At 38.2% G+C, this 288358-nt stretch overlaps 1 protein-coding gene across 9 annotated transcripts; it reads left to right on the top strand.

Moving 5' to 3' along the window:
- Positions 1-52290: 52290 nt before the first annotated feature.
- Positions 52291-285638, top strand: CFAP20DC (CFAP20 domain containing). 9 transcript variants are annotated; one of them, XM_030307129.1, is made up of 18 exons: positions 52291-52631; positions 54357-54446; positions 57411-57504; positions 65990-66062; positions 134859-134973; positions 160857-161013; positions 177922-178086; positions 192486-192622; positions 193304-193466; positions 195099-195215; positions 196366-196485; positions 198890-199221; positions 208616-208990; positions 226041-226085; positions 227294-227497; positions 238519-238580; positions 272973-273067; positions 285077-285638. In XM_030307129.1, the coding sequence occupies exons 1-18, from the start codon at positions 52611-52613 to the stop codon at positions 285193-285195; spliced, it is 2484 nt and encodes an 827-aa protein (XP_030162989.1). In that variant the 5' UTR covers positions 52291-52610; the 3' UTR covers positions 285196-285638. The 9 variants fall into 9 exon arrangements, with proteins under 9 accessions (XP_030162989.1, XP_030162991.1, XP_030162990.1 ...); XM_030307131.1 differs by lacking the exon at positions 285077-285638 and adding an exon at positions 277181-277257; XM_030307130.1 differs by lacking the exon at positions 226041-226085.
- The last annotated feature ends 2720 nt before the right edge of the window (positions 285639-288358 follow it).

Below are 288358 nucleotides of genomic sequence, written 5' to 3'. Positions count from 1 at the left end.
CCCATGAACAAAGTTTTATAAGTGATCTGAGGAATGCCACAATCCCAAGTTGTTTTGCATAGTAACAATGACTGGCATATCTGGAACCTAGTGAATTATCAAGTTCCCTGCTCATATTTGCAGCTTTCCTCACCTTTGACTGCCTCTTACCAAGGAGGGAGTTTTTCTACAAAGTGCTCTAAACATTAGGTCAAACTAGCAAAAAAATTAACAAGGAAAGGAATTTTTAAAAATCAAAACTAATGTTTGTTCAGTGCCTGTCAAGAGTTCAAGCTAGTAATTGATACTTTTACATAAATGATCTCATTTAGGAATAATTCAGAAAATGTGACTAAAAATATGTAAAATGAAACACTGATAAATACTATTCACTGTACTAATTGGAAAAATTAATAACATACACTACTTTAAATTTAAGATTTAGGAAAAACATGGATCAAAAAGATGGGAAGGAAAAGGGTTTAAAGTACTCACAGGTGGACTCTTCCACTATAGCCTTAGCTGTCTTTTAATCCAACCTACAGTTTATCTATCGTGTGTAAGTACCAGCCCACAACCACAGCAAAGTCACAGCCGCAAACAGAGCAATGCAACAAAGGAGACTCACCAAGGCATACAGAGTAAACGCCGCCCATCACAACCAGCAAAACAACTCAACTCTGCATTCATATTCATCACAAAATTCCAGAAAGAAAAAAATAAGAACTCCCAAATTTTCAAAAGGGTTCCACTTGATAGATCAGTCTAACAAATACAACTAGAATTAAAATATAATGATAATAGATAAATGAAAGATAGATGATAGGTTAGGTAGACACATATAGACAGACAGGTAGATGAAACAATGATAAATGTGTCCTAGGAACCAGATCTGAAAATTCAGTTAATAATGTCCAATAGGTTAGAAAATGAAAAAAGACATTTTCTAAGAGGAGCAATATCTGAATGCTTTTATAAACAATAAACAACTGCAATAAAACATTATCATTTTTTCAGTGCTTAACTTCTGAGAAGCTTAAAGTGCTTTATGTGCAATGTCAGTCCTACTCCCAGAGAATTAAGTGGGAATCAGCATCATGAATAAATAAACTGATCCACTCAAAAGCACACAGCAAAAATGACTGGGCCAAATAAAATCCTAGAAAAGTGTTTTATGCAGTACAGAAGAGTTACAGTGGAAACCTGGAAAGGCACACAGAGATTGTCCTAAAAGACATTAAAAACAAACAAACTGTTTTTTCAGTAATAAAAAAAACCATACACTAGAAACAAGAGGAAATGAAGAATTTGAATAGATGGAGGACTTGTAGGCTTATTTTAGGTGGTTCCTAACTAATAACAGATACTTTGATGAACTATCACATTCAGGTTTCCCTAGGAATTTTCTCTAACTGAAATGAATGTAGTGTTCTCACACAACTCAAAATTTCAGCCAAATTTAATACATACACTAGGCCATATAATTTACTGGGTTAGGGAACATATAATATCTACCTTTTAAATGAATTCTATTGATAAAAAAATTCAGATACTTTTATTCAGTTTTGACACTATAGTAACTAGGATTTGAAAAAATATTTTTATTGAAATATATAGAGAGTACACATATCTTTTTTTATTTTTAAATAGATTTTATTTTTAGAGCAGTTTTATTTTCACAGAAATATTGAGAAGAAAGTAAAGAGATTTCCCATATTGTCCCTGCCCCCCACTCCACATGCATAGACCTCCTTGACATTAACATCCCCCACAAGAATGGTACATTTGTTGCAACTGATGAACCTACATTGACATATTATTATCACGCAAAGCCCATAGTTTACATTAGGGTTCACTCTTAGTGAGTGAACATTCCATAGATTTGGACAAATGTATAATGACATGTATCCATCATTATAGTATCCTACAGAATATTTTCATTGCCCTAGAAATACTCTGCACTCCATATCCCTACCCTTAACTCGAAAACACTGACCTTTTTACTGACTCCATAGTTTTGCCTTTTCTAAAATGTTATATAGTTGGAATCATATAGTATGTAGCTTTTTCAGATTGGCTTCTCTCAGTAATATGCAGTTATGGTTCCTCCATATCTTTCCATGGCTTCATAGCTCATTTATTTTTAGCACTGAATAATATCCCATTATCTGGATATACCACATTTTATCCATTCAGCTACTGAAGGACATCTTGGTTACTTCTAAATTTTGACAATTATGAATAAAGTTTCTATAAACATGCATTTGCAGGTTTTTACATGGACATGTTTCCAACCCCTTTGGAAAAAATAGCAAGGAATAGGAGTACAGGATTATATGGTAAGAGTATATTTAGTTTTGTGAGAAATTACCAAACTGTCTTCGAAAGTAGCTATACCATTTTGTATTCCCACCAGCAGTGAATGAGAGTTCCTGTTGCTCCATATCCTCTCCAGCATTTGGTATTGTCAGTGTTCTGGATTCTGACCATTCTGACACGTGATAGGTAGTAGTATCTCATTGTTGTTTTAGTCTGCGTTTGCTGAGGGCATATGATGTGGGCCATATTTTCATATGCTTATCTGCTATTTGTATATCTTCTTTAATGAGGTCTTTGTCAAGGTCTTTGGCTCATTTGTTAATCAGGTGTTTGTTTTCTTATTGTTGAGTTTTAAGAATTCCTTTTATATTATGGATAACAGTCCTTTATCAGATGAATCTTTTGAAAGCAATTTTTCCAGTCTGGGTCCTGTTTTCTCATTCTCTTGACAGTGTCTTTTGTAGAGCAGACTTAAAATTTTAATGAAGTCCAGCTTATCAAGTCTAAAAAGTACAAAGCCATCAAACATTTCTTCTATGTTTTCTTCTAGGGGTCTTATATTCAGGAATGTTCTCCAGTTTGAGCTAATTTTTGTGAGGGGTGTAAGGTATATGTCTGGATTTACCTTTTTGCATGTGATTATCCAGTTGTTAAAAAGACTATCTTTGCTCTGTTGTATTGTGTTTGCTTCTTTATCAAGACAAGTTGACTATATTTATGTGTCTTAAGTATAAGGAGTAACAAATTTTCACAAACTGAATATACCAAAATAACCATATTTTAAATATTATGAGAACATCTAACTAAAGAAATACTCCTCAGTCTTCCATATACATGTTTATTTTTTATTTTTTTTTTTAATGGCAGTTTTCCAGCTCCCATACGTCCTGTCAAGGTTTCAACGTTTATTTATTTTTTGGGACAGAGAGAGACAGAGCATGAACGGGGGAGGGGCAGAGAGAGAGGGAGACACAGAATCGGAAACAGGCTCCAGGCTCCGAGCCATCAGCCCAGAGCCTGACGCGGGGCTCGAACTCACAGACCGCGAGATCGTGACCTGGCTGAAGTCGGACGCTTAACCGACTGCGCCACCCAGGCGCCCCCCATATACATGTTTAAATATTATCAAAAACATTTGCTGACAAGGCTGTCTGGGTGGCTCAGTCAGTTAAGCACCCAACTTTGGCTCAGGTTATGATCTCATGGTTTGTGAGTTTGAGCCCCACATTGGGCTCACTGCTGTCAGTGCAGAGTTCCCTCTGAAAACTCTGTCCCCCTCTCTCTCTCTGCACCTCAGCACATGCGTGCATGCTCTCTCTCTCTCTCAAAAATAAATAAAAACATTTAAAAAATTTGCTGGCATTTTCAGAAATATGTAAACATTTTACCTCCTGAATTTCTTCTTTCACTTATCAATTTTAAGAAGTCAGACTCAAAGTTAGAAAACGAAATTATCTCATAATCTGAAAACTTGACACTGAACATATTCCTCATCCTACTTCTTTAGGAACCCCACTCAATTCCAGGTTGAGACCTGCTAATACACAAATCAAGTGACATAGTTTTATTTCACGTTTCATGTCCTTTTTAAAGTCGCCTCAGGGGGCGCCTGGGTGGCGCAGTCGGTTAAGCGTCCGACTTCAGCCAGGTCACGATCTCGCGGTCCGTGAGTTCGAGCCCCGCGTCGGGCTCCGGGCTGATGGCTCGGAGCCTGGAGCCTGTTTCCGATTCTGTGTCTCCCTCTCTCTCTGCCCCTCCCCCGTTCATGCTCTGTCTCTCTCTGTCCCAAAAATAAATAAACGTTGAAAAAAAAAAAAATTAAAGTCGCCTCAGACACTAATGATGATTCCAAGAGTGTGGACTCTGAGTTCTGTTTATAAGGAAGAACTATGATGGAGTGATGATCCTGAGGTTTCTTCCACATTCCTTGTAGCTGCAAGAGAGACAGGGTTGGCCAAGCTTGGGACTAGGGTAGAGTGGAATGAGAGTTAGCTCAAGAGTAGCTGTTGACACTCTCAAATTCTTCTTGAAGGGGTAGAGTCTTAAGATCTAGGGAAACCGAGAGGGATTTCCAAACTATCTTAATGATGCCCCAGTGTTAGCAAATATGACCTCAACTCATATACTTCCTCATACCCATAACCCTATACAAGTTGTTTATTCCACCCCAGACTAGATTAAGCAAAATGAGAATTGCTTACATTACTGAAAAATCCAAGGGTATATCTGACTTTATAGGCTTGGTTGGACCCAGGGGCACAAAACCATCCAAATCTGTCCCACAGTGGTCTCAAGTGACTTCTTAGAGGTCCTAAAGATACATCTTTCTTCATTCATGTCTAGTAGAAAAAAGACTTCTTGCCCCTCCCCCCCACCAGCATTCCCACCCAACCGAGTATTCACTGTGTCTTACTGGCTCCAATCTGATCACCTGACCTTCTCTAAACAAATCATTGTAACCAGGAAATATGATATGCTAATTGGCTCAGACCTAGGTACATGCTTAACCCAAGTGGCATTGAAACAACACTACCCCATGGGCTGAAAGAAAACTGGGGATATAGTTTTCAGGAGAAGGCAAAAGAAGTACTGTGAAGCAACCTTCAAAGAACGTACTTTGACAACCTTCATCAGTAACTCTGTCAAGCACTAAGAATTAGAGAAGCTGACTGATCAACCAGTAACAACTTCCACACCAAACAACCAGCCCCACATCAGTCTCACCCTCTTCTCACTAAGGCGGAAGTCTTTCTCAACACTGTCCAAAACACATCTTTAAGTAAAAGGAAGAAAAGGAAGCTTGACTTGTTTGCAATGTTTTAGCTGGATAGACTAATTAATCTGTGAAATAAGAGCTGGACATGATTAATACATAAAGCACTAACCCCTGTGATTTCAAAAAGGGCACCCATGGAACTCAGAGCTGTGATCTTGAAAAAATTTGGTTGCTCACTGAAAAGCTTTCATTGTGGCATAAATAGAAATAAAAAGAGAACTCATACAGAGGTAAAGACTCAAGAAAAGTAATACAACACAGCACATTCAGTAACATTGTTTATATTAAGATAAATCTGCTGGCTAATGCTGCCTGAGCTAGGTGTGGAGGCCTAATGAGCTCAGGCAGCCACCCAAAAGGACCCATCCAGAGAACTCAACAATAGCTAGAGTAGCAAAAGCTCAGCCGGGATTTTCTTTAAAGGGTAAATAGAAAACGGTGGGGCCAGGGGCTAATCATATGGTTGCATAAAATGCTAGCTTTTCCTTAGCACATATTCAGAAAACACTAAGCAAGTTTTCAACAATGCACACTGAATGTGCACTGTTATAAATTAATGGGTAATCACAATAATATGCATATAATCACACAGTGATAGCATGTAATAGCAATGGGGTTAAATTTCCTTCACTGTGGAACTCTCTCTGAAATTCCTTATCTATTAGATCAGCAGAGACAGTATTCTTTTATTATATATATTGAATGAATAGATGCAGGCATGCATGAAGTAAACTAACTAGTGATTGAACTTAGGAAGTTTTCACACGGGGTTAATTTTCTGTTATGAACTTATGTGTGCAAGAGTTGGAGTGTTTGTTCATTCTTACAAAATAGATTTTTCCCTATAAGCTAATTTCAGATTATGCTACCATGCCATTTTTTAGTATGGCTATAATGCCTCTATCAGAGCTATTCTAGTCTCTGCAGGGTCTTCGGACAAGTTAGAAGTATCTCTTAAGGAAAGATGCAGTTCCTTGGGCATGTGACTAGTGAAAAGAGGGAGCCCTTGTATAAAGAAAAGGTGCCCCATGGAAGACTTGGGAAACTGGTGGGGGACTGGGCTGGATTTCTACCCTCACTACCTCATCTTTGTTTAAAGCATAAGTGGCACAACTTTAACTCAGCCTAATGCAGAATGATCATAAAGAAAGAAGTAAAAATCATAACTTTCTTGCTTTTCTGTTTTATAAAGTCATTTCTCTCAGGCCAGATTCTATTAAGAAATGATATAATCAATAGTTGTAAAAAGTACCTAATAGAATGTATTTAAATGTTAAAAACTTCAAATTTCCCTCAAATTGTTTTCAACCTAATTCTTCCTATCAAATTTGATTTTTCCTGAAGGCCAGCTGAAATAAATTAAGAGCCATACACATACAACACATATTGTATATAGACATATATATGGTCACAAGGACTTTCTATTCTAATCTTACAGAAAATTTTCAAAGTAAAATGTTATTGTTACCTGGTGGTTATTTGTTTTACTTTTTCTTTTGCATCAGTGAAGGTTATTTTTCTTTCTTTCCCCTATGACTTTCCAATGGCTATTGTGATCAACTAAAGTCCCCCATTCTAATTCTAAGAGATGGGATACACTCAGAGCAAGGAAAACAGGGAAACAGTGATGGAGAATGGTAATGGAATCTATTTTATCCTGAAGCAATAAGAAAATGAATTCAATTTGCACAAAAGGATTCTGATTTGCAGCCAAAGGAGTAAAAAGGTCCTTCTGTTTACTTTTCATTAGGAAAGTATACATGCCACATTCTTTCCTGGCTGTCTTCTAGCCATGAAATGAGTTTGCTCCCCCAGCTGTTAAGCTCTGCAAGCTGAGGCTAGTTCTGCATGTCTTTTTAATTTTATTTTAATTCCAGTAGAGTTAACATATAGTGTTATGCTAGCTTCAGGGGTACAATATAGTGATTCAAAATTCCTTACATCACCCAGTGCTCACTGCAAGTGCACTCCCCATCCCCATCACCTATTTCACCCATCCCCTCACCCACTTCCCTTCTGGTAACCATCCAGTTTGTTTTCAATAGTTAAGAGTCTCTTTTTTGACTTCTCTCTCTCTTTTTTTGTTTTTTCCTAAGCTCACTTCTTTTGTTTCTTACATTCCATGTATGAGTGAAATCATGTGGTATTTGTCTTTCTCTGACTTATTTCACTTAGCATTATACCCTCTAGCATTATACCCTCTAGCTCCATTTGTTACCAATGGCAAGATTTCATTCTTTTTATGGCTAAATAATATTCCATTGTCTATATATACCACATCTTCTTAATCCATTCATCTGTCTATGGACACTGGGAGGGAGGTTTCCATAATTTGGCTATTATAAAAAATGCTGCAAATAAGCATAGGGAGGGGTGCATGTATCCCTCTGAATTAGTGTTTTTGTGGGTTTTGGGTAAATACCCAGTAGTTCAATTACTGAATCAGACAGTAGTTCTATTTCAAACATTTAACTCTATACTGTTTTCCACAGTAGCTGCACATTCCCACCAACAGTGCAAAAATGTTCTTTTTTCTCCATATCCTTGCCAACACTTGTTTCTTGTTAGTTCTGCATGTTGAATTGGAAAGAAGTGGACTGAGCCAGTAAATCAGTTTTGAGTGTCAGTTTTTTAACATCTGACCTTATTCTTGGCAAAAAACTGAGTGAGTTTCCTTAGTGGTAAGATGGGGGGCTGAGCTAAATAAGTGATTATACTAATTATAGCAGCTGTCATTTATTAAGAGCCTACTGGGGCGCCTGGGTGGCGCAGTCAGTTAAGCGTCCGACTTCAGCCAGGTCACGATCTCGCGGTCCATGAGTTCGAGCCCCGCGTCAGGCTCTGGGCTGATGGCTTGGAGCCTGGAGCCTGTTTCCGATTCTGTGTCTCCCTCTCTCTCTGCCCCTCCCCCGTTCATGCTCTGTCTCTCTCTGTCCCAAAAAAATAAATAAACGTTGAAAAAAAAAATTAAAAAAAAGAGCCTACTATATACCTAGCACTAGGGTGAGCATTTGCAATATCATTATCTCACCTAACTCCTAGAAGTCCAGTAAATTGAGTGATTTTACAGGAGAGAATCTACAGCTTGGATATGTTAAATAACTTATCAGGGTCCTAGAGACATAGTATCAGAGTCAGGATAGGATCAGAGGTCTTACTTAAAAGCCCATTTGGCATATTTACAGACTGAGTGAAAAGCAATCTATGATGTGAAACTCAGACAAGAGCTACCTGCAGGCTGTTTGTTTGTTTGTTTGTTTTGAGAGAGAGAGCATGAGAGGGAGAGGGGCAGAGAGAGAGGGAGAGAGAGAATCCCATGCAGGCTCTGCACTGTCAGCACAGAGCCCGACACAGGGCTCAAACTCACGAACTGTGAGATCATGACCTGAGTTCAAGTCAAGAGTTGGAGGCTTAACCAACCAAGCCACCCAGGTGTGAAAAACAATCTATGATGTGAATCTCAGACAAGAGCTACCTGCAGGCTTTCTTTTTTTGACATACCTAAGTGTATTAACTCCAGAACCATAAAATGAGTTTCCAAACATGTTAGTGTAAAAGAAACATGACTGTTCTCTTACATGCTAATGATGACAAATCCATTGCCTTGTCATATCATCATGCATTTACATGTCTAATAGTGCAGATACAGATTTCAGTTTATATAATTCACATTTTTTCTTAAAAAGTGATATGATACAAAGAAAATGTCAGAGGCTGTGAAGCTAATTCCAAAAAATTTCACTCATATGTGGAATTTAAGAAACAAAAGAATTCTAGAAACATTTTTGAAAAATGGTATCATCATGAAACAACTCAGTAGTTTCTGAAGTGGCTACTCTTAAGTGGGAGATAGTCTTTAAGTGGGTAGGTGCACCCATGTTTGTTCAAATCTATCACATGACTTCAAAGACACATGGGTATATTGTGAATGCTTATTTATTCACTCATTCATTCAACAGAATGTAGGGAGTACTTATTGTTCTGGGCACCAGACACACAACTGCAAGCAAGATGGAAACTGTCCCTATCTTCATGGAATATAGATAAAGAGCCAGAAAATTAAAAGCAAATAAATATAAAAATAACTACAGACTGGAGTAGGTGCTATAAAGGAAACAGAATGCCCTTCTGAAGAAAAATAACTTGAGGAGGTAGTTTATCTTAGCTGGGGAAAGCCTGTTTTGAAAATTGAAGGATGAGAAGAAGCCAAACATGAAAAAACCAGGATGGCAAAGGCCTTCAGGCAGGAAAGTTTGTCAAGTTCTAAACACTCTGTGTGTTGGTGCAAACAAAAAAACTATAGATAAATATCCACATCTAACATAACACTTAATGGTGAAACACTGAAAAATTTTCCCTGCATGATCAGGAGGAAGACAGGAATGTCAGCTCTCACCACTTTTATCCAACACATGTTCTTAGGCAAGAAAAAGGATAAAAGACATCCAGATTGAAAAGAAATAAATAAAACCATCTCTGTTTGCAGATGACATGATCATGTACATAGAAAATCGTAAGGTGTCCACAAAAAGACTTAGAGCTAATAAATGCATACAGGAAAGTTGCAAGATATAAGATCAACATACAAAAACCAGTTTCTTTCTACCCACTTGCAATGAACAATTTGAAAATTAATTAATAAAATTAATAAAACATTCATTTACAAAGCATCAAAAGAAAATATTTAGGAATAAATTTACCAAACAAGTCTAAAACTTATACACTAAAATCTACAAAATATCATCAAAAGTAATTAAAGAAGATCTAAATAAATGAAAAGACATCCCATATTAGAATATATTGTTGAAGATGTAGTATTATTAAAATGGAAATAGGGGCACATGGGTGGCTCAGTCAGTTGAGCGTCCAACTTCAGTTCAGGTCATGATTTTGAGGTCCATGAGTTTGAGCCCTGCACCTGGCTCTGTGCTGACAGCTCAGAGCCTGGAGCCTTCCTCAGATTCTGTGTCTCCCTCTCTCTCTGTCTCTCCCCACTCGTGCTCTATCTCTCTCTGTCTCAAAAATAAACTTAAAAAAATTTTTTAAATAAAATAAAATGGAAATAGACCCCAGAGTGATGAACAAATTCAAGACAATTCCTATTAAAATCTTAGATGCCTTTTTTTCAGAAATTGACAAGTTGATCTTATAATTTATATGGAAATGTAAGAAAATTAGAACATCCAAAACAATCTTTAAAAAAAAGAACAAAGTAGGATGATGCATACCTTCTCAATTTCAAAACTTACTACAAAACTACAGTAATCCAGAGTGTGGTACTGATATAAAAATAGATTTATAGATTAATAGAATAGATTTGAGAGCCCAGCAATAAACCATATATCTTTGATCAACTGATTTTTGACCATGGTGCCAAGACCACCAAATAGGGAAAGAATAGCCTTTTCAACAATGGTGCTGGGATAACTGGATTACCACATGCAAAAGAGCGAAGTTGGGTCCCTTCCTCATACTATATACAAATATTAACTAAATACGGATCAAAGACCTAATTGTAAGAGCTTAAAAACGAAACTCTTAGAAGAAAACATAGGTTTAAATGTTCATGATCTTGGGTTGAGCAATGGTTTCTTAGATATGAGACCAAAGGCACAAACCACAAAAGAAAAAAATTGGTTTTCATCAAAATTATGAACATTTGTTATTCAAAGGACATTATCAAGAAAGGAAAAATACAATCCATTGAATGGGGAAAAATGTTTGTAAATCATTCATCTGATAAGAAACTTCTATCTAGAATATATAAATAACTCTCACCATTCATTAAGGAAAAATACAACCCAAATTTTTTAAATGGGCAGAAGTTCTGAAATGATATTTCTCCTAAGAAGATATAAAAAGGGCCAGTAAGCAGATAACATTTCCCATTAGGATGGCCATACTAAAAAGAACAAATGGTAACAAGTATTGGCAAGAATGTGGAGAAACTGGAACCCTCATCCACAGCTGGTAGGAATATAAAATGGCACAGTTGCTTTGGAAAACAATCTGGCAGTTCCTCAAGATTACAGTAGTCCCCCCACTTGTTCACAGTTTTGCTTCCCACAGTTTCACTTATCTATGGTCAGCTGCAGTCCAGAAACAGATGACCCTCCTGACAAAGCATCAGAAGGTCAACAGTAGCCTATGTTACATCACAATGCTTATGTCATTCACCTCACTTCATCTTACCACATAGGCATTTATCATCTCTCATCATCACAAGAAGAAAGGTGAGAACAGTACAAGATATTCTGAGAGAGTGACCAGTCAGGTAGCTTTTATTACAGTATGTTGTTATATTTGTTCTATTCTATTATTAGTTATTGTTAATCCCTTACTGTGCCTAATTTATAAATTATGCTTTACCACAGATAAGTATGTAAAGGAAAAAACATACTATATATAAAGTTCACCACTATCTGTGGTATCCGCTAGAAGTTTTGGAACATATCCATGCCCCATGGACAAGGGAGGACTACTGCAACCATAGAGTTACTATATGACCCAGCAATTCTACTCCTAGGTATATATCGAAGGTAAATAAAAACATATGTCCACTTAAAACTTGTACATGAATGTTCATAGCAGCACTATTCACAATAGACAAAAAAAGGAGACAACTCAAAATATCCATCAACTGATGAATGAATACATAACATGTGATACATCTACACAATGGAGCATTATCCTATAATAAACAAAATGTAGTACTGATACACACTACAACATGGATGCACCTTGAAAACATCCTAAGTAAAAGAAGTCAGTCATAAAAATCATTGTTTGATGTCACTTAAATAAAATATCCACAATAGGCAAAACTTGAGAGATAGAAAGTTGATTAGTATTGCCTAGGGCTAAGAGTGTTGGTGGTAAATTGAGGATGACCGCTATGGGGTACTGGGTTTTCTTCTGGAGTGACGAAAATGTTCTAAAATTGATTGTCATGAAGGTTGTACAATTCTCTGGCTATATTAAAATCTATTGAATTTACAACTTAGGAGGGTTAATTGTGTGGCATGTAAATTATAATTCTATATTCCTGTAAACAGAAAAAATGCTGAGAGAATAAAAGAGACTAAGGATAGAGATGAAATTGAAGATGTAGGCACATGTGACAGCTTGGAGGGCTTTGTTGGACATTTTATGGAACTAGGATTATATACTAAGGGCAGAGGGAAGCCACAGAAGGATTTTAAGGAGAAGAATTATATATATGATTGACAGTTTCAAAAGTTCATTCTGGCTGCCTGGAGGGGGGGCAAAAGTGGAAGCAGGGAGAGCAGTAGAAGGCTATGGCAGCAGCCCAGGTACAACATGATAGTTACTTGAATTAGGAAATGTTACAGAAAAGCTGGGGAGAAATGGATTTAAGAGATGTTTTGGAGATAGAACATTTATATATATAATATATACAAATATATATATGTATGTGCATACATATATATATCTGTGTATGTACATATAATATATATACTATATGTAATAGTATACATAAATATATACATTATTTATATAATGTGTGTACATATGACAAATATACATTATATCTATATATGCATAAAACATTTATATATAATATATACACACTATTAAATATTACATATGATATAAATTATACATAAAAGAATTTAAATAAAACCAAAAATTTAAAGGTGAGTGTTGAAAATACTGTGTTTGTTTAAAATTACAACATTTTATATTTAACTAGGAACTTGGACTAGATAATTTTCTGGAAGTCTCAATTCATTTAATTCTATTATTTTAATAAAGGCAATTTCTATAAAGAATAGCTATATTACTAAAATTTTATCCAGCTTTTAAAATCTGAGATGGAATTAAAATTACACAGATATGAAAAGAATTTGTTAAACTATGAGTCTTAATTTGTTACTTCTTACTGTATATCATAGATGCTCATAGAATTTCAAGATTTGAAGGAATCTCAAAGTCATGTGTTTAATTCAATGGTCCTATCATCCAATGATTACATTTTTTTCTACAACATTCTTGACAAGCAGTCAGCCAGATCTGATATCCTATCAATGCTGAATATTTATTAACAAAGAGATAATGGAATTTTGACATCTCTGAAGATTCACTTTGGACATTAACATTTTTAGCGGATGCTTTAAAGCATAAACATTTTTTAAGCTTATTTATTTATTCTGAGAGAGAGCAAGAGGGGCAGAGAGAGGAGAGAAAGTCCCAAGCAGGTTCCACACTGTCAATGTGGGGCTCAAACTCACAAACTGTGAGATCATGACCTGAGCCAAAATTAAGAGTCTGACACTTAACCAACTGAGCCACCCACACTCCCCAAAACACAAACATTTTGAAACCATACCTATAGGACAATACTATAAAGAAATTATTGTTTAAATAAATTATACCTTTGCAAATAATTTTGTGTTAACAAATGTTCATTTTTTTCTTTACATGTAAAAAAAGTAAGCTGTTTCAATGAAGTCAGTATCAGTTTCTTCTCCATTAGATAAACTGATTATCCATGGAAAGTTTATATATGGTTATAAGCAAAATTTGACTACTGAGTTTATACCAAAATGAATGAATCAGATATCTAGCAACTACAGCAACAGCAAATTTATCTGGCAAAGTTGAGGAATGAATTATGCCATGCAAACGAATTTTACAAATAAACTCCTGTTGTAATCAATTCATGGAGATTTTTTATCTTAAACCATTTCACTGAAATCTCTCTAAATCTGCCTAAGGTGTTATGAACTTCAGTATCATAGCAAATAGGTGAACTTAATTTAAAAGTAGTTGATGAAATAGCTGGGGCACCTGGGTGGCTCAGTCAGTTAAGCGTCTGACTTCCGCACAGGTCATGATCTCATGGTTCCTGAGTTTGAGCCCCACGTTGGACTCTGCTGACAACTCAGAACCTGGAGCCTGCTTCAGATTCCATCTCCCTCCCTCTCTGACCCTCCCCCATGCACGCTTTATTTCTCTCTGTCTCTCAAAAATGAAAAACTGTTAAAAAAATTTTAAGTAGTTGATGAATTAGGATCATTATTTTTCAAATTTCATATAATGATGCTAGTGAAGTGAATAAATGTTGGCTTGCCCACCCACTAAATGTTTCCCTTGACAACAAGCCTGGTGGACTTTATTGCCACACTAGGTACACTGTAGAAGTGATCTCGTTTCCTTTTTAAAAACCTTAGGGAAAAAACTTTTGTGCCCAGTTATTTCAAAAATCTTCATCCTGTTTTACTCCTTAAGCATAGTCAGTCCCCTCAGGTTCATTGCAAAAATATCCCATCTATAAAAAGGACATCTCACTTGCACTGGGGGTTCTCCCTTGAATCACACAAGGCTTTTAGTTGCAAGCAACGGAGACCAACTTTAGCCAATTAATGAGAAGCAGGTCATTAAAGAGATTTGTGGAAGCTCACAGAACTGCTAGGAGGACAGTGACTAGGACCAGGAGGACTAGACTTAAGACTAAGATTCTAGCATAAAGGACCACTCTGCGAAACTGACAGAATGAAAGACTGCCACTGCCACTGCTGCCCTACCAATGTCATTCCCATACTCTGATATTCTCATACTTTCCTGGCAGAGCAGGGTTTTTTATATTTTGATATCACAGTATCAAGCATACGGTAAATATTCAACACATGTTTATTCATTCAACCATTCTGTATTGGACATCTATTGCATTTCTTGAACTAAAATATCCTTATGTATATGAGATGGTTCTACATATTTTCTCAACATATATACTACATGTTTAAGCACAAAGTACTATATTGACACAAATGGTGTAGAGCTCTCATGTTCCTTATGAACAAAAGAACTGAATTTGACACCAAGTAACCCAGCCTGAAATCAATGTACATCTGGATTGCATGCCTTAGCTATAGTTTAAAATGAATTGCCTCAGGGAGTAGGAAAAAAATTACAATGTGGATTACTATAAGGCCCACTTTAAACTAGTAAGGTAATTATTGTTAAGTACCCTATACCTGGTATGCATGAGATGTTGAACTCAGACTGAAAGAGTTGGTGCATAGCTATATTTTATGCTTGGTTAATGCTAAACTCAGTTAACTGTTCTGGGTAAAAATGAATGTACACATGTTGATATTCATTTCTTTTCACTTTGAACTTGAGCTGTTTATTTAAAAGTATTATTATTTTACAAACAATGAAGGCTTATAATCTTCATACATATAAATGACTCAGATCCAAATCAGATTCCTAAATGGACTCAGGTATGAGCCACCTGGAGGCCTGTCTAGAGAATGAATACCTAAGTGAGAAACCTAGAAACAAGAGCTCAGTCAGATCAAATTAGCTGCTGCTACAGCGGAATAAAAGGCAAATCATTATTCTGTCTCCATTAATGCTCTTGTCCTCTGCCTATGGCTTTCTGGCCAAATTCCTGACCTTGCTATAAAATGTAGGAGAACATTATTTTTTTCCCCTCAGATTCTAGTATGTCTCAGCACAGCAATGCCTGGTTCATCATGCTTTCAGACTCAAGTGAAACTATTAGGTTGAATAACATGAAAGTAATGTTTTTGTAGATCCAAAATGGCCAATTATCAGTAATTTCATATGGCTCAATCTAGCATTTACACTTCAGATCCACAGAACTTGATCACTGCTAGTATTTCATAAAGTTCTAATTATCATGCTTGACACTGGGTCATAGAAGTGTACTTTCAATAATTGAAAAATTAAGGCCAGGAAAGTTAAAGTACCTGGTTAGGTTAAAGTAAGACAAGAACTCAAGTCTTTGACAGCCCTTTCCATGAGCTTTCCATGCTATGATCTTTATGGCAAAATTCATAACACTTTGGTTTCACCAACATTATGTTATTTAAATTTTGAATAACTTGTCAACATTTTTTGAAAAATAATTGACAAAATATTATATTAGCTTCAGGTGTATAACATACTGATTTGATATTTATATATATTACAAAATAGTCATCACAAGTCTAGTTACCATCTGTCACCATAGAAAGTTGTTACAATATTACTGACTATATTCCCTAGGCTGTATAGTACATCCCCACATCTTATATATACTACAGCTGGAAGATGGCACCTCTTAATCTCATTCACCTATTTTGTCCACCTCCCTCATCCCATCCCCTCTGGCAGTCATCACACATACACACAAACACACAAACACACACTGTATATTCTTTATCCATTCATCTATCAATGGACATTTAAGTTGCTTCCATTTCATGGCTATTGGAAATAATGCTGCAATAAACATAGGGATGTGTATATTTTTTTGGACTGGTGTTTTCACTTTCACTGGATAAATACCTACAAGTGGAATTGCTGGGTCATATGTTAGTTTTATTTTTAATTTTTTGAGGAAATTCCATACTGATTTACATAGTGGCTGCTCCAACTTATATTCCCACCAACAGTGCACGAGGGTTCCCTTTTCTCTACATCTTCATCAACACTTGTTCTTTCTTCTCTTTTGCAAACTAGCCATTCTGATAGTTGTTAAGTGATAACTCATGGTGGTTTTAATTTGCATTTCCCTGATGGCTGTGTTGAGCCCATTTTCATGTGTCTTTTGGCCCTCTATGTCTTCTGTGAAGAATGCCTATTTAATTCTTCTGCCCATTTTTAAATCAGATATCTTTAAATTGAGTTTTAAGAGTTCTTTATATATTTTGGATGTTAACCCCTATCAGATAGATCGTTTTTGGATATCTTCCCGCATTCACTAAGTTGCCTTTTCATTTTGTTGATGGTTTCCTTCGATATACAAAAGCATTTTTAGTTTGATGTAACTCCGTTTATATTTGCTTTTGTTGTCTTTGGTCACAGATCCAAAATAATGTCACTAAGACCCATCTCAAAGAACTACTGCCTATGTTTTCTTGTAGGAGTTTTATGATTTTAGGTTTTATAGTTAAGTCTTCAATCCATTTTGAGTTTATTTTTGTATATGGTAAAAAAAAAAAAAAAAAGGTCCAGTTTCATTCTTTTGCATGTAGCTTCCCAGTTTTCCCAACACCACATGGAAATCTTTATCTCCCCTTCAATTCTGAATGATAACCTTGCTGGGTAGACTATCCTTGACTGTAAGTTTTTTCTTTTCAGCACTTTGAATATACCATGCCACTCCCTTTTGGCCTGCAAAGTTTCTCCTGAAAAATCAGCTGACAGTTTCACGTGGTTCCCTCACAGGTAACTTTTCTCTGGTTGCTTTTCTCTTGCTGTTTTGAAGATTCTTTATCTTTAATTTTTGACATTTTCATTGTAATGTGTCTTGGTATGGATCTCTATGAGTTCTTGTTTGAGACTGTGTTAATTCTGGGACTGGATATCTGTTTCCAGATTAGGGAAGTTTTCAGCTATTATTTCTTCAAATAAGTTTCCTCCTGCCCCTTTGTCTCTCTCTTGTCCTTCCAGGACCCCTATTAGTGTGACTGATGTTGTCCCAGAGGTCGCTTAAACTATCTCGTTGTTAAAAAAAGCCTTTCTTTTTGCAGTTAAGTTTGGGTGCTTTCCACTAGCCTGTTTTCCAGTTCACTGAAAAATAAATCTGCTATTTATTCCCTGTACTGTATATTTCATTTCTGTTTTTTATTCTTCAGTTCTGATTGATACTTTCTTATATTTTCTATCTCTGTTATAGTTCTGTGTTCATCCATTCTCCCAAGTTTGGTAAGCATATTTATGACCATTACTTTTAACTTATTATTGGGTAGATTACTCTTCTATTTAATTTAGTTCTTTTTCTGAGATTTTGTCTTGTTCTCTCATTTGGAACATATTCCTCAGTCTCATTTTGCCTACTTTCTGTGCTTCTTTCTGTTTTAGGTAGTTTTCCCAGTCTTTTATGTTTTTTAGTTTTCCCAGTGTTGAAGGAGTGATCTTATGTAGGTGATGTCCTGTGGGGCCCAGAAACACAATCACTACTGGCTATCAGAGTCAGGCACTTCAGGGCTGTTCCCTGTGTGGGCTGTGTTCACCCTCCTGTTGTGGCAGAGCTGTAACTGCTGTGGGCATGTTGGTGTGTAGGGCTGGCTTTCACTGAGGCTGCTGTGAGTCTTGGCCATGACTGCCACGGATGTGCTGGTGGGCAGGGTTACTGTTCTGTCAGCTGCAAGGCCTGACAAGACATATGGTTGGGCAGGTTCTCAGTGGGACACATTCCCTGACATAGTAGTCTAGAGGGTAGATTCCAAAATGGTGTTCAACAGCACTGGGATCAGCACAGCAGAATGAGCTGGCAAATGTGGCTGCCACTAGTGTCTCAGTTCCCAGAGGCCCAGCTGCCAGCCTGTTGGCATGCCAAGATTAATAAGTAGGTTTCCTTTACCACTGGTCTTTGGTTTTTTTAATCTGGTGTTTTTGTGCTGGTTTCTAAGTTGAGTGAGTCTGTATACTGCACCTTTAAGAGTGGGTTTTCTTATCTGTATAGTTCTATATTTTTCCTGGACATACTCTCTGTTGCTTTTCTTTTTTTTTTTTTTTTTTTTAAGTTTATTTACTTGGAGAGTGAGAGAGAGAGAATATCCCATGCAGCCTCCATACTGTCAGTGCAGAGCCCAAAGTAGGGCTCTATCTCATGAACTGTGAGATCATGACCTGAGCCAAAACCAAGAATCAGATGTTTAACTGACTGAGCCACCCAGGCGCCCCTCTCTGTTGCTTCTCAAAGCCAGATGTTTTAGGAGTTTATTTCTCTTGTGCAGGATCTAAGGGTTGGAGTGCCTGATATGGAGCTCAAATCTAACTCAGGGAAAAGTGTGTCCTTTTGATATCCCTCCAGACCACAGAGCAACATGCCTGGGGTGTGGTTTTTTCCCTTAGTGAGACCATGTCTCTGCCTCTCCTGCTCATCTTGGTGCTGTCCCTTGTGTAGACTCTGTTTATCCAGTTTTCAGGCCTCTCAAACGTAGTTGTGGGTGGTGTATCCAGGGGAGCAGGTGAGCTCAGGATCTTCCTACACTTCTGTCTTGAACCCACGCTCCCCAGCCAATATATTTAAAATGTGAGATATCACATCAAAAGCTGGATTGTCAGTTTCTCTCTAAAAATGGAGACATTTTGGGGAGCCTGGGTGGCTCAAGTGGTTTAGCATTCAACTCTTGATTTCGTCTCAATCCACGATTTCACCATTAGTGAGATCAAGCCCTATGTCAGGCTCTGTGCGGACAGCATGGAGCCTGCTTGGGATTCTCTCTCTCTCTCTCTCTCTCTCTCTCTCTCTCTCTCTATCTCTATCTCTCCCTCTCTCTTTGCCTCTCCCTCCCCCAAATAAATTAATAACCCTTAAAAAAGAAATTACAGATTTAAATGACATCTCTATGCAGTAACCCCCAGATACATGTGTCCAATCATATGATCTGTCTTTTGAGCTCCAGATTAAATATATAACTGCCTACTTGATATTCTACTGGGCTGATGAATAGGATCACAAATTCAACCTTTTCAAAATAGGAAAAACTTGTATTTTCCTTACCAAATTTGTTTCTCCTCCAATCTTCCCCATCTTAGTAAATGAAACCACCATCCTCCCAGTTCTTGGCATCAAATACTTAAAAGTCCTCTTTGATTTATATTATCTCCTCATCCCTTTAACCCATTAAGAAGTATTATTAACTCTAACTTTTAAAGAAAAATATCAAATCTACTCATCTTTTTCCATCTTTATTGCTATTATCATGGTCCAAGATACTACCATCTCTTTTCCTGACTGTTGCAAAAGGCTTTCGTCTTTTTGCTTTAACTTTGCATTCAATCTCCCTCTCCATTCCAGTTTCCATTGAGCAGCCTAACTGACCTATCTGAAATATAAATGAGATTATGTTACTGCCATGCTTAAAAACTTTACAGTGCCTTTCTGTTGCAATTAGACCAAAATGCATACTATTTATTATGACCTATGAAATACGACTCCCGCATCATCACATTCCAACTACATTGGCTTCTATATTCTCAGAAACAGTCCAGGCACAATTACCCTTAGAGGTCTTTTATAGTCTTGTGACCTAAAATGCTCTTTTCTCAAATCCTCATGTGTTTGGGTGTTTGTTTTTATCATTCAGATCTTAGCTCACCTACTACCTCCCCAGAGGAGACTACCTATAGAACAGTCTACATCAAGTTCGTTGACCACTCTTTCTTGTATGATATACTATCTTGTGAAATTACTGTTTCTTTGTTTATTTTTTTCTTTCCTAATGTGGAGTTAACTGGTATAATCCCAGCATCTAGCCTAGCACTAGGTAAGAATAAGTACTTAATAGATATTTGCTGAATCAATGCGTAGGTCCATGAATGAGTAAATAAGACCAACTATATCTCAGAGGAACTAAATAGGAATATTAAGTATTATAAATTATTTAATAAACCATCCAAATTAATATTCTCTCCAGAAGTACAATGCTTTGTTTTTAAAATTATTATCTCCATAAGCTACTTTAGATTAAAATATTTCAATTCAGAAATTCAGAGAAAACACAAATCTTCACTGTCAAACAGTATCTGGGTCCTGGAAAGTAACTTTAGAGAAAATTTAGAGGAGACAACAACTACATGAAACTATATGAATTATAAAGTAATTGACAAAATGAAGACCTAAAAAGACTTAGAAAATGGTAGCACCTAGTGGAACTTTTGGAGTATTTTGGTAGTTTTTGTTTGTTTGTTTGTTTGTTTGTTTTGCTGTGACTTTCATTTTTCAAGATCTTCAGACAGCATCAGACTCTGTGCATATGTGTGGTTCCTAAATGACAGAGGTTCCATGGTCACCATTGAATCTGACTACCAAAGACAGAAATGAAAGCACCAAAAGAGAAATTATTTTAAATCATTTTGGTTTCACCTCATTGTTGTGATCCTTTTAAATTGGCAGCAAAACCCAAGATCCCTTTCATTTTTAATTGTTCTGTCCTCATCCCCTTGCTGTGTTTCGACACATTACCATGTGATTATTTAAAAAAAAAAAGACAACATATATATATATATGTGTATATATATATATATATATATATATATATATATAATCCCTCAAACCCATTTATACTAAATCCAGATTCCTACTCCTAGACACAGGTAATCACTAATCTACTTTCTATCTCTATGAATTTGCTTTCCCTAGACATATCCTATAAATAGGATCATACAATATGTGTTCACAATCACACAATATGTGTTCCCTTCACTTTGCATTCTTTCTGAAGTTTATCTATAATGTAGACTGTGTAAGTAGTACGTTATTTTTATTGCTGAATAATATTCAATTACATGGATATAATATAGTGAATGGACAATTGAGTTGTTTCCAGTTCTTGGCTATTATAAATAATGCTATTTTGAACATTCACATGCAAGTTTTGGTGTGGGCTTATGTTTTCATTTCTCTTCAGTAGATACCCAGGAGCTGATCTGCTGGTTTATCTGGTAGTTTTAACTTTTTGAAAAACTTTCAAACTATTTTCAAAAGTGGCTACAAAATTTTACATTCCCACCAGCAATGTATAAGTGTTCCCATTTCTCTACATCCTCACAAACATTTGTTTTCTTAGTTATTATAGCCAGTGTAGTGGGTGTGAAATAGTGTCTCATTGTGGTTTTAATTTCCATTTCCCTAATAACTAATGCTATTGAGCATCTTTTCACATGTTCAATAGCCATTTCTATATATTTTTTTGTAAAATGTCTTTCATATCTTTAACTCATTTTTTTATTGAGCTGTTTGTATTATTATTGAGTTTTAAGGGTTCTTGGAAGGTGCAAGACCTTTATCAGATATGTGTTTCCTCAGTCTATTATTTTTTCATTTTCTTTTTTTTTTTTAAGTTTATTTATTATTTATTTTGAGAGAGGGCATGAGCGGGGGTTGGGAGGCAGAGAGAGAAAAGGAGAGAGAGAATCCTAAGCAGGCTCCACATTCAGTGCAGAACCGGATGTAGGCTCAATCCCACAGCCATCAGATCATGATCTGAGCCAAAATCAAGAGCTGGTTGCTTGTTTAACTGACTGAACCAACTAGGTGTCCCAATTTTTTCATTTTCTTAATGGTGACTTTTGAAATGCAAAAGTTTTGGATTTTGATGTTCAATGTATTAATTTATTTCTTTTATAGGCTGTGCAAAGAAATAGCTAAGAACTCCTTGCCTAACCCAAGGTCTCAAAGATTTCCTACTATGTTTTATTCTAAGTTTTATTGTTTTAGCTTACATTTAAGACTATTATTTTTATGTATGGTGTGAAATGAGAGTATAAGTTCATGTCTTTGCATGTAGGTATCCAATTGTCCCAAATTCATTTGTTGAAAAGATTATACTTTCCCCAACGAATGTCCTCAGCATATTTCTCAAAAACCAATTGGCTATGAATATACACATTTATTTCTGGACTCTCAATTGTGCTCCATTCATCTATATGTTTACCCTTATGTCAGTGCCACACTGTCCTGATAACTATATTTATAGTAAGTTCTGAAATTGAAAAGTGAAAGTCCTCCAATTTTCAAAACGGTTTTGGCTATTGTAGATGTTTTGCATTTCCTATAAATTTTAGAATCTGCTTGTCAACTTATACAAAAAGGCACCAAAAATTCTGACAGGGATTACATTGAATCTATGCTCAAGTAGTGGAAAATTTTCACCTTAAACATATTGAACCTTCCAATCTATGAATATGGAATGTCTTTCCACTGATTTAGATCTTCTTTGTTCTCAATAATTTTTTTTTAAATTTTCAGTGTAATAGTCTTGCATTTCTTTTATTAAACTTATTCCAAAAGTATTTAATTCTTTTTGTTGATATATTGAATAGAATAATATTTTCCATTTTCTGATTTATCGTTGTATAGAAATACAATTGAATTTTTTTTCAGCTGGCACACATAGCTTTGAATCTTTTGTTTTATAGGTATATAATTCACACACCATAAAAACTATCCTTTTAAAATGTATAATCCCAAGGTTTCAGTATATTCATAGAGTTGCACAATCATCATCACTATCTAATTCCAGAATACTTTCATCACCCCCAAAAGAAACACTGTGCCCATTAGCAGACATTCCTCATTTCCCCTTATCCTCAGCCTCTGGCAATCACTAATATTTGTCTCTATATACTTGTCTATTTAATATAAATGGAATCATACACTATGTGGTCTTTTGTGTCTGGCTTCTTTCACTTAGCATGTTCTTAAAGTTCATCCATGTTGTAGTATATATCCATATCACATGGTTTCCACTTTTTTTTTTTTTAATTTTTTTTTTCAACATTTATTTTTTATTTTTTGGGACAGAGAGAGACAGAGCATGAACGGGGGAGGGGCAGAGAGAGAGGGAGACACAGAATCGGAAGCAGGCTCCAGGTTCTGAGCCATCAGCCCAGAGCCCGACGCGGGGCTCGAACTCACGGACCGCGAGATCGTGACCTGGCTGAAGTCGGACGCTTAACCGACTGCGCCACCCAGGCGCCCCTCCACTTTTTGAGTATTATAAATAATACTACTATGAACCTTCACATACAAGTTTTTGTGTAGATATATACTCTCATTTCTCTTGGGAATATACCTATAAGTAGAAAATCTAGGTCATATGGTAACTCTACATTTAATCTCTAGAGGAACTGCCAAACTTTTTCAAAGTAGTTGCACCATTTTACATTTCCGTCATCTGTGTATGAGGATTGCAATTTCTCCACATCCTCACCAACATTTTTCTTTTTTAAATTATAGCCATTTTAGTAGGTGTGAACTGGTATATCATCATGGGTTTAATTTTTATCCAGTGGCTAAGGATGTTGAACATCTTTTCATATGCATATTAGTTTTTATATATCTTATTTGGAGAAATGTTTATTCAGAGCCTTTGCTCACTTTTAAATTGGGTTATGTGTCTTTTTATTATTGATTAGCAATTGCATTTTATAATCTGGATACAAGTCTTTTATCATATAAATATTTTATAAATATTTTCTCCCATTCTTTCAATTTTTCATTTTCTTGAGTATGTCCTTTTAAGCAGTTTTTTTTTTTTTTTCAATTTGATGATCTAATTATCTTTTGTGTGTGTGTGGCTTGTACTTTTGGTGATGTATCTAACCAATCATTTCTTAGTCCAAGGTCCTGATGATTGATACATATGATTTCTTCTAAAAGTTTTATGGTTTTAACCATTACATTTAGGTCTTTGACCCACTGTGAGTTAATTTTTGAATATGGAGTGAAAGAGAAATACAATTTTATTCTTTAGCATGTGGATATCCAGTAGCCCCAGAGCCATCTGCTGCAAAGATTATTGTTTCCCTATTGAATGATCTTTGCATCATTAGAACCAATATCATGAGTCTTAAATAATAAAACATCAAGTTATGATGCCATAATGGTAATAGTATATCCATTTGTTTATGTAGTTAAAGTTTTTAAGTTGTCTTTTCATATTTAAAATAATACTTGAAAAGAATTTCAGAGGCAGTTTCCATTTTAGAGTATCTTAAGAATCAGCCTGATGCAGTTGTAGTCCAACTTGAAGAAACTGCTTTGTCAGTATTCTATTTATTTCAGACAACTATGATACTAGATTTTTATAAATTGTAATGTTTTCTGCGGCATGTAAGAGAAACATCAATCACACTGGCTTAAATAAAAATATATTTCATTGTCCCTGAAAAGGAATCACATCCATGCTTTATAGAGAAACTATCATAATATCTTGAATTTTGAGTCTGATAGTACAATTGGATGAGACTATTGAGTTGTCTACCTTGGATACAGAATGAGTATATTTTACATGCAAAAAGGAAGGAAATGAATATTTGTGACCAAGAAGGTCAAGTATGGTGAATTATATTTTATTATTGTTCAAAATATTTAGCGCTTCTTCATGACATCATGCTTTGCATATGATTTCCTTAGGCCAATAAAATGGGAGAAGCCAGATATGCCACTTCCAAGCAGAAGCTTCAAGAGCCATTGTATGATTCAATACATTCTTCATTTCCTTTTACCATGAGACTGGCAATGTTCCAGGTAGAGGCTGCTCTCTCAGCATGGGTTCCAGAATGAAGACAACATCAAACTGAGTTACAGCTGACCAATACAAGATGAGTTAAAAGACCAGGAAACAAACTTTGTTGTTTTAAGCTTCTGAGATTTGGGGATTATTTTGTTATGGCAGCATAGCCTCAGTTAATGAAAATGATGACTATTTTACAATTATTTCAGAACTTTTGATTTTTTAAGTATGTCTAAGGAGGCCATAATATACAAAGGAAAACTTGTTTTCTTACACTTAATTTCAAGTTCTAAAAAATTATTTTAAAATGCTTGTTTTAAAAGGCCTGGGGGGTGCTTGGGTGGCTCAGTGGGTTAACTGTTTGACTTTTGATTTTGGCTCAGGTCATGATCTCATGGTTGTGAGATAGAGCCCCACAATGGGCTCCACACTGGGTGTAGAGCCTACTTAAGATTCTCTCTCCCTCTCCCCCTGCCCCTCCTTCACTCACTTGCTCTCGCACACACACATGCACATGTGCACAGGTGCATGTGCACGCTCTCTTAAAAACAAAAACCAAACAACAACAACAACAAAAAAAAAAAACTGGGGTGCCTGGATGGCTCAGTCTGTTGAGCATCCAACTTCACCTCAGGTCATGATCTCATGATTCATGAGTTCAAGCCCCATGTCAGGATCTGTGCTGACAGCTCACAGCCTGCAGCCTGCTTTGGATTCTGTGTTTCCCTCTCTCTCTCGGCCCCTCCCCTGCTCATGCTCTGTCTCTCTCTCTCAAAATAAATAAGCATTAAAAAAATTTTAATAAAAAAATAAAATAAATTTAAAAAGAGAGAGAGAGAGAGAGAGAGAGACAAGGCCTGATACAACCTTTATCTGCCAATCTAAATCCATATAAATTTGTATCATCTTTCCTACTTAAAAAAATTTATAAGGCTCTAACATCTGAATAAATGATGTTAAATATTAAACTAGAAAACTTGAAGTTTCCAATACACTCAGAGAGTTAAAATTTGTATTATAACACACAAGACTTTTATACTATACTTACTCATATTTACATAAGTGTTCTCAAATTAAAATGATTTGTTACAAACAAAGAGCCAAAATGCACCCAGGGGGTTTCCTACATGGTTACATGGAAATGATTCTTAATATCATACATTGAATATTTTTTATACACCATGAATCTTCTAAATTAGAGCCATTCAGTTTTCAGCATGTTGCAGCTAAGTTCAACTATTGGAAATAAAAAGAGGAGATGAGTTACCTATAGCAGTCTACATTTTGATTGAAGATGGCAACACAAGGAAGTGGTTTGTTTGAGCAGTAACAGCATATTTATTGGTATATTCCAACCTGAAATAAAATTAAAATGTGTAAATTTCATATTTTATTATATTAACATTATTTATGACAGTACATATTAAAATTTTCACCTAAGATTATATGTTACAGTTTTAAAGAAAATCATAATTCCAACAGTGATTCTACTATTTATAAACAGGATTGTTTTCTGGCAAACTAAAGAACAATTTCCTAAACAAGTAAATAAACAGAAAACAAAGCTGCTAAAGTCCCTTTGCAGAATTATATTTTTCTATTTAGCATTTATATTTTAGCTTAAAGGAATTAGAAGTAATATTGTGAAAAATATAAGGATTGGAAAAATCCCAAACAAGCCAACCAAGGAGATAAACAAATGGGACAAAGAAGTGGGGAGAGAAAACTAAAAAGCTAAAACAATTCAATAAGTATTAAGTAACTTAATTCTAATTCCATATCAGGAGCGTGCCAGATTCCCTAAGCAATATTACACAAAGATTAAATTTTTGTTCTGTAGAAATGAGTCCTATTTTCAATAGAACCATTTTATTATCTAAATATAGCTCTAATTAATTTAAATTTAGCTAAGTGCATTATCCATGATTACCCATTCAAAAGATTATCTTTAGCAACCTGTCAGGCCAACAGAGAAAGCATAGGATTGGGGAAAGACCAAAGATAGCAGCGAAGGATGTTACCGGTGCTGTGCATTTCCTACCACGCACCCCCGAAAATACAGCATGGTATCACTCAAACTTCTTCAGATCTGGATGATAGAATATCTCTTAAATAATGCTGCTTTGTAATTTTAGATATACAAAATAAAGCTAATTGATGACAGCAGTAGTCAAAATAGATTATGATTTTGTTTTGAATATATTTCAATACTTTGCATATTATGTGTAAATGGTATATCTTTTTACAGTCTCAGCCCCATGCTTATATTCACATTTACAAATTTCATCCATTCTACAAGAGATTTCACATCCTCCAGGAAAAACTAATTTGTATTAGTTTTTGGTATTTCTCAGAACAGAATTTTTCAGAATTTTACCTGTAACAGTATAGGTAGCTTAGCATGGGCTTACCCTTCACTGTATTACTTTGAGCAAGTTGTTTATCCTCTCCACCCCCACACTGCGTATTTGTAAAATAGGGATTAAATCAAAATTACCTCTTAGGATGGTTGTGAGAATTATCAGAAAGAATACACATAAAGTACTTAGAACAGGGCTTGACACACATTAAGTTCTCAGTTAATTTTAGCTTCTTTTGATTACAGAGAAGAGCAGAGGTAAACTGCCTTGTTGACAGTTATACTCCATATCTAACACAGTGTCTGGCACTTAGTAGCTCTCAACTATCTACTTCTGAATGAATAAATAACTTGTCCTTGCGAAATACTTCTAACTACACAGAAGGAAATGCAGCGAAGGAGTTTTCATGGTCAAAGTGAGCAGTAAGTTTTAAAACTGAAGGTTATTCAAACAGTGTGGGGACGGGGGAAAAAGGCACAGGGTTCTATGATTAGTGCATTAAAGTAACTTGCTTCTCCTGGGGATTATACTAGGGATTTTGTTAGGATAATGGTCATAGTAATAAAATGAAACCAGGTCCAAAATCTCTGGTTAAATTTGGTTAATTAGTATAATTTTTATATTAAGGAAGAGTAGCAAATTTACACAATCATAAGTGTTGTGTAATAAATATGGCTAGTATATACTTTAGATATACCTGAAGACCATTTTAAAAATGCTTTCACAAAAAGTTTGTAAGACTTCCCAGTCTTTTCAAGAAAGGTTGTCATAACCAAATTATCAGTGAAGGAACCTTTATCTTCTATGTTTGCTTTAAACTTTACTGTGCTTCAAGGACTTTTCAATTGATTAAGGTATATTTAAGAACTATGATATTGTATATATGTGTACATATGCATTATGCATGCACTATAAGCACTTCATGGAAGTCTATGAACAGAAAGAAACATCTTTTCTATTAACTTATTACAAACAAGACATTAGATGTCAGAAGACCATGTAAGATGAGCATCATGGATTCCTTTCTACTGCCTTTTGCCCTCTTTTACCTTTGTTGTGTCCTTTTCAACCTCTCTGAACTCCCTGAAGCTTCATTCTAGAAGAGTAGCTTAAGTAGAATGAGTAGCTCATTCTAAATTCTACCAGTGCCTCCATCTTGGTGGTCATGGCAGGCTCCTTCCCTATGTTAACAGAAGGGAGGTGGAAGTCCTTCATATTGGTCCTTTTAGGAGACAAACCTTTCTCTTAATATTATCAACTATATACTCATAGCTTAATTCCAATGAATATGCTAAACAACACATTGGGCCCCTATGGAATGAGAAAGGGTAATATGAAGAAGGAAATCCCCCTAGTAAGAGGGAACCTGAGTAGAGTTGGAACCCAGATGTTTTTTTGTCAGTGGAGTTAGACAACATCCCTCTCCACATGTGTCTATTTGGATTAGGATTAGATGTTTGTGGGTACTGGGGCAGAATAAATTATAAAGATATGTGTACCCTTTTGCATCTTGTGATTTGTACTAAGGCCAAAGCCTTCCAGGAGAAAATATTTAAACTCTATCCACTATTGAGGTTGAGATATACCTAACTGATAGAGAATTGGGGGTCTTAACAAAAGTTAGATTTTAGGAGGGGATGTTCCAGAAGAGGATCCAGCATAAGGAAAGAATATACAATGCATTAGGCCAGTAACAGCACCCAAAACAGTAGCAGGAAATTGGTAATAGATATGGCAAATAGCCAAACTATCCCAACCCAACAATACTAGTGGAATTAATCTGGGGATGGGGGGAGGGGAGAGAGGATATTTGTGTACATTTTTTAAACTAGAGCACTTTTGGATTCAGTCAACTTCATGTGGAACCCTCTTAACCCCTAACACCTTTTCTTACCTCGAAAAAAACATCTTTTCCTGGTGAATAGATAAAGATCTATACCAAAAATTCAGACATCAACAGTAATGGTGACAAACTGTAAGTGGTACTCAGGAAAAGAATGTAGGAAAGAATCATGAAAGCAACAAGGAAAAAAAAGTCCTTAATCCACAAGGTAAGACATATCAGGTTCACAACAGACCTATCCACAGAAACTTGGCAGGCCAGGAAGGGTGGCAGGGTATATTCAATATGCTGAATCAGAAATATATGCAGCCAAGAATTCTTTATCCAGCAAGGCTGTCATTCAAAACAGGAGAGATTAAAAGTTTCCCAAACAAAAAACTAAAGGAGTTTATGACCACTAAATCAGCCCTGCAAGAAATTATAAGGGGGACTCTCTAAGGAGAGAAAAGATGAAAAAAGAAAAAAAAGACCAAAAGCAACAAAGACTAGAAAGGACCAGAGAACACCACCAGAAAATCCAACTCTACAGGCAACATAATGGCAATTAATTCAGATCTTTCATTACTCACTCTAAACATCAGTAGACTAAATGCTCCAATCAAAAGACATAGGGTAACAGAATGGATAAGAAAACAAGATCCATCTATATGCCATTTACAAAAGACCCAATTGGAACCTAAAGACACCTTCAGATTGAAAGTAAGGGGATGGAGAACCATCTATCATACTAATGGTGGTCAAAAGAAAGCCAGAATAGCTATATTTACTTCAGACAATCTAGATTTTAAAATAAAGACTGTAACAAGAGATGAAGAAGGGCATTATGTCATAATTAAGGGGTCTATAAACAAGAAGATCTAACAATTGTAAACATTTATGTTCCAAATGTGAAACACCCAAATATATAAATAAATTAATCACAAACATAAAGAAACTCATTGATAATAATACCATAATAGCAGGGGACTTCAACATCCCACTTACAACAATGGACAGATCATCTAATCAGATTATCAACAAGGAAACAACGGCTTTGAATTACACACTGGACCAGATGGACTTAACAGATATATTCAGAACATTTCATCCTAAAGCAGCAGAATACACATTCTTCTCAAGTGCACATGGAACATTCTCCAGAATAGATCACACACTGGGACAAAAATCAGCCCTCAACAACTACAAAAAGATTGAGATCATACTGTGCATATTTTCAGACCACAACACTATGAAACTCAAAATCAACCACAAGAAAAAATTTGGAAAGGTACCAAATACTTGGAGACTAAAGAACATCCTACTAAAGAATGAATGGGGTAACCAAGAATTTAAAGAGGAAATTAAAAGTACACGGAAGTCAAGGAAAATTATAGCACCACAGCCCAAAACCTCTGGGATGCAGCAAAAGCGGTCATAAGAGGAAAGTATATACAATCCACGCCTTCCTAAAGAAGGAAGAAATGTCTCAGATACACAACTTAACCTTACACCTTAGAGCTGGAAAGAATAGCATATAAAACCCCAAAACAGCAGAAGACAGGAAATAATAAGGAATAGAACAGAAACCAATGCTATCAAAACCAAAAAACAAAAACAAAAAACAGTAGAACAGATCAATGAAACCAGGAGCTGGTTCTTTGAAAGAATTAACAAAATTGATAAACCACTAGCCAGTTTGATCAAAAAGAAGAAGGAAGGACCCAAATAAATAAAATCAAGAATGAAAGAGGAGAGATTACCACCAACATAGCATAAATACAAACAATAATAGGAGAATATTACAAGCAATTATATGACAATAAAATGGGCAATCTGGAAGAAATGGACAAATTCCTAGAAATATAAACTACCAAAACTGAAACAAGAAGAAATAGAAAATTTTAACAGACCCATAACCAGTAAAGAAATCGAATTAGTAATCAAAAATCTGCCAAAAAACAAGAGTCCAGGGCCAGATGGCTTTCCAGGGGAATTCTAACAAATGTTTAAAGAAGAGTTAACACCTATTCTCTTGCAGCTGTTCCAAAATATAGAAATGGAAGGAAAACTTCCAAACTCATTCTATGAAGCCAGCATTACCTTGATTCCAAAACCAAAGACCTCACTAAAAAGAACTGCAGACCAATTTCCCTGATGAACATGGAGGCAAAAATCCTCAACAAGACACTAGCCAAGTGGATCCAACAATATGTTAAAAGAATTATTCACCACAACCAAGTGGGATGCAGAGCTGGTCCAATATCTGCAAAACAATCAATGTGATACATCACATCAAAAATTAAAAAAAAAAAAGACAAGAACCACATGATCCTCTCAATAGATGCAGAGAAAACATTTGACAAAATACAGCATCCTTTCTTGAGAAAAACCCTCAAGAAAGTAGGGATAGAAGGATCATACCTCAAGATCATGAAAGTCATATATGAAAGACCCACTGCTAATATCGTCCTCAACAGGAAAAAACTGAAAGCTTTCCCCTAAAGTCTGGACACAACAGGGATTTCCACTCTTGCCATTGTTATTCAACATAATATTGGAAGTCTTAGCCGCAGCAATCAGACAACACAAAGGAATAAAAGGCATCTGAACCAGCAAGGAAGAAGTCAATACTAGGTATTTATCCAAGGGATACAGGTATGCTGTGTCAAAGGGACACGTGCACCCCAATGTTTATAGCAGCACTATCAACAACAGTCAAAGTATGGAAAGGGCTCAAATGTCCACCAATGGATGAATGGATAAAAAAGACATGGTATATATACATATACATACATATATATGTGTGTATGTAGATATACACATACATATATACATGTGTGTGTATACACACACACACACGCGCGCACGCTCGCGCATGTGATGCAGTATTACTCGGCAATCAAAAAGAATGAAATTTTGCCTTTGCAACTACGTGGCTGGAACTAGAGGGCATTATACTAAGCGAAATTAGAGAAAGACAAATATCGTATGACTTCATTCATAGGAGGACTTTAAGATACAAAACAGATGAACATAAGGGAAGGGGAGCAAAAATAATATAAATATAAATATAATATAAATAATATAATATAAAAACAGGGAGGGGGACAAAACATAAAAAACTCTTAAATATAGAGAACAAACTGAGGGTTGCTGGAGGGGTTATGGGAGGGGGGATGGGCTTAATTGGTAAGGGGCATTAAGGAAGACACTTGGGATGAGCACTGGGGGTTATACATAGGGGATGAATCACTGGAATCTACTCCTGAAATCATTGTTGGACTATATGCTAACTAACTTGGTTGTAAATTTAAAAATTAATTAATTTAAGGCGCAGGAAGATGGCGGCGTAGGAGGACGCTGGGATCACCGCGCGTCCTGCTGATCACTTAGATTCCACCTACACCTGCCTAAATAACCCAGAAAACCGCCAGAGGATTAGCAGAACGGAGTCACCGGACCCAAGTGCAGACGAGAGGCCCACAGAAGAGGGTAGGAAGGGCGGCGAGGCGGTGCGCGCTCCACGGACTGGCGGGAGGGAGCCGGGGCGGAGGGGCGGCTCGCCAGCCAAGCAGAGCCCCCGAGTCCGGCTGGCAAAAGCGGAGGGGCCTGACGGACTGTGTTCCCACAGCAAGCGCGACTTAGCGTCTGGGAGGTCATAAGTTAACAGCTCTGCTCCAAAAGCGGGAAGGCTGGAGGACAAAGGGAGGGTGAGCTGCAGAGCCCCCGGACGACAGAGCTCAGTTTGGCGGGGAACAAAGGTGCTCGCCAGCGCCATCTCCCCCGCCCATCCCCCAGCCAAAATCCCAAAGGGAACCGGTTCCGGCCAGGGAAATTGCTCGCTCCGCGCAAACACCCAACTCTGTGCTTCTGCGGAGCCAAACCTCCGGCAGCGGATCTGACTCCCTCCGGCTGCCACAGGGCCCCTCCTGAAGTGGATCACCTAAGGAGAAGCGAGCTAAGCCTGCCCCCCCTCCCGCCGTGCACCTTGCCTTCCCACCCCAGATCCCCAGCATCACAAGCCTGGCAGTGTGCAAGTAGCCCAGACGGGCCACGCCACCCCACAGTGAATCCCGCCCCTAGGAGAGGGGAAGAGAAGGCACACACCAGTCTGACTGTGGCCCCAGCGGTGGGCTGGGGGCAGACATCAGGACTGACTGCGGCCCCGCCCACCAACTCCAGTTATACACCACAGCACAGGGGAAGTGCCCTGCAGGTCCTCACCGCACCAGGGACTATCCAAAATGACCAAGCGGAAGAATTCCCCTCAGAAGAATCTCCAGGAAATAACAACAGCTAATGAGCTGATCAAAAAGGATTTAAATAATATAACAGAAAGTGAATTTAGAATAATAGTCATAAAATTAATCGCTGGGCTGGAAAACAGTGTACAGGACAGCAGAGAATCTCTTGCTACAGAGATCAAGGGACTAAGGAACAGTCACGAGGAGCTGAAAAACGCTTTAAATGAAATGCAAAACAAAATGCAAACCACCACGGCTCGGATGGAAGAGGCAGAGGAGAGAATAGGTGAACTAGAAGATAAAGTTATGGAAAAAGAGGAAGCTGAGAAAAAGAGAGATAAAAAAATCCAGGAGTATGAGGGGAAAATTAGAGAACTAAGTGATACACTAAAAAGAAATAATATATGCATAATTGGTATCCCAGAGGAGGAAGAGAGAGGGAAAGGTGCTGAAGGGGTACTTGAAGAAATAATAGCTGAGAACTTCCCTGAACTGGGGAAGGAAAAAGGCATTGAAATCCAAGAGGCACAGAGAACTCCCTTCAGACGTAACTTGAATCGATCTTCTGCACGACATATCATAGTGAAACTGGCAAAATACAAGGATAAAGAGAAAATTCTGAAAGCAGCAAGGGGTAAACGTGCCCTCACATATAAAGGGAGACCTATAAGACTCGTGACTGATCTCTCTTTTGAAACTTGGCAGGCCAGAAAGAATTGGCACGAGATTTTCAGGGTGCTAGACAGCAAAAATATGCAGCCGAGAATCCTTTATCCAGCAAGTCTGTCATTTAGAATAGAAGGAGAGATAAAGGTCTTCCCAAACAAACAAAAACTGAAGGAATTTGTCACCACTAAACCAGCCCTACAAGAGATCCTAAGGGGGACCCTGTGAGACAAAGTACCAGAGACATCACTACAAGCATAAAACATACAGACATCACAATGACTCTAAACCCGTATCTTTCTATAATAACACTGAATGTAAACGGATTAAATGCGCCAACCAAAAGACATAGGGTATCAGAATGGATAAAAAAACAAGACCCATCTATTTGCTGTCTACAAGAGACTCATTTTAGACCTGAGGACACCTTTAGATTCAGAGTGAGGGGATGGAGAACTATTTATCATGCTACTGGAAGCCAAAAGAAAGCTGGAGTAGCCATACTTATATCAGACAAACTAGACTTTAAATTAAAGGCTGTAACAAGAGATGAAGAAGGACATTATATAATAGTTACAGGGTCTATCCATCAGGAAGAGCTAACAATTATAAATGTCTATGCGCCGAATACCGGAGCCCCCAAGTATATAAAACAATTACTCATAAACAGAAGCAACCTTATTGATAAGAATGTGGTCATTGCTGGGGACTTTAACACCCCACTTACAGAAATGGATAGATCATCTAGACACACAGTCAATAAAGAAACAAGGGCCCTGAATGAGACATTGGATCAGATGGACTTGACAGATATATTTAGAACTCTGCATCCCAAAGCAACAGAATATACTTTCTTCTCGAGTGCACATGGAACATTCTCCAAGATAGATCATATACTGGGTCACAAAACAGCCCTTCATAAGTTTACAAGAATTGAAATTATACCATGCATACTTTCAGACCACAATGCTATGAAGCTTGAAATCAACCACAGGAAAAAGTCTGGAAAACCTCCAAAAGCGTGGAGGTTAAAGAACACCCTACTAACGAATGAGTGGGTCAACCAGGCAATTAGAGAAGAAATCAAAAAATATATGGAAACAAACGAAAATGAAAATACAACAATCCAAACGCTTTGGGATGCAGCGAAGGCAGTCCTGAGAGGAAAATACATTGCAATCCAGGCCTATCTCAAGAAACAAGAAAAATCCCAAATACAAAATCTAACAGCACACCTAAAGGAAATAGAAGCAGAACAGCAAAGGCAGCCTAAACCCAGCAGAAGAAGAGAAATAATAAAGATCAGAGCAGAAATAAACAATATAGAATCTAAAAAAACTGTAGAGCAGATCAACGAAACCAAGAGTTGGTTTTTTGAAAAAATAAACAAAATTGACAAACCTCTAGCCAGGCTTCTCAAAAAGAAAAGGGAGATGACCCAAATAGATAAAATCATGAATGAAAATGGAATTATTACAACCAATCCCTCAGAGATACAAACAATTATCAGGGAATACTATGAAAAATTATATGCCAACAAATTGGACAACCTGGAAGAAATGGACACATTCCTGAACACCCACACTCTTCCAAAACTCAATCAGGAGGAAATAGAAAGCTTGAACAGACCCATAACCAGCGAAGAAATTGAATCGGTTATCAAAAATCTCCCAACAAATAAGAGTCCAGGACCAGATGGCTTCCCAGGGGAGTTCTACCAGACATTTAAAGCAGAGATAATACCTATCCTTCTCAAGCTATTCCAAGAAATAGAAAGGGAAGGAAAACTTCCAGACTCATTCTATGAAGCCAGTATTACTTTGATTCCTAAACCAGACAGAGACCCAGTAAAAAAAGAGAACTACAGGCCAATATCCCTGATGAATATGGATGCAAAAATTCTCAATAAGATACTAGCAAATCGAATTCAACAGCATATAAAAAGAATTATTCACCATGATCAAGTGGGATTCATTCCTGGGATGCAGGGCTGGTTCAACATTCGCAAATCAATCAACGTGATACATCACATTAACAAAAAAAAAGAGAAGAACCATATGATCCTGTCAATCGATGCAGAAAAGGCCTTTGACAAAATCCAGCAGCCTTTCTTAATAAAAACCCTTGAGAAAGTCGGGATAGAAGGAACATACTTAAAGATCATAAAAGCCATTTATGAAAAGCCCACAGCTAACATCATCCTCAACGGGGAAAAACTGAGAGCTTTTTCCCTGAGATCAGGAACACGACAGGGATGCCCACTCTCACCGCTGTTGTTTAACATAGTGCTGGAAGTTCTAGCATCAGCAATCAGACAACAAAAGGAAATCAAAGGCATCAAAATTGGCAAAGATGAAGTCAAGCTTTCGCTTTTTGCAGATGACATGATATTATACATGAAAAATCCGATAGACTCCACCAAAAGTCTGCTAGAACTGATACATGAATTCAGCAAAGTTGCAGGATACAAAATCAATGTCCAGAAATCAGTTGCATTCTTATACACTAACAATGAAGCAACAGAAAGACAAATAAAGAAAATGATCCCATTCACAATTGCACCAAGAAGCATAAAATACCTAGGAATAAATCTAACCAAAGATGTAAAGGATCTGTATGCTGAAAACTATAGAAAGCTTATGAAGGTAATTGAAGAAGACTTAAAGAAATGGAAAGACATTCCCTGCTCATGGATTGGAAAAATAAATATTGTCAAAATGTCAATACTACCCAAAGCTATCTACACATTCAATGCAATCCCAATCAAAATTGCACCAGCATTCTTCTCGAAATTAGAACAAGCAATCCTAAAATTCATATGGAACCACAAAAGGCCCCGAATAGCCAAAGGAATTTTGAAGAAGAAGACCAAAGCAGGAGGCATCACAATCCCAGACTTTAGCCTCTACTACAAAGCTGTCATCATCAAGACAGCATGGTATTGGCACAAAAACAGACACACAGACCAATGGAATAGAATAGAAACCCCAGAACTAGACCCACAAACGTATGGCCAACTCATCTTTGACAAAGCAGGAAAGAACATCCAATGGAAAAAAGACAGCCTCTTTAACAAATGGTGCTGGGAGAACTGGACAGCAACATGCAGAAGGTTGAAACTAGACCACTTTCTCACACCATTTACAAAAATAAATTCAAAATGGATAAAGGACCTAAATGTGAGACAGGAAACCATCAAAACCTTAGAGGAGAAAGCAGGAAAAGATCTCTCTGACCTCAGCCGTAGCAATCTCTTACTCGACACATCCCCAAAGGCAAGGGAATTAAAAGCAAAAGTGAATTACTGGGACCTTATGAAGATAAAAAGCTTCTGCACAGCAAAGGAAACAACCAACAAAACTAAAAGGCAACCAACGGAATGGGAAAAGATATTTGCAAATGACATATCGGACAAAGGGCTAGTATCTAAAATCTATAAAGAGCTCACCAAACTCCACACCCGAAAAACAAATAACCCAGTGAAGAAATGGGCAGAAAACATGAATAGACACTTCTCTAAAGAAGACATCCAGATGGCCAACAGGCACATGAAAAGATGTTCAGCGTCGCTCCTTATCAGGGAAATACAAATCAAAACCACACTCAGGTATCACCTCACGCCAGTCGGAGTGGCCAAAATGAACAAATCAGGAGACTATAGATGCTGGAGAGGATGTGGAGAAACGGGAACCCTCTTGCACTGTTGGTGGGAATGCAAATTGGTGCAGCCGCTCTGGAAAGCAGTGTGGAGGTTCCTCAGAAAATTAAAAACAGACCTACCCTATGACCCAGCAATAGCACTGCTAGGAATTTATCCAAGGGATACAGGAGTACTGATGCATAGGGGCACTTGTACCCCAATGTTCATAGCAGCACTCTCAACAATAGCCAAATTATGGAAAGAGCCTAAATGTCCATCAACTGATGAATGGATAAAGAAATTGTGGTATATATACACAATGGAGTACTATGTGGCAATGAGAAAAAATGAAATATGGCCCTTTGTAGCAACGTGGATGGAACTGGAGAGTGTAATGCTAAGTGAAATAAGCCATACAGAGAAAGACAGATACCATATGGTTTCACTCTTATGTGGATCCTGAGAAACTTAACAGGAACCCATGGGGGAGGGGAAGGAAAAAAAAAAAAAAAAGAGGTTAGAGTGGGAGAGAGCCAAAGCATAAGAGACTGTTAAAAACTGAGAACAAACTGAGGGTTGATGGGGGGTGGGAGGGAGGGGAGGGTGGGTGATGGGTATTGAGGAGGGCACCTTTTGGGATGAGCACTGGGTGTTGTATGGAAACCAATTTGTCAATAAATTTCATAAAAAAAATAAAATAAAATAAATAAAATAAAATAAAGCAAAAAAAAATTAATTAATTTAAAAATATTGTATCAATATTGCTTTATTGTTACTAATGTAAGATGTAATTGGGGAAGGTGAATGTGGGGTATATGGGAATTCTTTATACTATATATTTGATTTTTCTATAAATCTATAGCTTAGAATATTTAGGAGTGCCTGGGTGACTCAATGGGTTGAGCATACAACTTCAGCTCAGATCATGGTCTCACAGTTTGTGTGTTTGAGCCCTGCATTCAGCTCTCTGCTGTCCGCACAGAGCCCCCTTTGGATCCTCTGTCTCCCTTTCTCTCTGCCCCTCCCCTGCTTACACATATGTGTTCTCTTTCTCTCTTTCAAAATATAAATGAATATTTTAAAAATAAATAAAATAAAGTAATATCTATTTTTAAAAAATAGATACAACCCAGTCTTAAGCCAATGTGGATGTACATTTATCTGACCACTGTGGTTGGTAGAGATAGGCATTTGATCTCAGTCAATTCAAATTAAGGTGATGTAAGGACTTTGGCTCTAAATGTTCTACTTAGAAATAAGGAAATGAGATTGAGAAATCTGCAGCAATTTTGTGAGCTTGCCTAGGGATTAAGCTAAACTAGTGAAAAGAATATAGCAAAAGAATCTGGCAATGCTTTTGGAGCTCGGGATATAGCTGGATCTACTCTGGTCAGCTAAGTTACATGAACCAATAATCAACTATTTATTGTGTGAGCCAGTTTCAGTTTAGCATTCAATCCCTTTAAACACAAAGAGTGCTGAAAGAACAAATGTGCAAATTATTAACTTCTGTTTTGGGAAATGTACTCAAATAAAGCAAAATTTCTATTATACAAGATAGCAATATAATAGCAGAATAATAACATGATCACCAAATCAGTTCAAACATCTTCAAGATCCAAAATTTTGGATACCATAACCTGTTTTTTTGCTTATTTTTAACATTATGATCTGGTTCCTAAGTAAAACCATCTTCATGAAAGGGTACTGATGCAATTTTATCTCCAATGTTAACAGTGACAAAATTATTTTTAAAGTAAATTCATAATCTTTTTTATAAAGCAGCAAATAGACTATTTTAAACTATGAATGTTTAAGGGTTTTTGACATAGTATGAAAAAGAAGTTTCCAGACAGAATTTATAATAACAAATAAATTATATCCTCTGTCCTTTGATATTCAGATTAGCTCCTTGCATAATTTTGAGGCTTTGTAAGTTTTTGCACTTGGCTCTTTATTTTTGCCTCCAATTGTAAATTCCCGTATAGTTTTACAGAACTATGGTAGAACATTTATTTAAAGATCACCACATACACATTTCTATTCATAATACTTGAACAAAAAAAGCCATCAGTAGTCTGTATAACAGGTCTTTAATACTCAATTAAATCACATTAATTTAAGGTGCTCACACACAAAAAAATTATTTTGCTTTTGTTCCTACTAGTGGAAAGGTACATTATAATTGTAGCCTTCAAAAGAGCCTGCATACTAAAATTTTATTCAAGAATATAAAATTAAATTTCAAATAATCCAGGAAAATGTAATAAGAGTCTACATCCTAGACTTTTTTTCAGGGATTTTCTAGATTCCTTTTCAGGGATCTCCACATGATTCTCTCTCTCCTCTGAATCTTCAAAATCCAAGTCTCTCCCAATGGGAACAAATAATTAAAAAATCTGTAAACTCCCTAGCGCTAGCTATTAAAGTTTCTCTACTGCCTTTCACAACCAAACTTCTTGAGCGTTGTCTTCACTTGCTGTCACCACTTTCTTACTTGCCAATCACTCCTCAGTCTACTGGAGTCTGGCTTCTAAGTGAAAGGCTCTAACAAAAGTAATCTTGCAGAGGTCACTGCTGATTCCCAGGTTACTTTTCAAGTCTTATTTGGAATCTCAGAAGCATAGGCATTTGCTGTCCTATCCCTTTCTTGAAAGACCTTTACACCACTGGCACAGGAGTCACCAAATATATATGGTCTTTCTCCTACTTTTTTGACTGCTCCCTTTTGATCCTTTATCCAACTCTCACATGTCATTTCTGCCCAAGCTTTCTTTTCTTCTTACTCTAGTCTGTCTGGTTTTTCTACTCCACTATCTCAGAGTCTTTACTTACCATCTGAACTTGGTAACTCCTGATTCTGTATCTCTAGCCCTAATTAATCTCCATCCTGGATTTTAGAACAATTTACCCAACCACCTATTCAATAGCTCAAATTGCATGTCCCACAGGTACCTCAAATTTATTCCATCTAAATTTAACTTATAATCTGATCTTCCTCATGAATGACCTCACCATTCACCCAGTTATCTGAGCAATAAACTGACAGGATCCTTTAATCTCCCCTTTTCCTTATCTCTCACATCCACTCAACTACCAAGCAAGGCCTTTGTCTTAACAGCGGTAAGAAATCACTAAAGAGCATTTAAGCAGTGGAGGGACAAGAGCATATTTGTGTATTAGAAAGAGTACAATACCACATAACAGAGAATGGAGTGGAGTTAATCACAGATCGGAAATTATTTTGACCTGTGGTGGAAACCATGGGGGAAATGATACTTTTAATGAATGTTATGTGCCAAATACAAAAACAAACACATTGAGAAAGACTTTTTTCTTTAAAGCAAGTGTTAAACTAAACATACTAGAAATGACAAATATCTCTTCCTGTTACATCATTCCTTCAGAAAATCTGCTTCCTAACAGTGCTGCTTATATCCTATACCTGCTTTGCCCTGTCCTCAGCTGATTGGATCACCTATGGATATAGGATTTCAGAAAAACCTTGCCATAGACTGGGTTAGGCCAGTTAAGACTTTTTCTACTAGTTGCACAGAATGCAGACAGCCAGTCTCTACCTGGTTCTTACACTAATTTGTTTATTCTGTTGAAACAGAAGTGTTCACATTCGATGAGGAATTTTTGAGTACTATATACCCAAATAAAAATCAGAGAATATAATAGCAAAAGTGAAAAAGTTAATACCTTTTAATCAAACAACTGACATTTTAGAAATCCTACAGAAATAATTTTTAAAAATTAGGACAAAGATTTGAAGGGGACAATGATGTTCACTACTGGGCTATTTATAAAAGCAAAAATTTTAAATAGATAAAAGTTGGAATAACTATATTATGAACAATAGAAGACTGCTTAAGGACATGCACAAAACAATAACAATGTTTATTTCTTTGCAGTGAAATTATAGTGATTTTCTTTTCTTTTGCATTTTTCAAGTTTTCTGAACTAAGCATATATGCCTTTTATTAGAAACAAATAAAAAATATTAATAGAAAAATCTACTCACCACTTTAATTAACCAAATAGTCTCAACATCACAATAATGAGACAAACTGGTATTATTTCTCTCCAAAAGGGATGCATTATATCACTTATGTAGTGATTTTTTGTCCTAAGTGTCTAATTTAGTCATAGAAAACAATTAGACAAACCCATATTGAAGGACATTCTACCAAACAACTGGTGTGAACTATCCAAAATGCCAACATCTTGAAAGACCCCAATTGTTCTAAATAAAGGAGACTAAAATTACAACCAAATTTGAAGTATGGTCCTTGATTGACCCTGTGTGGAAAAAAAAACATTAGGAGAACTGGAGAAATGTGAACATAGATTGAATATCAAAATTTATTATTGTTCAATATTAAATTTCTTGAATGTGATAATGATACTGAGGTATAATATATATGTAGTGTTATGGTATAAAATGGTATGTAGGAGATTATCCTCATTCTTAGGAGATACATGCTATTATGCTATGTATTTAGTAGTAAAGCACTCCAACTTTAAATAGTTCCGCTAAAATGGACATGCCTGGGCATGCACATACATGCATGCACGTACACACACACACATACACACACACACACACACACACACACATATAATTATTAGTAACAGTGTTTCTCAAGCTGTTTCTAAGAGCATTTTTTAGATCTTTTTTCCCTAATTAGTTCCCTTCCCCCCATAAAATTTTTGAAAATTATGGTTAAAAAAACCCATAAAATTTGCCATCTTAAATATTTTAATTTTTTTAACATTTTTTATTCATTTTTGTGAGACAGAGACAGAGAGAGAGAGCATGAGCAGGGGAGGCGCAGAGAGAGAGAGAGAGAGAGGGAAACACAGAATCCGAAGCAGGCTCTAGGTTCCGAGCTTTCAGCACAGAGCCTGACATAGGGCTCAAACCCACAGACCGCAAGATCATGACCTGAGCCAAGTCAGATGCTAAACTGACTGAGCCACCCAGGCGCCCTGCCATCTTAAACATTTTTATGTGTATAGTTCAGTATTATTAAGTATATTTACACTGTCGTGCAATCTCCAGAATTGTTTCATCGTGTGAAACTTAAACTCTACACCCATTAAACAACAACTTCTCACTTCTCCCTGCTCCACCCATTCCCTGGCAACCATCATTTTACTTTCTGATTCTATGATTTTTTTCTGCTCTATATACTTTATAGGTGGAGTCATATAGTATGTTTGTATGTGTGTGTATGTTTGTGTAATTTGCTTATTTCACTTAGCATAATGTCCTCAAGGTTCATCCATGTTGTGGTGTGTGTTAAAATTTCCTTCCTTTTTAAGGCTGAATAATACTCCATTGATTGTATATATCACATTTTATTTATCCATTCATCCATCCATGGACACTTGGGTTGCTTCCACTTTTAAATGTTGTGAATAATGCTGTTAAGAACATAGGTGTACAAATACCTCTTTTCTAGACCTGCTTTCATTTTCTTTGAATACATACTCAGAAGTGAATCATATAACTTTATATTAATTACTTGAGGAACTGACATACTATTCTCCATAGCTGCTGCACCATTTTACATTGCCACCAACACTGCACAAGTTCTAATTTTTCCACATCTTCATCAACACTTATAATTTTACATGTTTTGAATATGAGCCGTCCTCATGGGTGTGAGGTGATAATTCATTAAGATTCTGAATTGCAAATCCTTTTTTTTTTTAATTTTTTTAAAATTTTTTGAGAGAGAGAGAGACAAACAGACAGAGCATGAGCATGGGAGGGGCAGAGAGAGAGGGAGACACAGAATCCAAAGCAGGCTCCAGGCCCCGAGTTGTCAGCAGAGGGCCCGACTTGGAGTTCAAACCCACAAACTGCGAGATCATGACCTAGCCAAAGTCGGACACTTAACCGACTAAGCCACCCGGGCGCCCCTGAATTGCAATTCCTTGATGATTTGTAATGTTGAACAACTTCTCATGTGATTATTGGCCGTTTGTAATATATTTTCAAGACCTTTGCCCATTTTTTAATCAAGTGACTTTGTTGTTGTTGTAGAGTTGTAGAAGTTCTTTGTATATTCTAAATATACACATTATCAGATATATGATTTGCAAATGTTTCTTCTCATTTCACAGGCAGCTTTTTCACTCTGCTGATTGTGTCCTTTGATGCACGTTAAGTTTTAAATTTTAATGCTGTCTCATTTGTCTTTTTTTAGATTTGTTGCCTGTGCTTTTATGTCATATCCAAGAAATCATTGTCAAATCCAGTGACATGAAGCTCTTCCTCTATGTTTTCTTCTAAAACATAGTTTTATAGTTTTTAAGTTTTATCTTTACGTCTTTGATCCATTTTGAGGTTTTTTGTTGTTGTTGTTTGTTTGTTTTTTATGTAGCATAAGGTAAGGATCCAACCTCATTTTTTCTTTTTTTTGCATGTGCATATCCTGTTTTCTATATAGCCTTCTTAGCATGAGTCAACACTAACCGGCTTTAGGTTAGCCACTTATATAGGTTATATCTTTAGGTTACATAAGAAATACATATATTTATAATATATATAATATATTTATATAATATAATTGTATAATATATTAGTTATATTATATATTATTATATTTATAATATATATATTTAGGTTACATAGGTTATATATTTAGGTTATACAAGAAAAAACTTGCTACTGAGATCTAACAACTTTTTCTGACAACAAAAGAGTATTTATATATTTAAAGACAAACTGGTATTAAATATCAGCTCACCTTGGTCAAACTTTCACTCTTGGCAGATAACATGATACTCTTTATGAAAACCCTAAAGATTCCACCAAAAAACTGCTAAAACTGATCCATGAATTCAGCAAAGTTGCAGGATATAAAGTCAATGCACAGAAATTGGCTGCATTCCTATACACCAATAATGAAGCAACAGAAAGAGAAATCAAAGAATCGATCCCATTTACAATTGCACCAAAAACCATAAAATACCTAGGGATAAAGCTAACCAAAGAGGTGAAAAATCTATACACTGAAAACTATAGAAAGCTTATGAAAGAAATTGAAGAAGACACAAAAAAATGGAAAAATATTCCATGCTCCTGGATTGGAATAACAAATATTGTTAAAACGTCAATACAACCCAAAGCAATCTAGATATTCAATGCAATCCCTATCAAAATAACACCAGCATCCTTCACAGAGCTAGAACAAACAATCCTAAAATTTGTATGGAACCAGAAAAGACCCTGAATACCCAAGCAATCTTGAAAAAGAAAACCAAAGCTGGAGGCATCACAATCCTGGACTTCAAGATGTATCACACAGCTGTAATCATCAAGACAGTATGGTACTGGCACAAAAACAGACACTCAGATCAATGGAACAGAATAGAGAACCCAGAAATAGACCCACAAATGTATGGCCAACTAATCTTTGACAAAGCAGGAAAGAATATACAATGGATTAAAGACAGTCTCTTCAGCAACTGGTGCTGGGAAAACTGGACAGCAACATGCAGAAAAATGAACCTGGAACACTTCTTACACCATACACAAAAATAAACTCAAAATGGATGAAAGACCTAAATGTAAGACAGGAAGCCATCAAAATCCTCAAGGAGAAAGAAGGCAAAAACGTCTTTGATATCAGTCGCAGCAATTTCTTACTCAACACGTCTCTGGAGGCAAGGGAAACAAAAGCAAAAATGATCTATTGGGACCTCAAAATAAAAAGCTTCTGCACAGCGAAGGAAACTATCAGCAAAACTAAAACGCAACTGACAGAATGGGAGAAGATATTTGCAAACAACATATCCGATAAAGGGTTAGTATCCAAAATCTATAGAGAACTTACCAAACTCAACACCCAAAAAACAAATAATCCGGTGAAGAAATGGACAAAAGACATGAATAGACACTTCTCCAAAGAAGACATCCAGATGGCCAAGCGACACATGAAAAAATGCTCCACATCACTCATCATCAAGGAAATACAAATCAAAACCACAATGAGATACCCCCTCACACCTGTCAGAATGGCTAACACTAACAACTCAGGCAACAACAGATGTTGGCGAGGATGCGAAGAAAGAGGATCTCTTCTGCACTGCTGGTGGGAATGCAAACTGATGCAGCCACTCTGGAAAACAGTATGGAGGTTCCTCAAAAAATTAAAAATAGAACTACCCTACGATCCAGCAACTGCACTACTAGGTATTTATCCAAGGGATACAGGTGTGCTGTTTTGAAGGGGCACATGTACCCCAATGTTTATAGCAGTGCTGTCAACAATAGCCAAAGTATGGAAAGAGCACAAATGTCCATCGATGGAAGAATGGATAAAGAAGAAGTGGTATATATATACAATGGAGTATTACTCGGCAATCAAAAAGAATGAAACCTTGCCTTTGCAACTACGTGGCTGGAACTAGAGGGCATTATGCTAAGCGAAATTAGTCAGAGAAAGACAAATATCATATGACTTCACTCATGTGAGGACTTTAAGATACAAAACAGATGAACATAAGGGAAGGGGAGCAAAAATAATATAAATATAAATATAATATAAATAATATAAAATAATATAAAAACAGGGAGGGGAACAAAACATAAAAAACTCTTAAATATAGAGAACAAACTGAGGGTTGCTGGAGGGGTTGTGGGAGGGGACATGGGCTAAATGGGTAAGAGGTATTAAGGAATCTACTCCTGAAATCATTGTTACACTATATACTAACTAACTTGGATGTAAATTTAAAAATAAATAATTAAAAAAAAGAAAAAAAATATCAGCTCACTTCATTTAATCTTTTCAAGGATGCATTTTACAACTATATTCATTTTTCTAAATCTAAGTGCTTATTCTATAAAACTATCTTAGAGAAGTATTTACACCTAAATATTCAACTACTGGAATAGTTTTTTTTTCCCCCTGAGAAAATCATCAGGTAGTAGCTAGTTTGGGAAATTTCAAGTTAATACATGAATTTTGAAGTATTTGGTCATCTAAAGGTATAGGCAGGAAAGTGTCATTAGAACCTCATCGACCAGAGAGGGGGAAAAAAAATCTATCAACAGTAAAACCCTCAAAATATTTCCCTACACCCCACCTTCTTGAAAAAAGAAGACATCACTACTCTCAAATCAAAAGTCAGATGGATGACTCAGGTATCACTGATTTTTCTCAACTTACTTTAACTATAAAATAGTCACAGTTTTTAAATTATTCTATCAACTTGGCATTATTGTCACTCATAAGGTTATTCCATAATGTGGAAATAGAATAAAATAACTCTTCAAGTAGTAAATGTTTCTAGATTATTGTGCAGCAAAACAAACTTTGATCATCAAACCAGTATCTTTTCCTTCCCATTATGCCAAATAATTTGATTATGAACTGCAAACAAAATATAAGCTACAACTATATTGTAGTAAATACTGTATATTCTTAGTTCAAAAGAATACTATTTCTTGTCAGATTGATAATCATAGCATCTAACTTGAAGGCATTGACAAAGATTCCACCATCCTCAAAAACAGTAGTCTATTCCATTTTAAATGTCATCCAATATCCTTTAATAACATTAATACACCACCAAATTGCTTTCTTTGTAGAACAAAGACAAACACTTTAAAGCTTGTATAGTGCCTAATTCTTAAGGCTGTCAAATTAAGTTAATCAATTTAGCACAATTACAAAATGTACTGACTTCTTTAAAAACTGTAGAAATTAGAGAAAATGTTTCACTGTATAATGTACATAAATAACTTGGCTTAAGCCAAGTTTGTTTTAGTTTATTTTTTTTGTTTTTGGTGTCAGGGCTGAATTTTGGTAGCCATTCTTAAAGTCATAGCCAAATCCAAGAGTTTAGTTATGGGCTTGCATTCATCCAGATCAAACAAGAACATCTGATATTGTGAAATTGGGTCTCTTCCTAGCTCTCATTTTGAGTTCATATTGTTAAAGTAGTACACACTCTAATTTTGCTTTATAGACACCACTAACACTGGTAAGGGTAGATTTCACCATAGACAAAACAACTTTGATCTGAGTCAGGCGTCTTTGAAATGCCTATTGCCTGGACAGGCCCTATCCCTTATTTGTTAATCAAAGTCCAATTATAAATCTCCTGAACTTGTTGGAGTTAGGAGGGTCAGGAAATGACCCAATGACTTAATCCCTGGGCAACTGGACAGTGGACAATTACTTTCTCTCAAGGAGGTAGGGAGATTGAAGTAAATGATACTGGTTTCTTCTAGCCTTAAATTGAATAAACCAGTGATAAAATAACAAAAAAACACCTGAGTAAAGAGACTTACTGATGCACTATGATTAATCACCTCCATAACTAGCTTTCCCATCAATAAACTGAGATTATTAATTCACCCATTTACTTTAACATATTTTCAACTGCTTTCTTCTTATTTTCTCTACACCAAAACCTATGCCTGTCTTTTAAGATTATATTCATCCTTCATCTCCTCCCTCCCTCATTCACTCATCCAGGGGAACTAATGTTTTGTTATACCAGGTACAAGGTTGAGCTAGTATACTAGGCCCTAGGAATGCAAGGGTAAACAAAACAGGTATGGTCCCTGCTCTCTTGAAACCGACAGTCTAACAGAGATGGCCAATATTATAAACACAACAAAATTTCAATTATTTCAGTAATGTTAAGTACTAAGATGTTATGAGAACTTATAAATAGGGGGATCTGATCAAGTCAGGGAAATCAGAGAAGGTGTCCCTGAGAAAGGAACCCCTGATCTAAACTCTGTGTTGACAGAAGTAGGCCTTAACCAAAGAAAAAAGGGAGCAAAAGTAATCTATTCAAAAGAACATATCAGCACCCTACAGTGGAAGCACACATGTTGAACATGAAGAACTAAAAGAAACTGAAATGAAGGGGGCTGCATATTGTATATATTGAACCTGGAAAGGAAGACAGGTTTATAGTCACAAAAGGGTTAGAAGCAAGAGACTGATATGACTGGATTTGTGTGTTATAAATATGACTGCAATGTGCAGATGGGTTTGAAGGGAAGCCAACATGATGTGTGAATTAGGAGGCTATCATAGTAGTTCAGGGAAGAGCAAATCATAGGTAAATCCGAGTAGAGACTACAATGGAGGAAAGATAGATAGATAAATAGGTTTAGGTGATGGATTGGTATGGGAGTGTATTATTTATCTACTGCTATGTAAAAAATTACCCTCAAATTTAGTGTACAATAAATACCTCATAATTTCTGTGGGTCAAAAATTAGGATATGACTTAGCTGGATGCCTCTGACTCTGGCTTAGTCATAAGGCTGCAGTGAAAGCACTGACCAGGGATGCATTTACCTCAAGGCTTGACCAGGGAAGGATTCACTTCTAAACCTAACTCATGTGACTGCTGACAGGCCTAAAGTCTTCATTGACTTTTGGCTGGAGACATCAGTTCCCTGCAACATGGACCTCTCCAGGGGTACTCACAATATAGAAACTTGATTTCTTTGTATAAGGACAGAAGTAGGGAGAAGAACCAGACCAAGGGAGTAAAAGCAGCTGAGCAAGAAGGCAATCATATCTTTTTGTAACCTACTCTTGGAAATGACCTAACAGCATCATACTATATTCATTAGAGTGAGTCGCTAGGTCCAGTACACTTCCCAGGGGAGATTACACAGAGGACAAACATACCAGAAGATGTGGATCAGTGGAGGCCATCTTGGAGGCTGCTATGCCACAGGAAGAGAGGATACAGGAGGCACTGTGGTATTAGTGAGAGTGGGAAGGATGGAAAAGGCCCAGGTCTGGAGAAGTTTTATTTTGGACATGGTGAATTTGAAAGGACAAGGTTCCTTTAATTCAATCAATAAATATGTGTTTACAAAACACCTATTATGTGCCAAGCACTACTCTAGAAGATGAGATATAATGATGAACATAGAAAAAAATCCTTGCCCTCATCAAATTTACCTTCTAATAACTTAAGACAGATGATAAACATATAAACAAATAAATACAGATAATGATAAGGAGAGAAAGAAAATAACACAGGACAAAGTTGTGAGTTTCTCTTCAGCTTTGTTGTTACAACATGCTTTTCAGTGACCCAGGTAGATTGTTAAAAGCCTTAAGATGTCTCCTGGATTCCCCCTGTACTCACACTGACTTTTTGCTTCTCTTAAGGCACTTATCTAAAACTTCTTTGTATTATAGTGAAAGTCACCGTTTGTGTCAGGCCAAAAAATTGGACCTCCTTTCAACCCCCAAGATGCCCACATCTACCCCTTGGAAGGTGTGAATGTTTCCTTATCTGGAAAACAGGTCTTGCAGATGTGACTAAGTTAAGGATCATGCAATAAAGAGATAAACCTGAATTATCCAAGTGAGTCCTAGATGTCATCATAATAGTCCTTTTAAGAGATACTGAGGAAGATATACACACAAAAAAAGAAAAGGTATTCATTGTGACCACGGAGGCAGAGACCGGAGAGATGCAGTCACAAGTCAAGGAATGCTAAAATCCACAAGACGCTGGAAGAAGCAAGGAGCAGATTGTCCTCTAAAGCTTCCAAAGAGAGCGCTGCCCTATTGACACCTTCATTTTTGGTCTTCTGTCCTCCAGAACTTTGAGAGAATACATTTCTGTTGTTTTAAGCACCCAGTTTTTGGTAACTTGTTATAACTGTTACAGGAAACTAATACGCCCTTCCAATGTTACTCCCTATCACCAGATTCGTGGGATTTATCACAAGTTGTAATTATTTATTTACTCACATGTTTATTGTGTCTCATCCCCTTGAATGTGTAAGCTCCATAGAGATGGGGCCTTTCCTCTATACCTAGTTCTTGGCATAGTGTCTAGCATATATTACAACCATAGGAATTATCTGATAAGTGAATAAATGTCCCCAGTAGATAACAAGTCTTATTAAGACAAGAGACGATGTCTATTGGCCATAATTCCCAATGTGTCCAGCACAGAATCTAACCAAAGACTTATTGAACTAGGTTTGAGCTCTAGGAATCAGGGATTCTGGATTCTAGATATTTTTACTGCAACGTTATGTGGCAGCCTCACCTCTGCCTGTGTACACACCTAGTGTTAGACTTAGTGTGTTGAAATAAGTTTGTTCTTTATCAGTTTTCTTAGCCTTGATAAGGAGCAGGTCCAGACAGCATTCATTTTCTCATGCTGTGCATGATTCACAGTGGGTGGCATACTATAGGGGACACAAATACTTAAGACTTTTTGGTGAATTAGAGTATCAGGCTTAGTCATAACTAAAAAGTAACATCATGTCCTTGAGTAAATTCCTAATCAATGCTGAAATGAAATATTCTCAGCTGAAAGAACACTAATCCTTAACGTCACACAGTTATAGACCTGTGAAGCACTTGGCCTGTAGTAGGCGCTCCATGAGTGGTACCTGGTTATTAATAACACTATACCAGGAGCTAACTCAGCCTTGAGTACAACATTAGACAAGAGCACCAAATCAGCTCCATCACTTATTGGCCATGTGATCTTGGGCAAGCTATTTTACCTTTCTGAGCCAAAGACTGATAATAATAACCTTATAAGAGTGGTTCTGGGGCGCCTGGGTGGCACAGTCGGTCAAGCGTCCGACTTCAGCCAGGTCACGATCTCGCGGTCCGTGAGTTCGAGCCCCGCGTCGGGCTCTGGGCTGATGGCTCGGAGCCTGGAGCCTGTTTCCGATTCTGTGTCTCCCTCTCTCTCTGCCCCTCCCCCGTTCATGCTCCGTCTCTCTCTGTCCCAAAAATAAATAAACGTTGAAAAAAAAAATTAAAAAAAAAAAAAAAAAGAGTGGTTCTGACCTAGAAACTAAATGAAATAACCGAACAGTTAAACTTAGGAAAGTGCCTGACTCAATACTGTATGTAGTTATTATTTTGAGCAAAAACCCTTGGCTTTTTAACATGTGCAGTAATTTTGAGTAAAATACTCCTACTTCCTTGGGCCTTCTGAAACAATGAAAGGGGCTAGCAGTTCCTATAACTGCCTCAATGAGACCACGTTTGGGAACCTTCGAACCAAAGGCCATGTGAGGGTTCCACAATTCCACGCCTCTTTCCTTCAGCAACCTACCAGTTAACGGTGTTATAAAGGAGACCAAACCGACGCGACAGGTTTTCTAGAAGGGTCCAGCACCTGTGGTGGCTCCTAAACCAGGCTCATTTTAGGCTTTTTCCGCACACACAGGTCTTGACCTTACAGAGCGCAAGTCACGGGTTGGGCGGTCCAACAACTACAAGAGTGTCCCTACGTTGCCAGGGCAACGTGACGTCACGGCGTAATCTCACGTGCCCATAGGCAAGAAGCCCACAGAGCTCAACGCGCAGGCGCCTCGTGGGAGCCAATGGGTGCGGTCCCATAGCTGGCGCCGCTCGGCCCCTCCCTTTTCCGATCGAATTCGGGGGCGGGGCGGCGGCGGGAGTGCGCCCGTCTCTCCCGGGCAAGCGGGCGGTTTTCGGTGACTTAGTGCTTGGGCTCCCCGTTTCGTAGGTTACGCACACAATCACTCCCCAGGGGGCCGCCCGGAGCCCGCCCAGGCAGCTGCGCCATCTCATGCCTGGGCACCCCTGAGGCGGGGGTCGCGATGGTGCGGGGCAGGGGCTCGACGAGGAGCTGACCAGGGGCTGAGAAGAGTCGGGGCCACGCACGAAGCCCTTCCCTTACCCGCGGTCGGGCTCTGGGGCTCCGGCCCGCCGATTTCCAGCCATCAGGGTCACGCCACTCCCTGGACGCCCTGAACTCCGTGCCCCCCAAGCCCCGGGCCCCCTGCGGGAATGTTCAAAAATGAGTACCAGGTAACCCGAAACGACTCTCCAACCTGTGTATAGTATTTTCCTCTAGGGTGAGGTAGTTCGCATTCGGGGTGAGGGCAAAGATCCCTCCCCATTCCCCCATAACTGGGTCTTTTTCTGGGTGCGGAGGAAGTACTGGGTGAGTGTGGTCTTCACTCCAAAAGAAAAAAGAAGAAGGCAGCCAAGGTTTGGGCATGTGATTTGGCTTTTGTTCAGTCGTCAGCTCAAGTTCTTTTCAAGCTGTATGGATTGCCCGTGACTTATTAAAATGCAGATCTTAAACCCCCAACCAGACCTCCTAGACCGGAATCTAAAGGGCAGGGCCCATAAATCTTGAGTTTTACCAAGTGCCTCTCACTATTGATACACACTGGTATCTCACGTAATATAAGTAAAATATATTGCTATAAAAAAGCATATGCCCACTGTGGGAAACTTGTAAAATCAGAGAAAGCGGAAGGAAGAGGGGAGGAGTATTTTTCGAGGTACAAGGAGCTTTCTTTAAAAAGGGAGGGAAAAAACTGCCTCAGATTTAAAATTTTTTTTGATATATGACCTAATTCCAGAAGTTATAGTAATTTATAGTAATTAGTTCCTACACACAGTTTGCACATGATACTGGCTAAGTAAGAGATTAAGTGTCTTAATGTGACTGTGTTAAAACTAAGAAGCCAAAATATCTTTATATTATTGGGAATAATTAAAAGCTGGAAATTCTTTACAAAAATCAGACGGATTTGCTCATCTGCTGCTTATAATTAAAACAGACTATAAAAGAAAAGCATATTTAGTCTTCATTTCAGATTCTCAATTTCTTGCAATTAACTCTTCCTCAGAGATAATCATCTTAATTCTATTCTTTGATAATTAAAGCTTATGGATATTCAGTTATGTGTTCAGTATTTTTACATAAGCATGGCCCTCCATATTCTCAGGTTTACAATAGGGAGCACATGTCTATAGAAATGATTCTCTGTTTTCCTTGTACAGATTTTATAGATTTCCAAATTATATTAAATATCTGCAAAGATCTAGGAATGCTCAGAATAAGAATTGTCTCCCGTCCCTCACTCTTTCCCAAGCTTTTTTATTGACCAGTGCCAATATATTCAATTCGCCCTTTTTTTGAATAATTATTGCTGACACTATTGAGCCCTTGCTATGTACAAGGTATTGTGCTTTATGGTCTATTTACTATCTCGTGTAATCCAACAACCCATTTTACAGATGGAGAATCAAGACGTTAAATAGCTCTCAAGGTTGGACATTTAATAAATGCCAAAGCTAGTGTTGGAGCTCTGGTCGGTATGACTGAAAAGCTTGTAGCCACAGATAATTTATCAGAATTTATTAGCCTGGCTCTAGAGTTGAGTTAAACCTTTTAGTCAGACATGACTAGAATGTTTTGTAAGCATGATTTATACATGGCATGTAAAGGAACCCCACACTGAGAGACTGTAGGGTTTGTATAACATAATTTAATGTATATTGTGCTTTAAAAAAAATTCCTTAAACCATTTCTCCAAGGTGACCCAAATCAGAATGGTTGTGGCTTAAGTACAATCAGGGTATAATGTAGGAGTTATAACAGGGGTAATGTTTCTTCCCAGATCTACTCAACAGACAGATGCCTGGAACAGCGGTTATAGACTCTGTGGTGGGTGTTATTTCCTCCTTAGCACTGCCTTTCACTATAATTTAAACATGTTTAATGTTTTTGTTTTCTAGGGAGGTGCATTTGTTGAAATCTTTAGTGCTCAGGGCAAAAATCCTGGAGCAAAATGGAAGATCCTTGGCAGTCCCTCTGTGATTTGGAAAGTAAGTGCTGGAAGCTAGAGCCACCTAAATCCTGGAATGAAATGAGAATGAAGGTTATAACAAAAGGGACTTGATAAGGTTTCAGAACTGTATTTACTGGTTCATTCATGATGCTGTTGGCTGCAGCTCTCCCAGAAACCACTCCTCAGTCCTTTAAGGCTTTGGCACAGGGCTCATAACCCTTCTCTGTAAGCCAAGTCCTGTTGCTGTTTCAGGTCACTTCAGTGTTTGTGAGGAAAATCTCTCCAAACCTTGTGCTTCCCAATTTCTTGATTTCTTCACTTAACAATCTCTTGGGCTCTGTGTCAGCCCCCACTGCTACTGTCACGCCCTGGACCTTATCACTGCAAACTGCAGGGCCTCTGAAATCGGTAAGACATTGAGACATGCCCCTCTGCCCCCGAGCTTCAGTTCTTAAGGCTGTTTGCTCAGTTACTCACTGTATTTGTTCTTCAATCTAATTGAGACCTTTAGGCCACTGGCCTTTCTACTTCCCCTGTGCTTAGTTTTATTTAGGCTTGTACGTTCTCTGTTTTCACTTCCTTTACTCTCTAGCCCAGAATCCACAGTCTGTAATTTCAGTCACTTCCTGGGCAAAACCTTGAATGCCCTTGCTTTTTGTTCTTTCATAGTGCTTGCCTAACGAAGGCCAACCGTCTCGGAATCCCCAGTCATTTATCTTTTCTGAGCTGGTTTTGGGGCTCCTCAATAACTTTGGAGAAAATATCTATAGCCTCTTAGATTAATATTCCTATAAATTCAACGTGAACAGCCTGGAAAGTTCTCTTTTTATGTTCTCTTAGTCTTTAAAATGATTATTATTATGTTTAATGTGTATTTATTTTTGAGAAAGACACAGAGCACAAGCAGGGGAAGGGCAGAGAGAGAGGGAGACATGGAATCCGAAGCAGGCTCCAGGCTCTTAGCTGTCAGCACAGAGTCTGATGCAGGGCTCGAACCCACAGACCCCGAGATCCATGACCTGAGCCGAAGTCAGATGCTCAACCAACTGAGCCACACAGGCGCCCGTAAAATGATTATTTCTTCATTATCTTCAGGGTTTCAACCACCAATTCTCCCTACCCCCTACTTCCGAACCTATAACCAGGACAGGCCCTCTTCAATGACTCACCAGAAGACCTCACACCCCATTTCACAGGGCAAACTGATACCATCAGATTGAAACTGTCTCAGCTTGCTGCCACCAGATCTAAAAACCTATATCCGTCCTTATCCTTTTCTCTTTCTCTTCTCTCCTATACAACTAAAGAGAAGAATATCTTTTTGCGGGCCCTGTTCTATGGAAAACTCTTTAAAGCTACTGTTAACTGAGTGCTTACTGTTTGCCAAGTCCAGCATTAAGCACGTTATATGTATCTATACAGTAGTCTTGTGAGATAGGTACTTTATGCCAATTTTCTGGATGCTAAAACTGAGGCCATAGAGAGAGTAAGCAACTTGCTTAAAATCCTACAGCTCTGAACTGTGAATGAGAGTTAAAAGATGCTCTGATGGTATAGAGCAGGGAGTGTAGGAAAGACTTCCCCAAGGAAATGACATTGGATCTCTGAGAGCTAACTATATACTGTGTGGGGCTGGTAGAGAGAAGAGTGTTTCAAGTAAAGGGAAAAGCACATACCAATTCCTTGTGCAGGAGAGAGCTTAGAATTTTTAAGAGATTGCAAGAAGGCCACTAAGGCCAGGATTGAAAAAGAGAGAGAGAGAGAGAGAGAGAGAGAGAGAGAAAGATTGAGGTTTGAAAAACTGAGAGAGAGAGAGAGAGAGAGAGAGAGAGAAAGATTGAGGTTTGAAAAACTGGGCAGCGACCAGACCACGTGGCAGGTTATGGACTGTGTTGATGATTTGGGTAAGCTGTTGAAAGGTTTTAAGTATATACCTAACTTGTGTATAGATGGAATAAATAATACACTCAGTCTATGTGTGTTCATTTCAAATACGTGAGAGATGCTGTTGTGATGGATACAATACAGATTTATTTTAATGTTATTTAATTCTTAGCAGCCATTAGTTACAATGCATTTCTTAACACATACAGAATGGAAGATTGGTAGGATCTGTGAAATATTATAACAGGTATTTATACTCAGATTTCGAATTTGCTTCAAAAAAATAGAAAAAAATTTCTATTCCCACTTTAAGTCATGTAAATTGGACTGTCACGTATAAGGAGGCTTTTTATTTTCAGGTTTTGTTTTGTTTATGTTTCTCCTACATTAGATTTTTTTTAAGTTACCTTAATTGTTAACACTTTACTTTGTACTGATTTTAAGTAGGTGATACATAGAACTTCACATTAGGGCACTAGTAAAATAAGGCAATAATTAATTCTGTATGAGCCATGGCCAGGCACCAAGGAACTTATGGACTGGATACAGTTTAGGTTAGATGATTTTTTTTAATGTTTATTTATTTTTGAGAGACAGCACAAGTGGGTGAGGAGCAGAGAGAGAGGGAGACACAGAATCTGAAGCAGGCTCCAGGCTCTGAGCTGTCAGCACAGAGCCTGACACAGGGTTCAAACTCGTGAAACACAAGATGGTGACCTGAGCCGAAATCTGACACTTAACCGACTGAGCCACCCAGGCACCCGTAGATGATTTTTTTGTACTGTAACACAGAGTGATGTTCAGCCTGTGCCATTAGAAATACATAAATAAAGTGAGAGGAAGAGTAAGCTCTGGAAACTAAATTAGTAGTGGGAATCCCTGAAACTGGGGAACTTCTTACAGTTTGGGAGGAAGAGTTTCTTGATACAAGAGGATTTTTCAAGTGACATAGTGTGGCTTCTGTACTCCAGTTCCCAGCACATTTCAGGGTGAAAGTATCATCAAGGCCTGAGCCTACTTTTAAGTCATTTGAATCTGGGACTTTTTTTTCTGTGGGTTTACAGCTCCAATTTTATAATAGAAGCCAAATACCATTGTTTATATTTTTGTTCTACAGGAGTTTGATAAAGAAGCTAAAAGCTTTGTGTTTGTCCTGGAAGGGAGCAGCCAAACAAACAAAATCCAGTTACCAAAGGAGAATAAGCAAATCCGTAAGTAAGATTTTTAATATTAGAGCTTAACATTTGATTCTTAAAGTTATACTTTTAGGTCTACTACACAGGCATTAGTTTGATTTTTACTGGCATCTGTTTACTTAAAGTGATAGGCTTGTTTTTAATTTAGGAAGTAACCTTTGCCAGGCTTTATATAATATGTATTGAATATATATAAACATTATATAAATACATATATTCTGTTTCAATGTTAGTTTGAAATCTGGAAGTGTTTTTAAGAAGATTTAGAAGATTATTTGATAGCCATTGATTATCATAGTACTGATAGTTATTGAGTAATTAGTATGTGCCTATGATTTCCCTAGCATTTCACATTTATTAACTCTCTTAATCCTGACAGTGGTTCTTTTGCAATGAACACACTGAGGTTGGCTCCTCATCAAGAAATCAGAGAGTTAAGGGTAAGCTTTGAAATAAACCCAGGAGTTCTAAATGATAGGAATGAATTCATGAGAAAAAGTTGTGTAAGAAACTATAGAAGGCATTAGTTAATGACACATCAACTTGTAATACCATTAGGAATATTAATATTTAATATGTTTAGATATAAATGTGTTTCAACAAAAGCCCAAAGAGTAGATTTTCAATTCTTACATTGGAAATTCGGATCAGCATTTTAAAGCAGAAGGAACCTTGAGAGATCACCTGAATTTACAATCAGAAGCCCAGTTATTGGCAGAACCAAGGTTAAAATTCAGGACTCTATCACCTATCAAATTGGGCTTTGAGTAAACTGATGGCAATGTAAGAAATAGAGTTTTTCAAAATGATTAATCAGATTTTCATCAACTTTATGCTATGTATTTATTAACTATAGATTTCAGGTGGTTTATTAAGTATAAGCAGCCAGTTATTTTTTTATGTTAATCATTTACTTATCTGTTCCTTTATCAATTAAGAACATTGATTGAGGGGCACTTGGATGGCCCAGTCAGTTGAATGTCCAGCTGTTGATTTTGGCTTAGGTCTTAATCCCAGGGTCATGGGATCAAGTGCCCCTGTCTGGCTCCACGCTGAGCATGGAGCCTGCTTATGATTCTTTCTTCTCTCCCTCTTCCCTTCTCCCCTACTTGCACTCTCTCTCTCAAAAAAAAAAAAAAAAAAAAGTTATGAGAAGATCTGTTCTTGGTACTGGATTTTCTCCTTTTGATTTAGCTTCGCAAACTTTCACAGGCTCTGCTTTAGCTACCACTTCAAGCTACTGCAAGTATATTTTAGATTTCTAACACATAAACCAAATCATAGAAATTATAGATGGAAGGTGATTAATTTTAAAATGGTTTGCCAGTGTTTCTTTCTAAAATAAGAAACAGAACCTGAAAGAGAAGGGATAATCTTTTTGAAATAATTTTAATTAATTTGCTACCATTTTAAAATTATGATTTCCTGGGGCGCCTGGGTGGCGCAGTCGGTTAGGCGTCCGACCTCGGCCAGGTCACGATCTCGCGGTCCGTGAGTTCGAGCCCCGCGTCGGGCTCTGGGCTGATGGCTCGGAGCCTGGAGCCTGTTTCCGATTCTGTGTCTCCCTCTCTCTCTGCCCCTCCCCCGTTCATGCTCTGTCTCTCTCTGTCCCAAAAATAAATAAAAACGTTGAAAAAAAAATTAAAAAAAACCAGGAACTATGAGGAAATCATAATTAAAAAAAAATTTTTTTTTCAACGTTTTTATTTATTTTTGGGACAGAGAGAGACAGAGCATGAACGGGGGAGGGGCAGAGAGAGAGGGAGACACAGAATCGGAAACAGGCTCCAGGCTCCGAGCCATCAGCCCAGAGCCCGACGCGGGGCTCGAACTCACGGACCGCGAGATCGTGACCTGGCCGAGGTCGGACGCCTAACCGACTGCGCCACCCAGGCGCCCCCCTGTTTTTTTTTAAACAGTAGAGTTTTTTTTTTTAATTATTTCCTCAAAAATGTATATGCTTATAAATGAGGTGAACTAAGTAAGGTGAGCCAGAGAAATATGCCTGAAACTGTAGGTTATTTTTACTACAGGAGACATGGTCCATCTCTTTTTTAAGGATATTGACTTTGTGAGATGGATATATCTGACTTGCAGGAACATGACTTTGTTCTAAACCAAGGTCTCTTGTTGGCCTATACTTCTGTGTAATGCCCTTAGCATCTATGCACATAATCATGTTATCAATAAAATCAAATCACTTCTGGTAACCTTTCTCAGTTGGATCTGAGAAAGATTTCTCCTCTACCAGAGGCTCAGTGACTAAAGACAAGCTCCCTTTACCTACATTTATGTAAGTTTTTTTTTTTTAGAAATAAAACAAATTTAACGTGTTATAATTGCTTTTTAAAAGGAAAAATGATAGTTTTAATTGGAAGAAACAAGACTCTTTTAATGTATTTCTTGTACAATGCCCTGCAATTAAAAATTACTCTGGCTCTTCTGTAGCATGTGTGGTACTATAACAAATGGAACAGTTTACAGAGTCTGCCTTGTACTAATGCCTTTAAGATTAATTATTTGTAATTTTTGATAACGGAACTTTATAGCTATTTTTACTAGTATAAAATGACCTTCTAAGTGAAGCTGTTGTTAAACTTAAATGGTGTGTCTTGAATGGAGAATTAGCTTTCAATTAACATTTCTAAATTTAATTCAGTTACCATTAAACACTCCTATTTTAAGAGTAAACATCCACTTTATTTATGCAAACTTGACATTATGTACCCCATATGTATTTCCTACTATATTAGGTACTTAGGAAAAAAGTTTAATGACGAAAGTAAGTATGTTTAACTTTTCATTATTTTCATTTTTTTGAGAGACAGCACATGTGAGGGAGTGGTAGCAGAGGAGGGGCAGAGGAAGAGGGAGAGAGAGAGTCTTAAGCTCCACGCCCAATGCGGAGCCCAAAGTGGGACTCAATCTCATGACCATAAGATCATAACCTGAGCCAAAATCAAGAGTCGGACTCTTAACTGACCGAGCCACCCAGACGCCCCTAACTTTTCATTTTAAGTAATGATATTTCTGAATTATATTTGAGCATCTCTGAATGCCAGAATTTTGCTTGTTTTTTACTTAACATCTTATCAAATAAAGGAAAATGTGATATTAATGATCAGATTATACACTTCTCCAGTGCACGAATCTTGCACCATCTCTTCGTACGCCTGACTTAGCATATCATATATAGTTGGTGCTTGTTAAGTTTGTTAAATAGTCCACATTAAGAAACTGTAACAATTTGGGTGATAATTTCTGATTATAGCCAGTTCACCTTCCTAACCAGACTTAAGTAAATGATTAACTAAATAAATAATTCCATGCTACTCTTCATCCTGGATCACGCTATGGAGCTGCCCCATGAGAAGCAGCTCTGTCACATGCGGACATGTGGATGGTCTGTCCCAGGACTTATCATTTGGATGGTCTGTCCCAGGACTTTCTGTTTAAGGCTTTTGTTTGAAATTACTGTTTTCTTTGCCAGTGGCATCTGGATCCAATGGTGTGTCTTTTGGGATCAGCATCCCTGAAGCCTTGTGTTTATCTGAGTTTCAGCTGCTCTGGAGGATGAGGTCATCTTTATGAGGTTTCCCCCAGGCCTCCCCCCAACTCCCATTTTGGTATTCTTTCTAAAATAAATGTCATTATGACTTGCTCTGTTTAAAACCCTTCAGTGGCCTTGACCTCACCACTCTACTGAGAATGCTCTTGTCAAGGTCACTAGTGATCTCTCTATTCCTGAATCCAGTGGCTCATTCTCAGCCCTCATCTTGCTTAACATATCAACAGCATTTGATAAAGTTGACACCCTTTTCTTCACTCGTCTTCCAGGATGCCCATCCTCCTAGTTCCCTTTCTACTTCACTCGTCTTCCTTTTTAGTTTCCTTTCATGGTTCTTCCTCTTCTCCTCAACCCAGCTTAATGTTGCAGTGCCTGTGGACCTGACCCTTTACCCTCTTTCTGCATTTCCTCCCTTGGTTATCGGTGCTAGTCTCATGGTTTTAAATGCCATCTCTGTCTTACTCCAGCTTACGTTTATTTCCAAATCAGACTTCCCTCTCAAACTCCAGACTTGTAGTTTCAGTTGCTAGTATGACATTTCTACTTGGACTGCTTAACCCTAGAAATTACTCGTACTGCTGTAGACAGCCACATCTCAGTTGTTAGCAACTTGTCTTTTCAGTGGCTCAAAAAAACTTATGTCAGTCCAATTTTTCTTTTCTTCATTCCTTCCATCAGGAAGATCTTGTTGGTTCTATCTTTAACTTAGTTTTAGAGTCTACTACTTCTTGTCCCCGCCAATGCTACCGTTACTTCATGCTTGAAATGTCTCATGCAGCTGTCTTCTCATTGGTCTCCCTGTATTTTTTTACTTTCCTCCCTACAGTTTGTTGTCAATTTCACAGCTAGAGCAGTACTTTGAACTATAAGGCTCTCCTTTCCTGAAAATGCCCCATCTCTCTTGGTTAAAAACCGAAGATTGTAGGACCTTGCAGTATTTGGTGCCCTCTTAGCTCTCTGACCTTACCTCCAATTACTCTTTCTGTTGTTAATTCTGCTGCAACCATACAGGTCTCCCTGCTGTTTTCAGACATAGCCTGCTGCCCTGTCACCTTAGCACCTATGCATAAGCTGGTAATCCTCTGCCTAGAGCTTTCTTTTGCCAAATAGCTGCATGGCTCACCCTTTCCCCTCCTTTAGGCCTTTATTAAAACGTCATCTTCTCCAAGCTCCTGGGGGGGCTCAGTCAGTTAAGCATCCAACTTGGGCTCAGGTCATGATCTCACCATTTGAGTCCAAGCCCCACATTGGGCTCTTTGCTGACAGCTCAGAGCCTGGAGCCTGCTTCAGATTCTGTGTCTCCCTCTCTCTGTGTGCCCCTCCCCCATTCATGTGCACGTGTACGTGTGCGCGCGTGCGCTCTCTCTCTCTCTCTCAAAAAAAAAAAAAACATTTAAAAAAAAAAGTCATCCCAGTGAGAGACCCATCTGCCCTGTAATTTATATCCCTTCCACACACTGTTGATCCCTTTTACCTTTCTCTACTTTTTCCCATAGTACTTTCACCATTTAACATGCTGTTTGTTTCTTAAGGTTGTTTTTTTTTACCAATTGTTTTTCTCACCATTGCCAAAAAGCAAACACCCCCAGCACAGAAATTCAGTGTGTTTTGTTCACCTACAATAGTGCCCAACACATAGTAGACATTCAATAAATCTGTGTGGGATAAATTAATGAATGGATGAGTGGCTTCCCATTGATTTTGGGATGACCTGTATCCTTTGGATGGCCTTCATGGTCCTGAAAGATTGAGATCCTAGCTATTTGCCAGAATTACCTTCTGCTTCTTTTCCCTTTCTGACTCTCCTACCAGCCCTTTAGGTCTTTCAATCCATCCATTATACCATGGTTTCTTTCATCACATGATGGAGTATTCCCTCTCCCTGTAATATGTGTTCCTTCATCTGCCTTGCCCACTCAACCCCTGCTTATTCTTTTCAGCTGAATTCCAATGTTATTTCTGCCAGAGAACCTTCACTCATCATCCTCTTTCCTCCAACGACCCAGGATTATATGCTTTCATTGCACCCTGATCTTCTTCCTGGAACTAGAATAGAAGTTCCAAGAGAGCAGAGACCGTGGCTGTCTTAGTCACTACAAAAATGTCCACATCGAGTCTGGCATGTAGTAGATGCTTAATAAATCTTTATTGAATGATAGATCTAATTTAATCCATACAGATAATCCTGTGAGGTACAGATCTAATTTATTAACCCAGTTTTACACACGAAAGTGAAAGAGCCCAGAAAGGTTTTCTGATTTGCCCGAGGAATATGGAATGCCCAGTAACAGAGGCATAGCCGTTTACCATCTTCTGGGTTGAAGTAGAAGAGTGGACTTTAGCAGGCTGTTTGTGCTGGGACTACGCTGGGAACCAGGAAATAGCTTCAGCTGTGACTTAGCAGGACATATGGAAAGGATTACCTTGCGGTGTTCTAGTCCCAAACTCTTGGACGGTAAAACAAACACTCGTGAAGTATGTGTTCGGCATCTAACTGTTACTGGCTGTGAGGGAACAGCTATAAAACCCACTGCTTAAAAAACGAATGGTGTACTGGGGCACCTGGGTGGCTCAGTTGGTTGAGCATCCAACTTCGGCTTAGGTCGTGATCTCGCAGTCTGTGAGTTCAAGCCCTGCATTGGGCTGTATGCTGATGGCTCGGGGCCTGGAGCCTGCTTCTGATTCTGTGTCTCCTTCTCTCTCTGCCCCTCCCCCGCTCATGCTCTTGCTCTCTCTCTCTCTCTCTCTCTCTCTGTCTCTCTGTCGAAAATAAATAAACATTAAAAAAAATTTAAAAAATGAATGGTGTTTTACCAGTTAAATGCATTTGAAAATATTCAAAGGAAAAAAGGACCTGAGCCCTTAAAAATAGAGGTAATTAATTTCAGCAGAAAACAGATTAGAAAACTGCAGAAACCTGTGTATTTCAGTAAAAAACTAGATTTTTATGAATTTTTATATACTCGGGCATTTTTGGACTACTAGTAGTTCACATTCAGCATTAGTTAGAGTGATTTTCAATATAAGGTAGACATGAAGAGTCAGTTTAAATTTACTAGGCCACTGGAAAAAAAAATTACTAGGGAGTTTATTTAGCATTTCTGACACACAGGATCAGTGTATGTCAAATGTTATTAAAGTACTTTTTACTTTGTCAGATCATCACCATATGGTGTTGTCATACTTCTTTTAATCTTAGAAGTGAAGCCTTTTGGAAACTAGGGCTTCTATATGTGAGAAAGTAGAATTACAAAGCTTTCTTTTTTTAAGAGCAAGTGTCTTTCAGATCTAAAAATGTTCATAGGAAAATGCCCTATATGTGGAGCTCCTTGTGTTTGAAGAGAACAGTGCTGATTCAGTGAGATGTGGGACACAACTTAGGGACCTTTGTGAAGACTGATTTCATTTATCCAGGTGCTCTCTCAGCTCTACATACAGAGGCCGTTGTGCAATAGAAAAATCAGTGGAAGATGCAAGAGAGAGATTAATTAATGATGGTTTATTCAAGTTGGCCTCGTTTTTGGTGTCTCACATTGGTTTTGTAGTCCAGAACTCAGGTTGCCTCGCTGACTTTTTCCATAAATTTAGTAAAATCCTGTTCCTAGAGAATTTTCAAAGGTCAGAGCCTGTTACTCCCTAATGCCATTGTATTGCTAGTCTATGGATGGCTCTCTGGAGCAGTTTATAAGCTTGACATTATAAGTAAAAGTTATCCTTGAATGTCTGATTTAAAAAGTAGTAAGCAGACTTGACCTAATATGTTTGTTTTTTAGAAACTAAATTTCAGGGAAAATGTAGAAACTCTAAGTTGTTCAGGAATGTTGCAAAACAGTTCACTGAAGGAATTTCTAAACAAGAAGGTATATATAGACTATCCAAGCATGTATTGTTACTTTAAAATACTTACATTTGTTAAGCCTCCTAAGTCAGAATAAATAGAAAATAATGTGCATCTTAGACCAGTTGTCTCTTCAAGCATTGCCCTATACTATTAGATTTGTAGGACAGGTTCACAGATAAGTGAAAACATTTCCATTTCCTAACGAAGTCCCACATGAGGAAAAAAGTTCCTAAAAGGGATGTTTTAGGAGGAAGTGATTCTAAAACATCCATTAGGAGCGTCGTAATTGAGAGATCAAGCAAAGGTTCAAAACCTAAGAGAAAAGGAATTAAGTGAGTAGGTCTGAAGAGGTAATATAAAATCAATTGGTTTTTCAAACAGTTGTACACTTCAGCTGTCAAAAGTGCCGTAGGGGTTGGCTTTTCTTCATATATTTTTAATTCAGATGAAGCTGGTGATGGAGAATAAAAGCAGTTTGCAGTTTGTGAGCTTTGAATTAATTAAAAGTATGTTAAATTAACAAAAGGTATTATAAATGAAACTACATTCCTCCATCCATCTCACTGTAGACACATTTAAAACCATATGAACTAGATATGGCTCATCAAACCTTCAGTTGTACTTGTCATAATTAGAATTGTTTTTCTTGATCTATTGTTTTTTATTAAGTTGTTTAGTACAGTTAAAACTGTCAGTGGATAAAAATAATTGCCACACGCTTTTATGGCTGCCTTGATGGGAATCTGTAGTTTAATTTTATATGTTTCTGTTGAATGCAGTCCTCTGTGTACATTCTCTTGCAACTTAATAAAAATAGTAAATAAAAAATTACTATTTTTTAATTTTTCATAAAAATTTCACCCTACAGATGGGACTTTAAAAGGCAACATTTGTTGTTAGAGTTTCGTTTGATTTTCATCAACTTTTTTGCTTTTATAATGAGGCTGTAACTCCTGGGTAGTGTTATTACAGGTCTGTATTACTGAAACGTTAAAAGCTTCAGATTGTTGAATGTGTGTGGTTGTGTGTGTTTATATGCACATATAAATGGTTGGGACATATTAATGTATATTTTTCCTCTCTCATTCTAGTTGGACTGATCCAGAGGTTTCTTGTACTTCAGATTTACATACCCTTGGGACAAGACTTCTCCACTGAATTGCTGTAAGATATACAGAACTTCTTTCAATGTTTTATGTGTATTAGACATTTGATCAATTGAACCAGTATGGACAGTCATTAATTACAAGTGGCAGTTTTTGCATTAAAGAGCAGTGACTTACCAAGCCGACATGAAGTAATTAAACTAATTTAATCGTATTTCTCAGCTATCTCTATAGTCTGTCATTTCCCAAGGGGAAAAAAGCAAATTTCATCTGTTTAAGAAAATATCAAAGGACTATGGATTTGACAATAAACAACCTCTAACATGAAGAAAAAAATAATTTATAAGTTTGAACTTTTGGTTCAAATGAGGGATAACTTTGTACTCTATGCTATTGAAAACTATGTTTGGATTACAATGGATTGAAATACCTCATTTTAAAGTTATTTACTTAATGTGGCTCAAGCAGTTGAGCATCTTGATCTTGACTCTTGATTTTGGCTTAGGTCATGATCTCATGGTTTGTGAGTTTGAGCCCCACGTTGGGCTCTGCACTGATAGTTCGGACCCTGCTTGGGATTCTCTCTCTCTCTCCCCTTCTCTCTCTGCCCCTCCTGCATGTGCACACATGTGCTCTCTGTCTCTCTCTCAAAATAAATACATAAACTTAAAAAAAAAGTAGTTATTTAGTCTAGAAATATTGGCCCTCAGTGTTGCTATATGAATGGCTTGGAATATATTTTATTTTATTATTTTTAAAAAATGTTTTGTTTATTTTTGAGAGAAAGAGAGAGAGATAGAGAGCTGGGGAGGGAGTCCCAAGCAGGTTCCATGCTGTCAGTGCAGTGCCCAACATGGGGCTTGATCTCAGGAACCGTGAGATCATGACCTGATCCAAAATCAAGAGTCAGGTGTTTAACCGACTGAGCTACCCGTGCTCTGGAATATATTTGTTTTAAATAGCCTTGCTATGAACAGATTGTTTTAGGAAAAATGAGAATATACAACTTTAATTCACTTGAGCTGTCTGTGGTCTGAGATGATTGTGAGAATGGAAATAATGCATTGATTTATGTACTCATATAGCATGGAATATTCCTTACAATTTCACTAACAAATTTGCACATTTGTTAAAACTTTAGACTTAAGGTATGGTATTTTCTCATTTCTCTTTGTAATTAATAGCTGTCCAGTACCTAAGTTTAGTCTTTTATTTTACCTGCTGGAATAAATAACTTTTCCTACTAATGAAGGTAATTCTGTACTAGTTATATTGGTGCAAGCGCAGAGGAAAGAAGAGCTTTCTTAATAAAATGAGAATAACATAAATTTCAGGTTATTCTTTTCTCTTTGTTTATGCGAAGTACATTATTAGTGATTTGTGCATATGTTGGAAAAATATGAATTTTAGGTAATAATAGACAGTCTTGTTTTCTTGAAAGACAAAGGACAGATGGAACAATTTTTTGCCTTCGTTTTATTCAACTTTAAACCTCAGTAAATATCTAAGATTTTCTATTGTCCTCTGCCATGATTACCATAATTCTTTAAAATAGTTCTTATAGTAACAGGACCAAAAATTTATTTGATGCTCTTATGTATCTTTCCCTGGTTCTGCAGAAAAAGCATTTTCAAGACTCTCTAAAGGCATTCTAAAGGTACAGAGTACCATATAAAGCTTTATTTCCAGTGTAAGGGAAAGTGGTTTCCTACCAAATGGAAGGAGGCAAACTATATTTTATTTTTAAGCTTATTAAGTTTCTTATATAGAAATCCAGTGCAGTGCCTTTTTTTCTTCTGATCTCTACCACCGGTGCTTTTAGATTCTTAGGAAGCAGCAGTGGAGGCACTGGTGGTTGGTCTTCTGATCAAAGCTGTGTAAGACTCTTGGCTTGACCTTGGAGCAGAATCTTCTGCTGATGAGCATTCTTTTTCTATGCAAAATTAAGCTTTATTTGTGTCCTCAAATACTTGAGCTTATCACCCTAGCCTAGGCAATATTCTGTTTTAGGCCTAGGCAATACACTGTTTTAACTAAGTTGATAATAACTAAAGCTTCAATTATTGAGAAATTGACAAGTATGTCAGGTTTAACTTAAGTCACAGCAAGAGAGCAGCTGCTGTGAATAGCCTATCACTTTGTTACCCTGTTATTTTTTTTTTCCAAAATTTTTTAATGTTTATTTTTGAGATCCAGAGAGAGCACAGGTGGGGTGGGGCAGATAGTGAAGTAGGTTCCAGGCTCTGAGCTGTCAGCACAGGACCCGACACGGGGCTCAAACTCACGAACCATGAATTACACGAGCCGAAGTCAGACACCCAACTGACTGAGCCACCCTGGCGCCTCTGTTACCCTATTATTAATGAATGCTCTTGGCTTATGTAAGGATAGGGAAACATTTGGTGGAATTAATTATTAGACTTTGAGTTCATTTGACTGTAGTCATAGATTGTTTTGTTCTCATACCCACATGGACAAACAAGTATTTGGATTTTTCAAATGGCTTTAGTTTTTTGTTTTTTGTTTTTTTTTAAGTTTATTTTTGAGAGAAAAGCATGCATGCATGCGTGCGCATGGAAGAGGGGCACAGAGAGAGGCAGGTAGAGGATCTGAAGCAGGCTCTGCACTGATAGCAGAGAGCCTGATGTGGGGCTTGAACTCACGAACTGTGAGATCATGTCCTGAGCCAACATTTAACTGACTGAGTCACCCAGGCGCCCTTCAAATGGCTTTAGTTATAGTTTTAGCAAAATAAATGTCTTATGGACAAAGGTCAAAATTATCAAATAATATGGGGAAGACATTCTGTGTCCTGACCTTGTGAATTTATCAGATTATAAGGAAATGTATTAACTCTGCATTTGAATTTGTTGCTAATAGGTAATCAAAATATTTTGCCATTTTAGGAAGTAATGACAGAGACCATATTTTTACAAGAAAGAAGGTAGAATAACGAGTTGAGATTGTCTTTGTAACTACAGCATTTTTTTTTCTTAAATGAAAGGACTTTTTTCAGCGCCCTTTGTGTTTTACGGTGTTTCTAGCAGCATAGCTCCAGGCTATTTTAAATAATACATTTCTCTAACAAGCTTGGAAAGCCATATAGCAGAAAGATATCTGGCTTCTGAAATTTTCCGTTGTCAGAATGGGAGAGGCATTTTGTTTCACAAAGACACGTTTACACATCAAGAGGTTTTTGTAAGTGGAGTCTTGCCAGCTGGATTATGAATGCAATCATCATTTCTTCCGCATCTTCCCATGTCTCTCACGTCCACTAGATGATTGTACTGCTCAGGGGGAGGTCACGCATCTGTGGGATAGTGGATGCCTTAGAACCAGCAGCGGCTCTGCTTGAGGAACCACTCATTCAGTCAGTCCACACGTCACCGAATTCCTATTCCTGTCATGCAGTGTGTTTTGCATGGAGTGGTGGGGTTTGGAGGGGGGGGGCGGTATACATCAAACCTGTACACTTTCCAACTCTCGCTTCTACCCTCCTAGTCCCAAACTGCCATCACGCCACCCCTCATCTGCTGTTGAGCATTCCAGTGGATATACCAGATTCTTCTCCTGTCTTTTTTCATTTTAATCTCCACATTGCAGCTAGAGTGTGCTTTCTACTTTTGGGATGAGCACTGGGTGTTGTATGGAAACCAATTTGACAATAAATTTCATATATTGAAAAAAAAAATAGAGTGTACTTTCTAAAAACCACGCGGAATTCCCATTGTACTGAGAATCAACTCTCAAGTTCTTGATAGTCCTGTGTGCTCTGGTCTCTCACCTTTCCCTTCTCATCTCGTCCCTGTCTGCCCTGCGCTCACATTTGTCCACCAAACTGGCTCATTTCCAGCCATACTGGCTTTGCCAGATGAAGTCTTTTCTTAGGCTTCTACACACAAGTGGTTCTTATCCCCATTTCTTCGCCTTGCTGACTCCTTGTCAGTCTTCTCATCTCAATTTATGCGCCCCTTCTTCAGAAAGGTCTTCTTGGATTTCACCCCACTAAATGAATTTCATCTTTTCTGCTCTTTTCTGGCACCCCATTCTTTTCCTTCTTTATAACTATACCAGTTTGTAATTCTGTACTTACTTGATTATCTGTCTTTTGGGGTAGATTTTGAGTTCCATGAGGACAGGGACCCTGTGTGTTCTACTCATCAGGATATGCCAGGACCTAACAATGCCTGGCACAAAAGCTCTGAAAGGTGGATGAGTGGGCACTGGGGACAAATGGATTGAAATGAATGAACAGGACCCAGTCTCTGTCCTCACAGCGTTTATTCTGAGGGCGAGAGATCAGTTAAAAGGCAATTGAAATACACCTTGATAAATGTTATGATGACATAACAGCGAGACCTGTAGGTAACATGTGATGTATTAGGTAGAAGTAAGAGCGTAGGCTTGGACCTGGACAGATCCAGTCCTGTTTTATCTCTGTGTGACTTTGGGCAAATTACTTAACTCTCCTCACCCATGGGATGAGAGTAATAATACCTACTACACTGGTGTGTCATAAGAATTAAATGAGAAAATTAACATAAAATAATAATGGCTTACATTTATTAAGTACTTGCTATATACCAGACATTGTCCAAACACTTTGTTTTAGCTGAAAGAATCCTCAGAACGAGCCTCTGTTATTGCCTGTGTTTTGAGGAAAGTGAAGTAAGTCCAGGATGGTTCATGAATTTGCCATAGGTCATAGACCTACTAACTCTTAGAGCTAGAATTCACACTTGGAGTTTAAATGTGGAATGTGTTTAAATATGTGCCCTGCACCACTATGCCATGCTGCCATACTTGAAAATACCATTATTTTTCTATCTAACTATACATGCATACATATGTAGTAGGGATATTTTATTTGAATCCTATATGAGACGAAAGGGGTAAGACTTCTACACCTTCTTTAGGGGCTTCCCGTAATACAGTGTTAGCATTAGAGTTTGGGGAAGGAAAAGTCTGCTGTTCTGAGAGGATCCTGTTTCTTCAGAGCTGCATAACCTGACCAGAGTTATCTAAGCATATTACATTTTGGGTATAGAGCAAAGGGAGTGTTTACTGTACTAACGCATAGTGTATTTAGCAATAAAATAACAGAATTCTCTCTTCTCTCTTGGTGTCAACCCACAAAATAAAATTCCCTCCCTTTTTAAAAATAAACTCTTCATTTTGACTTGCATATTTCTTAGCATTAGTTGCGGTTTTCATTTCCAAAGTATTTTAGTGCATCTCTAGCTCACTATTTGACCTGAAGTTAAATGATTTAATAAACAGCAGATTTTTAAGAATTCTTTCCTTTTGTGATCTTCCGTACATGGCAGTGGGAAGCCAGTGGTTCCCCTGTGTGGGTTGTTAGGTGTTTCAGAACCTGGGGGCAGACATCTGGTATGCTGGAGGAACACTATGAACCTGAGCTCTTGGAAGAGAACCAACTGCATCTTGAAATAGAAATCCATTTTGCTATATTTGATGCTGCCAATCACACTAAATGATTTTGGAATATTACATTTTTTGACAGGAATTGCATTCATTATACTGAATAGTGTTGAGATGCATTAATTCCTTTCTCCTGATTTTGTCATTATCTCGATGAATTCTGAGAGACATTTTATATTGTTAATGCCTCTAGTGAACTGACATTATTTTTCTCATTTTCACTCATCTCAACCAGGGCTTTTTCAGGATGTGGGATGAAAACACTATGAAGCTGGTGGTGGGTATCATGTGCTCTTTGGAGGCTGGGATGCTTAGCCTGTATAGGTCCTGGGAAATATTGCCAGAAGGGTTCACATGTTGAGCCTTTGGCTATTTGGAGTACTACTTTCATGTGGAATCTCACAAGGTAAATTCTTAAAAAAGAGAGACTTCTGAAAGGGCCCCTAGTCCTTTCAAATTTGAACTGATTTGTTGTGATCTCCACATTGCAATATTCTGAATTTGAAACTCTATCTGAATAGAATTTAATGATTTTAACCTAGAATTTGATCTAGGATTTGTGATGCTCATTCCAGAATTCTTCTTTTATCTTTTTGCTCTATCCCCTAGTTATATGCCTTTGGGTCAGGCTCTTAAATTCCATCTCAGTTTGCTCTTCAGTGTATGGTAATGTAAACTTCTTAATTTTATTGTAATTGTCAGAGTTAATCGGAGATTTTGGGGCTTTTTCTAAGAAATTTTAGGAGGTTTAGGTCCATGTGGATCTTAAAGCTTTCCATTTCTGTAAAAATGGAAAACTGAAACATACCCATCCTACAAAACAAAGCTTTAGCCTTAAGGTAATTTTATGAAAGTTTCCCCTACATCACCTTTCCTATTTTGTTGCTAGTGAGCCAGACAAAGAGGTCAGAAAAGAAGTTTGATAGAAGTTTCAGGTCCTTCGACTCTATTGAATTTTGCTCCTAATGCCTCTTCTTCAGGAGCATTGGAGACAGTAGACTCCTTTGAAACTGTATACCAAGTAAAAGGAATATGGCTTCACAGCTGCAGACCTGTTCTTTTCACACGTTATTAGTCTTCTTCAGACACTTTAAAGCCACCAGAGTCGAAAGAACAGCTAAATTTCATGTCTTTACATCAGAATGACATTGGTGAGAGCTTTTGAGATTGTGTCCATTTAACCAAGCACAACTCTTCTCATGGAAAATTTACTTTATGTTTTTGGTCATTTTGGCACCTTCCTTTAAAGAAAATAGTGGTTGCTGTGTAGCTTTTAAGTTATTTGTAAAAATGATGTTATCCAAGGACCAAGTATTGTATTATCCAATAAAATCCTTTATATCACTTAGTGAATACATGTCTAAACTGTGTGTTTAGAACCAGGCAAAAATGGCCAGGAGTTGCTCTTTTTTAAACTAGAAATATGGTGTACTAAAGTGGTCATGACATTGCGAGTTTGATTAACATTTTGAATGTATCTCATGGCTAATTCTGACTTCTATTTTTTTCTTTTTAAAATCATCAGTATTTAAATCTCATTATTTTAATTATGTCCAATTAAATGTGCTTGCATAATCAGTATATTTTGTTACATGCATCCGTAAAGAGAGCACTTTAAGATGTTTTGCATACTGACTTTCATAATATGTTAAATTTGCATGCTTTAAAATAGGTTTTGTGTAGAAGTTTTAGGTAACACGTGGTAGGTGTATAAATCAGATACTCTATTCTTTATCTCTTAAATGTCTTTTGAGAAATCTTTTCTTTCTGGTTCTTAGTTCAGTTCATTTTACTTCTCTAGATTATCTTGGCAGTACTCTTTAGCTAACCTAGATATATGCTGAAAGCTAAAACACAATACTAGCAAAGGAAAAATTGCATGTATGGAAATATTTGGAAGTGTCCTTACTCTGTAAAATCATAATAAGAGGCCATGCATTTGTTAAAGCACTGTGCAGATAAATTATTGCCCCAAACACCATCAGGGCATAAGTCAGAGTCCTGTCATGAGTTGTCTTGCAGGTTTGGGAGTCACTGGCTTTGCCGTGTGTTAGCTTGAAGACCCTGGGCAAGTTGCTGAGTCCTCTGTGTGTCACAGCCTCATCTGTACAATGGGGATGATATTTATACCTATTTATTGAGTAATTATGAGGATTGAGTTGGATAATGTCAAACGGTAACTGCATAATTTACAATTTTTTATGTCTCTAAATAAGAGTGCAGGGATATTTAATTTTTAGATTGTCCTTCTAAAACATTTTGAGACAAGTTGGGCATGTCTGTTTTCCCTGTGAAATCTTCATGGTACTCATCCCTGAAGAGAAATGGAAAAGTAGCTTTTCTTTGATCAAAGTCTGCTTGACTAGTGACTCATGCCAGTTCTCTATCTGGAAGAAAGTGATCAGCATAAACATGAAAAGACGTGACTCCCATCCATTGAGTATGGGTGTTAGCAATTTACTTAGAAGACAACTGTAGGAACTCCCGGCTTCAGAGTGTTGGTTTGAAGGGACTTACAGGTGACCGGGCCAAGCGTGGAATCACAGATAGAGAAGAAGGTTCGTCTGCGAAGAAACAGGCCCTGGGAAAAACAAAGCATATAAATTTCCAGCACTTAAGGTATAAGATTTAGGCCTTTGCTATTTACCAGTGCCTGTGTTCTCCTTCACTAGCAGGGATGATTAAAGACTACTCATAGCAAATCACATATCTTCCAGATGCTCTTCCTTCTTTGATATGGCAGAGTTGGAAAGATCAATTTCTTCAATGTCATTGATACATAGCTTACTTTTTATTGTCAGGAGAAATAATTCATCTAGTTTGTTTCTCCTTCCCTATCACTGCTTTTTATTTTTAGTCTGGCACTTAGTAATTTCAGTTATTCAAAATAAAATCATCTTAAACATCTACAAAATACAATATAATATGTATGTTATGGGACTTATATGGTCCCTATTATAAAACTTATAATAATTAAGGAATTTTTATTAATGGAGCATTCTAGAACTTCTTAATGTGGAAGCAAAATTCCTTGTTAGCAATTAAAATATGTCATGAAACTTTATGAAGTCATTTGGCTTTGATTAAGCCGTCCAGTAATAAATACAAGGAGAAACCTTCAATGGGGAGGGCTGGTATCTCTAGAATTCCTGATTTTTGTAATTTTCCCCCCATAAATTGTAGAATTTCTTACCTGGATGCACAAATACTTTAACATCTTTATTTGGATTCACAGAAATAACTTTGATGGAATGAAATATGTATAATAAATCATGAATGTATCTTACAATAGCACTTATACATAAATCTATTATAGTGTTTATCACATAATGGTCTTATTATTTATGTATCTCTGCAACCAACTCCATACCCTAACTAGACCATGAGATTTTCAGGGGCTAGTGTATTTGGATCCCAATGGAGCTATCTTTGAACTTCGAATTTCTTTCTTTTTTTTTTTAAGTTTATTTATTTTGAGAGATACAGAACGCATGCATGGGGTTGGGGGGAGAGGTAGAAAGAGGGAGAGACGGAATTCCAGGCAGGCTCCGTGCTGTCAGCACAGAGCCTGATGTGGGGCTCAACTCACGAACTGTGAGATCATGACCTGAGCCAAGATCAAGAGTCAGATGCTTAACCAACTGAACCACCTAGGTACCCCTCTTTCTTTTTTTCTTTAAGTTTTATGTATTTATTCTCTACCCCCCATCTGGGGCTCGAGCTCATGAACCTGAGATCAAGAGTTGTATGCTTCCTCCGACTGAGCCAGCCAGGAGCCCTGAACTTTGAATTTCTAAGTCCTATTCTCTCTTTTTTCCAATCTTACATACATTTTGGGTTGATAATGTTTATATGTTTTATACGAACAGAGGATGCCATTTCTCCCTCAAAAGATTGAAATCCACTGATACGTGGTTCGACCTTCTCTTTAAAATTGAGTAGTACTGCATAGTTAAAGTAAGCTGACATTGCAAATTGCAACTACATTAAAGTCCTCTGTTGCTGGGAACTCCTAACATTTGCTTTTACTTTTTTAATGATCAACATTTGAACTTCAAGTTTTAACCTTTGGTCATAGGCAGCCTAGATCCATGACCATCAAATTTGCCATAGCCCAAGCTTCTTCATCCAAAGGCCCTACAGAGTTGGTGGTCACTGGGCACCCATGGTCTTTTTGGGTCTGACCTGATGCTCCTCTCCCTCCATGACTCGCTCCACTCCCTTCCCCTTGCCGTAGACACCCTGGTTGCTGAACACCAAACATGCTCTTATGCCTTTGGCTTAAGTTTCCATCCAACCTAATCCTGTCTCTTCACCTTTGAAACCCTAGGTGAAGGCCAAACTCAAATATGTATTCTCCCTGAATCCTCTCCGAGTTCTCTGGTTGCAGTCAGTCTCTCCATTCTCAGTGTCCCCATACTTGTGTATATGATTACTCTGAGGATAAGGACAACTTATTCATCACTGTGGTCACTCACAGCACTTAGAAGAATTCTCTGTGCATGGTGAGTCCTCAGTAATTCTAGTTTATATTGTATTATGCTGAAATGTGTTAATATACTGTCAAAGTGGTTCTTAGATTAGAAAAAGATAGAAAAAGAAATAAGAATTAGAGTGAGAAGGAGGTGAATGGGATTAAGAAAGTGTCCAGCTTTCCTCTTCTCAGTCCTTAATGCCTGGAAAACTACTAACTGAGCCTTAATTTAACCTTTTATTTGCCCTGCCAAGTATAAAGTACATTTCTTCTAGCTACACCTCTGCTGGCAGGATAGTAACTATTTTGAAGAATGAAGAGAGTCAGGAGAACTTATGTAAGAAGAAATAAGTACCCTTGAGTTTTCTCAAAATGGTTATGTGGGTAGGAGTATATGTAAGTAAATGTTCTCAAGGCTGGATTAAAGCTAAGGAGCATCACATTTGGCTTTTTGATAAAAATTCTGATTGTAAGCCCATAACAGAACTCCAAGAGAACTTTAATTAAAACCAAGTAGTCAGCACTTTTTTATTAGAACACATTAGTGATCTTACATTTTATATCTTTTTCATATTTTAAAAGCTATTATAATTGAAACAATGACAGTGATATGAAATCCTCAGGATAGTTGGAGGTTGGTTACATTTGTTAGCAGTAAATAGGTACAGCTGTTCTGTTTGCTATACATAGGTATTACCATCCGCTTTGTTCTGAGGTTAAGTGCCATTGATTTACCACTTGGAAAATAAATTATTTAAAACATATGTGATTACTGCTATACCGTAAACATAGTGATTTGTAATAAAATGTACACATTTACTATATTTTAGAAATTGATGTGTTGGCATAAACTTTTAAAACATTTTAGAAGTTAAGTTCTCTATTATTGTAGGGGATCTATAAATCATATCTAACCCCTATGTTTTACAGAAAAAACCCTGAGACTCAGAAAAGGGATGTGACATTTTTCAAGACACAAAGTTTCTTAGAGGCAAAGCCAACACTAAATCCAGAACTCCTGACTCTCTAGCATCTTTGCTTGACATCTTTGCTGCTTTTTAGTGCTTGAGTTGGAAAAAGGGAAAGATGTAGTATGATTTTATAATCATGGTTTTTGACACTTTGAGAGTGAAGTTACTTGTGCAAGTACTTTGGACTACCAATTGTGGAAAGTTAATTCTGTTACCGTAATCTGGATTTCTGTTCCTCCCCAATCCCTGTCCTCTAAAAACCACCAGAAATAATTAATTCTGTGTTTGGGTCAGGATTAGCAAAATTCAAAAAAAAAAAAAACAAACCTACTTTTAAGGATTGTTTGGTTGTTAAGGACATTAATCAATTTAAATTATGTCTGGTAGAAGGATAAGTATTAGAACATGGAGAGCTTATAAGAACCCAAATGTACAACTTTATACAGGCCTCTTAGGAGGTGATGGTTGTCATTAATTTCTCTCTCTTTCCCTCTCTCTTTCTCTCTCAGCTACTCTCTCATTTCTTATCCTGTGAGTCTTCTCTGTTCTGTTTCATCTCACAGACCACCTTCCTCTGTTTGTCATTGTGAATGTGGGCAAATATGGCTACCAGTAAGTCCCTCTGTGACCCTACAACTCCAATACCCATCACTGTCTGACCAGGTTCAGTAGGTGTATCTTACAATGCATAGATCTGAAAGAATAATCAGGATCAGTTATTGGCCAATCATTGGCCTTAAGCCAGCCGTCTTTGGTTGCAGCTTCAGAAAACAGATATCCTGAGAAGAGGGTATGGGCAGGGCAGGCAGATGGGCTGATAGACCCACTTGTACTCTCTTCTGAGTCTAAACATTTTTCAGTTACCTCAGAACCTCTTTCTTTCTCAGTTAGCTGCCCATGAGCTCTACAGATATTCCTGAGCCCCTCTAGTGGGTGGTATTTAGGGAGGGGTACATAGTAGCCAGAATTTTTTATTGGAGTGAGATCTACTTTTTTAAAAAAATATGTTTATTTTTTGAGACAGAGAGAGCAAGCTGGGGAGGGGCAGAGAGAGAAGGAGAGAGAAATCCCAAGCAGGCTCCATGATGTGAGCGCAGACCCCACACAAGGCTCAAACTCATGAACTGTGAGATCATGACCTGAGCCAAAACCAAGAGTCAGGCGCTTAACTGACTGAGCAACCCAGTTGCCACTTAGAGTGAGATCTACTTTGATGATCTACTTTGATGTCCTGTCCTATGTCATGTACTTCATGTATGTGGAATCCTGTATAAAATGTCTTAGTTAATCAGGGTAGGCTCTGCTTTGTGCACTCACTCAAGGACTAAGCACCATTTTTTTTAGTGCTTCTTTAGCTGATTAATAGCACTGAGTAGATTGGTTAGGTTGGTTGAACATCTACAGTATGTTAGGCTCATTTCATACTGTATTTGCCAAGTTTGCTAAGGTGCCTTACAACAGGTTTTTTAAATATATTTCTGTCTCACATGACCTGAGAGCTGCAGGTGAGCTGTAGCTATGCTTTAGCTCTAGGTCAACTACATATCTAGGCTGTGTCTTCTCATTCTAGAACCTGCACTGAACAAACAGCCCCTGTGTGGGACATGCTCTTCATGAGGCAAGGACAGAAGAGCAAGAGTCTGAGCAAAACCACACAAATGAATTTAAAGCTTCTCAGATATGTGTGGGACATGTTACTTATATTTATATCCATTGGCCGACTGAAGTCATACAGCCAAGCTTAAAGTCAGTGGGTTGGGGATATATAAACATCTTACATAAAAGACTGATAGTAAGTAGTTGTGAACACTGATAATATACACAAACACATATATGTATTGTCCCATCCAGTTATCATAACACTCTTAAATACGGATATCCTCACCATTGTACAATGTACTAATTTAACAATTATCTATTTAGCACCTACTGTGTCCTAGACACTATGCTTTTCAGTTAATAAAGGTCAACGGGAGACCATCACTATACCATCCTTTATATTTTAACAATATGGATTTATTTTATTTAAAATGTTGTGACTTTATTTAAAATGTTGTGACTATTTGTTGTGAAACTGTTTTTTTTTTTACACTTTTTGGTCACAGGACCCCTTTACACACTTAAAAATTATTGAAGACTCCAAAGAGTTTTCATTTATGTGGGTTATATTTGTCTGTATTTACTGTATTAGAAATTAAAAGTAAATTTGAAAGATATATATTATTTAGAAATAATAACCCTATTACATGTTAGCATAAGTAACTCTGAATAACCAACATAGAATATCTGTATTTTCTAAAGCAAACAAGAAAAGGAACACAGAGTGGCATTGTTTTACACTTCGGTAAATCTCTTTAATGTCTGGCTAACTAGAAGACAGGTGTATTCTCATACCTGATTCTGTATTCAGTCTCTTATGGGATAATATGTCATTTCACCTCTGGCAAACTCCATTGTGTACTCATAAGAGAATGAAAAGGACAAAGAATGTCTTAGTATTGTTCCAAAAATAGTTTTGATATCACAGAGCCCCTGAAAGGGTCTTGGAGACTGGGATCCCCAAACTGCTCTTTGAGAACCAAGAGTCCCTTAAACACACTTTGAGAACTGCTCTTCTAAAGTATATTCTGAAAGCAAGCACATGATATCCTCAGTGCATTTTCCTGGAGCATTGCCTTTCTGTTAATCTATTTTATAACTCAAGTGACTTTATTAGTCAGGTAGGCTAACTGCTATAACAGATAACCCACTAATCTCAGTAATGTAACACATTAGTTTGTTTTCTGTTCTTGCTGTAATTCAGTTCAGGCCAGGTAGGGGCTCTGATCACACACAATCATTGAGGGACCTACACTCCTTCCATCTTCCATCTAGGACCTTGGAGTCCTCTACTGGATCTTCTGTATCTGGATAGCAGGTACAGAAGAGAGAGTTTAGAGAATCACATGGGGAGATATTTGAGGTCACATTCCTCTGGCCAGAACTCCTATACCACCCATAACAGCATTGGAAGCTGGGAAGTAGGATCTGGCTCTGTGCCCAGAAGAAAAGGAAACAACAGGTTTTGGCCAAGACATACCATCCTTTACCAGCTGAGTTTCTAATAAATAAGTTAAAAGAAAATTATGATTTGCTGTCAGCTCTTTTGACCTTATGAAACTTAAGTGATACACAGTGCAAAGCAATAGTACCTCATGCTTTGAGAAAAATTGTAGGGACATGCAGTCGAAAATAATTTTTAAATATTTTGGGGCGCCTGGGTGGTTCATTCAGTTGAACGACTGACTTCGGCTCAGGTCATGATCTCGTGGTTTGTGAGTTCGAGGCCCACGTCGGGCTCTGCGCTGATAGCCCATTTTGGATTCTCTTGTCTCCCTCTCTCTCTACCCCACCCCCGCTCACAGTCTGTCTCTCTTTCCTTCAAAAATAAATAAACATAAAAAAAAACCTTTAAAATAATTTTTAAATATTTTAAACTTTTATTTTGAAATAATTAATTGCAAACATAGTACAAAGAACTACTTTTATCCAAATTCACCAATTAACATTTTACCACATTTGCTTTTACTTTCACTGTGTATACGCACGCGTGTGTGTGTGTGTGTGTGTGTGTGTGTACATACACATTTTCCCTAAACTATCTGGGAGTGAATTGCAGACCTTCTACTCCTTTACTAAATACTTGAGTGTGTACCTACTAATAACAAAGACATTCACTTACACAACCACAGTATAATTTTCAAAATCAGGGTATTCAGCATTGATGCAGTATTATTACTCATGGTATAGACCTACTGTCCTTTGTAGCAATTATGTTTTTAGTCTAGGATTATACATTTCATTTAGTTTTCTTTGTCTTCAGTCTCCATCAGTTTGGAATGGTTCCTCAGCTCTTCTGTGTCTTTCACATCAATGACTTTTCTGAAAAGTTCAGGCTACTTATTTTGTAGAATGCCCTTTCATCATGTTTTTCTGATGTTTTCCTTATTAGATTCAAGTTCTACATTTTTGACTTTAGAAATACTATGAAAGAGGTGTTGTATCCTTCTCAGTGCATTTTACCAAGAGGCATATGATGTTGGTTCATTCCATTTTAGGTGGTGGTAACTTTGATCCCTTGGTTAAAGTGATGTCTTCCAGGTTTCCTCGTGGTTAAGTTACTACTTTTCTCTTTAAATTATTAAGTCATTTATGGGGATATACCATGATATTGTGTAAATATCTTGGTCCTCATCAAGGTTTCCTTTACTAGTTTAGCATGATGATTCTTGCCTGAATCAGTTATTATTTATAATGGTTACAAAACGAAGTGAATTTTTAAGTTATTTTCCAGTTACACATATAAGAAACAAGTGTGGTAGACAGTTGTTGGCTCTCTGCCTAGCATACTTTGCCACATTTTTCTCTTCCTAAAATTTTCTGTGTTTTGTTTGGATATCTCCCCCTGCCTAATGGCAGTCTTTGTATTTCTAGTAAAAGTGATGACAACATAGCCAGCCCCTGGTGTGGAGTTTGATTGATAGGTCAGTTAGTACATTCCATCCACTTAGCCACATTTATTCTTTTAGGAGCGGGAGTCTGACCTACTCTAGCCCAATCAGAGTGAACTTTAGGACTCTTGTTTAGGTTGCTGGACTGGAGCATCATTTGCATCTGGCAACTGTCATGTGACCATGAGTATAAAGCTGACTCAGGTGGCAGAGGAGAGAAAGAGAAAGAAATTGGGTCATTGATGACTGTTTTGAGCTGTTAAGTCAGTCACCCCTGAAGCCTGTCCTACTTCTGTGGTTTCCAATTATGTGAGCTAATAAATTTCATTTATTAAGTGAGCTAGCTTGAATTGGGTTTTCTGTTAACTTTTGACATAGAGTCCTAACTGATATTCTCAGTAACAAACAGAAATAACTGTTTTACCTGATATTTTAAAGATGGTAAGGAGGATGTGTGCATAAAACTTTTCCAACACAGAAAGAAATGGGCATAAGGGTTTGTTTGTTTCCTCACCAGCGTTGTGGTAACACCCTGGCACAGGCTACTAACAAAGGTTAAAATACCAGAATCAGCAAGGTATGTCCAATGTGTCAAAGGGTCATGAGCTCCATAGTTTCGGAGAGAGGCTAGATTCGTTTGACTTATTTCGGTTAACCAAACCAGCTTCAGTGAATTAAAGCACAGTAGGGGCATCAAACGCAGGCATGTTGGAGTGTCACAGAAGCCCAAGGACACTGATGCAGCTGGGTGTGGAAGCCAGCATTAGAAAGCCTTAAGTACTCCCTCTCACTCCTCCGTCTCAGCTGTTCTGTGTTTCTGCTTCGTTTCCAGTCCTACCCGGCAATTTCAAAATACCTAGAGAGTGAATATGATTGTGTTAGTTGGGGTCAGTCATTCACTTCTGTTCAGTTCAGTTGTGCTCATTGGTATAAAAATGATTTCAGAAGACCTAGCCCTGAGGGTATGGAGATTTCAGGGAGGGAGTCAGAGACTCCAGAGTTGGCTACTAGAGAAACATTTATAAATGCCATAGCCAGTTGAAGTCATAATTGTAAGCAGGAGTAATTGATCTGTGATGCCTTTCTTCCCTCTCAGGACTTCTGCCCCTCATTATTAGCCTGTATTTCTCTCATTTGAATTCTTCCTAAGATGCTCGTTAATAAGATCTTAAGGTGTGGGTTGTAATCATTTCCAGGATATGTTTTATTTTACTAAGTTCATGTTTTACATCAGCAGCATCAGCAGCCTGGGAATTTGGACTGCAAATTCTTAGGCTCCACTCCTGAAGTACTGAGGGAGAAACCAGCAATCTGTGTTTTAACAAGTCCTCTAGGTGATGCTTGATGCCCTTGATGTCTGAAAACCACCACCGTGGGGAATTCTGGAAACCCATGAGGTGGCCAGAACCCGGGCTCTGTCGTTTTGCCAGCATCTGTTCCCTGGTTCTGCTTGACTATCAGAAATATAGCCAAATTTTCCTCACCCATTGGCTCAAAAGATAACCCTAAGCTCTGGCCACTAAAGAGGAAAAGAGACTTGAGCTGCAGAAAGGTTCTGTCTTCAGCTCTAGAGTCTGTCTCTTCAGTTTAGACCCAAGGGCCCACCCATGCATCTAGCATTTCTGGGCCTTTTTCTGCCTGTGTGTGCAGAAGTCTGAAAGCCCCTGTTCTTTCTCCACATCCCTGCTCTTTCTATGACTCCCTCCCTTCTCCTCTTTTCTTCTTTTCTCTCTTACCCTCATTTTATTTCTTCTTTCTCTTCTACATCCTTCTTTCTCTTTGCCTTCTCTTTCTTTCCTTTGCCTTCTCTTTCCTCTCCACCTTTTTTATTCTTGCCCTTTGCCTTCTACTTTTTTCTTTTTCATTGTTTTTCTCATTTTCTTTTTCCTTCTTCCTTCTCCTTCTCATTTCTTGTAATTCTCCCCATTTTATTACTCTTCCTCCTCTGACTTCTACTGCTTGGAGGGGTAAACTCGCTCAAGAAGAGGATAGATGAATGCCTGCGGGCCACAGAAAGTGACAGATGCCATTGCTGTTGTCCTGCTTGCAACCTACAGACATCCTTAGACACCCAGGGTACCTTCAGGATTATCCAGGGTCTGGGACTGCCCCCTCCTGCACCTGTTCAGCAGGATCCAAGCTTTTCAGCTCTGGGTCCCCTCAGCCTCCTAGCCCACGCCCGACCCAGACCCGAGGAGCAACTTACACTGCTATGTGCTGGCACATGTTTACCAATGAGCTCTGCGGAGGGAGTAGGGTATTGAGGAGCCCTGATATTGAACATTTGCTAATTTCTGTGAGGTAAACGTTCCCACTGGCTGCTTTCAAGATGCCAACCTGACATCACTGAATGAGGAGCTGGAAAGAGATGCTCCCAAGGGACTCCCACAAACCAGTGAAACCAGTTGTAGCATGCACTGAGGGGTCTCATTAGCCATGGCCTGCACACAGCACTACCACTTTCCCCCATTAATGCACATTAACGGATGGGTTACTCTGATTTGAGACCTCAGATGTCTGCTCACTCCTTATTTAACAGACTCATGTTTTAGAATGGCCACTGGAATAATTAAAAACAGCAGTATATAATAATGGACACAACACCACATTTTAGTTCAATTCAGTAACATTCAACTGCAAATACTGCCCCCCAAATTGCAGCCTTTTCAATGATTTGTAAACCCTTTTACTTATGAGTCTGAGCTCAGTCAAAATATTACTATAAATTGACAACACTTTTGGATTATAGATATAATAAAGTCTCGGTTAATATTCAGTTAAAACATAAGATATCATTCTGTCACCCTGTCTTTTATTTGCATCCTACAGCATCTCTGGTGAATTTTATTATTTTTAAGTAGCTTCACATTATGTTTTATGATACATTTCTTCCTGCAACAGTTTTGCATACAGATGGAAATGTTGGGAATCTAGTTTAAGGCTGATCTTATTTATTTATTTATTTATTTTATTCTGTTATGTGATTGATCTGGTCAGTGAACAAGAAATTCTTCGAGGCCATCCATCACTCCAGGCAGCAACTGAACTAAACCTTCTAACTCACTGCTTCCAGTCAGTCATGCAAGATTCGGGTTATAAATATTGAATGTGCAAACAACTGTTTAAATTAGCTGTCCTATCTATTTTATGCAATTTCAGTAGAAAAGCAAGCTGATATATTGTTTAGTGGCAAGAGGTAGAAAGACAGTGAATTCAGTATTATCCTTCCATACGTCATTGAACTCATCCTGTTGGCAAATATTTAAAATAGATCAAATTAATTCCTGTTCCCTTAAGTTAAATTAGAAAAAAGGCAACTGAGCATGTAATTTATGTAGCTTTTTTGGTTTTTTATATTCAAACAGTAGCAAGACTGTTAATAATTGTAAATGTAGCCATCTGCCATAAATATAGTAGCCAATTGTTAAAAGCTTAGTTCTGTGAATTTTTTACCTCTTTGCAATAACAAAAATAGCTTAATATTTGGAAAATATTTGGGCAGGAAGGAAAGTAGCAGCTGGCTTATCCTAGCCTTCCTGGTAAGCATTTAGAATATTGAACATGAGCAGGTGTTTGTTTTTCTGCTACTTGGATGTGTAACAAGTGGGCACACTTTCACCAGTATTGGTATACACAAAAGATAAAATTGCCAGTCATCTGTAGTGACTTCAACAAGCCCTTCGTATGTAATGAATTTAGGTAAACTTCAAAAATTGCTGTCTCTGTTTTAAGTTTATTCTTCAAATCAAAGTATTCTGGGAACATCCTTTCAAGTAGCCTACATTAATAGCAAACATGAACTGCTTACAAAAGAGAAAATTATATGCCTCCCTCATAGGCATGCAGGGCGTTGGGCATGGGTCTCTTGACAGTTGGATTGCAAACTATTGCAACCTAACGGAAAAGCTGGGTGAAGTTTTATGTTATGTTCTGTGGCAAACACTGCTCACTGCTTACCCAAATCCATTTTTCTCTTCTTCCTTTAGCAGAAATTTTAGCAGAAATTTTGGTCAGGATGGCAGTGAACCCAGCTAAACACTTCCAACACTCCCATGTAGCTAGAGATGGCCACATCACCTACTTCAGGCCAATGAAATACAAGTTGAATTTCGCTTGGCAGTACTCCCAGGAAAGCTTTTTATTTTTATTTATTTATTTTTATTTTTTTTAATATGAAATTTATTGTCAAATTGGTTTCCATACAACACCCAGTGCTCATCCCAACAGATGCCCCCCTCAATACTCCTCATCCACCCTCCCCTCCCTCACACCCCCCATAAACCCTCAGTTTGTTCTCAGTTTTTAAGAGTCTCTTATGTTTTGGCTCCCTCCCTCTCTAACCTTTTTTTTTTCCTTCCCCTCCCCCATGGTCTTCTGTTAAGTTTCTCAGGATCCACATAGGAGTGAAAACATATGGTATCTGTCTTTCTCTGTATGACTTATTTCACTTAGCATAACTGCACTAACTTGTTCCTTTAGCCCTGTGTCCTCTGGCACTTTGCTCTTGCCTTGTTTTCTGCTCCAAGTGTGAATACAATGCATGGAAGTCAGCAGCCTTCTTGAGAGTATGAATGCAAAAGCTGTGTGTGAGGATGGCACAGGGGAAAGTGGAGAAAATAGCTGGGTCCCTGATGGCATTATTGAGCCACTACCCTGTTCTGAACTGCCAGTCGTTAGATTTGAGTGAATAAATAAACCTCATTTTTGGTTAAGCCACTATTTTTCTGCAGTATCTGTAGCCTAACACATCCCTAAGTGATATACTTCTCTTTCTGAATTAACTAACTCGTCCTGAAATGATACTTGTGTCTTTTAAAACATAGTCTACTTTGAAATTTTAAAACTAAGCTTTAACTTATGTCCCTGTATGAAAACAAATTGAACCAGGATTGCCCTATTAATAAATTTCATGATTGATAAATGTAAAAATGGTATTGTGTAATCATTTTAGTAATAAAGATGACAATTTCAGCATAAAGCTCAGGGAATTTTCTTAATGTCATCTCTCAAATCTTATTTTGTTTCATCTTTGATCAATTCCTATCATCTTTTCTTACCCTTCAAGTGCTCATAGTCAGGCAGAGGCTAATTTATAAACAATAATAATGTAGTGTTACAAGTCCTAGAAATATTTGTCACAAATGTAAATCTGATTTTATTATTTCCCTGCTTAAAAGCTTTCCATAGTCTTTGTTGTGCTACTAAAGGCTTTTTCATTCTGGCTCCAACTGTCTTGCCCAATCACATCTCCTTCCTCCCAACATATTCCCTCAGCCCTGTGCTGTTTAAAACCACTGGACTGCTGGTGGGCTCCCGAAACTATACCATACTTACCATTCTTTCACATCCTTCCTTATCCTTCCTCTTGGGTGCCCTGTCTCTCGTCTCCATCTGTGAAATCCCACTCATCCTAAAAAACTTGACTTCAAATGTCTTTCGCTTTGAAGCTTTCCGGACTCTTCTCCTTTCATCTCCCGTGCCTTCCATACCATTCTTTTTATGCTTATATTATTGCATTTATTAGTTTGGTTTATGTTTACTTAAGGTCTGTCTTTCCCAGGAGACTGTATGTAAGTTCCAGGAAGAGACTCTACGTTGTTTTGCCGCTTCAGTGTCTAAGTCAGGATCTGGAATGGAGTAAATCCTAAGAATTTTTTTATGTCTTTAGAACAAAAAAATTTTAAAAAAAGACTTTCTGCACCTCTCATTGGGTGCTAGGATTATGTACCTGTTTGTTAATGTATCTCTGTGAAGGAAATGCTGCCAATATTAGAGTATTCATCAGTTTTGTAACAAATAATCATCTGTCTGAGTCATCTGTGCATCGGCTTTTATTGCACGATGACTTTCTTGCTTCTCTGTGTGTTTTTAATTTTTGAATTACATACCACACATTGCATGCAAAGCACAGTAAATTCTGAAGTAAATAACATTCACCTCCAAAAAGAACATACCCTTTCCTCTTAGGCCAGTGGAGGAGGCAAGGGCTGAGTCAGTCCGTGGTCGGGCTGGAGCAGGGCTTTAAAGCTTGAAAGCTTCTGTGTGATTCAGTTTGTTACTAATCTTTTGAGAGCAAGATTAGATCTTTTCCCTTCAACAGAGCTTGAGCTCTGACCACTGGCAAGATTTAAGAGATTTATAGACACATGGCTTTCCAAGCTGTAAGAGATCTCCCTCTCCTTTATAGCCTAGATGCCAAGTCTTTGGGTCTCTAGAGAGTGCTCTTTGTTTTCAGTCCTGCCCCTGGCTTTCTGTGCCTTGGAAGATGTCCCCCAGCCCCCCCGCTACCTGACCCAAGCCTACTGAGGAAGGCTACCTTGTACACTCTGTGAAGGCCAAGAATTCCTTGCAAAGTTCTCCCTCAGCTCTCCTGGTCACCCCTAGCTTCCAGGAGCTGAAATCCCAGAGCGCGTTAGATGAATTTTCCTTCACTCACGAGTTCCACCCTCTACATTCACTATACTGCCCCCAGCCCTTGGTGAAGACCTATGGGAAAATGTTGGCAGACAGTCAGAGTCTTGCTTTGTAGGGGGGTGGGGTGATGCTTATCAGCATTCTGATCCATCACTGCCTACATGTACCTGGTGCAAGCTTATCCCCATCCACAGCCAATTCTTCATCTTCCTTTTTCCCAGCTCCAAATAAAAACGGCCACTGGCCGTTGGTTTTTAATACTTTTCATTGACGAATAACACTGTATCTTGTGTATCATTTCCCTTCCTCTACATCCCCAGATTATCAAAAGGTATATTGTTATTGTATTCATTACATGTGGAAGGAAATAGTTTCAGCTTTATAAGGAAAACAAGAGGTCCTTTTCACTGAAAGCCACATTTGTTTTAACTATTTCAGGATGCCTACGGTATTTTGCAAATAAGGTTTACTAGTTCATATTGTCTTTCAAGCTTCATCAAATCTAGAAATGAGCATAATCAATTAAATTTGATTAGTTTACAAATAATGTAGTCTCTGTTGACCACAAGAAAATTAAGCATCAAATAACAAAAGGGTGCCTGGGTGGCTCAGTCATTTGAGCGTCCAACTTCAGTTCGAGCCCCACGTTGGGCTCTGTGCTGACAACTCAGAGCCTGGAGCTTGCTTTGGATTCTGTGTCTCCCTCTCTCTCTGCCTCTCCTCTCTCTCTCTCTCTTTCTGAAAAATAAACATTAAAAAAAAGAATCAGATTATGAAAACATTCAGTTACATTAATATATTTAAAGTTTTATGACAATAAGAGCTAATGATAGATCTATGACAGTTACTGCCTGCGTGGGGACAGAGTGCAGGCACATAAACATGATATTACCAGCATTTTATATCAGATGAGTTCATCTATACTGGGTAAAGTGATATAAAATGACTGAACACAAATATGAAATTTAATTTATATAAAAATCACATAAGAGCAAAATTTGAAAATTATGAGAGCAAACTTCATACATAGTACATGTTAAGTATGTTTTAGTCTCCCAATAGAGTGTGGTGTTTACCACACAACACAGTGATGTATAAGATGACTTCGCATCAGTTAGCTTTTTTTGCATAACAAACCACTCCAAGATTCAGTGGCTGAAAAGTATTACGTATTATTTCTCATGCATCTAAGGGGTGGGTTAGAGTTGACTGATGTTGGCTGGGCTTGTCTGGGTAGCTACCCCACAGGGGCAGTTGACCTAGACACACCCCTCCTGTGCCATAGCTCAAGGACCCTATCCTTCAGCTGAAGGGGACAGACAGAGTTAGGGGAGTTGGCCAGGTGCCATACATTTAAGCAAAACAAAGAGCACACACTGAGTCTGAAACAAGGAAAGGTATTCCTGCGCAAGGTTATACATCCAGCACAGGCTGTGAGGACTTTCTTTATTTCTTGATAAGAAAGTATTCCAGGCTAAAGGCCCATCCTTGCACAGCTGACAGGGGGTTGAAAGACTACATATGAGTCTGCCTTTTCCAACAGATGTTTTGACAAAAAAATATCAGTCCAGTGGGTCTGTTAAGAGAACTTCCCCTGTATTTAGTTTAAGCAAAAACCAATTTTGAAAAAGCCATTAGTAATTGGGGGCAATGCAAGTGAAGTCAGAAAATCTTCATCCTATTGTATATTTGAAGTACAGGATCCTCTGCTTTCTTCCTTCAAGTTAGTTTCACACCTGTCCTGTAATGTTCCACAGTGGCAAAATTAGGATTGACCAGTTTTTACCGTCATCAGGCATAGTCTGCGACTTAGATATATTGACTGCTCCGTTTTCATATCATGTCTGGAAAATAGAAACAGATGTTTTCAGATTTGTCCCATCAAAATGAGGTTTCATCTGTCTGTGTCTAGACTTATTACCATTGCCAACACTGTGTCTCTGATATTTTTAATGTGGATCTTTTATGGAGATACATATGTGTTCTTTGGCATATATGTGACTGTTGGTTTAGAAAGGTAAAGAATAGTACTATAAATATAGTACTGTGAAAGCAGCCAATGGCTCACTATTCTGAAATGCATCTAGCTTTCCAAGTATTAACTCTGTGTCTGAATGCCTTGAATAGATTAGGTTACATAACACCTGTAAGTTCCACATAAACACCAACAAGTTTCTGGCTAATAGGTCTGGGCAGCAAGTCTTCATTCCCTTCTCTCCTATTCGGAATTTCCATAGAACTGTAACATCTGTTTGCCCTACACCCACTCATTCTAGCTGTTGTCTTGAAAAACAGAGAGAAATAAGAAACTAGGTTATTATAATGCTTAAAATGAGTATCTTGCTTCAGATGACCAAGAATCTTATATATAGCATTTCATAATTCCTAAAACCTTTCCATTTTTTCCACCTGCCTTCTGTAGTGCATTTTTAGCATGGATAGTCACTGCATTCCCACCCCCTCCAAACTCTTGAAATGCTTACAGAATAGGTCTTTTGATTCATCATATAACCACAGGAAAAGAACACAGAATTTTCAGTCAGGAATCCTGGATATCTTACAGCTTTGCCATTAACCAAGACCTTGGGCAAGTGATTTAATTTTCTAGGAGCTCCGGCTTTTTTATATGGAAAAGGAGAAAATGCCTACTTAATATGTGAGGATTAAGTTTGATGATAAAAAGAAAGTGCTTTTTAAGCTGTACAAATGTTAGTTCCTATTAAAAGAAGATTCCTAGTACTCTCCTTTTCATATAAACTTTAAGTATCAGCCACTTGGATAAGGGAGAAAAATGAAGAAAAAAAGAACCAATCCCAATTGATAAGCCCAAGGACATTGATCTGGCATCCCTCACTACACCTAGAGACCATCCCAAGTATATCAGACTTATGGTTGAGAGTAGGAATAATAGAATGTAAAATTCAGCAGTACTCTCTATGGTGTTAATTTGTCAGTAGCTTGTATTGTTTTTCTTTCCCCTTAAGGTGTCCAGGATACACTTCAGTATTTCTTATAATCAAAACTATAGCATCATCAATGATAGTTCTTAATACATAAATTAAGTAGATTTTTTTCAATTTTTGAATAAGATTTTAATTAACCATATATAGTGCCTAGCACATTTTAGTTGCTCAACAAAATTTGTTGAGTGAATGATTTCCCATTAAAAATACTTACACTAGCTTTTCTCCCATAACACCATTTACTCATGGATATAAAATACATTGTTAAGAAACATTCATTTTTCCCAATGACTTTAGAAATTGGAGGTGTGGCCCCTGGGTTTGGACCACATATCCCTTAGGAAGGGAGCTAATGTTTATTTAGCACATAAGTATGACAGGTACTCCTGGTAGCATCATCTCAAATACTCTGGAATAAAAGGTCATTACTAGTTGCCTTTTATAGATGAGGGAACTGAGGTTCTAAGACTATCTTTCCCAAGGCATCTCAGCAGGCTAAGAAGTGGGACCCCAACTCAGTTATTTCAAGCTCTCACAGTCCATATGCTTTTAATTGCATTGTTGTGTCTCCTAGGCAATGGTTAAGATAGTGGCCGATCACATGGCATTTCAGTATCCTGTGGGTGTTTTAAAATGCCAAAAGTTATAACCTTGTTTAGTAGTTCACCTTTCTATTTAGAGAGTTCTCGGTTTTAGAATCCTGTCTTTAGCACAGGTCACCTTTCTGTCCTTTCCCTCCAGCTACACTCTTTGGCAGTGGGCTTGGGGAGCCTCTAACTCCTATGAGATCAGATAGTAACCTCAGGAGCTCCCCCTTCCTCCCTAAGACCACCCTGCATTGGAGGTAGTGCCTGGCTGGTTCTCTGCTTTTGAGAGATTTGAGGAAGACTTTCTTCTTCAAAGGCCAAACCCACAATCATCAGGGTTACTACCCCCTTTGTTTTCTTGCATTGTGTCTTCTTGTTGATCCACATTGTCACAGAGAGGCAGTATACAAGGCTCTGTTTTTACTGTGCTACCAAAGAGACTTCAGATATAAAGTGTCGAGATTAAGTGTAACTTACCGTGCTGTGTTAGTTATTTTAACATTGATTTAGATTCTAGGTCTTCTCTTTCCTTTTCTTGTGTTTCCATTCAGCAAGCTTCGGGCCTTTGAATTGACTATTTCGGGGCACCTGGGTGGCACAGTCAGTTAAGCGACCGACTCTTGGTATCGGCCCAGGTCATGATCTCACGGTTCAAGGGGTCAGGCCCCGTGTCCATTTGCTGTTAGAACAGAGCCTGCTTAGGATTCTCTGTCTCCCTCTCCCTCTGCCCCTCCCCTGCTCTCTCTCATGTGTGCATGCTCTTTCTCCCCTGTCTCTCAAAATAAATAAATAAACATTTTTTAAAAATGACTCTTTCTCTTATTTATTTGATTCCAATCTGCATCCTAGTTTTAGTAACACTTAATTGTTTAAGCCTTTTAGAATTAATAGATGAATTCTTCCCTTTCATCCTCTAATTTATGTCCGGATTTCTCCATTTTTCCCCATCAGGTTCACATCATCCAGTTTACCTCTCTCTATGGGTGACATCCTTTCCTGGCTGAGTATCTCCTCAGTGCCCTCAGTTTTAGTTCAAAACATGGTATTTTCCGTATGTTATTCACCTAAGCCCCACCCCAGATGGTGTCCCACGAGCTCTGTTCCAGAAGCTCCCCAAATAGGCCTTCCTTTTTGTAGGGACACAGCATTCTGCTCTGTTCTTCAGAGCACGCCCTCCAGTTTGCCATCTGTTCTTGTGTCTCCATTTCTGTTGGTCTGCACCTCCCCCCCACACACCTCTCACATCTTCCTGGACTCTCCCTGAGTCCTGGCTGTCTCGTGAACTGACAGGCCCTGATATGTTTCCAGTTTCCTCCATCAGCATTCTCAGATCTGTCAGGTATCACAGTCGCTCCCTGTCTACCTTGATAATGATTTATTTCTAGATCTTACCATCAGGTCATTGTTTCCTCTCCTGCAAAAATTAACACCAGCATCGGTGTCTTTACCATTATCATGGCTCTGTTTCTCTGACTCCCAGTTAGGCTGCTAAAAATCTTGATTGGCATTTCAAAGCTGAAACATTTCTTCTCCTCATGCCTTTATCTACACCCCGTAGCTTTGTCTACACCCCATTCCCGGTCATTGCAGGGAACTCCTGCAAATGGACAACAGTGTGGCAATAAGTAGCATACGGTGAAAAAAGGCGAAGAAGGAAAATTCAGACGTAGTAGTTCTATATTAAATTTCAGAGGTGTAATTTAAATTAAATTACAGTTCGGGGCGCCTGGGTGGCGCAGTCGGTTGGACGTCCGACTTCAGCCAGGTCACGATCTCGCGGTCCGTGAGTTCGAGCCCCGCGTCGGGCTCTGGGCTGATGGCTCAGAGCCTGGAGCCTGTTTCCCATTCTGTGTCTCCCTCTCTCTCTGCCCCTCCCCCGTTCATGCTCTGTCTCTCTCTGTCCCAAAAATAAATAAACGTTGAAAAAAAAAAATTAAAAAAAAAAATAAATTAAATTACAGTTCTATAAATTAAATTACAGAGACTGGATTTTCTGGTGTTGCAAATAATAAATACCATTAGGTACAAAACCCAGAGCTCTGATAAGACCTGTTAAAACCTCTTCTGAGTTAGCTCTAGTGACTGGCCACAGCGTGGTCCTTTCCTGGGAACAATCCAGTGAGAAAAATCAGAAGGCCAAGGGTCTGTAGAAATATGCAAGGTCTATACCTTCCAGGCTTGGGTACCATCATTATGCAATTCCCCCAGACTTGGTACTTTAGAATCCATCTGTCATTTCCTCCCTCTTCTTGTTTAAGAACTGTAAGTGGAAATGTGACTCTTGTACCTCCAAATAGTCACTAACCATCTTCTGTCTGGTCCCCTCTGTTGGTATTGTTGATGCTCCCACCTTATTCTAGGTCCCTGTCTCAAGCCTGGAGTAGCCTCCTTACTCAGTCTCTCGTTCATTTTTTTTAAGACTGTTCGGCTGCCTATTAGTCTGTGGCTTTTTCTCTGATCCCCCAAACTTCAATGGTTCTAATTTTCCACCACATAAAGCATACATTCCGCTGATCTTGTTCACCTCTTCCAAATTCTGTGTTCACACTGGCGTCCACTCTTCTTCTACATACAGATCTTGCTTCTCTCCATGAGACACACACCAGCACTTCTGGTCTGCTTTGTGTTCCACCTTTAGCCATCAGTAAGCTCTCCCTCCCAGGCCTGGCTGTTAACAAACCTCCCCTGGTGTCTGAGTCCTCATCAGTAATGGTGATGGTAACCAGATCAGAGGCAGTGAGTGGTGGTTTAGAATTGGACTGCGCACCTGCTGTGTGAGTTTGTGTGAATTAACCACTTTGTGCCTCAATTTTATCAGCTGCAAATGAGGATATTAAAAGTACCGAATGATCCCCAACTCTCCATGGCCTGTGACAACACACATTCATTTCTTGCTCAGTGCACATGTAGGCTACAGGTGTACTGCAGCTCTACTCTACCTGTCTTTTTCATTCCAGGGTGCAGGCTGTCATGCCGCCATCAAGTTCAGTATTGTGATGGAGCCTCTGGGTGCCTCTTAAAACTGCTGCTAGATGGGTCACATCTGTGATAGCCATTGGCAAAGACTATCCCACAGCTGACCCTAGAGTCATTGGGGTAGGGATGTATTTTCTCACGGTGAACAGAGTAGGGAATATGTGTCCATAATAATGCAGTGCACCATGCTGCCTCATAGGTCTGTTGTGGGGTATGAATAAGTAAATGGGTGTGAGAGCTTAGAAGGGTGCCTGACATACAATAAGGACTTATTAAATGTCATTGTTTTTTTGTTAAGTCTTGTGCCAGGTTTCTACTCTAAGCATCTTACATATATCTTTTTTGGAGAGAGAGACAGAGGGAGAAGGAGAGAGAGAGTATGCTCACATGGGTTGGAGGGGAGGCACAGAAGGAAAGGGAGAGAGAGAATCTTAAGCAAGCTCCACAACACGGGGCTTGATCTTACAACTGTGAGATCATGACCTAAGCCAAAATCAAGAGTCTGATGCTTAACCTACTGAGCCACCAGGTGCCCCTCATCTTACATGTTCTTATAGTTTACATCTCAAGATTGATATTATTATTCCCATTTTTCAAATGAATAAACTGAGGTTTACAGAGGATAGGTAAATTGTTCACAGTCACACTGTTTGAAAGAGACAGAGTGGGCTTTTAAACCAGGCCTACCAGACTTCAAAATCTTTGCTCCTAACCTACTATTCCAGTAGACACATATTGGGAAGAGTCTCCCTAACTTTATGATCCTGTTTCACTGCTGCTAGCATTCTCTACCACCCCCATACTCTGCTGTGACCTTGAAGGACTTGCCCTTAGACAGCTGCCCACCCAGAGACACACAGCTGCCAAAGTTCAAAGACTCGTTATAATGACCTTCAAATTTGAGTTAGTGTCCTTGGTTCCTTTACTCAAACAACAGAAAGGTCAATTCTGTGGAACACCCACTGAGTGTGCCGCTTAGAACTTCTGTTAGATGAATGAGTGCACCCCTTAGAACTTCTGCTAGATGGGTCACATCTGCTCAGAGATCCTGGATTCTCTCAATCACATATTTCAAGAGCTGAATTTATATACCACCCTGACCTTACTTTGTGCAAGATTGTACTTGTCCAGTTTCTTGCTGGGCCTCCCATACCTTTCCCCAAGGCAGAAGCCAGACCCCACAGGAAGTCCATCTAGACATTGTTAGTGAGAAAGGTACCTATTTGTCCCTCTTTCTGTATCTCGTTGGTGGGCAGATTGTCAAATAGTGTGGGCATTTGCAATTCTGCAAGGTTAGACCTGTCCACCTTCAAGGCTTAGGGTGTGGAACATGTCCTGAAAAGAACTTGTGGGTCCTTACGTTCATTCTTCTGAGCCCAGGGCAGGAAAGCCTTTCCACCTCATACTTGGTTCAGTTACTGATCGTATTTTCTCCATGAGGATATGAGCGTCATGAGAGTAGACACCATGTTTCATGACCCTTCTGCATTTCTGCACAATGCCTACAAGCATGGGGACATCATTAGAGGCTGCCAGAGAGAACCTGCAGGGATAAACTAGGTACAGCCCTTCTTTGGGCAGCACCCAGCCTAGGAGCTTTGTCTCTCAGCTCTAAAATGGAGACAGTTCGTGTCTGCATAACTGAAATGAGGATTCAGATTCAAAGAGAGTCAGTATCGTGAAGTGGTAGGAGTGTGCTCTAGAGCCCACACTGCCCCATTTATATCCCAGCTTACTATTTACTGTCTGTGAAAAGTTTGGGCACCAGTTTTCTCACCCATAGGTTGGGGATAATAGTACTCATTTCACAGGGTTATTGTGAGGGTTGAATGTTAGTGCAAGTGTTGGGCACATAATAAGAATTCCAGAAGTGTTAGGTATTATAAGTAACAAAATAACATATATGAAAATACCTAGAATTGCCTAGAACAATGATACTCAAAATGACCATCCACAGTGAGGTAAGGAACTTGTGCCACAGTGCCACAGTGTAAATCAATACCCTCCTTTCTTCTGTGAGTAACTCTTATTGGGGAAAAATTGTGTGCTTGGTGGTAAAGCCAATTTGTATTCTGGCTCTGGCTGTGTGTCTTCCATGTAGACAGTACCAAATGGCCCACAGACCACACCTCTGGTTTCCCTGGCCGAGGATGTGGTAGGCATTCGGTAACTTTGTTTAATTATTTCCCTGAACCTGAAAAAAGACTCTCTATTTACTTCTCTATTTACCTACTTCCTAAGGTAAGTAAATAAATTTCCTACTCAGTGAATTTTGTAGATTTGACGCTCCCTTATACCTATTTATAGTCTCAATATCTTCAGAGTTACGGAAAAATAGCAGCCATTGTTTTTTTGGTAAAAGTTGTATTTTTCTAGTAGTGAGAGGATAAAGATAGACATGTAGGTCATCATGTGCAGACTAGAGCTTGCTTTTTCAGAGAGCGGGAAGACATAGAGATACCTTCCTTTTCCTTTGTCATCATTGTAGCATTTATTCACAGAGTCAAGTGTAAAAACACGAGCAGAGTTTTTACAGGTGAGATTTATTTATGTAAATAAGTTTAGAAACTGTGCCTCTTGTTTACCAGAAAAAACAAGTATGGTGTTGTTACCTAGAAAGGAATTAATATTATGTCAACACTATTTCAACTTAACATGAAATTCATAACCGTATTAGTCTAGGTTCCCCAGAGAATCAAAATCAATTTATATAGAGAGATGGATAGGTATATTTGTATTATGTATATGTTGTATATATGAAGAGATTTATTATAAGGAGTTAGCAGGCACCTGGGTGGCTTAGTCACTAAGCATCTGACTTTGGCTCAGATCATGATCTCACAGTTCATGAGTTCGAGTCCCACATTGGGTGAGCATGAGCCCCACTTTGGGTGAGCCCCTCTTCTCTATCTTTCTCTCCCTCTCTGCCCCTCCTGGGGTTCTCCCTATCCCCTCTCTGCCCCTTGCTCACTTGTGCCTCTCTCTCTCTCAGAAAAAAAAAAAAAAAAGGAATTAGCCCATATAGTTATGGAGGCTGAGAAGTCCCATGATCTGCAGTTGTCAAGCTGGAGACCCAGGAGAGCCCATGGTAAAGTTCCAATCTGAATTCAAAGGCCTGAGAGCCAGGACACAGAGTAAGCTCCAGTCCTCGTCTAACTTCAAGTCAAAGTCCAAGTCCAAAGGCAGAAGACGAGGAGTGTCCCAGCTCTAAATCAGTCAGGGAGAGAGAATGAATTATCCCTTCCTCTGCATTTTCTTCAACTCAGGCCTCCAATAAATTTCATGAGACCACCCACACTGGGGAGGGCTCTCAGCTTTACTCTGTCTGCCAATTCAAATGTTCATCTCATCCAAATACACCCTCACAGACACACCCAGCATAATGTTTAACCAGATATCTGGGCATCCTGTGCCCCAGTCAAGTTGATCCATAAAATTAACCATCATAGTAGTATCAGACACATGGCCCCCCTAAAGGCCACTTTTTTGGTACTTTGTTGATTCCTATATACTTTCTTAAGGATGAATTATTTTCTTGCTGGGCTAAAACTTAGTCTAGTTTTAGATTTTAATTCCTTATTTTTTTAATTAAATCTGTTTTATTCTCTTTTTAATTTTTATAAGTAGTGTATTTTTATGAGGGGTTATATGTGAAAATTTAAAAGACATGCACCAGTGGTGGTTCTGGCAGATTTTCAGCTGCAGGAGCATTCTGTTTCTGAGCTAAAAAATAGATTCGATAGATTATAGAGGAAACCTTTTTTTTTTTTTTAATTTTTTTTTTCAATGTTTATTTATTTTTGGGACAGAGAGAGACAGAGCATGAACGGGGGAGGGGCAGAGTGAGAGGGAGACACAGAATCGGAAACAGGCTCCAGGCTCCGAGCCATCAGCCCGGAGCCTGACGCGGGGCTCGAACTCACGGACCGCGAGATCGTGACCTGGCTGAAGTCGGACGCTTAACCGACTGCGCCACCCAGGCGCCCCTAGAGGAAACCTTTTGAGTGATGGAATGGGGGGGGAAGGGGAGGGAGAGGAGGGCGGGAAGCAGGCTGCTTTGTACAACCCTATCTCCCAATATCCTCCTAAAAACGACATCATAAGGATATGCAGTGAAGGTGGTAACTCTCTGTCATTCCAGAAAAGAGAGGGATGTAGGCAGAGCAGCCTGAAGTCTCAGGGCATGGAGGAAAAATGTTCAAAAACAGAAAAGTACTATTGGAAAATGCAAAAGAAAATGGCTATCCTAGGAACGAATTGGATTATTTTTCACTGATAGTCTTTCTGTAACCCTAAAGAATAGTACCATAGCTCCACCTACTGCAGAAAGAAGCAAAGAGGCAAACCACTCCATCAAAAAGAACCTTCTTCCCCACCCCGGGCTTTTTTTTTTTTTCCGTCTTTTTTTTTTAATCTTTCGGTTCTTTACCCAAGCAAAGTCATCGAAACTGTTCGTATTTTTTGCTTCCAATCATCCTTTCTCTCCTCTTCCTACTAATTTCATGTTTGAAAGATTTATGGGTATCATTTCAAAAGCTGACATTTCAAAGAAAACATAATAGGAAATTATAATTTGATGATTTGGTTGAGGTGTCTGGAAGTGCATATACACAAAGTACAATTTAGATATATATCGAACTTGAATAAAATATGTGTGAGAAGTATTGGAGGAGAGGAAAGGCACTATTGTTATCTGATGAGGAGAAGAGCAGGGGTTTTAAAGAGCTGAATTCTCTGACACTAATTTGCTTGGTGCCTTGGGCAAGTTACTTAACTTTCTTTGTATGCTGCAGTTTCTCCATTTAAAAAAAAATGAGGATAATGGCATATGCCTTCTCTCTGCCTCATAGAATTCTTATCAGAATGATAGAAGATCAAGTAATGCCCCACTTCTCCAGCCTTCTAGCTCCCAGCCTCAGCCATCTGTAATGAATCTCAGAAGCAGGCAGAAAAAGGCCTGTGACCCGGGAGAGCTCTGCATGCTTTAAGAAAAGGCAGATTCCACTGATTTGGAATTGTGTGTAAAGTAAGCTCAGAGACTCAAAGCCAGTGTGAGGGTGGCGTGTGTCTGTGTGTGCATTTCTTCGCTATAGTTCTTTTCTCTCTGTAGTTACCTAGGAAGACAGATTTTGAAAATGAAAATGTAGGAAAAAATGGTGGATGCAAGTGCAAGTGTCCCCTTAGAAATTTACTGGGCACCTGGGCGGCTCAGTAGATTGAGCATCCAACTTTGGCTCAAGGTCACGATCTCACGGTTCGGTTCCTGAGTTTGATCCCCGCATCAGGCTCTCTGCTGTCAGCGCAGAGCTCACTCTGGATCCTCTGTCCCCCTCTCTCTCTGCACCTGCTCCACTCGTGCTCTCTCTCTCCCTCAAAAATAAAAAAAAAAAAAAAACATAAAAAAAATTCACCAGGAGGGTACCTGGACAAGAGATTTGGGAGCCTAGCAGTATTCTAAGGCCAGAATTGGGAGGAAACAGTTTACCGTATCTCAGTTAATCACAACATATTGGGTCTCTGTTTCAGAGCTTAAAAGCCTTAGCAAAAGTTTTCCAAATCATGTCTAGAATGCACTTTTACAAAGAAGTTTTACGGCATTTTAGGAAGAGTTCCATTAAAAGGGAAAAAAGTCTTTTAAGGTATATGTGTCATTTATGTTCATAATCACTATGTATCAATGTATCATTTTTTCCTCCATGAAGGTAGATATATTCAATATCACTGTATTATTTTAGACATATTTTGATTTCCTCAATCAAATGGAAAATTACTGCCTCAAGTTTCATTCCTTATGGTTTCTGATCTGATTTAAATCACTTTCCAAATTATCTTAAATCTGAAAAAAGGAATCAGATTCTGAAAAACTGATTTTGTAGGGTAAGGGGTGTGTGTCTCATTAAAAAAAATTGTAAGTTAAATATTTTTTATTGTATTTAGCATTTTATGAAGGCTTTCTTTTTGAGAGTAGAACTGAAAGCTTAAAGTTCTAGTTGGGTGTTTTTGTAGGTATTTTCTTATATACCTTAAATGACTAAGCATTATATTTTCTTACAGTAAAGGGCACAGATTATTCATATATTTCAGATTGAAATGCTTTTATATAATGTCGTCTTTAAAATACATACTAAATTTGTAAATGCAAACTTGAGTGAATCGTTCTTTGTTGTCTGATGGAGGCAGGCAAAAAGTGATATCCCCAGTATTCTTTTCCATCTGAGATGGGATAATCTAAGAATTCAAATGAGGTCAGCATTAATGAGAGCTTCTCAAACTATTTAAAGTAGAGGTGTTTCATTGTTGTTGTTGTTATTGAATTTCCTGTTCATCTAATACCAACATATTACTGGTGCATAGTTAGGGCCACATGCCATTCACATGCCTTTGACAACTCCTAATCTGGTCTGTGCCCTGTCCAACAAGAGGAGTCCAGTGATCACATACTGGGGTGTCATAACAGTGTCAGATTGCTATGTAAGTTTCTGAATACTTACTCTCAGTTTCGGTACTTCACTGGTCATGGACTGGTAACAATATGCTTGCAGGCAAGCACCTGGGAATAACACTGGTTAGATTAGTGATTAACAGCACACATCCAGAACCGGACTGTCTGAGTCTGAATCCTGGCTTTGCCGTTTGCTGGGCATGAGACTCCAGGCACATCATTTAACTTCTCTGTGCCTCAGGTTCCTTATTGGTGAAACGGAGATAGCCCTGCTAACCCATTTCACAGGGTTGCAACAAGCATTATGTGACTTCCTTTAAAACTCGATGACTTAGTTTGCTTACTAAGCAACAGTGATGTTACTGTTTAGCAGCAGTGATGTTACTAAGTCAACCAAGCTGAATTTTGAACCTACTTGAAATTTCTATATTTTGCCAACTTGTCTAGAATAATTGTGTTGAAACCTAATTTACTTTTATGAAAGTAAGTAATCTAAGTCAAGGATATTATTCTGGGAGAGTGTAATTTATTCATTTAAAATGAATGAATGAGGGGCACCTGGATGGCTCAGTCGGTTAAGCACCCGACTTCGGCTCAGGTCATGATCTCACAGTTTGTGGGTTCGAGCCCCACATCAGGCTCTGTGCTGACAGCTCAGAGCCCAGTGCCTGCTTTGGATTCTGTGTCTGCCTCTCATCTCCCTCCCCCACTCACACTCTCTCTCAAAAATGAATAAACATTAAAACAAAATTTTTTTTAAAAAATGAATGAATGATTTAAGCATTTGGGGTGCCTGGGTGGCTCGGTGGATTATGCGTCTGACTTTGGCTCCAGTCATGATCTTGCAGTTCATGGGCTCGAGTCTCGTGTAGGGCTCTGTGCTGACAGCTCAGAGTCTGGAGCCTGCTCCCAGTTCTGCATCTCCCTCTCTCTCCACTCCTCCCCTGCTTGTACTCTGTCTCTCTCCTTCTCAAAATAGATAAACATTAAAAAAAATTAAACATTAAAGAATATTTAATATTCAGTGAATATTTATTGAACTTGCCTTTCCATATTCAGCCCTTAGAGGACATCCTGGGGTTCCTAGGAAGTGAGGAGTTTGTCACTGAGCTTCTATCAGAGGTCACTGCTGCAGAAGTCTGGCTGGAGATGGGTATATCTGTTTTCTTAGTCACGAAGATGTCACTGTCACTTCATTAGCTGGAACTATTTTACTCAGCCTCCATAACATTTAAGTTGGCATGCTTGGTGCTGTGCAGCCTAAAGCAGATGCTATCCATAATGAAATATCATTAATATTTCTGCATTAGTAATATGCTGCTGCCAACAGCAGGGAGCTCTTAGCTTTTGTAAAGTAACTGTTGCTATTTCTTCTGGGGGAACTGATGAGTATTTGTTTCTTAGGGAATGTCTATAAATTGTTGAGGATGTGGGACACAATCAGACTTTATACAGTATAGACCAAAAGGTATAGAAAATATTATAAATGCCTTCCTTTGCAAAGAGACTTTATTCATTCATTCACTTGTGATTGTGTATCTAGAAAACATATTTTTAGTGTTTTTGCTATTCATTTATTTAATATGTATTAGTGCCCACTATGTGTCAAGAGTGATTCTAGGTGCTGAGAATATTTTCAGTGATCAAGGCAGATAAAATCCCTGCCCTCCTGAAGTTTATATTACATTAGAGGAGGCAGGAAAGAAAACCGTGTTTTAAAAAATAAAATAAAAAAGTAGATGTTTATGGTGTAAATACAGAATAATAAGAAGGCACACAAAAAAGTCTGCTTTAGGAAAAGTGGTCAGGATAAGCACCCCTCAGGAAGTAATATTTGAATAGAGACCCAAAGAACAGTAATGGGCAAGCCCTTTGGAGGGCTGGGAAGAGCATTCTGGCAGCTGGGAAGCTGATGTGCAGTACCTAGGACGGGACATTGCAATGAGCTCATCGGTAGTGATAGATACTATGTCTTTTCTCCAGCTATTTATAACCTGTAGTGGAAGAATACAGAAATGACTGCCCCCGAAAAACGGTCATTTCTGCTTTGATTTACTGTGTCAGTCTTTCTGCCTCTTTGGAGTTGCTAATTTCTTCATCAGCTACCACATCCTCCCAGGACCTCTCTGAGGGTTGATTAGGGCTGCAGTTCAGAGTTCCCAAGGCATTGTCAGAGCACAAAATGCATTCCATTTGCTCCTGACTTTATTACATGCTATCCATCAGCTCACTGCAGGCACCTCTCAGGCATTTAATTCCACTGAGAGTTTTTCTCGATACAAATTACTTTCATTTACTGTAATTTTTTATACATTATCCACATGATTAGCTAGTTTTGAAACTCCTGACGAACACCTTTCTCAGAGGTCGTAATTCTTTCCATTTCTGCTATATCTCATGCCTTTCCTTGTGCTTTGCTAAAAATGAATCAATAAATTGTTCATTTCTTATCCTTACCCCAATGAAGCCATATATGGTAAGCATTAATTAAATTTTTTCTTGGCTCCAAAATCCTACTGCTATTTGAAAATTTCATGTAAATTATGGAAATGAATTTACTTCCATTGTTGAAAAGTGATCATCTTCTTGTGAAGTGAAAACTAAGTTCTGGCTAATTTTATTGAAAGTAGTGTGCAAGTCAAACATTGCTTTTTTGTTTTTAAGTTAATATTTAAAGATTTGTCATGTAACAGATTTCTGTTACAAAATTTTATCTTCCTTGAGTGAGAAATGTCTAGAAAAATTCATTAATGAATCTTGAAAACTTTGGTCATGAACTACTTACAGTGTCCTCTTTCCATACTTCAGTAATACTGAATACCTCTTAAAGACAGGATATGAGTAATGCTGTATCTAGTGAAACTCTAGGAAGAATTTAAAATGTAATCATCATTAGCAAAAATTCTAAAAACAGCATGTTCTTACTCAGTGCTTTGGCTTCCTTGCTGTCTTAATTCTATATACTTGCCTTCTTTTCATAAGATGTGCTACTGTTAGTATTGCAGATCTAGAGCCAATTACGATTGAATGACCTGGATTCTGTGTGTCTTCTACATCATCAGCTAGATTTTTTTAACTAGTCTCAATTTTAGTAACAGTAAATCTATAAAAGGAAAAAATGCATTGTATGGAAACCAATTTGACCATAAATTTCATAATAAAAAAATAAATAAACATGATACAAATTTCAATTTTTTGTTGATTTGAGTGATGAAGACTTTAAAATGTTCCCTGACCTTTCATCTATGATTTTCCTTTACTTGTGCAGTTTATCGCTAATATTATACTGAGTCTTTTTAAAATGTGATGTATTAATGTCATCTCCTGGTATCTAAGTTGGAAAAAATGGTTTTGTTAAAAAAAGCACAGAATGTAAATATTTTAGGAATGTCTTCTGTCTGAAAAGTTTATGACAGCTTCTGGCAGAAGATGTCAAAATAACATTTGGAACCATGGGCATTGATGTTCTTGGCAAATTATTATTTTTTTCTTCAGGCTTCCATTTGCACAATAATATCTTACAAAAATGGGAAATGTTTTATTTTTATTTTTTTAATGTTTATTTTTTGAGAGAGCACAAGCTAGGGAGGGGCAGAAAGAGAGGGAGACACAGAATCTGAAGCAGGCTCCAGGCTCTGAGCTGTCAGCACAGAGCCCAATGGGGGATGCAGGACTTGAACTCATGAACTGCAAGATCCCAACCTGAGCCAAAGTTGGATGGCTTAACTGACTAAGCTACCCAGGCACCCCAGCAAGTGTTTTTTGAATGATAAATAACAGTTTAGAAAAAGAAAGGAAAGGAAACTGAAAAGTAAATATTGTACAATGATATTTTCCTTTCAGGATCAAATGAAAGTACAGAAATACAATAGTTAATAATTGAATGCAATAGTTCTCAACTCTGGTATATATAATAATCATCTGCCATGCTTTTAATTTGTGGGGTTTTTGGGGGGGGGGGGGGGGCTGTATGTGACAGTCTCAGATTCTTCAACACCGCTGGGTGCTCAGTGGTTAAATTCAGTTCTGACACAAGCTCCCAGTTAGTGTTAGACCCCATGGGTTAAAGGCTCAGTCCCTCGAGACCTCCCACACTTCAGACACTCATTGCAATAGAGCACCCTGGCTACTCATAATTCTGACCAATAGTCAGAGACACCTCCCCACCCCCCGGAGGTTTCCTTAACACTCAAGTTCAATAATTGCTAAAATGACTCAGAACTCATGACAGAAAGTGTTAGAGTTACTACAACTGTTTTATTATGAAACATACAACTCAGGAACCACCATGGAGAGCTGCATATGTCAAGGTATGGGATGAAGGGGTGCTGAGCTTCCAGAGCCCATACCCTCCCAGCACCTTGATGTCTTTACCAACCCTGATCTCTTAACCCCACTATTTAGGGGTTACATGAGAGTTCCTAATTAAGTAGGCACATTTGATTAATTGTTGGCTGTTGGTGGTTGAACATTCCAACCTTTTAATCACATGACTGGTTTCTCTGGCAACCAGCCCCTAGTTTGGAGTATCTAGGGACCCACCAAGAACCACCTTATTAGCATAGACTAAGGTAAGGTTGAAAGTGTGTTATGGAATTAAAAAAAAAAAAATCTATCACTTCTGTCAGGAAGTTCCAAGGGTTTTAGGAGCTCTGTGTCAGGAATCAAGGATGAAGAGCAAATATTTATGTATATTTCAAATATATAACCCAGATAGTCATTGGGATTGTTTCCGAATATTATAGTTTTCCTTCCAGATATATGGTAGAATTTCACTTTCTCACCCTTACCCTTTTATTAGGTTGGACCTATGACTTGTTTTACCAGTAAAGGTGAACAGAAGTGACATGGTCACTTTAGGAAGAAGGTTTAGAAATTAGTGTGCCAGGGGCGCCTGGGTGGCTCAGTCGGTTAAGCATCTGACTTCAGCTCAGCTCATGATCTCACGGTTCATGAGTTCAAGTCCCGCATTGGGCTCTGTGCTGACAGGTCAGAGCCTGGAACCTGCTTCAGATTCTGTGTCTCCCTGTGTCTCTCTGCCCCACGCCCGCTTGTGTGCTGTCTCTCTCAAAAATAAACACTAAAAAAAAATTAAAAAGAAAAGAAATTAGTGTGCCAGTCATCATGTTCCCATCTCAGTGCCCTGGTGGTTAGGGAAGAACGTACCATCCTGGGTACTTGAGTTACTAGAGTTAAATGGAACATCTTGGTACTCCATGGGACTTGCGTGAACAAAATATGATCTTTTGCTTTTACATTAAGCTTCTGAGATTTAAGGGTTATTTATTATTATAACCTAACCCATCCTGACTGATACAAGCTTTAAAATAAAACTCAATCACAGATTAATGTGTTTATTTTCCTAGTTTGCTAAGGCTTGTTATCAGTAATGAGTATTGAATTTTATTGAATGCTGTTTTTTCTCCCTCTGTCGAATTGATCATGTTTTTCATCTTAATCTGATAATGTCATGGATTTCATCACAGATATTCTCATGTGGAAATATCTTTCCATTCTTAAGATAACCCCTGTTGATCATGTTAGACGTTCTGTACATTGCTAGATATTGCTATGCATTGCTATACATTTTCTATTTTTTTAGGAATTCTAAATATATGTTCATTAATTAGACTAATTTATAATTTTTTTCTTTCCATTCTTATATAAGGTCAAATTTGATAAATTAAGTTGGGGAGCGTTTACTCTTTTTTCTCATCTCAGTATGTATTGAGTTCTTTGAATGTTTGATTAGAACTTGTCTTTAAAATATCTGAACCTGGTGCTTTTTGGCGTATGGATTTTTGAACTTCAGTACAACTTGTTTAATGGTTATAGGTATTTTTAGCTTTCCTATTTTTTTCTTGAGTCAATTTTAATATTTCCATTCTAGAAAAGTGTCACTTTGTTTTAAATTTAATATAAGAGGGCTATAAAAGTTGTATGAGTTTTTTTATAGAGAGAGATATAGAGGAATATATATGTAGTTTTTTCTCTACCATATCTGTACAATGTTAATATTATATTTTTATTTCTAATATATACTTTTCTTAACCAATTTTTCCAGAAGTTTTCTATTAGTCTCTTCAAAGAATCCGATTTTTGCTTTAGTTGATACTCTAAAGGTTCTATTTTAGTTATTCTCTTAATTTTTACCTTCTTTCTACTTTGTGAATATATTATTTTCCTGATTTCTTGAGTTGAATGTTTAACTTATTAATCTTAATCTCACTTTTTTAATAAGTAATTTAAGGCTATACATTTAGATCCAAATCAAGTTTTTGTATGTAGTACTTGTTTAACCTTAGCTAGTTTGGAAGTTGTAGGTTCCATTTGTATTCTTTTGGGGATTATAACCTTTACATTTATAAATTTGTAACCTGTATATTGACCTTAACAAAGTTGAAAGTCACTAGCCCATCCCCTTACAAAGCAAGCACCTTAGATACCTTTCACTTCATTTGCACCCCTCCCATCTCATCGTTTCTTCTTGCATCTCTCCATTTGGGGTAATTTCCTCAGATCACTATTCCTTCGCTATAGCTAATATGTAGTTTTCCCAGTCCTTTTTTTTTTTTTTAATGAAATAAACTTTTTAAAAGTTTTGGTATTTTTTCAAATCTATTGTTTATGATATCCTATTTTATTGTGGTTTTAAATAATACTTATTTTATAGTGGTTTTCCTATTGCTCTAATAGCTCTAATAGCTTTCTAAAGAAGCTGTTCCTTCTGTTTCTTACATCTGCTGACTTTCCCTCCCTCCTTCCTTACACTGGTAAGTGACTTTGGAAAGTGTGGTTGTCTTCATTGAGGTGTGTTTTACCTCTGGAAAAGCTTTGCATTCTCTTCTGTCTACCTCAAGGCTTTTGGCTTCCAGCTTTTTCACCGAGATAGGACCAGTTTTTAAATGTCTTTCTTAAGCTTGGAATTTCCTTGCCATAAGGGTAGTTTAAACTCAGACTAAATTCGCATACATGGCTTTAGTTTGGGGTTTTGATTTCTCATAGTAGACTTTTCCTCAACCCTGGAGCCTGGCTAAAGACCAGCTTTTTTTTTGCCTGGAGCAATGAAAGAGTGTCTTACCTGTGTCATGGAGGGGGACAGTCATTTCAGGGTCTGGTTTTATGCAGGAATCTCGGGTCTAGCTTCTCATCTTAGGTAAGCCCAAGGCCACATCTACTGTCCCCACATAGTGTTACAGTCCTGGGACCTCTGCCCATAATTTTATATGCATACACACACATATTAGGATCTGATCCTTGTATTTATTTAGGACAGATCTCCTTTCCTCTCCTCCCCCTGCTCCCCACACACTTTGACATCAACTGATTACTGGTCAGCTGTGGCTTGTATTTCCTCTTCATTTAATGCCTCATCAACAACATACTCTTATCATTTTAACTTCATTTTTTTCAAACTTATGTGTTTGTAGCAGGCAGAAAATATTCATTAGCTCAATCCACATTACTGATAGAATCCTTTACTTTCTAATAAAGGAAGAATAATCATTAACCAAAAATATAGAAACGTAATAATGGCTAATGATTGATAGGCCAACTGAAAGATGAGAGTGAACTAATTGAGGAAAGCTGTTTAGAGGTTCTCTCAGTTAATATCTATTCAACATGTACTATATAAGATTGTAGACACACTGTTCTAGATCCTGGAGGTACAAAGATAGAGAATATACAATGTCTTGATACTTTTGGGGAGTCCTAGCAGGCTGATCTTTACATGTGGGTTTTGTTACTCTTCCACAGATAGAGTTTTTGCAGCTGATCAGTACTGTGCTGCTTACCAGCTGTGTGATCTCAGGACTTAAGATGTCTTCATCGGCCAGGCTTCACAGGGGACAATATGGAAGATCTTCAGTAGCTAAAAGCAGCAGACCATATAAACCTATTCTGCTGATTTCTTATTTTCCCCAAGAGGGCTGCTTAAAGGAGGGTAAAGACATGCTAAGCATTAAAGAATTACTGTAGAATGTGGCTGAGTATTCAAAAAGGAACAAAGACAACCATGAGTGATACCAGTCCATTCTGGTGATGTCAGTGGCAGGGACACTCAGAAAGAAGGGCCTTCCCAGTACTTTTAATCAAGTGGTTCAAAGAGAACATGATCAAAAGCGGCCTTCAGATCAATTGTGTTATTGTTTCTATCAACAGTGAACAGAGGGAATAACACGTAACCATCCTAGGTCGTTGGTTGCAGGATCACGGCCTTATGGTGGAAATGATGCACCTCTGCTCTGAATCAAGTCTTACATGAGCACTCCAGGAAGTTAAAGATGATGGGTCCCCATTTTGCATTCCTCTTGCACCGTAATTATGCTTCATGAGTGTATCAAAAGCTTTTTCTTGTCCCTAGTACATTGTCATATGCTCCTGGAAGATGCCCTGTGCTGTGGCTAAAGAATACAGGAGATTTTTCTCTGAACGGGAGCAGCAGGAACATGCTGGAATTGCACTGCAGGCGCCTTACCAGCTACTCTGTCCCTTCAGGCATTCAGCACCTTCTCTTCCTGTTGACTGAGGGAAAGTGTATGGTAATGAGTTGAACCTGCTCATTGACTACCTGGAAAGGAGGAAAAGGCAACTGGAAGGCTTGGAGACACCAACTCTTTGGCTAGCAAGTGATCATTCCTCATTTCAAGGCACAAATACCCCCTGTCATGGGCAAACTGCCTCCACTTCTTCCAACCCCTGGAAAAGGGATCCTTCTCAGGCCCTCATCCTCCTGCCCCCCTTCCTGCCAAGTCCCCCTCATTAAGGGACAGGCCAGGTGGCACTCTCTTTCCACCACCAGTTCTCCAGTCAGTGCTGCACAAGCAGACAGCTCAACCAGGTCTTTGGTGAACTAAGAAAAGCTCCCTGAGCCAGGAGAACAAGATGGCTGCTGCCCCAATGGCAGCCTCACCCTCCTTCAAGGACCAAGGCCCCTGCTGACCTGCAGCACTGATGTCCAGGCAGTGGATATGAATGTGTTTCCCTTCTGTTCGATACATGGTCCTGTGGAAACGTTTTTCATACTTGGAGTCTCTTTGTGCCAAACTAGAGATTTGTGGAAGGTCATTGTTACAGATATGGGATCTCAAAGTTGTTCGAGAATATACATGTTAAAATACAATACAAACTTTTAACTTTTTTTTTTAAAAGATACAGTGTTTTTCTTTAGGGAGTTCATAGTCTATCAAAGAGAATGATATAGAACAAATATAATATAGAATGGTAGGAGAAATGCTTACAGAAGTGTGTGTAATTTCTGTGGAGTCTGCAAGTAATCTCCAGGTCTCCTCTTTGCCTGTTAGAGTTAGATACTTGATAGAGTGGATGATGTTTCCAAAAGTTGCTGTAGAACAAGTGAAAGGCCCCAAAGCAGACACATGTACAGGGGATCCCACTGGTATTTTGGTTTGGCTAGAGAAATAGGAGTGAGTGAAGAATGATGGCAGATGAAGGCAGAGAAGTAGGCACAGGTTTTCAGATTTTATTCTGTAGCAAGGGGTTCATTGTGTTTGTAAATTAGGAAGATAACACTGGTGGTTGTCTTTCTACAGATGTGTTAAGATGCTGAGAGGAAAACTAGAAGGCATGAGCCAAATTAAGAGGCTGTCGCAGTGAGGCCAGTGATGATGGATTTCCGAAAGCATGAGGAGAGGTGAAGAGGAAGGAGCAGTGGATTTCAGAAACGGAGACTCTCAGGAAGATTTCAGAGTTAGTATAAACTGAGAACAGGAACAGTGTTAAGTACACCAAAATTTATTGAACGTTAACATATGCCAGGCATTTTACCAAATCCCTGTAGCTCACACAGCATCATAAGACAAATGATAATTTATAGATGAGAACACAGTCTCAGAGAAGTTCATGAATAGCCCAGCATTGCACCTGTGGGGCTGTAACCCAGGGCTGCCTGGCTCCCAAGCTTGATTCTTCCCACTCCTTTTATTGCCTCTCGGTAGGGATTTTTTTTTATTATTATTATTCTAATCATTTTTTCCATGGAAGTCTGCCTCATATTGTAGTTTTATAAAGTGAAAGGATGAGCAATTCAAGAGTCTCTAAATAACTATAATTTGAAGCTTCAAATTACTTCTCAACTGTAAGCTAATTAAATCTTGCAAGGCTGGCCCCTCTAAAGTTGAAAACGATTTGGCATCTCTTTCCATGTCATTAGGCTACATCTATCTTCACAGTGTGACGATTCCGCACCCTGCATTTTCTGTTGGTCGACATGTGGTTTGAGGGCGGTGGGGCAAAGGGTGATAATTATTCCCATCCCCTCTGGTGAAATTTATCAGAAACTAATTCAGAAGCTGTGCTCTCATCACTAAGCTAGTTCACAGTTCAAAAACCAGTGATCGCTCAGGGATGTCTGACAAATACGGTGTCACCATAAATTGAAGAAATAGGAAGCCAGTAGCAATTATTGATGGTTGAGTGCAGGAGAAGTTCTTTTGGGCTTTTCACGTGAGTAGAAAAGATCTGATTTTAATAAACAAGATGGAATCCTGTCACCAGCTTTTCCTGCCAACTAGATTCTTCCTTTCCTACCAACCAAATTCATAAGCATCCTTTCCTTTTCTTTAAACAGTAATCATGGGGACTAAAGGAACACTGAGAGGCATGAAGCTCAAAAATAGCCCGAGCCCACCCCTCCTATCATGCCTTACACAGGGGTTAAATGGGATTTCTGGACCAAAGGTGAGGAGGTTGTACGTCGTAGTGGTTTAGAGGACAGATGCTAGAACCAGACTGCCTAGAGTTGAAACCTGGTTCGCACACTCACTAGCCACGTGATCTTAGGCAAGTTGCTTACTGTCCCTGTGCCTCAGTTTCTTCATCTATAGAGTGGAAAGAATAAGACACACCCCATGGGTTTGTTTGAAGATTACAATGTAATGTAAAGAACTCAGAACAGCAGCTGGCACAGAGTAAGCCCTGTATAAGTGTTTATTATTATTACTATCATTCTTGACATTTATAAGCAATAACTTCTATTTTAGTGTGTTGTGGTGATTGTTATTAGGCTTAGATAATAAAATATTTGATTTTTTATTTCCAGTAAGCAAATTTTTGAGTAGAATAAGAATAGACAGTCTCTTTTATGTTTATCCATTATGATGTTTTGCTCTGATTTTGTTGTGTAAATCTTTCAAATAGAAAAGATTTAAAACTGAACCATAAGTTCTAAAACTGGTAACTAAAATTGTGGCTTTTGTGCTTTTAAAAAATAGATTCTTTATTAAATTGGAAACAATTTAGTGCACCCACATTCCTTCTGCTTTAAGTAACCTATAGAAAATTAAAATGACTACCAAGGTGGAATTAACCATATTTGTGATTGGCAAAGGAAAGTCACAAACAGCTTTCATGCAGCACGTGTAGCTATTTTAATGGATGTTCCAGACTGGTCCATAAACCCACCCGGTTGCTGCACTATTCCACAGATGGCCACTTAAACAATTTAGTATCACTAAAATGGTTCTGGTAAAGAATTCTTTAAAACATACTGCAATGATTTGTCATTTTGAGCTGTCTGAAATACCATCATTGCCCTAATGGCCCATGGTCAGAACATTTTTCTCCAAATGTGTTTTTTTCCTCCTACTGACTCTCCTTGTTCTGTTCAAACCCTCTTCTTTCATCTGTGTGTTCTTAATAACCACTAATCAGGCTTAAGTTTCATTCATAGTGTCTAGCCTCCACTAGATTTCCTTGCCCTGCTCTCTAAGACCTTGATTTGAGAAGCATCCTGTCTTCAGATCTTACCCTTTGTGAGTCCACTTCAGTAACTTTTAGGTAACCTTTTCTTCAAGTTCTGAGGGCTACTTGATTGTGGGAGGAGGGCAGCTTGACAGAGGGATTCACAGTGCAAAGACCCAGTGGTGAGCAGCCTATGGGACATGTACAGTGAGGAGGTGCTCCTACAAGGTACAGCATGTTGCACAGTGAGCTGTGCCCTCAGCTGTGGCAGTGGGAACGTGGGTAGATGTATCACAGAGGCACCACAGCTCCTCGCTGGTGTCCCCGGCAGACCATGCTAATCGATCATGGCAACCTTGCAATCCTTCTTAACAGAGCACTCCAGTCACTACCAGTCATTTGATGTTGGCACGTAAGATGAAACCTATTTGCCATCCGGGATATGATTTCTGCAAAAGACATAAAGTTTTCTTCAAATGGATTTTTCTTATATTGATTCTCCATAAAAAAAAAAAGGAAAAAAAAACCCTGAGTACGAAACATTAAATCTCAACTTTGTGAAGGCATTTCTTTAGCGGGGGAAATATAATATGGTTCGGAACATCAGACATCTCAAGCAAGCCTTTGGCAAGTGCTAGATTCAGTCAGTTCATAGCCGAGAATTTTTTGACACGTGCATAAGTGCTGACATTCAGTGCTGGTGCTTCAGGTGAGATCAATGTACTGTAGATACCAGACTGAGTTGACATTCTCTTACAGACATTCAGAACCCAGATTGTATTCTTGTCATACCAAGAGCCATCCTCTTTTTGTACAAAGGTGGATGATCAAGAGTGGCTCATTTCTCAGGAGCTTTGATTTTGCTCAAACACTTGGAGAAATGCTTTGTTATAACCTTAAAGATCTGGAATATGAGCAAAACTTAGTCAATTCACAGTTAACACATAAAGCACAGATATGCCTTATTTAGACTATGCTAAGCATTTTCCATACATTATCACATCTGATCCCCATAGCAATTCTACAAGGTAGATAGAGCCTACTTTTATTCCTAAGATGTCCTAAGATGAGGACATTGAGAAGAGAGAGCCCTAATTTGCCCAAAGTGCTATAGCTAATAAATGGAAGAATCACGATTTGTGTTCAGATAGTCTGAAAAGCCTATTGTCTTCTCCCACACTGGCTTCACTTGAATTGGAAGTTTTATAATTCTCCTTATTTGAAGGTTCATACCATCCAGTCCTGCCTCTGGCTCCAAAGAAGCAAGCCCTTTGGGACCTCATTGGGTAGTAACTTCTAAAGCTTGAGCCCTGGCATAAGGCATCTGACAAATCATAGCCTCACCACCATGAGCAGAATAATAAAGAACCCCGGTTAAGGTTAAGCTTAAATAATACAGCAAGAATGCATTAGGACCTAGGAATAGAGTGGATATTTCAGAGGGTAGCCAAAAAGAGGTAGGGATTGAAAAGAATTGAAAGCCCAAGGAGTGCTTTTCCAGTGAAGTCAGCCATGTTTCTCAAAATGTGGTCATGAGAACCCCTGCATTAGAAGTGCCAGGAAGTCCCAAGTTCAGAAATATCTCCCCCATGTTGCCTTGTTTCAGTTAACGATTTTTCTTAACATTCATACATCTGGGTAGCTGTCAACTATGAGGCAATTAGATTGCTTTTAGTTGAGATTTGCAACCTGACAAATCAGGGACAGGGAAGAAAGCCTTTGGCTTCTGAAGCTCAGAAAGAAGATGGGAGTGTGAAGGTCAGGGTTGGGACAATATTAGAATGCGAGAGAGTGGGGGAGTCAGAGATGGTATGAGGATCGTGAAAACCTGAAGGGTAGGAAGGTGGCCGTAGGGGTCCTTGTGAATCTGCCTTGTGTCCCTCTGTTTTCTGTGTTCTGCTGGTCTCTCCCTACTCTAGGCCAGAACTAAGGGCCGTGCAGGCCTTGGTGCTCTCTCACCAGTTTCCAGACCCTCTCCTCTTGGGCTGCAGTAACTCCAGGAAGAACATCCTCCAGTAACTCCAGTAACATCCACGGCCATGCCTTTACCACCCCAAATATCTGACAGAAAAGCTATAAAACTTTTACGAGGGAATAATCAATGTCCAGATTTTTTTACATCCCCACAGTCTTGCCATATGGTCACTGTTTGTGACACACGGAATCCCCACAGGGCCAGTATCCCAGCCCCAAGCACGATGTAGGTTCCTGGCCACAGTCAGGACTTACGCTAGTGCTTGCCAAGATGGCTGCTGTCACCTTTTAGAAGTTACTCCATACTTCCTGATTACTGTTGCTTATGAAAAACATTTGCTTCAACTGTTTCACCTCTTTTAATTCTGATTGTAGGTGTTCATACATGCAACATGAGCATTTCTAGCTGAGAAAGACTAATTCAGGTATTTTGGTCCAATTTAAGTACCAGCAGGGGTTGGGCATAGCAACAGATGGCATAAAGAGGGCTAGCCTCCTGTTTTCACAAGAACCTTGCAAGTGAGGTATTATTAGCCCCATTTTACGGATGAAGAAATGAATACTCTGACAATTACTTGTTCAAGTTTCACAGATAGTGACCAGGATTTAAAGCTAACCTGGCCTGCTCCCATGGCCTGTGCTCACTCCAGTTGCCCTATGGAGATGCCAGGTGATGACAGTAATGGCCCTTGTAACACACACAGCTCTCCTCTGCCAGTGCTGCTGCTCTCCCTCCTTCGGGAAGGGTGACGGTGTCGTCAGGCCTGCAAGCAGTGACCCATGTGTCGGCAACATTCTTTCACAACCACTTTTACCTTCCGGTTTTCCTTGATCCTCCTCCCTTTCCTTGCGTGTTTTGACTTCCACGTTCACCTCCTTCCAGAATCAGGTGTTTCCTGGCTTTCCTTCCCCTGCCAACACTCACAGCCACTTTTCATCTGTTAACTGCTTAGATGTTGAGGTACACCTTGTTGAATGAATCCTAAGTGGAAAGTGCCCATTATAAATACAGTTGCCTTGGGGCGCCTGGGTGGCTCAGGTTAAGCATCCAACTTCGGCTCAGGTCATGATCTCACAGTTCATGGGTTTGAGCCCTGCATTGGGCTCTGTGCTGACACCTTAGAGCCTGGAGCCTGCTTCAGAGTCTGTGTCTCCTGATCTCTGCCCCTCCCCTGCTCATGCTCTGTCTCTCAAAAATAAAAAATAAATGTTAAAAAATTTAAAAATAATAATAAAAAATAAATGCAGTTGTCTTTAAAAATAATGTGGTGTATTAGTGAAACCAAAGGTTGCTTTTTATAGACTTTCTGCAAAATCAAATAGGCCCTTGTCATTTGTAGGTTAAAATGCTTTGAAATTTAGAATCAGCTGATGCTCCTCTTTCAGAGGAGGTGAGAGAAGCACATAGATGTTTAAACATATGATCATGTGGAAGAGTTGTCACCACTGTGGATTATGCTTTGCACCTGCCATCTTCTTATATCTAAAAAATGTTAGCTACAGCCAAGTGTTGCCACATTCAAAGCTACTCCCTGTTCTTTTGTTACCTTATTTCAATTAAAAGGGAAAAAAAGGTGTTGAAATGACTAATACTCTAGTACCAAGAGCATCACAGACCAAAACAGGTAATTTTATGCTATTGCTATAGAAACAGCAGTAAAAGAAATGAGCATAAACTTTGCTTTTAAATGATTCAGTTATTCTCTTTTAGACCCTTGGTGCCATAATAGACACTCTCCTTTTAAGTAAACAAGGAATGGAACATCTATTAATGTAGATTTTTACTTTGCATTAAGATTTTTTTAAAAGCTAAAACCATGCCTTACAGAAAAATAAAGATTAAGTGGGTTTTCCCAAATGCTACCTCAGTTTAGAATTCATGCAGATGTTTCTGTAAGTCCATTGTCTCTAGACACAGCCTTATGATTTTGTTATCTAATTTGGCCAACATTAATACAGCTAATATTTACTGAGCACCTACTGTATGGCAGGCATCTGCTAGTCACATTGCCACTGCCCTCATATTCTGAAGGAGAAGGCAGAGAAAAGCAAGTACATGACTACAAATCTGGTAAGTACTCTGAAGGAAACAGGCAAAGGATTAACCAAGGTGGTACCTGTTCTTAGGTAGGGCAATAAGGATATTTAAATTAAGACTTGAAGGAGGATGAAGAACCAGCTGTGGAAGGAAAAAGGTAGCCACAGAAAGAAAAGCCCTGTGCAAATTCCTGTCACAAGAGTATACCAGGTGTGAAGCTGTACAGTGGCACAAATGAGGTTGGCATGCATGCTGCTTTATCTCCCTTCCACCCCTCCAGATCCACGGACTGTCTTCTCTCATGTGCTCTGTATCCAGGGCAGCACATGCCTTCTGTTCCCCCACATCACATTGTATTAATCACCCAGACTCCCTCAATCTCAGGCCTTTTCAGTCAGTGGGAAGTATCATCAGGAGATCAGAGGACAGGAAGAGAGAAGTCAGGGTACTTCTTTCCTTTCCTTCTGTGGGCCCCCTCCTACGAAGATCCAGTTGCTCTGGCTCCAGTCCTCCTCTTGCCCTTATACACCTAGGAATGGTTATGGCTGCCCTCTGTTGTTACCTTTCAGTGTCTAACGATCCCTTGTTCCCTCAACCCTGCCCATACCTCTGTGAGGAGATATTTCATGGCATTCATTTAACCCATGTAGAGTGATTTTTTTTTTCCTTTGAGTTTCCTGATTATAGAGAATGAGACCTGGTAAGTGAGGCCGGATAATTTATAGACCTTGTGAGCTAGGAACGTAGATTTTGTTCTCAGAGCAGCGTGAAGTTACTGACATAAGACAGGCTAATAGATCCCCATGTAAGATGGTCACTCTGGATGCACTTGAGAGTCTTGACTAGGGAAAGGAGGATAAGAATGGAAGCAGGGAGACCAGCTGGAAGGCTGTCCAGGCAAGACATACAGTGCTTGGACCAGAGTGACAGTATAAGAGTTAGAGAAATGAGTAGATTCAACATAGAACTGATAGACTTGAAGAGAGGAAATCCCTTAGGTTTCTGATTTGAGCCCTGCTGGGAGTAGTGAGGATGGGGAATTGGGGTCTTTTTTTTAAGTTATTTAAATTCCAGTTAACATACAGTGTTATTAGTTTCAGGTGTACAATATAGTGATTCACTTCCATACATCGCCCTGTGCTCATCACAAGTGTACTCCTTAATTCCCATCACCTATCTCACCCATCCCCCACCCATCTCCCCTCTGGTTACCATCAGTTTGTTCTCTATAGTTAAGAATCTGTTTGTTGGTTTTCCTCTTGATGGGTTTCATTTGCAGTGTCTGTGGAATATCCAGGAAAGGTTTGAAGTAAGCAGTTTGGAGTTCAAGGAATGAATCAGGGCTAGGGATGTAGATTGAATTGTCAACATACAGAAAACATTTAAAATCAGAGGGGGGAGTGGAAAATAGTCCCCAAGGAAAAGAATGTTTGAGAGAGAGAGAGAGAAGAGAACCCAGAAGCTCCCAGATATAAGTCTATAGGAACTATTTGAATGCACATTTTAATTCCTCCCAGAATATTGAATAATACATAAATCTAGCTTTAGGGAAAAGAAAAAGGGAATAGTGAATGCTTCAGAAATCAAATGTGAAAATGACAGGTATTATCTTCTCCCCATAAAATTATCTTGATATCTAATTGGATATACTTTTTAAACGAGCAGTAGTTTTGTGCCTTCTGGGAACACTTCCTTGCTTTGAAAATTGGTACAGATATAGCTCATGTGACCACGTTAGCCTTGTGCTGGAAACGTGTGAATTGTCTATGGAATTGAACAAGTTAATTTGCTGCTCATCTCAAGCTCTTATTTCTAACCAACAGGATTCAGGTGATGAATTCTATGTGTTGTCTAACTTAATTGGGAAATGTGTTTACATTGATAAGCTTCCAGCCTAATTCAAATGAAGGAAAGCTTTCTAATTTCACCTTTCATTTACTAAAATATTTTAAGATAAAAGAATGTATAAAAATGGCACCAATGTGTTACCACTAATGCAATCCATAATAACCAAATCTATTTGCTTTTTACTTCAAAACAATTATTAGGCTCTACAGTGAGACATTTCTTGGTGTTTTTCTTTAGTTCCTCTACAAATGATCATCCTCTGACTCCAGGGACCTATAGATTTTATTATATGGCCTTCCAGCTTGTATATTATAGCACTGAACTGTCATCCATAGCATCCATTAGAATGTTATTGACAAAATGTCCACTCGTATTGAACTAAGCACTCGATAAACCACTATAAGTAAATTGTTGTGCTCTTACCTCGAAGGATGGTCTATTGATTCCCCACATGAGTATGGGCCTCGCAGCAAAACCCTAGCTACAATTCCCTTGTGGTACATATCTTTTTGAAAGATATGTGAAATGTTGCATATCTTTTTTGAGGTCCCGAGAAGTAAAGAGTTTTTTTAAACCTTCTTTTTTATATATCGTTGTCTGTGTAGATTATTTATTTTATTTCAGATAGTAAACTACTAATCATTGCTTTGTCCATATGGGCTAAAGCTCTTCCATTTAGAAATTATATAATAAAAGCAATCCATACCTAAATTAAGAATCTTTGAAATCATTCTCTAAAGGTAACTGTTTTTGTGAGTGCCTGCAGAGATTAATTCTGTGTGTGTGTGTGTGTGTGTGTGTGTGTGTGTGTGGTATTATAATTCTTTTTTCCACAAAGAGAATCTATCATTTATACTTTATAGAAATTGGTTTGGTATGGTGACAGTGGGCCTACCTACTTTTATTTATCTTGGGAATCTTTCCATGTTACTACATATTAATCTGTCTCATTCTTTTTAGTAGCTGCTATATGTATTATTGCATGGTTATAGGATAACATATTTATCTAAAATTTCTCTATTTGTTTTTCTCTCCATGTTGTAATGAACCTCCATATAAGTGTATCTTTACGTACTTGTAAAATCTTCTCCATTTAAGACACGTGAGATTTTCATGTGAGTAAAAGAATGTATACATTACCTAAAGGTTCATAATCTTCTACAGGTATAGTGATACAATCAGGAAAGCAGAGATGAAGAGGGAGGGAAAATCTGGAGGTGTTCAAGGACATTTAACAGATCCCCCCCCCGCCTTGTTGGACTCTGCCAAATTTTCACTGAGGGCAAAAGTTCTAAAAAGTTTTTTCAAGACTCTAAATACTCAGAAATCCCTAATAATCAGAGTTTATGTAGTATTTTATATTGATAATTGAGCATCCTGATTTACAATTTGTGAAAAACGTACTTTTAGTGCCAAATATCTTCTTTATGGTGGTCTTCAAAAAGTGATCATTTATAATGATACTATTCAGTGCAACACAATAGTCAGTTATGGAACAAGCAGTCCCCTAACCCTATGTATAAACAAAAGGTTGCAGTGCATTGGTGTTGTATTTCCTAAAATAAACGTGAGTTCATTGACAATTTATGACAAAGTGTGTTTTTCGGAGTGGGGGTGCTGGGAGGTAGGGTTAGGAGAGTGAGTGGTATGAGAGTTCCATGGTTTGACATCTCACTTTTATGTTAGAGAATTCTAGCATCCAGGCTGTAGCTTTTCTAAGGAAGGTGATTGTTGCTTAAAAACAGATGATCTTGAAGAAAAGGAAAGAGAAAACCCAATAAATTAGAGCTGACAAATCAATTAGAAACATACGTCGGGAGGAGTAATATCCTATATTTACAAAGTGCTTCACAGTTTCTTTTTTATAATTTTGTATTTTATTGTATTTATTTATTAATATAGCCAAAAAGACAAGAGAGTAGGACATTAAAAGGAACTATTGTTTTACATTGATTTTCTGGGGATAGTACAGAAAGGGTTTGACTAGCACTCATATGCCCAAGAAATATATCATAAAATATTAATAAAGCAAACATCTGTGCACACCACCTATCCCAACAAATAGAACAGTATCTAGCACTTGATGGCTGTGTAAACAAATTTCCCTTTTTTCTCACAGGTAGCAGTGTTCTCATTTTCATGTTTATAATTTTTTTTAATTTTAATTTTATTTATCTATTTATTTATTTATTTATTTATTTATTCTTTATTTTTCAGCATGATGAATAGACAGATGTTATTATCCCCAATTTATATTTTAGTATATGTGCTGCCGAAGCGAGCACTATCCCCAATTTATAGATGAAGGAATTGAAACTCCCAAGAGGTTGACTCTAGTTCCTGAAACCCTTTGTCTTTAATAATAAAGATGTAAATATTACTGTGTTAGTTTCCTAGGGCTGCCATAATAAATCACCACAAACTAGGTGGCTTGAAACAACAGTATTATCTCACAGTTCTAGAAGCTAAAAGTCCCAGATCAAGGTGTCAGCAGGGTTAGTTCCTTCTGAAACACTTAATGAGAATCTACCATGCCCCTCTCTGCCAGCTTTTCTGGCAGTTGCCAGCAATCTTTGGCATTTCTTGGCTTATAGATGCATCACTCAAGTTTCTGGCTCTGTAGTCACATGGTACCCTCTGTGTGTGTATGTCTGAATTTCCATCTTCTTATAAGGACACCAATCATTGGATTACAGCCCACTTTAACCTAGCATGACTTTATCTTAATTCAATTATTTCTGCAAAGACCCCATTTTCCAAATAAGGTCACATTCATAGGTACCAGGGATTAAGACTTGGACATATTTTTCTGGGGAACACAGTTGAACCTACAACAATGACTGTGAGTCATTGAATGAATGTTTTCTTAAAGCACAAGGGCATCACCAACAAAGGTGATGCTTACTCTTTTCTGTATCTTTCTGCTATATTTCCCATTATCCAAAGTCCCATCACCAATAAGTGATTGAACTCATAACAGCTTTTTTTTTTAGTGGAGATGTAATCCACATACCATAAAATTCTCCCCTTAAAATGTATGATTTAGTGGTTTTTAGTATATTTCACAGAGTTGTACAACCATCACCACTGCGTAATTTTAGAATGCTTCATCACCCACAAAGTACCTGCATCCATGAGTAGTTACTCCCCGCCTCCTGCTACTCCCAGCCCTTTCTTTCCATCTAGAGATTTGCTTATTTTGAACATTTCATATAAGTGGAACCATACAGTATGTAGTCTTTTGTGTTTAGCTTCTTTCACTTACCATAATGTTTCCAGCATTTGATGAAATGATCATAAAATTTATATGGAAATTCAAAGATTCATAATAGAACAGTTTTGCAAAAGAAGAACAAAGGTGGAGGACTTATCTTTACTGATTTCAAAATTTAGTATAAAGCTACAGTAATGAAGGCAGTATGGTACTGGCATGAAGAAGATAGATAAATGAAGTAGCATACAGAAATAGAACCTTACATTTATGATAAGTTGATTTTTTTTACAAAGTTGCTAAAGCAATTCAGTAGGTAAAAAAATAGCCTTTTCAGCAAATGATGCTGGGCCATTTGGATATCCATATGCAAAAAAATTAGAACCTTACCTCACACAATATACAGAAATTAGCTCAAAATGGATTGTAGACCTAAATATAAGAGTTAAAAACATAAAACTTCTGGAAGAAAACAGTAGGAAATCTTCATAACCCTGGGTTAGGCAAAGCATTTGTAGATATGTCAACAAAACAAAAATAAAAAATAATAAATTGTACTTTATAAAAAAATATAAGTTTTGCATTTAAAGGCACCTTTAAGTAAATGAAGACAGCCTCAGAATGGTGAAAATATTTGCAAATCATATATATGATAACATTCTTGTATCCAGAATATAAAAAGAACTTTTACTATTTATTAGTAAGAAAATATATCACCCAATTTAAAACTTAGTAAAAGATTTGGATAGACATTTCATAAAAGTAAATAGATAAGTGGCTAAAAAGCACATGATAATATTCTCAACATCATTTGTCATTAGGGAAATGCGAATTAAAACCACAATGACTGTTTCCATAATTTGAATATTGTAGATAATGCTGCTATAAACATTCGGGTGCATGTATCCCTTTGAATTAGTATTTTTGTATTCTTTGGGTAAATACCTAGTAGTGCAATTGCTGGATCGTAGGGTAGTTCTATTTTGAACTTTTTCTTAACTATAGAGAACTGATGGTTTCCAGAGGGGAGATGGGTTGGGGATGGGTTAAATAGGTAATGGGAATTAAGGAGGGCACTTGTTCTGATGAGCATGGGGTGTTGTGTGCAAATGTTGAATCACTGTATTGTACAGCTGAAGCTAATATTACACTGTATGTTAATTACACTGGAATTTAAATAAAAACTTAAGAAAATTAAAAAAATAAAACCACAGTGAGATACCGCCCCATACCCAGCACAATAGCTGTCTTCCTGGGTGTTAGCCTATGAAATGTGAAAACATGACTACACCCAGAGTTGAACATGAATGTTCTTACTATCATTATTTAGATTGGCCAAAGCTGGAGACAAACTATAATTCTGTCAATTCCGTTGGTGAACGGATAAGCAAAATGTGGCATATCCATATATTACAATACTACTCTGCAATAAAAAGTAATGATACAAGCTACAGTATGGATGCATGTCAAAAACATTGTGCTAAGTGAAAGATGTGAGATGCAAAAAAATTTATATTCTGTATTCCATTTATATGAAATATCTAGAGAAGACAAGTTTCCAGACCCAAAGCAGATTCAGGATAGCCTGAGGGTGGGGATGAGAGTGGAACTGACTGTAGACAGGTATGCAGGATCTATTTGGATGATGGGAATGTTCAATAACTGAATTCTGGTCATAGTTGCATAACTCCTTAAATATACTAAAAATGTAGTGAATTTTTTTTAAGTTTATTTTTTTATTTTGAGAGAGAGAGAAAGAGAGACAGCATGCACGCAGGGGAGGGGCAGAGAGACAGAAAGAGAGAATCCCAAGCAGGTTCCATTCTGACAGCACAGAGCCCAGTGCGGGGCTCAATCCCATGAACTGTGAGATCATGTCCTGAGCTGAAATCAAGAGTTGGACACTTACCTAACTAAGCCATTAAGATGCACCTAAAAATGGTGAATTTTGTGGCATGTAAATTATGCCTCAATAAAGCTGCTTTTTAAAAGGGGATCAAATTATATTCAGAGAAAAATTCAAAGAGTACCAGTTATTAAAGTCATACCTGTGAAATATGCCTTGTAATGAATGCTAATTATAAAAAGAGGGCTCCATGTGTTTTACTAAACATATGAAAGCATCTTAGGTTCAGAATTCCTATTCTTCTTTATAAAGGACAAAAGAATCCACAATGAATTAAACTTCAGTAGAAAGGACCTGGGAAAGATTAATGGAATAAAATTCCCTGTGGTGATCATGAAGCATAGGAATGAATGTATCTTATGCGTCTTCTACATGACTTTAAATTTCAGTACACAGCCATGTTAACTATATACCTAAACATCATTGCACACATTTAAATGTACCATTTTGCAAACTCACTATTTTCTTGCAATTATACCTGGAGTTATTTGATGGCATCACTGAAGGTGTGCATTCAAATTTGGTCATTTTTAGGTCATGATAAAAAAAATAAATACCACTTTGGCTTTAAGAACAAATAATTCTAATAAATGAATCTAATCACCAGAAGCCTGACATAAGTTTTGCAAGTTTAAACCGAAGTGAACATTCAGTGGTTGTAAATGATTGTATATACGGAAGAAAAGTGAATAGGTAATCTAAATGGATGAGTTTATCTACACTATTGGATGGTTGCTACCATTTACTCAAATACTCACTGAGGTTGCCATTGTTAAAAAAAAATTGTCAATCAAAGATGAAGATATAAAAGCAAATTGGAAACTGAATTGGAAAGTAATTTTACTTTCAAATGGTTTGCAAATGTAGATGTTAAGTTTGGAATGAATGTCGTTAATGACCATAGCTGAAAGAGTTATACACCTGCTGATCACTAGAATATTATAATAAATGAGGTTGATTTTCCTGTTGACTACCCCATTTTTTCTCAACATGGTCTCATTACTTTTTCTATTACATTGCTGACCCTTAGCTATGAATGCTCACTTACAGATATAAAAATGTATTAACTCATATATGGGTTTTTAAAAATATATATATCTTTAAGTGTAAGAGGAGCAATGCCAGTGTTGCTTGTCTTTTTCTGCTTTGTTAGGTCACAGGAGGTTTGAGATGGTGAAAATCAAGCCTGTATTACAACTGAAGAGCTGTTTTACAAGCAGCCTTCCTTACAGCAACTAAATTGTCCCCAAAAAAGCACATGAGCACATGAGCATAATGAAGCTTTTAAGTAGTTCACACATATGCATTTATATTCTCTCTCTCATGAATGACTAATTTTAATTTTTTTAAAGTAGCAATTCAGCTTGCTTTCAGAACCATTTAAGCTTAGCACATGATTTTGTTTTCCCTCCAAAACCAAGTATTCTTGATTATGAGATAGGGAAGGTTTGCATATTTATTTTTGCAAAGACAGTAGATTAAGTTCTCATCACCATATGAGTGGCTTAGTCCTAATACCTCTGTCCTAAACTGGGCACGTGAGCATTTAGAAATTTTTCCAGAGATCAGAGCCATAATGGCTAGGTCTGATGGAGAATTATTTTGTGCAAACCAAAGACCTGACCTCTACAAGGACAAAGTTGGGCTGTGTACCCACTGTATGGTTCTTAGGGAGCCTTACAGCCCAGGGGGCCTTTCTTTCTTAATAAATATTTTAGTTAGTAGAAAATGAAAGGCTAAAAATACACAGCATTCACTAAACAATCCACGACCACCCAAGTTGACGATGGTTAGTACTTAGTTAGAATTTTCTGTGTGCCAGGCACTATTCTGAGCATTTTTCTTATACTCGCTTACATATGCAGTCCTCACAACAATCTTATGAGTACAATGGTTTTCCACGTTTTATTAATAAAGAAACTGAGGTACAAAAGGTTAAGTAACATACCCGCTGTCACACAGCTAAGAAATGGTGAAGCCAGAATTTGAACACAGAAAGTATGGCTTTGAAATTAATGCTCTTAACCATTACAGCTTATTTCCACACTTGTTGATAATGAGTAGTCTAGAATAATAACAATTGATCACAAAAAAAAAAAAAAAGCAGTACTCAGAAACTACTATTAACTCAAGACAACACTGATGATGAATTGATAATGAATTGTCCTTTCCCCAAACTGCAGAAATCCCACCTCTGTTGTGTTTGTACATGTGCGTACTGGGAACTCTTACAAATCACCAAACCTTTCAGGGCAGTCAGACTTCTTTGTGGAGTTTAGAATGAGAGACTGCTTGAAACTCTAAAATGGGCTTGGGAGTACCAAATGCTAGTAACCCTTTTAAACTCAATTAGAATGTTACTAGAAGTGATAAAACTGAAATTTATGGAACTGCATGTTATTCACCCATGAAAACAAAGGAAAAGATTTGCATATTTGCATCAGATTATGGCCCATAAAATGGACTGTAGTTACTGACCTAGAACACCAAGAGGGAATGAAAGAACTTCAGTAATAGAGGTTGAAAAACATGTTGTGGTGAGTCAAAAAAAAAAAAAAAGATGTAATTATTTTTAATTTGGAGTCTGAGGTGTTTTCAGGGAGGAGGTAGCATTACAACCCAAACTGTGATGGATGAATATAATTTCAGCTGGCATAATCAGAGAAGGGGCTTTCAAGGGAAACGCATAAGCAAAGGCACCAAAAAACAACAGGAGGGAGAGTATGTTTAAGTAGAAAGCATGCTGGTATTGTCATTGTGGCAGCCCACTCCAGTGTTCCATGTCACGTCCTCTGGGTCCACGTCCGATATCAGCTGCAGCTGCAGGGGTGGTTTGGAGCAAGCTTGCTTGGATAGCTTCCCATATAAAGTGCCATCCAGGACTTTCTTTGATGTTGTGGGAGCCTACTACTCCACCCACAGATAGGCATAGCCTGAAAATACTAGGGAGGTTAGGCCCCCCCAAGGCAACCCTTAACCATTGCGGGGAGTTGGAAGGTAGAGAATATATGCTCCCACCTCCTCTCTTCAAGTGGACACTTCTGGGAGATGCTCTGTACATGTTTCCATGGTCCTGGACATCCTGGTGGGATGCAGCCCCTGTGGTCTATAGCAGTATTGTTGACAGCGCATTCTTATCTTGGCTTTTCCTCTTTTATTGTCTTACTCTCCCTCTTCCTTCATTCCTGTTTCATGGAATCAGCTCTCCAATAAACTACTTGCACCTGTGTCCTTTCCTCAGCTTGACAGCTAATTGGAACAGTGAAGCCCAGATGTTCAAAACAGGGCAGAATCAGTGATTCACAGGGTTCCTCACTAATAACTGAGAGGATTGTAAGTATGTGAAGCCTATGGTGGCACGGTGAAGTGACCTCCAAGAACATGAAAATTAAGAAAGTCAGATTAACCTATGAGCTTTTAATTGCAAGATAATAGTTCCTGAATCAGAGGGGTGTTGTCTTTGTTTTTGTTTTTTTACAAATTTTTAAAAGAAGAATTTGTGAATGGAATGTGTGTGCACATGCACACACATACTTACAAAGGCAAACATGGGCTCTGTCCAGCCAAACAGTCTTAGTTACCAGATGCTAAATATTTTGTTCCCAGGAGCAAAGATTCTTCTACTATGGATGTTTTTATAGGCACTGTCTGCCCAAAAGAAAATCAGCATCTTGTTAAGAATGTAGTAGGTACTAGGATCAATTAGATCTGAGTTTAAATCTGCATTCTGCTACGTGTCTGAGAACTAAAGCTTCAGTTTTCTCATCTGTTAAGTAGAGATAATACTAATAGACATCTTGTGGGGTTTATGAGAGCATTGTGAGATAATGCATCTAGAATACTTAATACAGTGTTGGCATATAGGAAATGTTCAATACATAATAGATATTTATTTTTTAAGGTTTTTTTTTTGTTTTGTTTTGTTTTTTTTTGTTTGTTTTTTTTTAGGGAAAGAGAGAACATGCACAAATAGGGCAGGGCAGAGAGAGAGGGAGAGAGAGAATCCCAAGCAGCCTCTGCACTGTCAGCACAGAGCCCGATGCAGGGCTCAGTCTCAGGACCTGTGAGATCATGACCTGAGCCGAGATCGAGTTGGACACTTAACCAACTGAGCCACCCAGACACCCCTAATAGATATTTAATAATAATATCACTACCTTTTCTTTGGGGAATGCATACATCAAGAACTGAAGTCTAAGTCACTTGTTCTGATTGTGTGCCAAGCACAAAGACCTTCTGAAATTTGGTAGATATTTTTTCTCTAGATGAATTACCACATTCTAGTGGATTACTACACTCATCTTTCTAGCTTTGTATCATCCTTTCAGGAGGCTTTAACTGGAGTCATAGTGTAAGACACATGTTTGTGACCTATTAGAAAATTGGATCTAGACTGGAAGCCAGAATTGAGCAGGAAATGGTTTTAAAAGAGTGAGAAGGGGAGAAGCAAAAGGGTATGTGGTTTTTATCAGATGAACAAGTATTGTATTGAAAGTGTTTGGCTGTGGTTCTGCAAGGAGGGCACCAAGGCAGCCTTGTCACTGCTAGCACAGCATGTGGCAAATAGTGGCCACTGAGCATGAATGAATGAAAGAGCTTCAGGCTATTATGGTAGTGACCATACAGTCATATCACAGAAATCGTGGTGGATTTTAAAGAGGCAATTTTAACATTCTGCTACTTACCTAGCTGTATTTCCATACACTAGTAGCTTCCTTAGTTTATGGAGTCTAATTTCCTTATCTACAAAATGGAGAATGAATATACTGCCTTTAGTGAAGGATTTTTGTGAGACCTGATAAGATAACGTCTATGAAATGTGTTAAAACAGCTACTGAAGAATGTTTATTTTTCCTTCCACACTGGAGAATGATTTCTGCAACTTAGCTACTTCCATATCTCTGGTGCCTTGTGTTGTGCTGTTAAGGCATTGACTGAATGCTAGTTGAATGAATTAATGAAATCAGGAAGAAAATTTGAAATGGAGACCTTGAAGTTGAACAATTCCTAGTGATGATGGGCTACAAAGTAGGGCTATCTGTATAAGGTGCTAAAATGGAATAGATGTGTTGATTGTCATGGTGGAAAAGGTTTAAGTTTAAATTAAATTTTGCTCTCTTGTGTAGATAAAGTTACCCAGAATGGTGGCAGAAGAAAATTGTGATCTAGGTGCCAGATTTGCCCAGAAATATGAAAGAATGGCCTATAGATAAATGGATCAGTACTGAGTAAACTTGGGAAAAGTAGTTTTTAATGTTTTAAAGTTTTAAAATAAAAAAAAATAAGAAATGCAAGTGCATGTAGACCATCCATCAGTCATATTCTGAATCAAACAATGTCTTATTACATTTTTTTTAAAAAGGAAACTTAACAAAGTATGTTTTCTGACCACAATGGAATTAAATTAAAAATCAATAGCAATGCAATATATAGGAAAGACTGTACTTTTTGGAAATTAAATAGCACACATCTGAGTAACCCAAGATTCAAAGAAGAAATCATTTGGGAAATTAGAAAATATTTCAAACTGAATGAAAATTACACTACAACATATCAGAATTTGTGGGAGACAGCTAACATAATGCTTAGAGGAAAGCTTTATAAGTTTTAAACGTTTGTATGAGAAAAGAGAGAGGTTTAAAATTAATTATCTAACTTTCCACCCTAAGAAGTGAAGGGGGAAAAACAACAAATTAAACCTAAAATAAGTAGAAGGAAAGAAATAAACATAGAACCAAGAATCAATAAAATTGAAAACAAAGAATAGAGAAATTCTACAAAGCCAAGAGTTGTTTCTTTAAAAAGTTAAAGTTAATAAACCATAGAGGGATTGAATAATAAAAAGAGAAAAGTCACAAATTACCAATGTCAAGAATGAGAGACAGGATACCACTACAGATCCTACTAATGTTAAGTGATAGTAAAGGGAATAATATGAACAACTTTAAGGCAATAAAATCACAATGTATTAAAACTGAAACAACAAAAATTAAAAATCTGAATAGCCTCATAATCTGTTAAATTGAATATATAACCAAAATCTTCCCACAAAGAAAGCTTTAGACTTACATTAATTCTATTAACATTTAAACTAGCACCATTTTAGGGCACCTGGGTGGCTCATTTGATTAAGCATCCGACTCCTGATTTCAGCTCAGGTCATGATCTCACAGTTGGTGAGATCGAGCCCTGCATCTGGCTCTGCACTGACAGCATGGAACCTGCTTGGGATTCTCTCTCTTCCTCTCTCTGTGCCCCTACCCTCCTCAAAATAGATAAATAAACATTTAAAAATAAAAGTAAATAAACTAGTACCATTTTAAATAAATTTTCAGACAATAGAAGAGGAGGAAACTCTTCCCAAATCACTTTATGGGATTAGCTTAACTCTGTTATCAAAACCTGATATAAATATCATGAGAAAATACAAACCAATGTACCTCATGAACACAGGTGTAAAATTCTTCAACAAAATACTAGCATAATTGAAATTTATACCAAGAATGCAAAGTTGGTTTCACATTTGAAAGTCAATCAGTATAATTCAAAATATGGACAGAATAAAGGAGAAACACAACAGGACTATCTCAATGCAGAAAAAGCATTGGACAGAATTCCATACCCTTTCATGAATTAAAAAAAAAAAAAAAACCTTTAAAAAAACTAGAAATAGAAAAGACAAGACCCTCAATATGTTAAAGGGAACTTACATCTAACATGATATGTAATAGAACCATAGTGAACATTTTTCCCTTATGATTAGGAACAAGGCAAGGTTTTCTGCTCTCATCATTTCAATTTAGTATATGCTGGAGGTGCTAACCACTGCAGTAATGCAAGAAAAAAATAAAAAATAAAAATATTGAAAAAAACAGAAATAAAGTCTTTATTCACTGAAGACATGATGGTTTATGTATAAAATCCTCAGGAATCTACAAGACAACTACTAAAAGTAATGTGTGAATTAAGCAAGGTCACAGAAATAATTATATACAAAAATCGATGAAATTTTTATGTACTAGTAGCAATTATCTTCAATCACATCAAAAAACAAAATACTTAGGAATAAATTTAACAAAAGCTGCACAAGACTTCTAAAATTAAAGCTGTAAAATATTGTGAAAGAAATTAAACAAGGCCTAAACAAATACATAATAAATACCATGTGAGTGGATTGGGTAACTCAATATTGTTCTCCCCAAATTGATCTTATAGATTCAACACAATCCAAAACTCTTAACAACTTTTTTTTATAGAAAATGATAAGTGGATCCTAAAATCTATCTGGAAAAGCAAGGGCCTAATGAACCTCAAAAAACAAAAAAAAAAAAAAACAAACAAAAAGTTGAAGAGTTTCTTCATCTACTTTCAAGACTTACTACAAATCCAGAGTGATCAAGACAGTGTGACATTGGTGGAAGAATGGATAAATGAAACAAATGGATCCATAGAAAACCCAGAAATAGATCCACACTCACACATATACAATTGATTTTCAGCAAAGTACGATGGCATTTCAATTTGGAAAAGGAGAATCTTTAACAAATAGTGCTGGGACAACTTGATAAACATACAGAAAGAACCACACCCACTACCTCACATAATATACTGAAATTAATATTGGATGGATCATAGAATGAAAAACTAAAACTATAAAGATCTAGAAGAAAACGTAGAAAAGTATCTTCTTTGCAACTTTGGGCTAGGCAGGGATTTTTTAGGAAATAGAAAGTGCGACTGTAAATAATGATAAGCTGGACTTCATGAAATTAAAAACTTCTGCTAATCAAAAGGTATCATTAAGCAATAAGCTAATATAGATAATGTGTATATGAGTTTCTGTGTACTATTGATACTTTTGTGTGAGAAATTATTTCCAAATAAAAGGTTAACAAAAGATACCATTATGATAATAGGCAAGAAAGCATTCACAATGCATATATATGACAAAGGACAAATATCCAAAATATATAAAGAATTCTCAGAATTATAAGAAAACAACCCAATAAAGTTGAGCAAATGACTTAACAGACATTACACAAGACATACCAGTAAACACATGTAAAAGTGGTCAAGGTGAGAGTACCTGGCTGGCTTGGTCATTGAAGTGAGCGACTCTTGATCTCAGGGTTGTGAGTTTGAGTCCCATGTTGGGCATAAAACTTATTAAAAAAAAAAAAAAAGTAGTCAGTGTCATTCATAAGACAAATGCAAATAAAATCGCAATGATATTTGTTCTAACCAACCAGAATTGGCTAAGATTAAAGTCTGCTAGTACCAAAAGTTGTTGAGAGTATGGAACCACTGCAACCACTTTGGAGAATTATTTCTATAAAATTGTACATACTTATTCCCCAACTACCCAGTAATCCCATTCCTAGTTATCAAGAGAATAAAAATACTTGTTCACAAAAAGACTCTACAGGCATATTCAGACAGGTCTTATTTATGAGAAACCTATAAAATATCTATAGAGTCTATAAAATTATACATATTTATTCCCCAACTACCCAGTAATCCCATTCCTAGTTATCAAGAGAATGAAAATACTTGTTCTCAAAAAAACTCACAGGCATATTCAGACAGGTCTTATTTATGAGAAACCCATACCGGAAATAAGTATCCATCAACAAGAGAATGGATAGATAAATTGCATAGCCATACAAGCCTCAGCAATTAAAGAAAGGAACCATTGGTGCATGTTACAACATGGATAAATCTCAAAAATGTCATGTTAAGTGAAAAAGCCAGTCACAGAAGAGTATATGCTACACCATTTCATTTATAAGAATTTTGAGAACAGACAAAACTTAGACATGATGTTAGAAATCAGGAGTGATGATTGATGAGAGGGGGCCAAGAGAGAACTTTCTAAGGTGATGGAAATGTTCTATATTTTGTTTGGAGTGGTGATTACATCAGTGTATACATTTATCAAAGCACATGAGATTGTACTCTAAAATCCTCATTTCAGTTATACATATAAAATAAAGAAATCAAAGAGACTATAATTATTTGTTTTTATAGCCATTCATCATGCAAGGTGGAATGTTGACTCTCCTAGTGTGAACAGTAAATTTATAAAACCCTTTACCTTGGCTAAAGACCCTGCATGATTTGGCTCTAGGCTACCCTTTCTACTTTAAGCTCTTTTTACCTCCTAGGTCCTACCTAACCCTGCTGGCTTTATTATAAAGTAGATCATTTCTTGATGTTATCTAATTCCGTCTCTTCTTTGTTTTCTTCATTGCATTTAGGAGAACTGGCATTTATTTTTTCTCTTTCTCCTTTTTTACCTTGCTTTTCTCACCATCATATTCCCCAGTGTACTCCAGGATACTGTCTGGTTCAGTGACCTTTTTCTTAAATATGTGAATGAATGAATGTTCTTGTAGTTCTATATGTTGATAAACTGGTAGTCTGCTCAAACATTCTTCTGGAGTTTGATCCTTACCAGTTCAAATAAAAATGACATAGTCTTTTCTCTATAAGCAAAGCAGAGCTTTAATAAGATTGTGCTCAACTGAGTTTTGGTTGGTGCAACCAAACTTTTTGTATGATGTGAGGGAACTTTTTCTTCCCTCTCCTTTTCCAGAATCCCAATATGGTTTTCCTTCTATTTTTCTAATCAGAGCTTCTTACACAAGAGACCTAATAACATGACAATGCTTTCCAAACATATTTGATCCTGTGCCCTATTGGTAGAATGTTTGAGCACACTAACCACATAGGTACATTTATTTATTTCAAAAACACATTTATTTGGAAATGTGCACAAAAATAATATTTGTAAAGGATGGATGAAAGATAGCTCTAACCACCCCACCTCCCCGTGTGCTCATCCCACTTTGAAGACACTGCCTTGGGGCAAATATTATACTATATTTACTTATACATCTAAATATAAAACTGCAGTAAGCTTAACACTTTTGCATTTTAACCTTACCTCTGACTATGGATTGAAAGGCTTTATTGCTTTTTAAATAAATTTATAGTATTGTTTAGTGCAGGTAGGGTATAATTTTTAGGTGGGGCATACTCTGAATTCATCTCATCTAATTTTTACTGTATTTATTCTTAACATTGTTCACTGGTAGTTTTTCTACAGAAGAATATGTATTTTAGAGGGAAGAAATAATGAGATTAGAAAAGTAGGAAGGGAGATAAGGAAAAGCTATAGAAAAGGCCATGTTGGAGCACCTGAGTGGCTCAGTTGGGTAAGCATCTGACTCTTGATTTTGGCTCTCAGGTCATGATCTCACAATTTGTAAGATCAAGCCCTATATTGCACTCTGCGCTGATAGCACAGAGCCTGCTTGGGATTCTCTCTCTCTCTCTCTCTCTCTCTCTCTCTCTCTCTTTCTCTCTCTCTCTGCCCCCCCCCCCACTTGCATGCACACTCTCTCTTTCCAAATAAATAAATAAACATCTTATCGCTTCTCGGCCTTTGGGCTAAGATCAAGTGAAATAAATAAACATCTTTTAAAAAAGAAAAGGCTATGTTGACTTAAAATATTTAATTACACTGTAAATATTAATAGTAGTTCATTTGAATGAAATGTTGTCAGCTTGGGGGATTACTAATTGTAGAAAATTAGCAGTTTGTACATGTAGATAAAGTTGCTAAAAATGGTAGAAACATCACTATTCTCCGGTAAAAAGACAGTCTTTAATAAGCATCAACTCTACCATATAGCAGCCTGAGACAGGTTTGGAGATTTTAAGCCTCCTGTTGCCTCTGAGACCTAAAGGAAGCAGAACATAAAAATGAGCCTCTATCAATTTGAAGCAAACCTAATCTTTGTGATCATGGCTGTGGTCTAAATCTATTAAAGATGTTCAAATTCAGTGTCCTTGGTATCACTGCGGCTTGACCTGAATAGTGAGCAATAAACTTGTGTATTATAATTCTGGTTTGAAGATATGTGCTTAGGAAGTGAAACCGACAGTCAGTGTTTTGTGTCTGTCTCTAAGCAGACTAAGAGCCTATATAAAATGACAGGTGCATTTCTAGGGAAAGAAACCCATAATGTTTTCCTATTTAGTAGGTGACAGTATGTCCCAAGATAACACAAGCTTAAGGGGCTGGAACAAGCATGGTTATTAAAAGCTAGCAGTTTCTCAGTTCATACAAATTGAATTTTTTCATAGGCTAGAAGACTGTGGAAATCTAGTGTAGAGTACTGAAATAAATTAGCATATTAAGTGAATTTATACATTCAGGCTTGTGAGCACTTTGAATTTAAGGAAGAAACTTTATTACTCCTTGAAAGAAAAAAAAAGGCAGTTCTTAAATTCTGTGTTTGATCTCCCTATTGGAAAGGGCCTATATGATAAACTATATCATTTTGATGATTATCCAAAGCAGCGGTTATTATATTGATGAAAATCTTTCTCTTTTCTTTCTTTTTTCAGAATTACTGATTTAGGGAACATTAAAAGAAGATTGTATTTATCAACGGTCCATAAGGAACTGTCCTCAACTCCTCTCCATGCAAAAATCCCACTTTTCATGATCAAGCGCAAAATTGTAAGTGTCACATGAATGTTGCTTAAAATATTAAATTTAAATTCAGCAAATACTAATTATGGGCCTACTCTGTGTATAAGGTACTTTGTTAAGTATATAAAAATGAATAAAATGCATACTCTTCCTTTCCCTCCCATGAAAGAGCTTAAAATCCACTAGGTGGGAGAATGTAATTATTTGAGCATCTGGAATATTACCAAAACTGATAGAAAGCTCAGTGAAGAGAGAAGTTCTACTGGTACCATGAAAGGGAAAGAAGCCCATCTGACTGCAGGATGAGGAAAGGCTACATGAAGAAGATTACAGTTAGTTGGGCCTTTGAAGGACTGTAAGAATTCAACAGATAGAGAAGGGAAGTGAGCATTCCAAGCAGAAGGAACAGCATGAACAGAAGCTTGAAGGCTGGAAATTGGTACACATTTGGAGAACAAAGAATGATTAATCATTGTGGCCAGATTTTCAAAAAATAGCCTTAAGGAAACAGCAGTCCTGTAATACAACAGTCAGATATAGGTTGGGAGATTTTATGCCTATTGTGTAACCTCTAAGACCTAAAGCAGCAATAATGTCTGGAGATATAAACTGTAGGTTACAGGCCAAGAAATTTGAGCCTGATATGACTTGACTAGTCTTTCTCAAACTTCAGTTATTTTAGTACTACTCTCATGACTTTACCATGTTTGTGTACAACCTGTGATTAATACTTTCCTTTAAATAACTCACCTTTGGGGATCTTAAATACATTTATTTTAGAAGAAACCTTTTACCACTTACTCAAATGTATGGATGCCAGTATAAGGAAGGATCATGAAAAGTCAGGTGAATATGACACCTGGAAACTAATAAAGCTCTAATAACTGATTCTAAACAAATGGAGATCTGTGATGTGTCAGACAAAGAATTCAGAATAATCTTCTTTTTTTTTAAATGTTTATTTATTCTGGAGACAGAGACAGAGTGTGAACAGGGGTGGGGCAGAGAGAGAGGGAGACACGGAATCTGAAACAGGCTCCAGGCTCTGCACTGTCAGCACAGAGCCCGACACAGTGCTCGAACCCACGAACCGTGAGACCATGACCTGAGCTGAAGTCGGACGCCCAGCCGACTGAGCCACCCAGGCGCCCCCAGAATAATCTTCTTAAAGAAGTTTGGTGACCTACAAGAACATACAGACAGACAACTCAATGAACTTAGGAAAACAAACTACACACAGCACAGGATTTTTGACAAAGGAATAGAAAACATCAAAAATAAACTAATAGAAATGCTAGAGCTGAAAAATATAGGAAGTTGAACTGAAGAATTCAATAGAGAGCTTCAAAAGCGATTCAACCATGCAGAGAAAAGAATGAGTGACCTGGAGGACAAGGCAATTGAAATTATCCAGTCAGGGGAGTAAAAAGTGAAATGAAATGACAAAGAGTGAAAAAACCCTATGAGAATTATGAGACACAAGGCAAATTTACATTATGGGAATATTCCTAATATTCACATTATGGGAATTCCAGAAGAAGAAGAGAAAGAGAAAAGGATAGAATGTGTATTTAAATCAGTAATGGCTCAAAACTTCCCAAACATGGGGAGAGAAATAGATATCCAGATCCAAGAGGCCCAAAGGATCCCAAATAAGACTAAACAGACATATTACAGACATATTACAATTACATGTTGCGTCAAAGAAAGAATTTTAAAAGCAACAAGAGAAAAGAGAGAAGTTACATACAAAGGAATTCCCGTAAAACTATGGGGAGATTTTTCAACAGAAACCTTTCAGGCCAGAAGAGAATATGATAAATATAAAAGAGATATTGATAAATATTAAAAAAAAAAAAAAACTTAAAATCAACCAAGAATACGATACCTAGCAAAGCTGTCTTTCAGAAACAATGGAGGGATAAAGACTTTCCCAGACAAACAAAAGCTGATGGAATTCATTACCACTAAACCTGTCTTACAATAAATGCTAAAGGGAGTTCTTTGGGGCGCCTGGGTGGCTCAGTCGGTTAAACGGCCGACTTCAGCTCGGGTCATGATCTCGCACTCTGTGAGTTCGAGCCCCGCATCGGGCTCTGTGCTGACAGCTCAGAGCCTGGAGCCTGTTTCGGATTCTGTGTCTCCCTCTCTCTCTGACCCTCCCCCGTTCATGCTCTGTCTCTCCCTGTCTCAAAAATAAATAAACGTTAAAAAAAATTTAAAAAATAAAAAAAATAAAGGGAGTTCTTTGAGTAGAAATAAAAGTCCTCTAACAACATGCAAATGTAAGAAGGCAATGTAAAACTCACTGTATATGTAATAGAGTTGGAGTCTGTAACAGGGCAATTAGTGGTGCATAATTCATTTATAATAATATAAAATTGCATTCACCCTTCTATGTTTAAGTATGATTTCCTTATTCATCTAAGATTTTTTAGAGTTCAATGTTAGGTGGTTTCCAAGAGTTAAATTGTATGTGAGACCAATACACTTTTCTGTGTGCGGTTAAATGAATCAAATCTGTCTTTACCTTGCTTTTGTGGGTTCAGTCCCCTTTGTCAGTTAATTAACTGAAGTTCTAGATATTCTCTTAAATTTTAACTGATCATTCTGTACATGGCTATAATACACACACACACACACACACACACACACACACACACACACACAGTGTTATTTGTAGGAATACAGTATTTGCAAATCAAATACTATCTTTCTTTACAAGTGAACCTTGATAACATCGCAAGTGAACTTGATTGACCAATATTTCTTATTTAACAAATAAGTCACATGAATTTGTGCTAGCAGCACCAGGTATCTAACGATATAAGAAGTGTACTGCCAAAACTAAAAAATAAATAGTAATATGTGTAATAGGTCCTGTGGGGCAGTGTTCTTTGATTCATCTACTTCATCTTCCCACTCTCCAGTTAGATGACTCAGTGGAGAATAGTTACATGTAGTTTTTAAAAAATCCTAGGGGCGCCTGGGTGGCGCAGTCGGTTAAGCGTCCGACTTCAGCCAGGTCACGATCTCGCAGTCCGTGAGTTCGAGCCCCGCGTCAGGCTCTGGGCTGATGGCTCAGAGTCTGGAGCCTGCTTCCAATTCTGTGTCTCCCTCTCTCTCTGCCCCTCCCCCGTTCATGCTCTGTCTCTCTCTGTCCCAAAAATAAATAAACGTTGAAAAATAAATAAATAAATAAATAAATAAATAAATAAATAAATAAAAAATCCTGGTGTGAAGAAAGCAAATTGGTCGCTATTTTAGGTAAGTTTAAGTCATGCTAAATTTTGAAAGGCAAAGCAGTCATAATATTTGTAACATATCTAGAACTTTTTCCTCAATGTGGTTGAATCTAGAAAGAATTGTTCACTTATATTTGAGATAGTTCTAAGCAATAAGCAAAGATAAAATATTTTTTCTATAGTGTTCTGGTTGAATCTGGAAAGAATTGTTCACTTACATTTGAGATAGTCCTAAGCAATAAGCAAAGATAAGACATTTTTTTCTATAGCATTCCCCATCCCAGTGAAATCACCAAGTCATAACTGCTTGTAATGTATTCTAATTATTTTATATTTTGTTAAATACAAACCCATAAGTAATATATAGAAGTTAAGAGCATGGTATCTGAATTCTGACAGTTACTAGTTATGTGACCCTGTGCAAGTTTCTGTTCATTTTCCTCATCTATAAAATGCAGGTAATATGAGATATACATCCTAGTAAGATTGTTGTGGAGATTTACACAAGTATATAAACATGAGGCTTTTAGAACAGTGCCTGACACAGTCTTAAGTCATAGATAAGGATTATAGCTTCAGTTTGGTCTTTAGTTGCTATATCTTCCAGGAAGCCCTCCATGATATCCCCTCTGTGGTTTAGATATTTGGGGTATAGTTCACCATTGCCATTCACAAATTCATGATCTTCATAACCCTTCTTCAGTCTGTACCTAAATCATATTTGCTTATGTATCTCCCTGCCTTTAGACTATAAGCTTGTCTTAATTGACTTTTATCCCTAGTCCCTATAAGTACATGGCATGTAGTAAGTGCTCCATAAATATTTGTTCAACCAAATTGGCAAATCTTACTGTGTCTCCTGACATGGGAGAGAAAATAAATGAGTTTGTCATGTACCTTTCTAAATGTGCTTGATAATCCCAGAAGTATTCTGTACTATTCAAACAGATATTTAAAAATTCAGTTCTAAAACTTATACTCCTTTCCCCTCAATCCAAGAGATGCTACAGCAGCAGAGTGTCTTTCATTTCCACTGTTAATGCAGTCTATTCCCATTGGGCCCTTATCGAATTAAAGCTGAACAGTGTTTTAGGGGAACCTTCTATAGCAAGAAGTAAGATGAGAGAGAGCACCACCCATTCAGAATGCCATTGCTAGGATCCTCCTTGGTGTTGGTGTGGTGTTGCTCTAGTTCTCTGCTTTTTGCCAAAACTTTCTTCACATCTACTTTCTTAGGAACTGTAGATACTTTGGTGGTAAACTTTGAAGCGCAGTATTTTTAAAGCTCTTTAGCTAACATTTATAAATCAGAAATTGTCAATATTATCTGTTGTGCAGTGAGCAGTCAGCTGAAGCCGAGTGGCAACTGCACACTTTTAACAGAGCTTTGAGCTCTGTGTGAAGTTTAGTCCTCTCCACTTATAAAGAATGCAGGTGCACTCAGACCCTTCCTGCTTCATACATTTGGGTTATCTACATAGGCCCTCTGAGCATACAGTTTGCAACCTCAATTTAGAGGATAATTGCTAAATACTCCACTTTGCTTGGTTCTTTAGCTAAAACCTTTACATAGCCAAAGGCAGCAAATAAATATTCTTATAGCCACACCAATATGAATATTTATGTATAGGCCACTTACTATTCCAGTTACCATTAAATGTTCAACCTTTCAAATAAAAAAATTTTTTTTCATGTTATTCTTAATTATGAGTGATTCACTTTAACATTTAAATTACAACAATTTCTTCTTTTAACTTAGGTTTTCAATGGTAAGAGCAATTTGAAAAATTAATAACCATCAGATTAAACAATGGAGATAGCCACTTAGTCAAGACTCACTGAAATCAATCTTCTTTTTCAATATAATTTTAGTTAGTTGGTGATGGTATCAGATGAACATCAATGTCTTGCCACCAAAGTATACATTAATGTATAGTATATCTAATTGTATCTGAATAGGAAGTTCAGGTATGAAATATCATTGAGCATGAATCATTCATTGGAGCTATAAGGAAGTGGTATGATAAATTATAATGCCAAAATCTTTTAGTAACCTTTACCACTCAAATACCCAGTGTTTGTCATTTAAATGACAATTCTTTAGAAGTTGTACTTTCTTTAACCACAACTCTGTTGGATTATGTTATGGCTTTTATTACAAACTGAAAATGTGGTATAATGTTTTTAAAACTTCCCTTCAAAGATCATTTTTCCCATAAAGCTAGTGATATAGAAGTTTTTAGTTTTTAACAGTATTTAATTTCTTGAGTGTCACTGAATGAGAAGGAAATAGAGGAAGCAGGTTTATTTAGACACAAGATAATTTAGATATACATTTAAGATACTAGAGAATGTTTATAACCTTCTGGTGCTTATTTGAAGGTTTGTAAATGTTTTCATTTCCTTTTTGAGAATATCATTTAAAAATACCTGTTTTTCTCACTCTACTCACCTGTCAGTTTAATATGGATGTTGAAGAAATTTGGGGAAAGAAGAGCAGTCCCATGCCTTCTTTTGCTGGCCCTGAATGGTTATGTGAAGTAGGAACAACTACATAAAAATGTTTGTTCTGGAAAACAGATGATTGCCTCATAAATTACATGAATAGGCACAATATTGTTAGAGTTGAAGTGTGGTCTCTACAGCTAGTTTGTAGGGATTCAAATTCTGGTTGTCACTTCTGTCTGTGAGCCCTTGACCAAGTCAGTTAATCTCTCTGTGCTTCATTTTCTCATCAGTTACGTGGTGACATAAGAGAACCTGCTTCCTAGAGGAGTTGTTAGGATCAAAACAATTATTACCTAGAATAGTGCCAAGCCCATAGTAAGCACTCAGTTAATGTTGGTTGATATAGTTATTATTTTATTTTCTCTTGACATAAATCCATGTTTATCGACTTATGAATATAGTGTCATAATAAACTTCTGAATTTATAGTTCATTTCAGTTGGCAAATATTTATTGAGTCCTTGCTCAGGTCTAGGTCTGTGCCAAATGTTAGGAATCCAAAGGTAAATGACACAGAGTCTTTCTCATCAAGAGATTATACTATGGCAGAGGAGGCAATGTAACACATGAACAATGAATGATAATGGGCTCTGGTGAACACCAAGCTAATCTTAGGAACCAAATGCTATTAAAGGAAAATATCAGATATATCTAGCCAAGTTGGGGGATGTTATAGTGTGTTTGTGACAAATTGTGAATACACAAAAACAAAAATAATGAAAGTTTATGTCACATTTGATCCATTAACTGATTCAAATGTACATAATTACAGTGCTAGAAAGGAAAGCTAGATGAAACCATAAAGGGGATTGAAAGCCATGTTGAGAAGTTTGAATTTTAGCCCATTAGAAATTTAAAAAATATTTAACATGGAGGAGTTTTGTAGTATGATCTGTATTCTAGAAAATAACTATGGGGCGCCTGGGTGGCGCAGTCGGTTAAGCGTCCGACTTCAGCCAGGTCACGATCTCGCGGTCCGTGAGTTCGAGCCCCGCGTCGGGCTCTGGGCTGATGGCTCGGAGCCTGGAGCCTGTTTCCGATTCTGTGTCTCCCTCTCTCTCTGCCCCTCCCCCATTCATGCTCTGTCTCTCTCTGTCCCAAAAATAAATAAACATTGACAAAAAAAATTTAAAAAAAAAAAAAAAAAAGAAAATAACTATGATATCAGAATGGGAAAAGCTAGAGGCTGAGTGACCAGTTAAGAGGCAATGCAGAAGTGTAGGTGAGCTGTATAAGCCTGAATTAGAGTAGTAGCAAAGAAGTAGATGAGGAGGACAGATAAGAAAGAGACTTAAGAAGTAAAATCAGTGAAAAAATGGAGAAAATGGCACTGAGACTCACTGGACTTAACACCAAGTTAAACACTGTGGAATATCAATAAAATTGAAGTCAGAAATGTAGAAACTATTCAAACAAAAGCACAGGGAGGAGGAAAAAAGCCTAAAAAGAGATGAGTACTGTCCAAATGGCTTGTGAAACAGTATCAGCCAGTCTAATATATGTATAATCATAGTAGTAGAAGGAAAGCAAGGAGATTGAGCACAAGAAAATTTATAGACATGATGGTTAAAATTTTTTAAAATTTGAAAAATATACCCACAGATCCAGTAAGCTCAACAAACCGAGTTGAAGATCACTCAAAAACCACACCACAGCACAGCATGGTATATCATAACTTAAAAAACAAACAAAAAGAAACAACCCTAAAACCATGCCCTTGGTATGTCATAAATTGCTAAAGATCAATGATAAAGAGAAAATCTTAAAAAACATCCAGAGGAAAAAATACATTATACACCAGAGAACAATGATAAAATATATCACAGCTTCCCATCTGAAGCAATGAGAATAAGAAGATAATGGAATGATGCTGGGGAAAAAATTTTTTAAACCTGTCAACCTAGAATTCTTTATTTGGTGAAACTATCCTTCAAAAGTTGGAGCAAAATAAAAACATTTTCAGACTGAAAAGGTGAATTTATTGCCAGCAAACTTGCTCTACAAAAATATTAAAGGAAGTTCTTCAGTCTGAAAAAAATACGTACCAGGTAGAAATGTGGGTGTAAATGAGAGAAGAGTGCCAGTAATGTTAAATATGTAGATGAATCTAAAAGATTCTTTATTCATATCATAATTTCTTTAAAAGTATTTGTTGAAAGCAAAAATAATAATGGTATAGAAGAAAAATATATGAAATATATGACATTAACAAAAAGAATGGTAGAGATATTAGTACACATTTTTTTAGTCTCTTAAGCATGAGATATTCTATTATTACCCAAAGTTAGAGTGTGATAAGTTAAAGATTCATATTGTAAATTGTAGTGCAATCATTAAAAAAAAGGGGGGGGAGTATAACTAATCAGCCAATTGATTAGATTAATGGGACACTAAAAATGTATTCAATCCTAAAGAATATAGGAAAGAACTAAACAAAGAACAGATAGGACAGATTGAAAACAAATAGCAAGATGGTAGTTCTAAACTCAAAAACATCAGAATAATTACATTAAATGGAAATGGACTAAACTCTGACTAAAAGACAGAGATTGTAAATTAATTAAAAAGCAAGATACCATAGTATAATGTTTATAAGAAAGGTATATTAAATCTAAAGACACAGGTGAAAAATTTAAAAAGAAAAAGGTTATACCATGCAAGCACTAACTCTAAAAAAGCTAGAGTGACTATGTTAATATCAGATAAAGTAGACTGCAGGAAAATGAATATTATTTAAAGAAGCATATTTCATAATGATGAGGGAGTCATCTCATGTAGAAGATATAGCAAACCTAAAAGTAACAGATCCAAAGAGAGAAACATAAATACACAATTTTAGATGAAGATTTCAACATTCCTCTCTCAGATTTCCCTGCATCTGAAGCATCTAAAATATGCAGAATTAAATAATCAAGAGAATATATCAATGACATAAAAAAATGGACAGTGGAGAAAATAAAACCAAAAGTTTGTTCTTTGAAAAGATATAATAAGTGATAAGCTGTTAGCTATATTAATCAAGAAAAAAAGTACACACATTACCAATATCAAGAATGAAAGGGAAAAGGGAAAATAAAGGAATATTATGAACAATATTTTGCCATTAAATTTGACAATTTAGATGAAGTGGGCAATTTCTGTCAAAGACAAATTACTAAAACTGATACTAAAGGAAATTAAAATTTAAAATAGCCATATATTTATTTATAGGAATTGAATTTGTAATTAACATTCCTGCAAAGAAAATACAGGTCCAGAAATCGACATCCAGGCTTTACGTATAATTCTACCAAACATTTAAGAAAAAAATAATACCAATTTTAAACACTCTTTCAGATAATAAAGGAGAATGAACATTTCCCAAATCATTGAATAAAATGAGGTCAGCATAATTCTGATACCAAAGCCAGCAAAGACATTAAAATCCCCAAAAGAGAACTATAAATCAGTATCACTCATGAACATAAATATATGAATCCTTAACATCAAGTATTCAAGGTTGGTCTTATATTTGAAAATCAGTGTAAGTGATCCCATTAACAGAATAATGGAGAAAAAAATCATAAGATCATCTCAATAAAAGCAGAAAAATCTTTTAACAAAAATTCATTAGCCATTTATGATTAAAACTTACATCAAACTAGGAATAGAAGGAAGCTTTTTCAACCTGATAAAGGGTTCCCATTAAAAAAAATCTACAACTAAATGATACTTAGTGGTGAAAGAGTGACTGTTTATCCCCTAAGACAGGGAACAAAGCAAGGTTATCTACTCTACTTCTATTCAGCATTGTATTGGAGGTCCCAGCAAGTGCAGTAAGATAATAAAGAGAAATAAAACACATACAGATCATAAAAAAAGAAGTAAAACTTTCTCTCTTTGCAGACAATATAATCATCTAAGTAGACAGTTCTAAGCAATCTACAAAAACTAAACAAAACCTACTAGATTAAGTGAGTTTTATAGGGTCACAGAACATAGCATAGGTATAACCAAAGTCAATTGTATTTCTATATATTTCTATATAAATTGTTTATAGCAGTAAACAATTGAAATTAAAAATTTTTTTAATTTAAATATGTTTATTAAGTTTTTAATTTTAATTCCAGTATACTTCACATAAACAGTTATATTCATTTTAGGTGTACAATATGGTTATTCAACAATTCTATTTTTAATTTTTAATTTTGAAAATGTTTACAATAGCATCAAAAATACATAATATTCAGGAATACATTTAATAAAATATATGCTAGACCTCTACACTGAAAAGTATAAAACGTTGCTGACAGAAACTGAAGACCTAAATAAGTGGAGACATGTTGTTTATGGATCCAAAGAATGGATATCCAATCTAATCCCCATCAGAATCCAGCAGGCTTCTTTTTTTTTTTTAAGTTTATTTTTATTTATTTTTAGAGAGACAGAGACAGCACGAGTGGGGAGGGGGCGAAGAGAGAGTGAGACAGAAAATCCCAAGCAGACTCTGAGCTGCCATCACAGAGCCCAACGTCAGGCTCGAATTCACAAAACCATGAGATCATGACCTGAGCCGAAACCAAGAATTGAATACTTAACTGATTGAGCCACCCAGGCGCCCAAGGCTTTTTTTTATATTTTTTAATAGTTTTTGCAAAATTTATTAACAAATTCTAAAGTATATATGGGAATTCAAAGGTCTTAAGTTACAAAACAATTTTCAAAACGTAAAAATTGTACCTCATGATTTCAAGACATGGTATAAAGCTACAGTAATCAGGACAATGTGTTATTGGCATAGATACCACTAAAAGTTTAGAAATAGACAACACATATAGTCAGTTGATGCTCAACCAAACATGAGAGCAATTTAATAGAGATAGGAGCATCTTTTTTCAGAACTAGAACTTCTGAGCATCCATATGGGGAAAGAAAATGAACCACAACCCATACTTCACACCATTCACAAAAACTAAGATAAATCATAGATCTAAATTTAAATGCTAAAAATGTAAACACTTTTAGGAGATTTCGTAGAACCCAGAAAACATTAACCCTAATAAAGAATAAATTGACAAAAATGGGCTTCAACAAAATTTAAAACCACTCATCAAAAAGACATTCTTAAGAAAATGAATATGCAAGCCACAGCTGGGAGAAAATATTCCTAATACATATATCTGGCAAAAGACATATCCAGAATATATTCTACAACTGTATAATAAAAAAAATGACATTTTTAAGGCAAAAACAATTGAACAAGCTCTTCTCAAAGATTATGCAATCAAATAAACATGTGAAGAGCTCCAGAGAGCTCCAGCTTCAGGGGAATTCGAATGAAAAACACAGTTACATTACTTCACCCACTAGAATGGCTAAAATAAAAGACACAGGAAATACGAAATACTCGTGAGGTATAAAGCAATTGTCATACATTTCCAGCATAGATGGAGAATTTCCAGCATAACCACTTTGGAAATATCTTTGGAAGTTTCTGATAAAGTTAAACATTTATCCATTGATCCAACAATTCCACTCCTTGGTGTATACCCATGGAAATGTAAGTATGTGGACACAAAACTACTTGTATGGGAATTTTACAATAGCTTTATTTATTTTTTTTTAATTTTTTTTCAACGTTTTATTTATTTTTTTTGGGACAGAGAGAGACAGAGCATGAACGGGGGAGGGGCAGAGAGAAAGGGAGACACAGAATCGGAAACAGGCTCCAGGCTCTGAGCCATCAGCCCAGAGCCCGACGCGGGGCTCAAACTCACGGACCGCGAGATCGTGACCTGGCTGAAGTCGGACGCTTAACCGACTGCGCCACCCAGGCGCCCCACAATAGCTTTATTTATAAAAGCCAAAATCTTGAAATAACCCATATGTCCCACAACAGAAGATTGAACAGTTAAATTGTGGTATATTCACAGAATGGGGTACTACTCAGCAAAACAAGAATGGATTACTAATACATGCAACAACGTTGATGAACCTCAAGTATTAAGCCCAGTGAAAGAAGCCATTTACTATGATTCCATATATATAAAGTAATAGACAAAACTAATCTAAGGTGACAGAAATTAGTGGTTGCCCTTGAGAGGGGTGAGTTTGAGATTGACAGGGAAGCAGCACAAAAGATCTTTCTGGAGTGACTGAAATACTTTATAACTTGATGGTATGCAGGTGAATGAATGGTCAGAATCATCAAACCGTGCCCTTAAAGTCTGTGTATTTTGTGGTATGAAAGTCAAAAAGATTGTATGGTTAACATATGTTAAGCATATATATGTTAGGTGCTATTACAAGTGCTTACATGTATTTAAACATTTAATCCTAACAACTCTGAGAGATGTATTATAATTACCATCATTTTACAAATGAGGAAAGCAAGGCACAGAGAGGTTAAGTAACTGTGAAGATTATCTGACTGGTAAATGGTGGAGGTGGAATCCAAACCCAGGCAGATAGGCTCCAGAGCCCACACTCTTGCATCCCTAGGAGGAATGTATTTAAAAGGAGTTGCCAGGAGCGTTTAACTGGAGGGAATTTCCAGGCAGGTTAAAGAACAGAATATTATAATTAGATAATAGAAAGTAATTTCTAATTCCAAATTTTAAAAGTTAAGTGTTTCAGAGAAATGAAGTTAAATCTCAGGATGTGGCCATCTGAGTGGATTACTGAGTGAAGAGTTGAAGAAGCTCTTGAGGGAAAGGAGGTTAAGGGACTCAGGGTATTGGACAGTACTATAGAAGGTAAGGTGAATCTGGTCCCAGCATTTTTCGGGAATGTGTATGTGGGCTGGCAACAGTGTGTCTGCAGAAGTGGGAGTGACCAGGGACTGAACTGAAGTGAAGATCAGTGAATTTAAAAGCGTAGAAGAACCTGTGAATGCAATGCCTCAGACTTCAAAGAAGATAGGGTTCCCAATAGGAAGTTTAAGCCCTCTCCCAATGCGACCTAGCCCCATGGCCTCAAAATCGGAGGTTGTAGAAGCACATGTGAACTCCATAAGTGAGCTTCAACTCCAGAGTTGAAAGCTACTATCTTAGAGAAAAGCCAGGTTTCAGTTAAAGTAGGGTATTGCAGGACCCTTAGAAAAATACAGAGGATGTAAGTACTTTTCAGTAGTAAGGATTTCAGAGGGCACAGTGAAAGATGACTTGAGAATTAGCAGGAGAAAGATGGGCTGCTATTTTAGGAAGAGACTGTGTGCTCAATGCAGATTAGGAATGGGAGGTGGGGGTCAACTGCTAAATAGGCATCATGAAGATACGTTATAAGGAGCTTGCTTTTCTGTGGTTCAACCAGGAGCTGCAGCACTAATAGCCCCAACTTCTCCTTAACTTCCCTGTCTCTGCGTAAGGACTTGTCAAGATTTGCTTTTCCTCAGGAAACTGTTTTTTATTTAGTAGTAATAGCTAATTGCTTCTCTTGACCATTCAGATATAAAATTGCTATTTTGATTTCTGCTTACACCATTTAATAAACAATATGATGGTGATTGAGATGAATATGGCCATTGTAAGCAGATTTTCTATGGAGATATTAAAGCTAACACGTGAAATATTATTTTAAAGGGCACAAGAATAAACGTCTTTAAACCCCATTCCTTGTTATCATTTAGGAACACAAAAACAGAATGAGGTTCTAAAATTGTGAGAAGAGATGTACTTTAGGATTGCTAGGCTATGAAATTGTGGTTTCTTATTTGTTGTTTCCTTTTAGAAAGGCACCACTAGCTAGAGCTGTGCGCAGTGACTCAGGCTCTTTCTACACTGGCAAAATGAATCCAATTATCTTCACATCTTTCCTGCAGTAATGGCAAGGAAAATCAGAAAGTGCTGGACGACCAAGAACTTGTTATTGCATGCATTTGACTGGTGTGCGTGTGTGTGTGTGTGTGTGTGTGTGTGTGTGTGTGTGTTCACACAGTCTACTGGCCTTACACCAGTATATAATAAAGCCATAGGGCCAAAACATGAATCTGTAAAACCTAGAAATTCATGCTTTGAATCATTCTTTTGCCGTTTGCCAGCCAATTCCTTTATGCAGAATTCCATGCTGGAGCTAAATAGTATAAACTCTCTTACTAATTGAAGCAACAAACTAAGCAAAACTGTCTTTTCTCTGTCAGATTGCTGTCTTTCTGGTACATAATTTTTAAGCCCATAATTAGGAATATTGTAAATCAAGAATTCTTTGCTAGACTAGAGTTACACATAGGAAGAAAGTGATTAGAGGTCAAGAAATATGTCAAAAAAGGGATTTTAAGACTGGTTGATCACCAAGAATAAGGAAAATAATATTTTATAAAGATTAACTATTGGGGTGCCTGGGTTGCTCAGTTGGTTGAGCATCCAACTTCAGCTCAGGTCATGATCTCACGGTTCGTGGGTTTGAGCCCCACATCAAGCTCTGTGCTGACAGCTTGGAGCCCAGCTCTTGGTTAGGATTCTGTGTCTCCCTCTCTCTCTGCCCCTCCCCTGCTTGCACTTTGTCTCTCAAAAAATTTTTTTTTTAATTTAAAGAAAAAATGATCAACTATAATTCAGATAAGCTGCATATTGATAGTAGAGAGTTCATACTCTTCTGAAACTCCCAAAAGCCTATCACAGTGTTTATATGAATAATGAGTTATTTGTTGAAGCTTATGAAAAGTGGAACCTTTACAGATACCAGCTAAAAAACAGTAATTTCTATTTCCTCTAGCCAGTGGAGACTTATGAAAGTTATTCCCATCTTTCTCAGGAGCTACTCCTATCTGTACCTCTAAGAGATGAATTCACTAGTTATCAGTTCCCACACATTTATGGGGTTAGTTGAGTGATTATAAAATGAGAGTTTGAGGATTTTGCTTGAGGGAGAGCTTGGGAAGATGGTGGAGTAGGAGGACCCTGAGCTCACCCCATCCCACATTTCAACTAGGTATCATCCACATCCAAGTCAACAAACCAGAGGGTAATCTGAAGACTGGAGGAACAAATTCCTCAACTAAATATAGAGAAGAAGCTGCAACCAAAAGTTTAGAAAGGGCAGAAAGGCAGAGGGAGGCTGCCTGCAGGAGGGAGGGAGCTGCGTGCAAAGAGGGCAGAGAAATGGACCCTTGCACCAGGGGGCTCACACAGGGAAGACTAATCCCCATAACATTTGGCTTTAAAAACCAGAGGGCCTGAGGTACCTGGCTGGCTCAGTTGGTAGAGCATATGACTCTTGATCTTAGGGTTATGAGTTCGAACACCACATTGGGTGTGGAGTTCACTTTAAAAGGGGGGAGCACCTGGATGGTTCAGTCAGTTAAGCAGTTAAGTGGCTAAGTGGACAACTTTGGCTCAGGTCACAATCTCACAGTTTGTGAGTTTGAGCCCTGCATCAGACTCTGTGCTGACAGCTCAGAGCCTAGAACATGCTTCAGATTCTGCGTCTCCCTCTCTCTCTGCCCCTCCCCTACTCACACCCCATCAAAAAATGAATAAATGTTAAAAAAAAAAAAACCAGAGGGGCTGAATTCCATGAGTTTATAAGACCAGTGGTACCTAGGGCTTTAAAAGTCAGCTGACTCAGTGGTGGGCAAGCCAGGAGGGTGAGTAATAGCTGGGCCTCCACCCTGAAAGAGACAGCGGTCTGCATGGAGAGGCAACAAAAAAAAAAAACAGTAGTTTGCACAACCATGGGGGCAAATGGGAGACAGATCTGCACATACTGATTCCAGAGCGCACTGGGGGACTTCTCTGAAAGCAAGGGAACTCGCAGATGCCATTTTCCTCCCCCATCTCCTAGCATAAGTACAGAGCCACCTTTGAGAAGTAGAGCTGCACAGATACTTGCTGCCTGACCCACTGGCAGTTTGCCATGCCCACAGGTTCTGTTGAGAACTAGCCGACTCCAAGCCTGCTGGCTTCAGCCCTCAGCTCAGGACAAATTTTGTGAAAGCCACACAGTGCACCCCACCCACCACCACTGCACACCACGTGCAGTCACCACGCTGGCCTAGACACTGCACCACACCCAACCATGAACCCCAGCCACCCTTTGTGTGCAGGGCCCACCCTGTCCAGTCATCTTTGCTCACCTTCGCACCCCTGGCAGCTCCAGAATGCGGCCCCCACCATTACAGCATTTTGGAGTGCCCCAGTGCAGACTTTACTGATACTGCCACCCCACTCCCAAATTCCCTGGCAGGCACACCCTCTCAAAGCTGCCATGCCTGGGTCCCACTCGCACCACAGAGAGTAAGCACAGCCCACAAAAGGCAGAGAGTCAGTGCGGATAATTGCACTGAAAGGAAAAGTGGCTCAGACATAGCAGCAGGGTATAAGCAACACATACAGGATGCTCTCCTGAAGTGCCAAATTTAGGTGAACAGGGGATACTACACTGCAGGCTGCCCCAGGACCTCTTCTTTATAAAGTCACTACTTTCAAATTCGGAAGACAAAACTGACTTTCGTAACACACAGAAACAGACATAGAGAGGCAGACAAAATGAGACTAAAAATTTATCCCAAGTGAAAGAATAAGACAAGGCTACAGCCAGAGATCTAAGCGAAATGGACAAATAACATGCTTGACAGAGAATTTCAAACAGTGACCATAAGGATAGTTACTGGACTTGAGAAAAGAGTGGAAGGCACGAATGTGACCCTTAACATAGAGACAAGGAATAACTTAGAGATAAAGGATTCAGAAAAAGAAATGAGAAACACGCTTGATGAAAGGAATAGCAGGATGGAAGAAGCAGAGGAGCAAATTAGTGATGTAGAAGACAGAGTAATGATAAGTTATCAAGCTGAATAATAAAGACAAAAAAGAATTACACAAAACAAGAGTAGACTTAGGTGGACTTAGTCACTTACAGTGACTCCATCATATGTAATAACATTCATATTTATAGGAGTCCCAGAAGAAGAAGAGCAAGAAAGGGCAGCAGAAAGTTTATTTGAAGAAATAATATCTGAAAACTTGCCTTATCCAGGAGGCACAGAGAACTCTTCTCAAAATCAACAAAAGCAGACCCACACCATGACATATTGTAATTGAACTTGCAAAATATAACGATAAAGAAAAAAATCTTAAAATGAGCAATGCGAGAAAAGTCATTAACTTACCAGGGAAAACCCATAAGTCAAGCAGAAATTTTTCTACAGAAACTTTGCAAGTCAGAAGGGAGTGTCATGATGTATTCAAAGTGCTTAATGAGAGGGGCGCCTGGGTGGCGCAGTCGGTTAAGCGTCCGACTTCAGCCAGGTCACGATCTCGCGGTCCGTGAGTTCGAGCCCCGCGTCGGGCTCTGTGCTGACGGCTCAGAGCCTGGAGCCTGTTTCCGATTCTGTGTCTCCCTCTCTCTCTGCCCCTCCCCCATTCATGCTCTGTCTCTCTCTGTCCCAAAAATAAATAAACGTTGAAAAAAAAAATTTAAAAAAAAAAAACAAAGTGCTTAATGAGAAAAATTTGTGGTCAAAATGCTCTATCCAGCAAGGTTGTCATTCAGAATAGGAGAGAGAGAGTTTCCCAGGAAAATATAAACGAAAGGAGTTTGTGACTACCAAGCGAGTCCTGCTAGAACTATTAAAGAGGACTCTTTGACTAGAAAGAAGAGACGAAAAAGGATAGTATGATGGTAGAAAACACAAAAATAATGAAAATGAATATTTCTGTAAAAACTAAGTAAGGAATTCAAAAGGGGAGAATAAAATATAATAACATATACCTAAAGTCTGGGGAGGAGAGGAGAAAAGAATGGATTCATACCTAAATGACCATCAACTTAATATAGACTGCTATATGCGGAAGCAGTTGTATACAAACCTAATGGTAACCATATATCAAAAGCCACTAATAAATAAACATGCAAAAAATAAAGAAAAAGAAACCCAAATATATCACTAAAGAAAATCATCAAAACATGAAAGAGAGGAAGTCAAGAAAGGATCAGAGAAAATCTCCAGAAACAAAATAATAATAAAATGGTACTAAACACATATCTATCAATAATACTCTGTAAATGGACTAACACTCCAGTCAAAAGACATAGGGTGCCAGAATGGATACAAATCATATCCACCAATACAGTGCCTACAGGAGACTCATTTTAGACCTAAAGACACCTGCACATTGAAAGTGAGGGGGATTTTGATAGTGCTGCTATCAGCAATAGTCAAATTATTGAAAGAGCCCAAATGCCCATCAACTGATGAATGATAAAGAAGATGTGGTATATACATACAATGGAATACTACTTGGTGATGAAAAAGAATGAAATCTTGCCATTTGCAACAATGTGGATGGAACTAGAGGGTATTATGCTAAGTAAGATATGTCAGTCAGAGAAATATATATGATTTCACTCATATGTGGCATTTGAGAAACTCAGCAGATGAACATAGCAAAAGGGAAGGAAAAATAAGATAAAAACAGAGACAGGGAAATCATAAGGCTCTTAAATACAGAGAACAAACTGAGGGCTGCTGGAGGGGAGGTGGGTGGGGGGTGGGTTAAATTGGTCATGGGCATTAAGGAGAGCACTTGTTGGGATGAGCACTGGATGTCATATGTATGAGATGAATCACTGGTTCTACTCCTCATGCCGAGACTACACTGTACGTTAACTAACTTTAATTTAAATTTAAAAAAAATGAGGGAGATAGAGAAACATTTATCACACAAATGGATGTCAAAAGAAAGCTGGAGGAATAATACTTATATTGGACAACTGGACTTTAAAACAAAGACTATAATGAGAAAAAGAAGGGCACTATATCATAGTAAAAGGGACAACCCAACAAGAAGATCTAACAATTACAAATATTTATGTACCAACATGAGAGCACCCAAATATATAAAACAATTAACAACAAACATAAAGGAACTCATTATAACAATACAATAATAGGGGACTTTAACACCCCATTTACTTCAATGGGCAGATCACCTAAATAGAAAATCAACAAGGGAACCATGGCTTTGAGTTGCACACTGTACCAGATGGACTTAACAGATATAATCAGAAACAGCATCCTAAAACAGCAGAATACACATTCTTTCAAGCGCACACAAAACATTCTCCAAAACGGATCATGTATCAGGCCACAAAACAGGCCTCAACAAATAAAAGAAGATTGAAATCATACCATGCACATTTTTATCCTAACCACAACACTGTAAAACTAGAAGTCAGCCACAAGAAAAAATCTGGAAAGACCACAAATACATGGAGGTTAAATAACATTTTACTAAACAATGAGTGGGTAAAACAGGAAATAAAAGAAGAAATAAAAGAGTACATGGAAACAAATGAAAATGAAAACACAACAGTCCAAAACCTCTGGGATGCAGCAAAAGTGGTCCTAAGAGGAAAGCATACAGCAATATAGGCCTATCTGAAGAAGCAAGAAAAATCTAAAATGACCTAAACTTACACCTAAAGGAGCTAGAGAAAGAACAACAAACAAAGCATAAAGCCAGCAGAAGGAAGGAAATAATAAAGATTAGAGAAGAGACAAATGATACAGAAACAAACAAACAAAAACAATAAAACAGATTAATGAAACCAGGAGCTGGTTCTTTGGAAAAAGTCAATAAAATTGATAACCTCTAGCCAGACTTATAAAAAGAAAAGAGAAAGGATCCAAATAAATCACAAATGACAGGAGAGAAATAACAACCAAAACCACAGAAATACAATCATAAAAGAATATTATGGAAGAATATATGCCAACAAATTGGACAACCTGGAAGACATGGATTAATTCCTAGAAACATATAAACTACCAAAACTAGAACAGGAAGAAATAGAAAACTTGAAGAGACCAATAACCAGCAAAGAAATTGAATCAGTAATCAAAAAACTCCCCAAAAAACAAAAGTCCAGGACCATATGGCTTCACAGGTGAATTCTACCAAACATTTTAAAAAGTAGAAAAGGAAGGACAGACAGCTTTCTCTTTTTTTAATTTTTTAATGTTTATTTATTTTTGAGAGAGATCGAGTGCAAGCAGGAGAGGGACAAAGAGAAAGAGGGAGACACAGAATCTGAAGCAGGCTCCAGGCCCTGACAGCTCTGAGCTGTCAGCACAGAGCCTGATGTGGGGCTTGAACTCACGAACTGTGAGATCATGACCTGAGCTGAAGTCGGATGTTTAACTGACTGAGCCACCCAGGGCCCCCCAGACAGCTTTCAAATTCATTCTATGAGGTCAGCATTAATCTGATACCAAAACTAGATAAAGACACCACACAAAAAAAGAGAACTACAGGCCATTATCTCTGATAGACATAGATACAAAAAGTCCTCTATAAAATACTAGCAACCCGAATCCAACAATACATTTAAAAAAATCATTCCGGGCGCCTGGGTGGCTCAGTCAGTTGTGTCAGACTTCGTCTCAGGTCATGATCACACAGCCCATGAGTTTGAGTCCTGTGTTGGGCTCTGTGCTGACAGCTTAGAGCCTGGAGCCTGCTTCAGATTCTGTGTCTCCCTCTCTCTCTCTCTCTCTGCCCCTCCCCCACTCTCTCTCTCTCTCTCTGTCTCCCAAAAATAAATAAACATTAAAAAAAAATTTTTTTAAATCATTTATCACAATCAAGTGGGACTTATTCCTGGGTTGAAAGGGTGTTTCAATATTTGCAAATCAATTAATGTGATATATCACATAAATAAAAGAGAGGGTAAGAACCATATAATCACTTCAAAAGATGTAAACAAAACATTTGACAAAGTACAACATCCATTCATGATAAAAATCCTCAACAAAGTAGGTTTAGAGGGAACATATCTCACCATAATAAAGGTCATATATGGAAAACCCACAGCTAATATCATCCTAAATGGGGAAGAGTTGAGAGCTCTTCCTCTCGAGACAGGAACAAAACAGGAATGTCCACTCTCATCACTTTATTCAACATAGTACTGGAAGTCCTAGCCACAGCAGTCAGACAACAAAAAGAAATAAAAGATATCCAGATCACCAAGGAAGAAGTAGAAATTTCACTATTTGCAGATGACATGATACTATATATTTAGAAAACTCAAAGGACCTCACCAAAAAACTGCTAGAACTGATAAGTGAATTCAATAAAGTTGCAGGATACAATACCAACATATAAAATCCATTGCATTTCTATTTACCAGTAATGAAGCAGCAGAAAGAGAAATTAAGGAATCAATCTCATTGTACCAAAAACAATAAGATACCTAGGAATAAACCTACCAAAGAGATGAAGACCTGTATGTACTCAGAAAACTATAAAACACTGATGAAAGAAATGAAGATGACACAAAGTAATGGAAAGATGTTCTATGTTCATGGATTGGAAGAACAAATATTGTTAAAATGTCTATACTACCCAAAGCAATCTACACACTTAATACAATCCATATCAAAATACCAACAGCATTTTTCACAGAACTAGAACAAAGAATATTAAAATTTGTATAGAACCACAAAATATCCCAATAGTCAAAGCAATCTTGAAAAGCAAAGCTGGGGGGCGCCTGGGTGGCGCAGTCGGTTAAGCGTCCGACTTCAGCTAGGTCACGATCTCGTGGTCCGTGAGTTCGAGCCCCGCGTCGGGCTCTGGGCTGATGGCTCAGAGCCTGGAGCCTGTTTCCGATTCTGTGTCTCCCTCTCTCTCTGCCCCTCCCCCGTTCATGCTCTGTCTCTCTCTGTCCCAAAAATAAATAAAAACGTTGAAAAGAAAAAAAAAAAAAAAAGAAAAGCAAAGCTGGAGGCATCCCAAATCTGTACTTCAAGTTATATTACAAAGCTTGATTACAAAGTAATCAAGACAGTATGGTACTGGCACAAAACAAGACACATAGATCAATGGAACAGAATAGAAAACCCAGAAATGAACTGGCAGTTGTATGGTTAATTAATCTTTGACAAAGCAGGAAAGAATATCCAATAGGAAAAAGACTGTCTTTTCAACAAATGGTGTTAGGAAAACTGCACAGCAACATACAAAAGAATGAAATTGGACTTTCTTACACTAAACACAAAAATAAATTCAAAATGGATTAAAGACCTAAATGTGAGACCTGAAACCATACAAATCCTAGAAGAGAATAGAGGCAATAAATTCTTTGACATCAGCCATAGCAACTTCTTTCTAGGTATATCTCCTGAGAGAAGGGAAACAAAAGCAATAATAAACTATTGGGACTACATCAAAATTAAAAGGTCTGCACAATCAACAAAACTAGAGGGCAACCTACAGAATGGGAGAAGATATTTGGAAATGATATTTGATGAAGGGTTAATATCCAAAATATAAAGAAACTCTACAACTCAACACCCCAAACCAAACAATCCAAGTTACAAAAAATGGGCAGAAGACATGAATAGACATTTTTCCAAAGAAAACAGACAGATGGCCAACAGACACATGAAACGATGTTCGGCATCACTTATCATCAGGGAAATGGCAAATCAAAACTACAATAAGATATCACTTCACACCCGTCAGAATGGCTAAAATCAACAACACAAGAAACAACAGATATTAGCAAGGATGTGGAGAAAGGAGAATGCTCTTGCACTGTCGGTGGGAATACAAACTGGTGCAGCCACTCTGGAAAACAGTATGAAGGTCTTCAAAAAGTTAAAAAAATAGAACTACCATACAATCCAGAAATTGCAATAGTAGGTATTTACCCAAAGAATACAAAAATACTTCAAAGTAATTCAAAGGAATATATGCACCCCAGTGTTTAAAGTAGCATCATCTACAATACCCAAATTATGGAAACAGCCCAAGTGTCCATTGACTGATCAGTGGATAAAGAAAAAGTGGTGTGTGTGTGTGTGTGTGTGTGTGTGTGTGTGTGTGTGATGGAATATTACTCAGCCATAAAAAAGGAATGAAATCTTACCATTTGCAGTGACTTGGGATGGAGCTAAAGAGTATAATACTAAACAAAATTAAGTCAGATAAAGACAAATACCATATGATTTCACTCATATGTGAAATTTAAGAAACAAACAAAGAGGAAGAAAAGAGCAAACCAAGAAACAGACTCTTAACTATAGAGAGCAAACTGATGGTTACCAGATGGGTGAAATAGGTGATGGGGATTAAAAAGTGCGCTTGTGACGAGCACCGGGTGATGCATGGAAGTGTTGAATCATCATATTGTACACCTAAAACTAATGTAACACTGTATGTTAACCAACTGGAATTAAAATAAAACCTTAGAAAAATAAAATGAAAGATTGAAAGTATGTGTGTTGGCATGTATGTATATGTATGTCTTCATACATCATGCACATACACATGCAGATCATTATTTGTTGAGTACTTTCTATGATGCATGAATCCAGGCAGAAGAAATAAAAGCAGCTTGACTATGATGGATAGAAAAGTGTGTTATGGGTAAGGGCCTGGTTTCCTGGGACTCAGAGTTTTTGAAGAAAGTGGACACCAATTCCCAAGCCAAGCTGATGGAGTCTGATGGGGTATACAGGTGCAGCCAGTAGGAGGGTTCACAGAAGTAGGGAATAAAGGACAGGGCCCTGAGAAGAAATGACCAGCATGTTCCCATGTCACCTTGGACCTGGAAACTATTATTCCTTGTTCAAAACCAAACTCAAATGTCACCTCCAAGCCTTTCCTTTCCTAGATATAGGAAAACTTGGATTCAAATGCAATAAAGCAGATAATTTTAAAAGCAATCATTAACCCTAGAATTACAAAGAAGTTGCATGAAGAAAGGTAATCATAGAGCATCACTTGGCTTAGTTGTGTACAGTATTTACATAGTCACAAAAAGGAAAACACAGAATATTAATTTTGAGGAAAAAGAAAAAAAGAAAGGAGAGATAATTACCTATGGAGGTTGAAGTAGAGGAAGTAGAGTATTAAGTGAACTACAAGTCTTATCTACCATAACAGGAAAACAGTACATAATGTCTAAAATTGATAAATCAAAAGGTATTATTTAAAAATACAGAGAGAAGAAATAGTTAAGAGATGACAGTATGATTAGAAGAGTGGAGAAATGACAAGAACTACATTTTGTATAAAATTTGCTATGTTTGGGCTTATATTTACATATAATATCATGGCATTTTTTAAATGTTTTTTTTAAGAAGTCTTTCCTGGGGCACCTGGGTGGCTCAGTCAGTTAAGCGTCCGACTTCATCTTGGCTCATGATTTTGCAGTCTGTGAGTTCAAGCCCCACATCAGGCTCTGTGCTGACAGCTCAGAGCCTGGAGGCTGCTTCAGATTCTGTGTTTCCCTCTATCTCTGCCCTTTCCCCACTCATGCGCTCGCTCTCTCTCTCTCTCTCTCTCTCTCTCTCAAAAATAAACATTTAAAATATTTTAAAACGAAGCCTTACCTGAGCCTTCCCATCCTCCCACATTGAGCCCCCTCTCCAATAACAGTTCATACCAGATGCCACATGTCTGCCTCCCTTCCCAGACTGGAAGGACTCTCTTATTCATTTCTGTATGTCAGAGTCACACCCAGTGACTTCTCTTAGCACCTGTGCTTAGCACCTGTGAGGAGGAATGGATGAATACAGTTACTGTTGGGACAGATTAGCTGAATGATTGCAATCTTAAGTCTTTTAAGAATAGGAACCACATAACAACAATGGTGATGTTAATAATGTTAATAATTATTATTGGATAGCTGGAAACCCCAGTAGCACCATCCCCTATAACCTGGATTTTACCAAACCCTGATGTTTCATTTATTCCATGACATGCCTACTGGACTTGTCCCTTATATCCCACCCCCAAAACTAGCCCTCTACAAGACCCTCCTCATGTCATGCTTAAGTGACTGACTGACTGACTGACTGACTGACTGACTTACTAGTCTTCCTGTGCCTCAGTCTGTCTCCACTCTACCTCAGCCTTCCTCCCACCCCCAAATATTCCTGCATCAGGGATACTCTAGAATTCCCAGTACTCCATTCTTGTCACATTCTCCTTCAAGAGCTGCAATGACACCTTACCTCTGGAGTCCAAAGTTCTCCTGATCTTTCTGCCCCTCCAGAACCTGGCTTGCTGGCCCATCCAACATTACCTCCCACACCTCCCCGGAGCTCACCACCCTGCAGGTCAAGCGAGTCTCATTACCACATCACAGTCAGCCCTCCTTCCCACCTCTTATTCCACCAGACTTCTTTTCACCCAAAAAACAAGAGCATCCCCATTGCCTGGGAATATAATTCTACTCTTGAGATACCTATGATTAATCTTCCTGTATTTAATCAGTAACTTGCTGCAATCTGTCTTACTTTTCTCCTGTGGAAAAACCTCAGGTTTTCCTTCATAATAAAATCGACATTCCTGAATAGAATATGCCTTTATAAATAGCATCGTTATCTCTTTTATAAATAAATATAACTTTCACTTTTGACAGATTAATAAGATGAACCTTATGTAAACTGATATTTTAAAAGAAGTACAGACAACTTTAAATACTACTGTGCTTTTAATTTCAAAAATTCTTTTTCCTGTTGTCCTGCAATCTTCAATATGTCTTAATTTCTCACTAAATGATTATTTTCTCCTTTTCTTTAACTCAGTCAGACCATTTAGAGAATTCATTTGATGAAGTATTGAGGAGTCTAATTGTTTAATGGGCAGAAATTAGTCCCTGCAAAGAGTACTTTAAAAACTGGCAAATACCAGGCATAATTACAAATTCTTTAGAAGAATCTATTTCTGTACAATAGGTTAATTGGTTATAAGTAGACAGCACCGGCCACAATTTAAACCCGGCTTCCAATTTCATCCATGATTTTTTTTAACAAATATAAGTGGCTAATTATGATCAAATTAGTCCCCTTGAAGGAACAATTGGCTACTTATCCCTGATTTTCAAGATTTAAGTGGTCTAACGCACCTGCAATTAGCTTCCCACTAGCATACTGCCTACAGATCCAGAGTTATTTCCCAAAGTTGTCAAAATCTTGCCTTGTAATGAGAACTCTACAGTCAGATGACCAATGTATAGTTTAGATTACGATGACTTCTTTGGAAGAATCAATGCAATTTTTAAGAAAACTGAAGCCAAAATAGAGATTTGCTTAAGGGGGAAAGTTGTTTTGGGGCAAGTTGATCCAGATAATTGCCTCCACTCTCTGGACTACCCACATATAGATGGCTTGTTCACCTATGTGATTATTGAAAAGTACTTACCCTTCTTTCCTTTATTTTAGTGGTGCAATCTATGTATAGACTTGGTAGCATTTACCAGTGAAATATTCAAGGGAGCAGTTTTCCAGTCATTGGATGGAATTGTTGTCTCTGCTAACTGTAAGCTACGGAAGATCTTTACTTTAAAATGCAAGCCTCAAGACACTGTTGATAAAGACGGTATGTTCAAATTGCTACCAAGATTTTTAAATTCTCCAATGTGTTTTTAAAAATTAGACACACCTTTGGATAGTATGAGTACATGGAAATGGTTTTTCTGTGTTATTGTGGAATAAAAACTTAACATGAGATCTGTCCTCTTCACAAATTTTTAGGTGTATAACATGTTATTGTTGACTACAGGTGCAATGCTGTATAGCAGATCTCTAGAGTGTATTCATCTTGACCAAAACCCATCGATTAGTAACTCCCATTTCCCCCCTCCTCAACTGCTGGTAACCACCATTCTACTCTGATTCCATGAATTTAATTATTTTAGTTGCCTTATATAAGTAAAATCATAACAGTATTTGTCTCTCTATAGTTGGCTTATTTCACTTAGCCTAAGACCTCATGATTCATCCATGTTGTAGCATATGTCATTCTTTACTCTGAATCACGTGTTTAAATATAGCTGGATGTCACAAAGATATCTTTTTTATTTTTGTGGTTATTTTTCTTGTTTGTTTATGATAGCACTTACCATGCGAATCCGTCGAGGTTCTTAGTTGCAAGCGATGGAGTCCTGTCTAGGTAGTTGAAACAGAAAAAAGAATTTATTTAAGGAAATTAGCCAGTTCATAGAATCTCAAGGATGTCCAGAAAATCAGGCTTAGAGGCTACAGCCAAAAACAAACGCAGCTCCCACCACAGGACTGCTCCAAGGAAGACCCCCCAATAGCTACTGCAACTGGGCAAAGACTGTAGGTCTGACTGTACTGTCTGACTTGTAGAGGCTAGGTCACATGCTGCAAGGGAGGCTAACAATGCAAATGTCTGATTTCCAACTAAGGAGATAGGACTCATTGATGCAGTAAAATCACCAAATTAACAAGGGTGTTCAAAAGATGTCAACATTCAAAAAGCTCTGCTATTGTCCAACGTATACTATCTCATTATTCTGTGGTTATTTCATGAACTCATTTGGGAGAAATTACATTTATATATTAATTTTCCAATAATCATGTTAAAATAGAAAAATGATTGAGTTATTCCTCATATTATTTGTAGAAAGATTGGAAATATACACATTGATTATTCATTATATGATTAATAAATATATTCTGCAGATAACTGAACTGTCCAGAATTTATAAGATGGCACAAACTCTCCTAAGATAGTCTTAAACAACTGAAAGTATTGAGAGAATACTGATGCTTCCTTTTGATTTTTGTCTGGGATTATTTTTAACAAAATCAATTTTTCTAGAAGCCCAGGAAACAGAGCAGCACATAAGATGGCAAAGGTGATTTCTTAGAAGTTTGTATAAAGTAGACTTTAGACTTGCTCTGTCTGGATGAGTGTCTGAGAAATCCTTGTGTGGTTCACTCTGTGGAACAAGAAACTGTGCCTATAAATTTCATTTGATAACAAAACACAGCAGTGCATTAACAGCTCCCAGAGAGATTACAAGGCAGGAAGTCCAGCCACTCATCTTATGTACCATTTAAAGGCTATACAAGAGGGGCACCTGGGTGGCTCAGTCAGTTAAGCATCCAACTTCGGCTCAGGTCATGATCTCATGGTTCATGAGTTTGAGCCCCGCATCAGGCTCTGTGCTGACAGCTCAGAGCCTGAAGCCTGCTTCAGAATCTGTGACCTCCTCTCTCTCTGTCTCCTCCCCAGCTCATGCTGTCTCTCAAAAAATAAACGTTAAAAATTTTTTTTTTAAAAAGGCTATACAAGAAAGCAAAAGACTTCATTTTTTAAAAAAATAGCACCCAGCTAATAAGAAACCTCAAAATTTATAGAAATGTATGTGCATTCTACATCAGATCATAGGAGGTAAATCATAACCTGATTAATATTTTTAAATAAATGTAAGGAAAAGAGTAAATCAAAATATGGCATATTAAATACATGTTTTTATCTCTGATCCTTCCTCAAACCCCACTAAAATTATAGTACTAAAAATGGCAATAAACCCACCAGGATGAAAATTATGGAAGAGTAGCTAACAACAGACAAAGTGTGTTCATAAATTTTGTAAGATTGAGGAATGACAACTGACTTAGAAGAGCAGAAGAAGCTGAAACTAGTGGGTTTACAGAGAGATTCACCAATGAGATTCATAATGTAGAAGCTCAGAGGGGCTCAAGAACTGGCAGCCCCCTACCAAAGGCAGGAAGTAAAAGAGAGTGTGGCTAAAAACAAGGAAATTGGCTAAAATTCCATATGGACTGCTAACAGATCCCAGATTCCCTTTCTAACTCCAAATAAGCAAACAATAGGATATTTCTTCTCTGGAGAAACTGATCCAGAGAACTTTTCAACTCAGGTACATTGGATACATGTTAGATAGACACAAGAACTAACAGAAAGAAGGAAATAGATAAAGTAGGAAATCGATACATACTTTTCTCAAAGTTAAGAAAACACTGCATCTATAAAATAGGAGTTATTTGTTCTTGTTGTATTTTATTGAAGTTTATTATCTTATAAGCCTTTAATATAATTTAAAAACATTTATAAATCATAAGTGTGCAGCTTTATGAATTACCACAAAGTGAACACATTTCTGTAACCATCATCCAGATCAAGAAATAGAATACTACAAACATCCTAGAATCCCTGCTCATAATCCCCTCCCAGTCATGTCCCTCTCTCTTTTGAGAGGTCACACTCTCCTGACTTCTAACAATTTAAATTAATTTTACCTATTTTTGAAGTTTATTTAAGTGGAATCATATAGTATATATTCTTTCCAAATATACATTCTTTAACATGTATTTTAATGTGTTTGTGTAAAATGTGTTTGTGAGATTCACCTATATTGCTAATTTAATTACTGTACATAGTATGGCATCGTGTGAATGTACCACAATTTATTTGTCCATATTAGGCATTTTGAATAGTGCTGCTAGAATCATTCTACATTTCTCTTGGAGCTTCTAGATAGGCATTTCTTTAGATATTTGTCAAGAAGATAAATGAACACATACTTTGGCATTCTTAATTTCAGTTATTATATTTTTTGTTTCTAGAATTTCCATTAGATTTTTTTATAGTTTCCATTCCTTAGCTGAAATTCTCCATCTCATTATTTAATTTCTCAAATATATTAAGCAAAGTTATTTTAAAAGGCATGGCTCACAATTCCAATGTCTGTCTGTCCTGTGGGTCTGTTTTTGTTGTCTGTTTTTCTCTTGTTCTTGTATCCTAATATGTCTAGTAAGTTTTGAGTGTATACTGGACATTTTGACACAGAAACTATATAGCTATTTTGAGATTGTATTGTATTGTCTTTCTTCAGAGATTTAGAATAAAAAAAATTTTTTTAAGAAGCCCGAAAGACTGAAAATAAGATCCAAATATTAAGAATATTAGAAGTTAGTCCAAGAGACCCATCAACAGAATGATAGGATTCTAAGTGAGAGACTAGAGGAAACAGGAGGGATGATATATAGGAAGATTTCCCAAAATTAAAGGTCAGGTGTTTTCAGATTGACATAGCTCATCAAAAACAGAAAAAGAAAAAAAAGAAGAAAAGAGTCACCATTGTGTAATTTCAGAATAGGAGGGAAAAAAAGAAAAGATTATTAAAGCTTCCAGAATTTTTTTTAAATTGAAGTTGCATGCAAAGGAGTAGGAATAAGAATGATGTCTGACTTCATACAACAACATTAGATGGTAGAAGACCTTGAAACCATACCTTCAAAATATAAGGAAAAATTACTTTCAACTTAGAATTTTACACCCATCCAGTCTAACAATTAATTGAGTGCAAAATAAAGGTGTTTGCTGACATGCAAGGTCTCAAAATTTTATATTTATTTAAATCCTTTGTCAGAAAAGATCTGGAAGATATTCTCCATAAAATATAAGGAGTAGATCAAGAAAAAGGAGTATGTGGGATCCAAGAAACAAGATTTCAGAGAAAAGCAAAGAGAATTTTCAGAATTGTGGTTAAAGGAATTCAAAGGATGACATTTGTTCAGCACATCTAGAAAACAGTCCAGATTTCAGCAGGAAAATGGAGGCTTTCAAGAGGAAAGTCTCTAGGAAAAGAATATATCTGATACAATATGATGTGTTTGAACATGGAAAGTAAAGTTGATTTGATTTTATAGTGCTAATAGGGAGTTTGGGAAGAATTAATGTGGGGTGTGTACAAAAATCTATCACAAAATAAAACAGTGATCAACCCTAAGGAAAACAAAAAGTTGTACAAGAAAAGAAACGTAATCATAGCATATTACATGGCTTAAATGTGTACAGCTGTTTAAAAAAAAAACATTTTAGGGGCGCCTGGGTGGCGCAGTCGGTTAAGCGTCCGACTTCAGCCAGGTCACGATCTCGCGGTCCGTGAGTTCGAGCCCCGCGTCGGGCTCTGGGCTGACGGCTCAGAGCCTGGAGCCTGTTTCCGATTCTGTGTCTCCCTCTCTCTCTGCCCCTCCCCCGTTCATGCTCTGTCTCTCTCTGTCCCAAAAATAAATAAACGTTGAAAAAAAAAAATTAAAAAAAAATAAAAAAAACATTTTATTTTTAAGGGCAGTTTTAGGTTCATAGCAAAATTGAATGCAAATTGCAAAGAATTTCTACGTCCTCGTTACCCCCGCATATGCACAGTCTCCACGGCTATAGCCACTCATACCAGAGTGGTACATTTGCCAAAATTAATGAACTTACATAAACACTTTATTATCACCCAAAGTACATAGTTTACATTAGCATTCCCTCTTAGTGGTGTATACTCAGTGGGTTTTGACAAATGAATAATAACATGTATCTAACAATATACTATCATACAGAATAGTTTCACTGCCCTTGTCTTCTAGGTTCTACCCATTCATTCCTCCCTCCCTATTAATTCCTGGCAACCATTGGTCTTTTTATTGTCTTCATAGTTTTGCCTTCACCAGAATGTTACATAGTTGGAATCACGCAACATATAGCCTTTTTGGACTGATTTCTTTCACTTAGTAATATGCCTTTTAACCTCCAGGGGTGCCTCGGTGGCTCAATCAGTTGAGCATCTGACTTTGGCTCAGGTTATAATCTTGCAGTTTGTGGATTCAAGCCCACATCAAGCTCTCTGCTGTCAGCGCAGAGCCTGCTTCGTATCCCCTGTCTTCCTCTCTCTCTCTGCCCCTCCCCCGTTCCTGCTCGTTCATTCTCTCTTTCTCAAAAATAAACATTTTTTTTAAAAAGTTCCTCCATGTCTTTTCATGGGTTGATAGTTCATATCATTTTGATGCTGAATAATATTCTCTTGTCTGTATTACCAGTTTGTTTTTCCATTAACCTACCGAAGGACATCTTGGTTGCTTCCAAAATTTGGCAATTATTAATGAAGCTGCTATATTCTTGTGCAAGTTTTTGTATGAACATAAATTTTCAACCCATTTGGGTAAATATCAAGGAGGATGACTGCCAGTTCATAGGGTAAGAGTAAGTTTAGTTTTTAAGAAACTGTCAAACTGACTTCCAAAGTGGCTATACCATTTTGTATTCCCACCAGGAATGAATAAGAGTAACTCTTGCCTTGCCTGCATTTGGTGTTGTCCACCTTTTAGATTTTTGCCTTAAAAATAGTTGCCTATTGGCACAATTTTTGTACATAATCTTAATAATGTACCATACTAAATAATAAGTTATCCAAAAATTATGAAAAATCCTATTTGAAAGATGTGGGGAGGGAAGGAAGGTGGTATGGTAGTTTAACAGTGCTAAATCTTTTTTTTTTCCAAAATAGGAAGTCAGAGATATTATCTAAAGCATAAGTGCAGAAATGCCAATATGAGGCTACTGTTTATAAACAAATAAGTACCAGAAGATAGAAGCTATTGCTGAGGCTTCAGAATAGTTGCCTCTGCATTGCGAGCCTGGGGGGATGAGTGAGGGGGGAGGGCAGCAGTCAGGGAATGACTTTGTCTCATAATCTTGTAGTACCATTTGTATTTTTGAACAATATACACATATTTTGTTTTATAATCAGTTTTTAAAATGAATGGGTAATCTGTAAAAAATTCCAAGAACAAACATTGGCATGATTTCTTTTAGTTTTTCAGAAGGACTGAAAAAAAGCCTTATGAATGTGGCATCTCAGATTGCCTCAAATGTTCCAAATAGACTTGGGGAGGCATGCTGTGGTTCAGGGTGCTGTGGAATATAACCCCATATTCCTCACTTAGCTGCCAGGACTTAACCTTGTACAAGTGCTCACCCAATCTCTATGCTTCAGGTTCTGCATCAGTAAAGTGAGGATAATAATTGTTCCTTGGTTAAGCAAAATACTATTACATTCCCACTGAAAGCATAAGGTGTGTAAACCAAGTACATCTTGGAGAAGTTAAATTGGTATTGTAGAGGCCAAAGATACAGGTTAATGGTCCCACAGTCCATTGCTGTGATCATGTACCAACTTTGTGCTTTGTGTGAGTTCTGAACATCTCTGAGCATTGTTTCCTCATTAATTATTATGAGGTGGTTGTGAAGATCCAATAAAATATAAAAATGTATGTGACAAGATAAAAACTATGATTCATTGTGTAGATGCTAAACATTTATCTGCCTCCTGTAATCAGGCACTGGGTTGACACAGCCTCTGCCTTGAGGAGGTTGGGATCTCTCAGGAAGATTTACATGTACATGTAGATTGTTATACCTGGAAGAAACTTAACTAATGGGCTTAACAAGCAGTGGGAGGAGAGTCTGCAGCACTTACCTCTTATTTGAGAAAGCCACCTGGAGAGGCACTTTGATTTCACAGACCTACCAAGTTAAGAAAAAATTGACTGACATAAGGTTGCCAACTTTTGAATTTGCCAAATCAGAGCATTAAAACAAACAAAAAAAGAAAAACTACAATTATTCTGATCATTTCATTAATTGAAAAGACATTTAAACACACACACACACACACAAACACACATTAGGAAGGTGTTAATTTCAGAATAAAGGCTGACATTTTCACCACAGACCAGTGAAAATGACTTCATGGGTCAGTATCTATCCATAGAGCAGTGTTTGGTCTATACTCACCTAGAGAAATAAATTTCCAAAATATATCCTGAAGGAAAAATAATAATTTCCCAGGTAATGAAAATGGATAACAAGAAAAGAAAGCATTTCTAAAAGAGGAAAGAGTGTATGTGCATAAAGGCAGGGTATCATGAATATATCTGATGTGTTCAAGGAACAGGGAGTTCAGTATGGTACATGGCAGGGGTGGGAGTAATGATTTAATATAATATTCTATTACTAGGCTGCATGTTTTGTGTGACATAAAGAGGTAGAGCAAATTTCCTTCCCTGAAAGTTCACTGTGTAATTTTAGACACTAGAAACATAAACAGTACAAGAATACTTATGAAGACATTTGATAAAAGAGGAGAAAGGATAACAGTATGGGGCAAAATGAGTGTCCCTGACCAAGGAGGTTGGCAGCAGAAGTGATAGCAGTGATGATTATGGTGCTAATAGGAGCAGTAGGTGTTCTAAACACTTTATATATGAACTTAATTTAATGCTCATAACAACTCTATGAAGTGGATGTTACTATTATCCCCATTTCATAGATAGGGAAACTTAGGCACAGAGAAGTCAGATAATGTGCCCAGTGTCACACAACTGTTAAGTAGTAAAGGCAGGTTTTGAAGCCTGTCATTAGGACTCGAGTATATACTCCTAATTACTACAGTGTACTGCCCTTCTTGGGAGGGTGGGAGGGGAAATTTTAGAATTTCCCAGGCAAGGGGAGGGTGCCTGGGTGGCCCAGTCAGTTGAGCATCTGACTCTTGGTCTCCGCTCAGGTCTTGATCTCGGGTCATGAGTTCAGGCCCCACACTGGGCTGGAGCCTCCTTAAAAAAAAAAAAAAAAAAAAGGCAAGACATGTCATGGAATAAGAATGTCACGATTTGGTGACCGGCCATGTTAAACATGTCTGTATTCGATAAGTTATGGATGTCCCTTTGTCTTTCATACTGAAAGTAGTGGGAGGGTTGATTTTCTCCTTCAAAGACAGATCTGTTAGTCATAGTATTGAGACTTTTATCTTAGGAAACTCTTTTTCCTGTTTCTTACATTCCATTCTGAGATTTTATTTAAAGATATTGTATTAAATGTTACTTAAGCTCAGTACTTTGTTGTCCTTGGCTTATTTAAACTGCTGCATTTCATTCTAGAACCTCTTAAACTCACCCATGCTAGGCAATGTTGCCTGATTCCATTGCTGTTTTCTGTTTACACAGTGCAATATAATAGAAAGTGAATTGCTAGAACCCTAAAACAAGAAATTAACCAGTTTTTCACTTGCCCGGAGGAATGGCTTATGCTGAACAAGTAGTAAAGCATGCTGGTTCAAATGAATTTATGACTTTTATGGTTCCCAAGGGGACATGGACTGGCATTTTTAAGCATTTGCATGACTGAATTATTGATTAACTTGTATCATTCTGCATTAAAAAAAAAAAAAAAAAAATATATATATATATATATATATATATATATATATATATATATACACACACACATACACACATAGGTAAGAGAAGAACAAGAGGAGAGAAAAGAGAGAGGAAAGAACAAGTGATTATCCACTAGGCATGGACTTAGACTATGTCACTGATGACTTTATGGGTCTTCTGACACCCAGTTCAGTGTTCTTTCTAAAATATCACAGTGGAGCACCTGGGTGGCTCAGTTGCTTTAACCTCTGACTCTCAATTTTGGCTCAGGTCATGATCTCACAGTTTGTGAGATGAAGCCCTGCATGGGGCTCTGCACTGACAGCATGGAGCCTGCTTGTGATTCTCTCTCCCTTCTCTTTCTGCCTCTCCCTCACTTGTATGTGCTCACTCTCAAAATAAATAAATAAACTTAAAAAATAAAATAAGATATCAGCACTTGGGCATGTGTTCTGTGTTGAGAAATGCAAGAATAGAATAATTAAAAGTATAATTTCAGACTGAGAGCCCCTTGAGGGCATAGGTTAAGTCTCCATATTTTTATCTCTAGCACATGGCCTGGTGTTGGTAATCTGTCATACATGTCTGATGAATTAATGAAGTAAAGGTTGGCTAATTGTTTGTTCAATTATTCATTCAGTCACTGTCTCTATTCAATAAGCCTTTATTGAATGTCAAGCAATGTGAAGAAAATTATCCCTTCAAAGGCCAGAGAAAAAACTAGAAATACTGACATCTTGCCATAATGGACTCATTGAGCAGGGAAGGGCCTTAGAGATCATCTAATCCAATGTCTTAATTGCACAGAGGAGGAAAATAAGGTCCATGGAAATGAGGTATCTTGTGCTGAGGTCAGGAAGGTGGAACTCTAGGCCAGGCCTCTGACTGTTCCTTCCTCAACAGTATACAAGTTTGCCTTCCTCAGTAACTGGAATGGTTTAGTGTTTTTAATAATTAACACTGTTGAGAGTTTCTCTGCCTCTCTATCTCCAGGTCAGGTGAGTGCTCATCCTATCAGATTTCATCAGTTTAAGGCTGCATGCCCACTCCTTCCTGCAGTGGAATTGAACTCAAATTGCCCTTGCCTAGTAAACCACCCCAGGGCAAGAAAAGGCGTAAGATCTCAGTATAGCAGAGGTGCCTAGCCAATAGTAGATCCCACAAAAATGGGTTATGAATATCTATATATCAAGACACAGAACTATTCTGATTAAAATATCAATTGTAGGGACACTGGGTGGCTCAGTCAGTTGAGCACCCAACTCATGATTTCAGCTCAGGTTGTGATCCCAGAGTTGTGGGATAAAGCCCCACATCAGGCTCCATGCTAGGTGTGGAGCTGCTTGAGATTCTCTCCCCTGCTCACATGTGCGCGCTCTCTCTCTCTCTCTCTCTCTCTCTCTCTCTCTCTCTCAAAATGAAAGGTTAAGGGTTCCTAGGTGGCTCAATCATTTAAGCTTCTGACTCTTGCTCTTGATTTTGGCTCAGGTCATGATCTCACAGTTCATGAGATTAAGCCCCACATCAGGCTCTGCACTGACAACGTGGAGCATGCTTAGGATTCTCTCTCTCCCTTGCTCTCTGCCCCTCCCCAGCTCATGTGTACGCATTCCCCCCCCCAAAATAAATAAACATTTTTTTAAAAATTAGCAATTATATAAGTAGGTATTTTATATATTATTTCTAATAGGACTTCATATCTCAAAAACTCTAAGGATAACAATTTCATTTATATATTCATCACAAATAATTAAATACATAGGAATAAATTTTACCAAGAAAATGAAAGTCTTGTTCACTGAAAACTACAAAACATTCCTAAAGGAAGTTAGAGAATACCTAAATAAATGGAAAGACATCTTATGTTCATGGATTGGAAGACAATATTGTTAAGATGCTGGTATTACCCAAAGAGATCTAGAGATTCAGTGCAATCTCTCTTAAGATTTCAGTGACCTCTTTGCAGAAATGAAAAAGCCAATCCTCAAATTCATATGGAATTGCAAGGGGACCCAAATAGCCAAAAACAATATTGAAAAAGAAGAACAAAGTTGGAGGATTCACACTTCTCAATTTCAAAACTTGCCTCAAGAATTGCAGCAATCAAAACAGTTTGGTACATTTAGAATGGACATATAGACTAATGGGATAGAATTGAGTCCAGAAATGAACCCATACATCTGATTTCTTTATGGGAGTGCCAAGAACATTCAATTAGGAAAGAAGAGACTTTTCAACAAATGGTTCTGGGACAGATATCCACGTGCAAAAGAATGAGGATAGACCCCTACCTCACACCATATATAAAAACTCAAACGGATCAATGACCTCAATTTAAGAGCTAAATAAAACTCTTAGGAAAAAAAATAGAACTTAATCTTTATGACCTTAGATTTGGCAATGGATTCCTAGATATGACTGACCCTAAAGCACAGCAACAAAATTTTAAAAATAGATAAATTGGACATTAAAATTTTAAAACTTTTGTGTATCAAAAGACATTATTAAGAAATTGAAAAGACAACCTACAGGATGGGAGAATATATTAACAAATCATATATCTCACAGGACTCTTACAACTCAATAATAAATACACACAACCAATTAACAAATAGTCAAAGGACTTAGCTACTGTAGTATTTCTCCAAAGAAGATATATAAATAGTTGACAAACATGAAAAAATGCTTAACATCTTTAGTCATTAGGGAAATGTAAATCAAAACCACAATGAGATACTACTTCACACTCACTGGGATGGCTATAATTTTTATTTTTAATGGAAAACAGCTGTTGGCAAGGATGTGGAGGAATTGGAATCCACCTACTATGGAAGACAGTTTGGCAGTTCCTAAAAATGTTAAATACAGAATTACCATATGACCCTGCAGTGCCACTCCTATGTATATACCCAAAAGAATGGAAAACAGATACATGTACATGCATAGTCACTGCACTGTTATTCACAATGACCAAAATGCAGAAACAGCCCAAATGTTCATCAGCAGATGAATGGATAAACAAAACATGGTATGTATCATACACACAGACAAAAAGTCACATATTGTATGATTCTGCTTATATGAAATGTCTGGAATAGATAAATCCATATAGAATGGTTGCCAGGGATGGGGGTTGGAGGGAATGGAGAGAAACTGGCTAATGGGTAAAGAATTTTACTTTGCAATGATGAAAATGTGTTTTTGGAACTATATATATAAAGGTGGTGGTTGTACAACATTGTAAATGGACTGTGTGCCAATGAATTGTTCACTTTAAAATGCTTAATTTTATATTAATGTGTATTTCCCATCAACAAAATATTTTCAAAAAAACTAAGGGCATGATTCATTTCAGGATAGCCAAGTGTCTGGTGTACTTAAGGCTTATTTACCCCTTTAAACATCAAGACCTTTTATTATAAAACCCACATGCTAAGACATGGTGGTTTTGTGTCCATTGTAATGAAATAATTGACATAAGTCTTTGTTATTGAAAATAAACACTTCTATATGTACCAGGCACTGTTCTTAGGCCCTTATATACACTAACTTACTTAATCATCACAATAACCCTATAAGTTTAGCATTATTTTTTTAATCCATGTTTTACAGATAAGGAGACCAGGGCACAGCAAGGTAAACTAGCACGCCAAAGTCACACAGCTAATAGGTGATAGAACTAGAATGTGAACCCAGGATGCCTTGATTCAGAGCTGTGCTTTTAACCACTATATTATACTGTTTCTTAATATTTTTCTGCATTATACAGTGAGCTCCATAAGGGCAGGATTCAAACCTCTGCCATGCCCAGAGAAAATCTGACAGTTACATGGCAAATGAGTGAATGAACAAATAAAAATTAAACAGACTTTGTAGCAATATTGTTAAGGACTAAATGTTTGTGTCCCCCTAAAATTCATATGTTGACACTTAATCCCCAATGTGATGGTGTTTGAAGGTGGGGGCCTTGGGAAGTGTTTAGGTCATGAGCCCTCATGAATAGGATTAGTGCCCTTATAAAAGAGACCCAGAGAGCTCCCTCGCCTCTTCTGCCATGTGAGGTAAGAGTAGGAAAACAACAGTCTCTGAACCAGGAATAGGAACAGGGCCCAGATCAGATGCCAAATCTGATGGTATCTTGATCTTGGACTCCCCAGCCTCCAGAATTGTGAGAGATAAATTTCTGCTGTTTCTAAGACGCCCAGTCTATGGTGTTCTGTTCTATAGCAGCCCAAACAAACTTAAGACAAATATTTTGGCAGTTAAAGACTTGTAGTTTCTTCTTGGCTCCCACTGGTGTTTCAGAGAGGTGAGATTATATATAAAATCACTGTGCTAGGTACTACAGGCTGTTCTCAGATAAATAAGATGAATATGGTTGAGTCTTGAGACCACTGAACTATTAAGAAATTAATCTTTATTTAAATTATATGAATTAGGAGAACTCAGAAACTGATACGTCTATAAATTTAACTACTTTAGGGGCACCTGGGTGGCTCAGTCAGTTAAGCATCTGACTCTTGATTTCAGCTCAGGTCATGATCCCACAGTTGGTGGGATCAAGCCCTGCATGAGGCTCTGCACTGACATCCTGGAACTTGCTTGGGATTCTCTCTCCCTCTCTCTCTGATCCTCCCCCACCCAAAATAAATAAACATTAAAATATTAAGTAAATGTCACTATTTTATAAGACATTCCCCCCCAATAAAATGGGGGTGATGATTTTTAATGCACAAAGTGCTTTATACATATATTAAAATTGATGACTAATTTTTAAAGCTAGCTAAGAGCCTCATCAATGGTATTCAACGCGTATAGAATGATTCATTTTATGATGGCATTATGGCCAAAGAAAGCCGAACAGGGCTACAGAGTCACTCAAACATTCTAACTCATACTGGGAGCAAAAGACAGCAAAAAACCCACCATCTGGTTGTGTTTTGATGCTGCATGAGCAGATCTGTAAGTTTTCTCATAGTCTTCTCCTTCATGTACCATTTTGCCGTTTTGAGCTGACCCCTCCAGCCAACATTGTTTTCTTTCAGATTTGTTAGCAAAAGTACTTTAAAATTTGTGTCATTTTTCAACATTAATCAAGCAGTCTGCATGTTTCCATACACAGTCTGTTACAGAAGATACAACTTGTCTGGAAGAACAATGCAGATAGTCCCTGGTCCCTTAGTGTCTGATTACCAGCTTGATTTGTTATCTGCCATCTGGGGAGAAAGATGGGGTATCGAAAGAATGTGTGCATGGCATACTTCTCAGGATATAGCCGAGCAAAGAAAAACCAAAGATGAAAAGTGGAGGACTTGGCAGCTGTTTGTAATCTAGGTCAGCTGTTTTAAGGGGCTTTCATCATGACCGTTTACTGAGCATCCCCTTTGAGCCAGATGGTGATACACCATCGGGATTCTCTCATTGGTCTCTCTCCCACACTAAGAATCCTTTGGCAGAATTGTCTTTCTTTCAGTTCCTAGAATGCACTACAGCCCTTCTGCCTTCAGAGTCTTCAAATGCTGTGTTCCCTCCACCTGAATGATCACTCCATCTACTTCAGCTGGCCACTTTCTGCTTATCTTACATGACTCAGCTTAAATGTCTCCTTATTAGAAAAGACTTTCCCTGAGACCCATTACCTCTTTCATAACACCTGGAACTTTTCTTTCAGAACATTTAACAAAATACAATTAAATTGTTATTTATAGTATAATTTATTTCATATTCCCTGCTAGATGTGAGTTTCCAAGAAGACCAGGGACAGGGTCACTCTGGCTAGATTCCCAGCCATTAGATAAGCTCCTGGCACATAGGAGAGGCTCAATAAGTATTTGCTAAATGATAAAACGAGTAAATGAATGAATGAAGGCAGACCATGCCCTCTATGTACTCACAGTTTAGCACTATTTAATTTGTATGTAGGATCTATGCTGTTTTTAGAATTCTTATTTTTTAATTAAGCCATGAATGCTAAAAAAATAAAGTGACCTAGAAATTGGACATGGAGAAGGGGTATTTATTGGTGAGCTGGGTGGTGGGGAGCCGAGTTAACTTCCACTCCAGTCTATCAGAACATCCAACTCCCAGGTCGGGAAGCTCTTTCATAGTTTGGTTTCACAAAAATGAGACTAAAGGTCCTTTCCATGTATTCCTCCACAAAGTTTGAGAGTCAGTAGTTGGTAAATGGGCTTATTAATAGTCTTTATTTTAAAATAATAAACCAATAGTTTTTCTTTGATTTTGCCTTCTATTTCAGGTTTTATACTGCCCACAGTTTCCCTCGATGAACAATCTAATAAGTAGATTAGATGCTACTTATTAGAGGTGCAAAGGGAGAGTAGGTACATAGAAAGGAGAGATGACACAGCATTTTACTGTGAAATCTGATTTGCATGTCAACCACATTCCTGTAAAATTCAGACTGGAGTTTTGTAATAGTCTCTGTCTTCGAATTTTGATTCCCAGGGGTTAGCTGCTTATTTCTCGTTAGTTGGAAACTCAGATTTCGTTTGAGATACATTTCAAACTTTGTGCGGCATTGTTCCCTATACCATCTACGCAGTCCCCACAAGCTCAAGTTTCCATGACTTGTCATTATGTGACTGAGAATGCAGCATTTTATTTCAGGGCCTTTTAGCCTTCTCTACCTCTTTTAATATAAAATCTTAGTTTATCAATATTAGCATTATTGTGGAAATTAGCTTTTTCTACCTCAGAGGAGTTTGGAATGATATGGCAGATATACATCTGGAGTTAGTTTATTTACTTTTCCAAATGTTTTCTATCTCGAGGGTTTATTTACTCAACTACTTTATATTGATTTTCTAAATGTCAATGACAAATAAGAAATGGACCAACAAAGAACACCTGAAAAGTAAGATTTGTAAATCTACTGCATCTTTAATGACTGGAGCATTAGGACACTTAGAAACCATTACATTACATTACATTACATTACATTGTTGATGGGTATTTAAGTTTTTAGTTAAATGATTAATTTCCTTTTCAAGATTAGAACATTAGGATCTAATTAGGAAACTGCCACAACTTAGGTGCATATAAACCTAACATCATTTGCCTTTATAAATGTGGTTAGAGTTTATGCTTACATAAGATGTTTTTCAAGGGATGCTTGGTTGAATTTTTCTTATTACTTACATTCACATATACATGCACAATTTTTTTCCACCAGATTCTAAAATTAGAAATTTTACTTATAAAAATTAAACACCTATAGACATTTTCATGTAGAAGAAAATAAAAGCTACACTTAAGCTAAACCATCAAAAGTTATTTTACACTTTGGTATATTTCATTTTAGCCTTTTTGCCATTCACACATTTTATTTATTGATTTTCTACAGTAGAGTTAGAGTTTTATATATATTATTTTCATTTAACCTCCTATCACAAGTCTTTCCCCTATCATTAAGCCATCTTCATAAATAGAATTTCTTGTGGCTCTTTACTGGTAATTCAAGTTGTTTATTTTTCAGAAATTACAAACACCTATTTATATAGATCTTCATCTGGGTTTCTGATGTTCTTTTACTTTAGAATAGATTTGTAAAGTAAAACTACTCAGTAAAATGGCACGTACATTTTTAAAGCCTTTTATACATATAGTAAAATTACTTTTGGAATGCTAATACCAATTTATAATTCCTGCTTGCTACATATGATGAGACTTAATATCTCTGCCATAAAAGAGGTCCTACATACAAATAAATAAGAAAATAATATTCTCATACCTAAGTGAGTTAAGAACATGAACAGAAGATTTACTAAACTGAAAATTTGCATATCCACATAAGTATATATGAATGATATCAAATCTCATTAGAAATACAAATTACAGTAATAAAAACACTATTTTAATAATAACAAACTGTTCTTTCTTTGAAAGTATTAAAAGGTAAGATGTTAACATTAGGGGAAGCTGGGTAAAAAGTATTAGAAACTCTACTATTTTTGTAACTTTCATAGATCTAAAATTATTTCAGTATAAAAAAGTTTAAAAAATTGCTTTATTCATATAGGGGCTCTAGGTACTTATTCAATTATGTCATTGCATGTACTGATCTCATATGAATGAGCCAGCGTACTCCCAGAAATCTGCATCAGAGCGCCCCTAACTAGATCTTTTCTTGAGTCACATTTCTAGTATTGAAACATAAGTGTAAAATATATTCAGTGATTGCTCTCATTTATTGCACAAGTCTCCGAACCTGCTGTGTATGTTATACACCTTATCTCATTTAATATTTCATACAGTCCTAGAAGGGAAGCAGTGCAATTACAACACTCATATACAGATGAGAAAGCCAAGGCTGTAAGGTCATGTAACTTGTTCAGAGTTATACTCTAAAAATATTTTACTTTAATTGGTTTCATTTATAAGGTATGTCCATTTGGCAAAAATGACTTACATTTGGGAAATGAATGTTTGCCTCTGTTTTCAGCTGGATATGGGGTTCCCTTTCCAACCAATGAACCTACAGACATTATTCCTCGAAGCTGCCAGCTGACAACAGATGTTCCACAAGTCACACAGCTGCTAAACATGACTAAGCTCCGCCAAACCGAAATAAAATTTGGAGGTCATCCCCTGAATTCAGCAGAATCAGGTATGCACTGAGGCACCTAAATTATAAGCATATTTATTTGTAAGACCAAAAAAAATAAGTAAACAAAAAAACAAAACGGAAAAAAACAGCATTGCAATGATGCTTTATAGCTTGAAGTTAAATACTAAGTCACTCCAGCATCGACCCGTGTCTGTGATAAATCATTGTAAACTTCTCTTTAGCAACTAAAATACTTTCTCGGTTTTTACATACCAAATCAAAACATCCTTGGTTATTCCTCTCCTTTTCCTGTATGCTTCCAAGCCCAGCCAATTATCCCTCCTAAACAATCTGTCTCCTACTCTATCCTGTTGCTACTTTCATTGATCTGGTCCCCACCGTGGCCCTAGCCTCCCAGTTAATCTCCACGTTGCTGTCAGAATTATCTTTCTGACTGTAGAAATAGAAATGTGATCCTGGGGCGCCTGGGTGGCTCAGTCGGTTGAGCGTCCAACTTCGGCTCAGATCATGATCTCGCGGTTTGTGAGTTCAAGCCCCGCATTGGGCTCTGCACTGACAGCTCAGAGCCTGGAGCCTGCTTCGGATTCTGGGTCTCCCTCTCTCTCTGCCCCTCCCCCACTTGTGCTCTGTCTCTCAAAAATAAATAAATGTAAAAAAAATTAAAAAAAAAAAAAAGAAATGTGATCCTGTTGCTCTTTGATTAAAGACCTTTAATGCCCTTTCCCACCATTTTAGAAGACAAAATGAAACACCCCTTGGGAACTCACACAAAGCCAACCTCCCCTAGCCCAACCTCCTCCAGAGTTTCATGTCTCATACCCCATGTGTGACTTTCTGACCACTCTCTGTGGGCTTGTACACGTTCATATTTGGGGATTGCTGTTTCTTGGCCTAAAACGGCTGAATCCAACTTCAGCTCAGGTCATGATCTCACGGTTTGTGGGTTTGAGCCCCGGGGTCAGGCTCTGTGCTGACAGCTCAGAGCCTGGAGCCTGCTTCCGATTCTGTGTCTCCCTCTCTTTCTCTGCCCTTCCCCTGCTCATGCTCTGTCTCTCTCTCTGTCTTCTCTCTCTCTCAAAGGTAAAAAAAAAAAAAAAAAAAAAGCATTAAAAATTAAAAAAAAAAAAGAAACCTAATATTCTTCAGCTGAGTGGTTCTCATCTTCCTGTTTGTTAGAATCATCTGGGACATTTTAAAAATAACTTATGTAAAAAAAAATTATTTTTTCCTAATGTCTGTGATTCATCTCCAGAGATTCTGACTTAATTGGCCTTGGATGGATATTTAAATGTTTTCAGTGATTCTGATGTGTAGCCTGGGTTGAGAACCACTGGATCACACATCCAAACAAAGCTGTGGCTCAGCTGACACTCACATGGAAGTAATCCTGAGGAAAGTGAAATGATGGTCATAATAAGGCACTTACAGAGAAAGAAGTAGGTCCTGAAAGTATTCAATCAATACTTGCATAAATTTTTATTATAAATAAATATAAGACTTATGGAAGTGTAAGATGGTGCAGACGACTAAGCAAAGACAAGGAGATAGCAAAATGCATGGGTGAGTTTTCTGAGGGATTAGTAAGTATGAAGAATGGCCTCCGAAGGCTGAATGGCTGGGTCAGAAGAATACCTGAAGAGTATTCTCCTCCTACTGTCCTAAAGGAGAGACACAGTAATGCCCTTTTTAGGAAGATGAGTTTGACATCAAGATTCAAGATGAATCTTTAAGTCAGGTAAAACCAGAGATTGAGAAATACAACTCAGATGTCTTTACAGCCATCTGAGCAAATAATGTCAGTGATGACCCTGAGTGATGCTACAGGAGAAACACAGGCAGGACTTGTTGATTCCCAGGTAACAGATGGGGAAAAGAGCAGGGTCAAAGTTTGAGAGAGGTCAAAGAAGAATCCAGAGAAAGGAGCTAGCATGATGAAATGAATGAGTTACAGAAATGGACTGTTTCACTCTCTATTTATCCTGGATTTATTTATTATTGGTATATTTTCTATATGTCAATCATCATCAGCATTACATGTCCTAAATTGTATATTCCTAGAGAATTGGGACCTATTTTGTAACTTTTTCAGTTTAAACCTTGTCAGGGGACTATGTGTAAATAGACACTATATTCCTAAACCCTTTATTATGAAATTTCCAAACTTCCAGAAAAGTGGAGTGAAGACGTAATAAACCCCCATGTTCCTATCACCTGCTTCCATAATTGCCAACTTTAGGCAAGGCATTTTGGTAGCACAGGTAGTGAGAAATTGTGTATTTTTATAGGTACTATCTTTAAGGGGGGCAGGGATAGACAGAGACATAAATGGATGAAAAAGATCTCACTAACCAGACAGCTGTTGTAAACACCTCAGGTCACAAATCAATCTTAATGGAAGATTCACCACAGAATGAAATGAGTAAGAGTTTTTTTTTTTGTTTTTTTTTTTTTTTTTTTTGATAACCAAACACTCTATCTGTATCTGATAGGCTGTGAATGCTTTCAGTAACAGTAATGACTAAGCTGTAAAGCCTATCAAATATAAGAACAATTGTGAATACTCGTTTTTCTTTTATCTCTCTGGCTTAATGTTTTAAGAATTAATTATGTCTTTAAATGAAAACACAAGTCTATATCCAGATTTTTTTGGTATCTTTTTTAAACTTAAAGTTCAAGGACACATGTAATGCCTGAGATTAAAGAGGAATTTGAGTAAATGTCAATTGCATCATTAACTCAATATTATAATTAAACAGAAACTTTTTCATAGGCCATATTTGATCCTAACTTGTAGAAGAGGATATTAGTATATATTTTGCAAATTCCATGAATGGGATCTCAATTGATAGTAATAGTCAACTTGAGTCATGTATACAGAAAATTAATAATCATCATCTAATAGCAAACTTCTCCTGCCCTGTGAATTCCAATTTCTATTCCTTTATAACCATAAGGGTTATGATTGTTCCTCTTAACGTAAATCCCATTGCACATGCAAGGCAGCTAAGATTACTTGAAAATAGAGTAGTCTCCCTTTATCTGAGGTTTCAGTTACCTGTGGTCAACTGTGGTTCACATCCTTGTGATGTATCCTCAGAAAGCCAGTAGTAGCCTAACTCTAGGTCACACGCCTACATCATCCATCTCACTTCATCTCATCATGTAGAAATTTTATCATCTCACATCATCATAAGAGTGGTGAGTACAGGGGCGCCTGGGTGGCGCAGTCGGTTGAGCGTCCGATTTCAGCCAGGTCACGATCTCGCGGTCCGTGAGTTCGAGCCCCGCGTCGGGCTCCGGGCTGATGGCTCGGAGCCTGGAGCCTGTTTCCGATTCTGTGTCTCCCTCTCTCTCTGCCCCTCCCCCGTTCGTGCTCTGTCTCTCTCTGTCCCAAAAATAAATAAACATTGAAAAAAAAAATTTAAAAAAAAAAAAAAAGAGTGGTGAGTACAGCACAATAAGATATTTTGAGAGAAAACATATTCATGTAACTTTTATTACAGTATATTGTTATAATTGTTCTATTTTATTATCAGTTATTGTTGTTAATCTCTTACTGTGCCCAATTTATAAATTAAACTTTATCAGAGGTATGTATGTATAGGAAAAAAACAGTATATATGTGGTTTGGCATTATTCATAGTTTCAAGCATCCATTGGTGGTCTTGGAACGTATCATCTGGGGATGGGAGGAGGCTACTGTATATTGAACTTTGTGGTTCTCTTTCTACAAATACTTTGCAGTTGCTAATTTTGTCATTTGTGGGCTTTGAAACTTACTATAAATGAATATAATTATAATTATTCTTCTCTGTATAAGATATTTTATTTGAAAGGTGCAGCTAATGAATAATGCCCAAGGGCAGACTTTCTAATCTTGGAAAAGCCAGAAGATATTTCTTCATTTTAACTATTTGTTTTTGTGTCTGTCTGAAAAATGGATTCCCCATGATGAGATTTTGAATTGCATGAGAAAATTACTGTGTGCTCTTATAATTGACTGTACAGTACTCATGCCAATTGTGTTTTTTATTATAAATGCACACACTGAGAGCCCAGTGAAGCTGCCACAGAAAGAAGTAGTTGCTTCCTATGGATGCTTTCTAGTATGTTCCCTTGAGCAAAAGAGGAAACCTTGAAGCTTCCATTTTAGAGTGCGTTTTGCTGAATGTCACATAACTTGATCAAGAGCACTAATAAAATTAATAAGATAATTGTGTTTCCCAAAAGCCAACGTTCCCACACTTCTGCTCTGTTCACTTTGTCAGTTCCCAGTGCACATTAACTAATGACTGTTAGCCTGCAGAGAATTGTGGGGTCTTTAATGATCTTATTTTCATTAATGGGACCCCAGTTTAATTGAACCAGAGAATCTGTCTGGTTATTGAAGTTGAGCATTCGGCTACTAATGACAAGATGCAATGGTCCACTAAGCACAAATCAAAACTAGTAATTTGCTTAAAAATTAGAATGCAGTTTTCCCAAGTACCCTCCTTTCCACAGCAGAGGCCTTAGTGGGCTTCTACTCCTTTTTTAAATAAGAAGAGACTGGCATCTCTATCTCACAGCACAGTTGCACATAGGTAAGTTAATGCATTTAGCACAACCCTGAAATAATCATCTAACTATAGTTGGCACTGGTGAGATCCTTATTAGAATTTCTTCTTTGGGTTTCACATTATGAAAGCAAAATTCAAATCAGGTAACAAAATTCACTGTAAAGTAGAACCTAAAAGAAGAAGGATTTGGATCCTGACTCCAGGAAAAAACAAAACAATTTTTTAAACTCACACTTTCAGTAAAGCCTTGTCTTAAGATTATTGGTTTAAAGAGAGGTCACAATTTCTGGGTCCAATGTCTGATAATAAGAGTAAACTCCACTGTCTCTTACATTTGAATTATATGTCCTCTTTCCCCATCTTTAGCAAAAATAAGGCATAACTGGTCATATTCCTTCATTAAAAATTTTTAAGCATGAAAGGAATTTAGTCTGGGTATTAGTCAGTATCTGTGAAATTCGTTAACAGCAGAAATATCACAAATCATACATAGAGTGAATTTTAATTTTTCTGTGATATTTCCACCAAATATTGATGAAACTTTGATATATAAATATTACTACAATATTAAATGTGAAAAACACATCTAATCCATTTGATAATTTTGCTACTTTGCAGGACTGACTTGTTCCAACCTTTCCATTTCTCCTTTAGATGTCTATTACAGCATGGGTTATAATAAAAACCTGTGCATAGTAGGGAGTTGATTAAATACCCAGACAATAAGATATTATGGATACAGCTATACAGATGACCTGATCTGCTTATGATAGTCTGGAAAGGTCTCAAAGCTGTGTCAGTGAAACATGGAAACATAGGATGCTATTTCTGTATGAGCCCACTGAAGTAAATAAGATAGCTACCTAGGAATGCTGGTATATGCATACATTTTTTTAAGGAAATACAAAAAAATTTACAGTGACCTTTAAGAACGAGGACTAGTAGAGGCAAGGGGCAGGAAGATAAGACTTTTACTTCTCATCTCTTCCTCTATTAGAGAATTTTAACTTACTTCATTCATGATTTGTGATATTACTAGATGTATTATGTTAGAGCAATTATGAGACATTTTTAGTTTCTTCTATATGCTTTTCTGTCTTTTGAAAAACCCAGAGAATTGCTATAAAATTAAAATATATTTCTTTATTTAATGTCAGTATTTTCATTTAAGATATATAGTGGGAAGTAAATCCAAAAGTAGTGACAAAATAAAATCTTTTAAGTACATAGTTAAATATTAAATTTCTTTATTTATGATATAATAGGGAAATATGTATTTTAACCTATACTGTATTAGTATGAATTATGCTCACATACATTTTTACACATAGTTCACATAGTGGTGAACCTGGGACTGTAATCATCAAGGTCCTCATCCTCTCTGTAACATCACTCTGCTTTCGTTTCCATCACAGCACTTATCCTTACCTGGTATCTTCTTGTTTACTTAATTGTTTGCTTATTGTTGTGTCCCCAACTGGAATGTGAGCTTCAAAACTGCAGGGGTCCTAGTATCCCTAGCACCTAGCTCAGTCTTTAACACTTACAAGAACTGAATAGATATTTGTGAATTAAGTAATCAATGAGTGATGCTAGCCATATAATTTGAGCAGGTGAGTATATTAAGCAGCAAATCATCATCATCATCACCACTAATGTTTAGTAAGTTTTTGCTATATCTTTTACATAGTGTATTAGTCAGGTTTCTCCAGAGAAACAGAACACACACATATATACAACTTACATATAATACAGGCCTTGATAGATAACTTCCACCATTAGGTTTTAGAATAAAGAGAGAGAGACCTATCATAAGGAATTGAGTCACGCAGTTTTGGAGACTGAGAAGTCTCAGGATCTGCAGTCATCAAGCTGGAGACCCAGAAGAGCCGATGATGTAGTTCCTGTCCAAACCCAAATGCCTGAGAACCAGGAGACCTGATAGTGAAAGTGCCAGTCGGAGGGCAGCTGCAGACTTCTTAAGGAGTCAGGCAGAGAGATCAAATTCTCCCTTCCTCCACTTTTTTGTTTTATTCAGCCCCTCCATGGATTGGGTGATGATGCCCACCTACCATGGGGCTTGGGGTGGAATTTACCAATTCAAATGTTAATTTCATACAGACCACCCTGTGACCCAGTCAAGGTGATAGATACATAAAATTAGCCATCACACATCATTTATCCCATTTAATCCTCTGATACACCTTTTTGTGTAGAAACCATCAGAATCACCATTTTGAAGATAAGGAAACTGAGGCTCACAGAGATAAAGTAATTAGTGAGTGGTAAACCTAGGATTGACCAGGCAGTCTGTTTTAGAGATGCATTCTTAATTACTCACTCCCATTAAGCAATTTCGGGGGAGCCTTCTCTCATATTATAGGAAACTGTCCTAGTTCCAAAACCAAATGATGGAAATTATGTACTAAGGCCTATGTTATGTATAAGCTCCATTCTTTATTAAAAATGGTAAGTTTTCCTGAGATGATAAAACTGTTTCCCTGAAAATGTTCCTTTACTCATTAATAGTAAAGACCAAAAACTAGGCCATTGATAGCTTTTTAATAAATTAAGAGTTTGTGAAGAAAAGTAATATCTTGTGCTTTATTGCTTTTTATCTTGTTGCCATAGCCTAACTTTACACACAGATGACATTGTCTAAGGTCGTACACAAGTTTAGTAGAGAAAGCTATTCTAATTTTAGTTTTAAATATGTTTTATTGCCTTTCAAAAATGTCTTAAATTTTTTGTTAATGAGATATGGCTAAATACTGGTATTAATTCTTTGCAAAAATTGAAGAGTGATTTTCATCACCTAAGGCCTTCCCTGCTTTAGTCACTCACCTACCTACCTGTCTTTTCATCATGCTTCCAGAGTTTACAGACTGCCAGTCCTCCCAACTGGTCTAAAAGAGTTTTGAAATAAAATTTTCTGCATAGGATGTGCACTCTCAAATTAGCCATACTTCCTCCACCTCACATTCTGTAAGTGCCTGCCTTTCACATATGTGTTACCTGCCTAGCATTGAACCCACTTCTGTTTCCATTTGTCCTTCTCCCCACACCCCACTTTCTTTCCTCTGAAAAAGGATATTACAGTATTATATTCTATATTTGATACCTCATAAACCCCATTTGTCTTCACCACATACATTAACTATCATATCCTTAAAGTTCTGGTACTTACCTATACAGGCATTAACAGACCCACTTTTCAGATAGCAAAATAAGTGTTTCATCAGATGTCTTCACAAAACTGCACAGAAAATAAATAGCGGACATGGGAAGAATCCCCTGCAATGCCCTCGTGGCCCACTGCAGACAGCATCGTGTGTGGTAAGCCTTGGGACACTGGAGTTCTGAGCCCCTGCTCTGTGTGGACAGATCTCTGAACATCATGAGCCTCCATTTCTTCATCTACGGAGGACATAGGATAATATCACAAGTGATTGGAAATTGCACAGAGGCTATGTACGTATCATATCCGTCATCTTTTAGATTCCAAGTTGAATGTCTCTCCCCCACTAACCCCAATACTAGATACCAGCCCTCTGTTAAATACACTTAATAACCTTCCGAACTTTTCCTGCACACCTCTTATCACACTGGTAATCATGTAGTTATTTATGAATGACTTGCTGTAATATCTGTCTCCCCCATGAGACTGTGGGCTCCTTGAAGGAGGTATGTGTTCATCTTATTCCCTGTCTTACTCTGTGCCTAGAGCGGCTGGCCAGGGCAGATGCCTAATCATTACTGAAAGGATAGGTGAATGAAGGAATAAATAAATGATTATGAACGGACTTTAAAGTGTTAAATGCTATTCAAGATGTAATATATTAATAGCATATTTACTAACCATTTAGTCCCTACTAAGCACAGTATTTGGCATGTTACATGCATTGTTTCATACAATCTAACAAAAGCACCATAACTTAAGCACTGTCATTATCTCAATCTTAATGAAAGAAAGTGAGGCTTAGAAAGGTTAAGCACCTTGTCTAAAATAATATTGCTCCACAGAACAGCCCTTTTTGTATTTTTGACATTCTTTATAACAGTGCACATATAATAAAATAAAAATTAATCCAATTCAAGGTCTGGATTCTGGTAGCAAGTTTAATTCTGATTTGATTGCTAGATAATAGATGTAAGTCTTGAGCATGACCCTTCAATGATTAGAGTTGAAAATTCAGCAGGTTTTTCTGGTTAAGCTTTGAAAACCCTGCAAACTTAAATGACTATTATAATTAGAACATTGTATCTTGAGACAAAAATGAATGTTTATTTTTCTAAGAGACAATTAGAGAGTAGACCCTCAGGTTTTATATTCTAACTACAAAGGCATGTACCCCTCATAAAATAGCAAAATAATTAATGGTAACATCTCTGACCTACACCAAGTTCATTTTCCACAAACTCAAGAAAATGAAACGCCTAGAGCATGACTTTAATCGTGATTTTTAACCTTATATTATGCATATTGATATCATTCTTAAAAGAGCTCCCTTTAGAATTCAAAAGGCATGGGTTTCTGCTTGTAGTGTTCTTTTATTAAGATTTTTCTCATTATAGATAGAAACTTTGTCCCTTTTACTTTTTATTTTAGAAACCAAAGTCTAAGTTACTTTCCCTTGTAGGTTTTAATTAGAATTCTCTTACAGTAGATAAATAGCATGATACATATTTACAGAGAGAATCATGACAATGATTATAAATAGAATTACTAAAATGAAACAGGCTTTAAGAATGTATATATGTTAATTGTACCAAAAAGTTGAGTCTATTAACTAAGGAGATAACCTAATGGGAGAGTATTGATATACTTTGGTTTGTGAAAACATGCACTAGCATTTGTAAATTTTAGAAAATAGACTTAAATTTAAATGCGTAGTGATAGATTACTCTTTAAAGAAACCCTATAGATGAGGATCATATCTAACTTTCTGTGATTTAGAAGATTGTATTATATGAGGTTTAGGTATACCTTTAATGGTCACTGGATATCTACTGCTAAGCAAGATATTCCTCTAAAAAATTCAAGGTATTTAGGAATTTTTTTAAATACCTACAAACTAGTTAATATGTACATTTTGTTGAATTAAAGCTGGAACTATATCAGTATGACCTTTTAAATATGCCCTCCCTAAAAAAATCTTCCTTTTAATCTTGAATGCTATTTATAATTGTGGTGAGATTTATCCGTTGTCTACCATGTACTGTACTGGGCTCCACAGGTGGGGATACATACAGTACCAAATAAATGGCCTTTCTATTCAAAGGAGCTTAAATTGGGGCGCCTGGGTGGCGCAGTCGGTTAAGCATCCGACTTCAGCCAGGTCACGATCTCACGGTCCGTGAGTTCGAGCCCCGCGTCAGGCTCTGGGCTGATGGCTCAGAGCCTGGAGTCTGTTTCCGATTCTGTGTCTCCCTCTCTCTCTGCCCCTCCCCTGTTCATGCTCTGTCTCTCTCTGTCCCAAAAATAAATAAACGTTGAAAAAAAAAAATTTTTAAAAAAACAAAAAAAAAAAAACCAAAAAAAAAAACAAAGGAGCTTAAATTAATTGGGGGGAATATATATATATATATATATATATATATATATATATATATATATGAAGAGTAAGAAAAAACATTAAGGAAATTGCCCCATAAGATGTTTGAACAGAAAGATATGCAAAAAATATGCCCATTCCTAATGGTTCCCATGACTGGAAGTTCCAAAAAAAAAAAAAAATTCTCCTATTCTGATTACTGAAAATTTCCATGTAGGCCCAAGCCAACTCCCATGACATTCAGGACCCTCAGTGGCTCTTTCTGGGGAAAATCCACATTTGAGAACAAAATCAATAGTCCAGGATTTGTTCTACTTGGTCACAAAAGGTACAAACGATGATAGATTCTATAACAAATTTTTCCAATTGGCCTGGGATTTGAGTGTCATTTCTTTCTGTTATTGGTCCTGAGAGGCTAACAGGGTTTTGTTAACTCCAAATGGATATTTATAATGACTTTTAAAACACAGATGTACATACAACCAATAATCTATTTGCTAACACTAGAAAATTTCACATGTAATCTGAGTAGGCATCTGATTGTAGTGCCATAGCATTACTACTGTTGAAAGCCATACCACTCATTTAATTATCAATGTGTGTTGGTCATTGTTGATCCTTCTCATCCCCCATATCCTGGCAGTTGTCCAGTCCTATCCAGTCTTCGTCCTCAGTTCACAGACAGATTTTTCTTAAAATGAAAACTGAAATTCTAGCCAAAGTTAAAAATATTTAGTCACTGGGGCACCTGGGTGGTTGAGCGTCTGACTTCAGCTCAAGTCATCATCTCATGGTTCGTGGGTTCAAGCCCTGCATCAGGCTTGCTGCTGTCAGAGCAGAGCCCGCTTTGGATCTTCTGTCTCTCTCTCTCTGTCTGTGCGCTCTCTCTCTCTCTCTCTCTCTCTCTCTCTCTCTCTCTCTCAAAAATAAATTAAAAAAAAAGAAATATTTAGTCATTTAATCCAACATCCCTTTGATTCATTACATTTAATGATTTATTCATTTTGCTCAGCAAGTATCTATAACTCCATGTCAGGCACCAGACTAGCAATTCAGGGGTGAAGAAGTAGGCTACTGAGTTTATATCTACTGAAGCATATATTATCAGAGAATCCCACAAACACATGTAAAAGGGCAATTTTTACGGAAATTTATGTGAGGGAAAGGTTATGGGAATACCTGTACTGGAAGAGCCTTCTAGCCATGGGGAACAGCATGCACAAATGGTCTGGTAGGCAGGAAGAGCTGAGGAGGCCAGGCTTTTGAGAGAGCAGAAAATGAGAGTGAAAGGTATGAAGTGAAGCAAGAACATGTAGGTTTTTGCAGCTACTGTTAAGGGCTTTCTTCTTAATCCTAAGAGCAGCAGGGAAGCCATTGAAAAGTTTTGAGGGAAAGGAGTGCCTCCATCATAAGACCACTCTGGCCGCATTTTGGAGAGGGCATGGGACAGGGAGCCAGAACAGACATGGTAGGTCACTTAGAGGCTTTGCAATCATCCAGGAGAGGGATGATGATCGCCTGGATTGCAGTGCTGGCAGAGGCAGTACAGAGAAGTGGACATGGATTGGCTGTGGAGAAGGTGGAGGGAGGAGTCATGAATGATACCCAGATCCTAACTGTTCAAACTCAATGGATTGTAGTGCCATACTCTAGACCAGGTTTTCTGTTGGAAGCATCTTGGAGACATGGAAAAGGAATTGAGCAAGAAGGCCACTGGAGACAAGGAGTAGAGCTCTGAAGAGAGGACTAGGCTAGAAATGGAAAGTAGAAATGGAAAGTAGGAAGTCATCTGGTATCTGAATCTGCCTCAGAACAGCCAGAATAGCTTCCCACACTTCTGCTTGGACACCTTCAAAATGACAGAAAATTCTCCACCACCATGACCAGACATGCTTAATTAAAGAAAGATGCTCCTTATGTTGGAGTAAAACCTTGAAGTAAATTCTTCTCATTAGTTATGTTCTTGCCCTTTGGACAAATGGAATCTCTCTTCTACCAAACAGGGCTTCAAGAATTTGAAGAAAACTGAAACAGTACAGCTGCTCACCACTTTGCCAGCCATTTTAGTCTTCTGTCCAGCAAACATTCTCTCATATCATGTCAGCAATCTGACCCTTGCCCAACCCTTCAGCTTCATCTGTTGCAGACACAAAACCAGACCCAGAACACCCATCTTTCCACACATGTTGCTTCCACTCAGATCTAAATAAACACTTGGAGCTTCCCAAGCGTGGCATGCTTTCACTAATTTTTGTGGCTTTTCTCATGCCTTCTCAGGGGAGTGGTTTTTAACTCTAGCACATGTAAAATCATAGCTCTACAGCAGAGGCTAAAGAGACCACCCAGCTAACTATAGGAATTTTTTCAAGGAATAGATCAGACAGGAAGTGGCCAATAGCTCATGTATATCCAGGACTGTGGGACAAACGTGGACTTACTTGGAGCCGACATCATAATATTCAAGTTGGTTCTGTCTTGCAAGTGAGCAGAGCAGAAGACTTTCTAGCTTGCAGGCAGTTTTTTGATTTAAGGACCATCACCCTCACCTGCTCTTTTAGTCTGGGAAGCCTACCTACAGTCACAAAGAGCCCCACAGCATCATCTAGTCAGGAGTTCCTCCAGCAGCCTTCCATGTGGTCATTCAGAGACCAAGGCTCCTTTTATGCAATGATTCTTCTCGGAGCCTTAAAGTCCTCCCTTGGATCTTCTTCATCTTGTCAAGAGATGAGGGCAGAGAGATTACTGGGGATTATGCAGGGGGTTTTAGAGGCCAGGAATTAGTTTACACTTCTCACATTTCACTTCTTATGGTCTCATTAACCAGAACTCAGTCACATGACCCATATAACTGCAGAAAAGGCTCAAAATGTAATGTAGCTGTATGCCCAGAAGAAGGGAAAGACAGCAAGGTTTGGTAATCACATCTGCCCTATCCTGGAGGTGAAACCAATTTGTTCTCTTTCTCCCACAAAACTTTCAATGATACCCTGTTGCCTAACCAAATTTAAAATTGGCTCTTAGCATTTTAAGGCTCTGTTCATTGTGACCCAAACTCATCCTTCCAGCTAAACTGGTAATTTCATTCCCCAAGGATACCCTACCAGTTCACTCTTCCTTGTCTTTATTCAGACACTTTTTTCTGTCTAGGGCACCCCACATCTTTCATTCTTGAAATCTTATGTCATTCAAGGTCCACTCAAGAAGTCACTTATTCTTTTTCTTTTTTTTTAATTGTCAGAAGTGCACTCCTTAATCCCCATCCCCTATTTCACCCTTCCCCCACCCACCTCCCCTCTGGTAATCATCAGTTTGTTCTCTGTCGTTAATAATCTGTTTCTTGGTTGTCCCTCTCTTTTTTACTGACCCCTTTTCTTATTTGTTTTGTTTCTTAAATTCCACATATGAGTGCAATCATATGGTATGTGTCTTTCTCTAATTGGCTTATTTTGTTTAGTATAATACTCTGTAGCTCCATCTATGTCGTTGCAAAGGGCAAGATTTCATTCTTTTTTAACACTAAATAATATTTAGTAACTTAGTGTATATGTGTGTGTGTGTGTGTGTGTGTGTGTATAATTCACATCTTCTTTATCCATTCATCTATCAGTGGACACTTGGGCTGCTTCCATAGTTCCATAGTTTGGCTATTGTAAATAATGCTGCAATAAACATAGGGGTGCAGGTATCCCTTGAATTAATGTATTGGTATTTGGGGGGGTAAATACCCAGTAGTGTGATTACTGGATTGTAGGGTAATTCTAATTTTAATTATTTGAGGTATAAGAGGTCACTTATTCTTCATTCCCACTGGTCTGCTTTATGTTACGGTTACCTGTTGTACTATCACCTCCCTCCAGACTCCTCGAGGGCAAGCAGTATATCTTATCTGTTTTGTGTCCCTGATAACCTCTAGTATGTGCTCAAGAGAGTGCTCAATCAAATATCTGTTCACTTGACTTAGTTTTATTTAAACTACTTCCTTACTAGGATGTATTTTTTAGTAACTGTTCTTTCTTTTCTCTCCCTCCTCCTCTCTTTTTTTGAGGCAAAATATCTGTGGCAGTGGTTCTCAAAAGACTGTGAGCATAAGAACTATTTGGAAGAGCTTGTTAAAATTATAGATTTCTGCCTCCCCTCCCTAAGATGCTAATTCTACAGATCTGGTAGATCTGATGTTAGGCTTCAGCATCTGCATTTTTTATAAGTGCCCTGTAGTGGAATTTGGATCATGTGACACCTGGATTGTATTTTCAGAAACATTGCAACATGGTACTAGTCATTATATCCATTAATGGACTATTATTGCCTTCCTTAAACAAAACAGATCAGTTCATTAACAAGGGAACAGGCAGTGTGCGTACCAGTAAAAATCACGATGTTTGTCATATCGCCTTTGGATCCAGAGTACTTGGACCACCTCCACTCTCTGGCAGAAGAAATAACATGAGGATATCCAGTGAGGTAGGAGCAAGATTTGAAGAGCTCATCTAAGCGTGAGAGGCATGGGAAGGGTTTTTTCCCCCAGTGCAGGGATTGGGGGTTGGGGAAGAAGGAGAGAGACTACATGCCAAAAGCAGAAGGCTTGAATAAATTTGGAACAAATTCTGGATTTTTAAAAAAAACCTCAAAACTGTTTTATTTTTGCCATATCAACACAATTAACATTTCTGAGTATTCTTTTCATTAACTGTGTTCACAAAACTTAAAGACAAATATATGTGAGCACATTTTATGGTCTCTCCTTCAAAAAGGAATTGGATCATCACCAGACACCTTACAACAACCAGATTCTCAAATCTTATATTTTTATTTTTAATTTCCTCCGAATTTCAGACATACACAGAAATTTTCAACTCACCGCCTACCTACTAAAGATGGAATGTATCAAATAAGCACATTTTAACTTGTGTCTAGAAGACTCGCTTGACTTCTGTTTTATCTCATGTTATATTTCTCCTTCCATTCCTTTCCAATTTTCTACTATAATTTTCCTCTCCACCAACTTTCTAATCTATTCATTTCCTCTAGTTTTTTTTCCCTCACATTTTAGTTGCCCAAATATTATTAATCTGTGTATATTCTACAGGAAATAAATGCAATTCCCATATTTAAAAATGTGCAGATAATTCCTTTTCCTTATAGACAATAAGATCCATTGGGTCCAGAAATAACCGATCATGCCAACAGTCTATGGCAGAGAACTGTGTTAGCAGTGCAGAAATGTCAGCCTCACTGATACCTGAGTCGGAGGAGCAAAGAGATAAAGAAAATATTCACCAAATAAAGCAGACCATACCTATTCATGGTAAGAATCGTGCATAAGTTTGTTTTTAATTTTTTTTATGTGTATTTATTTCTGAGAGAGAGAGAGAGAGAGAGAGAGAGAGAGAGTGCAGGCTGGGGAGGAGCAGAGAGAAAGGGAGACACAGAATCCAAAGCAGGCTCCAGGCTCTGAGCTGTCAGCACAGAGCCCAGTGCGAGGCTCGAACTCACAAGCCATGAGATCATGACCTGAGCTGAAGTCAGACGCTTAACTTACTGAGCCACCATGCATAAGTTTTGATAGCTAGGGGAAAACAGTTAGAAATGTTCTTGTGAAGATAAATTCGAAGTTATATTCTTGACTAGATCTTACATCCAGAGAATTATCATTTAAAAATGAAAAATATGAAAAAAAATAATTAAATAAATAAAAATGAAAAAGATGGCGGATATTGAAGTATGTTCAAATTTATACATATATTATCATCTAGAACCTGTTATTCTCTTTATTCCACTGTTTCAAATTGCCACAGTACCCTGTGTTTTTATTTTATGATGATTGGCAAGGAAATAATATAGCATTTTACTGTCACTATATTTTGAGAACTCCACCTGCATTTTAAGTTTTCTTAATTATATCTTTTAACTAATCTCTTCCATTTATAAAGTGCTTTTTATTTTCTCTTGTTGCTATAAAAAGAACCCTGTTGGTGAAGAGGAGATTTTTGTCCCATTTTGTAGATTGAAGGTTCATGGCTAACAGAGAGGCAAAGTGATTTGAAATTTGTAATCATTGGAAAGGATTGAGACCAGCACCAAAGGCTTACCACTCACTGTCAGTTTTTCCATTCTTGCATGTCTGACTTTTGTGAGAGTTGAAAAGGGGAGCACTTGTGTTCATTTTATTTGCTTTAGAGATTAATGATCATTATTACAGACTATATTTCCCATGCAATACAAAATGAGATAAAGAAATGAATAACACAGATATTTAGTCTCAACTCTACCACCATTTGTGAGACCTTAATCAAATTTCCCAAACCTTGTGGGCCTCAGTTTCCTCATCTATAAAATGGGGATAAAATTACTGCTGGCACTATAGTAGTAATGACTGCCTCACATGGTCTTTGTGAGGATTCAAGAAGAAAAATCAGTCAAATATACCATATTGTGCCAAGAAATTAAACATTCAGTTATTATTAAGTGCTACTATGAGTATTATTATTATTACTATTACATAATTAAATTACACTTAAGAATTCTTTTTCAGGTTTAATCTCAGTTCTCCATGGTTCTTTAGAAATTTATCTACCTCTTCTTTTAAAGGAAGAAATTATTCTTCTGTATTAGCTATCAGTTCCATTTTTTATGTTTTTTAATATAGCGTGTTGTGTGATTAACATTAACCAAATTACCTGTAGCTCTCTGTAAGGTTATGTTACAAGAATAAAATGTGTTAGTAATTTTGAAAGCCTCATATGATCCTAATATTGGAGTAGGAATAAATACCTATTTTCCATGAAGGAATAAGTTATGCTTTTGATATAGCTTTGCATGATGTCAAAATGATACGGGAACATTCTCATTATGGCTCTAATTATATTTACTGAGTTATTTCAAACCATATACTACTTTCTGTTCTGGCTTTTTGTTCTTTGATATGAAAACATACCAGCTGATCTGCATGTTATGCACCCACATCCCCCTCAAGAACCATCAGCAGATAAGAATAATAACAGGAGAAGATTACGATTAAAAAGCACCAACAGAGAAAGGACAGAGGCACACCGAGGTACAACCCTAATTCAATACTATCTTATATCTGTATATTATTGAGAACAATGGAATCTCTCTCTGCAGGTTGTAAATTTCAAAGGATTACGAACCAATTCATTTAAAATATAAATATCTTTTCTACAGGGATTATGGAAATCAAATTTTCTGCAAAAGAATTGCTCTAGAGCCCTAACGGAGATTTGCTGGATTAAATAGACAGTACCGCAGAAATAAAGGACTTCCTACTTTCTACTCTCAAAGGCTGAATAAGCTTAAATTACTGTTTTTTAGAAACGGCCCAAATTTGATAGGGGAGGTTTCTTCCTGCAGACTTTCCTAAAATTGAACTTAACTCGTAATTTTTCATGTTTCATTTATATCTCTTCTTTTTAAATTGAGCCCTTTTCAGATATGCATATTCATCTTTTTTTACATTTACTGTCTCTCCCTTTTGACTCTATGCCATCTGATATAATGTAGGTTAAAATTTCAACTGTTTGCAACCAGTAAAGCATTAGATAAATTTAGGTGGCTATTACAGTTATCCCTTTGAATACTGGATTTGAGGTAATGCAAGGATAGATTTGTCTGCACATGCAGTAGTTACCCTGAGTCAAGCCCAGAGTATGTCTTGTACTCATCTGCCACCATAATTTCTCAAAAATGTAGGGTTCTTGGGTATGCTGAAATTCAACTTGTTAGGATTTGTGTTATTTTTATAAAATGATAGAAAAATTAATTGTGTCCATTTTCTTAAGATGCTGAAGGAAAGAGCTTGGTTTAAAAGAGTCTGTTTCAGCAAGAGTTGTAATTTAAAGTAAACACACTCCATTTTATGTGGAACCAAAGGGGAAAATATAGGACCCTTTAAAAATGATATGGGTTTTGGAATTCCTTTTATTGCATATTGTAAAACTTAAATCTAAAATGTCCCCCATGCAAATATCAAGGAGTTTAAAGATGAACCGCTACAAAAATGCAGCTGAGTTCATCTTTAAAACATTCTAGTGGAAAAGAAAAAAAAACTGCATATAATCTGTATTGTCACCTCTGATGTGCTTTTCAATAGTCATGTAGAAAAGTACCCCATGTTAATAGTGTTCTTTGAAAATAACTTTTTTAAAAAATCAAAAATAACATAGTGGAAAATATTTATTCCAATAAAGGCTGTTCTTCAGGAAATAACAGGAATGAAGATAAAGCGACAACCCCCCTCAACAGTGTGTCCCAACAGAAAGCAGAGATGAACCCAAGCTCTCCAGCACCACAGTCTCCTGATCAAGCAGGTTGGCATCTTTATGGCACCCCAGAATCGTTAATAATGAATAAAATCTAAGTATGTCGAACATTTCAAACCCAGTCATTTTGAAAAGTTGTGATTCAGTCGCTTGCTAAAAATCTATCATTTTTCATAAATCTCCTTTTAACCCCACTTGCATGTCAGACTTTGAGGGATGAAAGGGTATTTTTATGTTCAAGTTTCAATGCATCAGAAGGAAAGTTTGAAACTCCAAAGTTTTCACCTGACATCATCACCATCCCCAAAGATTACCTATTGTTACAAGTCCCCCATCCTCTTTATAATGGAGATGGTTGGAGTCTAGCACATTGAGCCCATCAACATATCTTGCCTAGCAGGTGTGTGGTACTTTTACAAAGGTGAATTGTTCTGAGCGAGGGAAAAGGGAAAATAAATGAAAATTGTTTGTAGTTTGTCAGTCTTATTTATGCAATGTTGAAACCTTCATTAAAATGTTAGGCGCAATTAGTGTCTCTAGCATAAATCTGACTGTGTAGAAAAACTAATTAGATGTTTAGGTGATCATTCTTGCATTTATCTTGTTGGCTGCAATATTGTGATTACACAGTAATTTACATATTTTCCTAAGAAAACACACCAAATTATTCATTACAATTGATATGGAAATACTTTGAGGTAAAACTACAAATTCCAAAAAAGCATGTGGCGGTGAGATAATTAGAGTCCGTTTGGTGTAAAAACATTCCTTTAATTTTGACTTTTTGACAGTTAATAATATGTTTGGCAATAGGTCATGCACGTTGTTTAATTGCATAATGAAGATTCCCAGTATCTTTTCCTCCAATTTTCTTTACGGATCCATGTATGTAATGCAACACATTGGGTTTTTTTTAAATCTTTTTCAGCATTTACTTATTAATAAAGCATCTACAGAGTTTACAAAGCATGTGCTATGTTCTTAGCACCACGCAAAAGACTTTGCTGTCCCAAAGAGGACAGCCCAGTGAATCTGTTTATTTCACCTGCTCACGGCACACTGACCCAGGAGGCTCCACATCCCCTGTGAATGTGGTCTGATGACATAGATTCAGCCTGCTGTTGGCCATTTACCTACAGAAAATGTGAAAGCCTTGTCCCTTGTAGGTGTTCCCTAAGAAATGTACATTTGTTACTCTTTCTATAGGCAAGTTATGTTATATAATGATAGTGCTAAGTTACGCAACCAGCGAATACATTATGCTGAATACAATTTCATTTGTGCCATTAATGTTACTTTTATTAAAGGTCTTTTCTTTGTTGGTTTCCTGATGTAGGCTTTAGAGTTTCAAGTCAGCAAATCTTGGTTACTTTCCTTGTGAAGATAAATGTAGCTAGATTCCAGAGTCAGGATAAAATGACCATGTCCACATTTTGGTTCTGCTGAACACAGATTTTTGTAAGATTTTCACCATTGACATAATGTAGGAGAGAAAAAAGTAAATTTTAAGGAAAATAGACTAAGTTGAGAAAATGTGACTTTTTCCTGCCATCATTCTAAAGAAAATAAGCATGATTTTAATGATATTCATTGTAAATATTTGTTCCAATTTGCCTGGATCATAGCTATAAAAATCTACCTCAGTGTTACATAAAAGATTAAACTATGTTATACACCTGAAATTAATGTGACGTTGTACATCAACTCTACTTTTTAAAAGATTTTTTAAAGTTTTGATATAAATGTATCTCAGTGGTGTAGTATTCAGTATTTTTAACAAAAACAATGTTGTGCAAAAAGATTTTTGTATGAAAACATTCCCTCCTATAGTTAAACATAAAGAACTTTTTCACCAGCAGAAATCACCAGTCACATTAACAAGTATTTCTGTGGATTTACTATTACTTGAAAAGTCTACTCAGTTTAGTCTATGAATTGCCCCCACTTCAGTCAGTGAAAGGGAAAAGAAAAGCCTGTTAACGTCTTCATGGTTTCCTCTCCTCCATGATTTGTAATCTGAACAATGCCCAGATATTTTATTTGAAGAAACTTGTTAAATGCCCTGCCCTCCTACAGGTAAAAGAAGATATTAGTTACTCAAACGCTTTTAAATTTGGAAGATTTCCTCCCCCCTGGAATATCAAATTGATGAGGCTGTGCTATAAAGAGCTTGCTGCAAGACAGGTGATAATTATTTCAGACTTAGAAATTTCCCGGCCAGTACTTCAACTCAGATGGAGAGAAAGTGCAAATGAGTTGCCCATAGCTGTAGGCTCTGATCTAGGGGGTTAAATGTTTAGCAGGTTACAGGATGTGGATAGATTGCATTCCTTGACTTCTGCATTATTTAATAAATTTCTGTTTCAACACAAGAAATTTTGAACTAACCACCTGCCTAATATAACACTTCTGGAACACTCCTCTAATTTTTCTCATCTTTTTCAAATGTCAGATGAGTGGATATTTCCTGAAAATGATCACATTTCCCATTTGGCGTCCAGCAGACAGTCTCTCCTTCTAGATGATGACTCCCGCCACGCTTCACACCTGTGGCTAGAAGCCAGCAAGGAAAGTGAACGTGACCAACTGGCAGAGGAAACCCAGGCTGTTCCAAAGAACATTTTCACTTTTTCATCAAGACCGCGATCAGCACCTCATGGAAAAACTCAAACTCTGTCCCCAGAGGGGTGCCCATTTATTTTGGATCTAAAAGAGGATACCAGTGTGACAAGGAGAGACACTGAATCGGAGGATGATTTTTATGGCGGTGACAGCAGCGAAGAGGTAACACTGCTTGATAAGTGCAGTCGTTTTAAAACGCAGTTGTTGCATTAGCTCCAATGAGCGCTAAAACCAGTTGAAATGAAAGAGGAGAAATCAACTGCTATTTATAAAAATGCAGCAGATTGCAGTGTCAGTCAACAGTTGCCTCAGGTTGTTATGGTAACTCTAAACTGCTGCCTTTTTTATTAGCAGTCAGCCAATTTCATTTTTAATTATGGAAACCAGTTTTGGGGTTGTTTTTGTTTTTCCGCTTTAATTTTTGCCTCACAGAATGAGAAGTAACACGCAGTTTAGTTGTATGATGGCGAGACCAGTAAGACATTGAGAACACGTTGTTCTGGCTCTCTGGGGGAATCCTGCTGCAGTGGCCAAGCATTCCGAATTGACAGTTTTCTGGCTTCCTTACTCCCCTGCCATCTCTCCACCTTAGACCTATTAGGACTCATTATTTTCCATATGGTCCCAGAATTTCAAGAGTTGTGCCAATTAAAGTCTAGATAATGAATCATGGATTAGTGCTGGGACTTGCCTTACCCAGGGTTTTCTGTTTGCGGTTATTTAGAATACAAACATATCTTACAAATTGGTAAATTCACATAAAGTTTAAAAAAAAAAACTCGTTATAAACCAAATGGAAAGTAGTTCTGAAACATTTGCTTAAAACTTAATCCAGTAACTCTTTTTCCCCATATAAAATGAATTTATTTGTGAAGTTCCTTTAGTTTTGTGCTCTAATGATAGGCATTCATATTTTCTGTGAAAAATAATTATCTTAAAAGCAGATTACAGTCAAGTTATGGTTTAGAGAAATTATACAAATCATTTCTATATTAAAGTTATATAATAATTATTATATCTAATAAATTATATAATAAATATATTTATAAATATATTAGATTATATGTAATATAATGCTTATATAATTATAATTAGAAAAAATTTTTGTGTATGCTTACAAAAAAAATTTTTTTTCAAGTTATAACTCAAGGATCCCCATTCGGACAGTAGCATGCAGGTTAGGTACAGAGCTCCTGCCTTCAGAGCCAGTTGAGAATGTGATGAGAGTATTCAGGCAGTAATTATGGTGTTTTGCAACTTTTAATGAGTTTCCATAGCAAAGTGCATGGGGGAATCCTTTTTCTATAATATGTGCTTCTGAGTGTGGTGAAACTATTAGTCCTACCAAACAAACCTACTATAAATCCCTTTTTGCATAAATAGTATATTTGATGCCAGCGTATCAAATTGTGCTCAGGACGTCTTTGTCCCTTTCACCCTGAATAACGTTAAGGTATAAAAATTATAAAATAGAGATTTGCCTTCAGCATCTAGTATCTCCTCCATCCCAGCTGTCAATTCTTCTGCGGTCTTAATTGGCTAGTCTGATAAGTTAATTAATATCATTTCATTAACACGATAGCCCATCCTTTTCCCATGTGCACAGCACCATCTTTCTTACCTAAACCAAGAGAATTCCTGTAATGGTGGAAATTTCATGGCAGGTGGGAATTATTAGTTCCTTCCCTGGAAAACTTTGAGAGAAGTTTTATGGGAAACTGCCCTTTACATATCACGACATGAGGAACTTACCTCTTCTGTCTGTATGAAGGAAAAGTCTTGACAAGAAGCAATAGAGCTTCATGGGAAAATGAATACTAGTTCTGAATATTTTAACTTGTTATCACTTTATGTGCTTTCTTTTGCTATTAGCTACTCCTTACATTTTTCATTGTTTATTATGCAGACGTATGCTAATTACCAACTATACAAAATCGAAAATAAATGTATCATGCATTACCCAAGCTCTGAGAGGCATAGCTATCTGGTCACCCCTGTGCCGTGACCATCAAAATGACCAGTAGCATACGGCTTGAGCCTATACTCGGACCATCTCATTGCTAACACTGGTCCTGGCCCACCTTTAGTGGGAGCCTGCTAACAGTGGCAGCCAGAGAGAAGGGCAGAAGCCTTGTTATATTATACAGGCTTTAGGGTTTGTTGTTAGAGGCAAGAACAAGACACAAACTAAAATAGAAAACATGACCAACAAAAATGTCGGGTTGTATTTAAATGAGTTCTAGAATTTGTGATGATCCCTTCTTTATCAAATTGTTTGGGGCTTTTTTGGTCATTTCTTTTTCTGTAGGATTACTTCTCCCATTTATTAATTGTGTAAGTCAATGGGAAATTGGATTACATATTTCAAATGTTTATTTACATATAGTCTTTGAAGAAAAATCAGTTCGGTTAATTTAGGCATCCTTACTATATTAGTTGCATTATTTGAGAACGTTATATCCTTAGAGTAACATAATTATACTTAAGGAAAACAATGTTATGTTATAAATAACGGTGGAAAAATGAGTATAATTACATTACTTACTATGCTTTAGGTTTGTAACTTGTAGTTAAAAGACTTTATTTGATGGTAGACCATTGAGTATTTTTAAAGGGAAATTAGGTATATTCAGTAGTATGTAAACTAAGCAAAATCAAATCGTGTTATTATGATAGCTAGAGGGAAAGTACACATACAATAGTAAAGGCTAATTAAAATAAGCTTTCAGTGATATATTGATTTTGTAATTTAAGTGCCTATTCATTAATTCACATCTGAGATCTTCATTAGTGTGAGAGCCTCAAAATTACAAGTTTTCTTTTTTTGCATATGCCCTTGTCTTTGCTGTACTATATATTTTATTCCCTAGGCAGCCATGTATACTAATATTCCTGATACTCAATTAATTGTGAGTTTGTACTTCTTATTTGAAAAGCACACTATGGAAATATATAGCTATAAAATCAAGACTACCGTGTAAAGTGAATTATCCTTGAAAGCTCCTTTCACACTATTGCAGCATCTGAAAGGAAAAAAAGCCTGTTACTGTTATCATCTCTACATTGTATTTTATGCCATTATTCCCAACGTGGCTTTGAGTATACGCCTGGTTTACAACTTGAGATAGTTAGCTTTATATTACTATTTTATTACTCCCCTAACTTAATTTTTCATTTGGAAATACCATCATTTTTTTCCCCAAAACTCTGGCTGTGTATCACACACTAAAGTAGATACTTGCAAGGCCAGGTAATTTGTCCTGTATCACAATCCAAATTGGAACATTAAGCCAAAAAATTATCCATAGTTGGACATGAATTATGTAGACTGACTACTTAGAGAATTCAAATTAGCGGAAGCTTCCAGATCTTCTCCCCATCTAACTCCGTAGAGGGCTGCAGAGGACAAATTCACCAACAACGGCATAAAAGGACCCTTTTAGTCCTCCCTCTCAGCTTTCCCATTATTTTTGCTTTCAAGGTACTTTTTTGTTAACACTCAGCAGTTGAGCTGTTTCATTGTATTTTTTTCCTGATAGTTTAGATTTCTGAGTTCGTCTACAAAACATTCACCCCTGTGCACTTAACTAATGAATTTGAATTACTTTCTCACACACACGTACATACACAAAATAGAAAGAATATTTACTCCATTTGAGGCTGCTTATATTTCTGTGTAGCCTTTAAAAACTTTTAAATGTCAATGTATGTGTTGGGAAAAAATGGAAGGCCTCTATTTTGAATATATGGCCTTGCATTTTTATTCCTGTATATTATGAATTACAACATAACATATTCTGTAAACCTACCAGGCAAATTTAATAGTTAATTTTCATGAGAAACTTTTTAAGGCTGTTCACATCTATATGTCTTTACTATTATCTTTAGAATTTTTTTTTAACATTTATTCACCTTTGAGAGACTGAGAGACAGAGAGACAGAGCACAAGCAGGGGGTGGTGGGGCCAGAGAGAGAGAGGGAGACACAGAATCCAAAGCAGGCTCCAAGCTCTGAGCTGTCAGCACAGAGCCCGATGCAGGGCTCAAACTCATGAACGGAGAAATCATGACCTGAGCTGAAGTCAGACGCTTACCTGACTGAGCCACCCAGGAGCCCCTATATGTCTTTATTATTATCTTTTGAAGCTCTCTTCTTCTCTGCAGAAGTCACAGGCCCCTTGATTCTTGTGACTTGGTTCTTCATTTTTGTAGGCAAGTAAAAACATTATAAAACTCTTGTCTGCTTAGAATATCATTATGCCACTTTTGCTAAAAGATAAACATCTTGCAGGTAAATATTTGATTGTGAATAGAGTTTCCACAAGAAATCTTTAAATTGTTATCAGCCAAAAGAGCATGAAGTCTTAACTTATAGAAAAATATGCTTCTGTCTTAAACAATTAAAGGAGTCTCATCATTTTCCCCAAATATTCACATGATGGTGTTTGCCCATCCCGTAGAGTCCTTCTAACTTCTGCTATGATTTGTCTGTGAAGCATCATTGGCTATAGGTAAACATATTTACAAAAATAATTTGCCCAACCCCTTTTAATATCAAGCATGTTGCAGATTAATTACCTGTTAGAAACACTTACATCTTCTTTTCGTTTTACTTCCTTATAAACTAGTTAGTAAAATGCATTATAAGTTACCACTATCAGTTATCTTTGCCACCCAGAGAGAACTGTATTACTTTAATAGTTTCCTGTAAAATTCAAGAGGTGGAAGTAAAAATACTTCTTGGGGATGGTTGTTAGTGAAGACCTTTAAGATACATTTGAGTGGTCAATCTTATTATCATCAAAGAAGATAATAATCTTTTTTTAAGATTTTATTTATTTTTATTTGAGAGAGAGAGAGAGAGCATGAGTGGGGATGAGGGGCAGAGGAGAGAAAGAGCGAGGGGGAGGGGACAGAGAGAGAGAGAGAGAGAGAGAGAGAGAGAGGATCGCAGGCAGGCTCCACACTCAGCATGGAGCCTAATGAAGGTCTCAATTCCACAGCCTTGGGATCACAACCTAAGCCGAAACCCAAGAGTGGGACACTCAACCAATTGAGCCACCCAGGTGCCCCTTAAGATTTTTTAAAATCTTTATTTATTTATTTATTTTGAGAGAGAGAGAGAGAGAGAGAGAGAGGTAGCAGCAGAGATAGAGGAGAGAGAGAATCCCAAGGAGGCTCCATGCTGTCAGAGCAAAGCCTGACATGGGGCTCCATCCCACGAACTGTGGGAACTTGACCTGCGCAGAAATCAAGAGTTGGACACTTGACTGAGCCATCCAGGTGCCCCAAGATTTTAGTTTTAAGTAATCTCTGCATGCAACGTGTGGCTCCAACTCATAACCCTGAGACCAAGAGTCACATGCTCCTCCCACTCAGCCAGCCAGGTGCCCCAAGAAGAAATTATTTTCCTCACTCTGTTATGACTCATGTCTTTAACTGTATCTATGTAAATAATTGTGCTCTTTAGGTGACAATGGAAATATATACCTATATCATCTCTATTGGCTGCTAGCGCTAATGTCCCAACTAAAAGATGCTGTCAGTTCATACATTTAGTCACTAAAACATTGGACAAAAGTAAAAACTCCTGCTGACTCCACCTCAATTACAAATTCAGAACTGCCATCAAAGGTGTGTTTGGAATATTGCAGACATGTTTTTTTATAGAACTTTTAAAAATGTTACAGAAGACGTTTTTTCACTGTGGGCTGAATTAAAAAATCAATTGAAATATAAATAAATATGATCATCCACTTTCACAAAGGCTAAAACAGAGTTCCATCCTGACTCACTCAACATTAAAGTTTTGATACAAAGAGCCTGGGTCCCATCTGCTCCAAGTAGGTGGCCCTCAAGAGTCATTAAAATTATCTTTTTAAAATTACAGCTCAGCAAGAACAATCCATTCTGTGCGTCCAGAAATTATTGTCCAAATGCCCATCTGCATGTCCTTTTAAGAAACATAGTTCAGCAGAGGAAGTGCTGGGTCCTTGGGGAAATCATTCTCCTCTTCAGCGTACATATGCTGTGCTACAGTTAATCAGGCAAACTCTATTGATGTTCCCAGCACTGGGGCGTGATTGAATATTTAACAAACAAATGCCTCTGAGCCCAGAAGACAAACGGTTCAAGAGATTTGGGACTTTTAAAAAAAATATATTAAGTTAAATCAAAAGCATTTTGTATTTGTTCTTCTGAGAAACAGATGAACAGATGATTGGAATGTGAAAATGGCATGACAATTTCTTTACCACTCTGACAAATTATATTCAATTGCTGTACAGGTTTTCAGTAGCTGAGTGATAAACCAAAGGGGAAAGAGTGGTTGTTTTTCAATCAGGTCGTAGTAAGCTAACTTCTAATGCATATAACAAATGCATATGTTATATAAGAAAAAATTAATCAAACAGCATGTCGAGCCCAAAGGTATTACATTTACGAAATCAATAAATATCATCTATATGTATATCACCTATTTTAGTAAATCAAAGTGTTGCTAAAGAAAGGAATAGGGTTTTGCCAGTGTACCACTCCTAGAAAATACATTACTACGTTTTATTCTCTATTTATTTCCTCCCTAAAAGAGAAGCCGACCCAATTTAAATCAAAGTATTATTCTCCTATATCTCTTCCCTTTCTCGTTTATACTAATTCCCCTTTCAGAATCTGGGGCAAACCAGAATTGGTTCTGGGGCAGCCAAAGTAAGCAAGCCTTTTTCACTCTACCCAGATTCTCCAGTTATTTATCTATTCCATATCTTTAAAATAGCATAGAAACAATACCGTGGAAATACAGTACAACCAGGAGAATGCTCACCAGCTAAATCTGTCCTCCTCGGCCCATCTCCCAACCAGGGCATATCTTAGGAAAAATGTGAGATGAATGTCCATACACAGCTCATCAGTATTTCTGTGTATGTAATCACCGCTCATGCCAAGCAAAAAGAAATAATTTTACACCTGAGTAAACTACTGAGGGGGAAGAAAAGGCTGTACTCTGACCCACCCACAGGTGCAAAAAATAGACTTCTTATAATAAATTTATTTTTAAAGTGTTTTTAAAATTATGTAGCAAACATCTAACTTTTGATGCATCCCTCTAAATTCTCATAATAGTACATCTGAAACTTTTGGAATGATATTTACTGCCTTCTACCTTATGAAATTATTACTTTTGTAGGTATCTATCTCTCTGCTTTATGCTTTTTTTGCCTTTAAGACTTTGTGCCTCCCGAGGTCAGTCCCCATGTTCTTACCTGTATATCTTATATGGTGCCTAGAAAATGCCTCCCTCATAGAAGGAGCTTAATAAATATTTTATTGCAAAAGCTCCTAACTTCTGCCCATGTCATATACATAATGGAATCCCAGAGTGATCCAAAGATTGTGGCCCAAAGATGCATAATTATACCTTCTGTGCTTAACCAACCTATTTTTAAGGCCAATCTGTTTTAAATAGATGGTACATGTTTTTATTATTGAAATATGATGGAAATGAATTAGTAGAGGGTCTTTTGTTCAAAGAAATCCCACTGCCAATTGTATATAACAATTATAGAAAATTAAACAAGAGTTGTTTTTTTATTTTTTTTAACATTTATTCATTTTTAAGAGACAGAGTGTGAGTGGGGGAGGGGCAGAAAGAGGGAGACACAGAATCCAAAGCAGGCTCCAGGCTCTAAGCTATCAGCACAGAGCCCAACAAGGGGCTCAAACCCACCAACTGTGAGATCATGACCTGAGCCAAAGTCAGACACTCAACCGACTGAGCCACTCAGGTGCCCCTGTTTTTTTTTTTGTTTTTTTTTTTTTTTAAGTTAGAGAAGAGTTAGCACTATCTAGCAGCAAGACTGAATTAAAATCTGTTCCAGGGTCACCTGGGTGGCTCAGATGGTTGAGTGTGAGACTCTTGATTTCGGCTCAGGTCATGATCCCAGGGTTGGGATCCACACTTCTCTCTCTCTCTCCCTCTGCCCCTCCCCTGCTTAAGCTCTCTCTATATATATATAAAAATTAAAAACAAACAAAAAAAAAGGTTAAAAAATACCAAATTTGGGGAATAACTAGATGTTTGGTTCTTTGTGGCTACAAATGGAAGAGTAGGGAATAGCTTACTGAAACTGAATGTAAGATACACATTCTAAGACATCAGATAATGTCTTTAAAATGTACTCTGCTTTTATTGATTTTTTTTCTGTCCTCAGTTTATCATTTTAATATCCTTTTATTACATATTTACATGTTTAATATCTATTTATTACATATTCACATATTTAAAGTTTACTTTTATTTATTGAGAGATAGTGAGTGGGGAAGGGGCAGAGAGAGAGGGAGACAGAATCCCAAGCAGGCTGCACAGCTCAGAGCCCGATGTGGTGAACCCACAAACCATGAGATCATGACCTGAGCCAAAATCAAGAGTCAGAGGCTTAACCGACTGAGCCACCCAGGTGCCCCTACGTATTTAAATACTTAAATAAATAAGACAAATTGGAAAAATCTACCATGGCATGTATAAGCAATGATGGCACTAGTTTGTTTTTAAAAAAAATTATTTTAAGTTTATTCACTTTTGAGAGAGAGAGACAGAGCGTGAACAGGGATGGGGGGTGGAGGGGGAGTAGACACAGAATACAAAGCAGGCTCCAGGCTCTGAGCTGTCAGCACAGAGCCTGACTCGAGGCTCGAACCCATGAACTGTGAGATCATGACCTGAGCGTAAGTCGGACACTTAACCGACTGAGCCACCCAGGTGCCCCTGCACTAGTTTGTTTTTAAATTTCTTATTTTATAGCAGAAAAATCTACCAAGTGAAATACCCCTGAATTTCTCATTTCCATTATTTATTTTCACAGCCATTGATTTTATGTTTGCAGTTCCTCCTTTCTCAGATTTAAAATTTTTAATTTTTGCTTTCCCAGGGATAACCCCAGAACTACATACTTGTAAATTTCATGTTGCTTTCCTTTTTAGCTTTCCAAATAATTGTATTTAATGATGCTCATGTCTTATGGAAAAAAAATAACTATAATTGAAATTTTCATGTAAGAAAAATGTTTCACAAAACATGTTTATTACCTGTTGCTCTTGAAGAATAAAACTTCTCTACAATAGTGTAAGAAAAAGGTACTTTGATAGGCCAATTTGTTTTTAGAGTAACATTTCCCTGCCTAAATAAGCTAAATTAAGTTCTAGCTCTTTCTCTTCCCATGGACTTAGCTTATTAGGAAGTCAAAGTATATAATTCTAAAGTAACTTCCTATGGATCCTCTTCTTTCACATGCTTTCTTGAAATGACTATAATTTTGGTGACTACTTCCCATATGCCTTATCAAGACCAGATACCATTTAGCAGAGTATCTTAGCAAACGATTTATACCTATTTGCATTGCATTGCTGTTTTTAGTTACTTATATTTTTAATGCAGAATAAAATAGGATAGCTATACTTTTGCCTTTGTTCAGAGAATAAGTGAACTTATTAAAAACTGTTCTCACTAGCTTCTTCACCATAAATTTTGGCTCAAAATAGTTTCACTTTGTTCCCCTACGTAGGGTAACTACAGTATCCAGGGTTCCTTGGGCCCAACAACTAGCCCTTCAGGGTTAACTCAGTTAACAGTAGAGAGCACGCGGGGGACGGCTACAAGGCGGACAGATACAGGACCTCTAAAAAGTGTCTACGCAGAAGCAAGAGCATCAGAAAGCCAGAATTCCTTGGCAAAGCAGATAGATAGAAAAGACTTTCAAACGAGTTTGGTGCCTACACCATGCCGTTCCCCCCCCAGAAGAAGTGAATCCTCTCAGAAAACTCCAGATGCTGTTATCAAAGCAAAGGACCTACCAGCCCATCAAGTACCAACTTCAATAAACAAAACGTCCCTAAAGGAAATCTCGGGAGAAAAGCTGAGACCGATTCCTGAAGTAGCTGTAAGTGGTTTCACTCTGGTCTGCAGAGGCCGGCAGCACATCCTGCTGTGTTTCTGTTCTGTTCCATTTTGCACACATTTTCAGCAGTACCTATTTTTCATCATTTGGGTGATCAGTAATGTATTTGCCTTCGTATTGGGATGTGTTGTAGCTCAGTAGCAGCAGCTGTTAAAAGAGTATATTGCACATCCCAGTGATAATAGAATGCCTCTTGTTTTTAATGAGAAAGATAATTATCATCATAGTTATTTTTTTATTTCCCAGTTACTTCTCATAATTTTAGTTATCACTGCCTGCAAATTACAAACGAAGATCTTATTTTTTGAGCCAAAGGCTTGCCAGTAAAATTGACAGATTTTCGATAACAATCTACATTAGGAGCCATAAAAACATCATTATTCTATTCACTTTCTGGTCTCTTTGCAGCAGTTCCCCCAAATAATAAATGGCATGAGTGAAGGTTAACCATAGAGTAGTGTCATTGAAGAAATCCCTAGGCTAGTTTGGTGGCTATATTCATGTCCATCAGATTGATTTTCTTCCTTCCTATGTTAGTACTTTTCTTCCTTCAACCCCCCCCCAGAGCTGCACTTAGAAACCAGAGAACAAATGAAGCTCTGCAGAACAAATGAACTTATATTCCGTCTTTTTAAGGTTATTTCTTTATTTTGAGAGAGATAGAGCACACGAGCAGGGGAGAGGCAGAGAAAATCCCAAGCAGGCTCTGCACAGCCAGGCAGAACCCGATATGCGGCTTGAACCCTTGGACCGTGAGATCATGACCTGACCTGAAGTCAAGAGCCAGATGCTTAACCCACCGAGCCACCCAAGCACCCCAGTATTTCATTTTTTTTAAACATTAAAGGTTTACTCTATTTGTCATATCTTAAGTATTCTGTATGTGTTATACTGTAAAGCTTTGGCTCAATTATGTTCTAAGCAATTTAGGGTGGACTATTCGCTCACACAAGGAACACACACGTACATCATCATTAACAAAATAGAAAAAGCTAATATTTCTTAGCATAGACCATGCCAGCCCCTTTTTCGTGAAGTATTTAATCCTCACAATGACCGGAGAGGTGGAGACCTTCATCCTCGTTTTCCAGATGAAGAAACCGAAGTTCAGAATGGTTATGCACTGTGTTCAAGGACAGCAGCTAGTTAGTTGAGGAGTTAGAACTTGAAGCTGAGTCCAGAAATGCTGCCTGTGTCCACCACTCTGGGCCACATAAATACATGCTGACTCTTCTCTAAATGGTGGCCACTCCTCAAGAAAGATCCAGATAAAACCGGAATATGCGTTCCTCTTATTTCCCACATTTGTATGCATGTGTGTACGTGTGCACACAAGAAAGTAGTAAATCACCTAACATAATGAAAATGGATTTGTTTTATGGTGGTTTAGGATAAAAGTTGTCAGGATTATTTTTGCATGTTTCTCATTTTTTTTTTGAAAATAGTTCCAAAACAAATGTTCTACCTAACTGTAATTTTTTTTCTTTGGTGTGCTAACAAGTGGAATACAGCTAATAAACTAACCTGACAGATTTATTCTACAATGGTGCTCCACTTGGCTGGGCTGCCAAAAACCAGAGCCAAAGCAAGTCTTGAAGAAGTCTTCCAGTCCATTTTCCCCTAATCTTTTTGCCACCACCCTTCTACTAGGTAAAATCTGTCATCGTAATATAGCCAAAAGATTGTTTATTTTTTATCTTTCCATCTTTCTGTGGAAATAAAACCAGAGCACAAAAAGCACCTTGGGAGCTGGAGGCACAAATGGACTTTAAGTAGCTGGCCACTCAGCCAAGGACTTTAAGTAGCTGGCCACTCAGCCAAGTCCACTGCCTGAAAAATAGCGCTCTAAGATAATACCAGGGAATAATGAAAGGTTGGAGAGAGAGTAAGGCACTTTCCTTACCCATCCTGTTAATTTAAGAGGCTTTTAGGAAAAGCCAGTATGCAGACACCATTTGGGTTGTCTCAAGAGACCCTTCTCACAGCTGCTCACTGCCAATTACAAAGCACAAACCTGACACATGTCCCTCTGCATGGGAGCCCTCTGTGCAGCGTTCCATTTTTTATTATTCCATTTCACAGCTAAGGAGACTGACAGAGTACTCCCTTCAAGAGGATCAAAGAGGGAAGGAGCTTCATCTTTTGTTGAGGGGATCAAGGCACAAAGGCACTGCTTACCATTTGTGCAGAGAGGTTTGACCTCCGTGTCAAAATTCAGGTTAATAAAATGTGATCTCTACAACCCACATGATCACTGGAATCTGCGGCTCGCATTTGTGAATGTGGTAACCTCAATTTAATAGCGTGTAAAATTATTGAAGTCATAGGCACCTTGCCCCATTTCAGGGTGAATTTACGATGGGAATGGAGTGTTCTTCCAGTGTTCTTCCTTTAAAAAGGAAATTCATGGTCATAGTGAAAGGGTGCTAATACCTGACGTTCTCTCTACTTAATAGCTGCAGCTAAGAATCTGTGAAAACAAGTTTCCTCAAGAGTGCTGTGTGTTGCTAACTCTGCGAAAGGATTTTTTCCCCAGGTCCCAGAAAACCATGGTGGTGACTTTTGTTTTAATAATTCACTAATATTTACCTGACACAATACAAAATTCAGCCTTTTTTTAGTGCATTCACAGAGTTATGCAACCATGACCACTAATCCTAGATCACTATTATCACCCCAAAAGAAACTCTGTGCCCATTAATAGTCATTCCCCATTGCCTGCTTCCCCCAAACTCCCAGAAACCATTAATTTATTTCCTGTCTCTATGGATTTGCCTGTTCTGGACATTTCCTATAAAGGAAATCAGACACAGTGTGCCCTTTTGTGTCTGACTTCTTTGATTTAGCATGATGTTCTCAAGTTCTTTCTATGTTGTAGCTTTCCATTTCTTTTTATGCCTGAATAATAATCCATTATGTGAGTGTGCCATACTTGCTTATTCATCTATCAGTTGATAGTTGGTTGTTTCCACTCTTTGGCTATAACGAAAGATGCTGCTATGAACATTCATATGCACATTTTTGTGTGGACATATGTTTTCAGTCCTCCTGGGTGTATACCTAGGAGTGAAATTGCCAGGTCATATGGAACTTTACATTTAACTTTTGAGAAACTGCCAAACTGTTTCCATAAGCACCTGCACCATATTACATTCCCACCAGCAAAGCAAGGTTGGGGGATTTCTCCACATCTCAGTCAACACTCGTTATTGTCTGCCTTTTTTCATTTCAGCCATCCTAGTGTGTAAAGTGGCATCTCCTTGTGGTTTGGGTTTGCTTTTCCCTAATGACTAAAGCTGTTGAGCATCTTTTTGTACACTTATCAGCCCATTTGTATATCTTCTTTGGAAAAACACCTATTCAGACCTTTGGCCTATTTTTTCATTGGATTATTTGTCTTTTTAGTATCCAGGTCTAAGAGTTTGGATACAGTTTCTTAGATACATGATACGCAAGTATACTGTCCCATTCTGTAACTTGTCTTTTCATTTCTTTGGCTATCTTTTGAAGCAATAGAAGTTTTTTTTCATTTTGGTGAAGTCTAGTTTATTTATTTCTTCTGTTGCTTATGCTTTTGTGTCATATCTAAGAATGGTTGCCTGATCCGAGATCACAGTTTATTCCTATGTTTTCTTCTAAGAATTTTATAGTTTAACTCTTTTTAAATTTTTTTTCTTTTATGTTTTATTTCTTTTTGAGAGACAGAGAGAGACAGAGCATGAGCAGAGGAGGGGCAGAGAGAAAGAAACACACAGAATCCAAAGCAGGCTCCAGGCTCTAAGCTGTCAGTACAGAGGCCAGAGCGGGGCTCGAACTCCCGAACTGCAAGATCATGACCTGAGCTGAAGTTGACGCTTAACAGACTGAGCCACTCAGGCGCCCCAGAATTTTATAGTTTAACTCTTAAATTTTGTCCTATGATCCAGTTCTGGCTGATTTCTGTCTATAGTGGGAATAGAGGTTCAACTACATTTTTTTGCCTGTGGATATTCACTTGTGCCAGCACTGTCAGTTGAAAGACTGTCTTTTCCCATTGAATTGTCTGTCACCCTTTTTGAAAATCAGTTGACCGTGCATGTAAAAGTTTATTTCCAACTTCTCAGTTCTATTCTGTTTATCTATATGTCTATCTCTATGCAGTACCACACTGTCTTGATTCCTAGTTTTATAGTAGGCTTTGAAATCAGGAAGTGTGACCCCTTCAACTTTGTGCTTCCTTTTCTGGATTCTTTTTGCATTTCCATAGGAATTTGAGGATCAACCTGTCAATTTCTGAAAAAAAGAAAAAGGCAACTAGGATTGCATTGAATCTTTAAATCGATTTGGGGAATATCTTAACATCTTAACAATATTAAGCCTTCCAATCCATGGATATCTTTCTGTTTGTTTCTTTAATTTCTTTCAGCAATGTTTTATAATTTTCAGCACACAGGTCCTGCACTTCTGTTGTTAAATTTATTCCTAAGTAAATTTTTTGATGCTGTTGTGAATAGAATTATTTCCTTAATTTTATTTTTTATTTGTTCATTGCTAGTGTTCATAGAAATGCAGTTTATTTTTATATTGATTTTTTTATATCTTGCAACCTTGCTGAATGTTAATTAGTTCTAATAGTGTTTTTGTGAATTCCTTAGGATTTTCTATATACAAGATCATGTCATTGCAAATAGAAATAGTTCTACTGCCTTTCCAATCTGGATGTCTTTTATTTCTTTCTTTCCTAATTGCCCCCACAAATGGATTTCATTTGAATGAAAAGCTTTCCTTCAAGATATTTAAGATTTAATACTTCAACTAGTATTTCCTAGTAGTGAATTCTAACAGAGATATGATAAGCTCAGTCAGACCTAGGAGGATTCTACTGGTATGACTCAGAGGAAATGTATTTGATGCAAGAGAAAGTTTGACAATTATCCTGGGGCTAGAAGTCCATCTAATCTTATATGAATGCAGGTATGAAATTCCCTTTGGTGGCTAGCATTGTAGTCCATAAATTTAGAGCACTGACATGGATGGTGGTTTCTACCACCTAGGCTGGATTTCTAACATAAAGGACTTCTAGGTGATGAATTATAGCTGTTCTGGTTCTACTTCTGGATAAGTGACAGCATCATCTCTTTTGTTGAGCACCTGTCAGGGCAGGTGTTCCCCCAGGTGCCAGAGATACACCAATCAAAACAGACAGGGGGCTTGTATCTGTTGGGAAACACAGACAATGAAGACATGAAGGCAAATACTCAAAGTCATCATACGCTATGATAAAGGTGCAGGAAGACCAAAACAAGGTGATATAATAGAGAACAGGGTTGGCCAGAATGGTGGATACTTTAGATACTACCTGACAAAGTAGGTGACAGTTGAGCTGAGATTTAAAGTTTAAGATGAAGCTAGCCATGCAGAGAACCTAGGAATAATGTTTCAGGTATCAGGAACAGTGGGTGCAAAGCTCCCGAAATGGACATCTATGAGAAATAGTGGAGGTCAGAAAGCTGGGACATAAGGGCAAGGGGAAAGTAGTAGAGGATGAGGGCAGAGAGGTACATAGGACTCAAATGATGTAAGGTCAGGAAGGCCATGGTGAGGAAGGTGGCCTTTATTCCAAATGCAATGGCAAGTCTTTGTAGGGTTTGAAGCAAGGCAATGACATGTACATTCAAAAACTTCCATTTCACAGTGTCAAGATGGATGCAACAAGGCAGGAATAGAAGCAGGGAAAACAGTTGAGGCATTATTCTGATAGATCTGAGTGGAGATGAAGAAAATGGCAGATTCCTTGCATAATGGGGGGGCCAAAGGGAGGAGGAAACAGGCAGAATCAAGGATGATTCTCAGGTTTGTGTCCTGAATGACCGGGAGGATGGTCATGTAATTTACTGGGCTCTGGAAGACTGCGAGGAGACCTGAGCCATCCACTTAGCCATCAAGGTACTGCAATCAAGAATTCTAAGTGGACACCCCATCGAAAATCTGATCTCCCAAAGTGCCAACGAGAGGTGACTCTATGACAAGGGAAAATTAAAGGTTCTTACGAACGGAGGTGCATCCCCTGATACGACAGAGGACTAGTAATTCTTAAGGAACGCTTACTGAAATTGATTTGCTAACTACTTGGTAAACTTCTTCCTTGCAATGTTTTATTCATATTTAAATAGAGTTCCCTATTATTAAGTTCAAATATTTTTAATTAAGAAACAAGTACAGCCCTCTGGGTAATATCGCAACCATGCAGATAGCTGGTAATTAAACTTTTCCACATGTATAACTGCATTCAAACAGTTTTGAATGAATCATTTTAAACCCGTAAATGTCATTATGTGCATCTTTAAACAAACAAACAAAAAAGACGTATATAACAGGCTTTGTGTTTCCAGAAAAAGTTTGAGCTTATTGAAGAATGGTTATTGTCACAAGACAAAATATGCTACCAATTAAAAATTCAGGTATTCTTGGGGCGCCTGGATGGCTTGGTCGGTTAAGCGTCCGACTTTGGCTTAGGTCATGATCTCACGGTCCATGAGTTCGAGCCCCGCGTCGGGCTCTGTGCTGACAGCTCAGAGCCTGGAGCCTGTTTCAGATTCTCTGTCTCCCTCTCTCTCTGCCCCTCCCCTGTTCATGCTCTGTCTCTCTCTGTCTCAAAAATAAATAAACGTTAAAAAAATTTAAAAAAAAATTCAGGTATTCTGTTTAGAAAAAAAAACGGCTTTTTATAAGGAAAAAAGTAAAATGAATCTCATATAATTTTTTAGTTTAATTTTCACATTTTCATTTTTAAAAAATCAAAACTGAATTGTGGAAGGACACTTTTAAAAAGCCATGGTATAATTTTTTTGAATTGCCAAGCCATTTCCTTTGGATAATGAAAAGGGATTACTTTCACTGCCTCCCTGATGAACTTGAGCCCATATTTTTTTTTTTAAATAGAAGTTTACTGTCCTTTGCAATTTGTACTCTATAAACTTAGAGGAAAATGATTTTGTAAATTTTTAGAGCTTTCAAGCCACTGTTCCATTACATGAAGTTCTGCATTTTCTAGGGTATATAATAATACTCTTTGTTCAAAGGGAAGCCATCTGTCTCTTTGAATTTGCCACTCAAGTATGCCATTTGCAGCTGTCTTTCCAACAATACCCCATTGTTTAAGGAATTCATAAATGTCTTTCTGACCTCTGACTTTCTTCGGTTACAACAATATTCCATTGTTGCAAAACACCTGTTTTTGGGTCAGGTTGCTCTGTGTGTTGTAATTATGTCCATCATCCTGGCCCAACTATGCAGGTTCACCCGGTGACTCTCCCTCCTTCCAAGGCTTCCACTACAGGTGCCCACTGGCCTCATGCTTTCCTGGGCCACCTGATAGACAACCTTCATCTTTGCCACCTTCAGGGCCTTCCCCAAAGAGAATTCTATGCATGTCAATCTACATTTTCATTCTTCTGAGAGTCAAGAGCAGTAGACACTATGCCTCAGAGCACCCAGCTCAAATCAGACAGACCAGGATTTTAATTCTGGCTTTGCTTCTTTTAACTTATGTGGCCTTGGACACATTTCTTAACCTCCTTGAACCTCAGTTATCTCATCTATCTACTTGGAGAAAATAATAATACTTATTCCATAGGGTCATCATGAGTATTAAATGAGATAGTACATGTAGAACACTTAGTCCAAAATCCAAAAATATGCTTTCTTGTACCTATTTCTGAGTAGTTAGAAATGTAAACCAGTGTGCCTGGCATTCTAAAACAAACTTTTTCAAATTCAGTAGAATTCCAAAAACTAATTATTGGTACTATTCAATAAGTGATAGCTATATGTGCTTCTTGTCCTCTGTTAATAGTTGAATCAAGTGCTAACATAAGAATGAATTAATGGGTCACTTCTGCCAGGTAACATGTTGGTGTTTTCTCAATGTTCACCAAAGAGAGAAAAATATTTAGAAGCAGAACCTGATGTCTCTCCGGTCATTCCCCAGAGAGTACCCTCTGTGCGCCTGCCTATAATTCAGTTCCCAGAGCTGAATTATAGATGTGCAGCTTCGTGGTTGATGGAGTGAATTTAACTTGGACAAGACTAACAGCAGTTTTATAAACCATAGTGTTAGCCATGGTGAGAACACTTCATTCATTACATTGGACACTCCTACCAATTAATAGCCTTTGGAGAAGAGTGTGTTTTCCTGTTTTGTCCAAACTATACTCTCTCTCCTTGCCTCTGAAAAAAGAGTCATTATCTCAGTTTATCTGTCAATGCACTGCAGGGGGTATCACTGAAGCTACAGAATGTGGTGCTTAAATAACATCGGTGCTACTAGTAAAAGGATTTGCATTAAGCATCGAGGTTTCCCAGGTGGAACTTGCTCCTGGCCCTCTGTCTTAATTTTTGAGTATCTTTTTCAGTCCAAATACTTGTGATGCTACAGAGTAGTTTGTTCTTTTGAGTAAACAAACTCTTTGCATCTCATGTCCAATTTAATTGTGGACAAAACGGTCTAAAGTAGAAGTGTGTTTAAATAGTTAAAAATGGAAACGTGGACCAAAATTTGGGTGATGATATGAGATTGCAAAAGGAAGTAGGACATTTTAATATCTCCATTTCTGAACAGCTAGGTATGCAAACAATGTGCCAGTTACTTCGGTGAAGAGGAGCAGTTTCAGATTCTCAGGAATTTCAGAAATGGTAGATAGAAAGACTGGGCAAAAATTAAGAGACTATCAGAAGTATGAATCGATGAAAACACATTAGTTGTTTAGCCAACACACTGTAACTTTTTACTGTCTGTTCTCTAATATTCTAATGCTGAGGTTAGCATCCTACTAGTCAAATGTTTATTGAAGAAATCTATCTTCTTTGATGGCTTAGTTTTCCTAATTTTAAAGGAGCAAGTCATTGCTTGCCATTTCCCGGTTTTATGGAAGAAGCCTCAGGCTGACAGTATTTCCTAGACACATTGAGATCAAGGTCTTTGATTCAAGAACCTTGTTTGCGACTTTAAGGTTTTGGGGTACGTATTTGCTGTGTGCCAAGCCGTCTACAAGGTGCCCCACACTTCCTGTCCAGTCTTCATCTCCCACCCTCACAAGAGGGCTTACTTATTCCTATTTGAGAGAACAGGAAGCAGAGAGGTTTTAGCTAGTTCACATCTAGTAGGTGACAAAGCAGAGTATCAAACCCTAGAACTTTGGCCAGAAAAGCTGGCTCACCTTCCACTACACTGCACCACCACCCCCAGAAAAAGGCCACTAGAAAAACTCTGTGATCACGTGGCAACTTAACTTCCATTGGGACTTTAAGCTTTACAGTATTTTAATATGCAGAAGCATGCACAGATGTTGGTGTATCTGTCATTACTACAGTATAGCCAAACTGTTTGACATCTGAACTTAAAGTTATCATATTCCCACTCTAGAAACATCGGTTGGCTTTGCTATTTTCGTTTCTATAAGCAGGCTCAGTAATTGTTTTCCTCCTGGTTCTTTAAATAATATTTTAAACTACCGTGTATTGAATGACTACTGTGCTTAGCCCATGTACAAGGCTACAGTTGCCTTAAAGATGGCATATCCTTGAATATAATATAAAACGTGTTCCATTTAGCTTTACTAACTGCCTTCTAGTCTATAGTTGATTGTTAAACTCAAGAAGTACCTTGAACTCAGTAGATAGGTGCTAGAAAATTAGAAATTGTTTATCAACTTCCTTTAAGGTTATTAGAGTTCGGCTATGATTGTCCGAGAATTCTTTCTGAAAATCAGCAAGCTGACTTCCAAGGCAAAATGGATAGAAGTATATTGTATGGAAGTCGTGGATTAAAAGGGTATTCTATACAAATTTAGCCCATCGATATAAGCATCATTTTAAAAAAATACTTTGGTGCAGGGTGACTGGGTGGCTCAGTCAGTTGAGCGACCAACTCTTAGTTGCTACTCAGGTCGTGATCTCACGGTTCATGAGTTCGAGCCCCACATTGGGCTCCGCTCTGATAGTGCAGAGCCTGCTTGGGATTCTCTCTCTCTCCCTCTCTTTCTCTGCCTCTTCCCTGCTTTCTGTCTCTCTCAAAATAAATAAACTTAAAAAAACAATTAAAAAAATACTTTCATGCCCTCTACCCACCCCACCCCCGCCCCGCCAAAGAGAGCTATATATATGACATACAAAGCAACCTCTTTGCAAGGACTTTTGCCACTATTGCATTTAAATTACCTGAGAATTCTCTACCTGAGACATTCCTAAGGGGTTAGTATGCATAGATGATGAAGTACAAATTGAGTCAGGGGTTTTGAAGTGTCTCCAGGTTACAAGCCAAAATGTTTGTGACAGACATTGCAGAGGTGGCATTGGGTCTGGTTAAGCCTAGGTCAACATGAATGCCATTGACAAAACACAGTCTAGATTCTGACCAGTTGTTTCTTTTAAATAACCCGCCTTCTGATGTCTGCTGTGTTCAGTTGGTAGGTCATCCCTTCGATTTAGCAAAGTTTTTCAAGTTACACCGTGGCCTGCTCTTTACATTTTGATTTACCCCTTTGCATGGTGAAGACATATGCCAAAAGCTACCATATATTGTGAAAGAGCTATTTGCTCATGTATGTGTCACTTGCAGCTCATCTCTGAGGCTTCTGTCTTCCCTTCATTCTTATCTTTAGTGGGTCTGCATCCCTAGTGAATCAGGGCAAATTCTTGTGTGGGATACATGCTCAGGACTTTGAAACCAGTCTTCAGGGGGTGCTAGTTGGTGAAGAGATGCCTGAACACTAATTTACCACCAGCTATTATTTAAAACATCAATGTAGACATTAAACACTGTCTGCCAATAGCAATAGAGAGGAGATTAATCTTCATAACAAAATGCCAATTAAACTTTAAAATTAGCTTTGGAAAATGGATTTCTACTACTTTTCTTGCTATTATGTTGGGTTCCAAAACTTTCTAGTGATAATTTCAAAACTCTTAATAATACACATTTGAACCTACCAGTGATACTGACTCTTCAGCATTTACAAAATGCCTTTATTTTTCTTTTTTTTTTTTTTTTTTTTTTTTGCCCCAGCTAAGACAGTGCAGAATAAAGTGCGAGTGATTAACAACTAATTACTTCCTAGGAAATCTTTTTTGAATCTTGGACTTCTTTGCCAGCTTTGGTCATGGAGAAGTACATATATCCTAAGTACCTACTTTGATGAATTTCCACCAACTGAACAAAATCCACGTGACCACCATCCAGATCAAGAAACAGCACAATGCCAACACACCAGGAGCCCCTCCCTCCTTGTCACTATCCCTTTCTGCCACTATCCCTTCAGATTTTCCTCCAAACCCCCATACTGGTTTTACCAGTCTCTATCCTCTTGTGCCTGGTTTCTTAGCATTTCTTTTGTGAGATTCAGTGTATCACTTATTTCATTGTTATATAGTGTCCTGCTGTGCCACTATCATACCGCTTATTTATCCTTTCTTTTGATGAGAGCTACTGAGAATATGCCTTTTTTCTTTCTTTTTTCTAAATTCATTATTGATACATGGTTGACATACAACACATTAGTTACAGGTGTATGATAGAGATTTGACAGTTCTATACATTATTCAATGTTCACCATGGCAAATATAGTCACCATAAAACGTTATTATAATATTTTTGACCATATTCCCTAGGTTGTACCTTTCATCTCCATGACTTACTTATTTTATGACTGGAAGTCAATACCTCTTAACCCCCATCAGCTATTTCACCCATCCCCCACTCACCTCCCCTCTGATAACCATCAGTTTCTTCTCCCTATTTGTTCGTTTGTTCGTTTGTTTTCTCTTTTAGAGTCCACATGAGCGAAATCAAATGGTATTTGTCTTTTTCTGTCTGACTTATTTCACTTAGCATAATGCTCTCTAGGTCCATCCATGTTGTTGCAAGATTTCATTCTTTTTTATGGCTAATATTCCTGTGTGTGTGTCTATGTGTGTGTGTATGTGTGTGTATCACATCTTCTTTATCCATTTGTCTTTCAGTGGACACTTGGGCTGCTTCCATAATTTGACTATTGTAAATAATGCTACAGTAAACATAGGGGTGCATATATCTTTTCCAATTAGTATTTTTGATAAGTAAACATTAAAAAATTTCAAATTAGTGTTTTTGTTTTCTTTAGTAAGAAAATGGTATGACAATTCCTTAAAAATAAAAAATAGATGGGGCACCTGGGTGGCTCAGTTGGTTAAGCGTCCGACTTCAGCCCAGGTCATGATCTCACGGCTCGTGAGTTCGAGCCCCGCATCAGGCTCTGTGCTGACAGCTCGGAGCTTGGAGCCTGCTTCGGATTCTGTGTCTCCCTCTCTCTCTGCCCCTCCCTAGCTCTCTCTCTCTCTCTCTCTCTCTGTCAAAAATAAATAAACTTTAAAAATAATAATAATGACTAAATAATAGAGATATCATATAATCCAGTAAGAATATGTCCTTTGGTAGAATCATAGACTTTTTTTTTTAATTTTTTTAACGTTTATTTTTGAGACAGGGAGAGACAGCATGAACGGGGGAGGGTCAGAGAGAGAGGGAGACACAGAATTTGAAACAGGCTCCAGGCTCTGAGCTGTCAGCCCAGAGCCCGACGCGGGGCTTGAACTCACGGACCATGAGATCATGACCTGAGCCGAAGTCGGATGCTTAACCGACTGAGCCACCCAGGCGCCTCTAGAATCATAGACTTTTAATAAACTTGGGTAGGGCAGTGAAAGCCATTTGGTCATAAAAGGTTTAGATTAAATTCTAGACATTTCCATCCTTGTTCTTTTGGAACTCGATTTCCGATTTCATTTCTGAAACAGTCTAAGTATTTCTAGTGTATTTAATGCTTTTTATGAACATAAGCTCGATACTTCTACCTTGCTGTATGTTTTCCTGCCTGCTGGTTAGAATATGCTGCCGTATCACCCTTCTTATCCTTTGAGGTCCAGCTTAGAGACCATCTCCTCCATGAAGATTGACCAATCCTACAAGAAGTGACTTCTCTCTTTTCTGAAATGCCAGACTGTTTGGTGTAATTCCTTTCCTTACATTGCCTTTCACATTATATTCTGCTCTAACAGGCACCGTCCCTTTGTAGTAGTAGTTTTTGTATCTTGGTGTAGCTTAAAAGAATACAAAGAGCCAGGGATAGTTTGGTAGACCTTTCATTAAGAGTTTTTTACAACATGATGTTCCGTATGCTGTGGGTTCAGGCACTGTTACAATGCAAACCTGATTCAGAAAGAGAGTCTTGGAGATTTTATCGGTTCCAGAATGAGAATAACGGCCCAATTTTCTCCCAATTTTATTACTCTCCCATCCATATAGAATGGAATGAGTTTCTTCACCTGATCTTATTAACCCAGGGCCGTTTCTCATTTTGGCTCTACACCACCATTGTGAACTTAGCCTTAGAACTTAGAACAGTTCAGTAAAACGAGCTCTTATCTGAGGCTCACAACGTTCTATAGGCACGTGTTTGATCAATTAAGCTCTTCTGCCTTACTAGCTTGAGAAGAGAGATTAGGTGAGGGGCATCAAGTTATAAGCTTATTTTTGTTTGTTGTGTTTTATTATTTTGCTGGAATTATCAATTTTCCTTTTAATCATGATTAAGACTCTGATTAATACTACATTCAGGTGTATGCTACCTTATTTTATGTTCATTTTTTTCTAGCTCTTGATTTCCTTACTAGATTCTAAGGGGCCACATCTCATTTGTCTTTGTGGCTTCACTGTGTTAGGCTTCTAAAAATGTCTGAAGGAAGATCAATGAAAATGAGTGGCTTGAATGGCTTCACGAGGGAAAGACTTGCCTGGGAATCTGAGCACAGCAGAATTGTGTATAGCCTTGAGCCCATTACCTCCTTCCTGAAACAAATCTGACTGATATATCAATGTCCCCCTTCTTTCCTCCAAGGATATTTTGCGGCAAAATTGGGTTATACATAACATCTTGAGCCTTTCAGAGATAGAATTAGATAAGGCACTTGCCTCTCAAGCGTTGTATAATTTAGTTAGATAGTGTCTTGTGCTTGAGTCCCCTTTCATGTGAAGACTTTATTGCAAGACTTCTTTCAATATATATATATATATATATATATGAATAAATGATTCAGCCTTTCTGATAATTTTGAAATGGTTTAAGAGATTACAAATCAAGAATGTATCAGGAGACTAAGTTAATTACCTGTCTCTGCCACCAGTTGCTCTATTCATGACCCTGGAGAACGTCACTTCTTTCTCTGCTCATCTTTGGCTGCCTCTTCCAGGGTGTTGTCAGAACACGTTTTACTATTGTATGAAATAAAATCATGGAAATTCAGAGTGCATAGCATCAACAGTTCCTGGCCCACAATAGGGTCTCAGTATTTGTAGAGTAAATGAATGAATGAATCAATTGGTCCGTTTCCACCACTGCAGATTACTGCAATATTCCCAGCAGGTGTCATTTCCCCAGCCTCTGCTTTAGTACTTCCGGTGGTAGAGAGAGCTCACTCCCTCTGAAGGCCACTCATTCCCTTTGTCAACAAATTTAATTACTATCCAGTGTCACCTTGGACCCCTGTGAGGTGTCTTCCAATTCGGCTGGGCAGTTAGTCATTGCTGTACTGCATTCCTCAAGCATCTTAGTCATATCTCTGTTGTAGTATTGATCCCGGTACATATAATACCCTGATTTATAATGCCCGTTATGTCTCCCGTTTCTCATCTATGAGCTCCATGAGGACAGAGGTGTGTCTTATTTTCTTTATACTCCCAGCTCCTGGCATAGTACAGAATAGATGAACTCCCACTGGGTGGAGGGGGGAGAGGAAAGAACAGTAATAACAGGAAGCGTATGTATTGATTGCCAACTCTGTGGTCCTCAAGAAGGAGGTACTCACCCAAGATGTACACCAAAAATGATCCATTGGGATCATTGAAGGAGAAAATTTTTGAGCTATTTCCATTTTTGTTAAGCTCCACCGTTTTATATATGTTTTATACTATGCATACTAGTTTAATATAGCTATACATGTGGCAGACAGTCTCTCCTATGCTGTCCTGCCCACCACTCCCTGTGGTATGTATATTCAATAAACTCCTATCTCTTTAAAAAACTACATACATACACACACACACACACACACACACACACACACACACACATATATACATGTACACACATTGTTTAATTTATAAATAATCATATATTAGAAGGTACATACTCAAACATTTTTTCATAGAGGTACAAAGCCCAAGTTTGGGGGCCCTTAGTGTAGCTGTTTGTCAGATACTATGCTAAGCATTTTACATACATTACTTCATTCAGCCCACTGAAAATCACATGAGGTATACATGAGGTATATATGAGGTATGCATGAGGTATCCATTTTACAGATGAAGAAACTGAGGAAGGGAGAGGTTAGGTAATTTGCCCAGTCACATCAAGCTGCTAACCAATGGAACTAGGGCCCAGACTCAGATCTGTCAGGCTTAACCAATGCCCATTGTCTCTTGGTTTTCTGCCCTAACACCTATGGTTGTACCTGAGGCACAGTACAGGTTTGTAGATTAAATAAATAAAAGGAATGGATGAATTAATCACACTGAGTACATATTAAAGCTTTCTCAAGAAAGATGAAAACAGAATTTCCTTTCTCACTGTAAAAGTGTGTGTTAGCAATGACAAGCCACTTAACATGCTTAGGTGACACATTAGAATCTTTCATACCGTTTTTGTTTTCCTTTTTTCTTTTTTTTCCTTTTTTTTTGACAGAAAAACTGAAGCAAAGCACAGCAAGTCGCAATGTTCACTGTTGAGCCCACAGTCAAGCTGTGAGTCTAGTTTTCACATCTGAGTACTAAACTACCTTGTTTTTATTGAGATATAATTCATATACCATAAAAGTCAGCCTCCTAAAGAGTATAGTTCAGTTTTTAGCATATTCACGAGATTCTGTAGCCATGTAATTTTAGAACATTTGCATCCCCCACAAAAGACACTGTATACCCACTGGCAGTCGCTCCCCATTCCAGACCTCTCAGCCCTGGGCAACAGCCCATCTGCTTTCTGTCTCTATGGATAGGCCTGTTCTGAACATCTCATACAAATGGAATCATACAATCTGTGACCTTTTGTCTGCAGTTTCTTTCACTTAGCAGAATATTTTCAGGGTTCATCCATGTTGTAGCACATGTCAGTATTTCATGACCCTTCATGGGTAAATTACATTCCATTGCGTGGATAAGCAAAACTCTACTCATCAGGTGATGGACATTTGGTTGTTTCCACTTTTTGGCTATTATGAATAGTGCTGCTGTGAGCTTTGGTGTTCAAGTTTTTGTATGAACATCTGTTTTCATTTCTCTTGTGTATGTACCCAGGAGTGAATTACTGGGCCATGTGGCCCATGTTTAACATTTTGAGGAACCACCTAACTGTTTTCCAAAGTGGTGGCATCATTTTACATTCCCGCCGGCAACTCGTGAGGATTCCAATTTCTTTGCATCCTCACCAACACTTGTTACTGTCCAACTGTGTATAATGACAGCCCTAATGGGTATGAATGGTGTTTCATTGCGGTGCTGATTTGTATTTCTCTAATGACAGTGATGCTGAGCATCTTTTCTTATGTTTATTGTTCCCCCAACTATTTCTTCTACATTTAAATTATTTCTGTTTCTCTTTTGTTTTAGTATTTTTCATTAGAAAAAACACTCATTAGATACTCATTAGAGTATAAATTTTTTTCTTCTTGTGATACCTGTTTTGTCTCAAGAACTCTCAAAACATATTAAATACTCATGGAATCTCCTATTAGAGATTGCATGGTCTCTCAGGGTGCCAGGCTGCTGCAGCCACAAATTATAAAAATTTAAATGAGTTTCCACTAGCAACTTTCCAGAAAATGTCTACATCACATTATTAGATCACAAGCTTTCATAATCCCCTAGTTATGATAATGACAGTACTTTATTTAAAACTTTTTAATGTCGTAGAAACACAAGAATTTTTTAAATTATATTTCCTTAATTTTTTACATCCCTATGAGGCAGAAAAGAAGAGAAGACAGTAGCTGTCTCAAAGAGTCCTCCGAGAAAGTAAGTATAGAGGTTTGAGTATCTAAAAAATTCTAGTGTGTCATGAAACCTTTTTGAGCACAACCAGTGTTTGCAGATGGGCAAGAAAATTCCAAGATTGTTTTTAAGTTATATGGCAGTCCCGGATGTAAATCAGTACTCACAAGTGATGCTAACATTTTAGCGATGTTAAAATTAACCTTTGCCATCAAACTTGGTTTTAGACCATAGAGAAAGAAAGGTTTTTGAAAATTCCATATGACAGTTTCTTCCCTGTACGTTGAAAGAATATTTCCATTAGCCTCTAAAGATTTGTAGTAGTATTCTTGGGGAGAAATATACCGGACAGATTACACGCATATATATATATATGCGTGTAATCTGTGTTACATATATATAGTATTATATATATGTATATATATAGTAAAGTCCAGTTCAGTGTGTTTGTTATAGCTATGAGGTCTTTATGGCTTTCAGAACTTACTTGTTCCCATCTTAAGATTATATTTTATTTGGTGGCTTTTATTAGCATCAGTCATTCTCAATCTTACTGAAAGTTGAATGTATTTGGTCATAATGTTTACAGTGATGAAATTCATCAGTATTCTTGTAAACTGGATCTTCACCTGGAAAGTGATTTTTCTTTTTAAAAAAAACTTTTTGAATTTTTTTGTAGTCAAACACTGGTCAAGCGCCAGACATGAGAAATACAATGAGTATAAGGCAATGGTGTTTGCCTTTGTAGAGCCTGTAGACCACCTGTGAATCCCATAAATGATTGCATAACTGCAATTGTGATAAATGCTAAAAAATGAGCACCTTATGATTCCATGAGAGCACTTACTGTGGAGGGGCTGACCCAGTTTGTGTTTGTCCTAAAAGGCTTCCCTGGAAGATGACACAATTTGGGACCCAAAGGGCACCTAGGAGTTAGCCAGTACGTGGGGCACACAGGCTAGCATGTGCATAGGCACTAAGGCAGACATGAGTTTGATGCTCTTGAGGACTTTAATGAAAGACAGTGTGGCTGATGTGCTGGGAGCAAACAAACAAAGTGAGGCAGGTGGGGTAGACATTGTATAAGGGCACTTTAAGGGTCAGGGCATCAGTCAGTGGAGAGCCCTTGAAAGGGATTAAGGCTGTAGAGTAACATCTGTTGGTAGTGAATAGAATAAATTAAGAATGGCCAAGTAACCCTTTGCTCTGTCCCTTTCTTCTCTCTTGGTCAGGAATATGACTGGAGGAACTATCAGCCCAGCCAGATGAGTGAATCTGAGTTGCAAATGCTGGCCAGCCTGCGGCGGCAACAGAATGAAGAACTGGAGGATATGGGGGCTTCCCATGGCCTGAGTGCTTCCCAGGTGGACAACTGTAATGTCAGCATTAGCACCAGCAGTGATGACACAACCACCTGGAACTCCTGCCTGCCACCTGTGAGTCTGGGGATTTGCATCTTTGTTTATTGCCTTAATGGCAAGCAAGCTTCTTTCTAACAAAGCCCAGCCTTGCCTGGGAAAACTAGGGCCAGCATGAGAACACTCCCCATGAGAAATATTTAGAGCCCATTGAGGAGCGCCTGGCTGACTCAGTCAGTAGAACATGCCATTCTCGATCTCGAGGTTGTAAGTTCAAGCCCCAGGTCAGATGTAGAGATTACTTAAAAATAAAAATTATTAAAAAAAAAAAAAGAAAAATATTCAGAGCCCATTTTAGGTCTGTCTTTTCTTAAATTGTCTTACCTTCAGGTAATTGTATGGTGATATATACAAACATACATTGAAAGCAAAAAAGAGTAATTTTACTGTCAATTCTGGGTATCTCACTGAATCCCCAGCTCCTAGCACAAGCCCTGGCACACAGAAGAGGGTCGATATTTGTTAAATGAATGTTTATTAAGTAAATGAAAAAGAAGGATGTTTACTCCTCCCTGTGTCTAAGGGCCATGGTAGGCATTGCAGATGCTTCAGCAGCTTGTATTTTCCTGTACGTTTATACAGTTAAAGCCCTTTTAAACATGGCCCACCATCCTCACTATAGGCCAGCCAAGGAGCTGGATCAGGTCAGGGCCTTCCCATTCTTCAGGTGAAAAAACTAACCTATCCTGGGTCCAAGCTTCCACACCTGGTGAGTGGTGGAACCAGAGAAGAACCCAGTGTTTTGACTCAGTCCATTTTCCCCAATACTGTCCTCAAGGATCTTAAGGCTGAATTGGAAGGACAAAGCAGAAGCACTGACAGAACAGTCCTATACAGCTTTAAAAACGCCATAAGGCAGAATAATAAAATCAGTATTATTATAATAGTGGTAATTAGAGCTACCATTTCTTTAAGTACCTAGAGACATTTTAAGACCTCCATTGGCCCAAGGAAATTTACTTGTAGTTTACTTATATTTACAATAAGGTCACATTCAACATCAGATCAAACATTAAAATACACTGTGATCCAACAATAAATACAACTTTTTTACTATACAGTTTTTGAAAGGGAATATAAAACTGAGTAACTGATTTATATTTATATAAAATTATATGAAGGTTGAGTTCAAGTGTAGTTGACAGTGGATAACATATGTTTTAAGTATTGAATTAAATATTCATTAATTTTGCGATTTTCCTTCCAAGAAATTTTTTTTCCCAAGTCTCCAGCATCTTTGTAGGTCTTAGAAATCTCAGATGCTCTGGCACTAGGCCTTACATGTGTTATCTAATCCATTCCTTACTGCTGTCCTGTGTGGTAAATGCTGTTGAGTTCCCATCTCCAGATGGGAAAATTGAGACTCTTGAGTGAAATGATTCAGCCTTAGCTTGGCAGGACTCCTGAGTCTGAGCTTCTAACCACCATGATAAAGTGACTTCTCAATGTGGGACTTAATTTGCCAAATAAGTGCTACATCCAGCAGAAGGTGAGATTTTTGCTCTGGAGAGTACTTAACAAGTCTTCATGGAGGACGAATTCAGATTGGCTCTAACAAGATGTGGGGGCAGGCTTCTCTTGCCTTAGTTATATTTTCATTAAACTGAATGATCAGGCCTGTGTAACTCCTCCAGCAGCCTTGGTGCCAAAGAGTATCTACCCCTCCCCCCCCCAAAGAAAAATATTTCTGTGTGCTGGTTACTCAGAGTATCCTTGGAGCCAGAGCTAAGAACATAAGAATAAGTTGCAGGGGCTCCTAGGTGGCTCAGTCGGTTAAATGTACAACTCTTTTTTTTTTTTTTAATTTTTTTTTTAACGTTTATTTACTTTTGAGACAGAGAGAGACAGAGCATGAACGGGGGAGGGGCAGAGAGAGAGGGAGACACAGAATCGGAAGCAGGCTCCAGGCTCTGAGCCATTAGCCCAGAGCCCAACGCGGGGCTCGAACTCACGGACCATGAGATCGTGACCTGAGCTGAAGTCGGAGGCTTAACCGACTGAGCCACCCAGGCGCCCCAAAATGTCCAACTCTTAATCTCAGCTCAGGTCATGATCTCACAGTTCGTGGGATCAAGCCCCTAGTCAGGCTCTGTGCTGACAGCATGGAGCCTGCTTGGGATTCTCTCTCTCCCTCTCTCTCTGCCCCTCCCCAACTTGTGTGTGCACTTGCATGCACCCATGCTCTCTCTTTCTCTCTCAAAATAAATAAATAAACTTAAAAAAAAAAAAGAAGTTGCAGACTTTTGCCAATATAATTTAGAATGGAATTGAAATATGTCCTTTCTTATAAAATAATCCTTAGCAGTCATTTAAATGGAAAGTAAGAAAAAGAACAGTGGCCCCCTAAACAAGCTCTTTCTGTCGTGAAGTAACTTGGAGACCAGCATTACAAAGGGCAAACTGAGGAATGATTATTTATGGACTGAAAAGGCTGAGCTCTTGGTTGCCCTGGATACGGTGTTCTCATCCCTGTCCTGTTCTGGCAAGGACTGAAGTCCTCATGCACAACAACTGCTCTGCTCTAAAAGTGCGTGGCCAAAAATAACATCGTTGGTAATGAACTTAATAACCCCTCCATTTGACCAAATGAGAAATTGAAAACAGTCTATTTTTTTGACAGAGAAAATAATTGAAAAGCCTACCTTTGGTATTCATAAGATATGTTTATTATTGCATCAAATTCAGCCTATTTCAATATTGGAACTATCACCAAATGGAAAATTGCATTTCTTAATGAACACTGCATCTTGTTGTTCATACAGAGTTTAAATAGAGCAATTTGCAAGAACCATTGTGGTCTGAGAGCTCATGCCTTTCCCTTTAGAAGTTGTACAGGGAGGGTGAAAAAGAAGAACAAACTCATAACTTGATCATTATGGTCTCCTGCTTTTTGTGTATCTCAATGGCGCCACCATCCACACTGGCACTCAAACCAGAAATGTGGAGGACACCTCCACTTCTCCCACCCCTTCATTTCCAAATCCCCTCACCACCTAACACCATAGCTTTGGCACTTTATTTTCATCCACATTCCTTCCATAGTCTCCTGGTTACCTCTCTGCCTCCAGGCCAGGCACCACAGGCTGATGGTGAGGAGCCTCTGCTCTGAGAACAAATTGCCAGGGTTCAAATCCAAGCTGTGACCTTGTAAAGCACTTGGCACTGTATCTGAGGCATAATAAGCATTTGGTAAATTAAAGTTAGTTGTCATTATTATCTTTATTATTCACACTAGTGATCTTCCTAAAGCCCAGATCTAATCTTATCTCTTCCCTGCATAAAGCCTTTCCTAGCTTCCCATTGCCTCTTTGTTTAGGCAAAATACAAGACCCCCCATGATCTGAGACCTGCCCCACTCCCTGGGCTCATCTCTCACTGTTCCTCAGCTTTCATTCCACACTTTTGGTCCAAGTTATAACTTCCAGAACACACTCTGCACACATCCTTGTACCTCGTACCTGATTATCTCTTCAGACTTAGCTCTAAAGCCTGCTGTAGCTTCGCGAGGCCTCATTGTAAGAGACCTTCCTTTCTGCTACTAACAGACAGGAATATCTCCATTACACTCTTGTTCCCGAACCCAAGTTCACCTGGCCATCACCTGAAAGATCATTACTGGAGAGATGAGTTTGGATTGGAAAGGGTAGGGGCACCTGGGTGGCTCAGCTGGTTAAGCATTTGACTCTTGACCTCAGCTCAAGTCGTTGAGCCCATGTTGGGCCCTGCATTGGACGTGAAAGCCTACTTAAAAAAAAAAAAAAAAAAAAAAAAGGAAAAGAAAGGAGTTTGAGCTTTATTCAGGAGGCCAGCAGGCAGACCCTTGGCCAAAGGGCAACTCCAAGGTTTCTGCATGGCCCAGGAGTTTTTAAAGGAGTTTAGGGTAGTTAATCAGCAGAGTGAGTGCGGTGGCCAGTAACATCTGTTGATCACACTCAGACTCGATGGTGCCAGCTACAGACATTCTCTCAGGGCTCAGGGGTTGTGTGAGGGGGTCCAGTTCTTGTTTCGTGATGCACAGAAGCACTGTTCTTTCCACAAAGGAGGGCAAGTTCTACAGCTACACAGAGGGAGGTCAGTAAAATCTTTTGTGTGACCTGAAAAAGAAAAACATTTTGCCAAAATTTGCTGGGCTAGTCGGAAAGCCAAGGTGACTTCAGACAGACTTGCTGGCCTCTGTGGTCTGGGAAAGTTCTGGTCCTTCACTCCTCAAGACCAATGGTCTGCAAATCTCAAAGAAAGTATGTTAGTTCTGTTACAGATCAGGGGCCTTCAGGCAGCAAGTAAGGAGTGTGTTAACTTGAAGCAGCCCTTAAGACCAGCTAGAGTGCTGTTATACTCTCACCTCAACCTAGCTTATCTGTCCCACATTAATTCATTCCACATACTTGTTTTTTGCTTTGCCTTTGTTTTTGAGTGGTACAGTATGCTGTGAACTGTGCTGGCGATACAAATAAGGCTTGACCCAGCCTTGAGATGTTCACTGGGTTGGAGGGAGGTAGAGAATAAACAGCTACCCATAAGTCGGGGCAGTAGTGGTAAGAGAATAAAGAGTTCTATAATAGATACAGAAGAGAGGCCCACATCAGAGGGAACAATTAATTCTACCTGTTTCACAGAGAAGACTACAGTTAAGCCAGAGTTGAAGAATGAGTGCACACTCACCATGTGGAAAGAGGGGGAAAGGAATTCCGAGTTCTGAAAAGGAACAGAATTGCATCTATGGACGTGAGGGTGGAGTCTCTCCTTTAACAGGATAACCTCTTTGTTTCTCCGTCACCTTAAACAGAACTCTTTGCTTATCCCACCATCACTACCAACCCCTACCCAGCAGATACACAGAACTCCCCCATACTTTGGCTACACTGTGCAGCTTGCACAGATCATGCGATGCCCTTGTCCAGATCATGTCAATCATGTCATTGCTCATCATGCTTTTCCCTATGCCTGGAGACCCTCCACCCCTCTCCTCTACCTGGAGCACCCCTTGTCTTCCAAGGCCCAACTCAAACATAACTGCTTCATGAGACCCTCTTTGACCCTCAACCACCCTGCACAGATTTATTTGCTTCCTTCTGTGGGTTCCCATTATCTTCAGGCTCAGTGTTAGCATTTACCACATCAGGGAACCATTGTTAGCAGTGTGCCCCAGGCCTGGTTGTGAGTTCTTGGAAGGCAGGACCGTGCTGAGCCCAGTGCCTGGCATGAGGTCACCTTCAATCACTGGTCACAGATTGAATGAATAAACCAGAAGTATTAAAAGGTTCTCCTTTTTTACTCTACAATAGCATAATTTTCATCAAAATTCCAAAATAAACATCAACTTGGCTTTGCTTAAATAAACCCTGACCAATGCAGGTAATATTTTACATTCAAGTTTGATAAATGGATATTAAATACACAAAGGAAAGAAATCTCTCAGGGCTTGATGACCAATGGTTTAAAAAGGAGATTTAAGCAGGTCACATTCAATTTAGCATCTTTACGTAACTACTTCACACACTGCAGTCTGAAACCCAAAAGCCTATGCAAAGTAAAATGAAGAGTCTTTAGCAAAATCTATTGTGTTTACTACCAGTTTTGATTCCTCAGCTTTTCTCAGCATCTGTACAGTTCAGAGTAATATGTACTGTTTAAAAGGTGTTTAGACATAATAAATTAGTCATTTAAAAGTGTAATTAAATGTAACCATATTTCTCATAGCAAATTGGCTTTTGTAGGCATCTTTTGCTAAATAAATCAAGCCTACTGAGAAATCCATTGGCCTTTGACAGACAAATTTTTCAAAGTTTCTAAGTTAGAACCAAATTCAATTAAAACAATACTTTACAACTTCTGTGGAAACCAGGCTACAAGTAATCAATTTTGGAGGGTTTCCGTTAGGAGTAGCTCTCATGAGATTTATTTAAAAACTTGGCTCTGGGAAGCCTTAGGAAGGGAGTTAGGAGTTGCTTATGATGGATTCTTAAATGAATTTTATTTTGGTGAGGGCTTTTGATTGACAATAGCATAAAACCGTGTCATGGGTAGGTGGGTATGTGTATGGTTTCTTTTTAAGGAAAAAGAGTAGCTATTAATGGTAGCAGCTTCTTGCCAGAAGAATGTAGACCCTGCATCAGCCAACCTGAGCTCAGATCCCAGCTCTTCCATTTACTGGCACGATCGCCTGTAAACTTAGGAGTAGTAAAAGGGCTTCGTTTTATTGGCGTGGTGAGAACTGAATGGGTGTGGGGAATGCACATGCCCAGTGCCTAACAGAGTACACGCACAGCTCTTATCTGCTGCTCCCCCAAAGTTATTCTCCTCAAAGGGCCACCCGAGTGATCAGAAAAGATTTCTAGGACATTTCCCTTTTTTGTGACCGCTGAGGGCTCTAAGGATAGGTAGAGGTTCTACTATGCTTGTTTGGATGTGAGCTTAACCACTGAAATCCAGACTTACCCCTCAGAGCTTTACAAATAAACCCTTCCGTTATTTTATTATTTCACTCTTTCATTATTTCTCTGTCCTGCCTTTACCCTAGATCCAAGAAAAGCGTTCCTCATGTGCATGCAACCCTGTAGGCAGATACCCTAAAGCCATCATTCCTTCAGGTTAAGAATTCCCATAATCTAATATCAAGCACATAACTCTCCTCAGCTTGTTTAAAAAAAAAAAAAAAAAAAAAACGCTCATCGCATGCATCCATCAACATGGCACATTGCAGAGCATACTATTTGGAGAAACCAGGCAAAATGCACTTAATAAAATTACAAGCATATGGTGAGGTTCTCAGACAAGTTATTTATGGTCTTGATTAACCTTGCAACATTTTTGCCATTTTCATAGGTTTTACATAACAACATGAAAATATTGTCTTTACCTTTTAACATGGCAGGATTATCTTATCTCCTGTTCTTTTATTTAGCCTTCTCTTCTCTCCCTCACCCCAGAATTTCTAGCAGCTTGATCATGGGGAAGCAAAGCTTCTTGTGCTCCTGGCAAATTTTAGGATTTGGGTTTCCTGACACTAGTGCATAGCAACAGCGCCACCAAAAGGACCAGGGCCTGCGTTTCTAGGATCTGTTCCATTTCTTTGCTCATCAGCATATCAGCATTTTACGTAATGATTGCTCGCTGCTACGTGTCCAATATATAATATATTGGCATTTCAGGTTCTTTATACTTAATAGCTCTTAATTTGTTCTGATCTACACATTCATTAACTTCTCAATTCTCTTTGGGTGTGATGAGTTTCTTTAATTCTCCTGAACTAAAAAAGGTAAGGAGTTGTTTGTGCTAAGCTGCAGATAAATCTGATGAGCAGATGTTCTTATACCACTATAGAAATGATATATGAAAACTGATATTGGAGTCAGTGTAACACTGAAATGTGTGAGGAGTTCTGTGTTTAGTGACTATGAAAGTCACCCCGTGAAATAAACTGCCCTCGTTCTCAGAGTGTTATCTATTATATCTTATGTTTGTCCCAAATTTAACAATATGGCAAAACTTACTGTCTTTAATTTTATTTTTTTATTATTTTTTAGTGCTTATTTTATTTTGAGCGGGGGGAGGGGCAGAGAGAGAGGGAGACACAGAATCCAAAGCACACACCAGGCTCCAAGCTATCAGCACAGAGCCTGACACGAAGCTCGAACCCATGAACCATGAGTTCATGACCTAAGTCAGACGCTTAGCCACCCACCCAGGCATCCCTGTTTTCTTTAATTTTAAACATAAAGTGACATTTCATTAGGAAAGAAATCACATGAGTTTTATTTACGGTGAGGAAGTAGTCTTAGACGTCAGATAATTATCTCAGACCACTTTTTTTCTTCCTGCCATAAGGTGAACTGAGTTTGTCATATTTGTTTTCAACAACTTTGGTATTCACCACTGTAGGTGAACCTGTGAGCTGGAGTAAGCACTACAACCTAATGGTTAAAAGGGTAAACTGTGCTAAACTGGGTTCACATTGTCACTCCACTATTTCCTGGCTGGCATGACCTTGGGTGAACACCCAGTGCCTGAATTTCCTCTTCTTTTGGATAGTCATTAACGCTGTCTGTTTCATAGAATTGCTGCAAGGAACAGAGTATGTGCTCAGTGAATATCAGCTAGTGCTGTTCTTATTGTCATAGTTATTGGTAGGTATAGGTTGCTATTCTTTTGCTGCTTCTTATGGTGTTAATAGCCTGAATATGGCTGAATTCCAAAACCAAAAAAAAACAATTTTATTTTTTAACCTGTGCTTTCATAGAATATTACCTACCTAGAAATAGTGCAAATAGGTTTACTGCTGCATATGTATCGAAACATACCTATTTCCATTTGTGGATGGAGACATGTGGCTTCAGACAGCCCATCACACTTCCCCCAACCCCACCCCATCACATTCAGAGAGCTTTTAGAAACCATTAGGCACTTTCTCATTCATTCTGATTTGGATCTAGGAAAACAAAAAGACCTCACGCTAGTGAAAGCGCTGCCCTTTCAAAGCATCAAAGCAAAGTTACAGGAATTGAAATATCTTGGAGGGGCTTTTTAGCTGCATCATTGCCATGATCCCTTCCAGTCCCTGAGTCTGATCATGCAATAGGGAGACATGTACAGAGAAAGGAAATTGAGGCCACCTGGTTTTGGGACCCACCCCAAAACAAAACGTGCTTCCTTCCCAGACGGAGTCACTAGCGTTGGGGGTGTAGAAGTCAGTTCATAGCAGTTATGTGTGTAAGTCAGAATGCTCTGCCATGATATGCCATCACTAAATTGAAGTTGGTTATTGAATAAAATATCTAGGGGTGACAACTTGGTAATTCGCTTTCAATACTAAAAGTTAATTAAGGAATCAGGTATTCAGACCGAGTTCCATCACCCTACAATTATTTTAACTGAATTTTTTCCTTTACCTTTCTGTCCATTCCCATCAGCAATCTTTACCTACTTCAAAACATTTCCACTGGTTATTTTGTTTGTTTGTTTCTAACACTAAGAAACCACTATCATGGGAATCTTTTGTTGACTGTGTTCTTTTTCACTCCTTGTATCACTGGATCAGTTTTTTTATATAGACAGGAGCAGATGTGGAAAGGGTCAGTCTGTGTAGTCTTAAGTGAGAGCTAAGTCACAAACAAGATAGGATTCTGTAGCCGTTTCTATTCTCCAGAGGGTGGAGTAAGTCATTTGGAATAAGGGGGTTGGAGACAGGTTAAATAGAATAATGTATAAAATTGAGAAGATGGAAATTTGCTGAATATCAGCACTGTGGTACTTAGAGAGTTGTGGAAAGGCCTCTGGAAGTGAATCAGGGGAGGCCCATTCACTGGAGGCCGAGTACAGCTGAAATACTGGACGAATACCAATGAACAGATTATCAAGAGTATTTCTGCAACCGTGTGAGATGCTCTAGAGAACCCGTTAGGCCCTTTGCTTGCTAATTCCTTTCTCTGCTGTGAAATAATAAAGCCTAAATCATAAAACTAAATTTCACTTGCAAATTGCTGGAAGTCTTATTTCTCCAGTGAGATCAAATATGTCTTATGACATGTTTTTCCTTCCACTGTTTTCCCAGCTGTTGTTTCTTATTACTGAGATGGTGATGCATTGATATCGGTTCAATTACCAAAGTATCTGAGTGCATTTAAATTCATGGTGCATCACAGAGAGTCAGGCTAAGTGACTGTGATTATCAGACAGGGTGTTTGATTTAAATTAAAGGAACACTTCCAAGAGATTATTTATAGAGGGAGACAGTTTACTCCAAAGAATTCCCATGACCCACATCTTTAATATTTTAGGACCTGTTAAAATAAGAAGTATGTGGAAAATAAGGAATATGTGCTCTGTATGTACAGGCACCATTGCCATACTGTTTCCCTCAGTTGGAGTCAGCCCTGTGGGGCCACATTATGGGTGAAAAAGGCTTAACACCAACGCTGTTGGGCAAGGAAGTAATGGAGATCGTCTGAATGCAATTCAAAAATATATTCCAAATTCCAGCTTGTAATAAAATGAGAATGTTAAAATGTTTTTTGTATTAGAATTACATGGTTGTTGGGGCGCCTGGGTGGCACAGTCGGTTAAGCGTCGACTTCAGCCAGGTCACGATCTCGCGGTCCGTGAGTTCGAGCCCCGCGTCAGGCTCTGGCTGATGGCTCAGAGCTGGAGCCTGTTTCCGATTCTGTGTCTCCCTCTCTCTCTGCCCCTCCCCCGTTCATGCTCTGTCTCTCTCTGTCCCAAAAATAATAAACGTTGGAAAAAAAAAAAAGAATTACATGGTTGTTAACCACATGAGAAAAACTACTGCAAGCTGATGTTCAAAAAGAGATATAGTGGAATTGTCTCCCTTTATAGAACCAAGGAAAAACATCAAATTCCATTGGAGGCAAAAGTTTAAGGCTTATTTGGGGGATGTGGTAGTTTAGTGTGCTTGAAATAGTAACTTAAATGTTTTTTGTGGAGGGAAAAGTTGAGATTTCATATTTTTCTTAGGTATTGGCACCGTTTTGTTTTTGGGTTTTTTTTTTCCACTTTACGATTAGTGCTTGAGGTTTTATTATGCACTTGGGGAAAATGACCACCTTGACCTAAGATTTACATGTGTAATTCCATTAGTGAACATTCAGGCTATCCTTGCAAACTTGCTAACATTGAGATATAAATATATATATTCCCTATCTCTGGGTCTCTGAGTTATTGCTGATACTTGCTGTGCAACATTAGCTCCATGAAATATCTTCTATTTTACTGTAGCTGGAAATATCAATGAATGTTAACAGCGTAAAATTCCACAGGGAGGAAGATTTCCACGTGTGAATTTTACAACCATAGATGCGATCTAGTGCAGTGACTGGCCATTAAAATAACATGTGTTTTTCTCATGTGTACCACCGTGTTATTTGCTGGATCTCCCAAAACAGCCTTTGAGTCTTCTGTAAAATAAACAGCCCCTCCTTGCAGATCGTCCCTCAGGAAAAAATGACAGCACTGAGAGTGCATGTGAAAGTATATGTAAAGAACACAACACTGATTAGCACCTCACAAATGTTTTTCTTTTACAGCCCGTCCACCAGGGTCATCATTATCAGCAAGAAATGAATCCACCTTCTCCTTCTAATCCCCGGTAAGAATCATTAATAAGTTAAGTGTCCTTTAAAAAATTATTTAAAAGATTGTGCAGGGTGCCTGTGTGGCTCAGTCGGTTCGGCATCCGACTTCAGCTCAGGTCATGATCTCACAGATGATGGATTCAAGCCCCACATCAGACTCTGTGCCTGATAGGTCCAGAGCCTGGAGCCTGCTTCAAATTATGGGTCTCCCTCTCTCTCTGCTCTCTGCCCTCCCCTGCTTGTTCTCTCTCCTCTCTTCCTCTCTCTCTCTCTCTCAAAATAAGTAAACACTAAAAAAAATGTTTTTTAAAGATTGTGCATTTTTCTTGTTTTCCCAAAATTGTTTTCCAAAACTTCCAAGAACTTCCAAATTTCTTTCCTTAGGAGTCTAAGTTCAATCTACTTTTTGTATTGAGAATGTGGTGTGATGGTTAACAGTCTACCTGGGTTTAAGTGACACCTCTGTCTTTTACTAGCTGTAAGATTTTTGAGCAAGCCATTTAACTCAAGGTCACCCAGGCATAATAATTACCCCATACTCTTGGGATAATCATATGAACGAATACATGAAATTCATAGCACAGTTTTCGGCACACAGTGAACTCTCTTTAAGTGCTAATTTATTTCATATTATTCTATTTGCATAGATACTTGATTTTAATTGGTATGTAATGTTTAGTACATTTTAGGCATGAATTTTTTTGTACTATCTGGTCCCTTTAAATTTATCAAGATAGCTTATATCAGTTCAAAGGCCATTCTCTTGTTTTCAAATTTCAAAAGCTAATAATCTCAAAACTATTTCATTATTTCAAAAATGTCATTGACATTATGCATCATTTGTCAATATAGAAAAACCTCATTATTGGGGCATCTGGTATCTCCATTGGTTGAGCGTCCATTCTTGAGCTCCGCTTACGTCATGATCTCATGGTTGGTGGGATCAAGCCCATGGCAGATTCTGAGGTTGATATCGTTGAGCCTACTTGGTATCCTCTCTGTCTCCCTCTCTCCTCTCTCTGCCCTCTTCCCCGCTCATGTTCACACATTGCACATCTCTCTCTCTCTCTTTCTCAAAACCTATTATTTTAGGCTCACTAAGCAAGCAAATCTGAATTTGTGTTTTGAAATATATGTAGTATTAAGTGATTTTCTAAACTAAAAAAATTTATCAGTACAAATCCTTATCACTTTATCACTATTTATTAAATATTAGGGATTTATTGAAAGTCAGTCTATCTTGAGCTCTACCCACAGGATCTTGGTTATTATAACGAATCTCATTATCAAGCCCTCTCACCTATACTGTAAGAGGTCCCATCGCCATGGAATGGACCAAAACACCAGTGATAGTACGGTAGCTCTGGCTCTAAAGTGTAAAGTTTATTTCAGAGTATCTGAATTAAGACTCATTGGTTGAACATATCAAAAACAACTTAGCTAGTATTAAAAGAGAGACAGACAAAGACAAAGAAAGGGAGGATTTTTCAAGTAAGAATACAGGGCTGTCTCCTGGAACCCAAGGGCAGCCAGGCCTCAGGAAGGGTATGGTGCTGGAACACTGAGAGGCAGCCAGGCATTTCCTCACTCCATCTCTGCTTGCTTCTTCCTGTCTGTTCCATTCTGGTCTCAAAGCACCAGCTTTCTCTGTTTCCAGTCACATAGGGCTGTCTGACAGCTCTTGAGTTTATGTATTACAGTTCAAAGTACAGTTCAAAGTACATGCCCAGCCTGACAATTCCTACTTTCCAGGAGAGAGAATGTGATTGGCCTAGCTTGGGCCAAGTATCCACTGTTGGTCCAATCAGCAATGAACAGCCAACCAAGCCATGTTAAACTGACAGGAGACCACCTACATGGTTTATAGGACTTTTAATGGGGCCCAGAATATTATGACATAGGCAGAGTAAATGTTCTTCATTAGTAATCACTTCTCAGTGTTGCTGGTCTATACACATGATCTGGTCATTCTCTCATGTTATCTAGTAGGGGGAATTGCCACTATCATAAGTAGATATAATACAGAGTTCAAAATTGAGGTCGTAATTTCAGTGTATATAAAAAGATGTTTTAACATTCTGAAAATCAGTTGGCTCTTGACATAAAATGTGTCTCTTACAATCCTTCAGCTCATAAACATTTTATCTGTGCATGAGTAAACTTTTAAGGTAACTGGAAATCCAATGTTAATCCAAATTATAAGTAGTCAGAATTTATAAATCTGAACAAATGAAAAGTGAGACGAAGGTGTGTTAGAAAGTGGAGGCTTTTGTTTCCATAAAAGGAGAAGGAGGACCTAACTCTCATCCTAAATCTGCTATTAACCCAGCGTATGATCTCAGACAAGCCTCCCAACCCGCTCAGACCTCACCAATAATATGAACACGTATTTAAAAGAAAGGATTTGAGTTACATGCTCTCTTAGGTCACTTCCAGGTTCCTGATTCTGTGGCTTTGATGAGATTCATTATAGACTTTATGTAAGAAACCCAGTTCTACAATCAGAGGGACACTGCCCTATATAGAAAATACATCTCATAATGTTGGATTAATTAGTGTTTAGATGTAGTAATATATAACCTTAAACATCTCTTTTAATATTTGATTCCCAAAGATATAATATAGGAAAATTCACCAACCTAACATACAGCATATTTTATTTAGCCAATTAAATGTTCATTCATTTAGGGAAAATTAATTTACATTTTTACATAATAAAATAAAAAGCCAAAATCCAAAGCAAAAAGTAAAATGCTGCCAACCCCATTTGCCAGCAGGTTATCCAACAGTTTTCTAGAAAATTATTGTTTAGTTCAAAAAACTTGCAGATTACATGGTTTGGCTCTTGGCTCCATAAATCCATCAGCTTGGAAGAATTGGCAGAAAGACATTATTGGACCATAAATAAAGACAATGATAAAATTATAAGGTCAGCATAGATGATCATATAAAAATGGGATAAATTGAATCCTGTAATACATGTAATTTAACTTAAAATAGAAAACTATGATTCTTTTAAGGTTTGTATTTGCTACATTTCTTACGAATAGATCTCACACCTAGACCCTAAACACAAAACTTTAAAATTAAACTTTAAATTTAAATGATACTGATAATGAAGATGGAAAAAAAAATGTAAGAAATGAAAAGACAAGTTTCCAAGTCTGCCCCTTAGATGAACAAGCATCTAACCTGAATCCCAGATTGAAAGTTCTGCCTGCAAAGCCTCTAAACAACACACAAGAGGCAAGTAGTCTCTTCATTTCCTGAATTAAGTGCAGTTGTGGTCAGAGTAATGCAAACATGATGGGGAAGGGGACATATATGGATGCAGGTGCATCGAGAGAGCATGTGGGTGCCCTGTGGGACGGGAAGTGGCCACACCAGCTTCAGTGACCTGTCTACAGCTACTCCAGAGACCTAAGAACCTAAGATTTGTACCCACACTCATTCTCATACCCATACTCGTACCCGCGCACATACATATATTTAGAGAGTCAGTTTCCAATTAGCTTAATTAATGTAACAGAACGATCAATATCTCCAAAGTCTTTCATTTACATTTTGCTCTGGGAAGATTCTTATCTCTGCAACATAACTACCTTCTTAGTTTTATGTGCTTCTGATTAAGGTTAAAGATAGCATGCAGTCCACAAAGCAGACAAATTTGGGTTTTGAAGAGTTGACTCTAGGATGCCAATAGCTAAAACACTACATATATTCATAGATTGTTTTCCTCAGAGTATAAGAATCTACTTGCACTCACAGGGCAATGCTTGACATTGGATGGAGTGGGGATACAATGGTAATCATTTCCTGAGAAATTCACAGTCTAGGAATTGAAATACACATGGTTCACCTCATCCTATCCCCTTGTGTCTAGATTTTCCTAAAGGCAGCATCTCAGATTCTGGGGCCCTCACCCCCAGTGTCCACCCACACTGCCGTTTGAGACCGTGACAGCCTCTATGACAAGGTGCAGACATAGCTAACATAATCCAATACAGTTTAGAGGCGTGTTGGGTAGGAGGAAACAATTTCACAGTTCATTCATGTTGAGAAATGTTTCCTAGCATGTAAACTTACCTGCTACCAAACGAATGCTGTTTGCAGCCTTAAGTCATTTATTGTAAAATGCCATCTATTGGTTTGTGGGGTTTACAGCTGTCCCTTAGGCACATCCATTTATGTGTTTATGTAGATTCTTCAGAACAGTTGGAGATATTTTTGTTCAGAAATGGGTTTTATAAAATAAGCTGTGATTATATTCTGGTTGTCTGTTCATGTGGATGGAGTCGATAACCAGTCTTTCATTTCAAATGATGATTATACTTGGTATGTTTACAACTCATTGGAAAATTAGGGGGAGGAGGGAAGGTAGTCAAAGGCTCTGTAAGGTTCTCAATGTTTATAGAAATAAACAGTTTAGAAAATAATTCCTGAATGCCCAAACAGTAATGAATGGCATGGTTTTCTGAAGTGTTTGCTTTATGATTTATCACCTATCTGTAGTTTTGTTTTTTTTTTAAATGTCACTGCCGATTGTGTTAAGGCTTGAATCCTTTGCAGCTTTGCCACATGTTTGTGTAATATAAACATACTTATAACTATAATTAGATGATAAAGCCCTGCGGACTTTGACAAATGATTAATAACCACTGACCGCAGTTCACGCTGGCTCAGCCAGCCTGACTGAGGCAAGCTGGCCTGTCATCGTAACCTACAAGTACCACTCTGGACCAATCGCAGTGGCTTCATTTTTCTTTTCTCTCCAGTTGTCAGGACTCACGTCTGATATGCTGCTCTGTTGCTTAAGCCTTTTTTCCCCACCAACACAAAAGAGAGAAAATGTATAAATAAATAAAATTAAATACAGAACTTGCATGCCATGTTTCTCCTCAAATGATTAAGTTTGAATCATTTTAAAACAAGTAAGTTGGATTTTTAGCAAATGTTTCTCCTTCAGACCAAAGCACAACAAAGGATTTCCTGATTAGCTGTGCAGTTTCTCTAAACTAGTTGTGTTAACCGTTGTTTTCGATTATCTGCATTTTTGTATTACATCTTAAGGATCCATGGATAAAACCAAAGGCACCAGTTTTTAGTTGCATCCTTTCTCTTGTTAGCTTCAGAAAACCTGTCCGTATCAGCGAGACTCATTTCATACCCCCATCCCCAGAAATTCACACCCGCTCATCTGAGGACAGAGATTCTGGGTCCTCAGAGCCCCCAGACTGGTTGAAGCTCCTTGACCGTCATTGCTGTTGGAGCTCCAAATTCCCTGAGGGAAGGATGGCATCATGTTCTCTCTCCTGGTGCTGTTCAGCCGGACTGGCTTGGGTAGGAGCTCCATCAGGATTTGAGCTGAGGGAAGCAGAGTAGAAGTATGCCCAGATAACACTGAGAAATGAAAATCTTCATCCTGAATGTTAACAAGTTAAATGTCAAATTTTTTCCCTACCTCTTGGCAAGAATTACCCTTTCCTCTCCTGAAAATAGGATGACAGTGGTATTACTTTATTCATAAGCAGGATAACACTGTGTTTTTAGGAGAGGTTCTTGTTTGGATAGAGTTTAAATCTAATTTCCATGCGTGTTCCACTCCCTGTTGACCAGAGATCCCTAGACACTGATAACCATTAGAAAGGCCCTAATCTTTAATATGTGGTATACTAGGTATTATTATACAAGCTATTTAATAATAGCTTCCAATGCCTTCCATATTCTAATGACTCTGAAAGTTATATGTCCAGCCCTGACCCTCCCGTGAATTCCAGATTCATCTATCCAAGCTGCCAACTTGACAGATATCCACTTGGATCTCTAGCACATACCTCGAATCCAAGCATTGGTTTTCTCTCCCTCTACACATCTTTTTTTTTCTTCCCCATCTCAGAAAATGCACCATCATCCCTCTTTTACTCAAGGCAGAAACCAAGAGTGCTCCCTGCTTCCTCACCCTGACCCACTCCATGTCCTTCCCCAGCAGGTTTCCTGGTGATCCCTCCACCAAAGCGACACCAGATCCAGCCGCTCTCTCCACTGCTGCAATCCCAGCTCCCATTCCCCTCACCCCCTACCTGAACAAATGCCATGGCTTCCCACCTGCTTTCTGTGCTCCTTCAGCCCCTACACTCTGTCCCAATCAGCAGCCAGAATAGTGGCATCACATCTAAACTTGAGCCAAGCATGGCCTCATGCAAACCTCCCAACGTTGCCCACTGCTCTTAGGGATCAGGATCGTGCTCCCCACCCTCAGTGCCCACCACCAGACCATGTCTCATACCCTGTGAACCGTGTCACTGTGTATCAACCAATGGCCATGTCCCTTTTTCTGGACACTCCAGGCTTGCTTCCACTTGAAGAGATTTGCATGAGATGGCCCCTCTGCTTGGAGTTCCCTTACGCTAGAAAAGACCCTAGATAGCATCTTCCTTCTGTCATTCAGGGCTCCATCTAAATGCCATCAACTCAGAGAGGTCATTCCTTAGCAGCCAACCTAAATAGCCCCTGTCCTGTCAGCCTCATGACTCATCTTTTTTGTTTTTGTTTTTACCACAGTGCTCCTCACCACCTGTATCTTCTTGCTTGTTTGCCTGTTGTCTACACACACACACACACACACACACACACACACCTCCAGAATACACTGGAATGTAAACTGCTTGGGTCTGGGGACTTTATCTCTCCTGCTCACTATATCCCTGGCTCATCAAACAGTGCCAAGCACAGAGGAGACGCTCAAGAAATATGTATTGAATCTCACAAGAATGAATTTCCCCATCTCCCTACACCAGCTGCCTCACCATGGATTGAACTACTAGCTGGAACCCAGAAAGAAACACCTACATACTTTCCTCCCTTGAGGGCCAGTGGGACCTGGCCCTGTTCCTACATGTAGCAAATGAAATCTCATGAAATTGTTTTAGATGAGCCCTTAGAAGATAGCCACAATCTAAAGTCTCCAATAAAGTATCATTTTAAACCTTTCAACAGAGACAGTTTTCTGAAATTGAACTCCTGTGTTTTTTTCTGTATTCTTATTGGAAATTGCTCATCTGTATTTGCCTACACAAATACAGATTTTGTGGAGCCAGGTGCCACTTGCCAGAAATGCGCTTGGGTTGCCCCTGCTGCAGAAGATGTGCCTAATCCTCACCAGGCTAACTGAATCTAGACACGTATGTGGAAAAGAAGCAAAAAGGTACATAGAGAAACAGACAGAGAGAGGACTTGAGCTTATGGAGCTGTCCCCTTTAAATTCAAGGGACTTCTGCCCTTCCGGCTCCCCAAGAGGTTTCCAGTCCACTGGTTGAAGCTTTACAACAGACTTTAAAAACACATGATACAGGGGCGCTTGGGTGGCTCAGTCAGTTGAGCAACTGACTTCGGCTCAGGTCATGATCTCACAGGTTTGTGAGTTCAAGCCCCGCATCAGGCTCTGTGCTGACAGCTCAGAGCCTGGAGTCTGCTTCAGATTCTGTGTCTCCATCTCTCTCTGCCCCTCCTCTACTCTTGCTGTCTCTCAATCTCTCTCTCTCTCTCAAAAATAAATAAAAATTAAAAAAAAAAAAAAACACATGATATAAAGAGACCCAGCTGGGCCCCTGCCCTCCTTGGTCTACAGCAAAGACGCAGCTCAGAGTGGCCCTACCCTGGAGAACGGTCCAGCTAAAGGCACTGATAGTAAGCCAAATCCCTTGAGAATCATCTTGCTTCTCGCCTTTGACCTCTCTGCCCCTAGCACCACTCCTAGGCACAACTTCGGGGATACCCTTCCCGTTGGGTTCCAGCAGTTCACTAACAGAGCTGGGCAGCTGGTGGTCCACTGCCCCATCACTTCTCCTTCCTCCTCCCTTGGCACATGCCCAAACCCACTTTGAATCTGGCTCTGACCATTATTATCCCACCAGAGCCTGTTAGCTCAGTATTGCACACCTGCTCCCATCACCCTGTCCCAGACCCTAACTGGCTGGCACCCCTGCACACCTGAACAATACTTCTCTTTCTTCACTGGCTCGGCTCCTGCTCATTCTGGCCCTGCCTGCCTGGGCATCTGCCGACCCCATTCTTCAGTTTCTCAGTTGAAATGTCTGCCTGCTCTCAGACCAGATCTCTCTTGGGCCCACGGGACTTGACATTTCAACCTGAGTTCACTTGTACTCCATGAGAGAATCTTAAGCCATGAGGGCTGGGGAAATACTCATCAGCATTTTAGTAATTGTCGTATTTTCCAAAATTGCAAACTCAAGAAACCCATTTCCATAAGAGTCTAGAACAACAGATTGCATCTTCTACCCCTCACCTCCCCAAATTAATCCTGAAGTGATGGATCCCTGAAGACTGTTAGCATTTTTAACTAGCGGAATGAAGAACTCCTTCGGTCACCCAGGCCTCCCCAGTCACTGTTATCCATCCGGATGATGAACTCAGATTACCTTTGGCCCAGGGTCCAATGTAAAGAAGGTAATTACCAAAGCAATTATTTACCATTCTAACATGTTACCGTTTCAACTTTTAATTAAAAGATTCAGCTTTTCCTTCTAGAGTAATGAGCACCTTTAAAAAGTCGAAGTACTAATTCCAGTTTATAACATTCACTTCTCTTCTGTCCGAGGGGGAAGGGAGGGGATTGTAGGCTGAGGTCCAGGGTAATGACATGAACCAAAGAAATGGAAGACCATAATTATGGTTAAATGGCCATAGCCCGTCACATCCATAGACTCACTGTCTCATCATTCATCTTGCAACCCAGTGCAGAATACTCTCCTTGTTATTTAAACAAGGAACCCTACTACAGTAGGAGAGGACTGAAAGCATGCAGTTCAGACCTTTAGCAACATTCACGTGCACCTACTATGTGCACAGTGCCTTGGGGAGGCGATTTTCTCGTGCCCTCCATGAAGTCATGGCCCCCCAGCGCTGCATGTCCTCGAGGGGGGGTGTGAATGTTTTATGTGTGGGGGTGAGCCCCTAGCCTGTCACGGAGAAGTCACAGCTCTTCCAAACCTGCACCTACTCACAAAACTGTTTTTGTTGGCAGTGGGTTCTATTTCTTCCCAGTAATTATTTTGTTTCACTTGTTAATGAAAAACATTACACTTTGAAATTGATTAATGTTAAAACACACACATTTTCACTCTAACAATATATTATGTTTACCCGAGTTTACAGCTTCATATTTTGCTGTTCATTACCACATAAAAACTCACTCAGTATGATAAATACCACATGAGTCAAACGTCCGTCCTGTTCAAAATGACTTAAAGGAGAAAAGGCAAACAACGTTCAGCTGATTTGATTGAATTAACACTAACATTATTGTTCTATTGACTCTTTCTTGTCCATTGATTTTTAAAAGCCTTTCGCTCCCTTGCCATCCATTAAGACAAATCAGATGCAATTTGGTGCTCAGGACAAGAAAGTGCTGTTGGGTGTTGGATGAAAACGCATGGAAAAAAAATTATGTCTGTGCTGAAACAGAACCTATTAGAAGGCTACTGCTCATATTTTGCTGTAAACATCTTCCTTCCTTTTGACTTTTGAGGTTAACAGTAGTGACCTTTGTTTTAGTGTGTGAATGCTTGTATCAGTAACAAGTGAAGCCGAAGGGTGATTTGTAGAGGATGTACTTTATCTCTTATTTAAAGATGAAACTAGCTGGAATTTTACATGTTCGCCTATTTTTCAGTCCTTAAGTCACTCTATTTGCAGAATTTATAGAGTAATAAGCAACTGAACCAAAGCAAGGGAAAAGGGGAGCATAGCATTATTTTGTTGAATTAATAGGGAACAGTTTTGAAACAGCAGAACCGTTTGTATTATCAAAATAGCAATGAGCAAGAAACCTGAGATCTGGCCTGGTCTGAGGTCAGTCAACGTCATGATAAAAAGTGAAGGTTTCAGCTTAAATAAAATCACAATGTGGCCTTCAAGTAAATGCTGGTGTTTATGCTAATGAAGGCCTGTCTTTTGCAGGGAGAAATTCATCCCTTAACTACTAAATGAATGTCAGTTTCTTTCTTTTTTTTTTTTTTTTGTAAATGATATATATTTTTTTCTTTACGCCTAGGGGTGAGGCTCAAAGGTGAAAATCTATTTGTTGTCCACTAGCACTGGAAGAAAATTCCACTATGGTCAGTGTTTTCATGTGGTGAAGGGTACACTTACCTTGTGTTTACCATTTGACCTCATCTGACCTCTTTAACATTTTTATTGAAACCTGAGATTGCCTTTATTTTGGAAACACTATTAACTCCCATTAAGAGTCCAGAAAAGTTGTAGTTTCTCCTGTTGGAGTAATGGAAGAAATGGGAAACAAACAAGAACAACCACCCATGTGACATGCTCTAAATTTGCTTGTGATTTTCTAAATTTCAGTGCTAGCAAAAAAGCAAGTCGCAGCAAGGCATACAGTAAATGAAGATATTATGTATTAGAGAAGGGAATGAATCTGTCACTTTGACGGATTGTGAGGCGAAGAGCAGATTAACAGATTACTCATAGTCAGAAGGCAGCTCAGTGTGAAAAATGTGCAGGAAATGATAAGTGCGGGTTTGTGCTGATTTAATGATATTTTTAAACTACAATAACACTCTGGTAGTATAATATAATAAAGCACTTTGCTTGCATTTTTAAATCATCAACATATTTCCAGTTTGACCTTAAAAACATTTTGGACCATTCTCTATTAAAATATGTAGCTTTCAAAATTAGAAAAAGGTACCATCTGAAATATCACGGCAGTGACCTTACAGGAAATTGCCTTTTAAAACTAGTTCTTTCCTAAACTAGCATTTGTAATACAAATTTTAATTACGTTTTTAAGTACACAAACACCACTCTTACTTTTTTCTTTGGGCATTTGAATCACTTACAACAAGAAATTGTTATCTCCTTAACAACCGTTTCCAGTGAAATGCTTCATAGATGCCACTGATTTGTCTTCATATTTTCTTTGCAGGTTTTTAGTTCTGTAGTTGAGATCACAGAGGGCTTACAGATAGCGGGTAAAAGTTGTTCAGATTTAAATTGAGTACTCCGAGTCATAGCAAAAAATAAGATGAGTTATTTGTTTTATTTTATATTATTATAGATATTTACCAGAAAGCAAAACATTTTTAAGAGATTTGCATTTTTATATAAATCAAATTGGGACCTGAGGAGCACACGTTTAGTTAATATGACAATGATGGACCGGCATGGCCAAGAATTTTCAGAATAACATATCTATAATGCGTTTAAATGATTTTTATTCTAACATCTTAATATTCAAAACCTAATGTCAGGCTTGAACTGCTTCTTATCTTCTCTCAGTTCACCAGTGATGGCTTGACATCGTTAGGTACAGTGAAACTTGTAAGAGAGTAAATAAACTATTACATTTTCTGCCTAAGCACTTGTATCTAACCCAAGTACAAAAATGAGCATACTAACATGGCATGCCAAGGGCTTGAATCCCAGACATGATTATGGTTCGAATTATGTTTTACATATACAGTGAAGACTTCTACCAGAATTCAGCATGTTTTGTACATTTCCCCTCTTCTAATATATTAATACTCTCAACCTGGAGTAAGTAATCAAGCCAATGTAGAGAGATAGTCAATATTCTTCTTGGTAGAAACTCTGAAATGTATGAGACAAAGGCAGTTTGCATGTTTACTGTCTGCATCAGTGACTAACACACTTTGCCAGCTATTGCCCCATCTCCCAGTGCCAAGCACATTGTTGGACTGTATTTCAAGTCCACTTGGTTTGGAATAGAGCCAACTAACCAAACAGTTCTAACCAATGTATGGTGGACAAAATGGCCCATATGGTTGCCTGGCTGGAATATTTGCTTGTAGGTGTAAGATCCTGAGGAGTTCTTTTTCCCTCTGACACTTACCAGCAACATTCAAGATGGTGGTTATTCATGTCAGCCTGGTCGCTGAATGACTTTGATAACAGTTCCCCTGCTCATCTTTTATGGACACTTGGCATGAGCAAGAACAAACCTTTGTTGTTTTTAAGCCACTGAGATTTGGGGGTTGTTTGTTACCAAGCATAACAGCCTTATTCTATCTGACACAATTACTAGCTTTGACATTGAATATATTTTGTCATAGGAAATATGGTGCTTCATATACTTTCACATGTGACGGTTTAGGAATTGGTTAAAATTGTTGAGGTCAGTATGGGATTCATTGGCATATAGTAGAATAAGTGGTTTTAGGAAGTGATGTGGTGCATTGGTTAAAAGTACCGTCTCTGGAATAAAAATGCTAGATTTGTATTCTTGTGAAATTACTTCTCTAAGCCTCAATTAAATTATCTAAAAAACAGGGGTTGGATTTTACTACCTTACAGTGTTATTATAAAGATTAAATGAAATGTATGTGAAAGTGTGCTGCACAGGGCCTGGTATGTGTATTTTCATTAAATGGTAAAAAGGGATGATAGTGATGGTAGGGGTGTTGATAGGAATATTAGGAATGTAAAATTTTCAAAAAAAAGCTCACACTCTGAGAGAATGTGGGAATCCTAGAGAGTTTGAAGAGATTACAAGGATGATTTAACCCAGTGTCTCTTCAAAAATTTCCTCTGCACGTCTTCACCAGGGAGGCAGGCTCAGTGCAGCATAAGGCAGCTCCTTCCATTACTGAACTAGCCCTTATACTGAGCTGACATGGGTTCCCTATAGCTTCTCCCTGGGTCCTAGTTCTCTTTCCAGAACAATAATTTGAGTCATCACACTTTCACATAATACCCCTTGAATTTTGAATATTGCTTTTTGGATGTTCCGTTTTCTCCTTCAATCTCTCATTTCTCCAGCTTCAAGTCTACTTTGCCATTTCCGGTCCTGATATAGTCCTGATATTCCTTTGGACACCTTTGAGTTTATCAGATTGGGATTCTCTAAATTGAACAGGCTAATATGACAGTTCAGACTACAGTTAGACCTTTGACCAGGACATAGTATGTACCAGTGTGGCTCGAATCACATTCATTTTTTTATTACTATCCATACCCCACTAATGGCTTATCTTTGGCTTTTCGGTCACCTATCACTCTTTCTCCTGGACCATTGCTATAACCTTATAATGTATAAGCTATATTGTTATCTCTATATTCACATGTGCTTTTTCACCACAACCCATACCCATTCCCTACAGAGCAACCTTTTCTAAACACAGATCTGACTGTGACACTCCCCTATTAAAACCCTTCAATGGCTTCTCATTGGTCATAGGATAAAGACCAAAATCTTTCAGTGGTCTGCAAGGTCAGGTGACTTGGTGCATGCCTACTGGGCCAACCTTATTTTACATCATTTCCCCTCTGGAGATTTGTGCTTTAACTACATTGGCCTCCTTTCCTCTTCTCAAACCTGCCTACCTCGGGGCCTATTCACATTGCTGCTCCATCCTAGAATGTTTTCCCCTACCCTGCCTTCCACCTTGCCTGGTTAATACCTATTCATCCATTAGATTTCCTCTCAAGTACCACTTCCCATAGGGAACCCCCAAGTCCCTATTCATGTGTTCTCATAGCACCATTTAACTTCACAGTGTTTATTCATTTCTGTGTGATTATCAGATTGATGTTGGTCTCACCCTCCATACTATAAGCTCTAAAGGGCAGGAACTCTACAAAAAAAAAAAAATTGTGCCAGGATCTGACACAAAATGGATTTTGGTAGATAGCTGTGGAATAAATACTGGTATCTGAACCAATATTCTTGACTATCAAGATCATTCTGAATCTCAGTTCTGTCACCCAAACTATGCTCTCTCTCTCGGCCCAGTGTTTTCCATAAATGTGCAAAGCATGCTGTTTCTGCATGACCTTCATTATAACCTTAGATAGGTCATAGCTGAATGGAAACTACTGGAAGATGAGGGTTGTGTTAATAAGGTTTGTTCTGTAGATTCGTCATTGGTGTGTCTGGTGATTGAACTGTACCTTGTACTAGAAAGGGCACCTTGCTCCTGGGAAATTTTATGCCCTTCTTTTTAGGTAGAAAGGGGAAGGTCAGGGAGCCCTTCCTGAATCTACTGTTTCTCAAGTGTCTTCAAAACAATCAATTTGCCAAAGCTGCATGTTTTGGTGTGGCATATTCAGAAACTTTACATAATGAATCTAAATTATTTTAATTTACAAACTGTTCCAGAGTATACTTGTGATGCATGATCATTCAATCATAGCATATGATTTCTGGAATATTATGACTCACACTCATGTGCAGTTATCCCCTGTCCTTTGTCCAATGTAGACATTGCCAGTGGACTGCAATCCTCTTGCCCACTGAGCACCACTACAAACTTAAAATCCTTATCTATAACATACTCCAGGCAATACTACCAATCAGAATTAGCATGAGATTTATAATCCATGTGTCTTCTTTGAACTAGAATTTCTATTATTCATTTAGTCAGTGAGGTTATCAAATAGAATCTCTTCCCAGCCCTACATGACACTCCCTAACCCTGGAACTACCACCTTGCTGTATCTCCTACTCTAAAAGTCATCCCTGCTCTTCTGTAAAACCTTACTTGACTGAAGTGAAATTAGGACTGTTCCTTCTTCAGAACTCTGAACTCAATTCTCCACATCAACCATGATTAAAATCCTACAACATTAAATAACATGCATGACATACTTTTTAATTAATTAATAGGAGTTCTGCCTCTGGCAATGGCAGACTTGGTTGTTTCACACTGAACTTCCCTCTGAGAACAACCAGAAATGCCAGACAAAATATGAGAATCATCTGATTAAAGCCATTGGAGAGCTTCCAGGGTAGTGAGAATTTATGGGGCCTTGCTCCAGAAGAGAAGGGAAGCAGGAGAGGCAGCCTGCCTGCCCTTGCACTTTTCTCAGGACAAATTCCACTTCAGAAAGCAGAAGCTGAGAGGCTGAGGAGCCAAGAATAGCCTCCAACAGCCTCATCGGCTTAAGGGGAAAACTTTGGAGTTTCTGGATCTTTGAAGAGAAGGGCCAGAGTAAACCCCAGAGTGCTTCAGGTAAATGATTTACTTCAGGTAAATTAGTTAACCAGATATAGACCAGCTTTCTGGAGAATTCAAGACACATTTTTTTTTTAAGTTTATTTATTTTTGAACGTGATCGAGAGCGCATGCGAGGCAGGGGCAGAAAGAGAGAAAGAATCCAAAGCAGGCCCTGTGTTGTCAGCACAGAACCCAGTGAAGGGCTGGATCTCACTAACTGTGAGAACACTATCTGAGCCAAAACCAAGAGTCAGAGGCTTAACCTACTAAGCCACCCACACGCCTCAATACACATTTATTTTGAATCATCTTAATTGCCAATAGCCCTCTGACCTTACGTTCATTGCCTGCCAGAGGCAAAAGAATCACATCTAGAGGAATAAAACATCAACTAGAACTGTTGTCCAGTTGAAATAGAATGTGAGCCACATGTTTAAAGTTTTCTAGGAAGATTTAAGAATTAAAAGGTAAAATTAATTTGGTTACATTATAACCCAGTATATCCAAAATACTATAATTTCAGATGTCATTTGGGGGAGGAAGGCATTTTTCTCTACTAACTTAGGTTTGAGTGACTGGTGGGAAGTGAGGGTTGTGAATTTATTGACAGCCTGTTAACTGGAGAAAAGTTTTATGCATGCATGTGGAAGCATTCTATAAGGAGACACCCCACACCCCCAAACAGCCAAGGGTAAAGTTTTATACATCAGCTTAATAAATGGGGTCAGGGAGGGGTTGGGGCTTCAGTGGGAAAGGATGGAAGGTTCTGATAAGGCTTGTTTACGCAATTTCTTGGAACGTCCAGTTGCTAAAGGTCAGTCACCTCCCTGACTGAAGACTTCCCCAGAATAGGGGGATTAACAGCAGCTGATTCTTGAAAAGCTCTGCTTTAGTCAGATAAAGGAAGTTCAGATGAGATTTCTTTATGTGTGCTATTTGCCCAAATGTTTACAGCTTAAAGGAGTCTTTATGTCATTCTGGTTGGTTGTTGGTCCCTCCGTAATCAGGATAAAACATTGTATTAATGAGATACTTTACATTCTTTTTGTCATATTAAGTGCTTGATATCCAGTGTGTGTTTTCTATTTACTGCCCATCTCAATTCAGATTAGATCCATTTCAAGTGCTGTGTAGCCACTTGTGACTGGTGACTACCATATTGAGCAGTAGAATTCTAGAAAGCAATTTCAAAGAATAACTTCATGGTCTTAAGGTAGGTCTCAAATTTCAGTAACTATAAAGGAAAGTATTGATAATTGGACTATATTAAAATTAGGAACTTAATAAAGAACACTACTCAACAAGGTAAAAAGTCATGTCACAAGAGTAGAAGAAGATATTTGCAACACAGGAAAGGTTCCAGGATAGATATAAGTCTAGAATATATGAAGAACCCCAAATCAGTGAGAAAAAAGAGGCACTCCAAAGAAAACAAAAATGTCCAAAAGGCTTGAACAGACATTTCACAAAAGAAGGTATCCAAATGACCGGTAAACATGAAAGTATATACAGCCATTTTAAAAATCAGAGAAATGCAAATTGAAAGAACACTGATTCTACTATACCTTATCACAATGGCTAAAATACAGAATATCAATAATTTTGGTGAGGATCTGGAGGACCTAGAACTCTCACACCCTGCTGGTGAGGGAATAAATTGATACAACTACTTGGGAAAACTGTTTGGTAGCATCTACATAAGCTGAACATAACCATACCTTTTTCCCCAAAAGTTACCCTTCTAGAGGTATGGCCAGTAGAATGCATACATATGTGCACCCAAAAACATGTAAACTGTGGGGACCCACTCAGACCTATAGAGTTGATATAAGGATTATTTTACAGTGAAAGCAGAGGATGCAGAAAGAAATCATATCTCTACTCCCTTTCTCTCACTAAAGCAAGCCTCCAGAAAATACAGCTGCCATTCGGCTGCCTTGAAGACCGAATGCCCATTCCCATTAGCATAAAAAGCCAGACAGAGCCTTCCATACTTTGCCCATTAAACCCACCCCCTTTGGTAAGTTGGCATATAAACTTTTATCTCTGGCTATTCAGTGAGTTATTTATTATGAGCAACTCCCGTGTGCACATGGAAATGAACTTTGTCTTTTTTCCTGCTCACCTGGCTATTGTCAGTTCATTTGCAGTTCAACCCCCGGACCAAAGTTGGAAGGGAAAAGTCTTTTCTCTCAACATTAGCACATTCATGATAGCTCCAAATTGTTTACAACCCAATCCCCTTTGATAGTAGAAGGCATAAGTAATTTGTAATATATTTACACAATGGAATACTATTTACTCTCACAAACATGTAATATTCAGGGAAAGAAACTAGACACCTAAAGAATACATGTTGGATTCCATTCAGAAAAGATTTAAACATAGGCCAACTAGTTGGTAGTGTTAGAAGTTACCATCTGGGCTACCTTTGGGGAGCAGGAAGTGTAATGATCAGGAGAAGGAGTGAGGGAAGCTTCTATTCTTGGTCCAGGTGGTGATTACAGTCACTTTGGGATCATTCATTGAGTTGTACATTTATTATCTGTGCACTTTTCCATGTGTATATTTCACTTAAATAAAAGAACTGATCGATAAGAACCATTAGTGTAATTCTTAGTCTCATATAGTCAGTTTGCTCCTCCTGGTACTTTAATGTTTCTATATCTTCCTGCCTTTTTAGCAGTTTACCATGTTAAGTTTTCTTTAGAACAAGGACCATATTTAAATTAAATAGAAGCTGGAGTAACACCATAAACAATCATGATGATGATGGTAGCTTGGGGATGCAAAAGAACTATTGTCCTTTCTGGCAAGCCCAGTTTACTCACTAGAATGGTCCAAGCAGCAAAAGAATTCTGATGATTACCTCCCAATGTTTTAAAAATAACATTTTACCATCGTATTTGTTCAAAAGCCCATTTATCACCCATTATCAGCATTCTTTCACAATATTTTTCATTAACCAAAATGTTACAATTAACACACCCCGAAACTTCTGGGAAATAAATCTAGTCAACTAAAGATCCTGTCAACTTTCCCCAGTTCTTTTTTTCTTGTGCAACCAGCCAACATTGGGGAAAAATTAAATTGTCATTCACCTCACAGAGGCTTCTTTTTAGCATATCATTGTCTTATTTGACTACTAAACATAAAAGAAAAGCCAAACTATGAAAGGAAAATGGAAATCAGTACATAAATATGGCATCTGATAATCTGACACACTTAGTGATGAAAATGATACCCTGTAGGTATTCCTTACAAAAGTCCAGAGAGCTGAATTAGAGCATTAAATTAAACTCCACCTACTCTCTCTGCAGCATTAAGTCCCATCATTCCGTAGAAATGGTTTAGATGGTTTTATTTTGTATTCTGATTTTAAGGTAATTGTTCTCTAGTTAAAGTTAGAGAAGGTTGCAAAGTTTTCTGCTCTCGATTTGCTAATGACTTAGTTATAATACATTTAACATGTAGTTGTCTTGTAACTCCAGAAAAGGTGTTGTATAAAGTTGCTTAAGAGTGAAAGTTTTTCTGTAATTTCAGACACTAGTAACTACTAACACTGTTACCAAATCTGTCACCTACTGGCTCCATCTCTGTAGCAGGCCCCAAGGGGGGAGAGTTTCCACAGGCTATTATTGCTTCATTTAATCCCTGGGACAACCTGGGTGGTATTCCCATATTCCAGGCAGGAAAAAAGGCACACTTTAACCCAAAGATTGCAAGCCTAAAAGGAAATGTAAGCTCAAATCAAAAACTGTGCAACTTAAGTTTTATGGTATGTTGGTACCCTAAATATGTGTCTAATGTCCAGCTCCATGCTGGATTATTGAGGTATTTTCTGCTGCAGTGGAGGTAGTTATTGCTATTGCTACAGTCCCACCCCTAGCCACTTGTTCATCCAGATACACAGCATAGGAAGATGTTAGCATTCCATGTTGTGACCAGTCAAGCCTTGCTGGGTTTTAGGAAATTGATCCTAGAAGTTGAGGTGGTCAGTCTAAAGTCATGGACTTCTGGGGTGCCTGGGTGGCTCAGTCAGTTCAGCACCTGGTTCTTGATTTCAGCTCAGGTCATGATCTCATGGTTTATGAGATTAAGCCCCACATCAGGCTCTATGCTGTCAACATAGAGCCTGCTTGGGATTCTCTCCCTCTCTCTCTGCCCCTCCCCTGCTCACTTGTGCACGCTCATGCTTGCTCACTCTCTGTCTCTCTCTCAAAAATGCATAAATAAATAAAGTCTTGGACTTCTCTCTGATTCATTTCTCCCCATTACTCCTTGTAAAGTTCTCTACACATGTAGGAGCTTGAAATACCTATGGATTCTCAGTGACAGTGACAGGTAAACATGGTTTATTTTTTTAATATAATTTACTGTCAAATTGGTTTACATACAACACCCAGTGCTCATCCTAATAAGTGCCCTCCTCAATACCCATCACCCATTTTCCCCTCTCTCCCCCACCCCCTATCAACCCTCAGTTTGTGCTCTGTATTTAAGAGTCTCTTAGTAAACATGGTTTAAATATGAATTTATCTTGTTCATCTGAGAGGCTCGTTATATTAGAAACATCCATCTCTGAGAGATGATATCAAATCAGCCATCCTGTGGTTCCCATTCTCCCTGTGTGTTTAGGACCAGTCTGTATGAAACAGGTTGGAGTTTTTATGAGGACCTATCACCTTTACTTTGTGCTAGAGCTGTTAACATCAAATAGTCTTTTATTTAATTAATTTTTAATTAATAAAATTATTAAATCTAATTTTACTTTTAGATGTTTAGAATACTTTTTGTTATCTGAAATAATATTCCTTCTGTAGGGGAGGAAAACCTTATTCCCTCTACCCCTTCATGCTCACCTGAAAATTAGAGTGGCAAAAGACAAATAACAAAAGAAAAACAGAGACTTATTAACACCTGCAAAGTGCATACACACAGAAGTTCTCAGTGATGAGTAACTCAAAAGAATGGTTAGAACTTACTTGGGCTCATAAAGCATCTTTAAAAAAAAAGTCTATTTTGTAGAAAAGTGATAAGACAAAGGAAAGGGACTTTGAGCTTCTAGAAGTGGCAGATTGTGGAAGGATGAATATATATGGTAGGAACCAATGGAAGATAAGAGCAAGTTAGTAAGGTTTGCTATGTAGATTCCTCTTGTGTTGTGTCTGGTAAGAGTCTAGAGTTGTCTCCAATGAGTAAAAACCATCCAACCCTTCCTGGTAGAGAGAGGGGAGACAAAGACTTTTTCTTGTGTCTACTTCTTACCATTGCCTTCAGCTCAAAATAATCCTTATGTCAAAGTGGCACATTTTGGGATGGTATATTCTGAACCCCACCACTTCTCTGTATACTTATTTATTACCTGTATCCACCTCTAGAGTCTAATAGGCTCCTTGTGAGTGGGATTGTGGCTTGTCACCATTCTATTCTCATACTTGGAACAAAAGCATAAAATGGCAAGAGCAGGCATTCAGATCTTTTTTTTAATGTTTCTTCAAAGATGAAGATAAAACCTGTTGTTTCACGAGACAGCTGTTTGCCCTGCATCCCCAAAGATGTGTTTATTTTGAATGAGAAGTCTTTATGTGCATCCTTCTGCTTGGGTAAAACAGTATTTGTCTCCCATAGAAATGTAAGGGTTCGGAAGGACCTGTTAAGAAATGTCACAGCTTCGGGGCGCCTGGGTGGCTCAGTCGGTTAAGTGTCCAACTTCAGCTCAAGTCATGGTCCTCCCCACTTGCGTGTTCAAGCCCGCATCGGGCTCTGTGCTGACAGCTCAGAGCCTGGAGCCTGCTTCCAATTCTGTGTCTCCCTCTCTCTTTGCCCCTTCCCCACTCTCTCTCTCTCTCTCTCTCAAAAATAAATAAACATTAAAAAAAAAAAAAAAAAAAGTATGACAGCTTCATATCGTTTTCCTCTACCTTTCATTTTCTGTCCGGAAAATATACTCACTAGATACCATTAGCATGTATACATTTGGTGGACATGAGTCAGGACCCTGTTCATAAACCCAGCAAAAGTCTGAGAGTGGCCTCTGGCATACCTTGGGTTTCATGTCTGCCCCCATACTGAAGTAAAGGAAGGTCTTAGCACTCCCCCAAACCACTTGAAGTGGGTTGCCCATAAGAAAAGAAAAGCTACATTCTCAGAAGAGGGAGAGGAAAAGTGGCCAACCAAAATCACAGGTACTACAATACATTACTAGTGGGCAGGCTTGAACTCTTCAGGAGTTTCCTCCAGAAGTATTTATGGAGTGACTTCTATATGCCATGCATACTCTTTCCGCCTCTCTTCAAGAAAACATGTGAATGGGAATGATTTGATATTACCTTGAATTCTTTTCAATTTACTTTTTATGTAAATTATTTCCATATTTCCATAATTAAACTATTTTGGTAACATTACATGCAACAAATGTATCTGATTGCAATACACTAGTTAGCAAGTATTATTTGTGCTCTTACTGAATTCTAAGCACAAAAAAAAAAAAGAGAGAGAGAATTTTTTATCTCCAAAAGATTGAGAATTGCTGTTTTCACAGACAGAATTCCAGACTGTGTTGCAAAGATCAACTACACAAAATATAATCATCACTTTATAGTTATAACTGATTTTAAGAGCAAGAAACAAACCATTAATAAACCAATCTTGCGTTAGACATCTTGACATTTAAATTGACTTCATGCAAATAAAATAAGCAAATTGAATTTTCCAATTTACTCATCAGCCACTATATAGATGCATTTCACATCCACATCTTAAAAATGTAATAAGAAAAATTTTATCTCTTTATGTCTGGCATGTCTGTTTCTGATGAATTCCATAACCAACTTGGGTGACACTAAACAGAGAAATCTCACATCACTTTTTTGTCTTTGTTTTATTATTGTGATCTTTTCAAGTACTTGATTTTTTTGTGTGTCTGCACTGAAGCCTTCTGAAGTTACTACCTATTTCTACTACTTAGATGAAACTTACTCTTCTGGCATGGAAACATCAAGAGGGAGAATTGCAATGTTCATGCCCATGACCCTCATCATAAGAGAGTTTTCACTTTATCCTGACCTGACTTTGAACATGTAGGAAAAATGCACAATTTGTAACCTTAGCTAATGGCACTACAATGTCACACTTCTCTGTTTAACATTCAGCTTTGTTAATCAAGAAAACCAGATTGGCTCTCTGCATGTTGATTGAATTGATTACAGCTGTAGGCCTTGATAGCATTTTTCAAGTGTCTCTAATTAATCAGACAATGCTTGATTAGTTTTTTTCTGTTTTGAGGAGATAAACTGACTTCCTTGAGAATTTTCACCCCAAAAAGGATTCCCCTCCAGTGAAAGGTAAAGGATAAGTGAGTCAGCTTGGTTTTCCATGGACACTGAGACCTTTCATCTTACAGCAACTAAAAGAAAGAAGGAAGGAAGGAAAGGAGGGAGGGAGGGAGGAAGGGAGGGAGGGAGGAGGAAGGGAGGGGGGAGGGGAAAGGAAGGGAGGGAGGGATCCTTTGAAAGCAGATTAAAACATTATATTAAGCTTCTTTTTCCATATTTCCATGAATACATCTTCTAAAATGAAAAAGTCTGTGTGTTGCCTCTGAGCTTTTAGTCTGGCCTATTGCACAGCATCCTCCAGCTTTCTGATTGTAACCACTCTTTATCAGGTTATCTCATTGAGTTGTCAGACATGACAGTTCAGATCTCAGCCCAGGAACCAATTTTGTTTTAATAATCAGGATCATGGATGATGTTTTAAAAAAGGTAATAATAAAAAGCCACCACCTATTTTTTTAGTCATATCTATAGCATTAGATAAAGCAGCTGTTGTTTATTGCAAATGAAAACTTGACAATTTCCAGGAACATTACCAACATTTATAAAGACCCAAAATGTTCTGCTTTCATCATTGAAGTTGATATTTCCAATGGGGAAGGCTGCTAGGATCAGCTCAGATGTGCATGTTGGCATGGAGGAACGCACTGTTTTCCTCTCTCCTCCCCTATTGGTTGAGGGACCAACCTAGACTCCTGTTTCTCTCCTAGCACTCATACACTTAAACTGCTTTTTAAAAGATACTTTGAAGCTGTGTTTCAGAAAAGTTTTCTTACAGATGTCATCAAATTAGTAGCTCCTGAAGAGAGAGAATCTGCCTTTAAAAAAGGAAAGTAGAAGAAAATTCAATCAGAGCAGAAAGATAGAAAGTGAGAAACAGGTCTTACTCTACCCACCCCCAAACCCACATTTCTACTCCCAGGTATGCTTATGCTTAACAGTTTCTTGTGCACCCTTCAGAAACTTTCAGTGCCTATTACAAGGAAATTACGTGTTTTATTTGTATGTTTTTCAACATACATGAGATGAGACTCTATAACTTGCTTTTAGATTTTTACTGAATAGATTTTGGACATCTTTCTGAATTTGCACATACAGGTGAACACATTCTTCATTAACTGCTGGATGTTATTTCATTGTTTTAATGTACCATAATCTATTCAGCCAGTTCTCTGCTGATGGACATTTAGGTAGTTTCTAACTTTTTGTTACTGTAAACAGTGCTGTGATAAACATCCTCATGCACATATTTTTTGTGAGCTTGGGCAAGTATGTGTTTACAATAAATGCCCAGCAGTGAAATTATTTGGTCCAAAGGTAACTTTGACTGATATTACCAGATTTTTCACCAGTTTGCACTCCTACCAGCTCACACTGAGTTTCCTGAAACTTTAGAACTTTTGCCACTTAGGTTTGTCCCTAAGACCCCTGCCTTCTTCAGCAATTGACTACAGTCCCATCATCTAGTGCATACATATGTATGCCCGGTGCCCATCATTTCACACTAGTAGGGGTGCTCCCAGCTCTCCACACCTTTCTGATATAGAACATGCTGCTTTTTCTAGAATATCCTTCCATCTTTTCCCTGTCTTGCTGCCTCCTCCTCATCCTTCAGGAACAACGCTTTCATCACTTTTCGAAACCCCTACTTGAAACCTTCTCCTAAATGTTGGGTCTAACAATCCGTCTCTACAGGACTGAATTCCTCAAGGGCAGAATCATGTCTTACTCCTCAGTACCTGGCATAAAGTCTGAGACAGTCCAGAGGTTCAATAAACCTCTATTCAATGTGAAATCATAAAGCAACTATGCTAGTAACAGTATAAAGAAGGCAAAGAAGGGCTCAGCCTTTCTCCATGTTGTCTCAAGGAGATGGGCTGTCACTATCACTGTTCACATACTATAGTTGAATTTGATGGCTGATGCCTGGATTTGTGCCTCTAGAGTTGAATTATCTGCCATATCTAATGAGTCAGTGTCTGTAAAATGGTCCCAAGATGCTATATCATTAGTATTTTTTTAGCCTGAGGGGAAATACTGCCAAACAGGAAAGATTCAATTCTACAGAGAACTTATAAAGTATATTTAATAGAGGAAGAAGAATTAATGATTTTTGTGATTTGTTGGAGCATTGAGCACTTGGAGGGAGCTGGGTTCTCCCCATTTTATGGATTTTATTACAAAAGCATGGGCAGGAAAGATGATTTTGCAGAGGCCAGAAGAAGAAAGAGTATGATTTCCCCTTTGTGTGACTGTTTGTTGCATGTCTCCAAATAAACATAGGCTGATGTGAGGTGAAAACACAGTCCTCTTTATGCAACGTGTTTCCCAGCTTTTGCTATGGAAGAAACGTAGTCCTATTCCAAATCCCACCATAATGTAAACATCTTCTGAGCACTTTCAGGATGGGAGGAGAAGAAAGATCTGAGAAAAATAATTGCCCATAATTGTTCTGAACCAGCTGGCCTTTCCTGGCCTGTGCTGTTGTTCCTGCCACTCGCAGAGCACATTCTAACCTCCCTATCAGGTCTTTCTCAAGAACTCCTCCATTCCCCACTCACACCTGGAGGTCCTTCTCTTAGTAGCCCTGACCGTCCTTCCTACAAGTTTTCATTCAACAAACATGTTTGTTTTTTAATTTCAATATAATCATTCAACAAACATTTGTTGGACATGTATTATGCATCAGGCCCAAGGTGAAGAAAACAGACATGATTGCCTGATCTGATGGAGCTTATAATGTGGTCACAGCTTGTTTTTTGGTTCAGGAAACAGTGGTATTCTCACTGTGTCCTCCCAGTGCAGAAGGGCAAAGGCTCTCTCTAGGATCACTTCTAAAAGGGCTCTTAATCTCATTAATGAGGGCTCCACCCTCACAACCTAAGCACTTCCCAAAGCCTCACCTGCAGATACCATCACAGTGGGGATTAGTTTTCAACATAAGAATTTTGGAGGGATACAAACCTTCACTCTATAGTAATAGGCAATTATGAGAAAAGAGGTTAAGGATGTGGCTCTCCCTCTGAAGCCTGGAGGTAGCATGATGGTGAGGTGAGGGGAAGGCACAAAAATACTCTGTAGAGATAGGACCAGACTATGTAAAGCTTTAGGCCAATGTGGTGATTTTGAATTTTTCCCTAAGAGCAAATTTTTAGAAACTCACTCTGGATTGGATTAGTGGGAATCCAGATTGAGTGGGGGAAGAACAAAAGAGAGATTCTAAAAACATTGACTAAGATGGTGGCAGTGGGTACTAGAGGTATGCCAACATATTCAAGATCCAAGGTTAGGGCTAGTAATGGATCCCTAAGTATTTCCAGCACATCTTCCCTTGGAGAAACTACCAAGACCTCAGATTCCTCATGTGCTAAACCAAAATCCTGGATTGCCCAAACTGGTTTTCTTCTCCCCCAGGTTCCATATTCATTCAATGGTACCAACACTGTTTCATTCCCAGAATCCAGACTTTAAGCTTCCTCATTCTCTTTTGAGACTAGCTTCCTCTGTGTGATAGGAAATATGGTGACCAATGACATCTGAGCTCTACTTCTTTTGGCATCCATCTTTACTTGAGACTGTCGCTCCTTTTCAGATCCAGTTTCAAAAGTTCTAGGGAAACACAGTTGGCCCAGTTTAAGTCAGGTGTCCACATAATAGGCCAGTCAACTGAGGTTGCAGACTCACATGATAACTCCCAGGAGGCCATGTGGTTACAGGCTACTGTTCCAGAGAGCAGGGGAAGGAGTTCTGGACAGTCCCTTAGCTCTCTTCTACTGTGCCTTAAAGAGAGATTACAACTGTTCCTTGAAAGTGCCAAGGGGAAAGAAAGGAAAATAGGTGGTGATGAAAACAGATTTTGCCTCAACATGAGAAAAAACATTTAACAGTCAAAGTTTTTGAAAAGGAAATATGGTCTTTTGAAAGTAGTACATACACAGTTACTGATACCCAGGTATAGATTAGATCATCACTTTGTGGGAATGTTATAGAAGGCAACCTTCAAACACGAAGAATCCAACACTGAGGTTAGAATATTCTTGTGGAAAATGAACCAGAATTACACAATAGCATCTTAATTCTTATTCCAGTTCATCTTAAAAGATACACGAAAGAGTTCCCAACTTATAATTTGATCTTCTTACTTCAAGTGGGAGAGAAATCCTATGGATAAAAGCTATTTAGCTTTCAAAAAAAAAAGAAAGAAAGAAAAGGAAGAAAGAAAGAAACGTATTTTCTTAGTTGTTTTTTTTTTATCCTAGTAAACATGTATCTGAACCAACATTCTATTTTCTAAGGCAGAAAATTAAATTTTTCTGTCATGGCTATAAAGAGGCAAGATGTGTGTCTTCAGATTTGCCCCAAATTGTGTGTGCCAAGCACATGATGAAGAACCAGTAGCATGCTCCTGGCAGGTGGAGAAGGAACAAAATGGAGGGAAAATATGGAGAGTGTTGGAACAGTATTAACGATTGTTAGGGAAACTTTCAACAATGAGTGGCACTCAGTATTCTGAACTGCCAAAGAGACTCTTTCAATAGTCATGCCCTTGATAAATATGGAGGGAGTGCCTACCCTGTGCCAGGCACCCTGCTTGGTAAGAAGCAATTGGGGGAAAATACATATATCAAATGATCAAACAAATGAGAATGTAATTATGAGCTGAGATAAGAGCTCTTAATGAGAAGATCACAGTGGCTCTATCAGAAGGAGTAACAAGCAACTCAGCTAGATTGGAGAGGGTGTGTTGGACAAGACTTCCTGAGAGAGTGATGCTTCAGCTAAAATCACAAGTTTGGGTGTGACTTTACCAGGCCAAGGAAAGGTAAAAACAGGGGAGGAGAGCGTGCTCTAGACAAGGGGGCACAGCCTGGCCAAAGGTCCCATGATAGTAGGGAGCATGGCGTATTCCAGAAATTGAGGGAAGACCAGCATGGCTGGAACTAAGTGTGTGAGAGGGAGAATAATGCAAGATGTGTGTCAGAAAAAAATACATAGAGACTCGTTTATGCAAAGCCTCAAAGGCCAGCATAAAGATTTGGGTTTTTCCCTCAAGTACAATATCCTCCCAGTGATGCTGAGGGGTTTTAAATCAGACATTGACATAATCAGATAGGAATTTTGGCTCCAGTGTAGACAACAGAGAAGGGAAGTCAGAATGAATGGCAGTGAGGGGTACATTAAAAGCCTTTGCTGCAGAGAGCATAAGGCAACCGTCATCAGTGGGCGTTGGTAGTAGAAGTAGAGTTGGTGAGAAAGTCGGATTCCAAACACATGTAGTAGGAAAATCGACAGGAATTTTCATTAGAGCCTTGAGAATGTTTCAAACCTCACGGCTCCTTGCTCTAACACGGAGGTCATTCAGCTACAGCTGGCGGGCCAGATGATGCTCATGGCATGATATTTTCTAAGTAAGGTTTTACTGGAATGTAGCCATGCCCATTCATTTACTTACTGTTTATGTGTACTTTCACACTACAGCAGGAGAGTTGAGTAGTTGCAACAGAGACCTCTTGGCTTGTAAAGGCTGTCTGGCCCTTCACAGAAAAACTTTGCCAGCCTTGGAAATTACACCGCAAGAAACACCACCACCCCCACGATATTGCAAGGTGTAGAGGTACCTACTTGGGAGTCCAGAAGTCCATGACTGGCTTTGGATGATCTATGACCTCCTAAAATTGGAAGTAAAATTGGTATTATGTATGTTTTTCTGGGAAAACAGTATTCACTGGCTTTTAAAACAAATTTGTGAATTCCCCAGAGAAAGATATTCCCAGGCTTGTCCCCAGTCTACTCCCTGGCCATAACAAGATTGTTAAAACCCACATTTCCCTCAATGAATAAGAAATGACCTGGCACCACATGATAATATCATTAGGTATTGGATAGAAGTTGCTGCAAATTGCTAACTTCCTGCTATAAGATCTCCCATATAAATATTTCACTGGCTGGCTCCTCTGACCCGGGGCTTTATGACAGCAGGTAGCTCAGGGTGTAAATAAGAGCTAGATGAAAAATGTGTCTGGATCTCTTAGATCTTTTTTAGATTTCTCAGTAATTACCCCCTCCCCCAATAAATACTTCAGTGTATACAAGACTGTAGAAGTTTCATTACAAGAGACGTCTTTGAAGGGAACAAGCAGGTGATCTGATCAGCCCCACAGCAACCTTTGTGAACAGCTCATGTTGTAGTTCATTTCTGCTGGCGAAAATGCTTCATTCCATCTGACTATGAGCTCTCTGATTCCCCAGGATCTGACACACAGGAGTTCAGTAAATGGTTACCAAATATGTAGAGAGATGATTAAGCTAAATTGTTGGCTTCATATAATGTATTTGTATATAAGTATACACATATATTATGTACACATATGATTTTATAGGGAAACACATTAATGAAATAAATGTATGTAAAATTGTTCTTGTTCTTGTTTTTGTTTGTTTTTTTTTTTTTGAGAGAGAGACAGAGAGCCAGAGTGCAAGTGAGGGAGGAACAGAGAGAGAGGGAGACACAGAATACCAAAGCAGGATCCAGGCTCTAAGCTGTCCTCACAGAGCCCACACAGGGCTCGGGGCTCGAATCATGAGCCGTAAGATCATGATCTGAGCCAAAGTCAGACGCTTAACCGACTGAGCCACCCAGGCGTCCCCCCAAAAAATCTTTTTAAATGAAGTCACTGAACCATAGTCTGTCTTAACTGAGGACAGCATCCCTCAGTTGTAAGAATATCTGATTCATTTAATGCTCAGCGCTTCGAAGAAATCTGGCATGCAAGTGGGAGGAAAACAGTGTGGTATTCTTTTTGGCCAAGATTTTAATATTAGGTAAATCTGGCCATTGTGAAAATTCACGAGATGGTATTTATTCTCCATCTGCACTATATTTTTATATGTGGTATTTAATGTGAATCCATTGTCTTGACTCTTAAGTAAAACAACATCTTCCGGTGACAGTGCTCAGCATGCCTGGAAGTCCTTCCTCTCCAGTTTCAGGAGGAGAGGCTGGGTTGGGGGGAGAGGGGGCTGCCTGAACCCATGAGAGGAGGGGAGAGGATGCAGCAGCACCCGAGCATGTTCAGAGGGCAGGCCTGACTGGAAAGGGTATCCATCCACCGAAGGAGTTAGAGTCTTTCATAAAACAAGAGTCCGTCCTTGGGAGAAAGGGTTATAATCAGAGCTCAGAAAAGCAACAAGAGTATCAAGTGCCAAGACAAGGCGAGTATAAAAGTGGCGGACAAAGAGCAAGAGCCAACTCCAGAGCGCAGTAGCTGGGGCTGGGGTGAGAGCTGGCCAGGGAGCCCTTCAGATCTCCTGCCCAGCCGGGCAGGCACTCTGTGAGTGTGCCTCAGCCAAACTCCCACTTCCTCAGATGTTTGCTGCTTCCTGTGGGAAGGCATGCTTAAAGAAGCTGATAAAGGGTCAAGGTGATTAGCATTAAATATTCCATATGAAAATATAAACATATAAAATACAGATGCTAGACTACGTACTTGTGCTTATTAACAAGCCACCCAAAAATACTCTTGAGAAAATGAAATTGTTAAATATATACAAAGGAAAATAAAACAAAACAAACAAAAACAATGACACCCGGATGGGGGAAAATGGTATAACCTGAAACGGCGTTTCTCAAGGTGTGGTCTATGGACTCATGATCTGAAGAGATGTGATGGTTCCAGGTGCACGCACGTAGGCAGTGCTGTATACTCTGCCCTCCTCTAGGGAGATTCAGTGTGTTAAAAGTTCTCAAAAGTCCTGCAAGAAAAGTCCTGATTTTATAGTTAACATAGAACTCTTTCTTTTTTTTAAAATATACTTTGTAAATGCATACTTAGCAAAAAGCCAAACAAGTGTATTGCTCTGATCAAAATTCTTAATTGTATAAAATCTTCTAAATCTTAAGTTAAAATAACATCACTTGTCAAGAAAATTCTGCAGGTCCTTTTTAAAAGATAAAACTAGGGGCGCCTGGGTGGCTCAGTCGGTTAAGCGTCCGACTTTGGCTCAGGTCATGATCTCGCGGTCCGTGAGTTTGAGCCCCGCGTCGGGCTCTGTGCTGACCGCTCAGAGCCTGGAGCCTCTTTCAGATTCTGTGTCTCCCTCTCTCTCTGACCCTCCCCTGTTCATGCTCTGTCTCTGTCTCAAAAATAAATAAACGTTAAAAAAATTAAAAAAAAAAAAGATAAAACTAGATACACTTTATGCCAGAATAAACTCACACCATATACTATAACTCAAAATACAGAGGCAATAAAGAAAAGATTAATATATTTGATTACAGAAAGATTTTTTTTAATTTTTGCATGGCAAAAAATAAAAATAAAAAACCAGGGTAACCAAAGACACATGACAAAGTGAGGGCTTACTTGATAGAAAAAGGGGCAAAGAAATGAACAGACCTAAAATATTGATATAAAATGCATACATGCATATATTTATATGTTACATACATGGCCTTATTATGCAAATGAAGACAGTCAATTCCACTCCTAATGCTCATATTGAGAACAAATACAAATCAGAACCACTTTAATATATCAGTTTTTATCTCTCAGACTGGAAAGCATTAAAAACTTGACAACATACTGTTGTGACATGGCTATAGAGAAACCAGCACTGTCCTGCATTGCTGGTGGGAACACAAGTGGTACAGCTCTTGTGGAGGGCTTTTGCCAATATCTAACAAAACCAAGTATGCATTTACCTTTTGTCCCAGGAATTCTACTTCTAGGAATTTACCTTGAAGATATATCTCCAAGTATACAAAAATAGATAGCTCAGGGTTATTCACTGCAGCATTAATTGTAATAATTGCAAAATATTGAAAACATGCCCAAACATAGGAGAGTGTGATGAAATACATGATGGTATAGTCATGCATGGAGTACTGCACAGCTGTGAAAAAGAATGAGGTGCTTTCTGTGAGCTGGGATCAGTGATTTCCAGGTTGTATTTTAAGTTGAAAAAAATCAAAGTTCAAGAGTCATTATAATATGCTACCTTCTGCATTAGACATGTAGCTGCTTATTTTTTTTGCAAAAAGATACATAGAAAGCAGATACCAGAACTAATGAAATGGATTTCTTATACAGGGGTGAGTGAGGATGGCATAGAAGTGATGAGGGGGTGGTAACAGTCTAGGAGGCATGGGGGAAATGTAACTTTTACCTGAATATGACTTTCTGCATATTTTGACTTGAACTGTTTTACATACTCAACAACAACAAAAATAATAAAAATCAGTTAATGGAGAAAAAATGCCTAAATGTAGTACAAACACAAGTGGATGAGTCTAGCTATATTTAAAACAAATAATACAGCCACGCTGAAAAGGAGGGGGAAAAGAACTAACCCAAGTAAATTAGAACATAGTATTTTGACTAAGGGATAAAAAGAAACCTAAATAGAGAACTCTAGAGAGTAGGTTTGGGGTTTTGTTTTGTTTTGTTTGCCTAGCAATTCTGAAACTACTTTTGTATGTCCTATAGTTTAGAAAATAAGTAAATTTATTGAGGATAATGGGAGCCATGTACCTCACCATCAAAAAGAGTTACAACTATGGCAAGAGGAGAGATGAGAATGAACCTGTGGTGTTGTGTTAGTGTTGGAGAAATGAGCCTATAGTTATAGACCAGGGATCATCAGACTTTTTCTGTAGAGGGCCAAATAACAAATACTTAACCTCTGTCATTGTACCACAAAGCAGGCCATAGACAATACATAAAAAGCAAACATGGCTTATTCCAATAAAATTTTATTTATAGACACTGACATTGAGTTTTATATAATGATCATATGTCATGAACAATACTGTTTTAATTTTCCAACCACTTAAAAATGTAAAGGCCATTCTTATTTTGTATAGCCTTGTACAAAAAACAGGCAGTAAGCCAGACTTTGCCCATGGGCCATAGTTTGCCAGACCCTGTTTAGATAGAGAAATGATAGATAGATAGATAGATAGATAGATAGATAGATAGATAGATAGACAGACAGCAAATTGATAAAGTGTTTAAATGGGGAATCTGGAGGAGGATATATTGGAGTTCTTTACACTCTTCTGCAAAGAAGTATTCTTTGTATTTCTTACAGAAAAGCTGTAAATCTGAAATTATTTTAAAACAATCAAAAAAATCACACAAGGAAGAACTCTGTACTTTTCATAGCTACTTCTGAGAAGGAAAAATACTAATCAAATAACTTGCCTAAGAAGTGAATGTCTTGCCTTTTATAATAGTCACACAACCCTCATCTACATTTTCCCCATGTCCATGGTCCATGAGTAGGAGCTACTGTTGCCAGTGCAGAGTGTCTTCTGATTTGTCACTGGGAATGTCATCACATGATAACATTATTGTTTGTTGTTGTTCATCCTTGCTCTCCAACACTCTTACTGAGTAATGAGGTCACTGGAGCTGGTAATTTGTATGTGACCTTGTAATTTTCCATAATGTAGGAGTTTTTGGTCTACTGTAATGAAATGGACTAAATAAAAAGGTGCTTATCAGAAAATGCCCCATTAGCTTGGAAGTCTGTGACAAATCCTTTCTGATGTCCTTAATGTGTTATTATGAAATTCAATTATACACTGTGTTCACCTTATTTCACTAGCCATAATCTAGTGATAGCTAAGGTGAGAAGTGTCCTTAAAATACTACAAATAGGAATTGGGTAATTTTTACATTGAGATACTTTTTGTACTAGAAGAGTGAAGGGCTTTCATGGAAAACTTCTCCTGTAGAGACTTGTAACCATTCTACCATCCTGGGTTTAATTCCAACAAAATCCAATTCCTCCTACCATGGTTTATCATTGTAGGTAAAGCCGTGCTATGATTTTCATCAATAATGAAGACAATGGTGGTCATAGCTGAAATTTATTGAATGTGATGCTATACCCAGATCCTGCCAAAATTTTTTCATCTTTTTTTTTTTTTTTTCATTTAATCCCAACATAAAACTCCAAGGTACTATTATTACTCCTCTTTAGAAAAGAGGCTTATGATGTTAAGTGGCTTGGCCATGTTCTCAGCGTGAGGAAACATGGAGCTGAGATTGGCCTGGAGAGCCAGTGCTCTTAGTTACTGTTGGGACTGTCTCTCATTGTAGGTAAAGACAGTAGGCAATACAGAAATTTAGAAAGACATTGTTTAGTCATGAGGACATGCTCCTCTTGAGAAGAATAAGGTAAAACATACAGATGCAAGGTGAACAATAAGGTAAATAAAATCAGTGCAAGCAGTAGAGCTCACGTTGGAACATCCTTCACATTCCCTTCCTGCTCCCTTCCCCTGAAGAAGCTGTGTCGAGTTTAGAGAGGAGAGAGGCTTGAAGTAGAACACACACTGACTTGCACCCTCTGGAGGTCACCCACGTGCATCACACGCATGCAGCTACCTCCTAGGGGGACCTGGAGGACTGGAAAAGAAAGAGGGAGGAAGGGGAGTAAAGAATGTTGGGAAATGAGGTTGGCAGTTGGAGGCAGAAAGATGGAATGTAGGAGGAGCTTTCCGGAGTGGTTTTTGCCCCCATTCTTAGTGGGAGAACTGAAGGAACGGGTCACTCAAGGACCCAGCTCCCCTCACTGTTCCTGCTTTTGCCCTCTGCTGCTCTAAGGCACTTAGTGAATGCCTGCGGACCCCACCATTGTGGCTGGTTTCTGACCGCTCCAAGACCACCTTCTGTTTTGGAATGTTGTCATGGAGTGACATGTGACTTTGCCAGGCTTCCTTAGGGTCATAAGGAGCTTTGTCTTTGCCGCATTTCTTCTGAGTCACTGAAATAACTTTCTTATATGAGAGGGATTGTGTACCATGTGAGAGCCACAATGATAATCTTTCAAGAGGAGTAGTTGTCGTTAGTTGATGTATATGTGGAACAACTAGTTAGTTCAGTGGTTGACATTATATTACTCGATTACAGAACTGAATATTAACTTCTAGACATTTTGTCCTTCTGAAATATGAAAGAAGGAAAAAATGTTTCTTTGTAGAAGCCCCAGGAAATTAAACTCCAGGGGAAAGATGAAACTTACATGTGAAATTGTAGACCTGTTGTTTATTTACTTTCTTCTTTTCTTTTAGGGACTGGTTAAATATGTTGAGCCCACCGATTGTTCCTCCTAGTCAGCAGCCAACAGAACAGCATCTGGATTCTTCTGGAAGCTTGAGGGTTCAAGGTAGGAATATGAAAAAATGCTATACATAAAAAAATTAAAATAGTTAACTACAAATAGAGAAAATCAGTCACTTTGAGATGCCACTGTTTTTATTAAATGCTAACCATTTAGGCTTGCACCCCCAAAATGAGGTAGCCTGTGCTTTCATTTTATAGGATGATGAGTCCTTTGGTATCAAATTGACCTTCATCTGGGTTCCAGCTCTACCAATTTCTGCTGTGTGACATGTATGACTTTTGGTTACTGCATTTGTTTGTTTGTTTTTTAAATTTAATTATTTATTTTTTGAGAGAGCAAGCAGGGGAAGGGCAGAGAGAAGGAGACAGAGGATCTGAAGTGGGCTCTGCCCTGACAGCAGAGAGCCCAATGCAGGGCTCGAACCCACAAACTGCGAGTTCACAATCTGAGCCGAAGTCAGACACTCAACCGACTGAGCCACCCAGGCACCCCTCGGTTAACACATTGTAAAATTAGACTGATAATAATGTCCACCTGAAAGCTTTTCATGAAGATTCACTAAGGCATACTGTACACGAAGCATTTAGAATAGCACCTACCAAATATTAGCTGTTCATATTATTATAAAGCAGATCTGATACTCCCACATCACTAGATACATGTTTTCACTAATACAGGGCTACTTGTCTTTAAAAATAAGGCTGGCACAGAGTTATACAAGTAGCAATGGAAGAATGGGAAGGAAGCAGGAGTGAAGATTTGCCTTGGGTTCCCTTTGTTGGCCAGAGTCCTAGAAATGAATCATTAGTTTTGGTTGTGAGCAGGGAACATGATTGTCAGGAGTGCATAGAGGAGGAAGGGAAAAGAATCTTTGGTGGGAACAGAGGGCTTGAGATGGAAGGGGTAGAGAGAGTCTAACGTGCATAGCTGCAGTGGCAAATAATTGAATTTTGAATAGTTGAATTTTGAAGATGGAACGCTACATCTGAGGTTAAAAATAAAAATAATAATAATAATAATAAAGGAACTGAAGCCAATATAAACTGCTCCAACAAAGGTGCCACATTTTTCCCCCTAACTGCCCCAGGGAGAAAGGGGAGCATCCCATTTTTCTTAAGGTATGGAGAATTCAGAGTGAGAGCTCATACATCTGAAGCGTACATTTTGGCTGCCCAAGGGATGGAGATGTCTCCATGATTTACTGTCTGAAATAAATTATGCCCCCCAAATTGGAATCTTTTTAGAGATGTACATTTATAATTACTTATGACAGAAAAACAGAATCTCAGCTGTCAGAAGGAGACCTTGCCATGAGAGAACAAATAATATGTTATGTTAAGTGTCCTAAATAACCACAGGAACAGAGAGCATGGTCCTTGAGCAAAGGCACCCAAGATATATATTAGTGATAAGTAGCTGAAAGGAGGTCTTAAAGTCACCATTGCAAAGTGACGTTTTGACAGCCAGGAGCTCAGTCATGTTGAAGGTAAAGAGAACTTCCATCGAGGACAAATTAACAATTAAATTCAGAGGGTTATAGAAATGTTCCAGCCAATGTTAACCAGATCTGGCCCCCCTCCTGCCTGGCAGCCTAGGTTTTATCAGCTGTCCCTTTCCCCTTTTCTGATATGCCTGAATGGTTTGTAGCTAATTAATAGCATCAAAAATTAGTGTTTCCTCTTTGGTTAATCTTTACATGTTATTGGCTTAGTTTTAGACAACATATCAATATGCCAGGATAGCGTTCTTAGAAAGAGAGAAAAATAAGGTTTCGAGTATCCAGTTGGTAACATCGGAAGGAAAAGTGAGACGTGGCTGTGGGCAGTCCAGGCTTCTTCCTGGGCTTCTGTTGCATAATGGCATTAATTTAGGGCCATCTGCCAGATGCTGTGCTAAGTTGTAACATCTAGCTGTCACAGCAACACTGTGAGGAAGGCACTGCTTTTGTGCGTGTGTAGTTGTTGCTCTTTTACAGCTGAGAGAACTGAGGTACAGAGTTCTTGAATACCTTGTTCCAGGGTCACACAATGAGTCATTGGCAGAACTGAGGTTTGAGTCCAAACAGCCCAGCCCCAGAGCCCAACCACTGTTTTTATATATTTTTTTTTAAATTTTGAACCAAGTACCTAGATTACCTACTTCAAAAATAATATACATAAAATCAGGAATTGAAATTTTCTATTCAGAGTTCCTCATCTACAGGAAAAGAAAAAAAACATCTCAAGGGCTAAGTAGCTAAGTTCTTTTTTTTTTTTTAATTTTTAAAATTTATTTATTTATTTATTTTTAGAGAGAAAGACAGCACTAGCAAGGTAGGGGCAGAGAGAGAGAGAATCCCAAGCAGGCTCCACACTGTCAGAGCAGAGCCTGATGCAGGGCTTGAACTCACAAACTCTGAGTTCATGACCCGAGCCAAAATCAGAGTTGGACACTTAACGGGCTGATAACCCAGGTGCCCCAGCTAAGTTCTTTAAAGGGGAAAAAAAGAAAAAAAAAAAAAAAAAAGAGCAGACCTCTGGTTCCTGTTTCAGCCCTGAACCTGCCTACCCCTCCATCCACGCTTGTCAAAAATGACAAGTGGCCACATTTTCCCAGTGGGAGTAGAGGCTGAGGGGCAACGTTGCTGTGAGACCAGATCTAAGGGACTGAGGTGCTGACTGAGAGACAAGAGCACCCGATTGCTGAGCTGGCAGGCCTGGGTGTTGGCTTGTCACCCACCTTCTTAAAGGCCCTTCTAGACAATCTTATCTAAGTAGGTCAGTCTCCCTTCACCTTGTTGTATTTACTTCGTGCCCTTCTCACAGTTTGTAATTCGTGGTTTGTTTACTTGTTAATGTCTTTTTTGCTACGTAGCCTGTGAGTTTTTAAAAGCAAAGACTTTGTCAGTTTGCTTACTCCTGGATCCCAAGTACCCTACACATTTTCTGTTGATTATTAGATAATCTGTAAATGTTTGTTAGTAGGAAGACAGGAAGGGAGAAAGGGGAGAAAAGAGAGAAATGTTCTTCAACTCATCATTTTTATACCACCTTGGGGGGAAAACATGAGTCATCCATTGAAATCTTACTTTCAGTTTTCCCCCATTCCAATTTTTTAGTATCTTAGGTATATTTCTAACAATTCAACAGTGGGAGTATTGAACCTACACCCATGCATTTGAGCAACTAAAAACGGTCACCTTATGCAGTGGCTCTTAAACTTTATTGTTAGGCAGTGAGAACTTTTCTTCCAAATGAATTCCATATGAAATACCAACATATAAAAGAGATGAAACCAGAACTGGTCTGGCTAAAGGGGGCAGTTAGGGACCCAGAACCCTGCCCTGGGGCTCCAATGAATCAGCTAAAAACACTGATGCAGTCCACCGACCTCTGTTTGACCTTGTGGAAGGTCACGTGCCCACTCAGAGCCCCAGCTAGGATTAGGACCCAAGCTTCTTCCACATCCATGCCTTTCTGCAGAACCTGTGAAGGTGGTTTTGGGGGCTGGCTTACAGGGAAGGGCGATCTTCTGTCTTCAGATGTCTAGTATGAAAGTCATAACAGCTAATATTTATTTCACCTTCCTGTGACCCACACCTGCCAGTGCCTTTTAATTCACATAATAGCCTACTGAGGTGTAGCTACTGTCATTGCCCATCTTTTACACAAGGACACTGGGTTTAGAGCCAGGAAGTGATGTGCTGACCCCCCACAGCTCCATCACAAGTGGAGAAGCTGAGATGTATCTGTAGAGCTAGAGAGCTAGAGGCATAACTGTAGATAAACAGCAGAGAACGATGGCCTGACTAACACATGGCCCTAGGAAACGTTGCCACACAAAAGTAAGTGCATGTTTTAACCTTAAAAACAAAAGAGCAAGTGTTTTACCAGCAAAATGAGTTTATTTAGAAATAGCAGAGGCATGGCAATTCAGGACACGCAAGCTATGGCGAAGCATAGCCAAGCCTGGAGAACAAAGGAGAGGAACCATACTCGGTAGAGAAAAAGGAGGGAGTTGGGAGAGGCTGCTTTGAACGAAAGTCTTTGCGAGTCTAAAAGTCTAAAGCAAGGGTTCGGGGTAGCAATGGTTTCTCTTTGGCTAGACTCTTGCTCGTCAAGGAGAAAATCTTTCTTCCTTCTGCTGGGGCAGTAAAGTGAACTTCTTTCTGCCCAGGCATGCGGTGTCAGCCGCCACAGAAAGCTTATGATGAGCACCCCCCCTTCTGGGCTTCCTGACTCCGTTTCAGGTGAGGTCTCCTGCACTGATTTCCACGCATGCCTTATATTTGGCCTCCGAGTCTCTCCTTTATTCGGTACAAGTTTGTGTCACACCCGCAGTTTCTGCTCAGATAGAACACCTCAAGTGCATAAATGCCACCTTAAAGTACACAGCCCGTCTGCCAGCAGCGCCAGCCAGCAGGCAGGAACAGCATCGCATTCCGCACCAGTCGACTGGAGGGAGAGATGGGCAGCTCTCCATACTTCCTCCCGGGCCGAGGCACACTTGCTGAATGTCAATTACCATGGCACTCGAGCCCTTAACACTTAACCAAAAATGTGTTTTCCTGGAGTGCGTGTGAAATGTAAAAATGGGAAGTTACGATTTCAGAACTTACTCAAGAGAACTACCAAACTGACCTTTGGAAAATAAAGCAGACTTTGCTCGAAGAATAGTTGTCAATTTGTTTTTGACATTTGTTCCTTTACAGATATGACCCTTAAATTATTCATGCTTACCAGCTCCAAAACAGAATAGTAATGACCTCTCTCGTCAGGCTTGCAAAACCTCTTCTGCCGTTTACATAGATTTTGAGTAAGAAAGACATTCAGAAGTGCTTTTCGAGTTGCCGGAGTCTCATAAAAATAACATTCTTGTGCCTTTTTTATGGCAAGGCCACATAGGATATTCCTTTATGAACACTGGTTAATCCCCCATGAGACATAAATAGGCAACAGATGCTCATTTTATAGGTATAATATCCAAATCACTAGTCAAGAATTTAGAAAACCCTCATGGTTCCCTGAAGCTAACCAGACAGAGGGGAATCTAGCCGTCTGCTCTGGGTCCAACAAGAGAGTCTTTCCAGAATCTTACTTCCTGCAGCACAATTATTCGACATTCACCTAATACTCCAAGTCTAAAAGCAGTCTTCTAAAATCTGTTTTATTAGTGATCATACAGACATTATGCTTCATGGAACAACCATTGGTATCCCCAAGGGCTTGGCTTGGCACCTAGGACACAGTAAATGCTACATAAATATTTGATGAGTTGTGAATGCATGAATCATGGGAAACAGAAGGATGATTTGGTCTACTCTTTGGATCTTCCTTGTATCTTCAGGATTTATTTAAGGTGCATAGGAGACTTTCCCCCGAAAACCAGTATTGGTAATGTAAAAGTAATAATGTGCCTGCCAGTGTCGAGTTTTCCTGTGTTACCTCACGATGACTTCTCCCTACATTCCCAGGTGTGGGGCTATGTTATGTCCCACCCTGTACAGGTGGAATTAAGGTCGCTGCCTAGGTCACAAACCCACTGAGTGTGGAGTTGGACTCTGACCCAAGCCTGTCTGACCAGGCGATTTGCACCCTGAACCCCCATGCTGCTGTAGGACTGCAGAATTCCCTTTAGGTCAGTAAGAACCATACGACTGAAATGTCCACTGCAATTTTTTACCTGTAGGAAGTTCTCTTTCTTGAAGCTTTCTGGATAAAATAGTATTCTCTTCAGTACTCTCCTTAGACCCATAGCATCCCCACCTCAATGCTCAGCTTGTATAATGAATTCATTAGTATTTATGACATTCTTGAGTCCAGTCCAGAGTCCCCACCCCTTCCCCTGTTAGGCAAGTAGTTAGTTGCCTTTTGTTCTCAGATTAACCTTGGGGATGGGAGAGATTTTCTCTTATGCAGCTATCAGGATCCCAGGGGTGTCTTTTCTGCACAGAGGAGGTTGGGGGGAGAGGGTGGGAGAATGGTGATCAACACCCTTACTAGCACAAAGATATGCCTTCTATTTGGAGTCCTAGAAGTGAGCCCTATAGTAGAATACTAAACACATTGCTGGTGTCTGAAGCTCTCTCTATTATTCCAGAACCATCCCTACCTACTTATTCCCCAGATGCACCCCAGACGGGGTCCTGGTCCAGGACTTCAGCTTCCATTGCTGGAACTGGGATACATTTTCTCCCAGCTACAGTGTTGCTGCCTTGCCTGAAATCCGGCCATTGAGACACTGTGAGCTCTGTAGGCTTCAAAGCTCAATAGTCTGGCTAGGGACCCCCTGGGGGTGTAGTAAAATGCATTCAGAGTTGTAAGCCGCACATTTCCAAGCAGCACAATGGTTTTGTAGGTTTTTTCCCAGCTTTATTGAGATAAAATTAACATGTAATGTTGTGTAAGTTTAAGATGTATCACTGTGTAAGTTTAACTCCATGATTTGATATACAAGCACAATTGAGTCACTGCACATTCACAAGTAGAGACTACCTGTAAAGAACGAAACTGCAGTAATTCCCAGTTAATCAACCAAACCCTCCAACATGTTGCTTCAAAAGGCATTTTCCATGTAAAATATAGGTACTGGTTTCTGCAAAAGGGCTTGACCTACTTATTTCCCCAATGAAACCTGAACTGTAATCATAGCATGTCAGTTGCCTTCCAAGAAACAATATAGTTTTCTAAGAAAGTCCCTTTTCGTCCTTTTTATCCCATTGTCAGTCATTTATCTTTCTCCCATCTGAGGACATATTTTTGCTGAAAACCAAAATTCAGCAGTTCACTGTCAACTTTCTCAGTACAAGTTAATTTAGCCCTACTGTGAGAGGCATTGGTGGAAGAGTTTCTAAGTACCTGGTGCTCTGCAGGATCTTATCTAAAATGTCATCTTCGTTGATCCTAAGGCTGGCTGTTTGGAATGGAGATCCCTCCCCATTGAATTGTTTAAACAATAGTGTATTGGTATGCACATAAAAATACAGTCAATCAGTTCTCAAGATCTATAAGAGAGAAAATGCATTTATTTATTTTTTTTTAAATTCTGGATGGCAACGTCAGAAAATCGAAAATCAGGTGCAGTGTCTTGATTCAGAGATTTTAAATCTCATAAACTGATGTCACATCATTGATTTTCAAGCTTGAAGACTTAGCCTCTGCATATAGGTTTTCTATTATCTGTGGTTAAAATGCAATAAATGTAGATAATTAAGCATTTATGTTAATAGACTTTCAAAAGGTGAATTGGAGGGATTGTTTGCCTGAGCTGATCTAACAAAGGGGAGGGCAGCTAATACTGCTGCATTTGGTCTGGCTCCGTTGGTTTTTCTTCTGTTATTGCTGTTAACCAATTTCAAAGTGGATGAAGCTGTAAGTTTGTAAATAGATTATTATCTGAAAGGCAATTTTACTTCACTGGAAATGACTTTATTATGTGGTGAAGAGTAAAAATGTAATTTGGACCCCTGTCCAGATGCTCTTACTCTGGTAGCAGAGAATGGTTTTATTTGTTAATTTGTCCTTTTACAGTTTCTGTAGCCAGTCTTTAAATAGAGCAATTTAGCATTTGGGGGGAAAAACAAACCCTGCACCATCCAAGAATATAATTGAAAATTACCCCATATCCATGCACAATAATTACCTTTCAAAACACTTCCCATTGCTTGACATCATAGTGGTAATTGCTTAATGATATTATAATTCCATTACGTAGGGATTACAATGGCTCAAAATGATGTAAATTGGAGGCTTTGAAAATTAAGTTATAATGAAAACAAAACCCTTTATGCAAGTTTAAAGCACTCACTTCAATGTAAAATTATACATAATGTCACCCAATTTTTGCACGAGTGTCATTGTTGGTACAGTTTTAAAATTCATCCATTTGAAGCTTTAGTACTAAAACCCACAAAAACTCGCTTTAGTCCCGTGGTCATGACGCATGAGGTTCCAGCTCTACAGTGATATGTATTGGAACGAATGCATTTGTATAGCCGTTATTGCTTCAGTCTGGATGCATTATGTAGCAAAACCCCTACTAATGAATTAGATCCACCTCGGTCCCTTTGCAGTTGGTGATAAAGACCCATGGCCCATTACAACTGTTATTTTCATCTTTGAAAGATTCCTGACTGGTCGTAAAATGTATTGAGTTTTCTAACTTAATAGCGCCAGCTTAAAATTTTATCTTTTTGGAAAGTACCAGCCCAGAGTGTGCTAAGCAATTAGATGACGTGCCGGAGGTCAGAATTTCCCTCAGTGTGTGGATGGAGTCTAAACAAAGCATCAGACAGCAGACCCCCTGAGATATGTTGACTCATGATCATTTACCTCAGTGATAGGTGGTTTTAACATTACACCAGATGGAAAAATTAGTTTTACTTTTTGAAAAATACATGATTTTTGGTGTAAGAACTCTTTTTATCTTAAGATGAATTTATTATAATGTACTTTGTAAAACTAGTTGGGGGCTTTGTGTTTTGTTCAAATCCACTATTTTTTTTCTTTTGGTAGTAAAAAATCAAACAGGTGCAGTTTGGGGGTAGGAAATAAGATGTAAGCGAGCATACCCCTCTTGTGTCTAACTCATGTATCTTACATTTTTCATGATGACAGTTGTAACAACATTTATTGAGTATTCACTATGTGTGCGGAGTGCAACTGAGTATCTTACTTAGTTCCCCTAGGTACTGTCCCAGGCAGTATTACTGTCCTTATGTAGGGGAAAGCTAAGGCTCAAAGTGCTGAATTTTCCCAGTGTCCCACAGCTGTGAAGTGGTAGAAATGGGATTTGGATCCAGGTCAGTCTGACTCCATTATCCAAATGTCATACTGCCCCTCTCTATGAAGCCTTTTCTTAGGACTTTAACCTTTATCAATGTTCCTGTTCTGACTGACTAAAAAAATGTACAGCCTATACTTCATGATTTATTTCAATATTGTCATTATCCTTAACAGTAATAATAATGGTCATTTATTGAACAACTACTATGTGCCCTGGGCTATGCATATTATCTAGTGTCCAGTTTAGCCTTCCACAAAATCCTATGAGATAGGCCTTGTTATTCCCATGTGATAAATGAGGGAATGAGTATCCAGTGAGGCAAAGTAGCCTGTGAGTGCTCTAAAGTCAATTGGGGCAGTCAACAGCAAATCTCCCATCCGTCCCATCTGCCACTCCTAAGGCTCCTGGTGCTCTTGGCCACTCTGCAGTTGCAACTTCCAGTTACCCCATCACTAATCTTCAGTAGCTACTTTTGTTTCATGTGTGAATGTCCCATCCACACCTTGACATGGTACAGACTGAATAGATGTCATCACATAGCAGGCACACATTAGTTACTCATTGGTTCTGTTCTCTGAAGTAGCCCAAACAAGAAAGGAATGATGGATTGAATATCTGAAGGTAAAGGACATGCACATCCTCCTTTTGATGTGCAGAAGTGACCTAAAGGGGGTCGTCTTCCATGAGAAACTTGAAAAGCATTCCCAATCTCTCCTACTTAGATGGAGAAAGAAGGTGGAGGCAGGACCCTGGGGACCACTCTTAAGGTAACAATAGAAAGTAAAGGAAAAGCAGCCTGCCTTCTCTGATTTCCTGTTCTTAATTAGAAACCATGCAGGGCGCTCAGGTCAGCTGCCACCATTAACGTGGCCATTAGCACAGTGCTGTCATACTTCAAGGACATAAGCCACTATAGCAAAGAGTCCCAGAAACTCATCAAAGGCACCGCAGGGATCATTGGATCTGGTCCCACCCTGTGCACAATAAAATCTCACACAAATGGCCACCTCGGTCCTGCTTCACCCTCTCCAGGATCCACATTCCACTTCCCGGTCAGCTCTATAGTGTGGAAAATTCTTCCTTGTGCTGAGCCAAAATCTGGCTCCTAGTAACTTGCCCCCGTTGATCCTCTTGTTTCCTTCTGGAACCCCACAGAATCTTCTTAACTTCTCTCTCACTTACCGCCTTTTATCTACTTGAAGCCAGACAGGCTGCTGTAACCTCAGGCTTTGTCTTTTCCAGACGAAATAAGCCCAGATCTTGCCTCTGCCCTCCCACATGGACTCTCTTATCTTTGTGATTTTTTTAAATATGAGAGATGAAATTTCTTTTGTTTCCAAACCTGAGGTTTTCAAATGGAGGACACATTTACAATTTTTTTTACTCTCTTCCATGTTTAAATTCCCATAATGTAATAGCTCCCCATTGAATGTGGCCACATCACCTTCTTAACAAAAGCATGGTGCCCATATGGCAGAAAGAAGATGGAACTGAGAGTCTGGAAGCCCAAGTTCATCCCTGACTCTGCCTCTGACTCACCAAGTGACCTCGGATGAGCTGGTGAACTCTGCAGACCCGGCTTCCCTTGTCCTTCAGATGGACACATTAACTTCTATTTCACAGGATCCAGAGCTTCTGCGTGGGCAAGTGCTTTCTTGGCCATGGAGGGCTCCACCAGTTGAGATGTTAGCAAGCAAGGCAGAGGTCCTCATTCCTCCCAGGTAGCTCCACGTTTTACTCCACTGCTGGCACCATCTGCGTAAGGAGTCGGCTGATTCCGTGTTTTGCCCAAGACAATGCACACTCCGTGAGAACAGGGCCTGCTTCTTAGACCGCCTCATCCCCAGCACCTCATTCAGTGCCTGATGCAGGGACGATCATGTTATGTGTCTTTGGATGGTCAGAGGAATGGCTGCCGTAGAGTCTCAAACCCCCACTCCACCACCTGGGCCCCGCTCCTTGGGACTTAACTCCAGTTTGTCACTGCCCCGACAGCATCCATGCACCAGCTTGGTCTGATTTTGGCTGCAAAAGATGGAGTCCCACCACCTTCTCGTACTCTGGGCGGTGACACTTACTAGCACAGACTTTGTTTTCACAGTCATGCATTCATCCTTTCCCAAAACATCCAGTATTGACTGAGCCTCCATTACATGCCAGCCCTGCCCCTTCTGAAACTAACCCTGGTGAGCTCACAGCCCAAAGACTGGGTTTTCTCTGGTCCTGAGGAGCTTGTGCTAAGGAAGAGAGAGGAGCGCTGTCCTACTCACCTCTCCTCCCTGAGCCTGCTCGGATCCTCTCCAGCTCAGGGAGGTCTTGCCTCCGACTTCTGGGCTCTCATTACATGGTTTTCAGAAGCACTCGGGGGCACTCACTTGCTGGTGATAGCATCAAGTGTACAAGTACCTAGCACAACACTGGCACATATAAGGTGCTCAGGAAGCATCTTAGTAAAACAGCCTTTTTTTTTTTTCATTCCATGCCATGTGTTGGAAACCAACCAAACCTGCTACTAACAGGCAGCAGTGGGGCACCTGGGTGGCTCAGTCGGTTGAGCGTCTGGCTTTGGTTCAGGTCATGATTTCACAGTTCGTGAATTCAAGCCCCACGTGGGGCTCATTGCTGTCAGCGCAGAGCCCACTTTGGATCCTTTGTCTCCCGTCTCTCTGCTACTTTCCCACTTGTGCTCTCTCTCTTTCTCAAAAATAAACATTTTAAAAATAATAATAAAGAACAGGAGTTCCTCCAAACCATCTAATTGGCTGTCACAAGGGACGAACGTGAAGCCATGTCCTTGTGACCAGCAAACTTGAAAGACCTTCCTACCACTAATAAAATTACTCATCACCCAACAATTTTCCATGTGTTTTCCATACTAAACAACATTATCATTTTAATTCAGGCTTATTTGGTAGCATTTTTAGGGTGCATCCACACAGCTCTGGCCCATGATGAAGTCTGGAACTGTCACCCCCAAGTCTTGACTCCCACCCATATCCCTGATCCCTTTAGTCCCTCGGCCCTGCCGCTTTCTTGTCTCCCTCCCCGCCAGTTCTCCACGCTCAACTTTTCTTGTCCTTCACAGAGAAGCTGGTCAGTCTCACGCTGCAGTGCTGAGTCCACAGGCCTGCGGTGCACTCCCACGGCTCAGGCCTTGCCATTCTGCCCACAGAAAGAGCATCCCCCGGGAGGGATGGAGGTTCCCTCCTCCTGGCCCTTCTGCCCTTTCAGTTCAGGAATTCCTGGCCATGCAGGCAGCTAACGTGTCTGTGGTTCCCATCCCCACAGGTGAAGAAGATCCGAGCGTGGAAGTGGAAGAGGACGAGGAAGTGCTGACTCTGCTCTATGACCCCTGTCTGAACTGTTACTTTGATCCCCAGACAGGGAAGTACTATGAGCTGGTGTGAGGCCTCCCTCCAGAGCCAAGATCCCCCAGCCTGCCTGGCGAGCAGGAGAGCGCTTGTGACTCTGCTGCATGGGCACCACAGAGCCTGGCAGGCCCATGGAATCCAAAGTAACTGAGAGAAATAAAGTTATTCTGTAAATAACATTCGACGTTAAGGATGCCTACGCTTTTGTTGTAGGTGCGTGTGATCTTTTTGTCAGCGAAGCAATTAATACAGAGACAAGATTTTAGGACTTCGAATTGGTTCTTGTTTGTTCATTCTCATCCTACATAGGATTTTTTTTTATCTCCTATAATCTTATGGAAACAAATTAAGAGCTATTAATTCAAAATTTTTGCAGTGTTAATCTGTAAATGATGGCTTGATACACAGAAAATGTATTCTTGTTTAAAAGATATCTGGTACCTTTTGTTTTATTACCTATTTGTATTAAAAATAAAGTATGATGGTCTTTTAAACTGCCTCCTTTTATTTACCTTGCATTTTTACCAGAATATTCCAAGATAATGTTTACCCTTCCCTTAGACTCTTAGAAAAGGAAACACTGTGCACTGGTCAGATTTTATGATCACATAAAGGTTCATCCAGAGTTTGCCAAAGATCACAACATTGTTAATCATGTAAGCTGCCTAGCTCTGTGCTGTGCTTTTTCTAAAAAATGTTTTTACCAGTGATCTCTGAATTCTAATAATACTCAAATCTAGCTCCATGGATCCATATTTAAGAAGCCATCCATTTGAACACCCTACACACCTCACTGCTTCTGTGACTTGGCCTGGAGAAATGGAGGAAGCGATCACTATAACTTTACTTGCTGCACCACAAGGCAAAAATCACGTGCTTCCTGAATTTAAGGAGATGGCCTCGAATTGTGTGCCAAGTATATTAATACTAAGCACAAGGAAGTACTTATATTAGCTGGAATATTTTGTTATTTAATAAAGATTTTTTAATAAAGAAGAGTACCATTGGAAATGAAAAATTATTGGTGTACAATTGGATTTAATGGCAGTACTATAATTTCATTTAATGTTGCTTGATAGAGGAAATAAGAGCTCTTTATTCAGGAATAGATTCGGGCTCCTGTTCAAAGCATCATACATTATTTAAAACCATGTTTCTGTTTGATAAGCTTTTAATCCTATTGTTCACAAAGTATACCTTTGTTATGAATTTTTCTCCAAGATGTTCATACTTACAAAATGCAAACAAATAACTGAGGCTTCAGAAAGCATACAAGATGATGAAATAGTTCAGCTATCTTGGTTATGACCTTGAAGATTGGAGAACCTGGAGAGCCTTGATCCTGCTTTAGCCAGTTTCAAGACCATCCGCATAAATGGAGTCAATTAAAGGTCTGTGCCAGTTAAGACTTGTAGTTACAAATATCGAAAACACCATGAACTAACAATACTTAAGGATGCAAGAGTGCCTCATGAACCCCAAAACAGAATGCTACAAACCTCCACATTGATTTGAGCTACGACCTAAAAATCTGTGTTGGGATTCTTAAATTGCAAGCACCTTTGATCTCAGAATGTAGAGACTTGTTGGTCAGGCCCCAGGAGGCACAGGAATCCCGGCAGCTCCAGGGATCCTATAGTAGGAGCTAACCATTTCTCCCAACAATGGTCACAAAAATGGCAGTGCAGCTTTTTTTTTGCCCTGAGTCTCTGCTCCAGGAGCAAGAGGCTAGTAGGCTTGTCTTGTCAGTTATCCCCAGGACCACATGGAATAGGAATGAGAGGCCCCTGAAGAAGAAGGCATTGTTAACAAAATGAGGAGGGATGTCAAGCAAGCAAAAACAACAGATGTCTACTTTGGGAGTCTAGAAGCATTGCCTCTGACTTGTTTGCAAAACGAATTCTCTTTCCCCATAATTCTAAGCTACTGTTCACCTTCCAGAACATTCAGCCATTCCACAGCACATCCATCCATCCACAAAGAAATATGAACTCTGCATTTCAATTCAAAAATCCCAGACTTGGTTATTAAAGTTGCCTGTTTGGTCCAATGGCCACCAGAACCCTCTGGTGTGGATGGAGAGAGGAAGGCCGCTAAAGAGTTTCTGATGAACCAAGTGGACACTCCAAAATGTATCTACCACAAGCTGCTAGTATCCAATTTTCACATTTTATTTGTCCTTTTTTAAAGGAGCAGCTTCATTTCTGTTGAGGTGGTTTTTATGCTCCAGAAAAGTTGAAGAGTTGAAAAATAAAAACAGATGGGCTTCATGCTGCCAATTTTGAACCAAAATGGTACAGCCAGTTAACTTGGAAATTCACTGACTGGACTATACTGCTTCACTGGTCATCAAATTTTGCTGCACATTAGAATCTCCTGGGAAGTTTATAAAAATTTTGAGGCCTCACCACCACTGAGTCTGATTTGATTGGTCACAAGTGCAACCTGGGCATTGGAAATTTTTAAAGCCTCCTCTGGCAAGTCTAATGTGTCATAATGCTTGAGAAGATCAGATCCAGCATGAAGAGAGGGCGGAAGTTTTGCCTGATGGCAGACGTATCGATGGGGAAGAATCCATTAATTTCCATTTTCAAGACCTTGATCTCTACCTTTCTAATCAAATGTATACTGAGCATTATATCTGAAAATGACTATTACAAAGGGATCCTGAGAAAACAGTTTTATTCACTATGAAAATACATCCTAAGATAATTTGATATAAGTTTGGGGACTGACTCAGTCTGTTTCACATAATTTGGGATGCAACTTGCAAGCAACTTTAAGTCTTCAGTCTCTAAATTATTATTTAATTACAGAGCCCAGGTAATGAGAATTATGGAAAAACAACAGTCAGCTAATAACTGGCATCAGATCGATGATTTAGCTTCCCTGGTGATGATAACTTCTCTCTCCAATTAATTTTATTTTATTTTATATTAAAGGAAAACACTGGCATATCCAAATGCATAGACACTTTTGCATAATAATTTGCCCTGTTGTATTTCTCCATATTTTTAGATTAGCTTCATTTTAAATCAGTCATTTCAATCACATCTTGATTTTTTTTGAAGAGCAAACTGTGCTTAATAACCAAGAATAGTGCAATCACAGATTGTACAACCTGAAGGACGATTAATTAAAAGAACTAATTTTAAATTTGCCCTTTGGCTTTAATTAAAGATTGAGCTGCTGAAAGTCT

The sequence above is a fragment of the Lynx canadensis genome, chromosome A2 (genome assembly GCF_007474595.2).
Source record: "Lynx canadensis isolate LIC74 chromosome A2, mLynCan4.pri.v2, whole genome shotgun sequence".
Lineage (NCBI taxonomy): Eukaryota > Metazoa > Chordata > Mammalia > Carnivora > Felidae > Lynx > Lynx canadensis.
This window is presented reverse-complemented; position numbering and strand designations above follow the sequence as displayed.

Coding starts and splice junctions, on each gene's coding strand:
- CFAP20DC (XM_030307126.1), top strand. CDS start 52,611: ATGTTCAAAAATGAGTACCAG. Junction 161,014..177,921: donor AGACACTGTTGATAAAGACG/GTATGTTCAAAT, acceptor CTCTGTTTTCAG/CTGGATATGGGGTTCCCTTT. Junction 193,467..195,098: donor GCAGACCATACCTATTCATG/GTAAGAATCGTG, acceptor AAAACATACCAG/CTGATCTGCATGTTATGCAC.